This window comes from Mirounga angustirostris, unplaced genomic scaffold (assembly GCF_029215605.1).
Source record: "Mirounga angustirostris isolate CCGP_5_RB_7025 unplaced genomic scaffold, mMirAng1.0.hap1 SCAF_6, whole genome shotgun sequence".
Lineage (NCBI taxonomy): Eukaryota > Metazoa > Chordata > Mammalia > Carnivora > Phocidae > Mirounga > Mirounga angustirostris.
The window spans coordinates 135,015,897-135,243,265 of NW_026991714.1; the positions used below are offsets into that span (position 1 = coordinate 135,015,897).

Here is a 227,369-nt window from a genome sequence, read left to right on the forward strand (position 1 = left end):
CACTAATTTCTGTATTACTCAAGGTAGGTAAACTGTAGCTAAAAATAGACCCAAAATGTATAATGACTTGAGGAAAATAGAAATTTATTTCCATTCTCATAACAGTCTGAGGCAATTGTTCCTGGTTGTTGGGTGACTCCCCTGCACAGGAATAGTATTCCTTTGTCCTGTGGCTCTGCACACAACGCCGCCCCCCCCTCCCCGCCCCAGAACTTCCTCATCTTATGCAACCAGTCTCAGAAGGTAAAGAGACTGTGAAGGGGCATACCTGCTTATTGAAAGGTTTGATCCAGAAATGCTCCACATAACTTCCACCTGTGTTCTATTGGCTAGAACTAGTCATGTGGCCATACCCAATTACAGGGAAGCTGGGAGACTAGTCCCTGGCCGAACAGCCATTTTCCATTTTTCCCCTAAAGCACGTCTCCACACTTCCTACCTTCCTTGATGTGGCCTCCTCTCTTCCTCTAGTTGTGGAGTTTGTTTTGTCAGTCCTCAGATCAGTTTCTTGGGTACTCAGAATGATTTGTTCCAGGGACAAGACAAGCCTAGCGTCCTCCTATTATGCCACCATCTTAGCTCCCCTCCTGAGCAGCCATTTTCCAAAAGCAACTGTATAGTTCCAGGGATCCACAAACTATAGCTGTCAAGCCAAATCCAGCCCATTGCCTGTTTTTTAGATAAAGTTTTATTGGAACATAGCCATGCTCATTTATTTACATATTACCTATGGCTGCTTCCACACTTTAACAGAGGTGCTGAGTGTCTGCAACTGAAACTATATGGCCGACAAACCTTAAAGTAGTTCCTATTTGGCACCTTTACAGAAGAAGTTTGCTGACCCCAGCTTTATACTGTGGGCCATCTTGCCACCACAAGGGGGAGTCTGGAATGGCTGGGGCCCACCACATGACAGCTGAAAATAAGCCAATCAAACAGAAGGCAGAGCCTAGAGATGGAGACAAACCAAGTCCTGTTGACCTAATTTGAGCCATGAGGCCAGCCACTCCTGAAGCCAACCCAGCCTTGGGCTTTTTAGTTAGTCGATCTGATACATTTCCTTTTTCACTTAAACCAATTTGAACCGAGTTTCTGTCTCAACGGAAAGGGCCCTAACTGATAATCTCTCCCACCCTAGCAGTGGCAGGGAGTGGGCTAGAAAGCAATGCTTATCTTATACTTAAGAATAGTAACAAAACTTCAGTCTGACTTAGCCCACCAATGGGTCAGACTTGAACTGTGGACAAGAGCTACTGAGGTGAGACCAACATGTGACACTTCCCCAATTTAATCCTGCAAAGCTATTGAGTCACGGATCACTGGGAGCTTCCTTTGAATATTTCATGTCCCTGTCTAAGTGGATCGAATTTCTCAAAGCAGGTGAATGTGAAAGGCAAGGGTTCAACAAGGCAGCTGCTTAATCATCCCTCAGCCCTAGGAGACCTTGGATAAAACCTGGCCAAGAAACAAAGCAGAGATTTTTTTTTCAGTCCGGCCTGTCCTGGAAAGGCCCTGTGTCATCTACACAATGAAACATAATAAGCAGTCTTTCTTCCGGGACGAGCCCTCAGAGTTCTCTGCAGGTGCACTGACAGAGTATGGAGGGGTTGGCAAAGGGCAGGTGGCTTTGTTCCCCCTGCTGCCTCCTCCTTAGAAGTTGCTCATTACAGAGTGAGACGGTGGTGTTATATAACATAAACTCAGCCTAATTCCACTAAAGTACAAGGAAGAGCAAAATATTTCATTGTCCTCAGTACACAGCAGACAGACCATATATAGGACTCTTTAGACCTTGACAGATGGGCAGTGCATTGAAGTCATAATATGCCCTGGACTTCCCATGAGGTGCCCTTGATGAAGGCAAACACTTGTTCTATGATAAGAATCTTCTAGGGTAGGTTAGCAAAGCCTGTATTTCTAATAAATTTTGGCATTGGCCAAGCTACCTCCCTCCACGGATCTCCAAGAGCCTTGCAAACATTTGCTGCAAACTGACACACCATCACATACACACCCACAACCATACTTACTCTTTAGAATCTCCCTTGTGAATAAGTGAAAAATAATGATACACACTCCCTTTTAATTAACAAACACCTACTCCTATAGCTACTTATCTCCTGTGACACGAATAAGAAATCCATCCCCCAGGAGATGGAAATGGGTCCGGATGCTTTTTAACCTTTTGTGAAAGTATGGGAATACTGTGTAAACAATGTGGTTTCTGAGTAGGGCAAGAATTTTTACTCCACTGAAGCACAAAAAGCCAGAAGCCCTGGAGGCCATGAGTGTGTGGACAGTTCTGCATATAGCTAGCTGAGCTCAGTCATATGTGTCCAGGTCCCTCCTCAGAGTCAACTGACGAGGACACAGGATTGGCGGCAGATCAGAGGAAGTTTGACTCAGGGAAATAAACAGTAGGTAGGCCAAAAAGAAAGTTTAAATCATGGTCATCTAGGAGAAAAACACAGGTTGAAGCTAGAGATGTAGAGCTAAGGGGTGAGGCTAGTTCATGTGTCGAAAAATAAGTCAGAACCTGAGAAGGTCGGATGGGGAGGTCAAGTGCAAGGTAAGTCAGGGCAAATGGTCCAGCAAAGAATATGTATATAATGAGAGAGAGAGAAAAAAGAGAGATCTATTTTCAGAAACTGGCTCATGCAATTGTGGAGGCTGACAACACTGAAATCTGTAGAGAAAGCCAGCAGGCTGGAAATTCAAGTAAGAGCTAGGGTTGCAGTCCCAAGTGCGAAACATGCAGGGCAGGCCAACAGGATCTCAACGCAGGCAACGCTCCTGTTAGTCTGGAGGCAGAATTCCTCCCTCTCCAGGAAACCTCTGTCTTTGCCTTTGAGACCTTCAAATGATTAAATGAGGTCCACCCACATTATGGAGAGTAATCTGTTTTATTTGAAGTCAACTGATCGTGTTAACCATATCTACAAAGTGCCTTCCTGGCAACATCTAGATTAGTGTTTGACCAAACGCCTGGGCACCATAGTCTAGCCAGCTGACGCATAAAATTAACCATCACATGGTGTTTAATGACACCCAACAGAACCAGATGCTTACTAAGTTCCTTCCATCACAGAGATTTAAGGCTAGGAGAAACGCTATAGATGAGGAATCTTAAAAAAAAAAACAAAAAACCAGACAGTCGTGAAGAGTGACCCTTGGGTCATCCAAAAGAGAAGCACGGACTTAGGTCTCCTAAACCCCAGTCCAGCACTTTTTCTCAAACTCTGGAGCTAGGCATCCCAAGCCCCAGTGCCAACACCCACAAGGTTTCTTTTTTGATCAAACTTGGTTGGGTGTAAAAACAGACATATGCCTTTAAATGAAAGCCAGCTAGATCACATTCTAATCATCCAAGTATCTATTTCTTCAATAACTTCAGGAGGAAGTTAGGGATAGCAGAGGCTAAGGACAACAACAAAATGCAAGAGTTTCCAAGAGTCTGGAAAACATATGTGGATTTGGAGCCTTGCCTTTATGGGTTTTAATTCTAAGTCAACCTCATCTAAGCAGCAATTACCCTGGGAATTCTCATTTGCACCTATGTTCATCTATTTGCAAAAATGAGTTTCATCAACATGGGCCTACTTGTCAAGATAGGGGTATTTACTTTCCCAATTTTTTAGGGCTAAAATGGTGAAATCAGCTTGTTTCTGACTCTCTGTGAATGAAATAACAGTGTTCGCTGTGTGCAACCATCTGGCCCGTGCGCAGCATGGATTGTGTGCATCAAGCTCTGCCTGGCATCCCTCTGAGGTCAGAATCCTCCTATGACCGTGGTGCCTCCAGGAAGTGCTTAGAGCCACAAAAAAATTGGCAAAAATAGGGCACCTGGGTGGCTCAGATGGTTAAGCGTCTGCCTTCGGCTCAGGTCATGATCCCAGAGTCCTGGGATCAAGTCCCGCATCGGGCTCCCTGCTCGGCAGGGAGCCTGCTTCTCCCTCTGCCTCTGCCTCTCCCTCTCTCTCTCTCTTTCTCTCTCTCTCTCTCTCTCCGTCTCTCATGAATAAATAAATAAAATCTTTAAAAAAAAAAATTGGCAAAAATAATCCACAAGAGCATCATGAATGCAAAAACCCTTTCCACAACAGAACAATTATCAGACAAGCCAGGCACTTTTCTGTGGGAACCAGGGTGTACTTGAAGAAATCACTCAGAGACCAAGGCAGAGAGAAACGATCTGCTACCATTCTCCCAATTTGGCTTGCTTTTATTTCTCTAAAATCACAGTTTGCAATGTGTGGGTGTTACCATGCTGTTTTTTTCCCCTAGCAGAAATAACAACCATGAAAACCTCCACACTGCACTGGAACAAGTATTTGTCAATTTGAGCAGTATATATTGAGGAATGACGATAGCTGATTCAGTGCTCATTATGTGCCAAGGAATGTTCTGAGCATTTTACATTAACCAACTCATTGAATCCTCACAACTACCCGGTGAGGTAGATATCATCAGTCCTCTCATTTTTTCACTGTGAAAATGAAAGAGAGAGACGTTAGTTTAGAAGACTAAATTCCCAAAACAAGGGCCATAGTTCATCAATCCTAAAACAAATTTTTGTCACATGTTAGCAACCACTGAAATTAGGACCATGCCCTACCATTGATGGCACATTCGTATTGTGTTCTCATTTAATTGGCAGCTTTTTCTTCTTTCTTAGTGATGCTTAACACAATGATGTGTCTTGTGGTCAAAAACATCTTACATGTGATGAGAAACGGAAGGTGGGAGAGCCAGAGCAAAACCCAGGCAGTTTGGCTCTGAAGTCCATGTTCTCAGGCCACGCGGTGAGAAGCAAAGGGGAAGAATAGGCTTTGATTTCAACCAGGAATACAGGAAGTGCCATGAACAGGATTTCCAAGAAGACCACACCATTTACATTCTTTCTTTTTTTTTTTTTAAAGATTTTATTTATTTATTTGACAGAGAGATTGACAGCGAGAGAGGGAACACAAGCAGGGGGGAGTGGGAGAGGGAGAAGCAGGCTTCCCGCTGAGCGGGGAGCCTGATGCGGGGCGGGGCTTGATCATGACCTGAGCCGAAGGCAGACACTTAACGACTGAGCCACCCAGGCGGCCCTACATTATTTCTTAAATTGGTCATTAAAAAGCAAACCTGTTTAGTTGGTTTTGAAATGGAAAAAAAGCCAACGCAGCCTAAGCCAGTTTCTCGGTCCTTTTATTTTTTCTTTAATCCTCAATGCTTTTTGATAAACAAAAAGCTCACCCTGGTTCCCTCCCTCGGACACCCCCAGGAATTCTGATATGCTGAACTTACCGTCACCCCACTCAGAGTGAGAATCTTTGGCCTGAAGAATATCCAAAGATTTTCTTGTTCTGTGTACAATTATGCATGGGATTTGATCAACCTTTGTCGTTTCCTATCTTCTTGAGCATAATAATATTCACACAGCACTAAGCTTAGAATTTTTAAAAAGAGTGAAGGCGAATCAAAGGGTGAAGAGGGAGTTAGGGTGTGTGTGTGTGTGTTGTTGTTGTTTTCCTTTGCTTTGTTTTATATTTTGGGTTGGTAGGAAGGAAATCACTATCTAAAAAAAAAAAAGAAAGAAAATCTGTAAGTTAAACCAATTTATTATTCCCAGTTTTTCTATCAACAAAACATCGATTTTTGTTGTCCAGGAAACTAGAGGGAGTTTCTGGAGAATTAATTACCTCATTCCAAACCAAGGGTCACTAAGAACTCTCTTTTCAACTCTATTTTCATAGGAAACAAAGGCCCTTCCTTGTAGCTCACCTGAGTCTCTCTCCAGTCTGAAACCTGAGCCTCTACTCATTCCTGGGATTTCGCACTTCCTGCTGCAAACCATATGTTAGGTTATAACGGGAAAACCCTACAGTTACAGTTGGGGAGGGTGGGGGAGAAAGGATGAGGTCACAAATCCCTGTAGGAGGCAATCACAGCTCTACCCCAAAGCTGCTAGAAAAACATGTTCCAATAAATTAGATTGTTTTCATAGCCCTTCAACTTCAACATTTGGCTCCTAATGGTTGGAAGTGTCTCTCCCTCTACTCTGTGTCGTAAGTGGACTCTTTCTAGACATCTGCAAAAGCTCGTGGCTTACCCGCCCTGACCTGTAATCGGCCTGGATTTTATTCCCTACACCTGGAAAGTTATTTTAATTAGATGTATTTTGATCCTTCTCCTTCCTTTGGTGGAGACACTGCATACAGAGGGCCTGGGGGAGGAGGGGCCTCCAGGCTCACTAACACAGACCGAGGCCTCTTCCCGGGCTTTGGTGGTGCTGAGGACCCACCTGGGATTCCAACAAAAGATGCCTGAGGTACCCAGGTGAGAGCACCGGGGAGAATTTTCCCTCCCCAGGGCACAGGATGGGAATGAAGGCACACTCACGCACACCACTGCTGGAAGGAAGACCCCAGCACCCAGGAGTACTCCGGGTGCCAATCTGAGCCGAGAGAAAGTCATCACCTGGATGAACACACCGTCATTTTCCCGTAAGTGGAAGACAACAGGCATGTTACCTTAAAAATGACTGGCAGAGAACTGATCCAGGTCAGAAAGGCGGAGGAGAAAGAAACAGGATTTGAAATCTAGCAGACCCAAATATGAATCCTGGCTCCACCACTTGCTAGCTGGTGAGCTGCAATGGATTACCTGAGCTACCTGAACCTGGGCTGCCTCCTCTATAAAAGGAAGATTACAGTATAAAGTAGGACTCTTGTGAGAATTAAATTATGGATTTACAGTGCCTGACACAAAAAGGCACTGAGTAAATGGTCTGCCCCTGTGCAGTGCCTCATCCAGATGTTTACGACTTAATGTCTCTGCATGAGGGGATTAGGGCCACACCTTTGCTTGGGAGGGAGCATCTCTCCAAGACAGCAGTTATGCTTTGTTTTTTTCTCCCCAACTAAGCTCTGACTTTTCCCATTCTTCAACGCATCTCAGCCACTTTTCTCTGGAGTCTAGTGGGCCTCAGATGTTAGATCTGGGCTTATTCCACTTCTCCTAACAAGAGACCAGGAATGTGGACATCTCTGGCCTTGTAGGAACGATATGCTATTTGGACCAAGTGGGATTAATGTTGTGAACCATTCACTGTCTTGCGTACTTTCAAAAACGACTTGAAGGGGCGTCCTTTCTTTCTTCCAATTCTGTTCTTTGAATTTATTTCCACAATAAGCACATTTTAGAAGCCATGTGGTCTGTGGCTGCTTCCATTAATCCTTTCTATGGCCTAGATGCCTTTAAAATCCCCATTCTGCCTGGGGTGAGAACCCCGTCTCCTCCATGAAGCCCTCTCTGACTGCCCTGCACCCGCTGTGCCCTCCCTTTCCAGAACTCCTGCAACACTGCTAATCAGCACCAGATGGCTCAGCAGGGAGCCCTCCTTTCGCTGCATAGTGCTGTGGTCATTGCTCCTGATTGCTCTTAAGTCCCTCGGCGGGGCTTGCCAGATAAAATACAGGCTGCCCAGTTAAATTTGAATTTCAGAGAAGCAACAAATACCTTCTTAGTATAAGTCTGTCCCAAGTATTGCATCCGTATTGTCTGCTACCTCTGCCGATAATAAGGCCAGCCTGTCATGCTTCTGCATCTACAGCAGGATTCAGCATGGAAGTGAGACTGTTCTGGGCCACATGGTAAATAATGGTTGGTAATAACAACAACAATAGTAACAGCTGACATTGATCAAGCATCAAGCACCTCCATTTGCCAGATACTGTGCTAGACACAGACGATGTCAAGGACAGGACATGTATACATTACATATTTACATAATGCAAGGTGGAATATGAGTTTTTTTTAAAGGCGATGTAGCTTAAAAGATCGAGGGGAGGTCCTCGAAGCCATCTAAGCCAGCTCTGTCATTTAGGGTCCCCGTGACACTGGGTGCTTACCTAATCTTTCCTTATTCTCCTCATTTATAAAATGATGTCTTTCCTCCTGTAACTGTTGAATTGAGACAATACACTGGAGGTAAATAAGATAATATAATAAGGACAAAACACAGCACCCAGCACACAGTGAGGGAAGTTTTCAGGAACTGTGAAAGACATCCTGGTGGTGTAGATGGTGTCACTCTTGAAGTTTAGAGAGGGACGCTCTTTGGCCTGAGTGGTTAGTAGTCTTCGAGGACTGGTAGATTTGACAAGTCGAGGGCAATTCCCAAGAGAGCAGGAAAGTAGAAGACAGTTTTAGGAAATGGTGAGGAGACTTATTTGCCAGAGATCAGCAAATGAACTGCTTCAGTTTGCATGGGATTGATGAAAAACTTTCTTTACCATCAAAAATGCTATGTTAATCTAAAGGAATTTTAAGTCCTCATAGCTAAAATATCTGCTGTCTTGAGTTATAGCAATTTACAGATCTTTAAGCAATTTACAGCAATTTAAGGACACAAGTTTAATATTCAGGGATAGGATGAATTTTTTTAAAAAGGAACCACCACGTACTATTCTAACTTGATTTCTTAGCTTATCAAAATGAGATAACCAAGGCACTGAGATATTTACTGCCTATGATTCTATCAGTTGACAATAAAAAGAGTTGTCCTTTGTTAGTAACGAACCTTGAGAATCCTCTCCAGAAAATTCCTTTCGCCCCTTCTTTCTTACAGGAAGACTCGGGTACAGAATCATGGGCCTAGCACTTGGGACCTTTTGCAGGATCTGGGCTTCCATTGAGGTTTCTGCTCAGAGCTGGGGCTGTGGGAATGAAACCAGAGAGGGTGCCAGATGGCAGGGTGTGGGAAGTCTCGGGCTGGAAAAGGATGGCCAAGATAAACAAGCGACTGGAGGTCTGAAAAATGAATGGATAAACATCCAGACCAAAGTCAACAGTGCTGGAGAATCCAACCCAGTCTCCACAGCCGGGGAGGTTTTGACACATGAGTTCAATCTCAAGTCCTTGAAAGAACTTTTGTGCATCTGATTCTGAAGCATCCCTGCCTTGGGGCACTGGGTGTGGGGGGATCACACAGTTCCTGGAGCAATGCAGGGACTGCTTGATTTTCATCAGTCTGATGAAATCTAAGATTGCTGCGTAAAAATCAGCGGATGACTGGATGCTGTTTGATATTAAAGAGATAATGTTCATTTGTAAAGTCTGATAATGGTATGTGTTTGTGTTTTTAAAAGACTCTTTATCTTTTAAAACTTCATACTAAACGTTTACAGATGAAATGATAGGATGAGGATTTGCTTCGAAATAATCCAGGGTTGGAAGGTGGGGATTAGCCATAAATTGACAATTATTTAAACTTGGAGAGCATTATATTATTTTCTCTACTTTTATATATGATCCTTGAAATCGCCCATGATACAAAGATTTAAATAAAAGCTGTCAAAGACATACTTATTTCTTATTATCATAAAAAAAATCCAAACTAGGATCTAACAGAATATATGTCTGGTTTTTTTTTTTTTTTTTTTTAACATGATGGACATTGGTTTCGGGTCTACATAGAGCAAAATGAAATGGCGCCCAGCAAAATCAAGCCATTTGGAGCTACGAAATAAATATCTTACACATCTGAATATTTCGCTGCAGAATGCCTACACTCTCCCGCAGACTCACAGGTAACATGTGTATCAGACTACTGGTATTCTCACTTTCCTGGATAACTGGATTGTATAGACCTAATCTTAGGAAACAGTAAGTTCAAGGGGTAGAATGTGTAGTGTGGATCTAAGAGATGCTTCAGACATCCAGCAGTTATCACTTGGTTGCCTGGTGGCCCCCGTTTGCAGTTCAACGGGGTCTTAACAGACTGGGGCAAAAAGAGGAAACAACTACTTGAAAGTAAGGACTCTAACACACTGACCAAAAAATCCCCGCTGGAATTCTTTCCTGACTCAACTCATTTCCTCCCAGTCTTCTGGTACGATGGGGTTTTTTTGTTGCTGTTGTTTATTTGGTTTGTCTTTTCAATTCCCAATAAATTTGAATTATAGTAACTTGATGGTGTATGCTATGGGGGGAAAAAAAAAAGAAAAAAGAAAAGTATTTAGAACTCTTGTTTAAACAGGATTAACGGATTCATCTTTGAAAGGAATACATGACCATTTCCTGACCAGCAAAAGACCCCAAATCCTGTGTGACCGGGGTTAGTACTTATGCAACTCAAATGCCTCGAGGCTGCTGCCCTTGGGGGCTGGACAGAAATGCCCTGCTGTTTCTCTCAAGAATGGCTGGCACGGCCACGGACGAGATAATCTTACTTAGCTTGCACACGTTGTTAGAAACCCAGCCCATGTCATATCATATCGTTTTTAATGCAGTAAAGGGTCTGATGATCCTGCACAGCTTGCTAAGTGCGGGAAGGCCGTGTGCAGGCCTGGCTGCTCCACTCAATGAGTCCAAATCAATTATGCTCTAATCAGGACTGTTTCCGGAACTGGTCAGAGGGAGGTTCAGAGCAAAAAGGCAAAATGGCTATTTCTCTCCAGATCCTGTTTGCATCAGCCGACTCCATCTCAGACACATCCTGTTTGACCTCTGGCATAGCAGGGGAGGGTGATAGTTGGTTTGACTTTTGACTGTCACTGATCTAAGGGCCTCTGCTCTAAAAATATTTTAGGAAAAGCTTGAATGAGTATTCAAGCTCAGTCATCATCCTCCGTCTGTAAGGATACACAGTCTGGGCTATTTATTTTCTCAAATGCTGGTTCCTGGTGCAGCAGAATCCCTGGGAAATGCTTGTTTAAAATGCAGATTTCCACCTCTACCTTAAGGCATGGTCTCTAGGAAGGTGCTAGTAACAAACCACACAGGCGATTCCGAAGAGCAGGCAAGTTCAAGAACTTGCATCAGGGGCGCCTGGGTGGCTGAATCGGTTAAGCGTCTGCCTTTGGCTCAGGTCATCATCTCAGGGTCCTGGGATCGAGCCCAGAGTCAGGCTCCCTGCTCAGTGGGGAGCCTGTTTCTCCCTCTCCTTCTGCTTGCTGCTCATCCTGCTTCTGCACATGCTCTCTCTCTCTGTCAAACAAATAAACAAACAAACAAACAAAATCCTAAAAAAAAAAAAGAACTTGCATCAGGATGTGAACTGCTCAAATCCATGCAGGTCCGACTCCCCTATTTATGCTCTAATGCTGGAAAAATTGTCTTGAAATTTGGGCACCTACAAGGGACCTCCAAAAGAAATGGAGGAACTCACATCCATACGTTCTCAGGGAGTGGTCAGTGAGAATGGGAACGTCAGCCCAAAGGCTACCGTTTTCACCAAAGCATATCCAAAGGAGAAAAATAAGGGTAAGATTACATTTATTCAAATTGCTTTGTGATTATGTTAACCATATCTTTCGAGAGATGTTAAAATATCCGTCTCACTCTGTTTGGGCTGCTGTAACAAAATACCACAGACCAAGTAGCTTATCTACAACAGAAATTTATTGTGCACAGTTCTGGAGGCTGAATGTCCAAACTCAAGGTATCAGCATGGTAGGCTTCTGGTGCGAGACTACTTCCTGATTCATAGCCAGTGCCTTCTTGCTATTTCCTCACATGGTGGAAGAAGCTAGAGATCTCAAAGGAGTCTCTTTTATAAAGCATTAATCCCAGTCCTGAGGGTTCTACCCTCAGGCCTTAGACACTTCCCAAAGGCCCCACCTCCTCATACCTAGGGATTAGGATTTCAAGACATGAATGGGGGGTCTGGGGGACATAAACAATATATTTTCTTTCAGAGACTTATTTTCCATTTCTTTATTTATTTTTGGAATATCAGTACATAATGCCCCTTGCACAAAATTCAAAATGTACATATTGACTATGTGGGACATCTTCCTTCTACTCCAGAATTCTGGTTCCCAAACCCAGAAGCAGCCACTGTTACAGGTTTCTTATATCTTCAAGAAATGCTCTATACAGGTACAAGCAGATATATTTATAGAAATTCATTTTTGATACAGCAGGTAACATCTTGCATCTGGCTTTTTTTACTTAACATATTACAGAGATACTTCCATATCAGTACATTTGGGGAATTTTTTTTTTTTATTAAATAATAGTGATGGTATATTGTAGTTGAGCATTTTAAAAATGCCCTGAAGACTACACACACACACACACACACACACATACATTTAGCAGTCTCATACTGGAACCCCAAAATATTTTATTTTTTTTTAAAGATTTTATTTATTTATTTGACAGAGAGAGTCACAGCGAGAGAGGGAACACAAGCAGGGGGAGTGGCAGAGGGAGAAGCAGGCTCCCCGCCGAGCAGGGAGCCCGACGCGGGGCTCGATCCCAGGACCCTGGGATCATGACCTGAGCCGAAGGCAGACGCTTAACAACTGAGCCACCCAGGTGCCCCACCCCAAAATATTTTAAATTTTTTTCTAGTTGTGAAATCTGAAAACTGAAGCTGGCATAATATAAATATAAATATAAATATAAGTATAAATATAAAACAATAACAATGATTATAGTATTATAATAGTATTATAATACAACATTTTGTAATAATGATTTGTTAAACTATTAAATGATAAATGATAAGAAGAGTAACAAACATTTCAGAATCCAACAGTTCTGGGCTAAAGTCCTACTTCTGTCCTTCTGTAGCTCGAAGAACTTGGGGAAGTTACTAATGTCTCTGAGCCAGTTTCCTCATTTGGCAAAACTGAGGGTAGAATGGGAAGTGAAACGCCCCCTCCTGAAGTTGTGAGGATTAAATAAATAATGAATAGAAATCACCAGGAGCCTCACACCCAGGGAGATGACTGGCGCATGGGGCACAGCCATAGAGCTGGCAACAGACACATGCTGCCGAGAGACTACGCGAGGAAGGGCTGTAAGTGTGCAGTGACTTCGGCAGTTGGGAGATAAGTGAAGACTCAGGCAGAGCTCAGCAGAGTATTACCAGCAGAAACCAGAGCTGGGAGGAGGGGAGTGGCAGCTGCTGATGAGAGCAGTGGTGAGTACATGCACAGTTGTTGAAGCTGGGCACTGTGTGGTCCAGTCTCACAGCAAGCAACATCTTGGCCAAAGAAATACCATCTGGCAACCAAAGAGAAAATTCAGCCTTCTGGTCCTTTATCTGCATTTTCTGAATACCTGGAAGGAAGAGTGTAGAGTGATTTTTCTTTTTTTTCCCATCCAAATCCTACTTGTAAATAGGAAGAAATGGAGAATGGGTCCCTTCTGTGTGCAAGTCGATTGGGAAAGACAAAACATTGAATAAGCGCTATTGAAACAAGTTTTAAGAAGTGGCCTATACAGTCTTGAGAAGTCAGATATTGTAAAATATTCTTTTTAAACAATGATGACAGAAGTGATGCATCATGTTCTGTTTCTCATTTTTTGTTTGCTTGGGTTTTTATGGAGAATTTCAAACATATATTAAGTAGAAAGACAGCATAATGAGTCTTATGATCATCTTCAACAACGATCAACTCATGGCCAATTTCCCTGCATATTCCTGCACCTCCCCTCAATATTATTTGAAGCAAATACTATACACCATGTCATTTCATCTCTAAATATTTTAGCATGTAATCCCTTAACATCATCAAATAGCCAGTAAGTGTTCAAATCACCAGTGGTCTCATGGATGCCATCCTTTCTTTTAACGGATTATTTGAGTCAGGATCTGATAAAATGCATACATTGCAATAGGTTTTTTTGAAAAATCAGTACGAACTCCCTCCATTTCTCTTTCTCCCCCTTGCAATTTATTTATTGACAAAACATCTTTCCTTCAGAGTTTCCTTCTGTCTGAATTTTGCTGATTGCATCCTGTGGCATAATGGAACACATTCCTCTCACTCTTCCCTAACTCTTGTATTTCCTAAAACTTGGAAATTACATCTGAAGGCTTGGTCAGATCCAGGTTTGATTTTGTGTGTGTGCATGCATGTCAAGACTATTTCAGAGTGTTGTTTCCATCAAGAGGAACTTATGGCTACTTTTCTCTTTTTTGTGCTGTTAGCAGTTACTAGTGTTCAATGCCAAGTATCTCAGTGTGTTTGGTTTTCCTGTCTCTTTTGTTCACCGTCATCCAATGAACTGTTACTCCTGGGTGAGGTCAAGTTACAGGTTAAGGTCTCCAAGCTTTGGATTACTAAGAATTTTCAGAAATCCATCACCCCAAAGTTATGCTTTTTCAGGATTTTTTTTCCAGTTTGTTGAGTTATAATAGACACATAACACTGTATTCGTTTACAATATACAACATAATTATTTGATGTATATCTATATTGCAAAATGATCAACACAATAAGTTTACTTAACATCTCTCACCTCACATAGTTACAATTTTTTTTCTCATGGTGAGAACTTTTAAGATCCCCTCTCTTAGCAACTCTAAAATATACAATACAGTATTGTTAATTATAATCACCAAGCTGCATATTACATCCCCAGAACTTATGTATCTTATAACTGGAAGTTGATACCTTTTGACCACATTCACCCCTTTCCCCCCCTCCCCACCCCCTGCCTCTGGCAACCACTGATCTATTCTCTGTATCTATGAGTTCAGTTTCTTTAGATTCCACATATAAGTGAGATCATACAGTACTTGTCTTTCTCTGTCTGATTTACCTCACTTAACATAATGCCATAGAGGTCCATCCATGTTCTCACAAATGGCAGGATTTCCTTCCTTTCTGTGGCTGAATAATATTCGATTGTGTATGTATTTGTGTGTGTGTGTGTGTTCACATATATATATATGTGTGAACATATATATATACACTACATTTTTTTATCCACTCATTCATTGATGAACACTTAGTTGTTTCCATGTCTTGGCAATCGTAAACAATATTGCTATGGGCATGAGGGTGCAGATATCTTTTCCAGACAATGATTTCATTTCCTTCAGATATATATCCAGAAGAGGGGTTGCTGGATCATATGGTACGTGTGTGTGTGTGTGTGTGTGTGTTTTCGAGGATCCTCCTTACTGTTTTCCATACTGGCACACCTCACATGTGTTCCCTTTCCTCCACATCCTCACCAACACTTGTTGTCTCTTGTCTTTTTGATGGTAGCCACTCTAACAGGTGTGAGGTGATAGCTCATTGTGGTTTTGATTTGCATTTCCCTAATGATGAGTGTTGTTCATGAGCATCTTTCCATGTACCTGTTGGCTATTTGTATGTCTTCTTCAGAAAAATGTCTATTTAGTTCCTCGGCCCATTTTTAGATTGGATTCTTTGTTTTTTGCTATTGAGTTGCATGAGCTCTTTATATATTTTTTATATTATCCCCCTTATCGATATATGATTTGCAAATTTTTTTGTTTTTTGTTTTTTGGTGCAAAAAGGTGATTTTATTAAAGCACGGGGACAGGATCCATGGGCAGAAAGAGCTGCTACTGGTTTGCAGACATTTTCTCCCTTTCAATAGGTTGTCTTTTCATTTGATTGAGGATCTTTGCCGTGAAAAAACCTTTTAGTTGCTTTTGCTGCCTTTGGTTTTGGTGTCAAATCCAAAAAAACTCACTGCCAAGACCAATGTCAAGGAGCTTACCTCTATGTGTTCTTCCAGGAGTTTTATGGTTTCAGGTCTTATGTTCAAGTCTTTAATCCATTTAAGATGGTCCTTTATCTGCATCTTTCTGAACACCAAGAAGGGGAAAAGAGTGTAGGGTGATATTTCTTTAAGCCCCACTTCTCTCTTAAGAACTTCACCCTGTTCTTGTGTTTCTTCTACTAAAATGGTTCCCACCCTGTAATCTCCTCAAAACCTTCCTTATCGGTTAATGCGCCTCTTCCTCATCTTCCCCTTCCCTTCTGATTCTGTATCAAGAAGCCCAATGAACTATTCTTCCGGCAATGACAGAATTCTTCTTAAAGGACAGAATGATTCACAAAAAACACAATCCGCTTTGAGTGTTAAGAGGGGGGGAAAGGTGGGAACTCTGCTATGCAATCATTTTTGTCCCTTCACAAATGAATGAAAGATCAACCAGGCCAAACTCCAGCTGGGATGCTGAGATCCCTGAAATGTGCCAAGTGATGAAACTTGAGCAAAACTGTGAGGTGCTGTGAGAAGTATGTGCCCATGACAAAGTGCAAAGCGCACACTGCATTTCATATGAATTAGTTGATTACAGGCACCTTGCTGGACCAGCAAGAGGGGATATCTGGGGACAGAGACTGTTCTGAGGCCTCTCCAGTAATTGTGTTAAGGGAGCCGGTTATTCTCTCTGCATATAACACTGGCATTCATCACCCTGAACCATAAATCCTGTGGTACGCTACCTTTTTCCATTTCTAAATAAGCCATCCATGGCCAAAGCCCAGCTGGGAAGTGCTGGGCGAGAGGCCCACCATCCCAAAGTGAGCACATGATGGGCAAAAGAAGACAGGAGCCAAGGGGAAAGGGCCAGTCGCTTAGCTCTGAAAGCATTCCAAGCTCCTTGGAATAGAGGCCTCTCCCAGCCTCTCTTCCCTACTCCCCCCTGCAAGAAAATTAGAGCCCAATTTAACAAGGCAGAAAGATGGAGGACTTGACCATGTGTTAAACTTGGTTACTTTCAAAATGATACTCTGGTTTACTTAAAGGTGCAGTACACAATAATTCAATTGATGTGTTTCATCAACTCAAATGAAAGGTGTATGTCAATGTGAATAAGTGATAACTCTCTTTTACACAGACAAACTCAAGCTAGGAGAGGCAAAACTGGAATTGTGGGGTTGCCCAGGCTTTGGGATTAGACAGACCTTGTCACATCCTGACTCCATCAGTCCATCAGTTTTTATCTGTGTGTCTTTTGGAAATTGCTCAATCACTCTGTGAACCATGCTTTCCTTATCTGTAAATGAGAATAACTAACCATGCCTACTTCATAACATTATTGTGAGAACATGGGGGGGACACTTGGCATTGTGCCAACAGAACATGGGGTTCAATAAATACTTTTTTATTGTTGCTGCTAGGAGTTCTTGGAGAATCAGACTTCATGAATGCGCAAGATTTGTTCAATAAACTTTACATTCTTGGAATAATTTTACCTTTGTGGAAAGGTTGCAAAGACAGTCCAGAGAGTTCCCAAATACTCTTCATCCAGATTTTTTTAAATGTCAACATCTAATACTATCGTGGTACATTTGCCAAAACTAAGAAGCCCACCCTGGCACATCCATATTACTATAAACTATTACTATTATCATTACTATTACTATAAAACTTGACACTTTCCAGATGTCCAAGTTTCCTATTCCAGGATATAATCTAGGATGTCACATTGCATTTAGAAGAATATTTTTCTTTTTCTTTTTTTTTTTTTAAGATTTTATTTATTTGCGAGAGAGAGAATGAGAGACAGAGAGCATGAGAGGGAGGAGGGTGAGAGGGAGAACCAGACTCCCTGCCGAGCAGGGAGCCCGATGCGGGACTCGATCCCGGGACTCCAGGATCATGACCTGAGCCGAAGGCAGACGCTTAACGACTGAGCCACCCAGGCACCCCGCAAGATGCACTTTTAACAGGGTGGCCAGAGTAGGTCTCATGGAGAAATCACAGGCAATCACTTATTTTCCGGGCAACTTTTTTTTTAATTACTCAAAAAAGCTTCATTTGTTTATTTAGCTTTCTGACTCTGTGATTGTGCCTTCCACACTTTGGCAACGAGTTTCTGCTCCTCAGTAAGGAAAGCATGCTTGATCCTGTCACGGACGGACTCAGCACACACCGAGCTCTCGTTTTGTTTTTTGGGGGTTTTTTGTTTTGTTTTTTAAGATTTTATTTATTTATTTGACAGAGAGAGACACAGCGAGAGAGGAAACACAAGCAGGGGGAGTGGGAAATGGAGAAGCAGGCTCCCCGCAGAGCAGGGAGCCCGATGCGGGACTCGATCCCAGAACTCCAGGATCATGACCTGAGCCGAAGTCAGTCGCTTAACCAACTGAGCCACCCAGGCGCCCTAGAAGAATATTTTTAACTGACACAGCAGTCAGCATTGTTAGTCAATCAGTGACTCCATGGTCAAAACTTAAATGTGCCTTTTTAAAATCCTTGAGAGGTCTTGAAAATCATTTATTCTCTTAAGTAGTTTTTTTTGCAAACTATTAGTTGGTGTAGTAAATCCTTTTGCATGGTCAGTGAAATGGTCAAATGCAGGTTAGCGTCTGCCAGAATGATCACATTATTCGTTTTATTCAGGCTTGAAATTCCTAAGATTTTACTGTGCACGTACTCATGGCCTGCAAAGAGATAACAGTGTTTGGCACTCAGTAGGTGTTCAAAAAGTGTGTGTTGATCACCTAAATGTAAAAGGTAATCCAGATCTTCTGACAGCTTGATCTGCTTACAGGCACAGTTAAGTGTATTTTGCCTTGGGCTGGGTCTTATTTTGAGTGATCTCTTGGAGTTTGGCTTTGCCTTTGCCTATAGAACCTGTTTGTACAAGACTACACAGAATCTGAGCAAATAAGACTCACTGTTTGGCAAACTATGAATTTCTTTACTACCATTCACTCAGCAAGAATTGTCCCTTGGGGAGATCAATTCTGATGTTGAAATAAGTCGGTTTTACTTTTATCTCCAAAAAAAAAAAATACTCATGTGTGTGAATTCAATTTCTTGCAGGTTAGTTGTGGTAGTTGCTGTTTTTTATAAACAGTATTAACCCGGGAGGATGAGAATCCCCAGGGTGGCTCTGGCAAGGAGAAAGACGGAAGTGGGGGTGTCCAGCCAGCCATGAGTTTCCTGGTATGATCGGGTGGGTTTGCTGCAGCCACACTGGGACCTCAGGGGTAAGTTATTACAAGGTCGTTGTGGCAAGGGCATGTCGTCCTTCCCCAGTATTGACAAATGCTGTACTGCATCCAAGCCATTCACTGAATCATTCTTGTATTTAATTTAAAAAACCTATCGAGTGACAACTACATACCATTGACTAGATGTCTGTTACGGAAAATGTACCCTGTGAAGCATTCACTTACTTGGAGGCTTATTAGAAACGCAGAATTTCAGGGGCACCTGGGTGGCTCAGTCTGTTAAGTGTCTGCCTTTGGCTCAGATCGTGATCCCAGGGTCCTGGGATTGAGCCCCATGTCGGGCTCCTTGCTCACTGGGGAGCCTGCTTCTCCCTCTCTCTCTCTGCAGCTCCCCCCTGCCTATGCTCTCTCCCTCTCTCTCTCCCTCTCTCTGTGCTCTGTCAAATAAATAAATAAAATCTTTAAAAAAAGAATGCAGAATTTCAGGACCCACCCCAGTCATCTGAATCAGAATCTGCATTTTAACAAGCTCTGGAGGTGATTCTCACTGGACTAGATGACAGGGGTAAGAGCCAGAATCCCATCATATAAGTGATATATATTTATTGAAGGGACTATTGATAAAATTTCAGTCAGCCACAGGATACCAATAAGGAATGGTGAGGCACACTGGCCTTAGTGTTAGCAGAAACCTATTAGCACCCCAGCAGGAGCTGCTCAGTAGAACCAATGGTCTTTGGTAGCAAAGAATGTATCTCTGGCAGGGCCAACAGAAAATATCCATCACACCATGAAACATGGCCTCTGTTCTCAATGACTTTGGTCTCTAGAAGACCTTATGTACCTGTGGGTTGGCGGTGATGAAAGCCTCCATTGTTGCAACCTAAACAAAAACTACCTTTTCAAAATGACCTTGAATGTGATATTCTAGGATTCTCTTAGATTATTCCTTAACAACCTAACCGTATTTCTGAGTAATTATTATGTGAAAGGCACTCACCTAGATCCTGAGTAGGTAGAAGTGTTAGATATGGTCCCTGCCTTCAAGAAGTTTGTGATTTTAGGTTTAGCATCGATTAATGCTTCTTACATAAAACTGAAAAAAGGCTCAAAAATTCAACCAGAACCCAATGAAGCAGGCTATGAAGTTGAGACTCTGGAACCAGACCACTAGGTTTGAACTTCAGTTCTAATATTTACTAGCTATGGAGCTGTGGATATCCTGCCTAGCCTCTCTATGTCTCCTTCTCTTCCTCTGTAAAGTTGAGATGATAAAATCAGTTGCCTGCCTCAATGGGCTATGGTGGTGGCTGTCAGGATTAAATGAGTCAGCATGTGAAAAGTATTTTCAGTGGTGCCCAGCCCATCATCAACCCTCTACGTGTTAGTTATTGGAAACTAAGAAATAACCATGTCCTCAGTGGCAGAGAACCTAAAAAAGCAGAGTACCAGGTCCATGACATAAAGCTGCCCTTCTAAATTTATGCATTTTTATTTATTGATTGGCTTTTAAAGATCTATTTATTTATTTTTAGAGAGAGAGAGAGAGAATGCATGAGCAGGGGGAGGGGCAGAGGGAGAGAGAGAGAGAGAATCCCAAGTGGATTCTGCACTGAGCACAGAGCCCAACGTGGGGCTCAGTCCCACGACCCTGAGATGACCAGAGCCACAACCAAGAGTCGGACACTCAACCAACTGTGCCACCCAGGCACCCCTAAATTTATGCATTTAAATAAGTCGATTAAAGGATAAAAATAATAAGTTAATAATCATAGAGTTGGTACAAGGATAAAGAAGTATTGAAGCAGTTAAGTTTGAGAAACCCTGACCCTCAGTTACTTCTAGCCCCCAGACCCATGCAATGCCTTGTCTAAGTGTTCTTAGAGGGTTAAGAGACTTTCTGAAGGGACAGGTTCCCACAAAGCCTTCTGGGTTAAAGGAAAATGAAATGTAAGTATAAAAGTAGGAGTGCTTTTAAGAAATTGAAGTTAGTAGGGCGCCTGGGTGGTTCAGTTGGTTAAACGTCTGCCTTCAGCTCAGGTCATAATCCCGGAGTCCCAGGATGGAGCCCCACATCAGGTTCCCCACTCAGCAGGGAGTCTGCTTCTCCCTCTTACCCTCCCCCATCTCGTGCTCTCTTTCTCATTCTGAAATAAATAAATAAAATATTAAAAAAAAAGAAATTGAAGTTAATTATGTATTCAAAACCAACTAAAGGAGTTGTAAACACATATGGGGGTGCAGCTACCCTGCATATCAAGGTCAGAGGCTCTAAGAGCTACACATATAGTTATGCCAATGGAAGTCATGTACATACATCTGAGGGCAGAGGTCAGCTCTTGAGATTTCATTTAGTTACCTCTTCGTCAGGATTTCCAAAATTTCAGGCCTCTTTTCTTAGATCCAGCATTGTTTTTTTTTTTTCTTCGCGTTCTGATGAACTTGTGACCTAAATTGTATTTCCAATCTCCAGTCATTTAGTGGAAGGCCATTAGTGACTGGTTAAACACACACATGCACGCGCACACACACATTCATGTATTACATTTTCAGACCAATTGAATTACAGAAGGAGCCAATCTGAAAAGTTATTGAATTAAAACCCTAGAAGGGGGCGCCTGGGTGGCTCAGTTGGTTAAGCGACTGCCTTCAGCTCAGGTCATGGTCCCGGAGTCCTGGGATCGAGTCCCGCGTCGGGCTCCCTGCTCGGCGGGGAGTCTGCTTCTCCCTCTGACCCTCTTCCCTCTCATGCTGTTTCTCTCTCTCTCTCTCTCTCTCTCTCTCTCAAATAAATAAATAAATAAAATCTTTAAAAAAAATAAAAAATAAATAAATAAAAATAAAACCCTAGAAGGGAGAGATGGGTTTTATTGTTAGTGGTTGGCATGACAACTTGATATGCTAGAGAGGAATATGTGCTGAGTTCATGTCTTGGAGCCTCTGACAAGTTCAAGGCAGGGCTTTTGCCTCTACATCTTGTTGCCAAGGTAATGCAGCATAAGGCCAGAGTCCACTGAAATGAATACCTCTGACAGCTCATGCCAGCAGGAGCTATCTGATTAAAAGGGATCTTAAAAAAAAAAGAAAAAGAAAAAGAAAAGAAACAGTATTTTAACAAGAGCAGGAGGAGAATGCAAAGGCGGGATATTGAAATATGGACAAGAGAAAATCTGAAAGGAAAGCAGTTAGCGGGTGCCAAGAAGTAACTCAATAAAGGGGTCTGTTTTATTAGCAAGGGGTTGGTGATGTGTGAAGGTCTGCAGGCAGGGATCCCAGCCCGCCGGGCCATTTTGTTAGTGAAATGATACTGCCCCAGTTTGGTTCCCTGGCTCAAGTTCAGCAGAATGATTTCACTTGATTGGTGGCTGCCCCTTCCCGACTACAGATTTTAATTTGACAGATTTCCTTCTCTGATAATACATTAAAGAAAATGGTTTCTGAGGGACCTTATAGGTCACACATATATCTCAAAATGAAAAGGGAACCCACAAAAACCTCAACCCAGAGTAGAAGCCACCAAATGCCATGCCTTCAGCCACCAGAAGAAAGAATCCTCAAGTTCATGATCATATTTCCAAGAGGGATTTGACCCAGACTCCAAGTAAGCTGACTCTCTTTCACACTTCCAGGGATTTAATGGGGATAATTAGTAAGTGCGGACATGTGGGTAGGAGGGTAAAAGGTGGAATCTGAACGGAATTCAGAATCCCAGGTCAGCAGTTCTAACTTAGTTCCTATGAATTCAGATCAGAGTACTATTTCATAAACAAATGAGGGAATGAAAATTTACTATCCTCATCCCACCCTATATAAGTAGCGTCGACAGTGTGATCTGTAATGGAGAGGATATTGGCCTTAGAGTTACCAAAATCCAACTCCTGCCTCTGCAATTGATTTGCTGAGTGGTGTTGGCCCAGTATTTAACATGTTCTGTCTCTGTTTCTGAAGCTATAAAGCAAAGTGGATTATCCCAGCCTCTTCCTGTAAGACTAGTTCTCTACCTGGAATGGATAGGCAAATCACAGAAAAAGCTCTTTTTAGAAATTCAGATTCCCTGGGCCCTGCCCCAATTTCTGCTAAGTCAAAATTTAGACCTTTCAAGAGCTCTACACATGATTCTGATTTGCATCTCTGTTCAAGAACCACCAAAGATTATATATAACTTGTAAAGATGAATAAGCTAACATATGGGAGTTGTCTTAAGCTCCTCAATCAATCGAAAAGGAAAGGTGCTACCGAGTTCAGCTTTTTTTCCCCCAGCTTACATTTTTAATATTTAAAACATGGCAAAGAGATTAGGAATGTAGGAAAGTTGGCATATGTAAGGGAGTTCACATTTCTCTTTACAGTTTGAGGTATTTGGAGATGTCCAAGCTTTAAAAGAAAAGCTCTTGAAGTAACTCTTTTTGTTCATGGTTTCCATGCAATATCCCCCACCATCTTTATTGATCTGGAGAATGAAAAGTGAGGTTTATCTAATGCTTACTGGCACAATTTTGAGTGTTTTGTTATATGTTAACTCATTTGATCTTGCCCCCTCTTATACACACTATGGAGAGATGAAGTAACCTGAGGCCATTGGTGACAAAGGGTAGAGCTGGGCTTTGAACCCAGGAACCTCACTCCAGAGCCCCACTCCTAGTCACTGTGTTGAAACCATTGGTAGGTCAAACATTTCCATGAATAAATTGTTCAGCCTATATATGGGAGTTTTTCTAGGTCTGAGTCATCACTTCCTAAAATGTGGTCCTTAGACTTCCTATGTCTGCATCATCCGAGGTGCTTATTAAAAATTCTGTTTCCAGGGATCAATCCCAGGCCTCTGGCACTAGCATCTCAGGTATGAATAGATGGCTGGAACTGGCATTTAGAAAGTATACTCCTTAGGTGATTGTTTTTCCAACTTCACTGAGGTGTGACAGGCAATACATTTAGGTTGTACAATGTGATTTTTTTATGGTGTATAACACAATTTAATATATACATATATGTTGTGAAATGATTACCACAATCAAATTAACACATCCATCATCTCATATAGTTAACCTTTTATGTGTATGGGTGTGGTGAGAACACTTAAGATGTACTCTCTTAGCAAGTTAGGTGAGTAAGCCCAGTAAAATTTAAGAACCACTGGCCTGGGATTAACATTCGTAGGTCACCATTGTCGAGGATGAGGACATTTGGGAGCCGTCAAACCAAAACTGTTTTCCAGAATTAGACACTGGGCACTACCTGGGGTTGTTCATGGATAGTTTGTGGCTGTTGGATAGTTTGCACAAGACACAACTTCTGCCCAGAAAAAAAACTGGTTGTTGTCTGTCGTGGAGGGAAGCCAGCAAAATGACAGTATGAATTTGCCTTCAGAGCCCAGATCTCATTTCCCCCCAAGGGGTTCCTACTTATTGGTAGCAGGGCTAGCACTGGACTATAACTTTGATGTTTTCCTTCGTAATATCCAAGCTCTTGGAAGTCCCCGTGTCACTCGCTGCACACCCCATTGCGGACACAATGACAGAGTCAGGGAGCAGACCATGTGGAATGCAGTCTGGCCCCCTTGGGGCTTTGAATTGAGCAGGAACTTGCAGACTCCCACAAGAGATCACTGTGGTGTCTTTTTCAGATGGGCAAAGAAAAGGAGGCCAAGAAGTAAACCCAGAAGGGTTGGGGATTTGTACTTTGGAAGTAGTCCACAGTGATTTTTTTTTTTTAAGATTTTATTTATTTATTTGAGCCAGAGAGAATGAGAGAGAGAGAGAGAGCACATGAGAGGGGGGAGGGTCAGAGGGAAAAGCAGACTCCCTGCCGAGCAGGGAGCCCGATGCGGGACTCGATCCTGGGACTCCAGGATCATGACCTGAGCCAAAGGCAATCGCTTAACCAACTGAGCCACCCAGGCGCCCCAGTGATTTTTTTTTTAATTAAAAATTTTTATGTGAGGCTTCTTGAGATGTAATTTATACACAGTAAATTCAGGTGGGTTTTTTGTTTTGTTTTTAGTGTGTGGTTCAATGAGTGTTGGAAGCTATACTCAACATCATACCACCAACACCAGTTCTGTGAATTTGACTGATGTATATGGTCAGGTAACCAACATCAAAAAAGACAGAACACTATCAATTCCCCCGAAAAGTTCCTTTGTACCCCTTTTCAGCCAACCCCACCCTCTTTCCCCCATTCTTTGGCTACCACTAATCTAATATGCATCCAAATTCTAGAATGTCACATAAATGAAATCTTATCATATGCAGCCTTTCGTTGGTGTGGATGTCAATAATTCTTTCCTATTTATTACTAAGTAGTATTCCATTGTATGGGTTGCCACAATGTATTCGTTGATTCACCAGATGATGGGCATTTGGGGTATTTTCACTTTGTCGCAGGAACTGAGATTTAAATGAGCACAAATTCAGCAAGCCCACAGATAAGCCGACTCTGGAAAGTGAAATGGTTTATGCCTACAGTCGTTCATAAAAATCACCATCACACTGGAAATTCCAACTAACACCTAAACATCTGTGGCTCTGGAAACCAATGGGAAGGAAGAAAATGCATTAGGTCGTGTTGGTGGAGTGATTAGAAGAGCATTTGGTGTCCTTGGAGAGCCCTAAAATGATACTACCATGCTGAGACACATGAGGGCGCTCTAACCAGCTAGCATTAGCAAAGCCTTCGTTCTAACAAAGGTTGTTTGTTTTTTAATTTATTGGAATGCTTTGTTGAAAACCCTGGTGAATTCTCACTCCCACCCTTGGTCTCATTGGCCACTCTCGGATGATAGAAAAGAATTTGGCATCCAGTGAATCTGTCTTTGACTAATCCTTAGGGGTTTATTGTACCCAAGCACAGTTTTATGGGGAGGCTCTAGTCAGCTTCCCTACTTAAAGTTACATGGAAAGGCTTCCAAAGGAACTCAAGATCAGAATACCTCATAAATCACAAAGAGAACTGAGATGGTCCCTAAAGTTCCTTTTTAATTTTATTGTTATTTTCAGGCCTTCCCAGAATTTAGCACACGGGTGTTAAAAAATAATTGCTGGGCAATAATTTAGAGAGACTTGTGAGTCACTCCTTTCACATGGATCAACAATTTAGCTGGTTGAGAGTTGTTCATTCTCATCCAAGGAAACACTGTGATCCATATAGAGGATTGCTATCTTTATAGCAAAGCAGGAGGGAGAGAGGACAGGGTTACTGGTTTGGGTTTTCTGAGAGGCTATTCAAAACCAAAACCAAAAAAAAAAAAAGTTCTGGATACATTTAAAATTTTTTGAAAATCAATGACTCATTTGTTACAGAGGAGTGAAATCCAAAATAAAAGAAACTTCATATAAACTGCATTAGAAAGCTCTGATGGGACTCTAAATGAATTTCATGCTGGGGGTGCATGATTTTCTTCCAAGGTCCGGGGAGTCTTAAGGATCCCTCTCTTAGGGATAGGGGTTGATCCCATCATAGCAAGGATGTTTCTGCAAGGACTTCGTACAATTAACAGAATAAAATGCTTACTGAAGAAAGAAGTCTTTTACTCAGTCAAAACTCCCGAACATAAAATATGATTGTTTCAAGCAGAAAATTATCTTTGGCTGTTATGTCCAAGTTACATAATACCATGGCCTTAAAATTAAGAAGAAGACAGGGAAGAGATGATTCTAAGGACAGAGTGTGGCCCTGGCCTGGATTCATGGATGCTTGGCACCAATCAAGAGAACCACCCTGGGGTGCTCTCTCTCCCCATTTGAGTAGAATCCTGAACCGCAAGACCTGGGCCTACACACAGTCCCACTGTAGACTTTCTCAATCACCCCCTTCAAAGGACATTCTCCTGTTCTATCCTTACCTTATCTCTTGGATCCAAAGCTCCCTGGCTGTGTGAATATGGTGGTTAAATGTTTGGACCAATGAGTCGTAGCTAGCTATGTGATCTTAAATAAATTAACTTTACCTCTCTAAACTTCAATTTCCCCACCAAAAAGTGGAGATTGTAAAAGTCTTTATTTTGGGGGCACCTGGGTGGCTCAGTTGGTTAAGCGAATGCCTTCGGCTCGGGTCATGATCCCGAGGTCCCGGGATCGAGTCCCACATCGGGCTCCCTGCTCAGCGGGGAGTCTGCTTCTCCCTCTGACCCTCCTCCCTCTCATGCTCTCTGTCTCTCATTCTCTCTCTCGCAAATAAATAAAATCTTAAAAAAAAAAAAAAAAGTCTTTATTTTGGGTCTCTGTAATAGTACCCACCAGAAGTTGCTGAGAAGATTAAATAAGATAATGCATATAAAGTTATATAACCCAGTGTTTGGTACATAGTAAGCCCTCCAGAGATTGACATTATTATTTTTAGCATTATTATCATCATCAACATTATTATCAATATTTCTGGTTTGCTCCTCTCAACTGTCACCTCATCCCCCTCTCCTGCTAAACCACCTTCAGACTCCAGGGGGAAGAATCTTCCTAGTCAACCAAGCCCTTAACCTCTCCTCTCCCTGCATCTGCCCAAAGCAAACTCAGCCAATGCTAACAGTCTTGTCCCATCACACATCAGGGTTGTGCTAAGAATGCCAGGAGCATCAAGTGGCCATCAATCTAGCTATAACCATCAATTTGGGGTGGATTTACCTTAAAAGTGACGTGCACTCCTTTCTATTATAAATCCCTACACTATTCACCCTTCCAGGTGAGAAATGTGACTTCAAGAGCATATTCTGTCCATCAACAATCATCTTCCTATAAAGGAATTGCAGAAACAATACAATGTGAGTGGACAGGGGTCCTTTTTAAGGAGAGGAAATACTATTTTATATCATTGCAGTTATGTCCCCAGCAAGCAATAGAGTCAAGTCCCAAGCTGACAACGGTACCTCCAAGTTTTGCAAGAGAACTGGAAGAAGAAAAGGAAATCCAAAGAGATTGTGATCCCAGTTTAACAATGAATGAGGAGAAGCAAAATGCCTCAAAATAGATCTGTTCACGTTTCCTTTTTAAGAATGGGAGGGGGAGGTTCCTCCAGACAAGTCAGAATAACTTACAGTCAAGTTGTATTTTTAACAAGTTCTCTCGATTAGCTCACGTAGTGTTTAGGATTGTAGATTCTGGATCTGTCCAGCGGGGTATTCTGCTTCTGTCTCTTAATCCCCATAGGCCTTGGTTTCCCATAGGTAGAATGGGGATAACAATATTGTACACCTCACAGCATTCTCATTAGAATTAAATGCAATAATCCGTTTATACCACCAAGCACAGTGCCTGGAAATGAGAAAAGGGATGGGAGAGGAAGGAGAAGAGAAGATCAGAAAGTGACCAGGTCCAGACTCACGATGAGATTGTGTGAACCCAAGAGTGTGATTAATTCAACCACATGCACCTGAGGTTCAAGGAAAGCAAGAAGGTGAAGGAGCTTTAGCCCATGGACTTTGATGGTGTGTTTCCCTGCTCAGCATCTTTTGGCGTATTTCCTCCTCTTCCACTGTGTCTGACGAGGTGAGTTTGCTGGATAGCCAAGTTCCAGATAAAAGGAGTAGCAAACAAAAAGAAGCTGAGGCACTTATGCATATGCAAAGAAATAAACCCACAGACTAAAGGGACTTCCGAGGCTCTTTAGGTCAACCCTCTGAGGTTGGAGAGGTTACGTGGCCTGCTCAAAGTAATGCAGCTAAGGAGACACCACGCCAGGACTAGAATCTAAGGGCGTCATAATCTACCTCCCAAGTACATCAGACTGCAAGAGGATTGGAGATACTAATAGCAACACTACCTTCTTTTATATCTTATGCCCAAGGAAAAATGAAAAAGAAGATTCTATGCAGACACCGTTTGAAGTTCAACTCACAATAGGCCTTACACTTTAAATGGGTCACTCTGTATCACCATGGTGATTCTTCCAAGTTCTCCTGGAATCATCAGCTGTTTTCTAATGAGGGCACTCCCCAGAACTTGCAACTCCACCAAACAGATAACTATTTCCCAAGAGAAAATACTTAGCTCCTTATTTTGCAGCTTAGTCAGCAATTATTTTCCCTTCTCTACTTCCCAGGGAAACGATCTAAAGATTGTGCCTAGGGCTCCTGGGTGGCTGTCGTTAAGCAGCTGCCCTCGGCTCAGGTCATGATCCCAGGGTCCTGGGATCGAGCCCCACATCGGGCTCCCTGCTCGGCAGGAAGCCTGCTTCTCCCTCTTCCACTCCCCCTGCTTGTGTTCCTGCTCTCGCTGTCTCTGTCTCTGTCAAAGAAATAAATAAAATCTTTAAAAAAAAAAAAAAAATTCTTAAAAAAAAAAAAAAAAAGATTGTGCCTACATTTGCTTTAGAAGTCCCAGAGTTCTCAACGCCTGGGTGGCTCAGTTGGTTAAGCGACTGCCTTCGGCTCAGGTCATGATCCCGGAGTCCCCGGATGGAGTTGACCCTCCCCCCTCTCATGTGCTCTCTCTCTCATTCTCTCTCTCTCAAATAAATAAATAAATAATCTTAAAAAAAAAAAAAAGAAGTCCCAGAGTTCTTTTAAAAACCTCTTGATTCCACTGATGGCAACTCTGCTTTCCTGGGTTTTGTGTGATTTATATGTTGAGAAACAGCCACCTTCTTGCCTTCTATCTTTCTAACTGAGCAATAAGTATATCACAACTACAAAGCTTAGTAACAGTACAGCTGTTCCTCAAAAAATTTTTAAAAAGAATCACATATGATTCAGCCATTACAATTCTGGGTATCCATCCAAAAGAATTGAAATCAAGGTCTCAAAGAGAGATTTGTACACCCAGGTTCAGAGTAGCATTACTTACAGTAACTAAAAGCTGGAAGCCACCCAAGTATCTATCAATGGAGGAATGGGGATAAACAAAATGTGATACATATAATAAAATAGTATTCAGCCTTTAAAAGGAACAAAATTCTGACGGGGATCCAACATGGATGAATCTTGAAGACATTATGTGAAGTAAAATAAACCAGGCACTAAAAGACAAATACAGTAGGATTCCACTTATATGAGATATCTAGAGTGGTCCAATTCATAGAGATGGAAAGCAGGATGGTGGATTCCAGGGGCTGGCAGAGGGGAGAAATGGGGAGACATTGTTTAGTGGGTACAGAGTTTCAGTTTTGCAAGATGAAAAAGTTCTGGAGATGGATTGCAAGTAACGTGAATATACTTAACACTACCGAATGGTGAACTCAAAATGGTTGCAGTGGTAAATGTTATATGTATTTTATCATAGTTAAAAAGGTTTTAAATAAAAATAAAATGAGAGAGTGAGAGAGAGAGAGATGGGGAGTGTCTAAGTCCTATATACTTATTACAAGCATATGTATAGTTATTTTAACTGTCATTGGTCTCATTATACTTCTCAGTCATAATTGTGAAGGTTCGCTGCTTAGGATTCTCTCTCTCTCCCTCTGCCCACACTAGCACGCATGCATGCTCTCTCTCTCTCTCAAATAAATAAATAAAATCTTTAAAAATTTGCTTTCACACAATTCATAAAGGAAATAAAGTGAAAGGAAAGACAACACCACCTGGGCAGACCTCATCACCTCCGCAGAGATAATCTCTGTTCAAGCTGGGTATGTAGTCCTCCAGAATTTTTGTTTTTGTTTTTGTTTTTTAAAGATTTTATTTATTTATTTATTTGAGAGAGAGAGAGAGAAACAGCATGAGAGGGGATAGGGTCAGAGGGAGAAGTAGGCTCCCCGCTGAGCTGGGAGCCCAATGCGGGGCTCGATCCCAGGACTCCGGGATCATGACCTGAGCCGAAGGCAGTCGCTTAACCAACTGAGCCACCCAGGCGCCCAGTCCTCCAGAATTTTTGGTGCCTATACATGCATGCATATATGATTTGTGCATTTGTTTTTAAAAAATAAAATATAATCAAATAACACATGCTGTTCTACAACTTGCTTTTCTTCAATTAGCAATATATCCTAAACAGCTTTCCATATGAGTACATATAGGTATGATTCTTTCTATATGTTCCTTACGCTATCTAACCAATTGTCCAATAAAGGATGTTTAGATTATGTCCAGTTTAGTGTTGTTGTAATTAGCACTGAAATGAACATTCTTGTGTCTGTATCTTTGAGCACTTATTTGAGTGTATCTACAGGATTAATGATTCTGCATCCAATTTTACAATGGGGCAGCGGGGTGTCCCCACACCACCAAGCAATTCTCAATAACAGCTGGGTGTCCTACAATTTAACTTGATTCTTTTTTTTTTTTTTTGAAAGAAAGAGGCGGGGGTAGGTAAAGAGCAGGGGGAAGGCAGAGGGAGAAGGAGAGAGAGAGAATCTTAAGCAGGCTCCACGCCCAAAGCAGAGCCTGATGTAGGACTCAATCTCACAACCCCGAGATCATGACCTGAGCTGAAATCAAGAGCTGGACACTTAACTGACTGAGCCACCCAGGCATCCCTCAGCTCAATTCTGACACTATTCTGACACATCTGCCTGGAGAGAGCATCAGATTCCACAAGTTAAGGGCTCAGTCCCGCAAGACTGCCCTCCAATTCAGACCAATTGCAATTCCAGATGTTTCTGACCTGTGCTTTTACTCCTCTGCTGTAGATTACAAGTTCTAACAACTCCCTCCTTGGGTTTTATTAATTTGCTAGAGCAGCTCACAGAACTCTGAGACACATTTTACTTACTAGATTACCAGTTAATTATAATAAGATATAACCCAGGGACAGCCAGATGGAAGAGATGCATAGGGCAAGGTATGGGGAAAGGGCACAGAGCTTCCATGCTCTCTGATGTTGCCCTCTCCCCAAATCTCCATATTTTCACCAATTCGGAAGCTCTTGGAACCCCATTCTTTTGGGTTTTTATGGGAGCTTCCTTACATAGGCATGATTGACTAAATCATTGGCAACTGAGGATTGAACTCAATCTTCAACCCTTTTCCCCTCCCTGGAAGCCAGAGGGTATGACTGAAAGTTTCAACCCTATAATCATATGGTTTGTTCCACTGCAACCAGCCCCCATCCTTAGGTGTGGTCCAAAACTCATCTCATTAATATAACAAAGGACACCTTTATCTCTCTCATCATTTAAGAAATTCCAAGAGTTTTAAGAAGCTACATGTCAGAAACAGGATGAAGACCAGATATATTATTTCTTTTATATTATAAGTCACAATATCTCAAGGATAAGTTCCTAGAAGTAGAATTCCTGGGTCAAAGGGTGTATGCATTTTACATTTCCATAGATTTTCTCTATGGACTTTATTATCAGATAAATCTGGGGTTGAATCTGGGCTCTGTCACTTACCGGCTGTGTTACTTCAAACAAGTTATTCATTCTCAACCTCGATTTCCTTAGCTATGAAATGGATGTAACTTAAAGTCTATCTCAGAGCAGTTCATGGATGAAACATGTTCAGTTGATAATGGTTAGCAGTTAGCTCACATACGCTCATCTCTTTCTCTCTCCTTTATTGTCTCCCTCGTAGCTCTTCCTTGGATTTTTTTTCAAAGATCACATTTCATTTCATGTCAACAAATATTTGTAGTGGTCTAATATATGCAAGGTTTGACAAATGCTGAGGGGACTCTAATTTTTTTAAAAGACACAGTCCTTTTTGGAGCTTACAGTATTATACAGGAGAAAAACATCTCTCAGGTCTTAGTATATGGCAAGCCCTTACTTAATATTTTTGGAATGAATGAGTAAATGAAGGAAGGAATGTTGCTGAATAACACCACCCAGTCTGGAAAAGAGCTCAGCAGAGGTGCTATCATCCATACAGTGGAACGTGGAATCAGGAGTGATGGAATTGAGGCTTCTCAAAATTTTCTTCTGAATTCCACCTAATGGCAAGGGAGACACTGGGGCTGAAGGCCAAAGCATTTGGCTAGGAAATCATATGGAGTCTTGTATTTTATCTTGAAACTTCACATAAAATTTGTATTCTACTCCTTACATGTTGTTTGCTTCCATATAAATAGCATCCTTCTCCTTGACCCCAGGGTAAAGTGGACACGCCGGCAAGATGTACTGTATTTATCAGATGACTCAAGTTCCTCCTGACATGGTGTCAAGGGTGTGTATACATGAGTTTGAGAAGCATGAGATTAATATGGATGCCGAATGAGCCTTCATTTCATGCTTCACCAACTGTCTCCCCGTCCATCTGCCCTGCATACCCGTCTCACACCCCCAGCCGCCCATCTCCCCCCTGTCTGCTAAACTCTCTCTCTCCCTGTTGTCTCTTCAATCCTGATTTTGTTTTCCTAACTAATCTAAGTGTTATGTTGAAACTCCACCACACAAAAAACACTGAAGAAAAATGACTCAACTGCAAAACTCCTCCAGTAACCATCTGAGGTCATTAAAGTTTCGTGGGACACCCTCCATTTATCCCCATTGTGTTGGCTTTTGGTCTGTCTCATTCCCGGCATCTATGACAATAGACTCTTAGAGGGATGCAGCTTGTTTCGTTTAAATCTTGACAAGCACCCAGACGAATGCCGTGGTCAATTAATGTTGCTCTGGTTCCGAGCACTCGGTTATGTGCTCTCCTCTGTGCTTGAAGGCCACTGTAAATGGAACATATGTTTTGAATTGCTTCTCCAGAGCTCAGGGTGACTCTGATCTGTCTGCTTCTTCTCCACTCCCACTGCCTGGGCTCTGGGTCAGGCCCTCATCATTTCTCACTTAGATTATTGTTCTAGTTCCCAGTGTGAAATTTCTTGTCTTTCACTTCACCCTCCTTGAAGCTGCTAGAGTGATTTTTCTAATAGAGGTCAGTCCACACCATTCCCCTGCTTAAAACTTAGGTGGGAATGATCTACAACTATGCACAATGACATTATGTTTCACTTATCAACATGAGTGAAAGCACCAGACACCAAAGAGTGCATCCATTAAATAAAGCACGAGACCCAGCAAACCCAACTGGTGGTGTGTTATATATTTCAGGAGTGCCAACAGGTACATGAAGAGATGCTCAGCATCACATTATCAAGGAAATGCAAATCAAAACCACAAGGAGATGTCCCCCCACGCCTGATAGGCATGGTTTTACTAGAAAACAATAAAACAGCAGGTGTTGGTGAGGACATAGAAAAAAGGAACCCTAAAATACTGTTAATGGGAATGTCAACTGGAGCCACTGCTGTGGGAAGTAGTGAGGCAGTTCCTCAAAAAATTAAAAATAGAATTATTGTATGACCCAGCAATCCTGCCTCTGGGTATTTATCCAAAGGAATTGAAATCAGGATCTCGAAGAGTACCCACATTCCCATGTTAAAGGTAGCATCATTCTCAATTGCCAAGATATGGAAACAACCTAAGTGCCTACTGACAGATGAATGAATAAAGAAAATGAGGTATACATTACAGTGGAGTATTACCCAGCCTTAAAAAAAGAAGAAAATGCTGCTATTTGCAACAACATGGGTGGACCTGGGGAACATTATGCTAAGCAAAATAAGCCAGACACAGAAAGACAAATACTGTATTATCTCACTTACATTTGGAAACTGAAAGAGGCGAACTCAGAGGCAGAGAGTAGAATGTGGTTGCCTGGAGAAAGGTGGGGTGGGGAGATGATATTCAAAAAGTACAAAGTTTCGGTTCTGAAAGATAGATTAGGTTCTGGAGATCTACTACACGGCATAATTCCTGCAGCTAACAATACTGTATTGAAAACTTAAAACTTACTGACAGGGTATATCTTATGTTAAATTTTTTTTACCACACAAAGAAAGATAATTATAATAAGGGGGGGGTAACTTTGGGAGGTGTTGGATATGTTTATGGCCTTGATGGAGATGATGGGTACATGGTATAGACATATCCCCAAACTCACTGAGTTGTACACATTAAATATGCATAGCTTTTTACATGTCAATCAGACCTCAGTGAAGTGGTTAAAAGAAAAAAAGAAGTCAGGATAGCTGTTATGCTTGGCAGGGGGGTGGAGCAGTAGTGATTGGTAGGGATGGTGAAAGGGACTTCTGGGTTGGCATTAATGAGATGGCGTTAACTTCTTGATCTGGGTGCTAGTAGAATTGATGTGTTTGGTTTGTGAAAATCTATCAAGCTGTACACTTACGTGTTGGGGACTCTTCTGTATGTCTACTCCTGCAGTAAGAAGTAAAAACAGACAGTATTGGTTGCTTCCCCTTAGCACGATGCACAGGGTCCCATTTGTCCCCCTTCCCTGCCACCTCCAATCATCTTGCCCAACATTCTGCCACATCAGATGACTCCATGTTCTCCAAACGCGGCATGCTTCCTATTTTTCCCTGATGCTGCTCAATTTGACAGAAGTCCTGCAGTTGAAAGTTGGCTTATCCTTTGATTCTCTGTTCAAATACCACCTTCTCCACGAGATCTCTTCCTGACCAACCTCAGCAAAATTAATGGTTCTCTTCTCTGTGCTTTCATAGTACTTTGTCCTTCCTTTCCTGCAGCTGCAGTGACCCTACTTTCAATATTTAAAAAGAGGATTCTTGTTCTGAAGAGTATGAATTATACTTACAGGGTCACTAGGATAGACTGCTGGGCTCAGGAATGGCCTGGAACATCCAGGCTGTGTAAAACACAATGTATTATAGTAATTTCTCTGGATCTGTGTCTTCATCTAGACCAAAGGTTCTTAATCTTTTGTGTGCCATGAATCCCTTTGGCAGACTGGTAAAGCTTAAGGGCCCTTTTTTACAGTAAATCTTTATTGAAGTACAATGACTTTGAGTCCACAAATTATAGATGGATAGCTCAATGAATTTGTATAAAGTGAACACTTTCATATTGCTAATATCTGGATCAATAGATAACCCAAAAGCCCCACACACCCCTCCCAGCCACCACCCCACAAAAGGGTAAACTCTATCTTGACTTCTAACTTCAGAGATGAGCTAACCTGTTTTGAAACTTTGTATAAACTGAATCATACAGCGTGTTCCCTTTTGGGTCTGGTTTCTTCTTTTCAGTCTTAGTTTGTAAGATCCCTCCAAGTTGCTGAATGTAGCAATTGTGTATTCATTCTCATTGCTGGGTGGTATTTCACTGCATGAATATACCACTGCTGATTTATCCATTCTTCTATTGATGAACATGTAGTTTGTTTACAGTTTTATGTTGTAATGAATAGTGCAGTTATGAACCTCCTCATACATGGAAAACATATATTATGTACTCACTTCAGAACACTGTTTTTAATGTATAAAGTAAGATACATAGGAATACAAAATAACTAAACTAATATAAAGCTTTCAAAATATAAAACAAAATTTGAGATATAGTTACATTTGTGCTTTTTTTAAAATTTTATTATGTTAATCACCATACATTACATCATTAGTTTTTGATGTAGTGTTCCATGATTCATTGTTTGCGTATAACACCCAGTGCTTCATGCAGTACATGCCCTCTTTAATACCCATCACCAGGCTAACCCATCCCCCCATGCCCCTCCCCTCTAGAACCCTCAGTTTGTTTCTCAGAGTCCATAGTCTCTCATGGTTCATCTCCCCCTCCGATTTCCCCCCCTTCATTTTTCCCTTCCTGCTATCTTCTTTTTTTTTTTTTTAACATATAATGTATGATTTGTTTCAGAGGTACATGTCTGTGATTCAACAGTCTTACACAATTCACAGCGCTCACCATAATACATACCCTCCTCAATGTCTATCACCCAGCCACCCCATCCTTCCTACCCACCCACCACTCTAGCAACTCTCAGTTTGTTTCCTGAGATTAAGAATTCCTCATATCAGTGAGGTCATATGATATATGTCTTTCTCTGATTGACCTATTTCACTCAGCATAATACCCTCCAGTTCCATCCACGTTGTTGTAAATGACAAGATTTCATTCCTTTTGATGGCTGCATAATATTCCATTGTATATATATATATATATACCACATCTTCTTTATCCATTCATCTGTTGATGGATATCTTGGCTCTTTCTATAGTTTGGCTATTGTGGACATTGCTGCTATAAACATCGGGGTGCATGTACCCCTTCAGGTCCCTACATTTGTATCTTTGAGGTAAATATACCCAGTAGTGCAATTGCTGGATCATATGGTAGCTCTATTTTCAACTTTTTGAGGAACCTCCATACTGTTTTCCAGAGTGGTGCACCAGCTTGCATTCCCACCAACAGTGTAGGAGGGTTCCCCTTTCTCCGCATCCCCGCCAACATCTGTCGTTTCCCGACTTGTTAATTTTAGCCATTCTGACTGGTGTGAGGTGGTATCTCATTGAGGTTTTGATTTGGATTTCCTTGATGCCGAGCAATGTTGAACACTTTTTCATGTGTCTGTTGGCCATTTGGATGTCTTTGGAAAAATGTCTGTTCATGTCTTCTGCCCATTTCTTGATTGGATCATTTGTTCTTTGGGTATTGAGTTTGCTAAGCTCTTTATAGGTTTTGGATACTAGCCCTTTATCTGATATGTCATTTGCAAATATCTTCTCCCATTCTGTCGGTTGTCTTTTGGTTTTGTTGACTGTTTCTTTTGCTGTGCAAAAGCTTTTTATCTTGATGAAGTCCCAATAGTTCATTTTTGCCCTTGCTTCCCTTGCCCTTGGTGATACATTTGTGCTTTTTTATTAACACAATTCCCAGATTTGGCAGTGGGTCTAGTAACTATTACAATTTTGAAGTAATGATGTGCGTGAATGAAATTTAAAATTTCTGCAAAACTACAACCTTCTATGAATATGTCCATCATTTCTGTTGGTGACAAAGTCACAGGTAGTGTGAATACCTCTGCAATTTGTTCTATAAATTCATAACTGAAGGAATGTTAAATTTCAGTTAGAGGTTAGTAAAAAATAGAGATGTGATTTTTTTTCTCATCCAACTTCAGGAAGTCCCTGAATTGACCTCTGATCTAGACTTAACCCCCTTAAAAGCAAGGATCATATACTACCTATATTAAAAATTCAGAATCTGACACAAAACTTGCCACTCAGTATGCTCAATAATGGGTTTTTTGGAATGACAAATTCACAAATGACAATAGCAAGCTTGGGTTGAACATGTAATATGTGCCAAGTCCTGGGCTAGGTTCTTTAAATGTTCTTCTAAAAATCCCCACAACTTTTGACTACTGGCCCCATTTTATAGATGAGGAATGGAGGCTTGGCGAGGTTATATAACTTGCCAAAATTTAACAATCAGTAAATGTTAGGCCAGGAATTCAAACTCAAGTACTTCTAACTCCAACCCCCCCCCCCCCGCAGCTGATTGCTAACTTTTATGTTTTACTGCAGACAAATGAATGAAGAGATAAATGAGTAACTAAACAAGAATTAAACAGGATGGTTTCTCAATGCTGAGATCCTTTTTATCCAAAGGAAGCAGATTAACTTTAACCATTTCCCTGGAAAAGCTATTCTCTGAGGGAGGGCTCCTGAAATTTAGGAAAAGGTAACTAAGTGCTTAAACAGATGTTTCTGAATTCAGCTATTCTCTTTTCATTGTTTTTTAAAATTATAAAAATAATATTTATACATGTAAAAGCATTCATAAATATAAGCATTTAAAGTAAAAATTTAAAGTGTTCTTCACCTTCCTAATTCTACTCCTCAGAAGTAACTATTAACATTAACAGTTGCCTATATAGATTTCCAAACTTTTTTCTAAAACATACATCATGTATTTGTATCTACACGCATGCACAAATATATTCACACATACATATATGTTAGTATGGCATTACTCTTTTTTTTTTTAAATGAAAGTCAGAGAGAGAGAGAGAGAGAGAGAGGCATGAAAGTCAGAGAGAGAGAGAGAGAGAGAGGCAGAGGCAGAGGGAGAGAAGCAGGCTCCCCGCCTAGCAGGGAGCCTGATGCGGGACTCGATCCCAGGGCCCTGGGATCATGACCTGAGCTGAAGGCAGATGCTTAACCATCTGAGCCACCCAGGCGCCCCAGTATGGCATTACTCTTTGCACGTTTTTCTACAACTACTATTTTCCAGAATAATATATCACGGACATCATGTCAGTTTAGTATATCCAAGGTCAGCATCATGTTTTATTAATGCTGCATCGTATTTCATTTTGTGAGGCTGTTATAATTGTTTTTACTATTCTAGTGAAAGTTTTATATTATTGTTTCTTTTGTTTGTTATTGGAAAACACATAGTAGTGTGTAACTATCTTGTTCAGATGCTCATACAAGGATTTCTGTAGAGTAGCTTCTTTTAAGTGGATTTGCTTGGTTAAACAGTCACATGTTTTTATTTTTTATAATTATGGCCAAATTCAAGAGGAGACACTTTGAAGCTTTCATTCCTAAGGAGACTTTCTATGAGGTTTTAATTGACTGTGAGATCCGTAGCACTGTACTATCTCACTTTTAGATTCACAGAATTCCATTCACTCCAGTAAAATTAATACTCTCTCCTCCCAGTGCACATTTTAGCTCCTACCCAAACTTTCCCTTATTTTGGAAGCAAATGACTTTTTTTGCAGGAAAACTCAGAAGGCCCTCATGCTTCAGAGTAAGGATTAAACTCCACCTCTACTGCAAATTTTTTTCCTAATTGGTCAGTATACATTCAGCTACAAGTTCATAAAGTCCATGTTCAAGCTTCCTTCTCTTTTTCTAGTTGTACAGCAAAAGAATATGTGAATTTATTGGGAAGGGAAATGCAGGGAAATACATAGGAAGTGATTATTTAGGACTGGAAGCAGGGGAAAAGTTAAGAAGATTTCAGAACAAACCACTGGAAGAAGGACCTGAAATCATGCCATGAATTCCTCAAGCCTCAATAAATATTGATTTTATTATATTCTAAGAAAAAGAATCCTCCCAGTCTTTTTATTAAGCATTCTCTATATGAAGGCATTTTATATAAATTATTCCTAATTCCCTCAACAAACTCGCAGAGTAGGTTGCCATTTTTCCATTAGACAAATAAGGAGACTGAGCTTCACAGAACAGATACAATTTGGTTCCGATTCCACAGCTAGTTAAGTGCTTGAGATGGGGTCCAGGCTCGGGTTCACCTGATTCTCTTTCCACTGTCCTATATGATTCAGTTGCCATCAAAGTCACCAACTCAGAACTTCAGAGGAAAGAACCCGACCAAATGAGTCAAAGTCCTGAGGCAGAATTTAGCTCAGCACAAGAGGGATAGGAGATAATGAATGCCATTTAATAAGAGGGTTGGGCAATTCGTTTTCTGTCAGGAATATTACAGACAAACTTCCTGCAATGGATCAGAGGCTGCTAGATCAAATAATCTCCAAGTCCACTTCCAAGTCTACAAATGTATAATTTGACTCTCACAACCATTTTACAGAGAGGGAAACAAAAGTTCAGAATTATTAAGTTAACTTGCTCAAGTTCAATAGCAAACTAACACAGAACTCAGGAGTCATGGTGACTCTTCTGCGGACCTTTCTACAGAACACACTTTACATCCAAGATTGCAGACTTTCTAGCATTTTGAATCCCTTTATTCGTTGTTTGGGACTTCAGCTAACCGAGGTTCCACCTTGATTTCCTAGAACAATGTATGATTGTGGCTGGGAGAGTAACGCTTCTGTTTTTCCCTCCTTATCTCTTCTTCACTCCTGCCCTCACCCCCTCCCGCTTCTCTTCTAAGAATAAGGCACAAAGGGCAGACGCGCTTGGTGTACCCCACGTTCTTCTTTTTTAACACCTTGGATTTCTAATCCAGCAGTAAAAGTATTAATGCTGTAGATAAAGAAAGTAATGGCATGAAGGAAGGGGCCTGGCATACTCCTGGATAACAGAAAAGCCAATCCCAACCAGAGGTACATCCTATAGGTACTCGGGCAATCTTTTAAAAGCGTAGTCAAGGTTGGATCAATTCTACGTCCCATCCCATGGAAAAGAAAAAGAAAAGAAAAAACTAAGAAAAGTCTTAAAGAAACTACCACCTTCTAGGCTGAAGCATACTGAGCCGTGGCCAGACTGCAGGGAGACCAGCTCAGAAAATCCACACGGGTATTGGGAGAGCCTCTGAATGTTTGAGAAGCATGTTTCATGTATGTGCCACCCTCGCTGCATGCCACGTTGCTCCCACGTGGGGCCACGTCCCACACTGGTGTCTTAATTACCTCCCTGGTGAAGAAGTAAGAACCACCTCTCAGAGAAAGAACTCACTTTTCTGAGAGAGATTGCCACTCACTCCCCCCTCTCAAATCCACGGTAAGAAAGTATAAACCCTTCAAGGGAGTTTGAAAAGCGAAGGCCTTGCTAGTACATTTGGAGACATAGAGAAGATCCTTCATTCTCACTGCTTTACTTAATAGAAAATCCGGGTTAGTACACTTCTGTCAAGGCGGCTGGAAAGGCTCACCATTTAGTTGGCAATTAACATCTAAGCAATTAGGCTGCTGGAAAGCCTATTTGTTTCGATTACCTGGTTCAAATTAACTTTAAACGTTTAAAGTGAGGAACTTGAGCGCAGGTAGAAGGAATGACCAGGTGCTGTTTGCCTCTTTGGCCTAGCAGGGTTGGAAGGTGGTCAGAGAAGTCCAGAAGGGTGGTTGAGAGTCCAGATTCTGGAGCCATTTTATTATCTGGATTCAAAACCCAAACCCGCCATTTGCCAATTCTTTGATCTTGGGCAAATGACTTAATTTCTCACTGCTTTATTTCCCTTCTTCCTTTTTTTTTTTTTTAAAGGTTTTATTTATTTATTTGACAGAGACACAGCGAGAGAGGGAACACAAGCAGGGGAAGTGGGAGAGGGAGAAGCAGGCTTCCCGCAGAGCATGGAGCCGGATGTGGGGCTCGATCCCAGGACCCTGGGATCATGACCTGAGCCGAAGGCAGACGCTTAACGCCTGAGCCACCCAGGAGCCCCTATTTCCCTTATTTCTAAACAGAGATAATACGATAATACCTCATGGGGTTGTTGCAAAGATTAAAGGAGATATCTACATTATAAAGCACTTTGAATAGTACTTGGAAAGTAGTAAGTGTTCAGCAAATCTTAGTTTTAATGGTAAGAATGGTGATTCCCCCCACCCCCCACCGCAAATTTGAAAGGAAAATGATTGGTTATGCAGACTCTATTAGATTTATATCCAGATTTTGTTGTTATTTTTGGTTTTTACAAGTAGCAACCACTATTAAAAATAAAAATAATTAACTAGATTGGTTTTTACATTTGAGCTCCATTTACACTGCATATAATCTTCAAGTGATGATTCATTTTTATTAGTGCTGTTAAACTGTAACATGCTCCTTATCTCACCCTGAGTGTGGCTCACACCCAGAGCCACAGAGCAGTGTTGGCTTTGTTTGGCATCCTATCTGTTGTGACTTGATTTCAGGAATCACTACCAATAAGGTTGTGAGAAACTTGTCTTGTCCCAAGACTGTTGCTTATAAGACATGAGTGAAGTCATTCATTTCTTAGAGTCTTAAAAAGTTATAGGTCTCTTTTTTCAAATGAGGGGGGAGGGGAGAGGTCAACCAATGACTAGGATTTCACCCAAATGATTAAAAGGACAGGATGTCCTTTTTCCCCTAGGGGCCACTGAAGGAAATGAGAACTAAATTTAATATTATGAGTTCTCATGTTCATAAATTGATGTCTTCGGCTTATGTGGCCTAGTAATTATGCCCTGCTTTGGAAAAGCTTACTCTGAAAGTTGAGTCTGAAGATAGAAATTCCGGAGCAAGGAGGACTAAGCAGAAACTATGAAATAAAAAGGTTTGAGAGTTTCCAGCAAGGTATTTATCTCATGAGTAAACTTGGGGCGAATTCTGAAGTGAGACTGATGTGTCACGTCCCAGCCACCCTTTTACTTCCTGCCTCATCAGGTAGAACTGATGTCAAGGCGTGGAGCCCTTTCGTCAGCCTCTGCCTGCTGAAGTGTGTTATTCAGGCTCTGCTATCAGATGTTTACACTTTAGTGAAAACTTAGGTCAGTGTATTACTGCTCCCCAGGAGGATTTGTTTTCAAAGCCTTAATTATAAGTTGCAAGGTTGTTAATTGCTGTGTCATAGATTATACTGCAAGCAACCGAAACCACTCTAAGCAAACACAGAACTATATTGGAAGAATAAAGTTCACAGCTTGTAGAATTGAAGGAGAAGCTGAACGATCAGGTTTTGGAAAGGACAGGAGCCAAGTCACTTCGGTGAGATCTTTGCAGCAGTATCTAATCACATTCTCTTCAGGGACCGCCCTCAAGATGAACTCTGATCTTTTTTTTTTTAGAGAGAGATTGAGAGTGAGAGAGAAAGAAGGGAGGAGGGGCAGGGGAAAAAGAGGAGAGAGAATCTTAAGCAGGCTCCACACCCAGTGCAGAGCCGAACACAGGGCTTGATCCCACGGCCCTGAGATCATGACTTGAGCCGAAATCAAGAGCTGGACCAACTGCCTGAGCCACCAGGCACCCCAGACTCTGATCTTCTTAAGTCTCTGTGTCACTCTACTCAGTATTCAAGTGTAGGGAGAGACCATCTGGTTGCTTCAGCTTGGAGCCAATGCCTCGCCCAGGGGGAGGCAGGGCCCCAAGACTACAGTAATGGGGTGAAAAAAGGTTCCTCAAAGGAACACTGAAACACTCTTACTGAAAATGGAAATAGACACTGTGCAAACAAAAACATGCATTTACTATAATCACCAGGGAAAGGAGTTTCACTCACCTGTAAATAGGTTTAGGGCACAAACACAAGGATTGGCCCAGCACTTAGGGAGCCGTTTTTCTTCACATGAAGGACCCCTCCTAAGAGACCCCTTCCTGGTCTTCAATGATAGCATTGAGTCAAATGAGATGGAAGGGACCTCAGGATTCTTTCAGTGGTTTTTCTCAAAAGCTTTTAAATCAACACCTTATGATTTGCCTGTATTTAAGAATACCATTGACTTCTATGAAGCCATACTTTGTAGTCTTTTGGGATGGTGCTGAAATGTGGTTTCTAAGGTAAATATATGAATGAACACTAGTATATCCGAATTACTAGTTTCAACTGTAGACCACTGGCCATCTACAGTGCTGGCTAAATATGCAGTTTCCTGAGTTCAACTTATTAAAGCAGAGTCATGGTGGGAAGGTGTTAGGGTGGAGGCTGATTTTCTAAATCTTTAATAAGTTTGCGCAGGTGGTTTTGATGTACACTTAAGAACCACTGAACCAGACTCAACAAATCCCATTATTTATTGAGCATATACTCTGTGCCAACCAGCATTCTAGAATCTAGGCATACAACAAAGAACAAGATTAACAAGGTTCTTGCTCTTTTGAAGTTTCTTTTGGGGAGGAAATTAACAATGAACAAATACCCCCCAAAAATTAACTAACAAGATAATTAGAGTAGAATAAGGATTCTGAAGGAAAGAAAGAGGGTAATCTCAAGCTTAACATGACCAAACAGAAGTGTTCATTTTTACCTGTCATGCTACTTCTCAAGTTTCTTCCATCTCAGATAAGGTGCCCTCATCCACCCAGATGCTCAGACCAAAGGCCTAGAGATCATTCTGGATTGATTCCTCTCTTTCTCTTCTTCCCCTTACCTCCCACGTGCCTTCTATCAGCAAGTCATGTCAGCCCTACCTCCAGATCGCCGGGTACACTCACTTCTTATCTCCACAGCCACTCCAACAACAAGACCCCATTTCCTCTTGTGTGGATGACTTTAATGGCTTCCTAACTGGATTGGAAGAGTCTCAGGACCCTGAGATCATGACTTGAGCTGAAATTAGGAGTCCAGTGCTTAACTGACTGAGTCACCCAGGTGGCCCATTTCCAATAGTCTGTTTTATTTTCTTCATAGCCCTCAGCATCTGAAAATACCTTTATTTATCAGTTAGCACCTGTGTTTTGCCAGTACAATAAAAGTTCATGAGTGCAAGGAAATCTGTTTTATTCCCTGTGCTATCCCTAGCACCCAGAAGAGTGGCTAGCCCATAGTAGGAGTTCAGTAAATACTGTGGTCTCGATGAATGAAAATAAGTGAGTGAATTAATGGAAAATAACTTGAGGTGGGGCTACTTAAACAGGCTGTCAATAAACAAAGGCTGAGTTTTCAGGATTATGGGTTTGGGGATGACAAAATTCTAACTTTGCCCTACACAAACTCTTCATTCCAGACAAACAGGTTTACTTGCTGTTCTACCAACACACCTCATACTTTCCTGTCTCTATTTAGTGAAGAGACCTAGGTCATGCATTCACCATGAGCATGGCCCTGAGCCAAGTGTAGGGGGACGTGACTCAGAAAACTCACATACACACCTCTGCTCCTGCCACCTCCATCATCCAAGGCCCTGCTCCTCCATCTTCCCCTGTCACAGTCCTGCTCTTCTTCCCACTCTGAGATATCCTCCCTGCTTTCTCCAGTAGGAATTGGCCTCTCTCTTCCCTGACTCCTTTTGGACTCTTTGTATATACTACTTACCCTGAATCTGGTATACTTACCCAATGTGTGCCTTGGGCAAGTTATTTGAGCTCTCTGAGTCTTACTTCCTTCATTTGAAAAATAGGATTAATAATACTGATTTAGCAAGATTGATAAAATGATTAAATATAACATATATAAAATACCAAACACAGCGCTTGGCACATAATCACTCATTAAATTATAGTGATAACACAAACAATGAATCATGGAACACTACATCAAAAACTAATGATGTAGGGCGCCTGGGTGGCTCAGTTGGATAAGCGACTGCCTTCCGCTCAGGTCATGATCCTGGAGTCCCGGGCTCGAGTCCCACATCGGGCTCCCTGCTCAGCAGGGAGTCTGCTTCTCCCTCTGACCCTCCTCCCTCTCATGCTCTCTGTCTCTCATTCTCTCTCTCACAAATAAATAAAATCTTAAAAAAAAAACCAAACTAATGATGTAATGTATGGTGATTAACATAACAATAAAAAATTAAAAAAATTATAGTGATAACAATTCATTTTTCTTCCTATTGATAATAAAACTATAGTAATTATGTCTTAATAATTATTAAAATGAAAAGTAACATTATTGACATGCAGATATTTATTGAGTATTCACCATTTGCTAGGAGCTTCACATTTATTATCTCATGTGGTGATTTTGCAATCTAGTTGCTTCACACATTTGTATTTTATTTCCCAATTAGATGTTTAGGGCATAGGCTATGTCTTAAGGTTTTGGGTTTTGTTTTTTATTTTAATCTTCCCAGGGCCAGACTAGTGCATAGTTCATAGCAAGTGCTCAAGAACTTTTTGTTGCAAATGATATGATGATCTGTTGCTTTGAAATTTAGTGACTTGCATTAGGTTAGAATATAAGCTGATTTGAAAAATCAGACCAATTTGACCTGCAGTTTAAAACTTGAGTTTATATATGTCAGCTCCTACAATAGCATGCTGGTGAAAATTCCACCTTCCATTCATTCAGTAAATACTTTGAACAGTACTATGTGCCATACTCTGTTATAGGCAAAGGCTTCTAAAATAGAGAAATGATGACACTTGTTTGTCTGTATTTTTGGCATGTTTATAAAGTCCATTTTTGCAGTTGCTTGTTCCTTCCAAGAGACTGGCTCATAAGCTTTATGTAAGCACTTAGAGAATATAGAGAACATACAGCATAATGAATAGTTAGGCTCAGGAGTCAGAAAGCCTCAGTTTGAATTGCAGTTCCACTATTGTTTTGCTTTGAGATCCTGGGGAAGTTACTTACCCTCTTTAAGCCTCAGTTCCTTCATCTGTAAAATGAAAATAATAATAGTATCTACCTTTAGGGATTATTGTAGGTATGAAAATAACGCATCTGAAGCATTCAATACCGACATACTGTAAGAACACAACATATTAGCTATCATTAAACAACTAGCTCATATTCCTCTACCAAGCATACTAAGGATACTGGACAAGAAGAACACACCTTTAAACTCATTTTTGAACAAGGAGAGAGGAAATGAACATATGCATAAGTTCCATTATATGTCAGGTATTAGAGTAGACGTTCTCCACATGTTATTTAATCCTCACAATAGCATGGTGAAACATATTATCTTACAGATGAGGATGTTAGGACCCAGAAAGGTTAGTATTTTAACCAAGGTATGCCATAGAAATGGTGGAGCCAGGGTTAGTCCTCCTCTGAATGCTTCTCACATAATGAAAAAGGACCCACCTACATTTCATTCATTGTGACTCTTGCGATTCTGCATACATTGCATTGTTCCTATAGGATAGCAGTGCCCAAATTTTGATACATGAGAATCACTTGGGCTGCTTTAAAAAAACCTCAATCCAAGGCTCACCCTAAAAAGATTCTAATTCAAGGATAGGGCCCGACAATCAGTATTTTAAGAAATACCCCCAGGTATTTCTGTTCCAAGTGGTTACTGATCACATTCTAGAAATAGTGCCGTCAGGATTAAAACAGGATTTAAAATCAGGTAATTAGGACATATATACTAAAGATTAGCAGCTGAAATCTTAAGGCCTATGACCATGTGATGAAATGTAAAGATAAACTGATATATTTTAGGTTTCACGCACCAACTGCATACTTTGTATTCATTTTATAGTTTCTCTTCACAGAAACTGATTTTGTATGAGTTTTTACGTCCTACCTGTGAATGGGCTTCTCATTCAGAGTATCTTATTTGTAGTAGTTGTTTATTGGCAGTTATTTATTTAGCTATGGTGATTTTAAAAGTTTCACCAAATGGAAAATGAATAAATGAGGATAAATACCTTTTTTAAAAAAAGGAGACCACTGAGGGTGATATTTAGTTAATGTTACAGAAATTTATCAGGCCTGATTACTTAAACAGTTGTATAAGGATCTGTCAGGTATTTGGTTGAAATAATTTCTTTAAAAGAGACCATATAGGTCACATAGTACTAATAAAATATGTTGATGAATCTTTGAGTATTGTCCTGATTATGTCTCCTCAGGGAATGAAGAACTCATTAGCATGAGTTTCATGTCAGTCCTTCTTACTCTGTTCCCCAAGTACTTTCCAGGCAGGCATGGCATAAAAGGGGGATCAAAATGTATATAGCATGGCAAAGTTTCAAATGATTGGCTCATCTAGCCCTACCAGTTAGGTACAGGATGGTATGTAGTATGATAAGGCTGTTGTGCATCACTGAGTTTACTTTTCTGTCTGAGAACTTTTTCAAAAAGGTAAATTTTGGCAAAGGGATGGGGAAAGCTATATAAATTCTTAGCTCTTTATATTCAACTGCATATGCATATTCGCCAGTCCAGGAAAAAAAGCCTCAAAGCCGAGAAGTTGTTAAATTAGAAGCAGCAGGGTGCATATGAGCGTGTGTGAACACACACACACACACACACACACACAGAGATGAACCGATTTGCTTTCTGAAACAATAAGTAGTAAAACAGGTTGTTTAGGGTAAAGTCCCTTGAACTACATAATTGCTTTTAAATACATCTGCTTATAATAATACCTTATATTTACATAGTCCTTTGAAAACTTCAAAGCACTTTTCCATTTATTATTTCATTTGAACTTCACAACCACTCTATGAAGTAGGTACAGCAGGTATTATAATCCACCACCTGAAAGATGGCTAAACTGAGGCACAAGGATGTCAAGAAACTTGTTTGAGGTCACATAACCAGTTGGTGTCACAACTAGAACTAGAGCACTGGAATTTTGAAACTTAAGCTTGTGTTTTCTTGGCAGAAAGTGTCTCGGCTACTGCTGGATCTACCCAGAGTTCATGTGGAGATTTGTGGCTACAGTTTAATTGGAGAATACAAATCAGGCATGCCTAAAGAGCTCTACAGAAAGGAGATTGTTTCTCTTAGATCATGACTGTGTTAGAAAAGGGAGGTAGAGGATAGAGTCAGTTGTTTTAGACAAAACAAATTGCAAACAAACAAAAACACTTTGTAATCAGTTTCTGGATATTTTGGGGGCTATTCATTCATTAATTCGTGTATTCATTTTTTTTAAGGATCTACTAAGTGCCTTTATATAAGAGACTGTACTCAGCACTTTTAGGAAGATACAAAGAAATGCATTTAATTGGGAGGGCGTTGAATTATACAGGTAATTGCCATTTTATTCACTGTCTATTACCACCTGGTAAATGAAATGCCTTCCTTACAGAAGAGCAAGATAAACAAAACCAGATGAAGAAATTGGGCAACTAATTTCCTTCGATTCTCTCCCTGTAGGAAGCATGCTTTTTTTAAATCAAGGTGATAAACTGTCCTGCCAGATACACAAAACACCAAGTTTGCTATGTCATCTAATGTAACACAGACTTTAACTGTAATGGCCCCTTGAAACTAGGGAGAGTGGGCTTAGGTCAGTGCCAGGTTCTTTACCAGGAACACCAGATCAGGATTGAAGGGAAAATGTTACTATCTAATAGCACAAAAAGTAACTTCCAAAAAGCATCTCTGAAGGCCGGAATTAAAGTCTATGATACTTTCCCTTGCCTGGCTCTTAAACTTTTCCTCTTGGCAGGCATACTTAAGGATGTAGACAAAAGGGAACAGAGGCACCAATGGGGCCCAAGGAAACAACCAACAGAGTTGAAGTCCCTGTCATTTGGGTGGAAGATAAGCAAGAGTTTGCCAATGAGTGTTTCCTTGGAAGTCACTTAAAAAAACCCCAAAACAACAACAAAAAAACCCACAACATTTTCCTGGAAAAATTTCTTCACTTTCTAGGGTAAACCCAAAGGCAAAATTTGTGCTAATGTTTGCACACACTGTTAAGTACTTGTTTGATATTCTTTAGTTTATACTACAGGTACACAAACAGTGTCACTGAGTGAAACTATTGTTTTTTTGTTGTGATAGGTCCTGCTCAGCCCCCAGTGTGGGTATATGAAACTGTGTGTATGTTCATACGTGTTGTTTATTTGCCTTGTGTGTGTGTATGAAGAGTGGAGAGTCAGAGTAAAACCCAGTTCTGTCCTTAACTCTGTCCCCATTTTGCTTCTCTGGGTTTCCATCCTTTCCATTTATAAAATTACAGGACTGGAGTCAGTGAGCTCTAAACTTTGTTCCAACTCTACCATCCAGCAATGCTCAGTTTTTAAATGCTTTCATTATTATTAAACATTATGTACTCCACTCAGTCAATACCCTTAGCAATATAGTAGGGTCCTGCTTCAGGAAAACTGTTCATAGTTACGTACAAAATCTTAAGTCAGATAAAATTAAGTTTATTCATTTTATAAAAATGATTATTTGATCTGCAAAATAATTCCCAAAATGGCAGTAAATAACAAACTCTGGTTATACATTTAAAATAAAGATTTATTTTTAATCCAAGTTTTCATGAAAAGTAATCTAGAATGAGACACACTTGCATTAATTAACAAAAATATAAGCAAATAAATGTCATAAATCATAGTATTTTGGAATGTTAAAGGAAAATTTCAATCCAACATCATTATTTTACAAAACAGGGAACTAAGGACCAAATAAGGTTACATATTAGCTCAATATCACACCTGTAGTTAACAAAGGCCCTGCAAAGAAAATCAATTGCAAAACATTTTCTATATCTCTCTCTATTCATATTTTGAGGCCACAACTCTACATTTACCTATGAAGAAAATAATCACAGCTGTCCATTCACTGCTTAAATCAAGGATTATTAATTACTGAATAAAATTTAAAGTTATAATGCAGACTATCAAGTTTCTCCTGTATGGGCACATTACATTTTAATAGTCTAAATAGTAGATTCACATGTACTTAAAGTAAGTTAATCTACTTATTTTCTTAATTTTGCTAATTTTTGAATTGCCACTGAAATAGAATAGTGCTCTGCTATTATTGTTTAGAATTATTTTAGATATTTTTTTGTTTTTCTATAAATAATAAAGTGATTTTTAAAACATGAATACACACTGAAATCTGTCAATAATATATTTTCTAATACCAACATCCACTGAAATTCCAGGTATGCTTATAAGGGTTAGAAGGCTTGGACTTCATTGCTCCCTGTCACATGAATGAGTTTTGTTATTCTTTTCGAATTCTTGTATTACATGCTAATAACCTCCTTTTATTTGGTTATCATTTTAGTGCAATGATTGGAAATTAAATATTAGCACGAAATACTAACTGGTTTCCAGGCACACGGGTTTGTTTTTGCCATGGACCCCAGTGTTTGAAGTTAGCAGGGCTCTTTAAAATATTTTTAAAACTAGTGAGCTTCCAGCATTTCATTGATTCACACTAAATCAGTTCCTTGATCATCCAGTTAATTTTAACCTTGACCTCTCACAGCTGTACTGCTTTACTCAGTCCCAAAAAGTCCCTGCTTCTGCTTCTTATGAAGCAATAGTAGAGAGGAGAAACAAAGCCCATTCCTTTAAGAAAGATTCCGCCTCCTTTTTTTTATAAGCAAGCGCCTAATGGTAACCGGGAGTCTCTACTAAGTCACACACTTTACTACTCAGCATTGGGAGAAGCTGCTGCGGCTGCTGTCTGTAGCTGCGGCCGCCGCCGCGGGTCTGAGGCTGCAGTGGTTTCACTGCAGAACCCACACTTACAGAAGACACACACGTCTACTACCCTGGACACAAGCAAGCCTTGCATCTTCCGCGGGTAAGGCGATCTTTTATCCATTTTGTCCAGAAACTGTGGGAAAGGGAATGATCATGGAAAAGATTGCTCATCAGACATGCTTAAAATGGATTATGGTAATTTGTCTTCCTTTGGGGGGGGTTGTTTAGATTTGTGACTGGCAAATGCTCTATATAGTGGAGACTATTGTCTGGTAAGTGCTCTTAACATACTTTTTTTTTTTTGCTAGTCATAGAAAGGCTAACCTTGATGCATGCAAAAGCTTTTCATTTTTTGCTTTATAAATGCAAAAAAAAAAAAAAATCCAGCCACTCCCAATATCTCTCTCAAATACTGCAGATATTTTTAAACACCAAATAAAATGACAGGCTGAGCATTTTCTAAGTATTTCCTCCCCAAAGCCAGGAAGCCTTCCCTCGATCCTTTAGGGGTACTTAAAAATCATAAGGCATGGTTAGATTTTGAGCAGATGGGAGATGGTGGTAGACTGAAATTTCTATAGCCTTAGTCCAGTGGGGAGAGAGAAGGAGGATAAATGAATCACAGTTTGTGCCAACACAAGATTCATTTTCCACACTTCATATGTGGGAAGAGGAAACTACATTTTAATTAGCACATTTTTAGGGAAGAGGGAGGGGATGAAGATGAGGGGGATGGCATGAAGTATTTGAGGGGGAAGAAAAGAGTCTGCAGAGGAGGAAGGAAATGAAGTGGACTGTCGCCAGTGCCTTGGAAACGAAGGGAGACAAGGGTGGGGAATGAAGTTTGTTCTGTTTGGTAGGGTGGGGTTGACTCAAGGGACCGTGAATAACCAGAATGGCGCTTGCAGGGGTGTGCTTGCGAGTGGATTCGTGCCGTGGAGGACATGTGTGCGGGAGGGATGTGCAAATCGTGGGTGGCTGAGAAAGGTGTGCATTGCTGGGAGATCTGTTTCGAGAACAGGTTGGGGTGAGAAATGTATCTGGGCGACGGGGGGTGGGGGAGGCCCAGTGTCACCTGTGGATGGATCCACATCCGTGCTATTGCACGTTGCAAAGTTTACCCAGCCCCAAATTCATTTTGAAAGCTGGCCCTGCCTCCCTCGACTTTTCCCCTCCAAGAAGCCAGATCTCCTAAGGTCACAAGGCCAGGGGCCAAAGTAGGGGTGAAGACCCTCCACCGGTCTAAGTGGAGCAGGATTGACAGAGCCCCTGCCCTGCCCCTCTGTGGAGGTGAGTAGGGGGAGGAAGCGCCCAACAGGCAAGTATGCTGAGGAGAAAATCTAGGCCCCTCCTATGGGGGGCGTGCGGAGATCGAACCTTAGCCGTGGCCTCCCCCCTGAAGACCCAGCTGCCAGAGTAGGCGGCAGAGGTTGACTGAAAGCTGCGGCCCAGCCTCGGGACGGGGAAGGCTCGCTCAGGTTAGGGCGGACGACATTTCTGAGGATTCCTCCTCCTCCTGGTAGTCGGGTTTCCGTCGGGGTTATTTCCCCCTCCGACCCTCAGGGGACGCCAGGGATCGGAACTGCATAGCGGGAGGAGGACGCTGAAGAGGTGCCAGGGAGCTGCCTAGCGCCAGGCCCCCCCAGAGGCCCGGCCGGCTGGTAGGTCCCTGCGGTCGCGGCTACACAGATGTGGTGCTCGCGGGCGGGGAGGGGGCCGCAGCGGGTGGAGCCAAGGCTCGCGAGGGGCGCGAGGGGCCGCGAGGGGCGGGGCCTTGAAGAGGCGGGGCCCAGAACGTCCTGTGATTCCGGGGGGCGGGGCCAGGTCGCTCGGAGGGGGGCAAAGGGCGGGACTAGGGGCGTTCGGGGGCTGCGAGGGGCGGGCCTCTAGGAGGCGGAGCCAGAGGCGCTTGGGGGCCTAAGGGCGGGGCTTAGGGGGGCGGAGTCAAAGGACGCTCCGGGGGCGCTCGGCCAGTCCCGCCAGAGCGCGAGCCGCCCGCTGGTAACGGTCGCCAGGACGAGGGGCGGGAGGGGAAGGAAGGGGGTTTAAATCATTTTCTTTAAGAGCAGTGAGCGAGAGCTAGAGGCATCGCGACCCAGGTGTCTCCGCTTCCTGCTACAGAGGGCTCGGCGCCCAGGTCCCTCCCTCCTCACGCCCCCTCCCCTTCTGTCCTCCCCTGTGGAGCCGTGCGGCGCTTAAGAGGCGGCCGCGGCGGATCGAGCAGCCGCTGCAGCTCCGGCGGCCTCGGCGAAGAAGGAAGGGAAGCACAAAGCCCGCTGCGCGAGGCGAGCTGCGAGGTAATCCTGAGGGGAGAGAAGGCGCCGTCGTTGAGCCCCTCCTCCCAGCGGGGATGGCTGGCGCCCGCGCGGGCCGAACGGCGGAACCCTTCCAGGGGGTCGCGCGGGGGCGGGGAGCGCGGCGGCTTGCGGGGCCGAGGGGACTTCCTATTGGCTGTCCCTGCGGCCTCAGGTGAACCTCTCTCTTCGCGGGGGGCCGGAATGGGAGCCCTGGGCTCGTCCGAGGGGAGTGGACGTGCGGGGGAGGGAGGGCCTCTGGGCGCCGCCGGGTGGGCCCGACTCGGGCGTCCTCTGGTTTCCCTCGAGAGTGCCGTAGGGCGTTGTGAAAATCGAGAGCTAGTTGAAGCGTTGGTGACCTGGGACCACCTTAAGCTCGGAAGGTGGGCCCCCGAGGTTGCCGCGCTTGGAAAAGGTGGGGGTGAGGGAAAGAATGTTGCTTTGTTTTGTTTTCCTCGTTTAAAAAACTTCCGTTACTAGTTGAAAGCGTTCAGCCACCTTTCTCCTGTGATCCGCGTCCCCGTTCTCCTAGCGCGCGCACACACCCCTGCGAACGCTTACACCTTAAGGTTGTGCTTCCTGCCTGGGGTGACAAGCAGAGTTGGCAGCGGGTCCACTGTGCTGGTGTTTGGGGCACGTCCAGCCTCTTTGGAGGTATGCTGTTAAAGCTGAGGCGAGACCACGGAGACAGGCAGAATAAGCTAGGCCTCTGTTGAATTGGCCAGAATGGCCTCAGGTGAACTTTTTTGTTGCAGAGATTTAATTGCAAGTCGGTGCCCGCTCAACATGGGAGCGTAGTAAAACCGCTAATTTCTTTGGCACGTGTGCTGTTGCAGTCGACCACTACAGTGGTAAGGAGAGAAATGGAATTTAACTCGACCGGGAGGTTTTGAGTCGGGATTATATGCAAGTGTGGTGGAGGAGTTGGTAAGATTCTGGGGGTTGGAACCAGCTACATAAACGTGTGTGCATGTTTATATTAAATTATACAATATTTCAGATTTAGCAGTATGAAATGGTTGCTTTTCTTGGAATGAAGTGCCTCTACATCATGCTTAGTATATCCTAATTTGGGCTTCAGAAGACTTCTGGAGTGTTGTTAAAGAGAGTAAGAGTGCAGGGTAACCCGTCGTTAAGAGCTTGACTATTAAAAAATTTGTGTAATTAAGGTATGGTACCAACTCATTTATAGCGTTACTTTTGGAGCATATGTGTAAAGTTTTTTTGTATCCAAATCTTGATTGCATTGTAATTGGCCTCTAACTCGTTTTCCTTTGCTTAAATTGAGCAGATTAATTTTGCAGAGGGAGGGCCAGAAAAATGTGGTTGCTTTTGCTACATTTAATTCTTCATCTTTTTAAAGAGTTCTTTTATTTTTTTTAAGATTTTATTTGAGAGAAAGCAAGTGAGAGAGAGAGCATGAGTGGGGGGTGGGGGAGGCAGTGGGAGAGGGAGAGAGGGAGAAGCAGACTCTCCACTGAGCTGGGAGCCTGTTGCGGGGCTCGATCCCAGGATCCTGGGATCATGATCTGAGCTGAAGGCAGACGCTTAACTGACTAAGCCACCCGGGAGCCCCATCCAAAGAATTCACTCTTAAAAATTGACCTCAGGTGCTGGCATGTTGGTAATAGTTTTTTTTAAAGAAAAAAAGTGGCCTATCAATTTTGAATGTTAAACATAATTTATCTCAATTTAAATGTAAATTAAGAGATAATTGGTTATGGGGCATTCAATATGTTGTAGCTTTTTACATGTATGATAACAGGAGGTTTGTTGGTAAACATTTGACATGACAGGTGATCATAAGACACCTGGGAAATATTTATTTTGCATGATAGAAGAATTGTATTTTCAAAATATGTTTTACATTCTAAAAGTGAAAAAACTGTACACTTTTCTATTTCTAACCCCTTTTTTCAATAATGCTATACTGGGAAGAATGTGTGTTCCATTTGGTGATGTTTAAAGTGAGGATTTGGTCTTGTAAAACCAGAATGTCTTTTGAGACTAAGAGGACATAGCATCAGCATCAGCTCCTACACACAATCCTAAAATCTAGACTCAAGGTGGGGCTCAACTTCTGCAGTTGTGAGGCTTCCTGAAGTAGGTGTATCATGTCTGTTTTTGTTACACCTAAGCCTATACAGGTTGTTAGCTGTTTAATCTGTTCAGTGGCAAAGCAGTTGGTTAGCAGTACTGGGCAGCACTTACACATGTCCTCAGGGTATAAGAAGCATTTCTATTGAGGGAGGAAATCCTATAAAAGCATAGAAACCCATATCTGAACAAATTCAGTTTGTAGAATGTTGTGGAATGATGTCATAATATTAACTGAGTTGTTTTATGTAAAGTGTTTACAATATGGTCTGGTACTCGGTGTTTTATGACTTTATCATCACTAGTATATAAAATGAGTCTTTTCAGAAGGTGGTTATATCACACTACGTAGCAAGTGAAGACTAAGCAAATATTTGTAATAACCAGTATTTATTTCCTCTACCTCTGTGCCAGAGTTTTATATGATTTAATTTACTTATTCCTCACGACACCCAAACGACTAAACAGAGACCTAGGTTTTTGCCCAAGGACTATAGGCACCAGGTGCCACAGGCTGGTTCTGAACCCAGAGTCTGACTCTAGAGTGAGCCCGTGTAACTAGTGGGCCCTGCTATTATACTTGCAGTAGTAGTTACAAATCAGTGAAAGGTCTTCGAAGCATTCCCAAAACTACAGGTATCCCTTGGTCTTGCTTAGCCACACCCTCCTGTATTAATACCACCAACACACCAACAGATTGTTTAAATATGAAGGGTGGTGATTAATCTGCATTAGGTAGAATCACCTTTTGACTTTGGAAGAGGATTCTCTTTTGATTCCTAAGTTTAGCTAGAATACTATATTTGGGCTAGAGTATGTTATCTTTTTAATTACTAAAGATATTAAAGTCATTTTTTTTTTTTTTTAAAGCTTGCCAGATGTGCTGGGACCCATCAGGCCCAGCAGGCACTAGTTTTCCTTGGAGAGATTCTGGTTTTGCACTAAATCAGTAAGGCTGATCTTCTGATTATCAACATTATATCAATCTAAGATGGATTGTCACTTAAATTTGTTCTAAATTCCGCCTGAGTTGCCTCCTAAGATTAGCCTTAAGATATAACTATGGGGGGCGCCTGGGTGGCTCAGTTGGTTAAGCGACTGCCTTCGGCTCAGGTCATGATCCCGGAGTCCCGGGATCGAGTCCCGCGTTGGGCTCCCTGCTCGGCGGGGGGTCTGCTTCTCCCTCTGACCCTCTTCCCTCTCATGCTCTCTGTCTCTCATTCTCTCTCTCTCAAATAAATAAATAAAATCTTAAAAAAAAAAAAAGATATAACTATGGCTTATACTCTGTCACTCACATTAGGTCAAGCAAATAAATTATAACGTAAATCAGGAGCTGGTTTCAGTCCTGTTTAGAATTATTGTAGAGAACTGAAACGTCCTTTTGTTGACAGTTTAGTGAAATATAATGTTAGGAAAAAATGTTTAAAAACAAGCATATGTTGAACTAAGAAAGCCCAAGCTGTATTGAAGACACAGGTTACTAATCTGTTTCTCATATAAATAAATACTAAATTTTTTGGCTAGAATTAATATTCAGTGCTGTTTCCAAATCCTTTGGAAATGCTAAATATGTAGAGTCTGAATAGAAAAAAAATTTAAATGTCTAATCAGAGTGCTATTCTTTTTTAAACACGGACACCTTATTTAAAATTAATTGAGTTGTAGACTGTGTTAGGTCATTGAGGTTCAAAATGAGTGCCCTGATACTTTCATGTCTTTTGTGTTAATGGTTTATCATTTGATCTTGGGGTCCATTCCAGTATCTTTTATAAATGAGATTGTTATGAGGTCTTTCGGGTTCTGCAAGTGACTAAGCTCTCTTGGCTAAGAGCCAGGACAATCTCAAATTTTTACTGTAATGGGTTGTATATATTCAGAATCCTTTATATCCTACAGGTTAGAAGTCTTTCATTGACTGAGGCTTGAAAGAAAACATGTCTGTTAACTCTTATATATCCCGTTTATATAATAACTAGATGAATTTAATTATTTTTTCCTTCTAGCAGTAGCTGGTTATGAACATACATGTATATAATTATCCTGCTTGGGGGATACTCTTCCTTTCATGTAAAGTTAAAAATTATTCACCTGGCATTCATGCAATAAATAATTTGAGTATCAACAGTATGCATTGAACAATTTTAACTGAAAATTAATTGTTAATTTTAATTAAGTGTTGCAGAAAAAAAAGGTTTGTGGGCACTTTATTTCATGTGCATTTTAATAATGTTGATCTTTTATATTTGGACAAGTTTCAAAGTGCAGTTCAGAATTAAGTTAATTGCACAGTTGAACACGTATTTGAATGTTAAGATGGTACTGTTTAACTTACTGTAGAGCCTTAGCTGATAGTACAAATAATGAGAATCAGAGTCTCTTGTTTCCTTAAACTAATTTTTGTTAGATATCTTTGAAAAGCTGCATTAATAATCTCTTTCAGGTTTCTAGGATATTACTACACTGAAGGAGCAATTTAAGGAGGAGTATCCTAGAAACCTTAAAGATTGAATGTGGCATTCAGTGTTATCTAGTATAACCCAAAAAGTAGTACCATGATCACTGAAAGGTATAAAATGAATGAAACCCATCTTTTATATTAAAAGGCTTATTGTTCTTGTAAATTTCCTTCTTAGGAAGATAGTATAGACTGGTTTCTAACTATGCCAAAGCTGAACTGTTATTGTATAGGCTTTGATGTACAGTACAGCTTTATAATGAGTTTAGATGTAAATTGAACTTTAATCTGATGTCAGACTGATCTGCATTGCCACCATATACCTTACATTTACTTGTTTTTAAAAGTTGGCATTAAAGCTTAATTGGAAATGGTAAGACCTCGCTGGTATAAGATGAACTTTGAAACTTCTTTGTTTCAAATTGTCCAAAACTGTGCCTCAGGATATTGGTGTATAGGCAGTACATTAACTAGCATTTAAGATTGCTACCTCCTCAAACAAGACTACAGTTTGAACCTGGGTGATGAAACTCACTTTTTCTGCAGCAGACATAAGGATTTCCATAGGATAAAAATTTCTCACAACTAGCTAGCCAGGGGTTAAAACACTTTTTGGAAGCTTAAGGGCAAATGACATAATATTCTTAAAACCAGTGTCTTTAATAAAACTTTTAATTTTAATGCTCCCAAGATGCATTAAGGCAAGTAGACATTAAAGCAAGCAATTGATTAAGCAAGATGGAAATCTAACTCCAAGTGACATACGTGAAATTGTCACTTTATTCTTTTTGCTACCTGTCATACTCCTTTAAATTTATTCTTGTAATTTTTTTTACTCCCCCATCCCCTTACCTCTTTGGAAGAGGAAAGGACCCTGCAGGTATGAGTTCAGGAGACTGTTTAATTCCGCTCCCAGGCTGTTGTTGGTTGCCTGCTAGGGGAGCTGGAATTTCAACAATGTAGAAAGCAATCAGGTTGGAGAAGTGCTGAATTTTTCAGTATCTTGGGACTTGGTGTATGCCTTTAATTTGTCACCATCAGCAGTGTTCCTGTGACGTTCTTCCACAATGGCTCAGTTATCCTGTACAAGGACAGCATTTCCTTTTTCCATACAATATTCTCATCCTGTCATCTTTTGATCTGCTGGAATGACTAAATGCCATACCAAAAAAAAAAAAAAAATTGGGTTTACTCCGTATCCTCATGGAGAAGATAATTAGGCTTTCTTGGTATGTCTGAAGACGCATATTTGGGGATCAAGTCCTTCCCAGGGACTCTTTAAGAATGCTCTGTTTTTAATCCTTCGGAAATTAGAGCCAGCAACTGTTAGCTGCATTGTTATTTCTAATCTCATTTGTCTTACTAGTACATGAAAAGATTCTAAGGGCAGCGTTTTTTAATGTCTATGGAAGAGGTTGGGGAACGGTGATGGTCACAGCTCAAGTGGAGTTGTGAATGGGCTTAAGTGCATAGGACGAGCGGCACAGATAGTGGAAAGGGGAAAGAGATTGGCAATGAAGTTGATATATTGGTCTTATTCCTTGTCCCCACTCCCAACTTTTTTTTTTTTTTTTTTTTTAACTTTAAAACCATGTTCTTTCCACCTTGCCTTCCTCCCATGACTTGTATTGCCAGAACTGAGTTTTAGGTCCTCTAGAGAAAGGTGGAATTTTCAAGGTGATTCCTATCTGATTGCTGAAAAGTTTGGCTTTTAGCTAGAAAGTTCACTAAAGGGAATTTCCTTCCATCGCTCTCCACAACTGTCTGTTTTTTAATTAAAAAAAAAAAGATCTCTGAAACAGAAGTGTGAGAAACCTTATCATGTAATAGTTGGGAGCCATTATGCATTAAAATTAAAATACATATTATTAATGAATCAGAAATCCATATTTAAGCACTTTTTTGCAAAACTAAATCTACAGTAATTTTGTGTTAGGATGTTTCTTTTTAAGTGGGTATCAAAAATTATTTTTAACCAAAAAATGTTGAAAGTAATATGAAAGAAATACATCTTTTGTCTTAGTGTTGATGATGACAAAAAATCATAGTACTCTAAACTATTATCATTAAATATTCTAATGAAATACTAGATAGAAAAGGATTTGGTCACTAGCCACTGAAAGACTGTCTAGAGCAGAATGTAATAGGAAAGGAACATTTTATACCTGAATAAGAACAGTGTATCTGCTTGACATAGTGAAGGCTCTGAAAAGCTGATTACTTGATAATCACTCACGTTAGGTGATTTTATATTGTTTGATGTTTTTATAATCTGAATTTCGCTGGGCTCTTTTTAAAAGTGTCTGGTTGGACCATCAGCTTTTGATGGATACATTTCTGGAGGGATTGTGACTATCCGTTAAAGTGCTTTGAAGAGAGAAACCCTGTTTTGTATCTCACCTGACTGTCACAGAACATGCTTCTTGGAGCTTGTTTAATTTGGGCTCAAAGGGAAGAGTGCCATCTACTGAATGGCCAGCATCAAGTTGAGCAGCCCCACGTTTTTCTTACAGAACTCTCAGCTGGCTACTGAAGAAACCAGACCTCACTTCACTGAAGAATTTGACAGGATTTTAGTACCAAGTAGAATTGTTGCTTGCTTAATTTTAATTACACTTTCCGCAGGAGGCCTAAACACGTGATAACTAATTCACCACTTTTTGGATTGCATGGGAAAGGAGAAACTTCAAGAAGTTGTTGAGACTTTATATTAAATAATCTAGCAATGGTGAAATCATTATTAAATCAAAAGTGGTAAAGAAAATTATTTTAATAAGGCATGTTTCATTAGTGGTTCCAGTTATTGATGGCTTCTGCAGACAACAATGATGTTTAAAATTTGGCCCTAGGGCGCCTGGGTGGCTCAGTTGGTTAAGCGACTCCCTTTGGCTCAGGTCATGGTCCTGGAGTCCCAGGATAGAGTCCCACATCTGGCTTCCTGCTCAGTGTGGAGTCTGCTGCTCCCTCTGACCCTACCCCCTCTCGTGCACTCTTTCTCTCAAATAAATAAATAAAATCTTTTAAAAATTTTAACTTAAAATTTGGCTCTAAAATCAGACAAATCATTTATTTAACTAGAGGTAAGGGTTTTAAGAGTATTTGAATATTTTTTTTTCTCTTGCCCTTTTACTTTGTCTCCCTTTCTAAGGCATGATTCCTACTTGAGTGATTTCACTGTTTCAAAGTGGGTTTTGTTGTTGATCTGCTTTACTCAAGTGGCCTCCTGTTTTGTCAAGTTTTTCCTAACTTCCAGAGACTGCCAGTGGTAGTAGTCATGGGTAGAACAGGAGGTCACAGAATCAGATGTAGGTCAGTGGAGGTTTACAATACCTGGAATAGGCCTGTCGAAGCCAGACAAGAAGGAACTTTGACATTAGGACTTGAAAGGAAGCTTTGAAATTATGATACTATCTTTGTTGTTAAGTATCAGATATAATTAATCAGTAACCATTTTTCTCAGCCCTTAAAACCTGCCAAGGATCCTATTAAGCACTTTACCTAAATTATCTGGAATTTAGTTAAGTAACTAAGATTGTACAGTTGATAAGTGGCAGAGCCAAGGTTTGAGCCCAAGGCTAACTCCTTTAAATGGGATTCTGTACTGCTCATTTATTTAAGCTCATTCTTGTTGGTGACTGCACAAAAGACTTGAACCAAGATTAGAAGAATATTTATGCCTCTGCGGGAAAATACTGGTAGTTTTTTGTTTGTTTTTTTTTTTTAAAGATTTTACTTATTTGGGGGGGATGCGGAGAGCAAGCGAGCACCAGCAGGGGAAGGGAGAGGGAGAAGCAGACTCCCAGCTGAGTAGGGAGCCCGATGTGGGGCTCGATCCCGGGACCCTGGATCATGACCTGAGCCAAAGGCAGACGCTTAACCGACTGAGCCACCCAGGCACCCCCTGTTTGTTTTTTAAAAAGGTGATGAAATGGGTAAAGAGGATTGAAATTTCAGTAGGATCAGGAAGTATGTATGAGATAGACCCTCAAATATTTGCTATTTGTTTTTATCTAAATATTCATGTCTTTATTCCGTTTGCTATATTATTTATTTAAAACCACAAGAAGGGCACCTGGGTGGCTCAGTCGGTTAAGCGTCTGCCTTCAGCTCAGGTCATGATCTCAGGGTCATGGGATCAAGTCCCTCGTCGGGCTCTTTGCTCTGCAGAGAGCCTGTTTTTCCCTCTCCCTCTGCTGCTCCCTCTGCTCTTCTCTCTCTCTCTCTGTCAAATAAATAAATAAAATCTTTAGAAAATAAAACACAAGAAAAATTTATAATTGAAATAATGAAATTGTTTCATGTTGCTTAAAATATGCTACTTCATGGGAGGAGGGGTTGAGTTACAGAAGGGTTTTATGCTGGGATTCTGGAGGGGTTGCAGTTGGGCGGGTAAGAAGGATGTGTTAGTTGCCTTTCTTTATTTTGCTTGCTCCTAAATATTTTTAGGTAGTAGTACTTCTTAATATGGCAATAATATCCCATATCCACAGCACAATAAAATTCAACCATGTGCCAGTCTGAGGTCTTGGGGGAACTTCAATTTGTTGTGCACACCAAGTGTGCTCTGAGCACCAAATGAGTACTATACCTCTCATATATGTACTAATTAGTTTTGAATGCATATATTCTCTCAATTAAGAGGTATTTAATACCTACTATTGAGAGTGCTTTCAGCTTTTGAAACCTATTTTGACCTTAAAAGGTATCTTTTTTACTTTAACAGGTTGGAAATCATTGTTTTGGTGTAGCCAAAAGCTTCTAAAATTGCAGTTCAGAGTGCTGTGTATTATAAACCAATCACTCTTGAAGGACCTCTGACTCTTCTCTTTCATATGTAAGAGAATTATGTTTTGCCTTCCAGAAAACCCCTTTAGGAATATCAATTACATAACTCCTTGGATTCTTACTCTACATTCCAGTCAAACATAGAAAAAGTCAGCAACAACTAAGATGACAACACAAAAGATATTACTTGCCAGTGTGTGATGAATGCTGAATGGCAGGTACAGATAACAAAGGCTGTATGGGTCATTTCATCAAGAAAGGAGCCCCATAGATGGAGTGGTCAGAAAAAAATCTCAAGCAAAGAGGACAAGGGTGGGCCTTGAAAGGCAGGATAGGATTTCACTAGGTGCAGGCTAGGGAAAGAGTTTTTGGCAAGACATTACTGTCCATGAAAATAATTTTTTTTTCTGTAGCATGATTGGAGATAGTTTATAATAGTGGTTCACAGTCTCTTCTCACTATAAGGCACTTGAAGGCTACAGTATACTCTTATGAGTAATAGTGCCAAGGACGCACCTCCCTAGAAGGTATATTAGAGTATTGCGGGGATGGGAATGAGAGGGTGGTGGTGAAGGGCATGTAGATTTTTTTTTTTTTTTTTAGGAAAGCTCCATGCATGGAGCCTAGCGTGGAGCCCAGTATGGGCCCGAACTCACAACTGTGAGATCAAGACTGGAACTGAAACCAAGAGTTGGTTGTTCAACTGACTGAGCCACCCAGGTACCCCGTCATGTAGATTTCAATAACACTCCTTATGAACCCACATGAAAATGACTGGTTCATAGAAAAATCCTGATACTGTTACTTTGAAGTAATGTTTAGGAAAGTTTGGTACTTGGAAGAAGACTTTAGAAATTCTCATCATTCCCAACACTCAACAAGAAAAGCCTCCTTTTGGGAAGAGGGGTGCCTTTTTTAAAAGCCTGAATTTGTCCATCATCTACTTTGCCAAATACCAGAGTATAATTCTGTTGATGGCTCTGTTATATCTTTTAAATCTAATGTATCGATAGATAGACTTGTTGATATTATGAAATATAATCATTTGTACTTAATTTTTGTTAATGTCTGGTTTTGGATTTTAGAGGATTTGTTCCAAGTGTCTGAATTCTTAGATTTTGTAATGCTTACCACTTTTTGAAAAATACTTAGTGTAACTATTTAAGATATTTTGAGCAAGTCACTTATTTCTTTCTCATTTTAGTTTTCTTTTTTTTTTTTTTTAAAGATTTTATTTTTTTATTTGACAGAGAGAGACACAGAGGAGCACAGGCAGGGGGAGTGGAGGGGGGAGAGGCAGGCTTCCCGCCGAGCGGGGAGCCCGATGCGGGGCTCGATCCCAGAACGCTGGGACCGAAGGCAGGCGCTTAACGACTGAGCCACCCAGATGCCCCTCATTTTAGTTTTCTAATGTATAGAAATCCCAGCTGAGCAAGGAGCCTGATGCGGGGCTCGATCCCAGATCATCTTAAAATCCATTTCAGCTTAAAGATTCTGTGATTTTACTTCCAAGGAAGGTAAACTCCCCAATTAGTGGTTTAACTTGGAAAGTGGCCAAGAAACCTATGATTGACTGTGTGAAGGTCCTGAAAACAGGTCTAATTGAAGGCCAAGACTATGAAAGTCCTTGGCTCTATGTATATGTGGCAGTTGAGAAAAGGACATTACTCCAGGACCCCCAGAGTTTTAGTTCTTCAGAAGCTAAGGGCCCTTGGCAATGGACAGTGGATAGATCCTTTTCGAGAACAATGAAATAAATAAGGATAGCAATTATTCCTAAAGCAAACTGGAAACATAATGGCATATTTTTCAAAAAATATTTTTCCGTTACAATTCCATTTTTACTATATTTAGTGTATTAGTTCCTTATAAATATTTCTGACTTCTGTTTAGCTCTTCTTTTCTGAGCCACTTTGTTTCATTTTATTCATTCATTTAGCAAATATTTATTGAATGCTTATTATGTGCCAGCCCATGTTCTAAGTTATGGGAATTCAGTAAGCAAATAGAAGAACTGTCCTGTCCTAATAGCGTTTATATTCTTGTAAGCAAAAACAAACAAGTAAAGTGTGTGTTGTATTTTGTAAATGTTCTGGAGAGATACAGAGCTGGAAATGAAAATAAAGGGAGTATTTGGGTGTATGGCAAGTTTAAATACAGTGGCTAGGTGAAGCCCTTACTGTGTAATGTTCTGGAGAGATACAGAGCTGGAAATGAAAATAAAGGGAGTATTTGGGTGTATGGCAAGTTTAAATACAGTGGCTAGGTGAAGCCCTTACTGAGAAGATGATGTGTGAGCAAAGATGATATGTAATTCCCTTGTATCACATACATTCTTACCTCCTTCATGGCATGATTCATGGCAGGCAGATGGCCTAGATAACGCAAAAGAAAGATCTAAGATGATCATTTCTGTGAGTCTCAGAGAACAGAAACTAGTTGATAAATAAGTTTATTAGGTCTTAAATCAATAAAGATGGCTCTTTTTGCCATACCTATAATTTAAAAATATGGAGAACTCAATTCCCAATAATTTTTTTTAAGCCAACCCAAGATGATATTTACTTCTTAAAAATGTTATTACTATCAAAGAGTTGCCTGCTGAGGAAGTAGATGAAAGGATTATCTTTAACTTTCGTACCACTTCCTACTCTTATTTTTCTTTTTATTCTGTTATTTTTTAAATTAAGATATAATTCACATACCATAAAATTTATCCCCTAATTTTATTTTGAAGAAATATATGTATTCATATATTCTTTTATTAGAATGAAAGCTTCTAGAGAACAGAGGTCCATATTACTTGGATGGTTTAACATGTTTTCAGCATTTTAAGGGAACACATGAACCAGACAAGAAAGATAGGGTAGGGAGATAGGCACTTCTGTAGCTGATTCCAACACTAGCTTGAGAGCTATGCTAAGGCAGCAATTTAAAGGAAGTGCAGAGGGGCAAAAAGAAGGGAAATGTTTATCCCACTGAGAGAAACAATTCATGAAGGAGGCTGACATTTAAATTGAGTTTTAGAGGATCTCAAATGTTGGAAGAGAGTGAATTACAGACCAAGATGATAGAAAGGCAGTCTACAGGATAAATGTGGTGGGAGAGGAAACAGGAGAGTAAGGTTGAGAGCACTAGATCATGAAGGCCTTGGGTACTATTTTAAGAAACTTAGATATTATTCTGGGGCACATAATCAGATGTGTCTGAGATTGGTGGTGTGAAGAATGTTGTCATGGAGGAAGTGTTGGCAAAGAGACAAGTTAGGCATTTAGAGATAAGCAAATGAAGTAAGGCAGTGGCTCTGAGATGAGAAGGGGAGGAATGGGACCTTTTGGAGGCAAAAATATGTACAACTTGCTGAATAATGCAGAGGTTGAAGGAACATTCCATCACCATGGGTAGACATTTAAATGTATTTTACTCCATTTCCAATTCTCTGATTTATGACAGAGGGGAGATACACCTATACTGCTAGAAAGGAGACAGATTCTTGAAGGTGTCTTTTCCTTACCGTACATAAAAGACTTTAGAAATGCGACTATTTCTTAATTTTACTTAATTTTTTACAACTTGTCAGTTACTACCCAATTCAGTCTTTGGATTTGTTTTCATTTGTGTCTTTGGAAATGGCTGAATAGTCCTCATTTTGGTGTAATAGTATTTGTTTCCAAATGAAACTCCTTCCCTATCCTGTATTTTGTATCTTAAACTTTTGTGTAGTGGAATAATAAAGAATTGAAGATACAGGGCATTTCAGTATCAAGTATTGCATGCCGTCATTACAGGACATTGTGCCATCTTGAGGTTTCCCCTTATACTTAGTGGTTTATCTTGGAACTTCAAAGTAAACATATGGTGAGCACTTATAAAGAAACAATGAGAAATGTCAAGAAGCACATTCAAAAAAATGGGTTTTTTTTGTGTGTAAATTTAGTAGAGGATCCAATCCAGTAAGGTTCTGCGTATTTGCGTAATAAAACCAGTAACGTAAGATTTGTCTCCTCTAATGTTTCCGATTTATTAAAAGGCATGATTGGCTATTTTTGTTTGTGGGTTTGTAGCTCCCTTTAATAAGACATGTAACAAAGAGGATATTATAGCAGGACATAGTTATTTTATAAATGGATGGAAGAAAATACAAGATTTGACAGAACTAACTTCTAAAATATTATAAGAAAACTTTCATGCTTAAAATTTTAAAGCATTAAAATAGCTTATTCAAAAGCAATTCTTAAAAATAATTCATTGACCTAAAATACTATGACAGGTTTGACAATCAGAAGAGTAGAAAGCCCTCACTGATTTATTTTAAAGCAAGAATTTATTTACTTGATTTATAAGGTAAACTTATTGTGAGGCATATTTTTATAAAATTATTTTCATTTTTAAATATTTGAAATTAATTTTTGAGTAAGAAGCTTAAGGACATGGAACAAAATCCAAAAGGCACAAAAGAGTATACAGTGAGAAGAAAGTTGTCATTCCACTCCCAAACCACTCAGGTCTCCTCCTTTTGTGTATATTCTTCCAGAGATATTTTTCATTGTTTATTTTTAAATTCCTGAATCAAGACTGCCTGCCTACACCTGGTGGATGAATTGCTGCATAAGAACTAGAGCCTTAGGCTCAGAACAGCCTGGAGAAATAGCTAGCCCTGTTCTCCTAGGTGTTGTTTCCAGATCCATTCTCTCTCTCTCTCTCTTTTTTTTTTTCTTAAGAGTGTCCTTTTCTAGCTTCCTCTCCACTTAGAGCAGAGGTATGAAGAGTGGGAGGTGGAAATTGTAATCATCTGTCACTCCTGTCTCATCCTAGGCAATGACAGATAACTTTATGAAAACATACATGCTAACAAAGCAAATTCTGTTTGAGAAGTGTTCCCATAGAAAAACATCCTCTAGGAGGGAGGGCAAAGAAGGGGTCAGGAATGGTCAGCCTTTACCATCATTGTGCATCTGCCCCATTAGGCCAGCTGTAACTGTACCTTTTCTAAAACTTTTTATTTTTGGTAGTTGGCATTATTTTATTGACTCTTGCCTTTGGCCACCCACTAAGTCATAAGATTTTCTACTAAGCCTTGGGATTGCCTGACTCTAAACTTACAGTTACTAGACTTGGTTTCTTTTCTTGTTTTGAATTTAATACAATGTCATTCCTATACAAATACTATAAATAATAGTCATATCTGGGGGGGGGGGTTCTTTTTTAAAATTTCCAATATATTTATTTTTGTACCAGTCATCTTTTATTGGGTGTTAATTCTCAGTTAGGATATGAAAGGCTTCAGCACTGATCCAGTTCCTCAAGAAGGGATGCCAGGCCACCCTCCACACTGTACCCTCTTCGGTGGAACTCGCTTAGCCACTCTTGTTTGAATTCCTTGTAAGGAAGATAGTAGTTGAACAGCACATGAGCTGCCAGCACCATAGAAAGCCCAGCAATGCTTCCTTTCTTCACATTGACATATTTGTAATATTGGTAGTAACCTCTCTGAAACTCTCCAACAAGTGCCTTTAGGGACAAAATCCTGCATCAGTATCCCTATTTGAACATCTAGGAGTTTCATCTTCATTGGTAGAACTGATACTCACGTCTTGGAGTCCTGGGTGTCTGCTGTCTGCCAATATTTTTTATTGTGGGTGTCCAACATAGAATTTACCATCTTAGCCATTTTTAAAGGTGTAGTTCAGTGGTAATATTCTATAACTACCACCACCTTCCATCTCTAAAACTCTTCATCTGGCAGCATGGAAACTCTGTACCCATTAAACAATAATTCCCCACCCCCCTCCTAAATTCTTAGATCAAAACAATTTTTAAGATCAAGGTTTCAGTTGATACAAAATCTCTTATTTTTATACCTAATCAAGATCGTAATTTGAAACGCTACACAAATCTATATCATGCAGCAAAGGTTATGACCGGCAGTCAGGCCCCTGGAGTTGAGACAAGGCGCACAGAACCTATAGCCTTTAATTCATATATTAAAAATTTATTTATTTGAGAGAGTGCGTGTGAGAGAGTGCGTGGCGAGGTGGGGCGGGGGGAGGGGAGGAGGTGGGTGCGCAGAGGGAGAGAAAGAATACCAAGCAGACGCAGGGCTCAATCCTGGGATCCCAAGACCCTGAGATCAGACCTGAGCCGGAAGCTTAATCAGCTGAGCCACCCAGGCACCCCTGCTTCATATTTTAAAGTGAAGAACTGTAGCCTCATTATACCCCTCAGCTGTGCAAATTCTGTGTTGGTGGGTTGGAGAGGGAGTTTGATAATTATGGGAGGGGTGGAAATCTGCAAAGTGGTGCTAGCTGACCTCTGCCTTCATGACCCAATGAAAAGGAAGTTTCCCCACTAATAGAAGTAGGAGATCCCCAGGTTTGCAGATCTCTTTGGATGCTGAAATTCTGCCTTTGTGTGAATCATTTAGACTTTCCATTAATGCTTGGAAATTTTCCAGAATTCTCTGTAAATTTTAAAGTTTGGAGAGGCATTTGGAGTAAAGTGGGGGATGAAATCTAGACGCACAGAATTTTGGAAACCCCTACCTTATTTTATGGATGAAGGACCTGGTCTGGTTGAGCAAAGTGGCATGTTCAAGATAATGTTACTTGGGGATGATCTGGACTCACAGCTGTGTTTGTGACTCTCAGTCCAATGCCTTTTCTACTTTATGACTTTACCAGCAATCTTAACCCATTCATGCAATTCTGGGGTAAGGGAGTTCACCAGAATTTCACTTGATCTTCCCTAGAGTAGGGTTTAGACAGGATGAGAGGCCTCACCATCTCTCAGTGATTTGAAGCTGCTTTTCAAGAAATAGTTGGTACCTTTGTTTTTTAAATCTTTCATTGAATTAGGAAAAGTTTTTTGAAATTTAAAAACTCTGGAATGTGTCATGTACTTTCTTGTTATTTTGACAAAAACTAGGCTGATCTTTGGTATATTGTTCCAGTTTTAGTATGCTTACCACTGAAGCCAGTTATGTATATGGTAAATGTTTCTGACATATTTAGGAACATTATATTGAAAATTCAAACTAGATCTATTTAGCTGCCTTGACTTTTTTTTTTCCCTTTTGGAAAAGAACATATTTAAATGAGAAACAGGTCCACACTCCAAAGAAAAGGGAAAGTTTTAGGTCATTTGAGTAAAATAGATTATAGGATTTATGGCCCCAATTTTCCATTATTTTCAACTGAGTGGGCCATTACATAAGGTACAGTGTTTTGTGTGAGGCAAATTATGCTCAGAGACTAAGATTATCTTTGCTAATAATTTAACATAGGTTCACTGCAGGAATTATAATTTATAATATTTCACAAGCCAATAGCATACAGGATGATGTCTCTTAATTAGCCAATAAAGAAATAACCTACTCCAAAACCAATGATAGATCAATTACACTATTCCAGGCAAAGGGGAGACAAAAGATTAGAGTCCAAATTTAGTTGAGGTGTATCTTTCTATGAGTTGGTTCTTGGTACAGTCGATCCTTCCAAACAAAAACTTGGGTATCTGCTGCTGGCTTAGTTCCTCACTTCTGGGGCATGTGGCTAGTGGGTGATGGCCCCAGTATTGGCAGCAAAGTGGGTTGTTCTGAAGGTTATTACTCCATGGACCATAACCCAGTTCACACCACTGGCTATGAGGAGTAACCTTGCCAAGGCCAGGACAGATCCCCCTTCTCTTTCTGAGACTGCTGTATGGTTTAACACCACTGTTGACCACATAGTGGCCTGGCCACAGTGGGAGTAAGTGTTTCGAGATCTTCAGAGAGCTATTTAGATCAGCAAAGAGTAGCCTTGCCCACACCAAACATTCTTGGTAAGTCCTCACAAATTCTTGGTATTTAAAGTTTAAATGTCCATTACATCATAGCTGTTCTTCCATATGATCTTATTCATAAGTTCCCAGCAGTGCCCGTCAACAGTTGAGCTAGGAAGTGTTTATAAACAACAGATGTTGATGACAACATCCCAATGCAGATTCCTCAATAAAAACAGATTCACCCTTAGATCAAAACAACCTCACTTAAGTCCTAAACAAGTGGATTTGAAATACTAATAAACCGGGCGCCTGGGTGGCTCAGTCGTTAAGTGTCTGCCTTTGGCTCAGGTCATGCTCCCAGGGTCCTGGGATCGAGCCCCGCATGGGGCTCCCTACTTGGCGGGAAGCCTGCTTCTGCCTCTCCCACTCCCCCTGCTTGTGTTCCCTCTCTCGCTGTCTCTCTCTCTCTGTTGAAAAATAAATAAAATCTTAAAAAAAAAAATACTCATAAACCAATATACAACACAGTGAAGGAAGAAATCTGTCATATTGGAAATGTTAGTGTTTTAATCTAATTTTGTGATAAACTTATCAAGATTTTTAGCATTTAAGAATGCATCTTATCAATGTTGCATCATACCAAGGACTTTGAATGGAATTTATCAGATTTGTTTTGATTTTTTTTTCCCCCATGTTTTGCTATAACATTTGGTTTCACGACAGTTTTAGAAAGTAATTTACAAGATAGCCTGATTTTTTTCAAAATAAGACCTTCAGTAATTCTTCTGAGGAACTAAAAGGATTCATTATTATGGCTGGGGTCTAAATAAAATATAATTGCTTTTGATTTCACTGTTAGTATGTAAGATGTCTTTCGATCTATTTTTAAATGGATTTTAATAGGAATAGGTACAAGGTCAAGGTACTTATTGGAGAACTTTGAATTCAGTGTTTTAATAAGTTGATTTTAAACTGAGTACTAGCTGTTTCATGGTGACAAAATTTGTGGGGTTTTGTTTGTTTTTAAATTCCACTTATCAGTGGAATCATAATGGTTTTTGTGTTTCTCAGTCTGACTTATTTCACTTAGCATAATACCCTCTGGGTCCATCCATGTTGTCTCAGTTAGTAAATGGTGGCAATATTTGTATTTAAAACCTTATAAATCAGTTCTTTTATAAAAACCATGTAATATTTAAGTTCATGATTGATTTTTTAAAAGTTTCTATTGGTACTTTTTCCTGAGATTTTATAGGGAATAAAACATTGATAGAAACTTCAATTACCTGAAATTCCTTGAGTCCTCTAATGAAAGAAGACCAAATGATTAAGAATACAAATGGATTTCAGGGATATATTAGAAGCAGTAACTTCTAGGTGAGTCGTAAAGTCAGTGTACGTTGACTTTTAGATCTTCTGTGGTCTAGTACACTTAGAATCAATATTTGGAATAAAGGCCCTAATAATATCTTGCCCAGTTCTTGAGCAGTAAAGATAAATATGTTCATGAAAGTATGTGAAACCAAAGGTTGGAAAGACAGCTTTTAAGATTTTGGAGAGTGTATATGGGGGAGAAGGCTGCATATATTTGGCTTATTACTGTAAGAATTAACATTTATTTGCCATTTCTGATCAGAATAATTACATGAATTTTCCCAGAGTGTTTTTCTTTCGATAGCTCACTGTCTTTTTTTTTAAGAGGTTTAATTGTAAAGGTTTGGGCCTTCTGTTCAGGGATGGTGTTTGTACGGGAGGATGCCTTATGTACAAACTATCTGTGTAGTCTGATTTGAAGTCTCATAGGAAGGCCTTAGAATACTGCTGTCCTCTCCCCCAGATACATAATAGAATTTTAAATTTTCAAGTGATGTTATTAAAAAAGGAATAAAATGAAATTTTTGAAATATATTTTTATACTTTATTAAAATTTTATTTTCAATATATTTAAAATATTCTTTCAACATGTAATCAATATAAAAAGCTAATGAAATATTTTGCTCTTTTTATACATTTTGTGTGTATTTTACACTATGGCACATCTCAATTCAGACTAGCCACATTGCAGGTACGCAGTAATTACGTGTAACTGGTGGCTACCAAATTGGGCAACACAGCACTAGAATATCATTCTTTTGTCCCCCATTAGTGTTGAGGATTCTTCCAGTAGAAGTCTATTTGGGGGACTGTAGCCATCTCTATGTATACTCTTCTATAATTTAATGGAAAATAGAACACTTCTGAGACAAAAAAAATAAATAAATCATTCTTGGTCCTCAGTTTTAGCTATTTTTCCCCTTTATAATTGACAACCAAAAACTAGTTCTTCTAAAGAAATGCAAATATTGAAGGAGAACTTTAGAGGGCAGGTTCAGTTGGTTGAGCTTAAGTGAGGCAAGCTGGAATAGAAAGGGAAGAGTTAGTGCTGGGTTGTACAAATAAGACAGATTTGACTTAAAATCCTGCTGGCCTTGAGCAAGTTACTTCTCTGAACCTTCTTTATTAGTATGTAGAATTGGGATAAAAATACCCATTTCTTAGGTTGCTTTGAGGATTAAATAAGATGCCATGTAAAATATGTCATGTGTATTCTGGTACATACAAGGTGCTCAGTAAATTTGTTTTGAATAAATGATTGTTGCTTACTTACATCCACCACTCCCAAGTCCCTGTTTGTGAGAAAAGGAAGAGGAAGGAGGAATGCCTAAAATGAATGTTGGTCATATATTAAAGAAACTTAGCCAGTTTACTAAATTAACTACAGTTCAATGTTTGTCCAAAACACTAAGCTTTGTGGTTAATTGAGATTTTAATTCAGGACCTTTCTCTGAAAGTTTCAGAAAGTAATGATGTGAAATAGTTCATCCTCTGCATGTTTAAATACTAAGAAATGAATTTTGCCATTTAATTTTATTTCCGCATACTTATCCTGTGAATCCGTTAACATAGCATCTGTACATGTTTCTAAATTTCAGCTATTTAAGAGAAAAATCTCAATCATTAAAGACCCTTCTTTTTATCTTTTCCTAGATATGATACAAATGCTACAGGGGTTATTGCAATTTTCGAATATAAATGTGTTTTGCATCTACTTTGAAAGCTAGTCTACAGAGTAACAAGTAAGTGATGACTGTAAATTTTTGTAGTAACAGGAACTAAGGAAAACTTTTTTTTTTTTTTTTAAGATTTGATTTATTTATTTGACAGAGAGACAGCAGGGGGAGTGGGAGAGGGAGAAGCAGGCTTCCCGCTGAGCATGGAGCCCAATGCGGGGCTCGATCCCAGGACCCTGGGATCATGACCTGAGCCGAAGGCAGATGCTTAAGAACTGAGCCACTCAGGTGCCCCAGGAAAACTTTTCTAAATGGAAGAAAACTGCCACTCATTGACTAAGCTTTATGTTATAATGCAAGTGATCTATTGTTCTTGTTCAGGTATTAACATCAGTTCGTATTTTTTGATAGAGTGGGGGCTTTTTATGATATATCAGCTGTATGGTGTGTTCTGAGTCTATTTAGGAGGAGGCAGTTTTTAAATCATACATGTATTTGTGATTCGCTCTGCATTTTTGAGAAATTTACTCTATTTGAAAATTTGAACCATCGCTGAAATGTGGGAAAGCATGGAGAGTTCTAAATAGATGATTAGATTAGTTAGATATGAACTCTTCAAAGCTTTATACTCACCCAATGTGTAGGCCACATCTGTGGTAATGTTCTTGGAAATCGGTCACATTTGAAAATCCAGTTCTTTGCCAATAGCATCTGGTTGCACTTTACATACTTTGAAAGTACTTTTTGAATTGCAAAAAAGCGAACCATATGACACAGACTTTTCTTACCTGATTGAAAATTGTTTACAGTTGCAGTTGAACTTTAAACAAACCTAACTGAAGGCATAATTGTCCAAATGCATGAATTATCACAATACCTCAGGAAGAAGGGATTATTATATTAGCTTTAAAAAATTGTTCAGACTTTTACATTGTTCTAATGACCCCTTACAGAGGTCTTATTTACTAAAAATTCTTTCAGGTTTGTGGAATTTTAAAGGTGCTGACCTGATTGGAATACACTCTACTAATGGGCAATCAAGAAATGGTGTTGATTGATGTGATTGGCATTCCTCTACCAATGTCTAACAGCTCCCAACAGCTGTTACTAGTTATATACTGTGTCATAGCTGACTGTGCCAGCTTTTGATACACAGGTATCTTATTATAGTAATCTAGGGTTTGACAACCTAGAAAGGATTTATGAGATGATTTTAAGTGGCATGGGTCTGAGCTAACCTGTGATCTACGCAAAACACGTCTTTGGTTTCCTTAAGATTCTCTTCACAGCGCACCCCCCCCCTTTTAGTTTTCCTTCTTTACTTCCCAGGTGTGTCACATAATCCCTGTTGAAATGTCAGCTGATGTTTACATTTTATTTTATTTTATTTTATTTTTTTGGTTTTTATTTTGTGTGTGTGTGTGTCTTTTTAAAAAATTTTTTTATTATGTTAATCACCATACATTATGATGTTTACATTTTAAAAGTGAGATCTTCTAACAAGGCTTTTAGGGTCCCTAGTAGAATAGTAGAGCAACAAGTCTTAGAGCAGATTCTTTGGACAGGGCGCAGGCTTGATGCAAGGATTGTAGAGCCCCACTGTTCAGTATGGTACCTACTAGCTACATGTGGCTATTGACCATTTGAAATGCAGCTGGACTTAATTGAGATGTTAAGTGTAAAATATATACTAAGTTTCTAAGGTTTACTACTACAAGGAAAAAGAATGTAAAATAAGTCAATTTTTAACATTTAAGTTGAAATATTTTGATACTAGGTTAAATGAACTGTATTAAAATTAATTTCACCTGTTATTTTTTTTAATTGGCTACTAGAAAATTTAAAAACAGCTCTGACTTACATTATGTTTCTACTGGAAAATACTTTTATAAAAAGTTAAGAGAGTTTATGTTGTATTCTTACTGTTAGGAGCTTGTTAGAGGTTCAGGGAAATGCTCCCTCAGAAAGCCTTTGCTGTAGGTATTCCAGCTGACTTAGCTGAGCCAGTTTGTATCACAGTGCTGTTTTGAGAACTGTTGCCTACAAGCAGCCACTACCTCTCCTTCTCTAAGTCCCAATCTATGAGATACATTTTTTTAAGTTACTCTGCCTACTACCTCTAGTGATTATGGACTCCTGACTAGCTTCTTCATGAAGACAGGTGATTTAAAAACAGTTTTTTAATTGCTACTGTTTATTGGGTACCTGCCATATACTAGATACTGGACCAGGTACTTTACATAAAATCTTGAATCCTCACATCAGTTCTTCCAGATTGATATTAGTTAAAATGAAGAGATTTAGATACATTTTAACTTTGCCCTGGGTCAGCTAGCAAGTAGCAGAATCAAGATTCCAACCCATGTCTGTCTGATTCTAGAGCCATTGTTCTTTTGCTATATTATGCTCTCGTGTTTTCCATTAACTGTGTGTCCTTTAGCATGAAGCAGAATGCTGTATTTAAAGGGGTCTCTTGCCAAATGGTGTTAGCTGATCCTTTTTTTTCTTGGTGAACAACTTGAGTGCCCCCATTCTGGCCAGGCCACCCTTTTCCCCTGCTAGTACCTAGTGAGTGGCTCAAACATTAATCAAGAGACTTCACCTTAGTGACAGCCTGTTGAGCAGGATCAATAATCTAAAAGCCTCGTGTGAAAGAACATCTCTCCCATCTTGAAAATCAGTCAGCAAAGAATGCTTCAGATGTCTTCAGGAAGAGATACAGAAGAGTCTCCTTCTCTAAATGCCAGGAATATCAAATCTGAGACTTCAAAGACCGACCATATAAGGAAGGGGCTTTTTATAGACAAAGAGGGTTGAAGTAAAATAATGGGATAGAATAAGCATATTGAGCTGGATAAGTCTTTAATAATCCTAGGTCCTCTCTTAATGGCTATGTCCTTGATATTGTTGCATTTAGAATGAGAGCATGGGGAAATAGTCCATGTGTTGGCATGCTAGTCTGTAAATTGGAGTAGATGTAATCACAGTTTGTAAGTGCGCTGGACGGCTGGATTCTGCATTTACACGCTGCTGCTTTAATTCAGGCTCAAGCAAGTGTTGCTGATTTTGGGAAGATAAGGCGAGCAAAGGAAAAACAAGTTCAAGGAGTAAAACTAGATGAGGTGGGCTGTGGGGAAGTTTTGGACAAGTTCAGATTCAAAGCCTTTTTATACACACACACACGTATTTATAATACTAAAAGCTATGTAAGCTGTAAAATACGATTTCAGGAAAGAAGCTGATATAGTAGGAAGAAAATAAAATTTCTAACTAGGTAGTGTGGATTAAATTTTCCCTGCTCTATCATTACCATAACTGGGTAACCTTTGGAAATTATAGAAGATAATCATTGTCGTTCTACTTCTCTGGCTTTCCTTCATGGTATAATAAGATCATGATGAATTGGAAAACCTTTACTGTGTGCTCACATGCTCTATACATGTTGTTACTGTTTTTATACTGTTATTTACTTAATCTGAAGTATTGCTCACCTGAAACTTCTTTCAGAGGAAAAAATATGTACCCCCATGTGATTAAGGGAAGTTAGAGTTAAATGGCCAATTTAAATAGGGCTAATTTGGCTCCCATCCCTAGGCTTTATCAAAGGGACAGTGGCAGCCTTGTGGGTAAAGGGAGTGTGGACCTCATTGCTTATTTATTTATCATCCCTTTAACCCCTTTTAAAACTAGACCTTTGTAGGTTGATTATATAATGTGTGAGCATGCAAGCACCCACGGTGTTTCTCTAAAATGAAAAGCCCTACTGAATGACTATTTTTTTTTTTAAAAAGATATTGATATATTCATAGTAATAAACCTGGTTTGCATTTATTTGAGGCTCACGGTCTTCAGCTTCCGACCAAGTTAGTAAAAGGTTGCCATAACTACCAGATGGCAGTCTTTCCTAATCCAGTGTTAGATGCCAACAAACTAATACAGAATAAATGTAAGCAGAATTCAGGCACAGAATTTGAAGTATCATTTAAACTGCTCAGCTAGCAAATTTAGCATAAAGAGGGTAAGTTGAATATATTCATGTTACCATACAATTGCTTGGTTCTCAGGGCAATTCTAGAATGCATCTTTATGTTCTGTGTAAATTGCTGGGTACAGGGATATTTTGCCAAATGCCAGTTTGAAATTTACTTGGGATGCATCCAGCTGGCAGATCAGTTGTACTAATCAGATGAGCCCGTTTCTGGGGAATTCATAGCAGCAGCCGTGTTCTTGGAGTATAGTTAAAAAGAAGTTAATTTTTCTATTTAAAATTTGCATGTGCTACGTTAAAATGTATATAGCACAAACATTGTAACATAGTGCAAATACTTCATACATTTTGTAAATAATAAAGAGCAGTGACAGTAACTTCATTGTATTATACTTTTTATTTCTATTTTGGAAAGTTCCTGGGTTCATAACTTGCTTCCCTCTTAATCTCTGTGAACAAGAAAGATCCTGAAGTGCAGATGAATTAAGTTTAATATCTTTAGGCAAGTTTCTGTATAGAATGAGCTCAAAACTAATACTCTGTTTAAGGTGAACAGGTAGATAGGCTGAATCAAAGACCACTTGGCACAAATGACAAGGAATTCAAACATCATAGAGATTAGATCTGAGAAACTAATATGGATCCTTTTTAATCTCAAAATTAACCCCATATAAGTGTAATACATTGTCATTTTCATATTAGAAGCCTCATGCCCCAGAGTAACATTTCCCACACTGTGTTCTGTAGTTCTAAGAGATTACCCAGGAAGAATAGTTTCAAATATGTTTGGAAAACTATTTTCTTTACTCTTTCTCTTAAAGGTTCATAATGCACATTAGCATAACAAAGACTGAGAAATATTGCCAGTTGCTGAGTTTACCTTTAAAAAACAAAAACAAAAAAACCTCAGTGTATTTCAAATGTCCCATAGACCAGGGAAATCAGTCACTCATAAAATGTATTAATATCCTGTGGAACTCTTGTTTCTTAGAATGTACTTGGGGGAAAACAAAGCCCTTAAGTAATGTGTTAGCAGATTTCAGAATTTTTGTGATTACTCTTTTTAAGAAAAAAAACCACAATTACATTTTGACAGTTACAGATGTCTTGGGTTGGGGGATATAAGGCTTGTGTTTATAAGTTTCATTTTAAAACCAGTATTATAAGGCAGTTTTACATAGAAATGTTCATTTCCATAGGATAGGTCTTTAAATTGATATTGGTATTATCTCTTGGGGGCATTTTGATACTTTTTGTGAATGTGACTTTCCTTATATTTAAAAATTTACATGGACTTTTGATAGGCCAGGTAATTTCACTAACAAGCTATTTTCTAATTTAAATTGTATATATTTTTTCAAGAGTAAAATAAAATGTAATTGTTTTAAGTTCGACTATTTGGTAAAGAGATGTTTTAGTAGCAATAGGCTGTTTTCATTTGAACTGAAAGGAAAACCAAAGATTTCAATAACTCAGGATACTGCCATGTAATTAACTCTGTGAAATGAGGTTTTAAGACTATCAACTAAGACAGTGGCACTCTGAGGATAAACAAATTACTTATCTGTACCAAAGCCTATTATTTATATTCTCTAACTTGAATATACATCAAGGATTTTAGACATTTCTTTGCTTTCCATGAATTCCTTAAACATGATATTTGAGCATGCTTTTTTTTTTTTTTTTAATGTTACAGCTAAATGTGGTTCTGGAATCATCCCTAGGTTGGAAAATTAGAAAGTTGTGTCATATTGTGAGTAATAGAAAATACTAAAAATATTCACTCTTCTAATTGTGAGCCAGTGCATAAATTCAGTTAAACTAAAAAAGTTTAGCCAGCCATGTTTCAGGTTTTGGGACGTATAATGTATAAATGTAGTCTCCTACCAGAAAAAGTTCTCTTACCATTAACTGCCAAACCAAACCATGAGATGATATTTTATTTTCAGTTGTATTTGGAAGACCTCATGTCTGTTAGCTTTGGCTTGCCATTTCCTGAATAACTAAAAATGGCATGTTTAATGCTAAGTAGTATTTATGACTAGACCATCAAACCCCAAATGGATTTAAGGGAGGGATTCTTTTGTACCCAAATGTAAAATAAACATTTTTTTTCCTTGTGTGTTATGTTAGCATGAGATCTTTACACTTACCCTTTTGTGGAACAAAAGGTAATTATCTCATCCATAGGGTTTCCTTTCTTCGGTGAGTCCATCTACTCAGGACCCCCTTGATGCTAATAACTCTTCTTGGTTGATATTCTCTTTCCACCTCCATCCCCAACCCCACTATCAGCATCCCATGTTTTAAAGGACTTACAGGTAATAGGGAGTAGACTCACCTGAACAATCTTTATTCTAAAGGATATTACTTGGTGAGGAAGTCTAAAGATGAGTGATAATTCTCTACAAGAAAGGAACTGTTCAGCAACAGAAATGGGATCAGAAGCTTAAAAGCCAAGTGAGACCAGCTGACTAAACGGGAACTGCGCTTGTGATGCTGTCTCAGCTCCCTGCAATGGGACTGGCGCTCTTGCTGCCAGTCACACGTGATCCCTTTAGGCTAGTGGTTCTCTGACTTTAGTTGCTCCAGGAAGTACCTGGAGGGCTTGTTAAACCATTGATTGCTGGGCCACACGCTACACTTTCTAAAGCAGCAGGTGTGGAGTAAGGCCCAATACTTTGCATTTCTAACAGGTTTCCAAGGTGCTGCTGCTGCTACTGTTGGTGTGAGACTAATTTTGATTACCATTGGTTTTTTTTAGACTAGGAAATTGTTTGACTCTTCTTTTTCCTCCTGTCCATTTCTTCCCTCATGCTACCGCCGTCCCCATCAAAGCCTGCCATTTTGTTACGGACTGTCCCAGAAGCCGCCTTTTCTTATTAGCTTTTCCTACACGATGTGAAACTTTTGCCAAGACTGAGAGGTGATTAATAGGCCAGCTTACCTGAAACATGACTGAACAAATTGCACTGGCAGGATTACACAGCACATACACAGTTTAACCAATTAATATATGTGTACTTGCACAGTAATTTTTAAATGGTTATCCATAATTAGTAGTTAACTGCAAATTTAAGTACTCATTCTTCCATTGTAGTATAAAGCAGATAATAGTTTTTTTTTTTAATAGAAAGAAGTAGCATGATTTTATTGAGATGTTCTAGTACAGTGTTGGACGATCTTAAAATCCTGTATTCTAAACCAATACAAGTACTGCAAATGATACATTCCCGAATCTAGTGGGCATATAAACAAAGGCAGGTTCTAATAGGAGTATCTGCAAGTTGCTTAATACACTTTCAGTTGGAGGATGAGCAGCTTTGGTGTATGTGTATTTCTGTGCCTCTCCTTTTCAGCTAGATACACGTGAGTCCAGTCCCCATTCAGCAGAGCTGGACAGAAATGAGACATTTGGTGGTTTCGCTTAATGTTTGCACACAAGCAGCACGGGCTCTACAAATTCTGGGATCGGGCCGCTCCTGAGGCCACTTTCATCTTTCTTGAATTGAAACCATCACACAGTTGAGGTTTACACTGCCACTGTGTATGGCCAAGTCTAGTCAAATTAGTTAACGTATCAGAACACTTGAAAGCAAAAAGTGAGGCTAAAAGAGAGAATCAGTTGTTAAGTCAATAATGATAATGCAAATCTTTATCTGAAGATTATTTTGAAACTAGCTTTCTTGGACTCAATCTTAAGAGGAAATGATACATTTAAATCAACTTTTTTCAGTCATGTCAAGGTGTCTACTCTTGTATGCTGAGGCTGTCTACCTGTGCGTGTTTGTAACTATGATAATGCAAATTTTTATCGAAAATATGGAATGCTTCACGAATTTGCATGTCATCCTTGCGCAGGGGCCATGCTAATCTTCTCTGTATCGTTCCAATTTTAGTGTATGTGCTGCCGAAACGAGCATGCAGATAATAGTTTTATAGCAAAGATTATATCATGGAGACATTTACATACCATGTTAAAGAATTTGGACTTTATTCTTCAATAATGGGTTGCCACTGAAGGATTTATAGGAAGTGGAATGATGTGGTCAGATTTGTTTTAAAAATCTCATTTTGGCAGCAATATTGAAAGTAGATGAAGGGATGAAGGGTTGAAGGCAAAAAAGATCATTATAGTATTCCCTGAGAGAGAGAGAGCGAACAAGTACCTAAAATAAACCAGTAATCCTAGGGATGGAGAGGAAGAAACTTCTACTTTCGGATGGAGAGGAAAAATAGCAAAATCAGAAGGAATTGGTTACTCTCTGGATGTGGGAGGTAAAAGTCTGGTTAAAAAAACTCCTAGGTTTTTGGCATAGAAGAAGAAAACTGGGATTGAAGATCTCTTCCCTCTCCATCCTCCTCCCCATTGAAGAATGTGTGGGTAATATGAGTTTGATTTTTTTTTTTTTTTTTTAACATGTAAAGGTTGAGAAACTTGCATAACAGTAGGAGATATAAAGTGAGCAACTGGACGTATATATCTGGAGCTACAAGCAAGAAGTTTGACAGGCCTGGAAATACAGATTTGTGAATTAGAAGAAATGATAGTTGAAGTTGTGGGAGGCAAATGAGGTTGTCCAAGGTGAGTGACAGAGTGAGAGAAGTATTCCAAGGATGGAACTTTATTGAATACCAAGGTATAAAATTGTTTTTTTTTATAGCCACTCTCCAGACTAAGAAAATTCCAGTGTAGGCATTCATTCTAATCCCAGCGCTGTTTAGGATTATATTGATTGAAGTTCCAGGACTCCTGTGTGACTGAACAAATCACTTCATCTCTGAGCCTAAATTTGTTCTTCTATAAAATGAGGGGAGTGGTTCAAAACGATTCTCAAGCTTTTTGCTGCTGGATTACATGTAACATAGGGAATTCACATGCACAGCATATTTCCATGGCTGTGCTCTGAATTATGGGCTCTTTCTGTCTCTGTCATACAAGAAATGCAAGGAAATGAAAGTTATGTTAATATAAAGGTAACTATGGGACTGTTCCATTATGTATTTCAAAAAAGCAGATATTTCACAAACTTGGGTACTTAATCACAAAATTAGTTACTTGTGATAGATACCTCACAGCTGATAGGCATGTACCCATAAAACCAGACTTAAAACCCCCAATCTAGTTAGATCACTTCCTAAACTTTTGGAGTCACAGGCCACTTTGAGAATCTGATGAAAGCTATGGATTCACCCAAAATACACATATAGTTTATTTTTTTTTTAAGATTTTATTTATTTATTTGACAGAGACAGACACAGCGAGAGCAGGAACACAAGCACGGGGAGTGGGAGAGGGAGAAGCAGGCTTCCCGCAGAGCAGGGAGCCCGATGCGGGGCTCGATCCCAGGACCCTGGGATCATGACCTGAGCTGAAGGCAGACGCTTAACGACTGAGCCACCCAGGTGCCCCTAGTTTATTTATTTTATTTTATTTTTTTTAAAGATTTTATTTATTTATTTGAGAGAGAGAATGAGAGGGGTGAGGGTCAGAGGGAGAAGCAGACTCCCTGCTGAGCAGGGAGCCCGATGCGGGACTTGATCCCGGGACTCCAGGATCATGACCTGAGCCGAAGGCAGTCGCTTAACCAACTGAGCCACCCAGGCGCCCCCCTAGTTTATTTTTAATTTGAGAGATCCCAAATTAATTTTTCTGAAGTTTATCTATGGACTCTCTTGGGATTCATGGACCTTCTATTAAATTTCTTATGTAAAAGTCCTCGAAGATTTTGACTTTATGTGTTGCAAAAAGAGGTCTCATTCTTTGGAAATGTACTTTGTGAGTAGGTAGTTGTAGGTAAGGAATTCCGTAGTAGTTTATAAATAGTATTGTCTTTTTAAAGGCATTATTATTTATGTCAGAGCTTGCGATAATTAAAAAACAGCTTCCTATTCTGTGGACAAGCACATTAACATTAAGAAAAATACGATGATTTAAAACACAACTATATTAAATAACAGTTATTTTAAGCTAACATTCTATATTCTTGGGAGGGAAGCAGTGAGGGCAGTGGTGGTAAGGCAGCCAGAAGGAGACAAAGAGCACAGGCATTCAGGAGGTTTGACTCTAGTGCAAAAGTGTTTTTGTTCATGGCAGTGTGTTTGTGAAAGTCAGTCTTGCCCAAATGACTTGGAAGTGTTTATCGAGGTATATGTTAGGTGAGCTGAGAAATAATCCTATAAATCATTTTACAAAAAACCCTCATGCTTTAAAAAGAGAAAATACAATTCATTTCAATTAAAATACTATTTCTTAAATCAGGAAATATTCTGGAATAACATGGAATGTGGATTTTAGTTTAGAATTAGCACACTAATATAATAATTTTAAATTTTTTTATTTTTAGGGGCGCCTGGGTGGCTCAGTTGGTTAAGCGACTGCCTTCGGCTCAGGTCATGATCCTGGAGTCCCAGGATCAAGTCCCGCATCAGGCTCCCCGCTCGGCAGGGAGTCTGCTTCTCCCTCTGACCCTCCTCCCTCTCATGCTCTCTGTCTCTCATTCTCTCTGTCTCAAGTAAATAAATAAAATCTTAAAAAAAAAAAAAAAAAAAAAAAAAAAAAAAAAAAAAATTTTTTTATTTTTAGATTTTATTTATTTATTTGAGAGAGAGAGAGAGATAATGAGAGAGAGCACAAGTGGGGAGGAGAGGGAGAAGCAGGCTCCCCACAGAGCAAGGAGCCTGACGCGGGGCTCGATCCCAGGACCCCCGGGATCATGACCTGAGCCGAAGGCAGATGCTTAACCGACTGAGCCACCCAGGCACCCCGATAATAATAATCTTGTAACTGAGTTTGCTTTGGTACTTTTTTCCATCAGTTTTTTTTTCACTTCTTAGACTCAGGAGCCAAATCTAATTCTCCTGATAATTACAAATAAGTACTACTTCAACAATTTCCATCATCCAGTTATTTCAAAAGAAAGCTTCTACTAATGATGAAATAATTTGATTTTGTTCTTTGTCTAAAATTATACTAGAGATTTTAAATTAATGTTAATCTAAACTAGCTATTAAAATTTTGAGAAAGTAGGGCACCTGGGTGGCTCAGCCATTAAGCGTCTGCCTTCGGCTCAGGTCATGATCCCAGGGTCCTGGGATCGAGTCCCACATCTGGCTCCCTGCTTGGCGGGAAGCCTGCTTCTCCCTCCCCCATTCTCCCTGCTTGTGTTCCCTCTCTTGCTGTCTCTCTGTTAACAAATAAATAAAATCTTAAAAAAAAAAAAAAAGACTAAACAAAAAATTTGAGAAAGTAGAATACATATTTTACTTCGGAGTTTTAATAGGTCAACTTTTATTTTATTTTTCATGAATTGTCATGTATTTTAGCTTTTTGGCAGATTGCATGCACTGGGCCAGTAATGATTAATCTTGGTTCAGTGGTCAAGAATGTTGATTTAAAAAACTTATTTTCAGGCTGTGGAATAGCCTAGGGGAAGACATAGTGATTTTGTTTACATTTGAATTGTGTGCTGGAGACCTTAGTCTGTGTAGTTGTTGGGCCAGTCCACTTTTCAGTTGAACTGCTTGCACTTTACAGGTGGATTTCTCTTTCCACTCTTCTTCCTTTTTTCTCTTGTAGTACCTGTAACTTTACTTGAGGTAGTCTTAGCCTTTAAATCCAGGTGAGTTGGTTTGTTTTGGTTTTTTTTCCTGAAATAATTGTAAGCATTGAAAATAGGATGAATGTATCATCAAACTTTTTTGATATTTTAAAATCATGTAATAGGAACTCTTCAAATTTGCACATTTATATTTTTGAGAAAATGAGTATTTTTTTAGTTATATATGAGTTTTTAAAGAAAATTGTAACATTATCATGTAAAGAAATTGATCCCCCCCCCCCCTTTAGTGTTTTCTAATTACCCTACTTATTTTTTAAGTATAGCTAGTCTTTTTCTTAGGGCTTTACTGTGTAAGTTGCATTTGAATGTTTCTAGATATTTGACTCACTCATTTGCTGTTACTCCACTTTTATGGTTAAAATTACCCAGTCTACTTTTTTATTTTTATGTTGCAACCAAGGATGAATAGCTCAGGAAGAACAACATGGTAAAAAGAATATACCTTTCTTTGAGGGGGAAGAAAATACCACGTTTGAAACCATAAGTTTTCATTGAATAAGTTTTCCCAAGAGTAGATTGGGAAATTTTAAGATCCACATTAATCCCTTGAAACTAAGATGCTATTTTCAGGTTATTATATAGGAGTTCTAAATTCTTCATTCAATAAATATTTTAATTCTTGCTGGTACTAAACAGGAGAGGGAGGATACAAAGATAAATCAGAAATAGATCTTCTCAAGGAATGTTGTATCACTTGGGGAAGATATGCTGTGTACTTAAATAACTGCAGTATAAAGTACAAGGCGGTAAGAAGGTACAGATCAGGGGCTGTGGTAACTCAAGAGGAAGAACTGATTATTTTTGGTTTGGGAAGAATGAGAGAATTAGGGAAGATATTCTTATGAGTCTGGTATGATGAAATTTGTTAAACAGTAGGAAAGGGAAACTTCTGGTTATATAAATTAATTTTATAGTTTGTATATCCTATGGGAAACCTTATGTGAGAATTTATGATTTGTATTATTGTATCTTCTGGCCTATTAGACCATTGGCTCCTTCACAGTAAGAGTCATATATTTTATATTTGTTTTTACAGAACTTCATACTTGATTGATGTATTTTGCATGTATTTTTATATTTTTATACTTACGTATTTTTGTATTTATGTTTTATATGTATTGCATGATATTTGCATGTATTATTGCATGAATTTAGAGAATGAACCAGCAAGGAACCCAGAAATTTCCACTGAATCAGACAAGTATTTCTTTTTTTTTTTTTTTTAAAGATTTATTTATTTATTTGAGAGAGCGAGAATGAGAGAGAATACATGAGAGGGGAGAGGGTCAGAGGGAGAAGCAGGCTCCTCGCTGAGCAGGGAGCCCGATGCAGGACTCGATCCCGGGACTCCAGGATCATGACCTGAGCCGAAGGCAGTTGCTTAACCAACTGAGCCACCCAGGCACCCCAGACAAGTATTTCATGTAGTTTTATGTTGTAGTCTGACAAAGATGCTGCCGTCTGTAACATGAGCTTCAAAACATTAAAAATATTCACAGAATATCCCTAGTTGATAGGTAACACTAATGAAATTTTTATTTCAGGGATAGTAATGTCATGGAGAGGGGGAAAAAATATACTCCTTCACAATAAAATTGTAAACTACAGAAGTAATAATACATCAGAACAGTAAGCAGTGAAGTCTTCAGATTTTTTCCATGATATTAAGAAAATAATGACCTCTTAATTAAAAAATGGAAAATGATTGTTATACTTTGGAACTAGATAACCTTACTTATCAAATGCTATTTCTAAAAATGCTGTACTTACAGTACTTGTGTGTGGGGGGGGGTGGCATAGTTATGTCTCAAAGTAGTTTACTATGTGCATTTGGCGAGAATTGGATTTTGACTGCAGTCTTCCAATGGAAGCCTACTGTAAAGCACTCTCTGGCCAGAGGAAGAGCACAAGGAGATAACAGATTGCTTTCCTTGAGGACTTTTTCCAGCATACAGAGTTTGAAATAGAGTGCTGATGTTGATGTTTCCACCAGGACTTTGTTCCTAATGGTGAAAGTATAGATTGTTTTAGGGTCATTTTGTTGCTACTTAGCATTTTTGAACTATTAGTTATATCAAGAATCTGTATAAATTGTATCTATTTATATAATTCTAGAGATGAGGGATCAAAAGCTATGAAGAACACGAACTCCTGTCTAAAGTGAAGTTTTTATGTATTGGTTAATTGGAAAGCTGTAATTATAAGAGCATGGGATTCAAATCTAGTGGTTACTTGGTGATACAGGTCTTAAGGGTCGTGCTTTCCTAATGCACCAGAATAATAAGGATAGCTAGTTCACAGTAGCTAACTGTGTTGTTCATTATTCTTTAGTATTTACCTTTAGGGCAGTATTGAGAGTCTTCCTATTGATAGATCATTTATCTGTTTAAAACTGACATAGATAACTTACAATCTAAAAAGGACATTTACCAAATTAACACACTTTTTGTAACCTTGTAAGTAATATTGGGCTTAGACAGTTTTGTGTAATAAAGTTGTAGGACTTGGATTCTATTACATGACCATGTAGCAAGTCACTTGGCTAACTTAGCCTTAAGTTGGTCATCTATAAATGCAAACTGTAACACAGAATTACTGCATACAGTTGTCATGTCAAATGAGTTCTGGTGGTTCTTAGGGAGATACATTAGGATCAAATTCTAGCATTTTACAAGTCTATGTATCTGGGTCCCATTCCATTCTAAATCAGAATATCTGTGGGTAGAGGCCTAGATAGTTTTTATATGGATCCATGGTTAAGAACCATTTTACAAATGAAAATTTGTACAAACCCTATCTTATAATATTTATTCTTCTTTGAATCTTAAATTTGTATTTTGGAGCCAATGGAGGGAAACTCTTGTTATGCTACATATTGTTGATCTTTGGGAAAATCAGAAAAGACAACCATAGGAAAAAGACTCAGTTGCGGAGCAGAAATGAAAAAACAATTTAAATTCCAGTGATTTATCACTGAAAAAGTAGTTTTGTGTGATCCCCAAAGAACATCTTGGGAGTATCTTGGGGTGGTAAGGTAAAAATGAGTATGTTTTAAAATTATATTCAGCTAATGAGAACTACCACCCCATTTGAAACAAACATTTTACAAAAATATTTACCCAAGTATGATACTTACAAACCTATTAAAATACTTAAGAAGGATATGAAATATATTGTCTCAAGTCATTTTACTGCTTTCAAAAATATCTCTGGATGATATGGAGTATGAGTCCCCTCATATGTTAGCAGGAGTATAAGTTGGTATATACACTTTGGAGAGCAATTTGGCACTATCAAAATTAATAGTGTCCCAGAAATTAACCCTCGCATGTATGGTCGACTTTTGACAAGAGTGCCAGTATCATTTTATAAGTAAAGGACAATATTTTTCAACAAATGGTACTGAGAAAACTGGATCTCCTCGAGCAGAAGAATGAAGTAAACCCTTAGACCATACAGTAGTCCCGACCCCCACCCCTTACTCACTTTTGCTTTCCGGGGTTTTAGGTTATGGTCAACCATAGTCCAGAAGCAAATGATCCTCCTGGCATATGGTGAGAAGATCAGCAGTAGGCTAATACTATGGCTCATTGCCTACATCATTCACTTCATTTCTTCACATCATGTAGGCATTTTATCATCTCACATCATCACCAGAAGAGTAAATACAGTAGACTAGTACAATATTTTTGAAAGAGAATGAGAGACCACAGTCATGTAACTTTTATTACAGTATATTATAATTGTTTTATTAGTAAATTGTTACTCTTACTGTGTCTAATTTATAAATTGAATTTTATCATAGGTGTATATGTATAGGAAAAAGCATAGTACATATAAGGTTCAATACTATCTGCAATTTCAGGCATCCACTGGAGTGTATCCCCCACAGATAAATGGAGACTACTATATATAAAAAATAACTGAAAATGAACTAAAGACCTAAACTAAGAACTAAAACCGTAACACTCTTCAAAGAAGCCAGGGGAGGAGATCTTGATGACACTGGATTTGGTGGTGATTTCTTGGATATGACACCAAAAGCACAGACAACAGAAGAAAAAAATAGATACATTGGACTTTATAAAAATGAACTTTTGTACTGTCAAGAGTGAAATATTTGCAGGATGGGAGAAAATATTTGCAAATTATATATCTGATAAGTAATCAATATCCAGAATATGTGAAGAGCTATAACTCAAGAAAACCCAATTTAAAAATGGGACTCGAAAAGACATTTTTCCAAAGAATATACACAAATGGCCAATAAACACATGAAAAGATGCTCAACATCGCTAATCATTAGGGAAATGCAAATCGAAACCATGAGATACCACTTCATGCCCATTAAGATGGCTGTTGTCAAAACGGTAAATAACATTTGTTGGTGAGGATGTGGAAAAATTGGAAATTGCTGGTAAGAATGTAAAATGGTACAGCTGCTGTCAAAAACAGTTTGTTCCTCAGAAACTTAAACATAAAATTACCATATGATCCAGCAATTCCACTTCTAGGTATATATCCTAAAGAATTGAAAGCAGGGATTCAAACAGAAACTTGTACACCAGTATTCATAGCAGCATTATTCACCGTGGCCAAAGGATGGAAGCAACTCAGTGTGCGTTGACAGATAGATAAACAAATCTGATACATACATACAATGGAATATAAATCAGCCTTTAAAAGGAATGAAATTCTGATACATGCTACAACCTGGATAAACCTTGAAAACAATATGCTAAGAGAAATAAGCCAGATACAGAAGGACAGATATTGTACATATATCTAGAATAGGCAAACTCATAGTGACAAAGTATAATAGAAATTACCAGGGACTCGGGGGGGGAAACAGGAAATAGGAGTTATTTATGTGTATAGTTTCTGTTTAGGATGATGAAAATGTTTGAAAGTGGGTAGTAGTGATGGTTGCACAGTGTTGTAGATTCAACACTGTGAATGTATATAATGCCATTGAATTATACAGTTAAATGGTTAAAATGATAAATTTTATGTATATTTTATCACAATAAAAAACTATTTTTTATAATCTTTGATCTGACAATCCCACTTCTGAGGATTTCTCAGAGATAGACTAACAAATACATGCAGAGAAGTTTATTCAAAGATAATCGGTGCAGCATTATGAAAGAAAAAAGTATGTAAAATATGAATGCCTATTATGGGGGAATGTAAAAAATGATATCCATAAAATGGATTACTGTGCAACCATTTAAAAATAGGTAGATCTATACATTCTGAAATAGAATAGACTCTTAAGATATGCTGTAAAGAACAAAGCAAGAAGAGCATGCATTCTATAATTTTTATAAAAATGGGCAAGAAGAGATATATGGAAAGAATCACAAGAAAGTGGCAAAAGTAGTTATTCTAGAAAGGGGTGCAAAGTTAGAAGGAAGACTAACTTCATTGTGTATACTCCTTAATACAATTTGACCTTTTTTTGTACCTTAAGATGTTTCACCATATGCAATATTATTTATAAGTAAACAAAAAAAATTTAAAATACACCATCAGTGTGTTTTTATAGAGAGATCTTTTATATAACCTCTTTATCAGTCTGGAAAATGAGTAAGAGCTAAGGCCACCTCCCTCTTAAGGAAAGCAGGAAAGAATCACTGCTCATAGACATCTGCTTCATTCTAATGGACTGTGATATCAAATGTATAGGGTAAAACATTAACTTCCTGAGGCAGGTTAAAGTACAGGCTCCTTCTTTGCATAAGTATACCATGGCTATTTTGACAAATAGCTTATATTAAAAACAAATGAATGGTTATCTTTTTTAGCTTAAAAAGCATTTCAGATGTCATATGTATATTTGATAATAAAGTGACAGTGATTCAAATGAAAGGGACTATATTAGGATCCTCCAGAGGAACAACCAATAGAATTACTTGTCTGTCTGTCTCTATCAAAAGAGATTTATTGTGAGGAATTGGCTCATGTGATTATGGAGGCTGAGAAGTCCCATGATCTGCCATCTGCAAGCCAGAGACCCAGGAAATCTGGTGGTATAATTCAAAGTCTGAAATCTTGAGAACGAGGAGAGCCAGTGGTGTAAATCCCGGGCCAGGGGCAGGAGATGAGATGAAATGTTCCAGCTCAAAGAGGTAGAAAAACGTGAATTCCTCCTTCCTCTGTTTTTTGTTCTGTGCAGGCCTTCAAAAGATTACATGATGCTCATCCACACTGGAGAGGGCAGTATACTTAATCCACCAGCTCAAGTGCTAATCTCATCCAGAGACCTCTTCACAGACACACCTCTAAGTAACGTTTAATCTGGGCAATCTATGGCCAGTCAGATTGACATGTAAAATTAACAGAAGCACTAGGGCCCTTTCAGAGGCAGTGTTACTGGAGAAGTTGAAGTAGAAAAGAGGAATTTCCTTAGAGCTTAAAGAAACCATTGTTCAAATATAGCACAGCAACAACCATATTGTAAGGATGTATATAGCATATTCTGTTGAGTTAACAAATGAGAGTAATATTCTGAGGTGGGCGAAATATCTAGTTTAGAAAATGAAAAAAGCACATGGGAATAACTGCAACTACAATAGGAAAGGTAGAGTTTGTGCTTTTGCTAGTGAGCAACTACTTTTCCAGTAGTACAGTAAATACAGTCCGAATCATAGCAGAAGGGGGGGAAAAACTCAACAATTTACCATACCACAGTGATCATTCTACATTTTTGCATTTACTTCAGTGATAGTAAAAAGGATGCTTTTAGATTTACTTTAAAGTAGGTGAATTTAAATAATGCCAATTTCTGCTTGAGTTTAATGTGATTTCTTTTGTAGCAAATTATAATGGCACATAATATAGCTTTTCACTTTTTTTTTAAGATTTTATTTATTTATTTGAGAGAGAGAGGATGAGAGACAGCACGAGAGGGAGGAGGGTCAGAGGGAGAAGCAGACTCCCTGCCGAGCAGGGAGCCTGATGCAGGACTCGATCCAGAGACTCCAGGATCATGACCTGAGCCGAAGGCAGTTGCTTAACCAACTGAGCCACCCAGGCGCCCAGCTTTTCACTTTTTAATGAGCATTTCTCAGTATATCAACTGTCCATGTGGATTCTTTAAGGTCACTGTTGGGTGTTTAGATATATTTTATGTCTGTATTTCTAGTAATACTCTTAAAATCTAGTACATATACTCTAATACCCCAGACTGTTCTTTTTCTGTATATAAACTTAAAGTAGTATAGTTTATGTCACAGAATGTACTTCAGTTATTCATCTGTTTTTATAGCTTGATTTCTTGTTACTGTTTTTAACTAAACTAAAAAAAAAAAACCCCACCCAGTAATTAGAACTAAAAAACCAAAACAAACAAAAACCACTTAGTAATGAAATTAGCAGTCTAATCTTGCTGTGAAGTTAATAGAACCACTGATTCCTTAAGCATTAATGTTTTCACTGAGTATAGAAATAAGAGTGGGTGAGATTCCCCTGGAAGAGAAGTTGTAAATGAAACATTAATTCTAATTTACACACTGTTAAGGAGACTGTTAATAAGTTCAAATTTCATTGAAGGCAGTTTGTCAATATCAGACTAAATGTGCTTATCCTTTGACCCATCAATTATATTTCCAGGAATTTACCTTATATTTTACTTCCAAAAAATGTGCGTATGGATATGGCTACATCATATGTATAGGGATAACTGTCATTGAAGAGTTGGTTTAAAAAAAAGAACAAACTGAAAATGGGGGATGACTATACACTGTAGGCATTGAAGAATGACCTCATTCTGTGTATACGGACTTAGAATAAAATATCCACTATAAAATTGTTAATTTAAAAACTAAGGTGTAGAACAGACTATGTAATGCAAGGAGGTTTTTTTTTTTTTTTTTTTTTTTTAAAGATTTTATTTATTTGACAGAGAGTGAGAGAGCATGTGCGCACAAGCAGGGGAAGTGGCAGGCAGAGGGAGAAGAGGAAAAGGGGAGAGAGAAGCAGGCTCCCCATAAGCCTGGGATCATGACCTGAGCTGAAGACAGACGCTTAACCAACTGAACCACCCAGGCACCCCAACAGGACTTATTTTTTAAGTGTCAGCAAGAATGTTTGTTTATATATGCAGAGAAAACGTATGAAAGAATACCTGGTAAACTGATTAAAATGTACTTCTGGAGAGTGGTATGTAAATATGAGTGTGTATTATTTTTATAATTATCAGAAATCAAGAGTGTAACATCAAGATTAAGAGCTGTAAACTTAGTCACAAAATATTTTAATACTGCCAGATAATGCTAGCATTATATGTGTTTAATGGATGGAGCACTGGGTTTTGAGTTAGAAGTAATAGAAGTAATAATAGAATAGGACTAGCTCAAGACCTTGCGAGGAAGCTAATCTTTTAGGAGCCAATTTTTTTTTTTCTTTTTAAGATTTTATTTATTTATTTGAGAGCGACCACAGAGGGAGAGGGAGAAGCAGGCTCCCTGCTGAGCAGGAAGCCCAATGCGGGGCTCGATCCCTATCCCAGGACCCTGGGATCATGACCTGAGCTAAAGGCAGACGCTTAACCGACTGAGCCACCCAGGCGCCCCACAATATTCTTGTTTTTAAATCCACATAAAGTATTTAGCATCTAGTGAGTGCCCAGTGATATTAACTGTTGTTACAGTGCTGCTGAAATCTTCCTTGATTGACATAAACTGGAAAAAATACCGAAAGGACGAGAAACAGGAATAAGCTATGGTGATTAAACAACCAAGGAGATGTACTCACAATATTTGACCGAACTGCTGAACTTCTTGCCCAAGTGTTCTGAATTATTTTGGTATGGTGTGGATATAGAAAATAGTGGTAAATCATTCTTTTCATAGACCACTTAGCTGCTTATCACAGTTAACCTTAATTTCAGAAATACGACATGTGTTATTTCTTGAACATTAAATATGTATATGTTAAGTGCTGAATATAGTGTGTATTTGGCAGAGTCATCAGAAATCTGGGTTGCCTCCAAGTGTCCACTAACAGATGAATGGATAAGCAAAATGTATATATGTACATGGAATATTCATCAGCCTTAAAAAGGGAGGGAATTCTAACATACTTGAAACTTGGGAACATGCTCAATGAAATAAGCCAGTCACAAAAAGACAAAAACTATAATGATTCCACTTATATGATATACTTCAAGTAATCAAAACTGTAGAGACAGAAAGTAGAATGGTGGTTGCCAGAGACTGGGGCAGGGATAATCGAGTAGTTGCTATTTAATAGGTATAGAGTTTCAGTTTTACAAGATGAGAAGAGCTGTGGAGATGGATAGTAGTGATGGTTGCACAGCATTATGAATGTGTTTAATGCAGTGAACTGTATACACACAAATTTGGTCAAGATGGTCAATCTTACGTTACGTGTATTTTATCACAGTAGAACAAAACTGAAAAAAGGGATTGCCAAATTTCACAATATAAGTTACTGAAAGGATAGTACTAAGGTCCAGAGTCTTTATAAATATTTACAATATTAAGAACTTACTGTTTTTCCATGATTTTTCATATTACAAGTTTAAGAAAAGCCCAAATTAACAAAACCAAGAAGCTAAAAGTTTAAGTGACTGAAGTATGGCAGCTCACCTGCCTAAGAATAAAGAGGCAGATGTCAGAACACTTGGATTCCAGCAGCCATCAAAAAAAATGAAATCTTGGGGCGCCTGGGTGGCTCAGTCGTTAAACGTCTGCCTTCGGTTCAGATCATGATCCCAGGGTCTTGGGATCGAGCCCCGCATCAGGCTCCCTGCTCCAAGGGAAGCCTGCTTCTCCCTCTCCCACTCCCCCTGCTTGTGTTCCCTCTCTTGCTGTCTCTCTCTCTGTCAAATAAGAAGTAAATAAAATCTTTAAAAAAAAAAAAAAAAGAAAAGATTAAAGTTTAAAAAAAAAAATGAAATCTTGCCATTTGCAACAATTTGGATAGAACCAGAGGGTATTATGCTAAGTGAAATAAGTCCATCAGAGAAAGACAATTATCATATGATCTCACTGATACGCAGAATTTAAGAAACAAGGCAGAGGATCATTGGGGAAGAGAGGAAAAAATGAAACAAGATGAAACCAGAGAGGGAGACAAACCATAAGGGACTCTTAATCTCAGGAAACAAACTGAGGGTTGCTGGAGTGGTGGGGGATGGGGTGGCTGAGTGATGGACATTGGGGAAGGTATGTGTTGCGGTGAGTGCTGGGTGTTGTGTAAGACTGATGAATCACAGACCTGTACCCCTGAAACAAATAATACATTATATGTTAATTAAAAAAAAAATTGGATTCCAGTCCTAATTCTGCCATTTACTAACTCTGTGTCTTTGATGGATTTTAGTCTGTATAATGGAGGTATAAATTTACAGAGTTGTTTTGAGCATAAAATGAAATAATAGAAAAGTGTATTGTAGCCTAGAAGGCACTATACACCTAGAAGGAGCTATATAATCATTTTCTAATCTAGACTTCCTTTGCACAGTATGTTTCATTAGATGACATTAAAGCTCCTCGTGCCAATTTTCTTAATGGAATGGGACTGTAATGGTAAAATGGAACACTTACTGTAAATCCATGCTAACCACTATGAAAGCTTTGGGCCTAACTGAACATGCAGACTAATATAATGCCTGTGGTAGTGTATATGAGCTTATGACCTGAAGACTGTTAAATTGCAAACAGATTTTTATCAGTACGTGAAGACATTAATCCAAAATCACATCACAATTGCAGATGTTCTTAGTGAGATGACTAGCTGCACAACTGTCACCTTCCCCCAGTTCCAACGTTTAGGGTTGGAAGGGAAGCCTTAATCCTTGAGCTGACATAATTCAAGAAGAGTTCTGATGAACCTCAAATGTATGCAATATGTAGTTCCATGAATAAGTTGCATATCTAAGTTACTTCCATTTTGCATATGTAAACTTTCTGTTCCTTGATTGAAATGTTTTCTAAACAATTGGTTCTTTAATGATCAATTTATGTATATAAATCCAATAAATATAAATTATATATTATAATATTTATAAAAAGCAGGAAAGTGTGAGAACCAGCAAGGATTTAAAAATTAGTCTTTATCTCCTTTTATACTGGGTATTAAAAATTTTTTTTTAAGATTTTATTTATTTATTTGACAGAGAGATAGAGAGAACAAGTACACAGAGAGGCAGGCAGAGGGAGAGGGAGAAGCAGGCTCCCCGCTGAGCAGGGAGCCCGATGCGGGGCTCGATCCCAGGACCCTGGGATCATGACCCGAGCCGAAGGCAGACGCTTAACCGACTGAGCCACCCAGGCGCCCCGGGAATTAAAATTATTTTGAAGATGACAGCCCAGCTTAAGTTGAGGGTCGCCCCCCCCCCCCCCAATCACAGCAACAGTAGACATAATTTTTAGAAGTAAAAGAATACTTTTAACTTTTGGGAAGAAATGAAGTTGTTTTTTTTTTGCAGAGTAATTCTAGGACTTGGAGTAGAGAGTGAGAAATGAACTTCATAGTTTAGAATGTTAATTTGCTTTAACCAGGAGTTAACAGAAGGAAATGGAAAATGGACAAAACGGATTTTTTGTCTAGTCAACACGGAATAGATTCACAAAAGTATTGAATGTGAAACCACTGGCATGAATTTAAAATCCAAGATCTTTATCCCCAACTCCTACCAAGTGAAACTTGATGAAGTTACTTGAAGTCTGCCTTCCTCAGAAGTACCCTCACCATGCATCTAGAGCAAATGGAGAACCCTTTCTTTTGATTGGTGGTGTTCAGCCTTCAAGAGGACTGTTTGGACAGTGGCTGTCCTAGTGGGAAGATGGAATTATAATCAGATTACTTTTGATTCTTTTCAGACCCACGTCTTTATTAGAAGGTTGTTTGGATTCCTGTAGTCAGTGGTATAAGGAAACACTAGGTTATTAACAGTTTCCAGTGATTTCCTCAACAGTTACTTTTGTTGTAAAATCTTTTGATGCCTTTGTGGATAAGAGGTGGGTGAAGTTAGTGACAGTTGACACAGACTCTCCCCTTCCATACCCCATTCCATTTATACTTTTTAAATTAGATATTATGTGACAACCAACTTTTCTCTGTATTGAATATATTACATTGTTGCTATGTATCAAATATAACTGCCAGTAATTTTCCCTAATAGTTGCTCTGGAAAATTCTCATTTCCTTTGAAAAGATGAAGGAAAGCATTTTTACTTAACGAAGAGGTGTTTTTGTTTTTCACACTAAATCTCTTATTGTATTCATAGATTAGAGACTGATGTCTTAAACTTGGAAGGTAGTCTTTGTAACATGTATTGAACTGTATACATAAACGTTACATGTTAAAAGACATTAAATGTATTGTTAACAAGCAATACACTATAATGAATGGTTCTACCTTCTTAGAAGTGGGGATTTTGTATTTTCTGTTTGTGTATGATGTTACTTTTACGTTGTTTTTTAATCATGGACAATATATACTTTTATCAAGTATATTCTTGGGATATACTGATGGGACATGCTTACAGCATTTAGAATATTCATGTAGAAGAGAAAAGTGGTGTACTAAAAACTAAGTATGGTGGATATTACAACATATGGTATAAATATTGAGAAATACTTGTGATTCATCTGTGAGATGAAAACAGCCAGGAAGGAAGGGATCCATGACATACCTGTCCTGGTCCAGAATGGGAATTCTTTAGAATTTTGTACATAAACTTTTAATTTCTAATGATATATTTAAATTCAGGGAATGCCCTTATGTGGGGGAAAATTGAGTTCCATTTTGCTTTTACTAGTTGATTTAAATTGCTTTTTAAATAAACATATAGAAATACGGAATTTGGGGCGCCTAGGTGGCTCAGTCGTTAAGCATCTGCCTTTGGCTCAGGTCATGATCCCAGGGTTCTGGGATCGAGCCCTGCATTGGGCTCCCTGCTCCGCAGGAAGTCTGCTTCTCCCTCTCCCACTCCTCCTGCTTGTGTTTCCTCTCTCACTGTGTCTCTCTCTATCAAATAAATAAAATCTTTTAAAAATATATGAAATTTAAAAGGACTATATTTTGTTCTATGAAGGACTTTAATTTTTGTTAGTTTTTTGGCTTATGTTCCTTAATTCCACAACATCATTAATAATACTTACCTTTGAGTTAGGGCATTTCCTAATGCCTGCCTGTATTCTTCCCACTGAGAACCAAAACATCTTGATTTGGGATTATTTGATTCTTCCCAAACATATACTTGAGTATTGGTGCCTAACCCATTCTTGCTAATTTCAACCCTCGTGTGACTTTTTGACCCCAAGATTTAAAAAGTAATAAAATAAGCAGAATATTTTAAACAATTAAAATCTTTTGCTCTGATTATTATATTATGGAAGCACCCCTGTGTGCTTCATGTGTGTCCACATATCTCAGGATGACTATTCTGTCCCCACTTTGTGTAGCCTAGATACGCAAGCTGGAGGCAGAAACGGCATGCTTGATAGCCCCCTCTGCAGAGATTATATTTCGACTAAGGTGAGGTACTATTGTGGATAGCAAGTACATCTCCCCTTCCCACAGAGTAAACTGTCCTGTACCCTCAGTGAACCTTCTGATTTGGTTGGTATGATAGGGAGAAGATAGAGGAATATATTTCTAGGGATTCTTTATTTTTATTTTCCATTCCTTCAAAGGCCCAAAGTTGAGAACCAGTGCTCTAATTCATTAGTACTCGATATACTGTTTTTTGGAGTCATCTAGGAAACTTGAAAAATACTCATATCTGTCTTACTCCAAGATGCTATTTTAAAGGGAATGGGGTGTAACTTGGGTATTGGAAAAATTTTTTAAAGCTCCTCATGTGATTCTATTTGCTGTAAAAACTGTAAAGTTTGAAATCCACTGCCCTGTCTGTAAAGCGAAAGTAGGCAAAGCGATTTTTAAAACTTATCCTTCACAGTTGTGAATAATGTAAGCTCCTTGAGGACAGGAAATTTGTTTTCCACTGTGTACCTAGCGTGAAATGGTGTCTAGCACTTAGTAGGCACTGCAAGAATACTTTCTGTAGAATGAAGAAGTATGCTTAAGAATCAGGGTATTTTAGGGGCGCCTGGGTGGCTCAGTCGTTAAGCGTCTGCCTTTGGTTCAGGTCTTAATTCCAGGGTCCTGGGATGGAGCCCCACATCGGGCTCCCTGCTCAGCGGGAAGCCTGCTTCTCCCTCCCCCACTCCCCCTGCTTGTGTTCCTGCTCTCACTGTGTCTCTCTCTGTCAAAAAAAAAAAAATATCAGTGTATTTTAAAGAACGAACCATTCAAGCCTTAATTCTTTGAAATAATCTGAATTATATGAACTACTGGTAAGTTAGTGATGAAACAGATTAGATTCTTTTTGTGTGCATGTGGAAGAAAAGCTGAAACTAGGTATTTATTAAAATAGCGATAAGAATCCCTGCATGAAGTGCAAATATGTTTTTGTTATTCCCCTTAAGTGTATTTGCACTTGAGCTAACCCTCTGGGACAAAGTGATTATCCCACTGAGGCTAACTCCTACCATGTAATGTTTCCTTGATATAGTTATTTTATCCTTTATCTCTTGAAAAAGATTTTTTCTGCTTGTTGTCTACATGTGTTTTGCTTTTCCCGTGTGTGTGTGTGTGTATTTAAATGCAGTACTGTCTCCTTCCTTCAGGAAACACCTTTTTTTCTGTGTGATGATATAGTTTTTGTCATTTCCACTTTAATGTGAACTAAGAAGTCCTCCTTTTCCTGTGAAAAGGAAATTTCCCAGCTGTTCATAAATTGTGGAGCCTGCTGTGGGAGAGGAGAACTCAGAAAGAGTTCCTTTTCTCTATTCCATGTGTTCTTTTATTGCTTTTTCTGTACAGTTTTTCTTTTCATTTCTAATATATACCATCTAATTGACAAGATGGTGACTTTCTGGTGACTTCCCAGGATGGTTTGAGGGTTAGCTCTGTTTTTGTATAGTCAGACCCATGGTGATAGTACTTTGTGAGAACTGTGGCAACACTTCTTTGCTCTCCTCCAGTTGATTGAAAAGATAAGCTGGGAAAATCAAAAGATTGAAAGGGGTATTATTTTGGAAGTGACTTTACAGTGTTTTCTTGTTTAAAATGCTCACCACTTCCTCTCTTCTGTAAACACACCCATTTGAGCATATCGTAGTTTCCTTTGTTTTGAGCCTCTCTTATATGTATGTAGAACTACCATTTTGAATATGACCTCCTGTTGATTTAATGGGAGCACCTCTAGTAAACATCTGAAGTATCCAGCTAACTGACTTAAAGTGGAGCTGTAGGAAAGATTTTCCATGCTATTAAATTATTGTTGGTCCCAAATACACTGCTGCTTTTGCTCATGTGGCGTCTAATGCCTAGAACATTCTCTTAACTGCTTCTTTGCTTGGCTTTTGTCTTTTTAAATTATAATTTATAAATCACATGTTAGCTCCATTATGAAATTCTTCTTTTCCACCTTTGTTGCCTTGGGCCTGGGTAAGGTGCCTGATGTTTATGAGTTTACATAGTATCCTGCAAAGGATAGAAAAGGAAATTCTGGGTTTTTTAAGTTATATTTTGGTGCCATAGAAACAACTTTCAGAAATGGGAGACTTAAGGATCATACATAGAAATACAAACTTCTTAAGAGCCAAGGCAGGTTTTGTCATTTTTGTTACAACCTGTTTCTTCAGAAGAGTACAGCCAACACAGGTTTTTTATTTGGGGACATCATGATTAAAGGTTATTCTGTGGACTCTCAAAATACTTGTCATCCATATGTTTACTGACACTTCATCAAGGCTGTTTGAATGCGTGTATTACACAGGCCTGGTCAAAGGGTGAGTAGGTGCTGGACATGAGAAGTGAAGGGAATAGAATTGGGGCTTGGGAACGTTTATGTTTTTTTAGATTGCTACTTCCTGTTCAGCTAAGGAGAGTCCTGTAATTTTTCTTTTAGTTAAGGAGATAGTCTGTAAGCTTGACAGATGACCTATCACAGCTGTATCCTGTGCTTCGTGTGAAAATGCATTTGCTTTCTCGCCTGTTCATTTTATTTTTCCAATTTCCTAATATATTAAAGTTTATTCTAGTGTTTCGTGGAGGAAGAGGTTGGATGTGTGCCCAGATAGGAATGTGCACAATGGTTAAATACTAGGTTGTAGTCAGAGAGTGAATTAGATGTGGGTATGTGTGCTGCAAAAACTGAGTGACAAGGAGAAGCCCCCTCTGAATAAATTTTTACAAGAAGGTCCCAAGAGCATTTGAATGTTTTAGACTAGTGCTGTCATTGAAGTCGGTTTTTTTTCTTTTTATAAGCCACACAATTCCTTTATGAAGAATTAAATACTTTCTCTGCATTCTAACCATTCCACTGTTTTATTCTCAAAGTTTTAGAACAACCTCAGGATGTTATTTCTTTCATCTAACCATCCTAAACATCTTTGATTGCCACTGGAACAGTATTACCCAGAGCTCCTTCCTTCCTTGAAATTTTATACTCTAATGTCTGTTTAAGTTTAGTACACTGGTAGGTTATGTCCATTAGCACATCTTCATTTTTGACATTGGTCAGATAGGTTCGAAATGTTTTATGACATCTCTGTTGAGGTGGAATGTTTCATTGATGATACAAAAGAGTGACGACATGTTCCGTAGGAGAGAGGGTTCCAATTTGAGCATTTTTCTCCTAAGCAGCAAGTACCAACCTGAAGTCAGGAGATAAGTGCTTTGTATGACCTTAGGTAGTGACCTTAGGCACCTCTGAAATCTCACAAGTACAAAGAGAGAGTTGGACGAGATGACCTTTAAGGTCTTTTCAGCTATTTTTGCTATTCATACAGCCTGAGCTCTGCTAGCACAAAATGCAGTTGTATCTCTCCTATTAGTGTCTGTTACTCTCAAAGACTCACTATATAATATGAAAGATAAAAAGAAGAATGAAGCCAAGGGCACCTGGGTGACTCAGCCGGTTGGGTGTCTGACTCTTGGTTTCCGCTTGGGTTATGATCTCAGGCTCCTGAGATCCAGCCCCGAGTTGGGCTCCTTGCTCAGTGCAGAGTCTGCTTGAGATTCCCCCCCCCACACACACACCACTTGCACAGTCTCTCTCTAAAATAAATAAATAAATCTTTAAGAAAGATGAAGCCATAGTGTTCCAGCTGGTGGGGCTCATCAAGCAAAGCCACATACTACAGCCAAGGTAGACGCAGGTAACGTTGATGGCTTCCTGACAGTGTAGATAGTGGACAGGGGCTTATGGGTTGATTTATTCAGTGACACTCACTTTTATTGGTGTAGTACAGTCTAGAAAAGGATTGTATTTTTTTTCTCTTATTGCTGGTTGGTCTTGGAGAGGTCTAAGTGAGGGGACTGACTAGAGTCAAGCCTTTGGGAACTTAAAATGAGAGCATCTTCAAAGCAGTACTTTTGTAAGGAAGGAAGCAAATTGGTACTGTATTTCAGAGTCTGTCTATAGGGCACGTAAAAACAATACATAGGTGGAATACAAGTGCTTATAGAGGAAAAAGAAATATCCATTTGCTTGAAGACCTTCCATAACAAATAGACTGGTTAATGAAGGATTAACTATTTGCTTTTTCTTTCGTGTTAACTGTGATTAGGTAGTATAATCATCCATGTAAATTTCTATTCTGTGATACTTTTCTTCAATAGACTCATCATAAAATGTTAGCACTGTATGAAGTCTTTGACATCCGATTCAATCCTCTCATTTGTAGTTGAGGAAACTGAGGCCCAGAAAGACTGAGTAACTTGGCCAAAATCATGCTGTGAGTTAGAATCAGAGTTAGAACTGGAACTAGAACCCAGTTCTGCTTGCTCTTAGATTTTTTATTATTGAGAATACATATCTATTCTTTATATATTTGAAAGTATGAAGTGTGCCACAAAAATTTTCAAAATAGTAAGCAATTTTAGTAAGTTAGTGAATGAGACTAAATCTTCCACTTTTTTTCTGGGAATCCTCCCCCTGAGCCTTTGCTCTTCAATAACATCAGAAAGTAGCGTTCTGCCAACAGATAAATTTTCATGTCACATTCTCTATCAGATTCTTGGACCATGAGATAAAACAGTGTTAAGCAAAAGTAAGATAACATGAAGGTAATGTTCTGTGCAGTAAGAATCAGAAAATTCTCTTATGATAGGGCAAGAGTGTAACACTGAAATGTGTTGGTTTTGTTTTATTTTATTTTATTTTATTTTATTTTATTTTATTTTATTTTATTTTATTTTATTTTATTTTATTTTATTTTATTTTATTTTATTTTATTTTATTTGAGAGAGAGAGGGAGAGAGAGAGCCCAAGCAGGGGAAGTGGGAGAAGCAGGCTCCCCGCTGAGCGGAAAGCCTAACATGGGGCTCAATCCCAGGGCCCCAGGACCACGACCCGAGTCGAAGGCAGGTGCCCAACTGACTGAGCCACCCAGGTGCCCCATGTGTTGGTTTTAAATAGGAATTTCAGAATCTTAACCCAGCAGAGATGGGTTATACAGGGGGAAATAAAGAATTCCTGATTATCTGTTGTACATTAGTAATTACAGTTTCTTGCTTTTATTTTACATAATGACTTAATTTTGAACAATGTCTTAATTTTTTAATCACTGTAAACCCTAATTTATATTTAAATGTATTGGGAATGTTTCTACTTACTGAAAAACGGTAACGCATTCTGAAGATGGGAGAAGCTGTTGAAGAGGTCAGACAATGGAATGTGTTAATACTTAACATTGCTGTTGACCAGTGTTTGAACATTGTGATCATTTCAGCTGTACTGTGCATTTCAGTCTGTTCACTCTGCTAATGTGAAGAAGTGGAGTATGTAGTATACTGATTTGAGACCTAAATTCTGTTTGAGAATCTCTCAATTTATTCCTCCATGCTGAGTAGTTAAAATTATATGGATTACTTAATTTGTTCTTGTTTTTATAGGAAATAGACAATTCCAACATGTGTGAGAGAGCTTGGATTACAACTTAAAGAGTTTAGATTAGGAAAATGCTTTGGTTTTGTGAGAAAGAGGATTTAAGTTTTTCCAGAGAGCTAAACTAGCCAACAGAAAAGATGGCATCAAGTTATAAGTTCTTGCTACAGAAGAAAGGGAAACGTTCCTCTCTCGTAGATTATCTTAGTTTTTTTAGGTAAACCACTAATAGATCTAGGGAAAAGTACACAAATCATAAGCTAGAGTTTGACAGGTGTGTTCATTGTATAATATCACCTAAATGAAGACCTGGAACACCAGCAACCCCCTGGGGTGCCTGCTTTCTTGGGCAGTATCTCCTCCTCGCAAGGGTAGCCATAATCTTGGCACCTCGTAGTTTAGTGTTGCCTGCTTCTGAGTTTATATAAATTGAATCATTTAGTATCTGCTCTTTTGTATCTGGCTTCTCTTGCTCAACATTTTTGTCTGTGAAATTCATCCATGTTGTTGCATCATAACAATAGTTTATCTCATTACTGTTTGTAATCCTTGATATGAATGTACAATCTATCCTTTTTGTGGATGGTCATTCAGATTGTTTCAAGTTTTGGGCTATTAAAAAAAATTCTGGGGGCACCTGGGTGGCTCAGTCCGGTAAACGTCTGCCTTCTGCTCAGGCTCAGGTCATGATTTCAGAGTCCTGGATCGAGCCCCAAGCCCCATGTCCCCATGTTGGGCTCCCTGCTCAGTGGGGAGGCTGCTTCTCCCTCTCCCGCTGCCCCTGCCCCCCACTCGTGCTCGCTCTCTCTCTTTCTCAAAATCTTTTTTAAAAAATAATTTTACCATGAATATTCTTGTTTTTAGTGTTCTTATATATATATATATATAATTTATTGTTCATATATTTGTGTGTCTGTGTATACACATACATGCATCTGTTGAGTGTATTCCTGGGAGAGATGTAGCTAGATTACAGGGTATGTGTGTGTCCAACTTTTGTAGATAATGCCAAAAATTTTTCCAAAATACTTGACTAATTGGCATAAGGGTTTGTACTGTTTGAGTTCCAGATGCTCCACATCCTTGCCAATACTTGGTATTAACAATTTTTTTGTTTGTTTTCATTTTAACCATACTGATAGGTAGATAGCATATTTCCTTGTGGTTTTAATTTGTATTTCCCTGATGACTAATGATGACAGGCATTTCATTCATTGGTCATTTGGACATTCTCTTTTGGGAAGTACCTGTTAAAGATCTTTTACTAATAAACAGATTAGGTTGTCTTTTTTTTCTCTTTTTTTAGTGATTTTTAAAATATATTCTGGATAATCTTATCAGATTAAAGTTTTATCAGTCTAAAATCAATAGTTCTTTCTCCCCTTCTGAACAATACAAGGATCTTAAAACATTTTAACTATCATTCTCTATTTCTGTATTCTGTGATATTATTTATCAGGATTTTAGTTCCACTTTTTTAACCTTCTGCATTTGTTATTGCTATTCTTTTATATGGTATTTTAAAAATTATTCACTTGTTTACCATTTTCCTTCCTCTTCCATCTCCATTCTTCTAGTTTTAATTTTTCTGAAATCCATCCTCTAAAAGCTTCTCTAATGAGTTTATAGAATTCTTTAGTAAGATAGTTTTTTTGTTTTTTGTTTTTTCTTTTTCTGTTTTTGTTTTTTTTACTTACTCTTGATAGTTCTGTTTGATTTACAGTTCTAGGCTGACTGCTATCTTCTCTCAGCACTATTATTTCTATGTCTTATGACTTTTTTCTTTGAAATCTATTGCAAATGTAATTAAGTCTTTTATAGGTGATTTGTCTCCGAAGTTTCTAGGCATGATTTCCTCATATATGACCTCTCCCCTATTCTGTTTCCTCTTTAGAAACTCTGGTATGTTGGATCTCTTTGCTTTCTCTGTTTCTTAGCCTCTCTTTTACACATTCCATTTCTTTGTCTCTCTGCCATTCTGGCTAGTTTTTTCAAATTTAGATTCCAGTTTATTCTCTCTACGTGGGTCTAGTCTACTCTGTTTAATCCATTCACTATGTTTTTTCGATTATTCTGTAGTTTTTCAGCTCCATTGGTCTTCCTTTATAACATCTTGTTTCTCGTGCTTCCAATTCTATCTTTAAGGATTTTGAACATTGTAAAAGAAAAAAAAAACTTATTTTATATTCTGTGTCTTAGTATTCTGTTGTCTGCAGTTCTTAGGGGGAAGTATCAAATTCTCTCTGTTGTTTCTGCTGACTTTTGTTTAATGTGGTTTGTTACTCATGTGCTTTGTAATTTTGAATTTTTAACTTGGCAGAATTTTATCTGTGGAAATCCTTAGGCAGTCTGTTTTGAGAGCACCTTTCTCCAGACAGAATTTATGTTCCCTTTTTGTGGGGTATCAGTGGTGCTACCAACCTAAGGCCACTTTGTTATTCTGTTGGCTTAGGATTTTTTGGACCATGTTGGAGAGTATGTGTGTGTGTAATTTTTTTTTTTTTTCCAAATACCAAATTCTTTGAAGAGTAGGCCTGTTGTTACAGATTCTCAGGGGAGACTTTTTCTTTTCCCACTCAGCATTCTGGAAAAGACAGATTAAGATGTTTCGGTTTTTTGTTTTTTGTTGTTGTTGTTGTTTTTGGTCTGTGTGTGTGTGCTTTTTAATTCCTTCTATTGGTGGATAGATTTTTTTGGTCTACCTTTTAACTGAGGGTATTACCCTCTAGGATTCTGGATTTATTGTATGTGTATGGTGGGGGTCTATAACAACTCCCTACCTTGTAGGAAGAACTCTCCAGCCCCGTTATGACTTGAGGAAAACCTGCTTTATTTAATTCAGCAATTTTTTATTCACAACATTGAGCTTATCATCTTCAGAATTTTTTTCTGAAGATTTATTTTTACTTCTGATCTTACTCATCCTAATAAATCAACTATTTTATTTTTTACTTCTGATCTTACTCATCCTAATAAATTAACTATGACTATGATTAGGATTCCTTCATAAGTTTTAAGCACTTATAATTTGTTTATATTGTTTTGTGATATAATTTGTCTAGTTATTTTGAAAATAACAAATAAGAGTATTTCCATGAGTGTTTTCTAATAATGGTATGATCTTATAACCGCTTTATATTAAGATTTGCATGTTTAGATTCCTCTTTTGAGTCCTAGCTACAAATCTTTGTTTTTAAACCAATGATCCAAAACGCTAAAGCTGTGGCTGGTTGCTCTGTTCTCACTATACTAAAAACATTGGTCTAGATGCACTGATTGTTTACAGGTTTATGTACATCTTGACTTTTGTGTCATAGCAAAGGCAAACACTGGTTGAATGCACAAGGTCCTTCTTCCAATTCCTGTAGGAAGGTATTAACTAATGCTTACAGGAATGAACAGATTTGATTAATGTAGTAAATCATCTGCAAAAAGCTTGAAATATATTTGAAATATCTTTTTTTTTTTTTTTTAGCTTTCATTTCTGGGGGTGTAGCAAAGGTAATAACTGTTTAAACTTGAAATTGAAGAAAGTAATTTGCTTCTGGCAGAAGGCCTTTCCAAATTCCTTTCTGTAGTTTCCAGGCACATGATTGAAAAATATCGTAGTAAATGTATATTATCGTATTGCTTCCAGTTTTTTTTTTAACTTAGAAGTAACTCCAGAGGTACTCGTTTGGGTCTTCTTTCTTCCCTCTCCCTCCTTTTTATTTAAAACACCATATCATTTATTATATTGGGCCAGCAGGAATCAGTTTAAAGGGGTTGAGAGCTGTTTTAGATTAATGACTTGGCAACTTGGAAATAGCCCACAGGAGTCACAGTCCTGCTTATCTTGGAGTGAGTTTTAAAAACTCAGCCATTAAGAATTGTTTCCATAAGCTGCCACATTGAGAGTTGGAGTGAAGAAAAACCTTACACTGCTTCACATACCCCAACATTCTTGTCAGTGTGCTTTATGGGGATCTTGTTGTTTGAACGATGGCATAGTCCACAGGATAAAAAGCTTTGTCATGACAATCAATAAATAATGCAGCTCTGGGTTTACATAGACTTATATTGCTTTTCCTCAAAGTTCTCAGTTTTTCATTTTTATATATTATAAGGTATTCTCTTTTGTTTAGTATTTTTTCAAGTGATAGCCATTTATTACATCCTAGCTTTCTATATTGGAAAAACACTCCTTTTTCTTTTTCTCATTTGTAGGATTGCACAGCAGCCTTTCAGTTAAAGAAAATAAAAATTGTCCACTTGTTCTCAGTGTTCCACCCCCTTGAAATAAGCCACAAAGCTCCCTGTGGGTATGCCCAGCCTCATGCTGCTGCCACAGTTACTTGATCCTCCTTCTCTCTCTTGTCACTCTTGGCCCCTTTAGGATGTCTCTTCATGCGCTTTCTTAGCTCTTCCTCTGCCCTCTTCCACCCAGTTTTTGTACTGTTCTAGTCACCTCCCTTCTCAAAGGCTCAGGAGCAGTTCTCATGAGGCTTTTGGTTGTTGTTGTTTTTTCTTTTCTCTAACTATTCTGAGAAAGTTAACTTAACTACACTGTCCAAAGGTATGTGTTTCACTGAGGAATTCCTACTCCAGGATCAAACCTTTCAGTCTGAACGTTTTGTAACAGTCTTTTTTTTCTTTCTTTGTCAGAGCTTAGGTATTATAGGTGTGAATTAATGAATATAAAGTACACATGGCTCTTGCATCCCAGTATAATGTGTTAAACACAGGAGAGATTACTATCTGAAAGAACCTGGCAAAGAATCTTTAAAGAATTCACATAATATAAATAATCCTACCTTAATTTCTCCGTTTTAGATAATTTTCACTTAGGTTGTCACATAGTGTGTGCTGTAAATAATGATCTTCATATTGGTTTTTTTTTTTTTTAAAGATTTTATTTATTTATTTGAGAGAGAATGAGATAGAGAGAGCATGAGAGGGGGGAGGGTCAGAGGGAGAAGCAGACTCCCCGCAGAGCAGGGAGCCCGATGCGGGACTCGATCCTGGGACTCCAGGAACATGACCTGAGCCGAAGGCAGTCGCTTAACCAACTGAGCCACCCAGGCGCCCTTCATATTGTTCTTCATAAAAATGGAAGATTTGTTATTTATGTGTACTTTCATGTGGAAACCTATCTTAAACTTTAACCTTATGACATTTTCACATCGGTAGTAACCTGATCAAAATGGGTGATCTGTTCTCAGCAATTTAATGTGGCATCCCTTTTACTTTTGTCAGATTAGCCCACAAAAGAACCTTTCTCATATGTATCATCTTTCTGAGCCTTGAACTTGAAAATTTAGGCGACTTACAAACACAATACTTGTGATTAGTTGTGTTTTTCTTTTTTCTTCCCAGCCCCTCCCATTAAATCTACCGTCCTTGTACTTGATACCTTTAAGGATTTGAGCCCATAGAGTATGGTGTACCTGTTCCAGGTTGACCATGTCTTTGTATACTGACTTTGGTATTAACCTAGAACATTCTTATTCCTCCTTCCATGAGGATATGGTGGCAGATCACAGTATGACTGGCTTCAAGATAATTGGTCTTAATTATTTCTAAGTCATTGGTTAGTGCGGCTTAAGAACAAACATTGTTCCAAGAAAGGATACAAATGGCTTTTGAGATTCTTTTCTTAGCGCACAAGTCAGAAGATTAGCAAAAGCTCAAGACACAAAACTATATGGTTTGCTAGTAGATTGTAGGGTTCCTATAGTTTAAATTATACAAACCACTGTAAGTTGTTAACTAGTGACAATTTTTATTTCCCTTTTGTATTAGTTGCCATTAGTGATACTTTTATTTAAAGTAAAGCCAGGTGGGGTGCCTGGGTGGTTCACTTGGTTAAGCGTTCGAACCCTTGATTTCAGCTCAGGTAATGATCTCAGGGTCATGAGATAGAGCCGTGTGTTGGGCTTCATGTTGGACGTGGAGCCTACTTAAGATTTTCTCTCTCCTCCCTCTAACGCTCCTACTCTCTCTCTTACTCTAAAAATAAATAAAATTAAAAAAAATAAAGCTACATGTTAAAATACAAGTTTATTAAGAAGCATCTTGTCTTTTCATATCTTTCTGCCAGAGTTGTACATCATCCCCCCCACCAAACCTTTTAAGACCAAGCTCAAGTATAACTCCTAGGAACCTTTCAAATTGGCTCTTTTCTCTGAGTTCATAATATGTCTATTATAATACGATAACACAGTGGGCTAATATAATTGCTTAAGAAGCTGTCTCTCCCTTCTTCTCCCCCCAGCCCACTAAGTTGCTAGTGTTTTAGGATCAGAGATAATGTCTCATTCATTTCTTACATTCTCCACCATATTACATCCTCAACTCTAGAACGTGATAGGTGTTGAATGAATTATTGTTAAAAGAATAAATGAATTCAACCAGAAGTAGAAAGCTTTATTGATTAATTGACTTACCAACTTTGAATTTAAAGGTAAATTTTTAAAATCTAAAATCAGAGTAGGGCGCCTGGGTGGCTCAGTTGGTTAGGCGACTGCCTTCGGCTTGGGTCATGATCCTGGAGTCCCTGGATCGAGTCCCGCATCGGGCTCCCTGCTCGGCAGGGAGTCTGCTTCTCCCTCTGACCCTCCCCCTTCTCATGTGCTCTCTCTCATTCTCTCTCTCTCAAATAAATAAAATCTTAAAAAAAATAAAATCAGAGTAGATTAAAATCAGTGCAGCTGTAGATTTGGCACAGAACAAGTTGATATTCTCCAATTAGCGTAATACTTGGGGGCAGAGAAAGTATGATGCACTAAACTGAAAGTGTTTCTAAAATGATAAGAGATGTGTTTATAGGCCAGTTTTTGTGTTCATTTTTGTTTTATTTTTTTAAAGATTTTATTTATTTGAGAGCAGGAGAGAGAGCACAAGCAGGTGGAGGGGCAGGGGCAGAGGGAGAGGGAGAAGCAGACTCCTTGTGGAGCAGGGAGCTTGACTCAGAGCTCAATGCCAGGAAGGCGAGATCATGACCTGATCTGAAGGCAGACACCCAACTGACTGAGCCACCCAGGCGCCCCTCATTTTTGTTTTAATTGAACCTCCTATCATACTACCAGTTTGCCTAAGGAAATAGAAAGGTAGCAAATCTACCAACTATCTACAGATACTTGCACTGAGGGCAGGTGGAACTGGAGGGATTGAAGAATGGGAATGAAAAGGAGGAGAACATTTCTAAACCTGTCTCGTGTCCTGATTTTTATGGTAGCATTTGGGGGATTTGGAACTTTTTGTTTTAGAGGATAGGATGTATTCTTTTTTTTTTTTTTTTTTTTAAGATTTTATTTATTTATTTGAGACAGAGAGAATGAGAGAGACAGAGAGCACATGAGAGGGGGGAGGGTCAGAGGGAGGAGCAGACTCCCTGCAGAGCAGGGAGCCCTATGCGGGACTCGATCCCCGGACTCCAGGATCATGACCTGAGCCGAAGGCAGTCGCTTAACCAACTGAGCCACCCAGGCGCCCGCGAGGATAGGATGTATTCTTGTAATGAATAGGGAACATGTGTTCCAGAGCTTGATCTGAGAGAAGATCGTTAGTCCTTTAAGTTATGTGATTTGTCAGCTTGCCCACCTACCTACCTTATAGCAGTGTTTGAGGCTAAGTACCTGAAGACTTTTTTTTTGGATGAGAATACTTAAATTTCTGAAGATTAAAAAAGAAGGCTTTTTTTAATTGGGTAAATTATTTGAAATGTGAAACATTTTTTCAACCAAGATTTTTTTTCTCATGTTTAGAAAAAGCAACAATTAAAAAATGTCAGCTCTGGTCCCCCACACCCTTGGATGGAAGCAATCAAAACAACAGTAATATTTTTAACAAAAAATTGCAGAAGCACCTGGGTGACTCAGTTGGTTAAGCGTCCAACTCTTGATTTCAGCTCGGTCATGATCTTGGGGTCGTGAAATTGAGCCTTGCATCAGGCTCTGTGCTCAGTGCAGAGTTGACTTGAGATTCTCTCTGTCCCTCTGTCCCTCCCTCTGCTCATGCCATGCTCACTCACTCCCTCTCTCTCAATAAATAATTAAATCTTAAAAAAAAAAAAAGAAATTGCATGTGTCATGAATGTCTAGGTCATATGGCCATAGTGCATTTACAATTACTTGTTTTCTGTTCCTTTTTTTTTTTTTGGACTTTTCCCCAAAGCAGAAATTATTTGTGAATGCAGGTTTTTTAATAGCACATAAACATTTACTCTTCACTTTTTAATGTTTTGGTTTTTTTTTTTTTTCCCCATGTAGTCTTTATCTTCCTCTAAGAGGTGGTTAATAAAATGCATTGTTTTTGGAATTATTATGCCCTGGGAGAGTCAAAGCCACATACTGTTTTTCCACTTCAAGTTTGGCAACTTTCAGATACAATACAAACTCACCAGTTTGGTTAATTTTTATCTTAAATGGGGATCATGTCCAATCTTTAGACCTAATGATTTACTGAACTTCTCCGTCAGCTTTATTAGGCTTAACTTGCCAATCATTGTAGGTTATGTTGTATACATTTTTTTATCCAGCAAAAAAACTAATTTTGAACATTAACCATATTTCACTTATTCCCAACCTTGCCTTTTCTGTAACTGCTTCATCTTTAAATCCTGGATTACCTCTTTTAACAAATAACCATCTATCGGATATTAAATAGGCAAAGGATATTATTCATTTACCATCCATATTTTTTGAACTTGCCCTATGCTAGGTGCTTAGGGGCCCTGCCTGCCAGTTGCTCACAGCACGTATGAGAGCTATACCAGCAAACAGAAAATTGTGAGTCGATGTAATGAGTGCTATGTTGGAGGTAAGCTAGAGGGCTGTGGCACTTGAAGCTTTGAACTTGAACGTGAAGGCTTTCCTTCACAAATCCATCTTTGCAAGGGAAGCAAAACCAGGGTTTTCCTAAATGGGAAATTACGGAATATAGCCAGATGCCTGCAGACAAGAATTGAATTTCACCAGCTTGGCAAGGCTCTCATTATCTTCTGAAGCATCAACACCGTGGTTGGCATTTTTATCAAGGAGTTATCCATGTTGTATTTATTACTTCTGAGAACAGTTGGTTTGGGTTGGGAGTGTCATTAAGAGTAAGAGCTATGATTTAGCACTGCTATGGTTCTAGGGCCATTTCTGACTTAGGTTTCGTAACTCCAGGATGCAGACTGTTCATGGAGCTGAATCCTACTACTCTTAATTGTCTCAGCTTTGGTTTTTTTGTTTTTGTTTTGTTTTTCTTGGCCAGGTCTTTTTTCTCCCCTTGAGTTTTGCTCCCTCAGCTGAATCTCTTGTGCTATTTGGTTGTCCCTCCCCTATCTGGGTTCTGTTAATCCCAGAGCCTCCCCACACTCTGTGTAAAATTGGCCTATTATGAAAATCACTTGTAATGAAAAAAATCACTTCTCTATTTTATCTCCATTGCCACGAGTTGTGTGACCTTATATGCTTAACCTCTTGGAGTCTCCGTATTCTCATATATAAAAGGAACCTAGTAGTACTCCCCAGTGGAGCTGTTGTGGGTGGTACACAGGATAGATATTTAAAGCACATAGCAGTTTGAATTATTCCAGTGGCACTTCAACTGCTTAGCAGCAGTTACTTCTCCAAGAACACAAGAGTTTGCACACAGTTGACTTTTAATCTCTTTAATTTCATGCCCTGTGATCATCTCCCTGCCCCCCACTTTTCTAGCACTTTGCTTTCCTTTTTGGTGAGTGTTTGGGCTTAGTGTTTTGGTTTGTTTTTTGTTTGTTTGTTTGTTTGTTTTCTGCTACTTTGATCATAACTGAGTACCCATTATCCAGGCATATCCATTCAGCACTTATGGACAGTTTCCATGTGCTAGGCATTGGAATACAAAGATTCTCCCATTGAAGTAAGGGAAACTAATGGAAGCAGCCATCTGGTATGAGTTCTATAATGCTGTTATTTAAAGCATAATGGAAACACAGGATGAAGAAGCTTTAATTTTGTTCTGAGTAGATTAGGAAAGTAGGCTAGATTTTAACTGGGCCTTGAATTCTCACTTGGTGGTTAAAAGGGAGATCACGCTAGGGAAAGGGAGCTCTTTATACAAAGACTGGGGAGATATAAGTATTATATGGTGTAAGTAGTCACTACAAAGTCAAAAGTCTATTCTTCCCTCCCCCTGCCATTCCAGTTCTGTCATAGTAGGAAGGCAAAGAGAAAACAAGTAGCATTTTTTTTCCCAGACGTAAAAAATCGCTTGCCTCTGTAGCGAATAAAGAGTTCTGCTTTATTTGCTATTTTTTCTTTGCGTATGTGAAATGAGAGCAAACATAGGAGTAGCACAAAAGCTTCCAAGCAGTATGTGAATGGGCATATGCTTGAACTATGCCCAGAACTGTTGATTTTGCTTCCACTTCTTGTGTTTCCTTCTTTGGATCACTTACTGCATGCCAGGCACTTTACAAAGGCTATCTCTTTTAAGCCGTACAACTTTTATGAATTAAGATTTTCCTTGTTTTGGGCGCCTGGGTGGCTCAGTTGGTTAAGCGACTGCCTTCGGCTCAGGTCATGATCCTGGAGTCCTGGGATCGAGTCCCACATCGGGCTCCCTGCTCGGCAGGGGGTCTGCTTCTCCCTCTGACCCTCCCCCCTCTCATGTTCTCTCTCTCTCATTCTCTCTCGCAAATAAATAAATAAAATTTAAAAAAAAAAAAGATTTTCCTTGTTTTACATAGGACAAAACTAAGACTCAGAGGAGTTTAAAAAACCAAAACCAAGAAACTTTCTTAAGATGTATAGCCTGTAAGTGGCAGAGTCCTTCCTCTGAGCCAGCATTCTCTCCCAAACTTCTGTTCTCTTCATCCTAAAGCCAAGTGTAGAGCTGCTGCCTAAGAACCTTAGACTAGGCCCAACCAATAAATTACTGACCAGCTGGCTGACTGGTACAGGCAGCCAAACTTCTGAAGTTTTGTTTCCTTCACCTTCAAGAAGTGGAGTAATTGGAGCAGATGAGTCTACACTTCCTTTTAACTTTGTAATTTCTTCTTAGGCTTCTTCCATCTGTTTCATTCACGCCTGATCACTTTGTGCAGCCAAGTTATGTGACGTAGTGGGGAATGTTCTAACGCATAGGTTGCAAAGGCATGACTACTATTTAGAGTTGTTTAAAATCAACTCTTTTTTTAAGATTTATTTATTTTAGAAAGAGCGCACGGTGGGGGGGGGGTTGTGGAGGGACAGAGGGAGAGGGAGTGAGAGAATCTCAAGCAGGCTCCCTGCTGATCACGGAACCTATTAACAAGGGCTTAATACCATGACCTGAGCTGAAATCAAGAGTTGGATACCTAAAATCACTTTAAAATCAAAATAATGATTGCCTCTGAGGAAATGGAAGAGGGCATTGTCTGGGGAGAGGCATGACGGAACTTTCTGGGGTTGAAAGTAATGTTCTGTATTTTGATAGGTGTTTGTACAAGTATACACTTACATTTCTGCATTTCATTGTATATAAATTTTATATCAGAAAAAAGGCCATAAGCAAATATTGAACTCTGGGTAATGGTATGCATGCTGAAGTATTGGGGGATGTATATGGATACCTTTCACTTCAAAACGCACTAAAAATAAGGTAGATTAATGGTTGTATAGAAGAATGGGTAGATGAGGTGTGTGATAAAATAAGTATAGTACAATGTTAATGGTAAAATCTAATAGGGTTTGTATAGTGCTTACTGTAAAATGCTTTCACATTTGTTGTAAATTTGAAAATCTAAAATAATATAAATATTAAGATAATTGTCAGGGTGGGGAAATCACTTTTAAAATGAGTCAGCAATTTCCTATCAATAGTCACCTCCTCACTTTTGAAGAGTCTTTTTTAACACCACCTCAGGCTCTAGTTGGATTACCATGAATTTAACCTGATTTAAACAGCTCAGAGAGACCTTTTCATTCCTTAGCCAGTCCTGTAGATGGGGAGGTTCCTTCCCATAGACATTTCAAGTTAGTCTGAATGTTCCACAGAGCTGAAGCTTGCCAAGCAAAGCTCATCTCTGTGGCTCTCTGAGTCACTAATAGTTATACCATATTTCTAGAATTTAATGTCACCATCAGCCAAAGATTAAACTTTTCTCTCCCTCTCTCACACTAGAAATATCCTTGATCTGGTGACGTTTGTTAAGGGAAAAGCCCTTTTTTTGGTTTTGTGCTTTATTTTCAGTCAACCACAAGTTTGAGATTTGAGGTGCCTTGTGTTTCTTTATTCTTTAACAAATGACCCTTCGTGCTTCCCCAGAGCTTTAGTTGGAGACAACTTCTCATTGTGCTGGTTTGAGTTCTGGCACTTGAGAGCATCTTCATTCTGAAGCTTATGGAATGTCCCTCTTGTATTTGAAACAGAGTGCTTATCTTCTCTTCATTGGTTAAGCTCCAGCCCCTGGTGGTGCCCCAAATGAGTGTCTCATCCAAGTTGTGTTTGAGAATGTATGGGTATGAAGAGTACATGAACTCTTGTGCAGCAGAAGTGAAGGGGAGAGCCCTTAGGACAATGAGTTAAATCATGGCGATACCTAATTTCATTAAAAAAAAAAAAAGGTAAGATAGCTAAAATATGTTTTGAATTACTTTCTTCTAAAAATGTCATCTTTTTTTTCTAACTTTAATAACCATTTGTTACAAGTCACTTTACATACTGAAAGCACAGATTATTTTACAATATTGTGTGTTTGAAAATATAACAAAATGGCATTTAAATGAAACAAATATTTGAAATAAAATTGGAGTTGAAGGGCACAGGGAGGGGGATCAGGACACGTTTTGAGTTGTGCAGGAGCCCGTACTATAATTTTTAAGCCTCTGGCACTCAGTAGACAATGTTTTTATTTAAAATCCACAAAGCTGGTATGGAGAGGGAAGGAGAAATTAATTGCTTCTGAGAGTTACCCTAGAAGATTGGATCAGTAAATTTACATGAATCCCTGAAACAGGCAGGTGTATGTGAGTGCCAAAAAATGTCTGAACTAACCAAGAAAAACTTGCTTTTCTACATCACTGTGGTGAAAGCATTGGTTCCCAACAACTTTCACGTTTATGAGGATTTTTTTTTTTAAAGGGCCTAATAACTATACATTGGGCAAGCAACTGTGTAGTCCAAAAAGTATTGGCTGGATTTAACATACTGGGGCATGTGGATTCCTAAGAATGTCACACCTTGTCTATGCCAATAAATCAGAGTGTCTATTCCTGATACTAAATCTGATGGCACTGGCAGCTTTTCCCCTTTATTGGAAGGACAATAGTCAGAAGGGAGATTGTTTTTTCATGTATTTTGCTCTCTGATTGGGGTGTTTTTATGATTTTTTTATTTTTTTATTTTTTAGCCATGAAATAATACTGGCAAGTCCCAAGAAAACTAGATCTGGATTTCATTTTGTCTTTTCAACTCTATGTGATCTTGTGCACATTCCTGACATGTTACAAACAGCTTGTGTCTCTGAATGTGCAGTATCAATTTTCAGTGGTGAAAGCCCCAAAAGGAAACAGACTGATTCTTCCATGCACAAACAGCTGGGCAGTTGTGGATGGAATTAATTGCTGATATATATTGGCTTTGTTTTTCTTCTCTTGTCATTTCCTTTGCAGCTGTGAAAGTGAAGTTTGACTTGAAAACAGACATTTCCAGCAGTGCAAATCCAAAAAGTATCAAAATGGGATTCTTCAAATATATCCAACTGCTACCTTTGAGTTCAGTTTGGGGCTGAGATAGCAGCAAGGGATGGCAGGTGATTCATAATTATATATATGGTTGAAAAATAATTAAAACAGGCACATGCACTAAGTATTTTTGAATGGGTTGATTTATTTTATGGTAAAAGTGACCTCATAATCCAACAAAAGGCTAGATCAGTCAGCAAGCACCCCCTTTCTAGGATCCTGGAAGAAGTTGTTATAGGCCACCTCTGAAAATATGGGGGGCGGGGGGGGGAGAAGAGGAAAATACCAAAATGTTCAGTACTGCAGACTGATTTATTGTTCCAGTGTGAGGAAGTAGCAGTTGGCGCAGAGGGTAATGTGACAACATGTATCATTAAAAATAATATTTTCCTGGTCTTCTCCAAAAGCCTTTTCTTTGTTCTAAATTCAATGTAAATGATTATATAGCTTTTTTTTTTTTTTTTTTTTTTTTACCTGTGTGGGTATTTTACTAAAAAAACCGTATTTTTTATTCCATGAGTTATAGGAGTTCAGTTAAAAGTAACTGTTCGTTGTGAGTCTGAATGTGCATATACAGGAAGTAGTATTGATTAAAGTCACTTTGAACAATAACCAGATGTTTGGTGACAGTTTCAATAACTGATTATTTTAGACACTAAGCTTTTTAGGCAGTATGTATACATCTTACAGAATATCTTATTTGTAAATCAGAAAAAACTGAAAATCAAAACTCTATGAAACTATTTGAAAAAGCAGGTGCCTATACAATTTTTTAAAGTCTGGTATGTATATTAGTGATTTCCATCAAAATAATCCTCCCTTGTATGTATTTTAATATTTTACCTAAAACAAGTTTATAAATCAAATCCTTTTTTTTTTTTAAGGCAACCCTTGCTAGTTAGTTGATAAGAAAATGCTTTTATTGTTTCTGCATTACCAGGAGAACTAGAGCATTGATAGAGAAGGATAAGTGATGCTTATGTTCATTATTGGATCCCCTATTTTGGCCAAATAGGCCAAAAGGTTAAGTTCTAGAGTGAGCAATGTTGCCAACACCTTGAGATATGCAGAAGCTGCTGTTGCTAAACTTAGAAGTTGGCATGGTTGGACTTCCTTTATAGTAGTCCGCTTCCACCTTACATTCTGCTGGTTGAGCTGCGTGATCTACCTGGCATTTTATCTTTACTTTCTTCACAAAAAAGGAATGAGTCCATATTTTATTTCACAGCAGGAAAGCAGGAGGAACTGCCCTCCCCTCCCCCGTTTCTTTCAGGAGGATTAACCAATTAGTTTTGACTCTGAGGCCCTGAAAAATGTTGTGGCAGTATTAACGTGCAGTTTGCTGTCACTGAAGTCTGCGTTGGGTGTGTTATTTCCCCCAGAGTGGGCTCCACCCTTGCTCTAACCGCACCGAGTGTGGATATCTCACTGTTTAAAACAAAGTTCATTTTTAGGGCAGCATTGCATCAGAATTGCCACACAAAAACCAGCTTAAGAAATGTACAGCAGCTTCAATTTTTTTTTGTAAGTAATGGGTTTTCTATTGTAAAACTGATAACGACAGCTTAGGGGGAAGCATAGATAAGATAGATGGCTAGTTTTGTGCTATCTGCTAGTAATGTGCAGTATTCTTCTTGGGAAGGAGCCTGTAGCTTTATCACTCAACTAAATTTTTTCCTGTTCACTTGCTTTTTTGTTGTTGTTGTGTCTTAAACAGTTTACTGAACTGTTGTTTTTGTTTGGGGGAATGACAATGACTGTTTAAACTAAGGAAAATACTGGTAGTTTCCCAAATGTGCTAATTACTTAACATAAAAATGCTTGAAGTAGTGTTTTGCACTGAATTCATTGGACCCATTAACAGCATAATCTGGCAATACTGTATTTCGAGACATCGTGGCATGAACTTTGTGTGTAAGAGTGGGTTCATTGAATTAAAAAAAGCCAGCATCTAAAGAGCCTTTATTTCTGTTATAATGACGCTTTGTCCTGCTGCTGTTGGGTATTTGTCAGAAGAGTGGGGAAGGCTGCAGCCCAAAGTTCTGTTCCATGCCTTGTCTGTGCCTCTGTGTTCTTTTCTAGAGTTTGTGACGTGAGTGGTTAAGTTGAACTGTAGGAGAATTCACCGAGGTCCACATTCAGCAACTTTTCCTTTGCAAATGGATCTGACTTTTTTTCCCCTTACATATTGGGGTTTCATTTGTAGCTGTGTTTTAAATGCCTGTGAAGTGTTTAATTATGCACTGACCAGAGTAGGCATGTTGAGAGAGAGGCTGTGCTCTGTGATCTCTTCTGTACTATTGTCTTCCTCTCAGGCATGTCCATTGTGTACCCTTTTAGGATAGACACACCCATTCAGTACAAGCAAGTTGAAGCACTTGCTTCAGTTGAAATCAAAGCTGAATGTTGAAAATGGCAGATTTTCGTAAAGCTTGCAGGGGTGACATTGTGTCATCCTTTTTGGACTTAGACTTGTGAGCATTTCCTTGCTTTAGCTTCTTCTTTGAAACTTGGTAGTAATTGTGTTTAGCCATTTTCTAACATCACAAGGATGTAAGAAAAAAGTAGAAGCTTGGTGTATCAGATAAAAGCACTAGGCTGGGAATCAAAAGGCTATTACATTGGACAGGTTTCTTCACTTGTAAACTTGGGAATTTGGGTTAGCTAAGAACTTTTCCAGTTAAGAATACCTTAATTCTCATTGTAAAGACACATGCCTATTCTAAAAATGCTAAAGGGGATGTATTGGAATTGAGGGGAAAAAATGTTTAGATGTTAACCCAGAATCATTCTTATCAATGACATGAAAACTAAAGCTTTACTTTAAACTGTGTATATCAGAAATTTTAGAAATTTACTCTTTGATTCTATTCTGAGCAGTAGAATTCACTAATCATCACCTCAACAAAATAAATTTTCAAGTTGTTTTGCATCCCTACCCAATACACAAACCACATACACACCACTTAATTTCTGAAATAAGTTTCCCTTACAGCACAGAAAACACTTTTTTGTTCTTTTTCATTTTTAAAATGTTTGTTTCAGTCTACTGAGCTAGATGATCTCTACTGTCCCTTTGAACTCTAAGAGAATACAACTTACTCTTGATGTTTTTATAGTTGCTCCAGAACAAAGCTTGCCAACCACTTTGTTGTTAAATACTGAAATTGGGAAATTTTCTAAATAGATTTTATATGGAACTTTTGTAGAAGGTCAGTAGTTAATACCTCCAGTAATACTCATATTCAAAATATTTAAAAATCTGGGGCACCTGGGTGGCTCAGTCAGTTAAGTGTCTGACTCTTGATTTCAGCTCAGGTCTTGATCCCAGGGTTGTGAGATCGAGCCCCACGTCAGGCTCATGCACTGGGCATGGAGCTGCTAAAGAATCTCTCTCTCCCTCTCCCACCCCTCTATAAAAATCATCATCATCATCTTATTTTTTCTTGTAATAATTATGTAATATAAAGAAAGTGGAGTGATTTTTTTTTTTTTTTCCACCAAGCTCTGTATAGCTGCCCTTAAATCCTCTCCTGCAACCCTAATCCCTGAGCCCTACTCCCTGGGGGGAGGGGGGGCGGTGGTTTCTTCTCTATTTTTCAAAAAATATTTCTGTGAATGAGTGCACATCTTTTTTTTTTTAAGCAAATTAAATTTACAATGCACACCATTGTGTATCTACCTCATTCTTTTTAATGGCTGTATAGTACTTCGGTGTATGGATGGATGTACTATAATTTATTCATTCATCCTTTGATAGAGATCTGGATTATTTCCAAATTGTTCCCTTTCTCCCCTATCAGATATACTTAATCAGTCCTCTCTCCTACCTCCATTTTGGAGCCAGAACCCAGGTGCTAAAAGAGGTAATAGTGCTGTGCAGAAATAGAGAAATCCCTCATCAGTTTCTCCTCCTCTGGCTAGAACACCAAGGATAGGCCCCACTGTCCCAGCCATTCATGAGTGAGTAAGAACTGCCCTAGGAGTCATTTTTCAGCAGATTAATCAAATAACATTGGGTTCGAAGTCTGGTAACTTGAGTGTAAGATTATGGGCAGGTCAGTTAACCTCCTTGATCCTCAGTTTTGCCACCTATAAAATGAGAGGTTAAAATAGATGCTTTTTTTTTTTTTTTAAGATTTTATTTATTTATGTGACAGAGAGAGAGACCACAAGAGCAGGAACACAGGCAAGGAGGGTGGGAAAGGGAAAAACAGGCTTCCCGCGAGAGTGGGAGAGGGAAAATCAGGCTTCCCCCGGAGCAGGGAGCCCAAAGCAGGGCTCGATCCCAGATGCTCAACAATTGAGCCACCCAGGCGTCCCAAAATAGGTGAGTTTTAATGCCCTTTCCAACTGTAGTATTTACCTATATTTTTGTTGAAGTATTGATTTAAGCTATATAACCCAATCTGTATCAGGTTTCTGTTACTTAAATTGAAAACATCTTTTGTGTATATTGTGTGATGTGTAATTTATTTGGGCTAAGCTATTTTAAAGTGTAAGACTGTAAAAAAGAGAAGTTGAATGTTATATTTTATATAAACTCTCCTTTTCTAAAAAGTCCACTTCAAAAGTATAAAATCCATTCCAGAGAAAAGCAGATCCTTTTATCAAGCTTGAATACTTGAGAAGAAGATTCTGAGTGAGGCGGTATTTGTTTTTAAAATGGATCCTTGTAATTTTCAATGAATCCAGCCATTCAAGGCTAATCCTCAGGGCTTTGAAACTTGGCTTCAGCCCCCTTGTTTAAATTGTTTTCACATTCTAGTCCTCTAATCCATCTCCTTGTTTCATTGAATGCTAAAATTGATATTGCTTGACATAGCTAAAGTTGTCTGATTTGGTGCTGAGGAAGCAGCTTAGAGGTGAACTATACACTATAATCCAGCCAGCAAAGTCATCAAGTTACACAGCAAAGTTATAAAGTAACAGAAGCAGGAGTTTTTGCTGCATCACACATAAGATGTTTAGGATTGCCTGTTTCACAATTTTATTCTTGCAATTCTGTCAAATGACAGCTATCCTGAAAGCAGAATGGTAAAGAACTTCATTGTTTGATTTGTGTAATAACAAGAAGATAAAAAGATACTTTCTCAGCCTGTAGGTAGGGGAGTCTGTGTGTTCATATGCTGGTTTAGCCTAGCTTTGTGGCAGAAAACTTGATGTTCCTTGATTAGGTATGCTTCTCTGAAACCTGAGATGTTATTTATTAATTGAAGCAATGCTGCATAATTACTACCGGTATTCTGTGTTGATTTTCATATCAGTTGTTTGACATATGGTTCAGTTTAGCAAAATGTATTGAGGACCATCTAGGAACCAAGCACTGCATTAAGCAGTGGAAGTACCTAAATGACAGAGACAGTCTAGTCGTACTGGAATCTATTAAAATGACAACTCTTATTTCTTCCATTGATAGAATTTTGGGCAGAGAAAATTCTTCAAATTTTGAGTCTGTGAAAATAGATAAAAACAAGGTATATTTTAAATAATTAAAAAGGTTTTAATGTCTTGTTAGGACAGTGTTAACTACTGTGGAGGCACACTCTTCTGTGTGTGGATCTGCTAGTGACATCAATTTCTCACTAATGAGATTCCAAACAAAATAAAGTTGTGGTTGGACTAATTGAGCCTTAATTTTTGCCCACTTACATGTATCTAACATATAAAAACCTGTTACCATTATTGTACCTCATATATTATGACTTAATCTATTGCTTGTATGACACTAACCTTTGAAGATGGTCACACTATGTCTTGATGACACATCCTGATATCTTCTTTGTCAAGTTACCCCATTCATTGTGACATTTACGACTAAGGAAATTCTCTGTAGTTAGAAATATACAGGATACTGCTGTCTACAGGATGTTGAACAACTTTGTCTAAAACATTTGCAATCATTTTAAGAAAAACAATCCTATGATAGCAAAATCAGTCCAGTAGATTATAGTTTGAGCTGAAGCAGAAAGCCATTTTAAGTGTGTGTGTGTGTGTGTGTGTGTAAAAGAGAGAGAAGAAAAAGTCTAATCATTACTCTGCTCCATTATGCAATCCTAGAAGGGACTGCTGTTTCTTCTTTGGAGCCCAGCTTTTGGCTGGAGTCCTGTGACACACAGTGGGAATTCACTTCCTATCAGGAAACGCTGTTTTTCAATGTATTATCTTGTTGAGACAACCACAGTGAACAATAGGCTATTAATGTATTAGAACAACAAGTGTCATAACTAAGCCAATATTTGCTTTGTTTTGAGTGTTACCCTAAAAAAAAAAGCTTTGGCCAGCCTTCAGAATACATATGACCATCAGTAACTGCTGGGCATAGAAGTCATGACAGTTAAAAAGAACAAAGAAGAAAAAAAAGTGTTAATAGCAGTGATGAACTTTTTGCAGGTTTACTCACTTCCCGCAGAGAGACAAGAATTAATTAAATGGTTTCAAATACGTCTTTCAGCTATGAAAAATGTCTACTTAAAGGCCTGTTTTGAGTTCTGAAAGCTACACCAAGAAGCTAGTACAAAGAAAAAAGCATCAAACTCAGGGTCTTTAGGAACTATCAGATGTTTTTACGAGATACATCACATTTGATTTTGGATATTTATATTTAAAATAATTTTATAATACTTATTTGAGGACTGTCTACTTTTTCAAAGCTGTGTTTCTTTCATAATGATTAGGTAGAAGAAAACCCCATTCAGGGGATGGTCAGTATCAAGTCACCACTATAATTATGTGATAAGAATATAACAAAACTTCAGAGGTGGAAGGTAAACCTAGAAGTCATGTGATCAAACCATCACCTCATTTTATACATGAAGCACATCAGAACTTACCTTTCATTTCAATTGAACTTCCTTTACTATCTTAACCCAAAATTCTCTTTAACAGCCATTCTCAACAACTCTTGGGTATTTTATATTTATCTTTCATTTGGTAGTTGTCATAAACTGGTTTTTACTGTTAGTTACCTTTCCATGTGTCATGTCTTAGTTCTTCTATGATAAAACTGAGAAGTCCTTAAAGGCAGGACCTAGACCTGTGTCTTATATTTCTTTATAGACTTTACCTAACAGCTGAATTAGTGGTTGCTAGATTGATAGGATCAATAGGGTTTGTTGGGTTTTTTTTTTAATATTTTAAAATGACATTTTTGTACCACAACTTGTACCTCATTTCAAAACCCAGGAGTAAGTATAGATTTTTTTTAAATTGCTCTTTTTATACCTTCACTTTTTTGTGATTACTTTTCAGTCAGCTTAAGACTTTTATATGCAGGTGAAATTCATTACCTCAGCCATCTTGGGTACCTGGCCATTCTGAACAAACCATGATTAGCCCAGTTTTCAAGGGTTGCTCTAAATTCTCTGCCCTAGTTTATTCTAAGTCAAGTAGAGAATGGGATATTATGATTCAGTAGCCCTACTTACCTCACTTAGTTTAATAAACCCTTATTGCATAACGGTAAGTGGACAGTAAAGAAAGAAAAAAGATGTTGACCCAATTACTGGAGCAGACAGACCTACTCAAATAATTTAAAGGCAACACAGACTATGAAAAAGTGCTTTGGGAACAATACTGGTGGGAGGAAAGGCTAATTCTTGTGGAGGAGATTGGGGAAGCCATTATGGAAGGAGTTGGCTTTTGAATAAGACTTCAAAGTATGGATTAAGATTTGGAGGGTTGGAGATGAGAGGGAAGAGAGTTCAAGTACATGAGAAAGAAGGTGAGCAAAGCATCAATCAGGGAAATGGCTTTTGTTTGGGAGAGTCATCATTTTCCTCTAAGTCTATGAGGGACACACTTGGAAGTCTTTTCCATCCTATTTTCAGAGCCTAAATTTTAGAAACCCCCAGGCTGATTCCTAAGTGTTTTTTAAAGGTAGGACTCCAAGGTGCTTTTTTTTTTTTTTTTCCTTGAGGGAGGGACTAAGAAAATTGTGTTTTTTTGAAAATTATATAGTAGGTATCTTTGTGCTTCTCAGTTGTAACCATGAACCCCAAAGGTTGTAGTGTCCATACTACCTTTCAGATGTTTAAAATAACACTTTCTGGCACTTTGCAACTCTATAGAACTCTTCCTTGACAATAGAGATCAAATGTAGAAACAAAATATTTAACAAACTCTGTGGAGAGCTACTTAAGTTACTAAGCTCCATGAAGTTTGCTTTTTATTTGACAATAAAGTACTTGATGTAGGCTTTAAGTCCAGCTAAATAGGCACTATAGAACTAAGCTGTGAGTCTACTCTTTGTGACTAGACAAAAACAAGAATCCTACTCCAAGCCTGAATTTAAAATATAGCAAGCAATTTAAGTGGACCCTTCAGGCATGTGTGAGTGGTACAAAAAGCTGAGTCATAAAGTTTATTCTCTCTAGTGAATTACCATTAAAGCTTGAAAGAGCAGCATTCTCATTATTTTAAAAGTGGTTAAATCGTTCTAAATTCTTATGAAAATACACAAAAAATCTGTTTTGTATGTTGTTAACCCTGAATGCTACTTAAAAACTACTTAAAATCAAGAAATTGGAGCTTAAGACATTAGGTGACTTTTCTTTTTCATGAAAGGTATCATTTAATGCATAGTAGCTTCTGAAATTAGTTTATTGCCACAATCTTTAAAGGAATTTTTTAATGCAGTTTCTATTTTAAATCTTTTCTTACATTGACAGATCATATGATCTACTTTCTGTGTATCATATGCTATTCTAGTAATGTGAAAAGTCTCAAATTGAGGGACACTTGAGAAGTCACATTCTTTTTGGGACCTGTTTCTTCATATGGAGAATTGAGGCGGTAGGATTAGATGTAATAATATCTTAAAGGTATTAGAGCTTAGTAGGACATAAGTTCTAAAGATGCTATTCTTATTTTGGTTCTAATTAAGTAATATTAGGAAAGAGCAGTATATATTTCTTGGGACAGTTGTTATTTGGGTTTATAAATGTTTTGTCTCTCTGTTATCCTTATAAAGGTATTCTTCATCCTTTAAAAATCTGCACTTCTGATGTCTTTGTTAAACTTTCCTTCGTAAATTAAATGATGAATTAGTTTAATGCTTTCTCTTTTTCCCTGATTTTGACCTTAGACTTTTTAGGTCTTCTTTCAGATTTTCTTTTTATTAAGACTTCAGGTTCCAGCTGTGGTTTAGAGACTTCAGTTGTTGTCTCTATTCTCTCCAGTCTCCTCAGTGTCTCCATGTCAGAAAAGGATCCCAATCTCTTTTCTCTTATATGAATTAATTGTCCTAAAAAATTAAAATGTATGCATACATTTTCAAGGTTCTTAATCATATTGACTAAGCCTACTTTTCAAGGCTAAATCTTACTTTATACTTGGTCAGAGCCTAAACCTCTTTAAATGACAATAAATGACCAACACAGTACTAGATGAAATAATGGGGCATATGTAATCTAGATATTAGGTTCCAAAGAATTCACCCACCACCACCACCTCTTCCTAAAGCTTATAATTATAGTTGTAGTTTATATTATACTTGGTGGAAGATTAAATTTGGTGAATTACCAGGAAATTTTGCTTGTTTATTATTGACTTAATAATCCCTGAGTGTCAGTCCATCGACAGATGAATGGATAAAGAAGATGTGGTATATATATACAATGGAATATTATGCAGCCATCAAAAGGAATGAGATTTTGCCATTTGCAACGATGTGGATGGAACTGGAGGGTATTATGCTGAGTGAAATAAGTCAAACAGAGAAAGACATGTATCATATGACCTCACTGATATGAGGAATTCTTAATCTCAGGAAACAAACTGAGGGTTGCTGGAGTGGGGGGTGGGGTGGGAGGGATGGGGTGACTGGGTGATAGACACTGGGGAGGGTATGCGCTCTGGTAAGCGCTGTGAATTGTGCAAGACTGTTGAATCTCAGATCTGTACCTCTGAAACAAATAATGCAATATATGTTAAGAAAAAAAAAGATAGCAGGAGGGGAAGAATGAAGGGGGGGAAATCGGAGGGGGAGACGAGCCATGAGAGACGATGGACTCTGAAAAACAAACTGAGGGGTCTAGAGGGGAGGGGGGTGGGATGCCTGGGTGGCTCAGTCGGTTAAGCGGCTGCCTTCGGCCCGGTTCATGATCCCAGGGTCCTGGGATCGAGTCCCACGTCGGGCTCCTTGCTCAGCAGGGAGCCTGCTTCTCCCTCTCTCTCCCTCTGCTTGGGCTCTCTCTGTCAAATAGAGGGGAGGGGGGTGGGAGGATGGGTTAGCCTGGTGATGGGTATTAAAGAGGGCACGTTCTGCATGGAGCACTGGGTGTTATACTCAAACAATGAATCATGGAACACTACATCAAAAACTAATGATGTAATGTATGGTGATTAACATAATAATAAAAAATTTTTTTTAAGTCCCTGAGTGTCAGACTCTGTATGACATGTTTTCATGTTCAAGTAAACTTCATTGTAAGAAAAATCTAATCTATGAAAATAAATATTTTGCCAAAGAGTTCACATTGGAGGTAGGGACTTAGATGGTGTTCACTTAGGTGACTCACTTAGATTTGGGGACTGGGGTAGGGGAGGAGTTGGAAACATTTACCAAAGGATCTTAACAGGTGTAAATTCGAAATGACTCAAAATTTAAAAACATCACTGGGGGTTAGAGAGAGGAATGGGATGGTGGAAGGTAGAGATACAATATAGCACAGTGGTTAAGAACAGAGGTTCTGAGCCAGTCTCCTTGAATTTATATCTCAGCTAACACCTACTCCTGTGTGACCATGGATAAACAACTTCTCTGTGCTATTTCTTTTTAAAATGAGTATGGTAATAGCACCTACCTTTCTAGAGTTATTATGGGGATTAAAAGAGTTAAAACCTGCTATATTCTTAAGACCATGTAAGACAACATTAGATGGTCAGGAAATGTTGACTATTGGCCATTATCCCTGTCTTCACATAAAAACATTTTCATCAAAAAATGTGTTTTTAAAAATTCTAGTGTAAATTCTTTAATGAAGACACACACAAGCTAAATTACTAAGAAGAATGGTGTAGGGAATGGAGTTGCAGTGACTGAAACATGCCTGACAAGGATTTGGAATCTAGGTAGATCCTTTGAGGCCTTGGCAGAACCCTAGCAACAGGCAATAGGGAAGAACCCAGGTGTGTGGACTCTCAGTAAGAGGGAGGTTCAACAGTAAGTGTCCAACCCTGACACATGGGCAGAGCATGGGGACAGGGTATTTTGGGAGAAGGCTAGATGGGGAACTCTGCATGGCATCAGAAATCCCCTGTAAGCCGAGGTACGAGCTGTCAGGTGACCTCAGGGAACTATAGAAACTGATGGAAGGGTCCAAGACTCAGACCTGACGTATCAGGTTCAGGTATAGAGTTTCTATTTTGAAAGTATTTGGAGTTACCTGACAGAGAAACAAGAAAGGGATTTCGGCTGCTTTATAGTGAGTGGAGGGGCTGAGAGACCAACAGAGTTTGATCTTTAAGGATTAGATACAATTACTGCTCAAGTGAAAGTCAGACAACAGAGTAGAAGCAGCAGCAAGACTAACTTGATGTTGAGCTGCTTAACTAGTTTCTTACAGTTTTTCATAATCCTAGGGATCCAGGGCCCGTGGCGTGACGTTGAAACTGCAGGTTAGGGTTCAGTGGTCCCTAGTGTGGGTAGATGAGCAGAAATTCTGCATGTATGTATGCATGGCAAGAACCTGCTAACCTGAGCAAGTGGCTTTTTAAATCCATCCTTAGTTAAATGAAAAAATATTCCATCAGAGTAATATTTTATAGTTTGATAATTGCTTTAACACTTTCAGCTATGATAGAAGTAGTAGAGCCCACTGCATCTTTTATTTGTGGGTAGCATTCATTGTGAGTCTTCATGGAGTTTTACAAAGAAATTTCTGTTAAGCTTCTGATGTGACAAGAACATTTGTATTTTCTTGGCTTCAGATTTTCTTGGAAACATTGTTTCTCAGTCTAAAATTGTAGTTTGCAAAAGTCATGCCACTGTGGAATGTATTTACCTTGCATTGCCCTTACTTATTATCAATGATGTCTGTTATTTCTAAAGAGCCAACTTTGGGGCGCCTGGGTGGCTCAGTCGTTAAGCGTCTGCCTTCGGCTCAGGTCATGATCCCAGGGTCTTGGGATCGAGTCCCGCATCGGGCTCCCTGCTCAGCAGGAAGCCTGCTTCTCGCTCTCCCACTCCCCCTGCTGTGTTCCTGCTCTTGCTATCTCTCTCTCTGTCAAATAAATAAATAAAAAATCTTTAAAAAAACAAAAAAATAAAGAGCCAACTTTGATTCTGCAAAGGTGTGCTATGTGTCCACATTGTTATCTACATTGTTATGATGGCAAAATGGCTTGTGAAAAATCAGTATTATCAGGATGGAAATTCCATTGGAACAGCGTATGTATTTGTTTCCTAGGACTACCATAAAAAAGTGCCACAAAACAAGTGGCTGGAAACAGCAGAAATTTATTCTCTTACTCTTGAGGCCAGAAGTCCAAAATCAGGGTGTCAGCATGGTTGATTTCTTCTGGGGCTCTGAGGGGAAACCTGCTTTATGCCTCTCCTAGCTTTTGGTGCCAGGAGCCCTTGGCATTCCCTGGCTTGCAGCAGCATCACTTTTATCACTGCTTCCATCATCACATAGCTTTTTCCCCCTGTGTTTCTTCTGTGTCTGTGTCCACATCTCTCTCGCTTTTTTAAAGACACTAGTCATTGGGTTTAGGGCCTGCCCTAATCCAATCTGACTTCATCTTAACTTGATTACAAATTAAGGCCCTATTTTCAAATAAGGTCACATTCTGAAGTCATGACATGAATTTGGGGAGATACTCTTCAACCCAGTACAGTACGGAAAATGAACTCTAGATCTAAAGGATGATTCATTTGAAAAAGGTTTCACAAAAAGTTTTTGTACAAAAGCAGATTTCTGAGGTTGATGAACATCTCTTTTCATGGACTGCCACTTATTACAATGATCACATTTCTAAAACGGCAGGGTCTGACCAAGTATTTTTCAAAGTGATTTTCAAGTATTGTTACCTATGCTTAATAAATTTCATTTTCGTGGCTCACTGTTAGACTTCCCATAGAAAGAAAACAGATGGGGTTGTGATGATCTTGAAATCCTCCTTACTAGCCAAAATCTGAAGGTGGGAACTCCTTCAAATCAGACTTCCTTGCAGTGACAATGTATTGAGTTACCTACAGCTTTTGGATTGGCTTTTGCAGCTGTATTTTACATCTTATAACCATAAAAGCCAAAATTCCTTAGCTGGAATACCTGAAATAGTAGATCAGAATGAACTCTTGGGACTTAGTGATACCCTAGGTTCTTTAACTATTTATATATTTGTTTCCTTCCATTTTTACAATAAAGAGCTCTGCCTTGGGGCGCCTGGGTGGCTCAGTTGGTTAAGCAACTGCCTTCGGCTCAGGTCATGATCCTGGAGTCCCAGGATCGAGTCCCGCATCGGGCTCCCTGCTCAGCAGGGAGTCTGCTTCTCCCTCTCCCGCTCCCCCTCTTGTGCTCTGTCTCTAAAATAAATAAATTAAAAAAAAAAAAAAACTCTGCCTTATGTGTGTGTGTACGTGCGCGCATGCGTGCCCTTCCAGGCCCCCTCCTGTTTCTCATTGGTCACAGTGACCCCCATTAGGAATGAACCATTAGAAGTATCATCCACAGTAACAAATCCGTTTTCTAGACTAGACTTTTGGGTGATTGTTTAATTTTGCAAACTCAACTCATTTTTAATAATGAGCTTTGTAGTGTTGTTTGCATTTCTTCAGAGTGAGGAACTAGAATTTCTTGACTTCAGAATCCTTGAGAAATAAGTAGACATAAGATTGGAATTTGGGGGAGTTAAGTTTTCCATATTACTTATATTCTCATATTCATTTTGGAAAGTTTCCTGAGGTTTCTAGATACATGTACCATATTAGGTAAGAGTGAATTTGACCTCAAACATTGTTCTCAATAAAATGTCAAAAGCAAGGGCTTTAAATTTTTCAAGCTCAGTGCTGCACATATTAAAAAGACTTTAGTGTTTCTTAGAAACAAAAACCTTTTGCCCAGAAGGACTACCATATAGTCAAGAGCCAAAGATTTAAGGTTATCTCCAGAAATTGAGAGCAATAAATCTTTTTTTAAAAATCACAATCTCCACTGATTCCACTTTTTAAAACCTCTCATTTATCATGAACTGTCAAGTTCTGGAGAGTTTCCTGGATCTCAGTTTTAAAAATTTCACTGATACCAGGGGACTCAATAACAGAAACTAAATGTCTGAGAGGCACATTCAAGTAATCAATCCACTAGTCTCTGTCAAACTTTCTCTTAGGAGAAGAAAAAAATCCTCCTTTTGTTTTTTCCCAATCATTTCCAAAAGCTCCATGTTGAAGACAAACGAATACTGAGGGAATATATACAGAACATACATTAAATTTTGTTGTAGAAAAGAGGGTAAAGGCACCAAGGCCATCTGTTTTTGGATTCTGCAAGATACTTGGGGGATTGTCTTTCTGTGGTTGATTGTTTTACTGACCATTTTATAAGGCTATATGTTTATTTATTTAAAAATCAGTTTCATATTTGTTTTTCCAGATGATTCATGTTGGGAACAATTTGAGCTAAATCTAGATAATGATTGAGTTTGGACTTCAAGAAAATACACTTTATTTTCTTGAACTTTTTATACATATTTTCAAGTTTGTAACTCTGCCTCTTGCATGGCCATTATATTTTGTAAATTTGATCTATTTATAATGAAAGGTTTCTTTTCAAGTTACCAGTAAATGTTATTTATTTATACTCCTGCCAATGCCTAAGCAAGTAACTGTCCTTCTTCTCCCCAATCCGTCCTCTTCAAATACAGGAATCCAGCACACTGTTCCTTGCAACAGGTAATGTTGATCAATGAAATATTCTTCATCAAGTATCGGTACCTTAATGAGAAAAACGTTTGATTATTCCTATGCTTTCATCCTGCTATCCAGCAGTTGAATGAATACTTCTAGTCTTTGGCTCACCCTGCTGGATTTTGACCTAGCAAACACCTGTTCAAAATTTTTGTACTTAACTGCTCTGCACTTAGATGTCATCATAATATACATTATTTAAAATATAACTACTATATTCCAGTTGTACAAGCACAGGATGTATTTTTCATGTTTGCTAAAATAATTTATCTTAATTAGCCGTGTATTATTTTTCTTTTTTTTTAAGATTTTGTTTATTTGACAGAGCACAAGCAGGGGGAGCAGCAGAGGGAGAGGGAGAAGCAGGCTCCCTACTGAGTAAAGAGCCCGATGTGGGGCTGGATCCAGGAGACCTGAGCCAAAGGCAGACACTTAACCCACTGAGCCACCCAGGCACCCCTATTTTTTTTTATAAAACAAAGTTTGAAACCAAAACATTCTCATAAGTATGCCCTCCGAATGACTATTTTCTTTTATCTGTTTTTGTTTTTGTTTTTTAATGACTACTGAGCCAGCTATCAAATTCCATTAAGCACAGGACATTTAGCAGCATGATAAGGTGGTGTTACCATTACCAGTTTATTTGTTTTTTTCTTTGACTTTAAGTTTTGATTTTTAAGGCTAAGGCTCAGAATAATAGTATCTTTTACTAATCAACTGTAGATTCATTGTTTCCTGACTTTTATATAGAAGTCTAGAATTTATAGTTTTAAAGATATACTCAACAGAAGTCATTTGAAAAGATTCTGGCACTAGGCCAGAGAGAGTTAAGTTTCTACATTTATACCAATTTGATAGCCATACGAGACTTATTTATTTTTTTATTTTATTTATTTATTTTTTAAAGATTTTATTTATTTATTTGAAAGAGAGAGACACAGCGAGAGAGGGAACACAAGCAGGGGGAGTGGGCGAGAGAGAAGCAGGCTCTCCGCTGAGCAGGGAGCCCGATGTGGGGCTCGATCCCAGGACCCCGGGATCATGACCTGAGCCGAAGGCAGACGCTTAACCGACTGAGCCACCCAGGCGCCCCATACAAGACTTTTTAATCTCACTACTTTCAGAACACTTGCCATTTCTATTTTAGTGGTAAATATTGTGATCCTGTAATGTATTTCCAGGCACCACAATAAAGAAAGGTTGTAATTAAGGTTGTGATAGCTGTATATACTTCTAGAAAATGGCAGTCTTTGAGCCATTCCATCTTGTGGTCAACTCTCATACCTATTGAGATCTGTAACCATGAATAATTCCACATTTGGTGAAGAACATTTGGTAATCTGAGGCAAATTTTTTTTTTTTTACTTTTGATTTGATTTGATTATGTTATGTTAATCACCATACATTACATCATTAGTTTTTGATGTAGTGTTCCATGATTCATTGTTTGAGTATAACACCCAGTGCTCCATTCGGTACATGCCCTCTTTAATACCCATCACGAGGCTAACCCATCCCCCCACCCCCCTCCCCTCTAGAACCCTCAGTTTGTTTCTCAGAGTCCATAGTCTCTCATGGTTTGTCTCCCTCTCCGATTTCCCCCCATTCATTTTTCCCTTCCTGCTATCTTCTTTTTTTTTTTTTTTTTTTTTTTAAACATATAATGTAGGGGCACCTGGGTGGCTCAGTCGTTGGGTGTCTGCCTTCGGCTCAGTTCATGATCCCAGGGTCCTGGGATCGAGCCTCGCATCAGGCTCCCTGCTCAGCAGGAAGCCTGCTTCTCCCTCTCCCCCTGCTTGTGTTCCCTCTCTCGCTCTGTCTCTCTCTGTTGAATAAATAAGTAAAATCTTTAAAAAAAAAAAAAAAATTTAAACATATAGTATATTGTTTCAGAGGTACAGGTCTGTGATTCAACAGTCTTACACAATTCACAGCGCTCACCATAGCACATACCCTTCCCAGCGTCTATCATCCAGCCACCTCATCCCTCCCACCCCCCACCACTCCAGCAACCCTCAGTTTGTTTCCTGAGATTAAGAATTCCTCATATCAGTGAGATCATATGATACATGTCTTTCTCTGATTGACTTATTTCGCTCAGCATAACACCCTCCAGTTCCATCCACGTTGTTGCAAATGGCAAGATTTCATTCCTTTTGATGGCTGCATAATATTCCATTGTGTATAGATACCACATCTTCTTTATCCATTCATCTGTCGATGGACATCTTGGCTCTTTCCATAGTTTTGCTATTGTGGACATTGCTGTTATAAACATTGGGGTGCACATACCCCTTCGGATCCCTACATTTGTATCTTTGGGGTAAATACATATATTTAGTATAGCGTGCAGCAATTGCACTACTGTAGAATAGTAGTGCAATTGCTGGATCATATGGTAGCTCTATTTTCAACTTTTTGAGGAACCTCCATACTGTCTTCCAGAGTGGCTGCACCAGCTTGCATTCCCACCAACAGTGTAGGAGGGTTCCCCTTTTTCCACATCCCCACCAACATCTGTCGTTTCCTGACTTGTTAATTTTAGCCATTCTGACTGGTGTGAGATGGTATCTTATTGAGGTTTTGATTTGGATTTCCCTGATGCCGAGCGATGTTGAGCACTTTTTCATGTGTCTTTTGGCCATTTGGATGTCTTCTTTGGAAAAATGGTCATGTCTTCTGCCCATTTTTTGATTGGATCATTTGTTCTTTGGGTGTTGAGTTTGATAAGTTCTTCATAGGTTTTGGATACTAGCCCTTTATCTGATATGTCATTTGCAAATATCTTCTCCCATTCTGTCAGTTGTCTTTTGGTTTTGTTGACTCTTTCTTTTGCTGTGCAAAAGCTTTCATCTTGTTGAAGTCCCAATAGTTCATTTTTGCCCTTGCTTCCCTTGCCTTTGGCGATGTTTCTAGGAAGAAGTTGCTGCGGCTGAGGTCAAAGAGGTTGCTGCCTGTGTTCTCCTTTAGGATTTTGATGGACTCCTGTCTGACATTTAGGTCTTTCAGCCATTTTGAGTCTATTTTTGTGTGTGGTGTAAGGAAATGGTCCAGTTTCATTCTTCTGCATGTGGCTGTCCAATTTTCCCAACACCAAAGAGACTGTCTTTTTTCCATTGGACATTCTTTCCTTCTTTGTCAAAGATTAGTTGACCCTAGAGTTGAGGGTCCATTTCTGGGCTCTCTATTCTGTTCCATTGATCTATGTGTCTGTTTTTGTGCCAGTACCATGCTGTCTTGATGATGACAGCTTTGTAATAGAGCTTGAAGTCCGGAATTGTGATGCCACCAACTTTGCTTTTCTTGTTCAACATTCCTCTGGCTATTCGGGGTCTTTTCTGGTTCCATACAAATTTTAGGATTATTTGTTCCATCTTTGAAAAAAGTAGATGGTATTTTGATAGGGATTGCATTAAATGTGTAGATTGCTCTAGGTAGCATTGACATCTTCACAATATTTGTTCTTCCAATCCATGAGCATGGAAGGTTTTTCCATTTCTTTGTGTCTTCCTGAGGCAAATTATTAAACCTCAGTTTTCTTATCTGTGAAGCAGAGATACTACCAACATAATCTTTTTCTGAAGATTAATTTGTTTCATTATAAACAGAGACCCTCAACTCTTTCGAAATGATGCTAAATTAACTCTGGGGTAAGAGTGTAAATTTGAACAAAATTTATTGTTACCCAGGGCACAGTCAGTGTCATTTTGATAACCTCTGATTAAGACATTGTAGCCATTTGGGTTAACAGAACTTCCAAAGTACTGATCATTGCCCGTTTGGTGGTTTCTTCAGATGGATTTGATCCGATTTAAGGGCCTTTACTCTGCATTTCATTCCTTTTTGGTTGGAACTCAAAAGTGTGTTGAATGTTCCATGATATTTTATGGTACCATTCATCTTTTCCTGCCTCATGAAGCTTCTTGATCAGCCCAGCTCCCAATACTCCTTGTCTTTATGCATCTTTATGTCTGGCTTCCTAAGTACTGATGGAAAAGACCAAGTATATAGGGTGGCAAATTATGAGGAAGCAGTATTGTGTCATGGAAAGAGCCCTGTACTAGGAGAACCTAGATCACCCCGATGATGCTTGGTATATGGTCTTGGGCTCGTCTTTTTATGAAGACTTCTTCCATTAGTTATCTAATCTGGAAGATAAGAGATTTGGACCAGATAGTCTCTTAATTTTTGCTTCAAAGAATTAAATGAAAGACACTTCCTTGACTTAGTGGTACTATGTTAGTGAATACTTCTTAATCTTTAGAAGTCTAGTTACTTAAATAAAATGTGTTCCTTTTGTATTTAAGTGAAGCAGATTGCCAATGAAAAACCTAATTTGTTTATCTACTTTTCTGTGCATGCTAGAGGGACAGTCATACAATTAAGTCTGTTTACATGAGCTAAAATTTGTAGCCCTTCTTTATAGCTTATTCCTCACAGTCAGTGATATTTATAAAATTCCTGCATAAAATGTATGTGATAGGCCTGGGGTTTTTTCATATATTTCATTGGAAGAGTAAATTTTGACCATGGGGCAATCTGTGAATGACATGATGGTACTAATGTATGTCATTATTATGATTTTATAGCAATATCTGATACTTGAACATGGTAGCTTTAGAAAAAGCACTCAACACCTCTGAGTGTAATTTCCTCTCATCTGTAAAATGTGATCCTTGAATCTGGTCTGAAATATTCCAAGAGAACTCTAAATAGAATCCATAGCCATTATAATAATAAGACCCTAGTGCTTGTGGGATAATTATGTCTTCTTCCATTGGGGCACTTAGAAAGTTTTATCTGTATTACTTGGTGCTACTCAATGCCTGTTGTTTGGGTTTTTTTCTTTTCTTTTTCTTCACTTTTCTCTATGCCTAGTTCCGTTTTCCCAAGTCTGTTGATTTCCATGTCAGTTGTATATAAAATCTTGGCTTGCAGTTGAAAGTAGTTCATGCCTTTTAGAATTTAAAACTTTTTTCTTTTCTTTTTAAAGATTTTATTTGTCAGAGAGGGAGAGCACAAGCAGCGGGAGTGGCAGGCAGAGAGAGAAGGAGGCTCCCCACTGAGCAAGGACCCCCAATCCGGGACTAGATCTCAGGACCCTGGGATCATGACCTGAGCCGAAGGCAGACGCTTAACCGACTGAACCACCCAGGCATCTCTATGCCTTTTAGAATTTAAAATGAATAAAACTTCATTGGTCAATCTAAAGTTGTGGCTTGTTACAGTTTGTGCAGGGTCCAAATTGTTTTCTAAAACTTTAAATACCCTCAAAATTTTACAGTAAATTTCATTAAGAAAAACCCTAACTTAATAAACCAGCATTTGTTGTTGTTGCTATTGTTGTTTTAAGCAAATATGCTGCTTTAAAGTCGTGGCATATCTTTGATTTTTGTTTTAAATATGGAACAATAGGCCTGGGACTTGAAAGTACAACCATCTTTTTGCTTCTGTTCTAGAAGAAGCTGTTAAAGTCTTTCCAAACTTAATTCTTGGGGAGTTTTTTTTAATAACTTTTCATAAGATTGTTTTTTACCATTCCCAGCCTAGAACTAATACAAACCAGATTGATTTGGAAGGAATTGTGAGATAGTAAACTAATTCAATTTATCCACCACTTATGGAGTCCCCTGCCTGTGGGAACTACAAACATAAGCAAAGAGATCTGGAAAATTGAACTAGAAATAGATAAGACTCAAGAAAAAATGAAAAACAAATGGACATTGAGTAGTACAGATGGCACTAACTGCCCAAATGGAGGAAAATGTAATTATCCCCCAAATCACTAGGATCTAACTGCTATAGTCTGCCATAAACATTTTTTTAAAAATCTCAAGGAAGCATTTCCAGTTCCCTTCCATCTCTAGCATATATTCAGTCCCTCCTCCCCCATCTCATACACAAACACACCTCTTTTCCTTTCTGTTTTCCATCTGACCATAACTTAGAGTCTCTACAATAGTGTTTTTCAAACTGTGGGTCACAACCCATTAGTAGACCAAGAATCTATTTGACCAGTATTTTTTTTTTTTAATGAAAAAGATTAAAATAGGAAATAGCAGAATGTACCACATAGTAAGGGAAAGTACCATGAACTTATTTCAGTTATATTATCTCATGTATGTGATTATACTTAATGTATTTCTTATTGTGGATTGCCATTTTTAAAGAGTTTGGAAGCCATCGTTATGGAGTATTTCATCTGTGCCTTGAATCTAAATTTCTTTAAACATACATGTTGGGTGGTTATTTCATAAATATTTGGATAAGATTTTTTAAACTAGAATTTTTGCTTATGCCTGATATCTTGTTTGTAATCTCTATGGCCAGAGTGAAACCCATGGTGTTGACAGTAAGTTTTATAACTTTACTTTGTAAAAAAAATCTGTTTCCCTGCATTATTTTCAATTCAAAGAATCCTCTTAGAAGATGAATATTTTTCCCGGTAATGGAGTTCATACTGGTTTGCACTGGTTTATGTTGCTTTGAAGTACTAGAAAGCATGACTGTATATATGTAACATTAAAAATAGGATTGGTTGTTAAAACCACGAGATGTCACTTTACACCTGTCAGAATAGCTAAAATCAAACACACAAGATGTAGCAAGAGTCGGCAAGGATGTGGAGAAAAAGGAACCCTCGTGCACTGTTGGTGGGAATGCAAACTGGTGTAGCCACTGTGGAAAACAGTATGGAGGTTCCTCAAAAAAATTAAAAATAGAATTATCATATGATCCAGTAATTCCACTATTGGGTATTTACTCAAAGAAAACAAAAGCAATAATTCAGAAAGCTATATACACCCCTGTGTTTATTGCAGCATTATTTACAATAGGCAAAATATGGAAGCAGTCCAAGTGTCCCATCAATAGATGAATGGATGAAGAAGATGGATGTGTATGTGCACATATACGTGTGCACACACACACACCCCCCACACATGGATTATTACTCAGCCCTTAAAAAATGAAATATTGTCATTTGCAGCAGCATGGATGGACCTAAAGGGTATAAGGCAAAGTGAACTAAGTCAGGAAAAGAGAAATACCATATATTTTCATTCATATGTGGAATTTAAGAAACGGACAAACAAAAAAACAAATCCTTAAATAGAGAACAAACTAGTAGTAGCCAGAGAGGAGGGGAGGGGGGTTGAATAGATAAAGGTGATTAAGAGGAGCACTGAGAAATGTATAGAATTGTTGAATCATATTGTATACCTGAAACTAATATAACACTGCATGTTAATTATACTTGAATTAAAAAAATAGGGTCAGTTAATTTTAAAGAGAAGGAGCCCTGGAACTGAATTGTTTCCATATCCTCTAGAAGCAGAAATATGTATGCTTAGTTTAGTTGTTCAGGATTAAGAAAAACTTTATTCCCTTAAAATAAAGAATCTACCACTTTACTCCCTTAACCCTCCTTGGGAAGCAGTATAGTGAAGATGCATGACTCCCTTCCAAACCATGGCAATTCTGGTACTTTTCGTTTGTTTGCTTGCTTGTTCGTTTGGAAAGGTTTTACCAGTCTCAAAAACAAAAAATCGTCAGTGCTACTGAGTAGCTGGAATTGGCATTTGAAAAGAAGTACTAGCTTACCTCTGGGTCTGGGTTGTGATGAAGACCACTGACTCTAGAGAGCTACAGACTAGATTTAAATCCCTGGTCCACCACTTGCTAGCTCTTTGGCCTGGGACAAGTTACTTCTCAATGATTTTATTTCTTCATTTGTAAAGTGGAGATAACACCTACCTCATGGGATTAAGAGAAGTAAATAAACTAATGTATATAAAGTTCAGTAGCTAGCATATTCTTGCCTTCTTTGTTAAAGATTAATTGACTGTATAATTGCAGGTTTATTTCTGAGCTTTCTATTCTCTTCCATTGATCTAAGTGTCAGTTTTTGTACCATTATCAAACTGTTTTTATTACTACAGTTTTGTAGTATAACTTGAAGTCTGGAATTGTGATACCTCCAGTTTTGTTTTTCTTTTTCAACATTGCTTTGGCTATTCAGGGTCTTTTGTGGGGGTTCCATATAAATTTAAGATTGTTCTAGTTCTGTGAGAAATGCTGTTGGTGTTTTGATAGAGATTGCATTAAATCTAGGTAGTATGGGCATTTTAACAATATTTGTTCTTCCAATCTGTGAGCATGGAATGTCTTTCCATTTCTTTGTGTTGTCTTCAATTTCTTTCATCAGTATTATAGTTTTTGGAGGTTCTTTCCCCTCTTGCATTAAGTTTATTACTAGGCATTTTATTTTTGGTGCGGTTGTAAATGGGATTGTTTTCTTAATTTTCTGCTGTTTTATTATTAGTGTATAGGAATGCAACAGATTTCTGTACATTGATTTTTGTATCCTGTGACCTTACTGAATTCATTTATCAGTTCTGGTGGTTTTTTGGTGGAGTCTTTAGGGTTTTCTTTATACGACATCGTGTCATCTAATGCACGAATTTTTAATCTTGCAGTTTGCTTGGTCTCAGTTGCACCAGGGCAGCTGTAGAGATGAATTCCATCAGAGAAAACTGTTATTAGAGACAAATACAGTAATCTCACTGGTTGTTAACTGTGTTTTAAAGATGAGCCCAGATATCTCTGGTTTTTATCAGAGGTTCAGATCCCTAAGAAGAAAGTGGCCTTTACCACCTTCTTCCTGAATCTGTCTAGAGAAGTGTGATTATCATGATAATTAAGTGACTCCGCTGTTCAAGTGGTTTCAATAGCTTTTTACTGTTTCTTGAATTTGAAGCACTATCTGCTGTAGTCTGGCAACCTTAGTAATTCCTCCCAGGAAGCTGAATCATTGGAAAAACTTGAAAGACAATTTTTAGACTTAAGAAACGGTTTCTCTCATGTGTTAGTAAATTACATTCTCTATAAAATGTAGGGTCATTAAATATGGCCAAAGTTTGGCGTAACATAAAAAAGCATGAGTAAGAGAGAAAAGAGAAGCTCTAGGGACAGTACTCACTAATTGTGGAAATTTTGCCATTTTAGATGTGAGGTTTTACTTTCAGAGATTTTGATTGTTCCTCCTAAAGATTCAGTTAGTAGTTGATGACATTATTATAATTGAAGAGTTTTCATTACCTTTGAAAATATTAGTTTCCAATTTAGCACTTTGAGACTTTTACCTTAATAAAAAATTGTTCTAATATTTTTTGAGAAGCTACTTTTTTTTTTTTAAGATTTTTTTTAAATTTATTTATTAGAGTGAGAGAGAGCGCGTAAGAGGGGGTAGGGTTAGAGGGAGAAGCAGACTCCCCGCCGAGCAGGGAGCCCGATGCGGGACTCGATCCGGGGACTCCGGGATCATGACCTGAGCCGAAGGCAGTCGCTTAACCAACTGAGCCATCCAGGCGCCCGAGAAGCTACTTTCTAAAGAAAGTTGCCACTGGTACTTTCTGGGTAAAAAAAAAAAAAAAAAAAAGTTCTGCTTAACCTCCGTAAAATCTAATTTAATACTTATCATGAATGTCCTTGTTTGTGTTTATTAATGCAGATAACAAGGGGAGTTGCTGACTTGAAGCATGAGTTCAGATGCCAGCCAAGGCGTGGTCACTACTCCTCCTCCTCCCAGCATGCCTCACAAAGAGAGGTATTTTGACCGCATCAATGAAAATGACCCAGAATATATTAGGGAAAGAAACATGTCTCCTGATCTACGACAAGACTTCAATATGATGGAGCAGAGGAAACGAGTTACTCAGATCCTGCAAAGTCCTGTGAGTTGAAATAATTAGAAGGCTATAATCTTTCTTTTCTCTGGAAACCTTGATACAGTGAGGTAGGAGGTATCTTAAAGCATGCTCACATTAGAAGGGGGGTGAAGGAAGAGTGACTGCTAGTTGCCCCCAGTCTTTCAGAGGTAAAATGAACACCTAATTTATATATTTAATTTGCAAAGCTTTAATAACAAACTACTGTTGTCTTGGTGGTGTAAATTTTCTTTGTGTGATTTCTGAGTGTAATACTTCATTAAAGGAGGACAAAAGATCCAGCTGAGCTAGGATACCCAGTTCAGAGTGAGTATCTGTGTAGAAAAGAAAGGCATGATTGAATTGTTGCAAACCAAGAAATGAGTTAGGTACATCCCATGCACATATTTTCTTCTTTCTTTGTGTACCTTGACACTCAGAGCAGCATAGGAAGACTTAAGGTTTTTGAGGTGGTCTTTGATTTGGCAGCCTAATGTTATGTAGACCTAATGCAGGCACACATATATGCATACATACCAAACTAAATTAAAAGTGGATTATAAACTTAAGCTGAAAATTATGTCTGCACAGTAATATCGAGACTTTGTAAATCATATTTAAGTGATTTGTTAGTTTTCTTACAAACCCTTAGTGGAATTGCAAAGGTCATATATCAGTGATGGAAAATGAGAGAATAGCTTGATTTAAGATGCAAAATGAATTAATAACTTTATGCATAATGAAGAACATGGACCCCTTAAGGTAGAGTTCAGCAAACATAGACACATGATGCCTATGTTGGGATTATATTAGATTTTCAACTTCAGTACTAAAATAAGCACCAAGGCAGGGGCACCTGGGTGGCTCAGTCGTTAAGCATCTGCCTTCGGCTCAGGTCATGATCCCAGGGTCCTGGGATGGAGCCCCACGTCGGGCTTGCTGCTTAGCGGGAAGCCTGCTGCTCCCTTTCCCACTCCCCCTGCTTTTGTTCCCTCTCTCGCTGTCTCTCTCTGTCAAAATAAATAAATAAAATCTTAAAAAATAAATAAATAAAATAAGCACCAAGGCATAGAACTGCCTAAGGTGGCCCTGGTAAATCATTTTTGTTGTGCCCTTGTGAATTTAATCACAGAGGTTGAGCCCAAAGCCAAAGGGGAATTCCACTCTGAGTAATCCAGCTATACCAGTGACCTAGATAAAAGCAAGTACAAGTTATAAAAGCAGTGCAAGCTTTGAGGAATTTAAGTATAGCTTAACTTTAAACCTATCCTTTAAATAAACCCATAAAGAAATCCTTTCCCAATGGAAAGGAGATTAACCAGAGGATTCATCATGAGGGAGTAAATGTTCAGTGCCTTCTTTTATGCAAACCTAAACTTTCTGTGTTTATAAATACTTGAAAGACACATTAATTATTTGGATTAAAATAGATATATTCCCTCTTCTAAAGAAACACACCCCACTTTTAAGAACAACTTATTAGCTAAATGATTACAGTAACATATAGTATAAAGTAACTGAGAGAATGAGATGAAGTTCAGATTTTGTTAAAAGTTGTTAAATACTGAGATTTCTCTTAGAAATGTTCCAAAAAGGACCATTCAATTTTAACTATAAAGTTTAAAAGGAAAAAGTACTAAGCAGCATTTCTATGCCAGGGCTTTCGTTTTAATTTCCCCATTAAATAAAGACAGCATAACTTTGAGTAGATGTTGTAATTTTTTTATACCTATGTATTTTCGTTTGTAAATTGGCTAGAAGTATCAATTTCACTTATGCCTTAGGGAACTAAATGAAATTATGGGAAAAGCCAGACATACCGATTGTCATTTCTATATTCACATAGCAAGAGTGGTAATTTTCAGCCCAGATAGGAACAGAGAAGATTTAAAAGTATTGTGGATTGATCATTTTTTCCCTAGATCTTTGCTGGTGAATTTAAAATGTCATTTGTAAAAGACTTAGAAAAGTGTATAAGTTTTGTCTTCTGTGTTTTGGGACAACAGTTGTCAAATTTCTTTTAATACAACAAACTTTTCACCAAAGGATATAACCCATGGTGACCTGTGTTAGTATCTGTTGCTAAATAAGATATTACCTTGAAACTTTACAACTTACAACAACAAGCATTTATTATCTCATCGTTTCTGTGGGTCAGGAATTCAGGAGCAGCTTAGCTGAGTGGTTCTGGCTCAAGGTCTTACACAAAGTTGTAGTCAAGACATCATCCAGGGCTGCTGTCATCTGAAGGCTTGACTGGCCTGGAGGTTTCCACTCTTGACATGGGTCACTCATGTGGGTATTGGCAAAAGGCCACAGTTCCTGGCCACGTGGACCTTTACCTGAGGCAGTTTGAGTGTTCTCCTCCAGAGCATGTATCTGAGAGAGAACCAGGAGGAGTCTGCGGTGCATTTCATGACATAATCTCAGACATTAAACACCATCACTTCCACCATATTTATAGTTAGAAGTGAATCACTAAGTTCAGCTCATACACAAGGAGAGCGGAATTAATACCCACCTTTTGACAGGAGGATTTTCCACTCTCTGATCACAGTTTAATTTAAAAGCACTGCAGTCTGCCGCAATTTATTTAACTTCCTTCCACATGCAAAATACACTCACTCTCTCCTAACACCCCTGCAGAAGTCTCGTCTCGTTAGACTATTTTCCTGAATCCAGAATCTTACTAAATCTGGTCCAGCTGCAGATGATGCTCCTCAGGTGTGATTCCTTAAGTACAGCTCCTTTAGTACAAGTCCTCTCAATTGTATACACCAGAGAACTAAAGAGACAAGTTATCTGCCCTCACACACAGCCAGTGGTGGGGAAAGCAAAGATAACTGTTACACACATTCCTGTTCAAAAAGGAAATTAGTGGTACAGAAGAATAACTGGTCCATAGCAATTGTGAAATCCATCTGGGAAATGTTTGGAAGTTCCCTTGATGAAGACCCAGTCCTTCTACTTTCAAGGGGGTGACTCTCTAGCTAGTGGCTCTGGGCTTTTCATTTTACCCCCTGAATCATCTTTCCTTTTCTTTGAATGGTAGCCTGTGTTTGTTTTTTTTCCTCAACCTTCTTCCTTCTTGTAGAGGTTTAAGGTTCAAAGACCTCTTTTCTTTTCTTTTTTTTTTTTTTTTTTAAGATTTTATTTATTTGAGAGAGAGAGAGAAAGAGAGACAGAGAGCATGAGAGGGAAGAGGGCAGAGGGAGAAGCAGACCCCCTGCTCAGCAGGGAGCCCGATGCGGGACTCGATCCCGGGACTCCAGGATCATGACCTGAGCCGAAGGCAGTCGCTTAACCAACTGAGCCACCCAGGCGCCCTCAAAGACCTCTTTTCTTTTGGAACTACCTTTGTTTCTTTATGCCCAAGCTTGCAGTGTTTCTGCAAATATAATTCTCTTAAAACCTATGTGTCTTCTATGATATTGGGGTTCACTCTGTTAGACAAAACCCATAACTAATAAAGATCAAAATCAACTCCAAAAACTGTAGAATACTCATGGAAGAAATTGAGGAAGACACAAAGAAATGGAAAAACATTCTATGCTCATGGATTGGAAGAACAAGTATTGTTAAAATGTCTATGCTACCTAGAGCAACCTACACATTCAGTGCAATCCCTATCAAAATACCATCAACAGAACTGGAACAAATAATCCTAAAATTTGTATGGAACCAGAAAAGACCCCGAATAGCCAAAGGAATGTTGAAAAAGAAAACCAGAGCTGGTGGCATCACAATTCCGGACTTCAGGCTCTCTTACAAAGCTGTCATCATCAAGACAGTATGGTACTGGCACAAAACAGACACATAGATCAGTGGAACAGAACAGAGAACCCAGAGATAGACCCTCAATTCTGTGGTCAACTAATCTTTGACAAAGCAGGAAAGAAGATCCAATGGAAAAAAGACAGTCTCTTCAAAAATGGTGTTGAGAAAATTGGACGTCCACATGCAGAAGAATGAAACTGGACCATTTCCTTACACCACACACAAAAATAGACTCAAGATGGATGAAAGACTTAAATGTGAGAAAGAAATCCGTCAAAATCCTTGAGGAGAACACAGGCAGCAACCTCTTTGACCTCGGCCGCAGCAACTTCTTGCTAGACATGTCTCCAAAGGCAAGGGAAGCAAGGGCAAAAATGAACTATTGGGACTTCAACAAGATGAAAGCTTTTGCACAGCAAAGGAAACAGTCAGCAAAACCAAAAAACAACCAACAGAATGGGAGAAGATATTTGCAAATGACATATCAGATAAAGGGCTAGTATCCAAAATCTATAAAGAACTTACCAAACTCAACACCCAAAGAACAAATAATCCAAGCAGGAAGTTGGCAGAAGACATGAACAGACATTTCTGCAAAGAACACATCCAAATGGCCAACATGAAAAAATGCTCAACATCACTGGGCATCAGGGAAATCCAAATCAAAACCTCAATGATATACCACCTCACACCAGTCAGAATGGCTAAAATTAACAAGTCAGGAAATGACAGATGTTGGTGAGGATGCAGAGAAAGGGGAACCCTCCTACACTGTTGGTGGGAATGCAAGCTTGTACAGTCACTCTGAAAAACTGTATGGAGGGTCCTCAAAAAGTTGAAAATAAACTGCCCTGTGACCCAGAAGTTGCACTGGGTATTTACCCCAAAGATACAAATGTAGTGATCCGAAGGGACACGTGCACTCCCAATGTCTATAGCAGCAATGTCCACAATAGCCAAACTATGGAAAGAGCCAAGATGTCCATCGACAGATGAATGGATAAAGAAGATGTGGTATATATATACAAAGGAGTATTACACAGCCATCAAAAAATGAAATCTTGCCATTTGCGACGATGTGGATGGAACCTAGATGGTATTTATTATGCTAAGCGAAATAAGTCAATCAGAGAAAGACAATTTATCATATGATCTCACTGATATGTGGATTTAAGTAATAAGGCAGAGGATCACAGGGGAAGAGAGGGAAAAAATGAAACAAGACAAAACCAGAGAGGGAGACAAACCATAAGAGACTTTTAATCTTAAGAAACAAACTGAGGGTTGCTGGGAGGTGGGGTGGGGGGAAGGGGTAGCTGGGTGATGGACATTGGGGAGGGTATGTGTTATAATGAGCACTGGGTATTATGTAAGACTGATGAATCACAGACCTGTACCCCTGAAACAAAAACTACATTATATATTTAAAAAAATCAAAATCAAAGATATTACTAATTCTTATTTGTAAGAAACAGGTTTGTAAGCCTTCTATTTAAAATGTTGAGTTTAGGGGCACCTGGGTGGCTCAGTCGTTAGGCGTCTGCCTTCGGCTCAGGTCATGATCCTGGGGTCCTGGGATCGAGCCCCGCATCAGGCTCCCTGCTCCGCAGGAAGCCTGCTTCTCCCTCTCCCACTCCCCCTGCTTGTGTTCCTGCCCTTGCTGTCTCTCTCTCTCTCTCTGTCAAATAAATAAATAAATAAATAAATTTTTAAAATAAATAAATAAATAATAAAATGTTGAGTTTATTTGAGAAGAAAGGGAAGTAGAGAAACTAATAAAAGCAAAGTAATACTTTTTTATTAAGCCCCCTATTAACACCTATTATGGGCAGCTGTTATGTATCAAATCCTATTTAATCCTCAAAACAACTCAGTCAAAAAAATATATCTCTAGTTTACAGTTGAATAAACTGAAACTTTAGAGGTCTTAGAAAACTTGCTGAAGTTTTTACAAGTTTGGGCTCTGAATGTAAACTCCAAAACTCACGCTCTTAACCAGTAGGCTGTACCACTTAAAGCATTCAATAACAATGAAAAAACTCCACCCATATATTATTATTATTGCTTTATTCATCATCAAATTCTGTTGCTAAGGTTAATTCAACCCAACACAAGAAGAGTTTTCAATCATAAGACATTTTGGTGTCTGTAAATTTGGATGACAAACACAGTACCTTATTGCCTTCAGCTAAGAAAGTAAGAGAAAAGAATGTCTCATCCTGACTCCCAAGTATTACTTCTTTCTAGGAATTTCACAAAGTCTTTTGTCAAAACCTAAACCAGGTTTAGCTAGAGATGTTGTTAATGCACTAAGGAGAATCTACAAGTTTTCTTTGACCAGTAATATATATGTCTATGGAGACCCTAGATTATCATTAACCCCGTTATCTCAGAATGAAGTGTCCAGGGCAAACTGTTGAAACTAAATGATGCTTCACCAGCATTAAAGAAGCATGTTAAGTTGAAAAACTAACAGGACATTGTGCATAGTAGATATTTAGTTAAAATTCCACATACATACATGGATGGATGGCTATATGAATAGCTGGGTGGACTTTGAGTCATTAAACACCCGAATGTTGTCCACCAAGCTCCTGCTGAACTTGACAACCTAATATGGAAAACATTTGGTGGGTTTCAGAAAAAGGATCAATGTTCTTAAACCTTACCACTGTGGGAAGCAGTTTAGACTGATTGATGGAAGTGTGCAGTGTTTCTCTGAAAGTTAGAACGACAGGAGTATATAGGTGGCACCTGTGTGGCTCAGTCGTTAGGCGTCTGCCTTTAGCTCAGGCACATGACACTAACATTTCTTAATAGGGCAATGTGTAATGCTACAAGTTTACTTCGAAGATAGGAGAAACTTCAGAGCCATGTACATTTTAGAATATCACTGTAAGGCCTAAAATGTTAACAGGGCACCAGAGGGCGCCTGTGTGGCTTAGTCGGTTAAGCGTCTGAACTCTCAATTTCAGCTCAGGTCAGGGTTGTGAGATTGAGCCCCATATCAGGCTCCGTGCTGGGTGTTGGAGCTGCTTAAGATTCTCTCTTTCCCTCTCCCTCTGTCCCTCCTCCCCTCACTCTCTAATAAAAAAAAGTTAACAGGGCACCTTAATTAGATTAGTTGATCAGAAGCACCATGATTTATCTGGTTGCTTTGGGAGTTTAAGATACAGGACTTCTTTATTAATTTTGTTTGCGTTTTTATTATATGCCAGCATCACGAAAAGATACTATTCTAACCTTTAGCTTCATATTAAGACTTAGGCTGAGGACAAAGACCATCCAAAAGAAAATTTGGTTTATTTGTTTTTTCTCCTTTCAACAGGACCAGTGGTAATCTATTTCCAAATGAATACATTTCTTAATGGAGAAATTCTAAGTAAGTTTGTTATGCTCCTAATCCCACTTTGGGAGAGATCTAATAACATAATTGCAGGGTGCCTTGGGAGCAGCATGCTAGTTCTTTTTGCTCCAGTTTTTCGCTCTAGTAATTATTATGAGGTAGAACATCCAGATGTGAATATTTAAAATCTATCTGTGATATTTACCAGCATTCTGTTGTTTGATGTCCATAAGTTAAACATTATTTATAAATCAGCCTATGTGATTTTCTTTTTTATTTTATTTTATTTTTTTTTTTAGCCTTAACTGAAATAATTGCATCAGGTCAGTTTCTTTTATCAAATTGATCCTCTTTTCTGTAATTTAAAATACCTTTCATCCAATACCACTTTCTCATAAAAGCTCTGATCCTAGGTACAGAAGCTAAGATCTGATACTTCAAGATAATTCTACCTTTGGTTTATAGGATACATAAGTATGTTTGTACTTAAAGTATACTCTTACCTACATGAATGTCAGGTCTCCAAATCTGTCATGTTTTTATAATCATGTTTATTTTTATTCAGACCTTATGAATTCAGAGTTTATAGGATCACTCCCTCAGTATTGACAGACGATGTATAAAATAAAAGGGTATAAGATTCAGATAAGGCTTTTAAGGTACCCTCTTTTAACTTAAACATTTTGTTTTTCATCTGGTTTTTTTTTTTTTACCATACTTTTTTGGACATGTGTCTAATGAGAGAGCTATCCAAACTATAATGCTCTGGGGACAAACCAAGTTTTCAAGTAGGATTTTGTTGTTTGAGTTGAAGAATTAAGTGACTTTTCAAAAATCTATAACATTTAGTGAAGATTCATTTCTTCTTCTTCTTCTTCTTCTTCTTCTTCTTCTTTTTATTAAAAAAAAAAAAAGATGCATTTCTCCCATTAGATGATGTACATACCTAATTATACAGGAAGAATTTCTCCTTCAAGTAACAGACTTTTAAGATGGTTTTCTAGAGCTTCAAATTCCAGTGCTAAAAACCTTTGAAATGGATTTTGCTATCATTAACTCAATCAAGACTGAGATCAGGTTCTTTACTTTCTTTCCTTATATTCTAGGAAAAGAAGAAGACAAACAAGTTGCCTGGGTGGTTCAGTCGGTTAAGCTTCTGCCTTTGGCTCAGGTCATGATCCCAGGGTCCTAGGATTGAGTCCCGCATCGGGCTCCCTGCTCAGTGGGGAGTCTCCTTCTCCCTCTCCTTCTGCGACTCCCCCTGCTCATTCACTTTCTCTCTCTCCCTCTCTCAAATAAATAAAATCTTTAAAAAAAAAAAAAAAGAAAAACTCTAATTTACTATTTTATTAATTAAGCATTGAACTAGACACTCAGGGAGACTCTAGCAATGTGAAAGTCACAGTCCCAACCATCCAATATCATGGTGTAGTAGAGTAGGAAAAGTAAATCACAATCTTATGACAGGTACCCTAAGTGTAGTAAAGGTAAATGTTAAAAGAATTTAGAAGAGGGTGGAAAGAGAAGAAATTGGAGATCAGATCTAATTGGGTGATTAAAGGAGAGACTTCAAGAAGAAGGTGGCATTTAAGATGAGTGTTAGATAAAGGTTGAGAACTGATTAGGGAACAGAGGAAGCCAGCATTTCCCTTTGATGAAATAGAGTGAGCAGGGATAGAAAAGTACAGGTTGTGATCAGAGAGTGATGAGCAAACCTCATAGGCTAAACCAAAGCATAAGGTAGTAACGGTAGATACAGCCAAAATGTTATATTATGACAGATTATAGAGATCCTGGAGTACCAGACCATCTTGACCTGTTAGGAGTCAGCCCATTTTCTCATCACTTCCAGTTTTAATCTGTTTATATGAATGTTTTTATATGTATATATATGCACATGGTGCTTGCTTTGGATCTGGGTTAACCACCACATACTAGCTATGTGACATAGGAAACTCACTTAACTTGAGCTTCAGTTTCCTTGTTAGTAAAATGAACCTCGTGGGGTTGTGACAATTAAATAACATCAAAGCAAGCCACGTAATGACTAGCACATAGCAGGCAAGTATTTCTGTGAAAATTGTATGCATAAGTTATATACAGTATTGCTGAGTGAAAGCATTTTATGGCAACACTTGAAGATTATATAATCACAATTCCTTAGACTATATTTTGGTTTTCTTGAAGGTCTCCAAAGAATCTATCATTCTGATGGCAGTCTGGCTTATTCACGTTCATGTATTCATGCATTCAAGGTGTAAAAACTCCCACAATCTCTTCTGTTCTGTTTCAGAGAGAGATAGAAGACCTGGTTTATGCCGTGGCTTTATATATGTGTTGTTTGATCTTTTAGCCTGACTCCTCTAGTGGACACTCTAGGGAATTGTTAGTTTAATCTGATTTTAGAAGCCCACCTTGCTGCCCTGTGTATAAATTAGTTTTTCATTCTGCTTTGATGGGAGAAGTCCCAGCTATAAGAGGGCAAGTATTTGGTACTTGTGGATCATCATCTGCTGCTGCTATATAAATTTTTTGCTCCATCATTACAACATAATGCTCTAATCTAGCCTGGGAAGTTCACCCTGTATTTCTGATCACAACGTGCCTGCTGCCTTATTAGTTGTATTTAGTTTCAGTGATACAACGCATTTCCTATAAAATTAGGGAAAGATCCTGTGCCCAGCTGAGAGTTCCAGATTTCAACCTTTACTCCGTTTACATATTAGCTGTGCAACCTTTTTCTTTTTTAATTTTTTTTTTAAAGATTTTATTTATTTGCTAGAGAGAGAATGAGAGACAGAGAGCATGGGAGGGAGGAAGGTCAGAGGGAAAAGCAGACTCCCCGCTGAGCAGGGAGCCCGATGTGGTACTCGATCCCAGGACTCCAGGATCATGACCCGAGCCAAAGGCAGTTGCTTGACCAGCTGAGCCACCCAGGCGCCCTAGTTGTGCAACCTTGCTCAAATCATTGCCTATCTCAGGACTTTGTTGTGAGATTCAAATGAATCAACTATAAAGGATTATTATATTAACATTGGATTTTAGTAGAAATATGATTAACTGTCATCATAAAGATAAGTATGTTTTTCTTTTAATACAATATTTTAAAGCTTAATAATATGTTTATAGATACATTTTTAAAACCAGCTGAGATAATTTTTTATCATTAGTTTTTATAATGTCTTATGACTTAGGTAATTATCTGAATAATATTTCAAAAATATTTGAAACCTTAAAAATGAGTTATAAATATGTTCATGACAAAAAATAATAAATCTTTTGTTATAGAAGAATTCTTATCTGTTGAAGCACTTACAACTGTATAAAAAGGCTGGGGAAATTTCATTTACTTTGAAAATTATTTTCCTATACTGTGTAGAAGCTATTCACTAGCCTTATAGGGGAAATTCATATATTTCTCTTAATTGATTTTAGAGGGCTTATATATTTCCCCTTATGACACTGGATCATCCCAAAATTTTAGGATGGTGCCCACCATGTTGTGGGATGTATGAAAGTGGAAAAAGCATTTTCACTAATGAAAATAGCATTTGACCTGAGTTTTTGCCTTGGACAATTACTGCCTTGGACAAATTTTTCGACCTTTCTCATTTAGCTTTCTCATCCCACCCAGCAGAAGTGTCTCATCAATTCAAAAATAGTTGTGATTCTCTTGAACAACTGGTTGGTTTTTAATCTTAAAGCCATTGTATATCAGCATACTGAGCAGATTATCTTAATTCATGTTGGCTGCTAGAGAGTTTAGATAAAATTTGGCCAATCTCTAGCAAATGCCTATAGTTTTATAGCATGTACTTTGTATCTTAACCTCCTTCCTGGCTCTGACTAATCTCCTTGTGCTTATTTCTTCCTTAGCTTAATTTTTCTAACCTATATTTGTTTTTGTATAATTTTAATCTATGGAATCTGTCTTAAATTCTTCCTGGAACATTGTGAGGTGGGGTACTCAGTAAAATGATGCCCATTTCTCAGAGCTATTGCAATGTAAATCATGAGTGATACACATTGTAGGTATTATTATTAATTATTATTTTACTGAATAGAAGAATACTGGTTATAGCTGCTTTCAGCTGAAGGAAAGTTTAAACAGGATTTGGTTTCGAAGGGAAGATAGTTTCAGAAGAGTCGACTGGCCCATTGCCAATGTCCAGAAGTTTTCTATAGTTTATATAAAGATAAATGAGTATATCTAGAAGATTCTTTTCCTTTCAGCCTTAAATATGGTAAAATACTCATGTTACTCATCTGTATGAAGCTCACAACCATTTTATGTTCACTAAGTCTTAGAAATGGAGTCTTCTGATCAGTGTAATGTGTCTTTGTAGAGGATATTTTATAGGATAGGTTCTGTGGTTTAAATCATATTTAAATGAACTAGGTACAGTCAATGGAATTAGATGTTTAGAATTTGTATCATTGTGCTGATGATTTACATTTAACAAGCCTCAAATTTGTAAAAGAAAAACCATGTTTAACTGGTATAAACTGTTCCATGAACTCAGAATTCAAATATGGTCACTAGAATTTTTTTTTAAGATTTATTTATTTATTTGAGAGAGAGAACGAGTGGGAGGGGGAGAGGGAGAGAGAATCTCAAGCAGACTCTGTGCTGAGTGCAGAGCCCAAAGTGGAGCTTGATTTCACAACCCCAAGATCACGACCTGAGCCGAAACCAAGAGTCGTATGCCTAACTGCACCATCCAGGTGCCCCTGGTCACTAGTACTTTTTAAATCACTCAAACATCCACTTGCTGTATTAGTAGAAAATACAGCATCTTCCTCTTGGAATTTCTACTCCCCTCTAAGTTGTCCCAAGAACGTCAGTGGCTTACATAGTCCAAAAGGGTTCATCAGTGACTTCTATATCCAAAATGTGGTGTGTACATATGTCTGCATGTGCGTATGTGAGTCATGCTAAAGTGTATACAGCCCATGGCCACTGGACCTCCCTGGTGTTGAAAACTACTCTTACTCTGTCCAATAGAAGATGCAGGTTCATTGTTGACCCAGATGCCTGTACAGGCCACCATGATGCATTAGGGAAGGATGACCTCCCTCTTCCTGTGCTAAGCTCAGTTAGGGTATTCCATGGTGCCCCATGGTTGAGCTCCCAAGATTACAGCGGTTAGCACTCAGCTCTTCACATCACAGATACCTCTCAACTGTTGTTCTGAAAGCAACACAAGCATTGAGTCAGGACTGGTCTTAATATCTGCAACCTCATAGCTTCAAACCACATTTCTCCTTTCCTCCATGGGGTTCCTATCCTTTTTTTTTTTTTTTTTAAGAAGTCCTTTCTGAAAACCTCTGAGTTATGCAGCTATCCTCTAAGCAAGGCTACATCTAAGCAGGGACTCCAGGAGATCTTATTCCCAGCCTTACAAGAAGGCTACTGTTGGTGACTCAAAGGAAATTCACCCTCTGATGAAGATTATTCCAGTGGTCTCCAGGGGGTTAGTATGTACTCCTCTTAGAGGTAGTGATTCCAAGGCAGTTTTCTGCCTTCCTCCTTTTAGGTGAAGTGGAAAAAATTGAACTTAATTTCTGGCAGGCATTCTGCTTCACATGTAACCAAGAGCAAGGTTTAGAGAATTTATATCGCAAGAGCTTTTGTGTTTAAAATGAATGAAAAAAGTCTTGAGCAAGAGAACAAATAATGAATTTAATAAAATAAGTACTGGTTGGGTGTTATGGAAATAAAAATGAGCTATTTCAAGTAATGTGAAGGATTGAGAGGTTTCAGATGATGAATCATATTAGCAACTCAAGGGTTAGTAAAATAGAGAATTTCTCTTAATGTTCAGAATTCTTATTTATATAAACACTGTTTCTGACACATGTACATATGCCTGCAAAAGAAAAGATACAGCAGAATTTGAGAACAGGAACATATAGTACCCAAAGTTGGGGAAAAAATGTCCTTTCTTTAGCACAGTGTTGCAGAAGGGGAGTAATCAGTTCTCCATGCTTATCAGTTTGCTTTCAGTGTTTGTGGAGCTAGGGGATTGCCATGGAAATCATAAATGGAAGCTGTGATATACTTAGTATGTCTTAGTGAAGACTTCTGCTGTGAGGCAGTCTGTAGTCAGAGCCTTGCCCCATTCAAATAGGGACTCTAGCCTGACCTAGATAATGAGGCTGCTAGACAAGGCATGGCTCTCTTTCCCCATCAGTCTGTACTTAGTCCTCTAGTTCCATGTTGTTAACAGGGTTGTTTCATCTGTATCTGTCTGTTGGAGATGTTATAGTAGCTCATTTTCTTTGAGATTAAGAATTCCTAATGATTTTTCCCTCCCCTGAAAGCGCGCTTCTTGCTGCTGCTTCCAGCGCTTTATTATTTTGTGTTTCATATCTGTTTTAAAGTAGTGTAGATGAAAGCTTATTTAAAAGAGGGATGGGGAAAAGATTGATTATAGAGGAAGTTATGTTTGGATCGTTCTGCTCCAAGTGAGATGTATGTGCTTAGTGGTTATTTTTGTGTGTTTCAGGCCTTTCGGGAAGACCTGGAATGCCTTATTCAAGAACAGATGAAGAAAGGCCACAACCCAACTGGATTGCTGGCATTACAGCAGATCGCAGATTACATCATGGCCAATTCTTTTTCAGGCTTTACTTCACCTCCTCTCAGTACGTCAGTTTTGGAAAGTTTATTAATTTTTTTAAAATTTTTATTTTAATTCATGTATTATTGGTTTCAGAGGTAGAGGTCAGTGATTCGTCGGTCTTATATAATACCCAGTGCTCGTTACATCAAGTGCCCTCCTTAATGTCCATCACCCAATTACCCCATCCCCTTACCCCCTGCCCCTCCAGCAACGCTCAGTTTGTTTCCTAAGATTTAAGAGTCTCTTATGGTTTGTCTCCCTCTCTGGTTTTGTCTTGTTTCATTTTTTGCTCTCTTCCCCTAAGATCCTCTGCCTTGTTTCTTAAATTCCACATATCAGTGAGATCATATGATAATTGTCTTTCTCTGGCTTATTTCGCTCAGCATAACACCCTCTAGTTCCATCGATGTCATTGCAAATAGTTTTGGGAAGTTGAAAAAATTACAATTTTATCTCTACTTTGAATGGCAGCCTACTCTGCTCTGGTTCAGTCCTTAAGTTTATAACGTCTAATACTTAAAGTAACAAAGTGTTAAAATCTCTTACCTTTTCTTATCAACCAGGCATTTACTAGACTTCGTAAGATTATAAAATAGTTATAAGACAAGGGCCCTGTCCTAGATAAATGTATATTTTTGGTTGAGGAGACATTCCATGAATGCAAAAATGATTAAAACTGCAAGATAACTATAGAAGAAAAACTTACAAAGCAGTTCATAAGAAATTGTCTAATGACCTTTTAAAAGGCTATGAACTCAGAGTTGGAATCGATTGTTGGCTGAAGTGGACTGAGAAAACTATGGAAAAAGAGAGGCCTGAACTAACCAGGCTTTAGAAGATGGAGTAGTTAGAATTTGGTATGAAAGAGGAATGAAGACATTTTACTCATTTAATAATAGCTCTTTGGTGAGAGCACCAGTTTGGTGAGCTGAACACTATAAGCACTTTATATCTCAGCAATTTATGTACAGAGCTCACTGCAATACCAGAACAGATATGGAGTACCAGAAGGTACTGTCAGGGACTGCTTCATGTCAGAGTCAAAGGATTGTCTTTTTCTTCTCTTTCATTTTCCTTCTCTTCCTTCATTTCTTCCTTCCTTTGTTTCTTTTTGGTTAAAGATTTATAAGTAGGAGTCAGTGAATTCAAGTACTTTCCAAATAGAGGAATGGCATAAAAAGAGACATGATGATGGAAACATGCTAAGGTTAGGGTGTGTTTGTAGAACTCACAGTGGACCAGCATGTTGGCACATACATATTGTTTAAAAAAACTTTTGAAAGAGTCCCAGTGTGATGTGTAAGTGTTTGAACTAAAACAGGAGTGTGGGTACAAAAAGGAAGAGATCAATGAGAAAGGCATCACCAAGGAAGAGTAGAGAAGACTTAGTGACAGGTTTGATGTGGTATTGTGGGGATGGAGTGGGAGAAGAACTATGAGTTCCAAAATCACTCTTGTAGCTTCGGAGAAACCTTCTCTCAGAAGGAACAGAAAAATTCGAAGGTTGAGCTAGTTTGTTTTGCTCTTTCTGTAATATTGAGTATCTGTTATGTTCCAAGCACCCTGTTAGAGATAGGGCATACAGTGATAAACAAGATGGGCAAAGTTTCCTGTGCTTGTGGAGACTAAAGAAAATGGTCAGATAATAGGAGGTGCTGTGCAAATAATTAATAGATGGTGATTTGATAGGAAGAACTAGGTAACTACTTTAGATTGGATGATGAGGGAGAATCTCTCTGAGAAGGTGACATTTAAACTGAAATCTGAATTGTAAGAAGGAACAAACCATACCAAGATCAAGAGAAAACATTCCAGGTAGAAGGAATAAGTACAAATGTCGGGTGGAAACAAGATGAGAATGAATTTGGTGGTCTCTTCAAGGAATAAAAATTAAAGATTATGGCTGGAGAGCATGAGTTTGGGGGGACAAGTAGAACAAAGTGAGGTCAGCAACATAGGCAGAGGCTGAATTATTCAGGGTTTCCCAGCCAGAGTTGGAAGTTTGGATTCTATTCTAACTTTGAAAAGCCATTTTAAGCAGGAGGGTGATTTAGAAAGACCTCTGTGGTTTCTGTGTGAAGAATTAACTGGGAAATTTTGTGGTATTATTAGACAAAAATAGGAATGTCCAGAGTTGGGGATCTTTTTGGCTTGGGAAATGGAGGAAGTTCAACTTTAGGCATGCCAAAGTTGCCAAGAGCTGCCAAGACATGGCTGCAGTTGGAAATACAGTCCTAGAGCTTAAGGGAGTGCCTTGGGAGATGGACATAAAGAAGTATTACTCATAGCTGTGTATGTTGATTAAATAATCATTCAGGAGGGTATAAGCAGGAAAGAAAAGAGTCTAAAGAGAAAATTTCGAAAATTGGAAGAGGAAGACAGGTCAGGGAAGACCAGAATAATAAAAGGGGCTATCCTGAGTGTCCTAGATACCATAGCAGGAAAGAGGAGCTGAGCTGCCAAGGTTGCTGGCTGGAATATACAAAGGCATGGCAGTAGGAGATTTGTGCTCCATGGTTCAGAGGTCAGGGACTAGAAATCAGCCAATTTGGCTGGAAAATTTATGTTGTGTTGTGGAAAGTAGAAGTTAACATTGGCAGGGAGAGTGAGAGATCGATTCACAGCTGCCTCTGAAATTTTATTAGAAATTATGCTGTTTTGAATGTATGGCTTACATATTGAAACTCGTTCTTTGAATTAGTTCAGAACATTTGAGAAGCTCTCACATTCGAGTGTTGACTTGAGACTTCTGTTGAAATGTTCGCCCCGACCTCCGACTCTCACATGGTAGCAGCCGATCGCAGAGCGTCAGCTGCCCCTTCAGCCCAGGCTTGTGGCCTCTCTAGTGCCTACAGTCTTCAGCAGGCCCAGTTTCAGCCCTTACGTGAATCTCCTGGCACCTTGTAGGCCTTCACTTTGGGCTTTTGCAAAACTTAGAGCAGGGGAGTAGTGAGGCAAAAGGTGACTTTATAAAGAATGGATTTACAAAGAGAGGGGCTACAGGCAAGGAGAAAATGAGGCGGCCTATTGAAAGCATTACATGTGAGGCGAACTCAGGGATGGAAAATGAGGAAACCTGGAAGGTAAAGGATGACGGAACACGGTGATGGATTACGTATGGTGGCCCAGGGAAGGTTACTTCTTGTGTGAGACTGTGGGAATTGTAGTACCAGCGCATCAGAAGACTGAGGAGGAGTGAGAAGGTCAGAAAAAGTGGGGAGATAAAATCGCTTTTAGACCTTTTTAATGTGTATGTTGTTGGTTGCAGGCCGTTAGAAGCAGTAGGCTGGAGGGTGGGCAGGAGGCCCTAGTCACAGATAAAGCTCAGGGTGTCCTGCACACGGAAGTGACAGTGAAAATTCAAGAGTCTGTAGTGTTTTCCTGGGGAAAAGTAAAATGAGAGGGGAGCATAGTGGGGGACTGAGCTTTGGGATGGAGCCACAGAGGGCAGAAGGGAGGAGAGCTGGTTGGAGGAGAAGGAAGCAACAGGTGAAAGGGGAATGGGAGGTCCAGGCCGTGTCACACAGGCCTGCAGAAGAATTCCAGGGGAGAGGTGGTAAATGGTGTCAAGGAGAACAAAGACCGAGAGAAAGTGGAACATGGTCACAGTTGAAGTTAGTGGTTGGGTCACTAAAGCCCAAGACTAGGTTTTGTTGCTTAGTGACGGCTAAAGGCAGACTGGTTTGAATGCATTCTTCTCTATCTTAAATAAATTTTTTTTTAATAAATGTCAAAAGGGCTATTAGAAAAGTAGCTTTCTGTTGAGATCTTTTCATCATAACATTAGCAGTAACCTCAGTATTGATAACACTTTCGCCATTAGGATCCTGTGACCATTTTCCTACCAAGTCCCTCCCTCACAAGTCCAGTACTAGGTGAAATAGCAAAGATTGCTGATGCGCATTTTAGCTCTGCGGGTACTCATGTGAAGGAAGATAAGCTAAGGAACGTTGTGTGGGCTGAGAAGTTTCACATCATTATTTACAAGGCTGGGACGCTCGCAGACTCAGGCTGCTTCCAGGTACCGCGTTACTTGACGTGAATCTCTCTCCACAACTTTTCCTTTTAGGTCTCGGCATGGTCACACCTATCAGTGACCTTCCTGGGGCAGATACAGCCTCATACGTGAAGGGAGAAAAGCTTACCCGCTGTAAGCTTGCCAGCCTGTACAGACTCGTGGACTTGTTTGGATGGGCACAGCTGGCAAATACATACATCTCCGTGAGTTCCTTGGCTTTCGATTCCTTTTCTAAAAAATCCCAGCCAGAAGGCAGCTGTACTCCTCTCACCTTAACTCGTAAGTCCAGCCAGACTTCATTTTCTGCACCTAGCATGCTGGGTTACAGCCAACTCCTGATTTAAACCTTGTCTTCAAGGGAGAGGCTACAGTTAAGCTCGCTTTCTTCTCCACTTTCTGTCTGTGGTGTCCCTTTTGTTCAAACCAGCTGGAGAACCTATCCAAGAAGAAATTCTTCTGGCAGAATTTTCTCTCTCCATATTAATTCTGTTTGAGCATGAGTGTCACTAAAAAGCACTTGGGTTTGGGGCAGGAAAAATAGAGGGGATCAGGGAAGTTTCCTCCCTGGGCTTTATTTTTTAAGTAGATTTTTTCCATTATCTGTTTTCATGTTGTCACATTGGAAAGCCAGACAATATTTGGAGGCTTATGAAACTGGTGGTGGAAGTGGCTCAGGTGCAGTCTTCCTTACACCTCTTCTTCCCTCCCGGCCGCTCCTTAGTTTCCCCTTCATCTCCACTTCAGCTCCTTCCCAAGAAGAGACTCTGTTCTCTTTCCTTTGCCCCTTTTCCCTTAATTTCCATGTTGTAAATCGAAATTATAGTCATTACCACATTCAGTTAATATTTTCTCATGCATATAGCTGACCCTAAGCAACCTTAGAACTCCCGGGATAACACTTCAGGTAAGTTCAGTAAATGAGAAACTAATGTCAGAAATTTTTAGCAAGTGCTTGAGTGTTCAGGGAAGAAAACTTTTCAAGGAAAGTTTCCTGTTGCACACCTTTAATTTCTGCTTTCTTGCTTCCTGTCATCCTCCCCTCACCCCCGATCTCTTACAGTTATTCACTGCAAATATATTCCCCGTCGTATTTACACTGCAAAATAAGAACACCTTACAGTAATTCCCTATTTTTTTTTTCTTTCTTTCAGGTGAGAATAAGTAAGGAGCAAGACCACATAATAATAATTCCTAGAGGCCTGTCTTTTTCTGAAGCCACAGCCTCCAATTTGGTATAATTTTCATTCCTATGTTACTTTTTCTGTCCTTCTTTGTGCTTTTCTTACAGCTTTTAGTTTTTAGTACAGGACAGAACAAGAGAAGGTATGGATGGGAAAACATTTGCTAATGAACAGGAAAGAGTTTGGAAGGTTATGTTGATTTTTTTTTTTAAGAAAAGCTTTAGGGGTCAAGAAAAACAAGGTAGTTGAAGAGACTAATAAATAAGTTGGTCTTATCAGTGAACCTATCCATGCTTTGAAGGGAATCTTTCGAATTTTTTTCCACGCTGTACACTCTGGAATTTTTTTAAAACCCACACACAAAGTCTGTGTGTATTTTATAGATAGATTTCAGCAAAATTCAGTTGGTCTGAGCAGAGGGGCTGACTGTGTAGCATTTTATTTTTCCATGATTATGCTCATAGCCAGTATCATTGGCTTCTAGAATGGCAGGAACTACATTGGTTCTTGGTGCTGCAGTGTTAGCAAATGGACATTTTCCAGCCAGTTTAGTAAATGCCAGACCTTGTCCAGACCTTTAGTGAAGAGTTTTAAGTTATTTGGCTTTTTAGAAACTACTACTTATAAATTCTAAGTTTTGTTGCAGACTGCCTGTTTTTTGTAAATAAAGTTTAATGGGAACAAAGCCACACTTTTTTTTTTTTTACAGTTCTTTATGGTTCTACATAAAGTGGCAGAGTTGAGTAGTTGCATCAGAGGCCCACAAAGTCTAAAATATTTACTGTTTGTCTTTGACAAAAAAGTTTGCCACCCCCTGGTTTAGCTGGTGGACCACAGGCAGACTTTGATACATGTCTTTGATACATTGATACCAATTAAATATGTCTCTCTGATTTTTTCCAGGTGAAAGTCAATATAATAGGAGAAGTGGTTGATCAGGGAAGTACTGATTTGAAAATTGACCACACAGGCTTCAGTCCCCATGCTGCAATCTATTCCACACGTCCTGATGTTAAGTGTGTGATCCACATCCATACTCTTGCAACCGCAGCTGTAAGTCGCTGAAGACTAAACCCAGCAATGGCTCTGGGAAGTGTATTTAATTTCCATGGTTTTCCTTATGTGATGCTTTACTACCTGCACGCTTTCACACTGCATAATCATTCAGAATTATATTCAAAATATTAATCCTCTGAATACCCAGAAAGCAAAAGTTCCTTTGGACCAAATGCTGACATTGTAGGAGACACCTGGAGAGATAGCATTGGCCTTTTTAACTAATCAGCTAATAATTGGGTACTGAGTTCTTTGGAGCAAAGTTTCTTTCATAATATTTGGCACAACATTTAAATTGACTTATATCCCCTAAATCCTTTTTTTTTCCCCCTCTGGAAGAAGTGACGAGCTGAAGTGGGAGATGGGCTGGAATGGTGAACACAGTGAATAGGCCAGTGCTTCCTGAGCTGACTAAAGAATCAGGTTCCTAGGAGAGTGTAATTAGTAACTAAATGTGTCCTCTTGACATGGACCCAATCAAATAGGTATCCTCCATGAAGTGTGGGATCCTTCCAATTTCTCAAGAGTCCCTCATCCTGGGAGATATTGCCTATTATGACTACCAAGGGTCACTTGATGAACAGGAGGAGAGAATTCAACTGCAGAAAGTTCTGGGGCCAAGTTGTAAGGTATGTAAGTAGAGTTTCTATCGAAGGAGCTATTTTTGTTGGCTGTTGCTGTTGATGAAAACAGTGTGAGCTATGCCAGTTATTTAAAGTGATTGCTTTGGGATTCTATTTTAGGTGCTGGTACTCAGAAATCATGGTGTGGTAGCCCTTGGAGAAACAGTTGAGGAGGCTTTTCATTATATATTTAACGTGCAGATAGCCTGTGAGATTCAGGTAGGAAAAATTATCCTCCCCCCCCCCACACACACTTTTTTTTATTGCTTTGTAATTTGCTTGTTGAGATGGGTTTTGTATTTACTTATTTTCAAAGTCCTATTGGCTTTTTGTTTTGTTTGTCTTTTAAGAGAAGTTCTGTTTTACTTGAATAAAAAGGGTCAGCTCAGTTATCTCTTGAATTGAAAATAGGGTGGGAAAAAAGTGTCACATATAAATACACACAAATTTGAGTGCCTCATAAACATCATTTTCCCCATAATCCTTCTTTTTAAGATAGTGTAATTGTACACATCTCTGTTTTTACCCTGAAGTGGTGTGGTACTAATTGAGAAACAGAGGCAACTGTCAGTCCTCAAAGATCAGATGTATTATAGCCACTTTTATAAAAAGTGTAAGAGCAGGGTCAGAAGTCTTACTAACTTGTGCAGTTTCTAACAATTGCACGGCCTCAGATTTATTATAATAGGTTGGATAGTTATCAGCCACTTTTTTCTCAGAGAAGCTGAATGTATTTTTAACAGACCTAATTTCCATCTTCAAGAAGATTCTCTTGAAGCAAATGGTAATAATCTTAATTTATTGGAAGGGCCACAAAAAAGGGGAAAAAACTTTTCTGTCAGTTTTAATGTCTTAACCAACCTTTTTTTTTTTTGCTTTAGCAGTACCTCCTCTTCTCAAATGAAGCTATGAAAAGCTTGATTAAAATGAGCTGACTTCTGCCTAAATATCCTTAAATTCACAGTATAGTGTCTATATTCCTTTAAAATTAGAACTTTCAGGGAAAAAAAAAAAGGATAACCATGGGAAAGCTGCAAGAGAACTTTAAAATTTGGCAAGAGAATTCAGTTTCTTGAAATACGTTAAAAGGAATGGCTCTAAATGTGTTTTCCATCAGGGAGGGTCAGAATCCTGGAAGGTATCTTTTTCAGATAGGTAGAAAAGATACTTCAGCTGCCTGTTTTCACAAGTATATTGCCTTATTTTTGTTGTTAGTAGCCTGAACAAGTGTTATAGGTATTTGCTGAATTAAAATTATACCTTTTTAAAGGTAAAATATTTATAATCTTTACAGTCTTGTGCCTCTCTATTTTGCCATTGATTACAGGTGTGGGCATTAGCAGGGGCAGGTGGAGTAGACAATCTGCTTGTGCTGGATCCTCAGAAGTACAAAGCTTTCACTTACACTGTGGTAGCATCTGGAGGAGGAGGAGTGAATATGGGTTCCCATCAAAAATGGAAGGTTGGCGAGATTGAGTTTGAAGGGCTGATGAGGACTCTGGATAATTTGGTAGGTGAAAAATTGTACATAAACTTGGTTTTCATGTCTTCAGATTCAGGAGCAAATGCCTCCATCCCCCTTTGGACTATCTGGGGCCCTCCTTATGCCTCTGGCATTCCAGTGTAATTTTACCACATTTTTAAGAATCATACGGTGAAACATGCAGATGTCATCTTAAGATTTTACCCTCTTCCACTAAGGGTCAGAGATAGATTGCCTTCAGACCCTGGAACAAAGACTTAAATGAGCACTGAGATTTGGCTTCCACAAAACTGGAAGATAGCTAGGAAAATGTTTCTGGTCAGCAGTTTTGAAATTACCTTTGTCAGGAACAGTTGTGTGAGTGGAAATAGCATTGTCAGCTGGAATCTGTTTTAACCAAATCTTGAAATTTGCTTAATTTCAACTCTAGTGTTATGTGGAAGTTATGTGGGGTTTGAAAGATACTTTCCCCTTTATTTTTCAACAAAGGAGTCTTTTTGATCATTTATTTAAAGAATGAGAGTCCAGATGCTGTGTTTGGTACATGTTTGATCGCTTCAGATGTGGTTTTTTTTGTCCCTTAGGGGTATAGAACAGGCTATGCTTACAGGCATCCTCTCGTTCGAGAGAAGCCCAGGCACAAGAGTGATGTGGAGATCCCAGCAACTGTGACTGCTTTTTCCTTCGAGGATGACACAGTGCTACTGTCTCCTCTCAAATATATGGCACAGAGGCAGCAGCGGGAAAAAACAAGATGGCTGAACTCCCCAAATACTTATATGAAAGTGAATGTGCCTGAGGAGTCTCGGAATGGTGAAACCAGTCCCAGGACCAAAATCACAGTATGTCACTATTTATATGGCTCGCCTTTACGAAATATTTTGCCTAGTTACTCATGAATTGAAAGTTCTCTGTTAAAAATACTGGGAAAGCAGAATATAATAATAATAACCTGTCATTTATCAGTTATAAACTTTGTAACAAGATACTTTGTTTTATGGACCATAAGTGAATTCTCAATTAATTAATTCTCAATTAATTCTAAAAAAAATCTAGAGGATGCTATTTTTCTCCCCCATTTTATAGATGTGAAAACTGAGGCACAGAGGGATTAACTAATCATTTGTGAATAGTAAAGTCAGTATTTGAATGCATACAACAATGACTCTGGAGCCCTCTTCTTAATCCACTATTAGCTACTGCTTTGCAGTTTATATTACACCAGTGAATCAGAGCTATAAAAGTTACCAAAACGTAATGGTGCCAGAGTTTCATGAATTACTGCACATATTTATCCTTAGGCAAGATCTTGTAGAGAGAGAAATGGGTTGTCTTATCTTTTTCAACATTTTGCTTCAGATTTGGTTTAGTTTTAGAGTGCTTATCACCAAATATCCTCTAAATACTCAAAATTGTTCATCCTGTCATATCAATCAGTACCATTCAATATGGAAGTGCCAAGACATCAAAGCGTTTCTCCCTAGTCTGTAAGATTTCTTATCTCCTGGGGTGCCTGGGTGGCTCAGTCGGTTAAGCGGCTGCCTTCAGCTCAGGTCATGATCCCAGGGTCCTGGGATCAAGCCGCACATCGGGCTCCCTGCTCAGCAGGGGAGTCTGCTTCTCCCTCTGACCCTGCTTGTGCTCTCTCTCACTCTCTCGAATAAATAAATCTTAAAAAAAAAAAAAAAAAGATTTCTTTTTTTTTCTAAATTCTTTTTTTTAAGATTTTATTTTATTTATTTGACAGAGAGACAGCGAGAGAGGGAATACAAGCAGGGGGAGTGGGAGAGGGAGAAGCAGGCTTCCCACCGAGCAGGGAGCCCGATGCGGGGCTTGATCCCAGGACCCTGGGATCATGACCTGAGCCAAAGGCAGACGCTTAACAACTGAGCCACCCAGGTGCCCCCCAAAAAAGATTTCTTATCTTCTAGGAAAAGAACATAATTAAACTCCTTAGTTTCCCAGAATTAATTTTATTGACAGACTGATGGCCAACCATTACTAATCTTGATGAATATTAGCCTTCTTTTAGGGATATAATATGGGGTGAAGAAGAAGAATTCTGTAGGACTCCTATCATTCTGTTATATTATGGGTCACTACCAGATTACTCTCTTTGTAAAATGCTGGTCAGGGGGTCCTTGAGTCCTTTTCGGTGACTTAGCCATCATCAGTTGAAGAAACTTCAATGCAGGCGCCATCTCTGAATGTGAGTTAATACGAGATCAAGCTCTGTATCTGTGCTTGGAATGTTTTGAGCATCATATTTGAAAATGCCAAAGGGGGAAAATTTAAGTAGCCATATAAATGAGTATTCATGTAAATAGTAATCACATTTTTTTAAGTGAGTGCTAATCGTGAGCCTTTTTCTAACTAGTATGAGATATACAGTAATTGACCGCTAAATACTGCTTAGTGAAATTCTTTAAAATATTGGCAGTGTATGCTCCCTCTCCTTGGGTCAATAAACAGTTACCAAGAACCTACCCTTGTTCCTTAACACAAAGCTTCATTCTATAAAATTTTTTATTTTTTAGTGGATGAGAGCAGAGGATTCTTCTAAAGTTAGTAGTGGAACACCTATCAAAATTGAAGATCCAAATCAGTTTGTTCCTTTAAACACAAACCCGAATGAGGTACTAGAAAAGAGAAATAAGGTAAGATGTGGTCTTCTGTGGCCAGGGGAGGCATTTTTTATACTGTTTTATGTGCAAATAACTAGTGATTAAATCTGATTAATACCAAGCTTGGGGGTTTGAATAAAGAAGATTTTGAAACTCAGTGTAATTGTGGCTTGTATTGAATATGTCCAGCTCTGTGCTAGTCAGTGGTAAGCGGGCTACACGGGGAGAAGCACTAAACATATTGCTGCTGGGTTAGTGAGAGTGAGCCCCGGCGCTAGTGGAAAATGTAATTCTCTAACCACATAAGGCAATAGAAATCACACATCAGGAAGAGTGGAGGAGATGAATGTGCGTTGTTGGGATGGGTGGAGACAGGAACGAAAAAGGCTCTGGGTGGTCAAATAGCAAGCCTGTGGGAAAAGAGAGAGTAAAAGTCATCTACATACTTGTCCCCAAGAACTTCTTATTGTATTTCAATTCAGATTCGAGAACAAAACCGGTATGACTTGAAAACAGCAGGACCACAATCTCAGTTGCTTGCTGGAATTGTTGTGGATAAACCTCCTTCTGTAAGTCCATGAAGCAATATGATCTTTGATTTATATTTACCACATTAATTTCTTTGTTTTTTATATATGAATATTTATTTTTACTAAAGTTAATATAAGCACAAGTTGAAAAGTCAAGTAACTGCCAGACTTAAAATATCACCTTCAACTTCCAATTTCCAGGGGCAAGGACTTTGTTCTAACATTTACCTTCACGTTTCTAAAGAGTTCTTGGCCTGTTAATTTTAGATCTCAGTTGATTTCATCGAATCTCTGTCATCAACTGTAAGAAGTACCGTTGTTTTGTATATCACTAAAAGAGAAAAAACTCTCACAATTATAATTGTAGGAAGCTATCAATCATTAGATGAATCCCGATTTCAGAGATGAGAAAATGTGGGGGAAAGATTATATTACAGTTTCCTGGTTAAATCAGCTTTCAGTGTTACTATTCACAGTATTCAGTGTTTACTGCTGAGCCAGGTAATATCCCATGATTACAAATCCTTTCTTATACTAGTCTCTGACCCCTGGAGTTAATAAGTGCCTCCTTTTTTCGTTGGCTTAGTATTTTAGGTACATTGGCTTAGTTCTTCCCAAACTTTTCAAAGGAATTTTAAAGCCCTTATTATTATTTTCCAAAGGGTCGAAGGTAACAGGTAATCTCCCGTTACTCTGTCTTTGAAGGTAACAGGTAACCTCCCGTTACTCTGTCTTTCGGCCCAGATCTGGACTGGTTGCTCTTTAGGCCAGCTGCACAGTCTCATCCTGAGGATTCCTCTGATTCTTGACTGTGTAGTATCCCCTGTTTCCTGCATCGTGTCTTCCAGTTTCTTGATTTATTCCTTTATCGATGAGCATATCCTCTTCCTAGCTTTCTGAAAAGGGATACACAGAAGGTAACAGCTTGAAATCCTGTGTCCTGTCCTCAAATGTTCATATAGTAGACATAGAATTCTAGTTTAGAATAATTTACCTCAAAAATATGGAAAGCATCACTCTGTTGTCCCCTAACTCCATGTTACTGTTGAGAAGTAGGAGAGGAGCACTGTGATTCATGTGACTTTGTGTAGGGCCCTTTTTTATTCTTTTAGATCTCTTCTACATCCCTACTGTTCTGAAGTTTTACGATGATGTGCTCTGTAGTAGATTTCTTTTAGTCTTTGTTCTTAGCATTCAGTAACCCTTTTCTTTTTTTTTTTTAAAGATTTTATTTATTTATTTGACAGAGAGAGACACAGCGAGAGAGGGAACACAAGCGGGGGAGTGGGAGAGGGAGAAGCAGGCTCCCCGCAGAGCAGGGAGCCCGATGCGGGACTCGATCCCAGGACCTGGGATCATGACCTGAGCTGAAGGCAGTCGCTTAACCAACTGAGCCACCCAGGCGCCCCTCAGTAACCCTTTTCAATCTGCAAAGTCCTATCCTTCAGCTCTGGGAATTTTTAAAATGTATTTGTTCAATAGTTTTTTCCTCCAATCTCTTTTTCTGTCAAGATTTGCTGTTAGTTGAACCTCTTCGATTTTTCTTTCCCATTTTCCATCCCTTTGTCTTTTTTTCCTGTTTTCTGGGAGATTTGCTTGACTTTATTTTCTTATCCTTCTGTTTAATTTTCTGTTTTGATGTATTTTTGAAAAATTTTCAAGACTGCTTATTCCCTGGATGTTTCTTTTTTAAATAACACCTAGGCTTGAGCGCCTGGGTGGCTCAGTTGGTTAAGCGACTGCCTTTGGCTCAGGTCATGATCCCGGGGTCCTGGGATCGAGCCCCACATCAGGCTCCCTGCTCCGCGGGAAGCCTGCTTCTCCCTCCTTTATTTTCCTTGTTTCTTCTGAGTTCTCTTTTTTTTTCCCCCTGGTTTCTCCCTTCCATGTTGGAAGCGTTCCTCAGGTGTCTAGTAATACATGGCAGTCTGTTTATATTTAAGAACAGGGCACTGAAAAGCCAGTCAGATGCTCTGGGTGTGTGCAGAGCTTGGGAACTGGTGAGCTTCACTCTAAGGTCACTGGTTGTTTCTCTGGAGAATCCCCAAATGTTAATATCTGTAGTTCTTTTATCTGAGGCCATTTATCTGGAGAATTCTTCAGTTTCCTACAATTTTCCCACCATCATTCTGGGAGCCCTCAGAACCCCTAACCCAGTTCTGAAGAATAACCTCTGATCTCTCAATGTTTTTCTCTGCAAGACCATGCAATTTGAAGATGACGATCAGGCCCCACCAGCTCCTCCCAACCCCTTCAGTCATCTCACAGAAAAAGAGCTTGAAGAGTATAAGAAGACAATTGAACGTAAACAGCAGGGCCTGGAAGGTTAGTTCATTTTCAGATTAAGCCTTATAACCATACTACTAACAGCAGAACACCTTGAGTTGGATGGAAGGCAGTCAGTGTTTTGTTTTTTTTAAATGTTCCTTCTGTAATTGATTGTGCTATGTTATCTCTCCCAGACCTTACTGAGTGTGGGTGGAGCTAAAATGCAAAGAGCCACCATAGTCCATGTATGTTAGCATGTAGAAAAAACAGTTTTCTTCCGAAAGCAATCTGATGGCCAGCAGAAAGTCTTTCATAGTAATGTGAAATCCACAGATAAGAATTATCAGCTAAAGTAAATACAGATACAGTAATAGATTTAAACATTACAGCATATATTGTACGTCTTTTAAGGCTTTGTAAAATCTCTCTTGTTTTTGGGTGTTGCAAGGTGCCAGTATTATAATCTCAAAAGCAAACTGCCGAAGTTTTGAGGTGACTTTCTTTAAGCACATGGTCACTCTCATGAGGTTGAGTTTTTCTGACTTCAGAACCCTAAGTAAGGATTATATTTAAAAGTTGTTCATGAAACCCCAGCTAATTAAATGCTAGCTCCCTTTTTCTCAAAAATAAGAAATTCTTTATAGCAGGGGTTCTCAATCTTGGGTCTTTAGATAAGCTCCAGACAGTCCATGAGCCATCTGAAAAATATATGCTTAATTTTATATGATATACATTTGGGGAAAGAGGGCACTCAGGGTAAGGGACAAGAAGTCTGTGACCCCAAAAAAGGGTAAAAGCCTCTGCTTTAGAGCATCTACAACATATAGTTGAAATTTTTACCCAAAGCAGAACCAATAGATAAAGAATTTTTGTCCATGTTAGGTATCATGTAGAAAGAATTGACAGCTGGATCACCCAGGGAATGATTTTTATCAGTATGTTAGTTGGTGCCTTTGTCACAAGAGGGAGTCATCCTGACTCATTAATGTGATTATGCTAAATGTTCTAAGTGGTATTAGTGAATTTATTTATTCTAACCTAAGGTTGGAAACTTTGTTTTTCTATTTTGTAAAATGGTCCCTCTTTAATCTCTCATTTTTTGAAAGCCTAAAGATGCCAGGTAATAAGTACTGCACTCTAGAACCGTCACCTTTTATATATATATTTTTATAAATAGTTTCTTCCACATTCATTATGGCCTTCTGAATTAGCTCACTAATATTGCTCTGACAGGAATCACTAATAGGATATTGTTCAAAAATTCAGTGAGGCATTCTGCCTCATGAATGTAGCATCATTGGTGAGACTTCATCATTCTTTTCACCTGGCTGCTCAATATATTTTGGTTTTCTAACACTCTAGCAAAAGCTAAATGCATACATATTATTTGCCTGGTCTGTGAGTAGCCATGCTTCCTTATAGTAAGCATGTATGTAAACTTATTATTAGCAGCCAGAAATGTTAACACATTAACCTCCTCTTAATGCGTAATTATTGATATATGAGATAGCTGTTAGCATGCTCAGCTCATTGCTGAAGAGTTTATCATATGTCTGCAGGTGTTCCAAGTATGCACTAACCTCCCTGAGATCTTACGCTTCTTTGTTTTGCATGGCTTTTAACTAAACTCTCATCCAACAGATGCTGAGCAGGAATTACTCTCAGATGACGCTTCATCTGTTTCACAAATTCAGTCTCAAACTCAGTCACCGCAAAATATCCCTGAAAAATTAGAAGGTATTCACTGTAACTTCCCATAGCATTCACTGAGTTAGTCTTAAGAGTTTGTCCTCTGTCGTTTGTTTTCATGTAAAGAAATTGAATGCCTGATTGCAGTAAGTTTGCCATGGATTTTACTTAAAGCTCCCAATAATTTTATATCTCTTTTTTTATTAAATGGTGTGCTACTTTTGTTCATAGTTTATATTGATTTACCTTAATCGGGATTTTGGCAACCAGTAGTTCTTAAGAATTTGTGAAATTAAAAGTGGTTTGTCCCACATCTTCCAATCAGAAGCATGAAATCTTTTTCAGTTTTGATTGCCAAATGACCCCCAAATTAAAGAAAAATACATGTTGTCTTCCTCATTTATACTGACTTGATTTACAATGAAACTCAAATCATCAAACCAGACTTATCTATCCTTCATCCTTTGGTCTAAAAACTTTGTCCCCTTCCCCTTTATACCATGTGAGAAAATCAGCTTCATGCTAATAGATCCATAGTCTATTAAGATAATGATTTATCTTTATTGAAATTAAAGTAATGCCTTAGTACATTGCTGAAACGTTTCAGTTTTGTAAAATAAAGCAAAGATTTTAACTATATAAAATAACCACAAAAAAAAAAAACCCTCCCCTTTTGTAGAAAACCATGAGCTATTTTCCAAGAGCTTCATCTCCATGGAAGAGCCTGTCATGGTAGTGAATGGCAAGGATGATATGCATGATGTTGAAGATGAGCTTGCTAAGCGAGTGAGTAGGTTAACTACAAGCACGACCATAGAGAACATCGAGATTACCATTAAGTCTCCAGAAAAAATTGAAGAAGTCCTGTCACCTGAAGGCTCACCTTCAAAATCACCATCCAAGAAAAAGAAGAAATTCCGCACTCCTTCTTTTCTGAAAAAGAACAAAAAAAAGGAGAAAGTTGAAGCCTAACTAAAGTCTTTTTATAATAATTATTATTACAATGTGACATTGCACATTTAAATACCACATTTAAGTTGATCATTAATATGCAGTGGTAGATAAGATTGGGGGTATGTAGCAAACCGGACTTTAAGAACTGGAAAGAGATTTTACTAAAAGAAAAACATTATGAAAAAAAATCTCAAATTCATCTCTCATTTTATATGTCCAAAAAAGGTTTTTGAATTTTTAAATACTTGCTAGTTTTAGTTAGCTCTGCCCTCATGAAGTATTACTGTAATTCACCACAAACAGGTATCTGTCTGAATTACTTCAGGCCTTCTGCATAATATCTGTTGGAAACAAATTACCAGTGAACAAGCGAGAGAATTTTTATTTCTCAACACCTGCTTCACTGGGTAATCAGATTATAATTTTTTACCATGATTATTGACTGTACCTTTTGGGTTCCCATTGTTTCAGTGGGCATTAACAGAACGCTTTAAAAGCTTCTAAGAATCTATGGCATTAGTATACACTGGCACATAATTTTTTTAAAAAAAAGTTTAGGAAAAGATTCATTTGGAATTTTATTCATAGTATAAAATTTCCTCACCTGAAGTAACTTTCTTTGCCAAAAAAAATCATTTTAGTAAACTATAATTTTTGAAAACTTCCTTTTTTATTAGTTTAGAAAGCCCCTTATTTTTCAAGAAAGGGGATTTTGTACACGTAACATGGGTTATTTAGTTTAACTCTGGTAAAAACGATTTTTGTATGTTGAGATGTTTGTATACCATTCAATTTAAGCATCATAAGCATATTAGCCAATCATATAACCATAGAGCATATTTGAGGCTGCTTGGTACTAAGTATACTTAAATATAATTCAAGAATCCAGGGACTTGGTATCAAAAGGGGGATTAGAGCATTTCAAGGTATAACTAGGTTCATATTTGAACCTTATCATGTATTTTTCTCTTAGTATTGCTAACAAATGAAGAAGCTCTCATACGGTAACCAAATGAGAAGGAAAAGAGAAAGTGAAAAATGAAGGGAACAAAAGTGGTGTCATGCAAAGAATTCTAGTTTGATAAAGACTCATAGTCACGATAGGATTTGAAGCGTAGTTTATTTGAAACATGTCCCAAATTGCTAAAATTCTGCTTTGCCAAAATCATATTTCTTCGTTGATATTTGAGTTTTAAAAGGGTCAATTCCTTTTAATTTCTGTATCTTTAGAAGGCAGTACTAGAAGAAATCAGTGGGTCTGATCCCCCAGTGAGAAAACCTACCACTTCTTGATTTTTACAAAATTTTCTTATCTTGTTTCAGTTAACTTTCTTTCTAATGTAAATACAAATTTAAACCTAGACTTAATATAGTTTTTTGCCCCCTTCACCCAAGTGATGTCACAAATCAGTGTAAAATCAATGATCCAAAATGGTCAGTGGGTAAAAATAATCCAAAGTGTTTCTGGAGGATAAGTTGGCATGTAAAAAAAAATCACATTGATTACAGTGTGTTCTGGGGCTGGTTCTGTTTGACTGTATGTGTATGATGATGCAAAGTTGAAACAGAGCCTGGAAATTTCATTCTAGATCTCACTAACTACTGGAATCAGTGTGTTAATCTCTTAGTGGAAACTTTCAGTTGCTTAATTCTGTATTTGAGGACTTTTTTTATGTTCTACATCATTTATGTTGTATTACAACGTATGTAGAAACAGTAACCTGTGAACTGTGCTTTTCCATAACTTTTTAAATATATATATATATATCTTAAATGAATGCAGTGTGCATAAATATTTTTTAAACGCAACAGTGAACTATTTGCACCTTTTGCTAATGCCTCTCTTTACTTGCTTTGGCATAAAGAATGAGCCAATGAACCTCTGTGTCCTGTGGAAAATGTATAAATGTTATCTGATATTGCTCTTAGATGTAATGCTAATTAATGTTAAATCACAAATAAACAGTATTTTAAATAGATGGATTTGGTATCACGAACTTTCAATTCAGGGGTGGTTGCTTAGCCTGAATTACTTTGTGGAATTTTGATTTTTTTTTTAACCGCAGTGAGATTTTGAGTAGGACTATTGCTTCTGAATAAGTGATGTCCTGGTATATTTATTTTCAAATTAGTTGAAAATTCACTATATAAAAACCCTTCTTGTTTCAGCTCATATTAGAAGAAATGTTCCCCAAGTGACCTATTTTTTGTCTTGACAGTGTATGGTGACCTTAACTATATCTCTGGGATCTCAAGATCCTGGAAGGACTTAGGACTTTGATTCTCAGTCTCAGTTCTACTGTCCAGATCTATGGATGTAGAATAGAAAATGTTGCAGAATATGTGCTGAGTTTATTCTATACCTTACCCTTGTCTATGACTTTTATTTATGTAACAATGTGACAATAAAAAGAATAGAAAATAGGTTACAATTCCAGCACATTAACATTGACAATAAATCTATTCCCTTCCAACTCTTGATGATTTATAGGTAGATCTTATATATATTGCTTATCGTGGTGTGAATGTAATTTTATTTTGGGTTTTTTCTCCTTAGCATAATTCATCCTAGAAGATTTTCAAACCCAGTCCTTCACAGGAATGACTTCTTGTGATTCTTTTTTCCACTTTGTCCTAAAAATAGAGTGCAAGAGGGGAAATCATGTTAATTGAGGGTTCTGGTTCATTGAAGTTTTTACTATAATTACCCATTATAAAAATGAAGGGTTTTGGGCGGAGAAGAATAGATTCATAGTCTTGGGCATATTTAATTATTACCTTGGCTTGTAAATAACCCTGTGGTGAAAAATTGCTGCTTTAGAAAGATACTCATTTCAAAATTCCCTTCCATAAAGCAACAAAGACCATTAACTTCAGTTGCATTTGAGAGTCATTGTGGCAAGAAGGTGTGCTGCCTGCCTGCCTGTTCCCTCCAGTGTTCAGTGTTTTCATTGAGCGGTGAAGAGAGCGAGCCGAATGAATCCAGTTGTAACAGCACTGGCTTCTCTTAACACTAGCTTTTAGGGTTTTTTGTTTTGTTTTGTTTTGTTTTGTTTTACATAGGCAAAAAACACATAAAGACAAGCTGGTTATTTTTTAGACTCAAGGGTGTTACATATACACATCCAAATTGCCATCTTGACCAAACTGATTTTTAAAAGAACAATCTTTTTGGCCACTAGAGGGTGTAATAGACTTAACAATCCACTATGTGGATTAAGTTCTTGCCCTTAACTTCCCCGTTAGTCGGTAGGCACCATGTTTGTTGTCAAATACCCAGAACTCAGAAGACATTTCCTTTGTTGCTTATCATTCTCTTCGCTAGATTGTTTTCAACTTTGTTGTCTTAACGAGTCCCATTTCACTAATACAGACACCACCAAGCAAGGACTCTAATGCCTATGGTGGAAAACACATTGAAACAATATTTGAAGTGAGGTCTCAGGAAGAAACCATGGTAGAAAATGACTCCTTGTGCCTCTGAGTGGCAATATAATGCTTTCTTCAAAAATTGGCATGTTTTGACTGGGGAGATTAATTGATAATCTCTTGTTTCTTAATGCCTTCTGTTACCAAAAATTATGCTAAGTGCTTTTCATGTATTACCTCATTTGGCCTTCCCAACATCCCAACAAAATAGATACTATCCCCATTTTGTGGATAATGAGACTAAGGCTTACAGAAAATGAAAAGGGAGTACTAGCATTTCACCCATCAAAAGTCAGATATTTAAAATTACTAGTGACACCTGTGGGCCAGACCCAGTGTGGCTCCAGTGTATTTTTTTTTGAGGTTTTTTTTTTTTTTTTTAGGCAGTTTCCTTAGTTTGGATTAAGTCCAACCATGCTGAATTCACATTTTGATATAAGATGGGATATAGGCTTAGAATAAAACATTAACTTTTGATTTGGAAGACTTTTCTTTTTCTCAACAACTCACCCAAGAATGAAGAAGTTGATGAATACCTGCAAAGTAGGAGTGACCTGTGGTGATACTATCCTTTACTATAAGGAGCACCCCTTGAATCTTTACCGTGACACCTGGAAGACAAGGTATCTCTATACCTGTGCTTAAGATGCAAAAAAGACTTGGGTAAAAGCCCTTTATCTTTTCCTTGTGTTTCCTTTTTCATTTTCAGTGTTGGGGACAAGGAGAAACATTCCAAGGGAAGTGTTATTTTAAAAACCTGAAAAGACTGTTTGGAGAAGTAGTTTTACTTTTTTTCTTAAGCCTTGACCTTTTATTTTTTTTAATTTTATTTATTTTTTAAGTAAGCTGTAGGCCCAGTGTGGGGCTTGAACTCCCAACCCTGAGATCGAGAGTCTCATGCTCTACCCACTGAGCCAGCCAGGCACCCTGAGCTATATAAGTAGTTTCAAAGATCAGAAGTATACTTTTATTTACTTACAACTTTATTTAAATAAATATACTTGGAGATGATCTTTCTTGGAGAAAAATCTAGCATACTTGCTGGAGATCAGAACAAGGATAAGCCTTTTGGGGAACTTTTGATAGAAAAAATAACTTTCATTTCTAAAAGATGACCATTAGAGGGCAATCCTGGGTCTAAATTTAGTTTTAATTAATCATGAGAACTTTCATTCAAAATATTTTTGAGCTTCCATTTAGGACTTTATTCTGATTATGCATTGCTAGATGTACTTTAAGGTTGAGGAAAGTTTAAAGATACCAAATTACTTAATTTATTCCTTCAGCCTCGTTTTCTCGTTCTGACTTAAGAAGGATCAGTCCTTCAGAGAAACTGTGCTTGCCTAACATCATGCAGCTCGTAGGCAGCGAAGCCAGGAGTTAAGCAAAGGGCTTCAGGTCTGCATCTCCTGCTTTTCTACTGTGCCATAGTCTCCCCTGGAAGCTCATCAGGTCGTGACCTAGGAATAAATACAGTTTTCTAAAGTTCTCAGCAAATTCATATGTTGTTACAGAAATCGTTAAGAGAAATCTATTGCAGGACTGAGCATGTATATTATGTAAACAATAATTGTTTTTCCTAAAGTGTCAAGTCTGCAGAGAGATTTGTGTATTCTCTCAAATTAATCAAGGTGCTGCAACCTGTAATATTTTAAATGTCATTTATACCTTAAATGATAAACTGGTACCTTTTGATATTCCTTCCATAGCAAAAAAGTTATATGTTTTATCTAGCAGAAAGATAGATGGGTATATATGCAGTCTGTAATTTTTCTAAGGCCTGTATAATTTCTGGTTGGGTAAGTCTTGATACTGAAGCAATGGTGAATGTTACTGATTAAGCTACCTTTTGTTTTATTCCTACACAAAGTACTTTAGGTTTTGTCATTCTCCAGGGCCAGCTTTGACCCTGCTCACAATAGTTAAAAAAAAAAAAAAAAAATTCCCTTATTTTCAGTCCCAGGTAATTTCCCATCACTAGACAAAATACTAGTTCCTTGCTAAATTCCATACCTTAAAATCAATAACATTGATTTTATTAATCCAATTTTGTAAAAAGCAAAAGAGGAACCAGAGTAGTATTACTAATCTAATTTGGATGTGCACTGATAAATATTAAGTTTCTAAGAAATTATTCCAAAACTTTTTAGCTGTGTTTTTAAGATGACAAAATACATAGAACAAAATCTTGTCTATAATCTTGTGTCTTGTAGACAAGACTTTGTCCTCATTGTTTGTCTACTTGTAGTAGGCTGCCCCTCAAAAAGCCACTAAATGTATGAGCCCTATGGAAAGACCAATCTGGAGTATTACTTAATTGGACTTCTTAGACCAGTGTCCTCTCAGGCTGATATTTAGACTTGAGATTTTTGAAGAAAAACTTGGATGTCCCACAGCAGTAATATTTTAACAGATGGGTTGGAAATGAGGAAAGTGGTATGATTATAAAATGCAGGAGTTAAGAGGTAGACAGTTTTGTGAATTTCCCACTGGTCCTCTTTTCTGGGTTTAAAAACAGATGTTGGTAGTGACTGTCCCAGCCCGGACCTAGAGCTGCAGCGCTGCTAGACCCTCTTCAATGATATGCCAGCCTAGTGTCTGTCCTTAATGTTAGAATATTTTCTAATTGGTTTTTCCAAAAGCAATAGCTTCTGAAGATTCTCACCAAGCAGGAGCTGTGGAGGAAGTCGTTGTTGCGTTCTAGAACTCACCCTTTCCTGTTGAGTAATGCTCTAGGGGCTGGATTTCAGTGGTGGCTGGCTTGGTAGACTTTGACTCCAGAATAGGTGACCCACTCAGTTTTAGGGGAAGTAGGGAGGCATGGCCAACTGGTTGGCAGGCAGAGGCATGCTCCTCAGGGGTGTTTACTGGACTCACAAGTTAAGGTTATAGATTACTTCCTACCTGATTTCTATTTTGGAAATGTCGGCTTCAATTATTTCAACTTAAAGGTAAACTGAGGCTATTCAGACAACCAAAAATGTTTTCCAAGTATTAGCTACTGGTCCACGGGGGTGGGGTTAGGCTCCCACTGCACCTGATGTTTGGGTATGTTAAGCCTTTTAAAATACGTTGTGTGGTAACTGAAGACTTTTCATTTTTAAAATATCTTTTAAATAGTTTTCTGTCTTCAAACCATGTATGTGAGATGATTTTGTATAAGTATGGTCTCATGTCTCCATTTTGACCTTTAGGTTAATATTGAGCAAGAGTACATGCACATATCCTTGCTAAAGTCGAGCTGAGCATGGCTCAATTAACTGCAGAGGATCAGGGCAGACTGGGTGGGGCAAGCTCTGGAATTCTACCCACTCACTGAGCAAAGTCAGGCGTGGGGAGAGCAGCTCGGGCTGAAGCAGCTCGTAGGAAGTCCAGCCCAGCAGGTGAAACATGGAATCTGGAGGACATGGCAATCAACCAGAAGCACAATCTGGTAAAGTGGCCTCCGTCAGGGAAGTGTACGTCCCAGTCAGGTGTCCGGAGCAGGAAAGCAGGACTGCAAGTCTCCTAGCCTGTGTAGGAGCCCCAGCTCAGGCTTCAAGGGCAGCGCTTCCTCGGCTTCCTGTGGGGCAATGGCAAGATCAAGGCAGGACCTCAGGCTTAAGGGGCAGGAGATAGTTCCTCAGGACAGGAACCCAGATGTAAGGAGGATGACAGATGGGGATCCTGTTACCAGACTTGAGGTACATGATACCACTCAATTCCAGAAGCAAGGCAGTGCTGGAGCCAAGACACAAGGTCGTGACTGGCCTAGAGACAGGCGTGGCTTAATGTTGAGTGAGTCGCCAGAGCCGCCTGAGTTCCTCGTGCCTCATCAGGGCTAGTCCAGGAGGCCACAGCTAGGTGAGGGGGTCCAGGGGCCCCAGCCGTGGAGGGGAGAGGAGTGCTGCGGGGCCAGGAAGGGGCCTGACCTGACTTTCACAGTGGAGGCAGCCATGTGAGAGTCCTGCAGGGCAGCAGGACTGGGCTATTGCTGTTCACACCAGAACCTACCAGGGTGGACGAGCACTGAATAATGAACAGGGGCCAAGTGCTACCAGCACACTGGCTGTGAAGACGGCCAGATGTTCCTTGTGAGCTCATTTGCCCTATCTGAAAGTAGTTTCACCACAGGGAAATTAGCTCCAGTGATGACTCTGGCCCCCTTCCTGGGCGTCACTAGAAGACGCTCCTCACGAGTACTGACTGGGTTGAAGAGAATAGGTGGTCTGTGTTTCTTCCTCCAACTGGAATAAATGAGGCTGTAAGTTCAGACGAGCAAAACAGCTTTGATTCTACAAGGTACATCCTCCATAACCCCCTGGTTGTGGTAATTACCTTTTGCCACTGAGTCAGAAGGCCTCTCTGATTCATCTTGCCGCACTTGCCCAAATAATGACCTCTCCATTCACTCCTCCAGCCTGCCACTGGAGAGAGAATGGCTTCCCTGGGCCCCACTTGCAGAAGCTCAGATCTGTCATCAGCATCTGCTTGAATTACTCAGTCCCCTGAGCCAGCAGTTGTCCATAGAGCACTCCCTGGCAAGCAGACCCTCATTACACCCCTCTCCCTAACCTACACACCTGGCCAGAGGGCTTCCTAGCTCTCCAGGCATCCTCTACCACCTGGCCCCACCGATGTTTCTCTCATCAAAATGATTTTTCTTCCTTTACCAAACTCCAGTGGCACTTTAGGATCATACCTCTCTCGGCCTGTCTTAAATTAACATTATTGATTATGTATCTATCTCCCCTAAAAGGTTGTGAGCTCTGGGAGCACAGAGACTGTACCTTGTTCATCCTTTTGTCCACCATCATGCTTGGCCAAAAATAGAATCTGCATTTTTGTTGCTCATGGTAGACAATACTGTTCATCTTGATGATATGGTGAATAATATGTACATAGCAAAAAGATGTTCTCCTATATCTTAATAGTGAAAGTCAGGAAGTGGCTTGGAATACAAATCCTAGTTGAAGTTCCTAGTCTGATCTGTAAGGCAAATGACTGCTACAGTTTAGACATTGGGTAGGCATTGTATTGCATGTTTAAATTACATTATCTCATTTAATCCCCAATCCTTCACTGTAGGGCTAACTCCACTGAGGGGAAACCAAGGTTTAGAGAGAAGCCGAGTAACTTATCCTACATTCGCACCTGGTAAGTGGTGGATCTGGGATTCAAACTCCAAGTCTGTTTCTTATTGTCATGCCAGGTTATTCACCAAAAGCAGCCTGCTTATCAGCTGGTAGGAACATCAAGTGTTAGAACTTAAGGCGGTGTCGGAGAAGCTTTCCCCAGCCTGTCTCATGGTAAAGTGGCTTCTAGGTGAGGCAGAGTTTTACCCCAGGCAAACTGCCTGGGTAGCCGCGCTGGCGTTCACTAATCCAGTGTGGGGAGGGGCTTCCTGTGCAAGGATATGGTGAGGTTCTGGTTAGGAACCCAAGGACGAATTGGATCTACAGAAAGTATTTGTCTAGCCTTAGCAAACCCTACGTTGATATAGCGACTACATCCTGATCGCCAGTGTGGTTTTTCAATTCTTGTATCGCCCATTGGATCTTAAGCAATTATTTATTTAACTGAAGGCCGCTGTCATTGATAGACGTATTTGGCACATTATAACTCTATGGGTTAAATGTAATAGTAGAATTTACTGAACACCCAAGTGCCTTAAATGGATTCATTAAGTTAATACTACAAACCTCTGAGGTAGAAGGTAGTATCCCATTTTACAGATAAGAAACTAAAGTTTAAAGCAGTTGCCCAAGGTCACATAATTAGTAAGTGGCAAAACTGGGGTTCCAAACCTGCATAATCAGACTTAAGAGCTTATACTTCTACTGTCTTTATTTCCAAAAGATAACTGCTGTCTTATCTTCTTAATTTACATGAATCTCTAGAGACAGCAGACATCAATTAAGTACATTGTACTGGGTTCACGTTTTCTTTCTCATTTGTCATATGACATACTACATATCTTATTAAACAACTATACCAACAATACCCTAAAATTTCCACCTCTGACATTGTTGTAGCATTTTTTTCTCTGTCCAACAATAAAGCATTATAGTTTAAAATTAAGAGTTTATGCCCTGGAGTCCTAGAGACCTGACTTTGATTCCTAGCTCTTCACTTTTTTATAAAATGGGTATAATTGCACTAACCTCTTTGGGTGGTTATAAAAATTAAGCAAGATTATAATGTACACAGACTTAACCCAGTATCAGTAAGCCCTGAATTAATGTTGGTATCGTTATAGTGTTATCCTTTGCTTGGTCTCCTTTATCTGCTGGAAGAAAATGCATATTAGGGAAAAGATAAAGGAGTAAACTACATCTGGTTTGCCCTTTCCACTGTTATCCACTTGAATGTTGTCATTCCTGGGGCACCTGGTGGCTCAGTTGGTTAAGCATCTGCCTTTGGCTCAGATCGTGATCCCAGTGTCCTGGGATCGAACCCCAGCAGGGAGCCTGCTCCTCCCTTTCCCTTTGCAGCTCCCCCTGCTCATGCTCTCTCTCAAATAAAATCTTAAAACAAAAAACAAAAAACTTGTCATTCCTGTTCTTTCCAGAATTCTTTGTACAACTGTGACCAGATATCTAGTCTTTGAAAAAGAAGTACAGGATGAGAAGGGATGAGTAGATAACCCTATGTAACTTGCCCTTTTCCAGTAAGAAATCTCGCTGGAAGGTGTGGTTTGTGCCCTGGAAGGTGATGGAGAGGAAACTGTCATGTCAGTTCCTCCCAGGCAAGGATGCTCCAGAGCAGCAACTTCCTTCGAGATCAGTGGGGATGCCTCAACCTAGGGCAGCTTCCTGGCGAATCCCATAGGACTCGGCCGATCACTGTAATTCTAAGTTGCATTCAGGGCAACAGCTGACTTTGGGGCTCTGGTTGACAAGGCTGATCTCTCCTAACTCTCTTTGCCCCTTGAGAGCTGAGTGCCATCACACGGGGAGTTGGCCATCTGCAGGCTCTGTGGCCCCAGCTGTCTGATGTTGGCAATCCAAGAAGGTCCTTTACGAACATGCTTCAGTGATGCCTCACAGTCTTGGTTGCTCCTCTTGCAGATGCTCTAGTGACGGAGGCTGGTCGGAGCTGTTCTCACAGCAGCCTGGAGAAGACCCACAAAAGGCAGGTTCACCTCAGTCCTGCGCTGGGCGGAGCATTACTGAGAAAATAAATATGCCCCTTAAGAAAAACCTGAATATACTTATAGTATAATGGTAGTGATAAGGGAGAGGGAATGGGAGTATGTAAAAGTAAATGGGGAGGAAAACCCCAGAATATGAAATTCATTTCACGGTTTAAAAAAAGTACACATATTACACATCTCATATTCATAGGGGAAAGACAGGAAAGAATACACCCAAACAGTAGGTATTGAACAGCAATGACTTCTTGATGGTGGGATTACAAGTGCTTTTTATTTTTTCGACTTCTTTACATTTCCCAAGTATGAATAATAAAATATCAAAAGCTCAGAAAATAAAAAATTAGGATAATTAAGGGAAATGTTATCTTTAAGTCCTGTATCAATATTGAATAATAAAAGGCACAGGACAGAACCACACCCATAGTATGCTATGGTTTGTGTAATAAAGGGAGCAAACAATATATATTATTTGTGTGTATATAAAATATCTCTGAGAAATTAAACCAGAAATCAGTCACAGAGGGTTAACCATGGGAAAGGAAACTAGCCCATGGGGGACAGGGGTGGAATGGAGACTTTTCCTATAACCTTATTATACCTTATTTTTTATCTAGTACCTACATAAAAAGTTTGCAAAATACAGTGTACATTTTTTTCCTAACTTTTGTAATGCCAAGAGTTTCTGAAAACTGTCAGAAAGTGCATCATTATAAGTGAACTATATGTTCACTATTTCAAACCTCAATATGATCTACAGTAGGTAGAGTATCTGCAAGATACCAAGGTATCATTCACCATACAGTGGTGCTATTTATCTAAAATCCCACATGTCAAATGTGTTATCATTATTCAAAGCCAAAAGAAAAAAAATAGTTTTAATATGACCCATTAAGTTCCCATTTTTACCTTGGCCTGAAAGAAGCCTTAAAGGCTCTATTTTGTCTTTAACCAGATTTTCTAATTGAAGGAAACAGTCTCTTCCCTAGACCCACCCCATTTATTACTTCACTCGCATCTTTCAAATCTTGTTCTGATAGCTTTCCATGTTGTTACAGCTTTGCCTTTATGCTGTTTCAGAGCTTTTTTGGAATTCAGTAGATACATATTAATCTATTGCTGTGTAACAGGTCACTCTAAAATGCAGAGGCTTAAAACCACAATATGCATTTATTTTATCTCATAGTTCCTTTGGGTTCAAGAGCCTTCTGGCTTGGGGGCTCTTTCAAGAGGTTGTAACGAGATATCAGCCAGAGCTGCAATCATCTGAGGGCTTGACTGGGGCTGGAGGATGGTTAGTAAGTTGGTGCTTGCTATTGGTGGGACACCTTCCATCTTCCCCACCTGGGCCTTCCCTACATGGGCTGCTCGAGCATCCTCATGACAGGGTGGCCCAAAGAGTAGATTCCAGGAGAGAACAAGGTGAAAACCACAATGCCTTTTATGACCTCAGACGTCACACACCTTCCCTTCTGCTGTATCCTCTTCATGCAAAAAGCGAGTCACGAGGTCCAGCCAGTCTTCAAGGGGAGGGTTATTAGTTTCCACCTTTTGAAGAGCAGAATGTCAAAGAATTTGTAGTCAAATTAAAAGCCACCACAGGGCATCAGAATTAGTCAATAATATCAAATCACTCAAACGAGAAGGTAAAGACAATGAGAAATGAAGGAAAAAGGGGTTTTAGGAGGAAGGAACACCTACTGAGCGCCTACCGTCCGATGCTCTGTACTTAACACACATTATTGTGCTTAATTTCATAAAAACATATTCTCAGTTTTACAGATGAGGAAAATGAGACTGTGAGAAGACTTACAAATTGTCAGAGGTCACACAATGTCAGAAGAGCATGTCAAGCACGTGTCAGCCTGAGGTCAGAGCTGTGCCATCACCCTCCCTCAGTGGGAAATGGAAAGCATTCTCCATTACTTGCTGCCTGGACGCATCTAAGCCATGACCATTTTGCCACCAGCAAGAAATACGATTAATACTTTCCGTTGAATGAATTCCGACAGAGCTGTTTAACTCGTTTCTAAAGCCTCCGGAATCCAACAGGTGTTCATTCTCCTTCGGAAGCCCCTCGCCTGCCTTCTGCCATTGCCAGGATTTGCCCAGTCTGGGTAGTGCCAGGCCTCTGCTCACCCCTGACTTTGAAAGCCAGCCAACTTCTCTTCCCATTGCAGCTGGCTGTGACATGGAGGCCAGTGAGATCAGTGGAGTAGGGTGACACTGAGCACAGGGGTGTGTGAGGACAAGGCCCTCCCTCTTACAGGGACTGAGCCAAGTCCAATAGGGTGGAGACTGGAGAGCCCATCTGCCCTGGCACCATGCTGGACTGCAGGGCCTTGATAAGGCCAGGGAACCACCCACCCAACTTAGCATCCTCTTCCAAATATAGACTTCTCCCAACACCGCCCTCCCGGCCACATGGGTACTTTCCTCCAAAGGTAGCTGGTGGCCTTTGTCACCATGGGACAGGACCCAATCCAGGGCAGGACCAGCTCTCTGGGGTGCCGTGTGTTCTGGCCACGGGCTGTAGAGAAAGCACTGTGAATACTTACCTCCTCTGTCCCCACTTCTCAGCACTGGCCACCCCATTCCCCTTAGGAAACAAACTCTTCTGGTGGATTCTCTAGTCAACACCGTCCTCTCCTCTGAGAACTTATGTCTGGAGAATCCCTGGAACTCTGCTCCACTGGTCCTCTCAGCTCCTAAGGCACGTTTGCTCGTGCAGAGAATTTTCCTTGGGTTGGAAGTTAGAGGAACCAGGAACCTGTTGTCAGAGCCAGACCCAGAGGAAGCAGTAGGCCAACTGGGCATTAACCAGGGCTCCATCTCTACGGGGACTAAAACCCATCCTGATAAAGGTGAAAAGAATGAAGAACCTCGACTTAGGAAGTAGCTTTCAACCATTTGGGATTAGCAGAACACTACGATGAAATATTCTGAGGTGAGGGAAGGCATTGAGACCTACCTCCTGTATCGATGTGTTGCCAGAGGAGAAGATCTGGCCGACATCAGGGCTGCTTTTCCCGGGTGCGGTCTGTGCATTCAAAGACCATTACTGCTCCCACCTCACCCCACTTGGTCCTCCACCCTTCTGTCTGTGCTCAGCCTCCTCTTTCAGAAAAGGAGTAACAAATAGTGAGAGGTTATCAGCTGGGAGCCACCACCCGGTTATTAGTTCGCACGGGACCGAGGAGTAGGGTGTGCACAGGGCAGGCTGCCCTCCGAGCTCGGCCTCTGGGGTGGATCAGCTCCGCTGCTCCCTGGGACAGAGGGAGACCCCGGGAGGGACTGGACCCATAAAGCAGCTGCTTGCTGTCCACCTTTTTCTCAGATCTCCTTCTGGCTTAACGGTCTGCAGTTAGGACTGAATTTCCCCTTTCCTCATAGCTGGGGCTGATCCCTCACTTGAAAGTCCCCGGGACATCGTCATTGATGAACAAAGCAGGGTGAGCTCACAGTCCTGTCATGAGGGCAGCCATGAGCCAGGCCCAGTCGTGTTCTGTGCAGGTGAGTGAAACTCCTGCGTCGTGGCCTACAGCCCTGACCATCAGCGATGTGGCCCTGCGACCCCAAGAGTGTGTGGTGTGGCCCTGGGAGAGGTCAGCCTAGAAAGTACAGGAATGATAAACTCCACTAGTAGGCGTGGTGCCCCTGCCGCGTCTAAGGCAATGAGCTGGGTGCTTTACCAGGAAAATGGCATTTCCGACGATGCCCCCCACCCAGGGGCTGGGGGCAGGCTCTGATATTACTCACCCTGTCTTAGGAGTGACGAACCTCAGGCCCATAAAGGCCAAACTACTTGCCCAAGAGATCAGGAAGTGGGGCTCAGGAATCAAAGCGTCTCTGAGCCACTGGGTCTCTCCTGAGAGGAGAAGTTGCTTCCGTGTTTGGGACCCCCAATTCTTGCCTCTCCTCTGCCTCTGCCTATTCCAGCCCCCTCCAAGGATGAAGGCTGGGCCCTCTCGCCCTGGGAAGCTGCTGGGCACTCAAGTGATCCCCGTGTGAGACAGGCTTTTCCAGACCAGATGTGGGGCCCGGACCAGGTGGCGCGCGTCCCTCCAGAAGGCAGAGCCCAGCTTGGTGAGAGGACACGGGGCTGAGCTCAGGGCCCACGGGCTCCCTTCCAGAACGAGGGGACGAGGCGAGGCAGACCCTGATGGCCGGGAAGAGAGCAAGCACGTGAACTTTGGGGCCAGAAGCTCTGCCACAGGCCCGCTGAGAGACTTGGGGCGAGTTTCTTGCCTGAGCTCAGTCTCCTCAGCTCTAAGGGGAGGAGGAGCACATTTGCCTCGTAGAGATGATGCTGGGGCTGGAACAAGCACGACTCAAGCGCCTGGCTCTGAGCTGGCCCACTCCCGGCGTCCACACGCGGTCACCCCGGGCAGACGGAGGCCCCTCCTGGGACTCCCCCCCCCCCCACCCATGCCCATGGCACCTCTGCTCCTGGCTCCTTCCTCTTCTTCCACCTTCCTCCTCCTTCGCGGTTGGAGGCCTCAGAGAGATGAGACCAAGTGTTCAGCGGCGCTCAGGGAGAGGTCACTGGCCACACCGATGGAAGAGGCTGACTGAGCCAGGCCCCAGGCAATCGGGGAAGACCCACCCACCCCTCCCTCATGGGGACCCGCTGGCCACCACCCTCCTCACCCGGACTCCCACCCCAGGACTTCCAGCTCTGGTCTGCAAGAAGCAGCTGACCGCAAAGAGACCATGGCCACGGTCGCTTTCAGCTAAAGGGGAGACTGCAGCTGCCTTCCTCCCTCCCCTCCCCGACTTCTCCAACCTGGAGGAAAGAGAGGCAGGGGGAGGGAGCCCAGAGATCGCTCTCTGTGCGCAGGGGACTGAGGCCTCCTAACTGACAGAGTAAACATGGATAAAGACCCTAGGGCAGAGAGGAGAAGGGGGTAGTTGGGCTGAGGCAGGCCAGGCCCTGGGGACCACGCCGGCGGGGGTGGGGGGAGTTTTGAGGGTCTTGGGAGAAGACCAGATGGCTCCCTGCCCTGTCCCCATCTGGGCCTCCGCTAACTTTAAGCTGAGTGAGCAGGACCTCGCAGACAAAGGCGGATGGGCACAGGAAGGGAGCCATGGGGAGTGCGGCCTGGGGGAAAGTGGAAGCAAGGGGTTCCCCCTCTGTGTGAGGCCTGGCAGCTTGGGACTCCCTTCCCAGAGCCCCCTCCCCCATTCTGCTCCTCGGTGCCCCTCAGCTCACCTGCTCCTGTGAGGCAGACCAGTGCGTGGGTCTCCCAGGCAGGCCGGGACAGTTCCCCATGCTGTGAGTGTGGATTTTTCCACCAAGAGGTTGGAGTCTCTTAGCCCTGCTGAGGAAAGTGCTCAGGGAAAGGCCTGAGGCTGCTTGGGAGATTGGCCCCAGCCACCAGCCCAGTGACAACCCCCCCTTCCCCAGCATAGCCCCAAATCCAGAGGATCTAGGCTTCTGGCCAAGGATAGGGTTCTGAACGAGGGAAGAGGTGGGGATCTGCCTGGGCCCATGTGCCAGCCTCACTCCAAACAGGGCTGGCTGGGTCATGGTCTCCATTCAACACACTTCTGTTTCCAAGGCTGCGTGTTGTGCCCTCCCCCTACCCCCGCAGGAGGAGAGGGCATCCGAGACATCCCAGCTCCTGTTGGGCAAATTCTCTTGTTTCACCGAGTGCCTCACTCCTCAGAGAGGCCCTGCAGCTGGGCTGACCCACCTGAGCTCCAGGCCTCCCACCATAGCGCTCCCCTGCTCCCTCCCTCCCTGCTCCCTCCCTCCCTGCTCCCTCCCTCCCAGGCTTGACTGCCTAGCTAAATCCTTCCCAGGAAAGCAGGCAGACCCGGGGGCAAATGTCATCCCTCTGTTAGGACTTTGGGCAAATCTCTTAACTTCCTTTGAGCCTCAGTTTGCGAACCTAGAACTGGAAAAGCGGGTAGCTCCCTGCAGAGCTGTGAGATTTTTAAAAGATGAGATCTCTAGGGCAGCCTGCCATCAGAGGCCACAAGGCCCGTCACATCCCATTGATGCCATCTCCTAAATCTCTCTCCCTGTGGGCCCCTCCTGCGATGCCTGTCCTCACGGCTCTAGTCTGACTCCTCATTTTTCACCCAGATTCATTTAAACAGCCCCCTGGGCTGGCTGCTCCTGGCCCAGCCTCTCAGTCCAGCCTCACCCTGCTGAAAGGGGAGCTCTTAAACACGCACACGACACACTGCCTACCGTGGCCTGGCCGTCCCTCTGAGCCTAGAGTCTGTGACTTCAAGGAACAATGGAACTTCCTTCCCGCACAAGGACCCCCTTGAGGGGGTCTGGCCCCGTGGGTTCCTGACTTTATTTCCATGCTCCACCCTCTCCCCTCACTCTGGCCACGTGTTCTCCCTCCCCTGTCCTGGCACATGCTACTTCCTCAAGGGGCATGTCCTTCCCCAGCTCATTGGAGAGCCAACCCTTCATCCTTCTCATGGGGAAGGACAGAGGTCCTGCTGTGTGCCCGGCAATGTGCCGCGTGGTTTCCTTGCCTTATGTGATGAGGCAGGTACCATTCTCAGCCCCTACTTTACAGGTGATTGAACCAAAGTCTCAAGGGGTTGATGGTTGCCCCCAAAGCCACGCTCTGCTGTCACAACTGTCTCCCAACCCAAACAAACGCCTCCTCCTCCACAAAGCCTTCCCTTGCTCCAAGGACAAAGTCTGGGTTTGGCCTGGTGTTTGGGGGGTTGGATTATAGAGATGAGTTTCCGAAAAGCAAAAACTTGCTGTTTGGGGAAAGCACATGATCAATCTAGCAAACGTGGATTCAGCAGTCCTATATTCAAGGGACAGGTCTGGGGTTAAAAACCAATTGGTGAACAAAAGTAAATGATGGCCAGGATGTGAAGAAATTGGAGGACCCATACTTCGCTAATGGAACGTAAAATGGTACAACCAATGTGGAACAGTTTGGTAGTTCTTCAAAGAAGTTAAACATAAAGTTACCCCTATGATCCAGCAATTTGGGTCTATACCACTCCGAGGTATAGACCCAAAAGAATTGAAAACATATGTTCACATAAAAACTTACACAGAAATGTTCACACCAGTATTATTCATAACAGGCAAAAAGTGGAAACAATGCAAGTGTCCATCAACCGATGAATGTATAAACAAAATGCGGTATTACCCAGTGAAATATCATCCAGCAGCAGAAAAGAAAGACCGATACATGACATTATAAGGGAAAGAAGCCACACATCGTACAATTCCACTTATATGAAATGTCAAGGGTTAAAGTAGAATCCATACAGAATGGAGATTAGGTTTCTAGGAGCTAGGGAGTACGATGCTGGCTCATGATTATGGGCTTTCTTTTGGGAATGATGAGAATTTTCTAACATTGGACAGTGATGATGATTGCAGAACTCTGTAAATACACTAGAAACCCCCGAATATTCACCTTAAAAGGACTAATTTTCTTAATAAAGCAGCCTCCCGAAAAGAACTAGATACAACCTAAAGGCCCAGCAATAGGAGCCTGATAGAGAAAACTGGGACATAGCTGTCACAGGACTCTCTGCAGTGATCCCAATGATATACAATGTTGAGAGGAAAATACCTTAAGATTATTGAGCAGGCCTATAAGGAATTAGGGAACTCGAAGTAGAATAGATTCCACTCTAAGTAAATGTGGCCTGTGGGGCTGTTTGCGTCTGCACAAGAAAATGGAAAGATCACCAAAATGTTGTAAGTCCCACCGGGGCATCGTGGATACATTTTATCCTTTGGAAGTTGGGGGAGAGGGCTCCCTGAATTTTCTGTTTCCAAACGGTAAACATATATTAGTTGTGCAATGTCTAAAAAGAGTGATTCAGTGGTCACCCATGCCCCTCCAAGGGCTCACCATCTAGCAAGGGAAGACATGTAATTACAGTAGCAAACGGAGGCTAAGAGATTGGGAGAGGGTGAAGTCTCGCTGAGGGGCTCCAGGGAGATCTCTTAGAGGGGTTGGAGTTTGAAATTATGGCTGGAAGCATTTGGGGTGTAAAACAGAAAAATGGGCCAATGACCCTTGGCATTCCAGGGGACAGATGGAGAGAGGCAAAGGGCATTTCTCATAAACTGTCCCCAAAGATCCTGTGTCCTGTGACTCCGTCCTCCACCCACACTCGCTGAGTGAGTCCAGATAGCAATTATGTCTTCCATAGCCCCACAACCATTGGTGGGGGTGGGGCTACATTTGTCAAAACCCCGTAACCAACATTCATCCAAGTCGACCCTGGCAATGTTTGATAGGGTCTGGACCTGAGTTCCCGGGGCTGCCACACTGCTGGGTGGGAGGGGGGTCCCCACTTTTCCAGCAAAATGGATGAAGAGAGGCAGGACATTGCCCCTCAGCACCCGCTGTTTCCCACCTGCCATCTTCTCTTGGTCTTTTTAAAATGCTATTTCCTCTCAAGCTGGGGGAGAGCCCATGGGCTGTGCACAGAAGTCAGAAGCTCGGAAGTAAAGCGAACTTCAAGATCAACAGGAAGCAGAGAGATAAACCACGAGGAGAACGACGTGGGGAGGGCATGTGTTGGGTTTGGTCTTATTTTGAGTGGTCTTGGTGGTGATGGTGGTGGGGAATTGAGGCCAGAAGCAGGAAGCTGGGTTTCCCAGCCTCAGCTTTTGATGGTTTCCATGTCCGCTTGGGCCTGCAAAGAAGGGAACCGGCTCTGTGATGAACCAGCTCTTTTAAGTTGCCTTTGTCTTTGAGGGGTTGTTAATATGTTCTTGTGAAACTGTCGTTCCTGTGAGGGGTCCCTCAAAGCGCGAGCAAAGCAGAGCAGGTTAACCAGAGTCTGGGCATCGCCCCCAAATCACAGCATTGTGAATGAGCCCCAGCGTACACACCGGGATGTTCCCGCTCAGTGTGGGGAAGATCGCTTTCATCAGATTCTCAAAGGGACCCACAATCTGCCTCAGGTTAAGAATCACGACTAGGAGGAAAAGAGCACTGGACCAGGAGTCAAAAACGAAGTTGGAATTGCCTTGCAACACATATACTGTATGATTTTAGGCAAGTTATTTAATGTCTCTGGGCCTCAGTTTTCTCAGCTGGAAATAATATCTAAATGAGCTATGGCAGCTGAAAGCATCTACTCCTGATTCTTAGGTGCCAAGGAATATTTGCTGTATGTGAGTCCCTCTGGAGAGGGTGGGAGGGCATTCGGGGGCAAGCAAGGCAAGCAAGCACGCAGCAGGAAGTAACCGGGGCAGGGCTCAGAAAGTGTAGTGAGGCACTGCCACAAAGGACCGCTTCTGTTTCTTCTGTTTGTCCCCCTCCTGCCTTCCCCCACTGATATTTTACCCCGCACCAGCGCATATACCCCGCCCACCAGGCATCTTGCTCCTTCCTTGCGGGCCTGTCTAGGTCCCGCCTGTATTAGTGTGTGTCCTGACTCCTCCCGAGCGCAGTGAGTACTTGCAGGGTAGAGAGATGGTCCTGGGAGGAAAACAGGCCGAGTGGAGCCGGACAGACCTTGCTTGAAGCCTACGGAGCTGTGGGGTCTTGCGTGACTCCATCCCGCGGGGCCTCGGAGCTGTCATCTGTAAAGGAGAGCTCACGAAGAGTGCCTTCCTCAGAGGACCTCATTTTGAAGCTGAAAGCAGGGGCTGCATGTAAAGAACTGGAACGAGGCGAGTTCTCGCTGAGTCGCAACTCTGGCCTTCTTTGCCGGGGCCTGGGGATGCGGCGCTGGGCAGGGCCCGGCTCCCAGATTCAGCCCGGGCTTATTCCCGCCCTTTCCGCACGCTGCATTTCCAGAGGGCCCTCCCACTGCCGGCTTGTTCCAGTGCGAGCGCTGTACCCTAAATGCCCCTTCTAGATTTCTGGGCCCCAAACGTGGCTACCCAGCAGAATCACCTGGGGAAACGATCCCGAGCCCGCATCTTAGGGCACGGAATTCTGGAAACGGGGCCTGGAATCTGCACTTTGAAGACTCTCTGCAGGTGGGGCGCCTGGGCGGCTCGGTCACGGTCAGTTAGGCGTCGGAACTCCTGACTGCGGTTCCGGTCATGATCTCAGGGTCTTGAGATCGAGCCTCACGTTGGACTCCACGCTCAGGGGGGAGCCGGCAGCAGATCCTCTCTGTCCCTCTCCTCTGCCCCTCCCCTCGCTGGCATAGGCGCACCTTCTCGCTAAAATAAATAGATCTTTAAAATAAATGAACGCACGAAGGAACGAATGAATGAATGAATGAATGAATGAATGAATAAATAAATAAATAAATAAAACACTGCAGGTGACCCTGACACCACCAGGAAATCGCTGTTTAGAGGAAAACAGCCTTCTCTTCACTCTTTTTTTTAAGACTTCACTTATTTATTTGAGAGAGTGAGGGAGAACACAAGCAGGGGGAGGGGCGGAGGGAGAAGCAGACTCCCCGCTGAGCAGGGAGCCCGATGGGATGGGGGGCTCGATCCCCAAGAACTCTGAACTCCCGGATCATGACCTGAGCCGAAGGCAGCTTAGCGGGCTGAGCCCCACAGCCTCCTCTTCTATTAAAGGTCCTGGTCAGTACGCTTTGCGTCACTTGTCCCATTATTCCCATCCTTGACGATGACAACCTCATTCATTCAAAAAATGTTCATGGAGGGCCTCCTGTGTAGAATAGTAGTTAAGAGGTTAGGCTCTGGGCCACTTCACACCCCTTGGGATGATTATAAACAAAAAGACACTAACAGGTGTTGGTGGGGATGTGGAGAAACCGGACCCCTCGTGCCTTGCTGGCGGGAGTGGAACAAGGTGCAGCCACGGTGGAAAATAGTCTGGCAGGTCCTCCCGAAGTTAGACATAGAGCTACCATGTGATCCAGCCATGCCACTCCTAGGTATAGACCCAAGGCGAAGGAAAGCTTAAGCAATCTGTAGAGACGGAAAGTAGGCTATTGGTTGCTAGAGCCCTGGGGTACGGGAGGAACGGACAGCAACTGTTCACGGATCTGGGTGATAAAGAATGTTCTAGAATTAGATAATGGTGAGCAATGCACAACCTTTTGAATACACTATAAACCACTGAATTGTACCTTTTCAGTGGGTGAATATTATCTCAATTTTTAATGGGAAAATGTGTATGTGGCTCAAATTTTTAAGGTCTATTTTTAAATAGTTTAATTTTTTTAGAGCAGTTTTAGGTTCACAGCAAAACTGAATGGAAGGGACAGCCTTCACACAGAGTCGCTGTCACCACCCACACACAGCCTTGGCCACTGCCAACAGCCAGCACCAGAGTGGTGTGTTTGCTACATTTGGTGAACCCACCCTGGCAGATCCTTATTAGGACCTGGAGTCCATAGTTTATATCAGGCTTTGTTCACTCTTGGTGTTGTGCATTCTACTGGCTGGGACAAATGGATAATGATAAGCATGTACCACCACAGTGTCATACAGAGTCATTTCACTGCTTTAAAAATCCTCTGTGCTTGGCCCATTCATCCCTTCCTTCCTGCCAACCCCCCAGTGACTGCCCCTTTTAATGTTCCCATAAGTTTGCCTTTTCAGGAATGTCAAATAGTTGAAATCCTACAATATATAGCCTTTTCAAATTAGCTTCTTTCACTCTGTAATATGCATTTAAGTTTCTTTCATGGCTTTTCATGGCTTGATAGTTCATTTCTTTTTAGCGCCGAATGCTATTCCATTACCTGGATTAACACAGTTTATGAATCCATTTGCCGACTAAAGAACATCTTGGTTGCTTCCAAGCTTTGGCAATTATGAATAAAGCTCCTATGAACATCCATGTGAGGGTTTTTTTTTTTATGAACATAGATTTTCAATTCATTTGGGTAAATAACAAGGAGCCTGGTAAGAGTATGCTTAGTCTTATGAGAAACCACCAAACTGTCTTCCAAAGTAGCCGTAGCATTTTTCATTTCCCGCCAGCAATGAATGAAAGTTCCCGTTGCCCCACATCCTCGCCTTGGCACTGACAGTGTTCCCGATTTTCATGATTTTAATAGGTGTGTCATGGCGTGTTGTTGTTGTTGTATGGCCCTCTATTTCCATCGAACGGAGCTGCTCTAGATGCCGGAATACCGCAGTGAGTGAGACCCGCTAACCCCCAGCCCCTGTGGAGATCCTATTGTTGTGGAAGGAGATGATAGAAGCAAGCCACACAGCTCAGTTCGCTTCTCCTCCAGAACAAGACCAAAGACCTGGTCCTAAATGAGAAGTGTCTCCAGAATGGAGACAAGACAGGGGAGCAAGAACAGTTTAGTGCTGCCCTTCCCCACCACTGGAAGACTCACCGAGAGCACATTCCAGAACCGGGGAGAGTAAGAAGCTAGTGTGTCCCCATGGCTTGTGCTCCAACACCCGATTTTACAAAGGCAGGAAAACATCTGTATCCTACCTAAGGTCACAGAGCTGGTTGAAGACAGGGCAGAACCACACCCCATGTTTCCCGAGGCCAGCGGCAATGCATGAAGCTGGCTGGATAAAACTTCTAATGAGAAAGGGAAAACCCACATCTCTTCCTGGGGTCCCCGCGCCGGAGTAGAGCCACCAGGCAGCCCCTAACACCACCTAAAGCTGTGTCGGTGCCTTGACCCAGGGGTTCCACGCCCGGGACTTTATCTCCGCCCCACCCCCGACACACACGGTGTGCATGATTATCCACTGCAGCATCAGTTCTTTTTTTTTTTTTTTAAGATTTTATTTATTTATTTGACAGAGAGACACACAGCAAGAGAGGGAACACAAGCAGGGGGAGGGTTAGAGGGAGAAGCAGGCTTCCCCTCGAGGAGGGAGCCCGATGTGGGGCTCGATCCCAGGACCCCGGGATCATGACCCCAGCCGAAGGCAGACACTTAACGAGTGAGCCACCCAGGTGCCCCTGCAGTATAATTTCTAATAGAAAGCACTGGAAGTAGTCCATATCCATCATGGGGAGGCTAGTTAAATACATTATGATGCATCCATAAAGGGCTATAATATATATATAGCCATAAAAAAGAGTAAGAAAGCTTGTGTAGTAAAAGGGAACAATTTCCAAAATCCATCATTAAGTTCAAAAGTAAAGTGTAGATAGTGTGTGCAGTATGTTAATTTACGTTTAACATCTAATGTGTGGGGCGCCTGGGCGGCTCAGTCGTTAAGCGTCTGCCTCCGGCTCAGGTCATGATCCCAGGGTCCTGGGATCGAGTCCCGTATCGGGCTCCCTGCTCCGCGGGGAGCCTGCTTCTCCCTCTCCCACTCCCCCTGCTTGTGTTCCCTCTCTCACTGTGTCTCTCTCTGTCAAATAAATAAAATCTTTAAAAAGAAAAAAATTTTTTGAACGTCTAATGTGTGTACATGGGGCATAATACATATCTTTGTTTTTTAAAGATATATTTATTTTTAGAGAGAGCGCGGTGCAGAGGGAGATGAACAGAGAGAAGCCTCAAGCCAACTCTGCACTGAGTGCACAGAGCCTGACACAGGACTCGATCCCACGACCTGAGATCATGACATGAGCTTAAACCAATAGTCAGTCACTTAACTGACTGAGTCACGCAGGCGCCCCTGTATATCTTTCTTTGCAGATGCGCAGATACTAGAAACCCGTCCTTGGTGGACTCTAGAGAGAAACTGGGTGATGAGACAACCGGGACAAAGAAGAAATTTCTTCATTTTCTAGGAGAAAAAATTTTATTACATATCCCCGTGTTTCTTTTGTATCCAAAGAAACACACGACATACTCCAAAATAATTAATAAAAGAAACCAACGGAGCTGTTTCAGGAATCTGAGCACGGGTTCCTCAGCCAAGCTTGAGCTGAACCACAGCAGGAGCTAGAAGCCAGGGGAGCAAGTACCTATTCTGTCTGCACCATGGCTGGTGAGGTACTTAACCCCGTTCAGGAGGGGAGGGGGCATGACAAGGCCCCCATCTCCCTCTTGCCTCCAGGGAGACTGAAGAGCCAAAGGGCCTTCGGGCTGAGCTCTGGGCTCCTGGGACATTCAGCCCCCTTCCACTGCCCCTGCGTGCACGTCAGGGTGGACGGATTTTCTCAGCCCTTCTGGAAAGTAGCCCTTCGGGATCATGGGACTGCCCGAGGGCTCCCGCATCTGACTGAGAGTCAGGAGGCCTGGCTCTGGCCCAGCTCTGGCCCTGACCCCATGTGGGGAATCAGACAAGTAGGTGAACTGTCTTCCAACAGCACTCCCATAACACCTGCTTCACTGGCCTCTCAGGGACAAAGCGGAATGTGAAGCAGCCAAGCCCTGACTGGTTTCTAGAGAGCACCAGTGTTCCCATAAAGGGATAAATGGCTCTGTGGTCAAAAAAGTCTGGGAAAGGCTAAAGAGAGTCTGCTGGTCCTTCACTGCAGACCTTCTCAGAGCCTTGAACAGGCGAAGTGCATGTAGCACGTCAGGTGTGGCTGTAGTATCTGTCATTTCCCAAACTTGTCACAGAACCATTTTGGAGGAAAGTATCTATTAAAAATCTCTCAGAATAAAGGTAATCCATGGGGTGCCTGGGTGGCTCAGTTGGTTAAGCGACTGCCTTCGGCTCAGGTCATGATCCTGGAGTCCCGGGATCGAGTCCCTCATCCGGCTCCCTGCTCGGCGGGGAGTCTGCTTCTCCCTCGGACCCTCCCCCCTCTCATGTGCTCTCTCTCTCTCATTCTCTCTCTCAAGTAAATAAATAAAATCTTTAAAAAAATAAATAAATAAAGGGTAATCCATGGAACAACGGTTTGAGAAATGCCAATTAGATGAATGTAGGGTAAACACACAACGTAATTCAAAGGCCCAACGGTAACGACAGTGATTGCAGTATAAATTCCTGTCACTGGCGCTTCCTACTCAGTTTCCCTGGCCCTTCTCACACGGCTCGATGTTTTTTAAACTGTGGATCGTAAACCGTTCGTGGTTAGTGAAATCCATTTAGCTGGTCATAACCAGCTTTAAAACAAAGGAATTTGGGTAGAATGGAGAGCAACAGAGTGTACTGCATTTAACACAGGCAGGTATTGCTTTCTGAAACATACATACACGCAGGTCCGTGCTGGGTGGTGACAGAAAATGTATTTCTTACATTTGGAAAATGCTACTGTCGAGCCCCGTTCCAGACAGAAGGGCAACTACGAGGGAGGTTCACTCTCATCTTCCGACTAAACCTGTATGACTGTCTGCTGAGGGCTTTGGGGACAGAGGCCTCTCCCCGGCCGGGTGATTGTGGGATAGATTCTAGGATTAGCAGCGTCACCTTGCTGGACCCGGAGAACGACAGAGGCCCCCTTTGTTAGTCACCGTGTTCCAGAAATGCAACTGATCTTTCATTCCTTGTTCAAACGCTGCTTATGCTTCCCAGTCAGAAAGCACCTCTCTGCCTGGGAAAACAGGCTGGCTGAGGTGCCAGCCAACTCCTTGGCTCCCCTTAGACATTTGCAACGCAGCTTAAACGCGGAGATTCATTTTGACCTGCTCCCAGCTGGATTTTTCTGTTTTTTAAAATGCCGTGCCTTGACCTAAGTCATTTCCTCATTCTGGTTCTAAATTCTCTGTGACAGGTGAGTACTGTTTAAAACTTTGGGGAGTTTCACATCGACCAATTAGAGAACATATCCCACGGATCTTTATTCCTCAATTAAGGTGTGCTTCGTCAAAGGCCCAGCTCAGCCAGTGACAGCTATGTAACAGGGCAGGTGACCTGCTCCCTCCGGACCTCTGTCTGCTCATCCCTCCAATGGGAGTAATGAAATCGGCCCCAAAGGGAAGTTATGGGGTATAAATAAGACTGTCTCTATTAGACACTTATCACAGTCCTGGTGCACAGTAAGAGCTCAATTAAGAACGAATTTAGTCACCACTCCTCCTACAGCTTCTTGGAGTGTCATTCATCTCTTTACTTGAAACTGGAGATGATCTGGTCCAGCCCTCTGTGTCTTTCAGTGGACCTTTCAAGGTTTGTAAAAGAGCCCGGAGTATTCAGAAGTGGGTCCCCAAACATCCAGACCCCCCAGCTATCCTTCACCCCCTGCCTAGTGGAGAGAGTCCGGAGTCTTAGAAGATTCTTCGGTGGGCTCTTCTGTGCCTTGTTGGGGGGGGCTCTCCAGGCCTTCTGAAGGGAACCTCAGCCCACCTGCCCTGCAGGGTCTGCCCACTGAAAGTGAAACCCCCTCCATCGCTGGCAAACAGGTGCGTTCATCACCCTCCCCGGCAGCTTCCTCTGCAGTCACCTCTATGCCCCCAATGGTCATTCGCTGTGGCCTCTCACTCAAAACCACCTCCCTCCCCAGCCCCCTGCCTTCCTGCCCCCTGGGCTGTGCTCTGGCTCCCACAGTCACCTGGGTTCAATGCCCCAGGTTCATTGACAGTTCTTGCTTGACTTGTCCACCACCTTCTCAACTAGACTCTGGGTCCCTGGAGGCCAGGAACTATGTCTTGCCCTAACAAATTCAGTCTGTTATCCCCCCCACCCCCACCTCCCACCTCCCACCTCCCACCCCCGGCAGTTCTCCTAGCTCAGAGCAGAGACTCTTGGAAGGAGGCTGGGTAAAGGCCGGTGAGTGGAGGCAGGGGAGAGGAAGGACGGGCCACTGCTAGGACTCAGGGCCACGGCAGCTGCAAAGAAGTTCCAGGAACTACCCCTCCTTTCTGTCTGCTCAGCGTACAAATCCCCAAGCCCCTGCCCTGTGTCTCTGGGATTCTGACCCGTTGCCATTGCCCCAAGCGTGAGTAGAATTAACCAGGAGTCCTCCTCTTGATTACAGCTGCCAGCGGAGCGGATAATGTGGACTCTGACCTTGGTCAGTCTTTGTCAGTGGGCCTTTATTAAACACTTGAGGCCTTCATTGAAAAAAAAAAAAAACTCCGACAAACTTAATCAGAATCCTTGGGGGTGGGGCCCAGGGATCTGCTTTTGAACAGGTGATTCTGATGTAAATGAAAATTTCAGGGGCGCCTGGGTGGCTCAGTTGGTTAAGCGACTGCCTTCAGCTCAGGTCATGATCCTGGAGTCCCAGGATCGAGTCCCGCATCGGGCTCCCTGCTCGGCAGGGAGTCTGCTTCTCCCTCTGACCCTCCCCCATCTCATGCTCTCTCTCTCTCTCATTCTCTCTCTCAAATAAATAAATAAAATCTTTAAAAAAAAAAAAAGAAAATTTCAGACACCTGTGATCTAGCTGTAGCACTTCCTTCACCTGCTCCCCTCCCAGATACCCTCCTGGGCTGGACCCCTGGCTCGTTCCCTACCAGAGAGGCAAATGCAGGCCCAGTAACTCTGGGGCAAGGGGGCAGGTAGGAGATGGAGTTGCCAATAGCATGGTCACTCAGAAAGCAGGGTGTGGCCGGAACTGACCTTTTCGCCAGACTTGGGGTAGACCCCAGAATCTAGAATTGGCGAAGAGGCAAAAGCAAGCTTCAGAGCAGCCTGGCCAAAGGCCCCAGGCCTGCACTCTCCTTTCCCAGTACCTGGTCTTCCTGGAAGCATAAAGTTTTGAGTTTTGATTAAAAAAAAAAAATTGATCCTGGGGCACCTGGGTGGCTCAGTCATTGAGCATCTGCCTTCAGCTCAGGTCACGATCCCGGGGTCCTGGGATGGAGCCCCGCATCAGGCTCCCTGCTCAGCGGGAAGTCTGCTTCTCCCTCTCCCACTCCTCCTGCTTGTGTTCCTCTCTCACTGTGTCTCTCTCTGTCAAATAAATAAATAAAATCTTAAAAAAAAAAAAAAGCTAAAAACCGAACTGCATAGAGTAATTGTTAATAGTGTAGACTTTGGAGTCAAACTCACTGAGTTTGAAGCCTAGTTATACCTATAGTTATACCCTAGTTATACCAGTTTACAATCTTTGGCACAAGTTACTCAACCTTTTCAAGGCTCTGTTTTCTCATCTGCTAAACGGGGATAATGATAACACTCTGCTGGGAGGTTGCCCGGATTCAACCAACCAGTACAGGCCCGAGAGCAGGACTGGCTAAGTGGTGAATGTCACTAATCATTAGCTGTCAGGACAAGATGACAGCTTTGGGCACATCTTCAAAAGTCAATGATCTGAAACGAAGTTAAGAAACCCTGAAGTCCTCTGGGGGCTGGTTAGGAGTGCGGCCTCACCGTGGCGGAGATCTGAAGGCTCTGCCGGTCATTGTGGGGCTGGAGACAAATAACCTCTCTCCCTCAGCTTATTAACGCCTCTGTATAAATGGGAGCAGCTGTGGTACGGATTTCGTGAGAACCTGTGAGGATTAGCTGAGAGGCTGCGTGCAGGGTGCCCAGCACAGGGCCTGACACAGGAGAAGAATGAGCACTCCCAGAGGCACAACAACCACTCGCCCCATTTTGGGACCCTGGGGGTTCTCTATAGCATCTCCTCAGCTCGTCCTCTGCAAGCCACCTTCCATCCCTCCAAAGCAGTGGCGGAAATGTCCCATGGAAACCTCCTACTGTCCATCCATGCTCTCTGAGAAGGGATCACTTTTCTGCAAGGGAGGGGGGCAGCAAGGACCAGCCTCCCAGCTGTTGGCCTCGGGGTGCAGAGAATCAGAGAATGCCCCATGCCCCTCAGAGTCCTTCTTCCCGCCCCCCCCCCCCCCCCCCCCCCGTCAGGGAATGTGGCTTCCCTCCACTTTCTTCTGGCTCCCAGGGCTCTTCCCAGCCCTGCTCCACCTATCTCGGGGGCATCAGGGCAGCTCTGAAGACAGCTCAGGTGCCCCAGAGCCATCAGAAGGTGCCAGAAAGTCTGACACATTGATTCAGGAAGGACCTGCCTAAAAACAGAATCACATAAGCTCAGGCCACACAGAAGTTGGGAACCCTAAGCGGGCATCTGGGTCCCGCTTCCTTTTAGTGCAGGACTCTCTCAAGCCAGGCTTCCACATCTTGCTGGACCAGAGGCTGGGGCTCCGCCAGCAAGGCCCCTGACCCCGACCAGGAGCTCCTGTGAGGCACTGAAGTGGGGACACCTGGGGCTGTTGCTGGAGTTGCCCCCCGGAGCCCTTTGTGACCCTGGGCTCTGTCCAGGCAGAGGGGGATCGGTCTCCGTGTCCTTTGCTTTGCTCTGCGCTTGCGGTGGAGGCTTTCGGGGCCCATGTGCAGGCCTGTTCCTGGGGCCGGAGTGGGCATGGCTTTGCAGCAGAAGAGGATTTCTGGCGACCTGCGAGCTCCCAGCGAAGTGAGGGGGTATCTTTTCTCCCTCTGCAACAGCCTGGAGCCAGGGATCTGACACCACCCAGGGCTGATTTTCCTTGTGTTTGCTCTCACACTATGGGAGGTTAGGCCTGCTGTGTGGTCCTCCCAGGGCTTCCCAGAGAGGACCCCCGCCTCGCTGCCTTCCTCCCAGCCCATGTATTGTGTGTGTAGCCGCTGTGGGCTGCTGGGGCCACCAGTGGCCAAAAAAATTTTTTTTAACTGCTAACAAAGAAGACTTCCCCTATCCCACACTGCACTGAGGTTCAGTAAACTTTCTGACTGAGATGGGAGATCAGGAGTCAAATAGGAAATCAGAAAAAGAAATCCCATCCTCCTTCCCTGGTGGGTTGGCTGGGACTTGCTGAAGTATTTCCGAATGCCCATGCTCCCCTCCTATGCAGGTGTGAGAGAGGGAGCTTGAAAGCCTGGCAGGGGGTAAGGAACGTCCTATCTCATAATGGCTGCTGGTGGGGAGGGAGCAGTGCCTCTCGGAGAGCAGGATCCTCCTTTCGTTCAGGTCCCAGGATTCCACACTTGAGGTCTTGGTAGGTTCCTCTGGGCTCTGGGCTGGGGAGGAACTCTGCATCACACAGAGGGCCCGGGCCCACTTTTGTAGATGGGGAACCTGAGGGGAAATGACTCACCGAGATTACAGCCAAATGAATCCTAGGGGGCAATCACACCTCATATTTCAGAGTTGGACAGAGCTGCGTCCAAATCACACTGTATGATGCTGGATATACGACCAATCTTTCTGAGATACACGGTCATCCGTATAAAAGAATACCTCCTTTTGCAAGGTTGTTGTGAGGATGAAATTACTATTTACCGTGCCTGGTCTGTGGTAAGTCATCAACTAATCATCCTGCGAGCCCCACCCTCTCCATACCCCCACACAGACTTATTAGTCATTCCCTTCTCTGCCTGGTTCCCACAATACTTGTGTTTCTCCCTCTTGGGGCAGTTTTCATTATTTTATTATAATAATTTATTTAAGTCCGTCTCTTCGTCTCTAACTGTAAGCACCTTTAGAGTTAGATCAGAGAGGATCAAACCCCCATTCCATTTCTGCTCCCCTCCCAGCCTGAGTCCCCAAACTCACACACGAGTGCCCACGTACACATACCCCCAGTCCATTCTTAACAAGATGGCAGATATCATACATCAGGCATCAGTAGAGTTGGGACAAAGTCCTTGGCTTTCTGGTCTTGGCCTCTCCCCTGGGGGAAGGGGACCTGCCCCCTCTTCCTCAGTATCCTGTGCTCTTCTATTCGTCCTCCTCCCTTTTGTTTCCCCACTAAAATATGAAAATGACCCACAAAGTTTTAAGGAGGCAAACAGGGTGGTAAGGGCTGGGTTAGAATTTGAACTTTTAAACAAATTGAAATGGTTTAGCCGAGTGCTTCTCGAAGTATAGTCCCAGGACCAAATGCATTAGCATCACCTGACAGGCTTGCTGGCAAATAGTTTGTGGTCTGAATCAGAATCAGGTGGTGGGGACCTGTAATCTGTATATTTATGCATCCAAAGTACATCTCGGACTGAAGTTTGAGAACAGATGGATTGACTCTCAGGCTGCACATTTTGGGGGACTAACCACAGGCTAGAGAAAGAATTTAGAGGAGATAGATGAATTGACCTCCCTTTAGCCCCCAGAGACAGCCTACACCGAACATCCTGATAATAAAACTTGGCTTCTTTGAAGCAAATGGGATGCCCAGTTCATCTTTGTTCTTCCTCATCATTATGTCGTGTTTGCTGTTTATATTTAAAAACAAAACAGAACAAAAACTTGAATGCAGATTGAGGACTAGCCTTCCACGTGATGAGTGAGCAGCTAAGTTACTGATGTGATTCGAAAGGCGCCAAGGAGACCTCCCTGCACTCCAAAACTCTCCCCCAACATGCTGGCCGTGTGTCTGAAACTCATCATAGGACTGCTCATGTTGAGTATGGCTTTGTGTTTTGGGGTCCCCAGAAATGTCCATAGGAGTGCCATCTCAGCAGTGACCCATCATTAGGCTACTCATAATGACGTCCACAACTTTTCCTAATCCCCCCGCCCCCGTGGTGCTCGTTTTCTTCTCATCTACACTTGGTGTTTTGCATAGTGTTCTGAAAGCCAGATGACGTGGCTCTCTCATGCCACTTTCTGGATTTTTCATTGTATGTTAAGCAAACATGACCAAAAAATTACCATCATGCCCGTTTACCTTAAGACAACCATTTTTATTCCGTAATGTTTCTCTACAGTCATTATCACTGTGCATGTAAGACCTTATACAGATGTCACCAAGGCTTGGAAGTTCTTTCTGCATTCTTTGTTTACCTGATATTATTTCCTATGCATTTCTTCATGGATCCGCTTAAACTTCACTATTATCCTTCTTAATGGTGAAGTAACATCTCATCAATTTGATAAAGCAAAGTTTGCTTAACCAATCCTCCTTTGTTGGGCATTTGGGCAATTTTCAGATTTTGATCACTCTGAATCACACTGTTATAAATATCTTTATACAAATGGCTTTTTAACTTTTGACCAATTTCCTGGAGATGGCTTCCCCAGGGCTCTGGGCTGGGGAGGACCCCAGGACCCATTTGGATTTTGAGCTCCTAGAAGTCAAGAACTGCATTTACTATTTCACTGACATTTTGTATCCCCTATGCCTACCTCTCAACCCCTGATCTCACCCGGACAGAAATTTGTCCATTGGGAGGTCATGTGCTTGCTGTCTGCAGGGAAGAAGAAAGTAGCCCTGTCTTTCCTATTGTCCTTCCTAAAAGGAGTTGACGATCTTTTTTTTTTAAGATTTATTTATTTTAGAGAGAGAGTGTGTGCACACACAAGTGGAGGGAAGGGCAGAGGGAGAGGGAGAGAGATCCTGAGACCAACTCCCTGCTGAGCACAAAGCCCAATACTGAGCTCGATCCCAGGACCCTGAGATCATGACCTGAGCTGAAATCAAGAGCCAGATGCTTAATTGACTGAGCCACCCAGGTACCCCAAGAAAGGAGTTGATCTTTATTCAAGAAATACATGAATCCTTGAAGGACTCAACTGCTGGGACACATTGTCCAATGGTGGTTGGGGAGGGCCCTCCCAGCAATTGCAGAAGGAAGGACCCTCAGTACAGTAGGCTGACTGCCTACATGTCAGCCTCAGAGTTTAACTTGGTCCTTTTCTTTCCTAGCAGTAAATGATGAGGACAAGGAAAGATTCTTCACCACAGAAAAAAGACTCCTGGACTGAAAGATCCCAAGACCTTTGTGCTGAGCAAAGGTGAGGTCAGAGTTATTTCCAGGAGATCAGGAGTATTTCATTTTAAGCTATATGCATTCAATAAACAGATGATCAGAGAATAATTTCCCATTAGTGGGACTCCACATGGGTTGTCAGTGATGTAACAACTGATATATTGGGTGCGGCATGAACCCTTGGAGTCCCAGCCCCACCACTCACCAGTTGTGTATCAAAGGGCAAACCACTGACCTCAACAATTTCCTTAGGAGCTGTGCAGTGAGGGGCACCTGGGTGGCTCAGTCGTTAAGCATCTGCCTTCGGCTCGGGTCATGATCCTGGGGTCCTGGGATCGAGCCCTGCATCGGGCTCCCTGCTCGGCAGGAAGCCTGCTTCTCCCTCTCCCACTCCCCCTGCTTGTGTTCCCTCTCTCGCTGTGTCTCTCTCTCTGTCAAATAAATAAATAAAATCTTAAAAAAAAAAAAAAAAAAGAAGAAGAAGAAGCTGTGCAATGGGAACAATGCTGGTCCTCAGGGGTTCCACAGAGTCATTGTGAGAGTCAACAATGGATGCATGAAAGTGCTTCACAAACACTAAGCAAATGGCACGGATTTCTACTGTTTATTGGTATTTGGATTACCATATCATTGGCTAATTGGAGAACATTTCCCTTGCACTTTTGAATGGGGCTATGACCTGTATCTTTGCTTTAGAGCATCAGGTAACTGAGCTTAACAGCTCAACTTAATCAAGAGAAGTATGATTTCAATCATCATGTATTGAATGTTACTTTATGGGCAAGACACCCGAGCTTCCTCTGGAAAGGGGAGAGTCTGGGTTCCAGACTGTTCCCCATCCATTGCTTTATTTAATCCATACTACAACCTTGTGTGAAGTAGGTATTATTCCCATGTTGGAACAGAAATGACTTGCAACAGGTCCTATCTCTGTACATGGCCAGGGTTGAGATTTGAACTTTGTCTGTCTCTCTCCAGGGCCTATCCTCTTGCCCTAATACCTTGCTCTCCACCTGTCCCTAGAGTCTTACTTTAGTGTAGATAGGTAATAGATCAAGGCATATAGACAGTGAGTACTAGAGGAAGGAGAAAGTACAATAAAGTTTGCCATGTGCATCGGCTAGTTATTGCTGTATAACAGACCACTTCAAAATTTAGTGGCTTAAAATAATAAGCACATATTAAGCTCTCGAGTCTGTGGGTTGGCTAAGTGGTTCTTCTGGTCTACAATGGCCTCTCTCAAGCTCCTGTGGTTAGTTGTGGGTTGCCTGGGAGTTGACTCATTGATCATGGCTGGGCTTTCTCACATGTCCAGGGCCTCAGCTGGGACAATAGGGCTAAGTCAGCTCTGCTTCATTTAGCCTCTTATTCAGGAGGCTAGCCTGGGCCTATTCTCATGATGGAGGCATGGAGGCAGGGTTCCAACAGAAGTAACAGTACTTGGGACATAGGTTCAAAACTGGCCCACTGTCACTTCTGCTGGCCAAAGAAAGAAAGAAACTGGCTCTCTTTCAAGGAGTGGAAGAATAGGCTCTTATTCCTGATGGGGACTCCTACAAAGCCACATTGCAAAGGACTAGATGCAGAGAGGACATTGAGACCATCCATGCAATAAAACCTATAGTCCAATAGTTCTGTCCTACATATCTTATCTACATTAAGGTATCTAATCCTTATAACACCTCTAGGAAATAGAAACTTCTAGTAGCCTTCCTTTACAGATGGGGGCATCGAGGTACAAATGGATTAAGCAAATTTGCCCAAAATGGTACAATGGCTAAGTGGCAGAGGCAAGATTAGAACCCGGAGCCCACTCTCTTAGCCATCCATGCCTCATAGTGAGGTGTGTTAATAGCACAATCCTCCCCTGGGGAGGGACAGAAACCAAGGCCATCAAGGGAGACTGGACAGATTACACAGCCCTGAATACCTCATTGTGCAGCTCCAGCAGGTGGTCAGGTTGGCCGACTTAGGTGAGCACCCTCTCCTGAGAAGGTACTGAGGGAAGAGAGGTAAGCAGTCCTGGAGGATGGCTCAGTTCAGCCTGGAGCATCGATCCCCATATCACTGACAAGGCTTGTTTTGTTGCATTTAATTTTTTAGAAAGGTCCCCTGGCTGGGACTTCCCGTGTCTGGCTCAGTCTGTGAGCTGTTTGTCTGGGAAGAGCCGGGAAGCCCTTGGACCTCTGAGACCCAGCCTGACACGTCAGCTCAGCATTGTCACAAAAATAGCCCTTCTCAGGGAAGGCAGGTACTTCCTCTGGCTGTGTTCCCCGCCCCCCCCAACCCCCCTGGCCTTCAGAAAAAAAAGGGACAAGAAGCAATTGCACAAAGATTGGGACTGGCTGCGAGGGGGCTTTATGGGGACTCAGCAGTAACAAAGGGAGGAAATGAATATGCAGTATTAGTAATTACACTGTACACATCCCAATTTGTATTTCAATATGTCATTTCCATAATAAAACTGCCAAAGCAGTAACTAATGACACGGACTCATGTCAGGGAGCTGGCAGAGGAAGGGGGGACAGGGGCTTTCTTTTCCCTAATAACAAAATTGCCTTCAGTGAGAGACTCTTTCATGGCAGGCTGGCTGTTTCTGAGGTGGGTGTACTCCTGGAGATGAAGCTGCAGCCCAAGCCTTCTCTGGAAAAGGAGTCAAGGTCGACTGGCCTAACTGTTGGGAGCTCCCAGAGTTCCATAACTCCCCAGAGTTGTATCCCAGGGAAGGGAGGCAGCCTGCAGGGCCCCCAGACCAGATAAGAACACACCGAGATGGGCTTCGGGCCTTGGAAAGCCCGTACGCCGAACGTACGAGCTTGCACCAGCCTTGTGAGTCTGACTGTCGGGTCCAAGGCTCCCCAACCTGTTCCGTTGCTGAAAACCCTATGTTGTTGCACATGCTGTCTCTTCCACTAGAAGCACCCTTTGCCCTTTGCCCACGTGCTTGTTTACACTCAGCGTGTGGTCGCCTCCCGAAAAAGCCAGCCCGACCACCGGTCCTCAGTGTCAGAGTCCTCTTCTGGAGAGATCTGCTCTCTACAGATTCGGATGGCATCGCAGCACTTACCACGATACATGGCAATGGTCACTGGTCTTCGCCTCTGCCCCATGGGACTGCGGCACGACCTTCTCCGCCTCCCCCGATGGCCAGGTGAGACTTACCTCGTTGGCCCAAAGCTCATTTCCCCACTTATAGATGGAATAGAGTGTGATATTCAGGAAAAAGAACAGAATAAGTGTCTGGGCATGAAAAAGTAATAGTGCCCATAATTGTATGGTGCTTTCCCAACTATAGGGCTCTTTGTGGACACTTGCAACTGATTCTCTCACAACAACACTGTGAAGTAAGCAGGCAGGTATTATAATTATTCTTGTTTCACAGAGAGGAAGCCAAGACTACAAGAATAAGGGATCCATCCAAGGTCACAAATGTGTGTGTGTGTATGTGCGTGTGTGTGTGCGCGTGTGGAGCTGAGACCTGAGCTCGGGTCTTCAGTTCCGATTCCAGAGCTCTTCCCACCAATCTGAAGTGTGTCAGAGGTGGTTTCATAAAGTAACCTGGTCCTCAGGCTCTGATGGCCTGGGGCCATAGGCCTTCGGTTAGCTTTAGCTCGTATGTTTTTGAAGAAACCAAGACAAAAAGATGTGAAATAATATATGCAGGAAGAACTTGCCTTTTCTGGAACCTGACATTGGGAGAAAGTTCTTTAGAAATACCATCTACTGAATTTGCTATCTTAGAGCCAGAAGTTTGGGCAGAATGAAAGAAAACAATGGAGGTTCTCTAGCTAAGAGATTCCTCAAACACAAGTTTTTTAAGTTAAAGACTTCATAATCTTAGTTCAATCTTTAATTCTCCAAGATCTCCCTGATTTTCATCCATTGTCTCATCCCCTCAGCCAAAAATCACACTGAAGCCCTTTGTTTTATTATAAAAGATAAAACAAAATCAACCAATAAGCAAATAAGAAACATCTTCCCTCAGCTCCACCTTCCTTTTCTGTTCTGCACTAGACTTCTAGAAAGGTCTTTCTCTAGGTCTCCACATCTCTCAAGTCCACTTGTCTGCTCCATCTGCAAAACCACCTGCTTCATTTGAACGCCCTCTTCTCTGTCCTGGACCACCGTATCAGCCTCCTTAGGCTCTCCTGACACAGACCTGTCCTGCTCACAAAATGAGCTCCCCTTAGGCAGAATAAGGCTACATCCTAATATGCCTGCCCCCTAATCCCTGGGACCTGTGAATAAATTACTTCTACATCTACTTTGCAGATGTGATAAAGCTAAGGTTCCTGAGATAGGGAGATTAACCTGGATTATCCAAGGTGGGCCCGATATAACCTCAAGGGTCCTTATAAGTGAAAAAGGGAGGCAAGAGAGAAAGAGAGAGAAAGAGGTGGATTTGAAGACAGTACTCTGCTCTCTTTGAAGATGGAGAAAAGGGGCTACAGATAGACCAAGAGATGCAGGCAGCCTCTGGAAGCTGGAAGAAGCAAGGGAAAGGAGCTTGTCCTAAAGCCCCCAGAAAGAACACAGTCCTCTGGGCACCTTGATTTTAGCGTAGTAAGATCATTTCTGACCGCCAGATCTAGAAGATAATAAATTTGGGTTGTTTTAAGCCACTAAGTAATTTGTTCCAACTGCACTAGGAAACTGATACAAGGCCTTTCATCATTTTCCCCTGACTTACCTGGCCAACTGCTTCTCCTGGTGACTGCCCTTCCTGCACCACCAGCCTCTCAGCCCTCAGCCACTCAGACTTCCTTCAAGTACACTATTCTCTTTCACAGCTCTGTGCCTTTGCAAGGGCTGTTCCCTCGGACTCAAATGCTCTTCCCCATTTGGCTGCCTGTGAACTCCTCCTGGTCCTTCAAGACTCATCTCAAGGGTCATCTCGATGTGTAGCTGTTTTGGGCTGACCTAGCTGTCCCAGCCGCTATGCAACTGTCTCCCTTTATTTGAGCCCTTGAGGTAGGTTCTATGCATTTTTGTCCATTCGGTTTAGTGATGAATCCTTTACGCCTAGAGTAGGCACTCAATAAATATATGTTGAATGGCTGTGTCTTTCTCCCCTAATCGAATGGAGGGTCCTGGCACCTAAACTTTTCCTTCTTTGTATCTCAAGCCTTGAGCACACTGCCTAGCACCTGGTAACTCCTCAACAATATTCTTGATTGATTAATAGCAGTAAATCATGGTTTGAGAATCGATTGCTCTAAAGTCCCATCTGGTTTCAGCAAAGTAGAACTTAGACTTCTGCCCTACTTTCTGGAAAAGCTGTCATCCTCCCCACCAGGGCAGGACTCAGCCGCTTGCAGAGCATCCCATCACCTGTTCCAACGGACGGTGCCCTGACCACGTGTCGCTGGCTTCCCCCCACACTGCCTCACAGTTTCTGCAGAACAGTCCCGTGTGGCGCTCCCATTGTCCCCCACTCTGTCTGGAAGGCAACGACGAAGTCAGCCCTAGAGGCCGGCAAGCAATCCACATCTCCCTGTGCCAAAGCCATGATTCTTTCCACCCGATCTTACTGCTTGTGGGATGACCAGCACTCCCATGCACTTAGTTCTCTCTCTCCCTCAAAGCTTTGCCCCCTGCAAACTTACATGGAGGGAAGGAAAGGGAGGGAAGAAGATGGTGAGGAGCTAAATTTAAGCCACAGACTGCATTCACAGATACGCTTGTGTGTGCACAGAATATATCCAGAAGGATACACAGGAACTCCGGTGGCTGGGTGGTGGTTGTCCAGGAGTGAGAAAGAGATACCCTTTGTTTACTGGGTCACTATGTATCGGGCACTGTTTAAGGCACTGGGGATACACCAGGGGACAGAACAGGCACAACATATACCCCTTTGTGCTGTTTGGCATTTTCTAGGACATTTATTTTTTTTTAATTTTTATTAGATTTTATTTATCCATTTGTCAGAGAGAGAGAGCACAAGCAGGGGGAGGAGGAGAGGGAGAGGGAGAAGCAGGCTCCCCGCTGAGCAGGGAGGCCGATGCGGGGCTCGATTCTAGGACCCCAGGATCATGACCTGAGCCAAAAGCAGATGCCCCAGTGAGTGAGCCACCCAGGCGCCCCTGTTTGAAATTTTCTGTGTATATATTCTCCTTCAAAATAAAAACAAAACCATTTTAGGGCGGCTGAGTGGCTCAGTCGGTTGAGCATCCAAACTCTTGATTTCAGCTCAGGTCATGATCTCAGGGTTGTGAGATCAAGCTCAGTGTTGGGCATGGAGCCTGCTTAAGATTCTCTCTCTCCCTCTGCCCCTCCCCCCTCTAAACTTTTTTTTAAAAAACCATTTTAATAAATAGAGAGGGAGAGGGGCACTTGGTGGCTCAGGTTGGTTAGGCGTCTGACTCTTGATTTTGGTTCAGGTCAGATCTTGCTTGCAGTCCTGAGATCGAGCCCCCAATCAGGCTCTGCGCTGGGCATGAGACCTGCTTGGGATTCTCTCCCTCCCTCTGCCCTTCCCCCGCTCTTTCTTTCTCTCTCTCTCTCAAAAAATAATTAAAAATAAATAAATAAATGTGGAGGAAATCACATTCATACTATTGACTACTATTTACTTATTCAAAAGAATACCAAGGTATATTTTTGTGTGAAAAAAAAATCACAATTTATACTATATTATCTTTTGTGCATAAAAAAGTACACATCTACAAAATTCCATATGTTTATGTTTGTAAAGATGAATGCAAATATCTGAAGAAAAATCTGGAAGGATTGTGGTGAGTGATCTGAGGGGGTGTGATAGGATGAATGAGAATTGTACTTTTTACACGACTTACCTCTGTATCATTTCCAAAGTGTTTATGTGTAAAAATATATAATTTTTAGATTAAGAAAGGACTCCAAGCCTCTGAGGCCATAGCTGGTCTCAGAACACGGATCCTGGTGGAAGTCAGGTTCTGGCGGCCCGTGAAGCCTGCTGCAACTCCAGGTTTGGACTGGCCATCCCAAAGCAAGTCAGGGCTGAAAAGCGCCCCCTCCTCTTTTCTGGAAATAAAGAAAGCCTGCTGGCTTTGCAAACTGATAATGCTGTACCTGAAGATAAGACCAGAGCCCTTGGGAAGGCTGGAGGGCGTGGGAGGACCCGGGGCTCTGCCACAAGCCACATTGTTGACACGTCACCCAGGCCCCTCCTCCAGGAAACAACAATGAAAAGATATTGGCAACTTTGACATGGAGGAAATTGCTTTCTTCTGTAGGAAAGAGGAGTTCTGTTTTGAGGACAAAAAGCCACTTGCCCTGACAAAATGCTTAATTAGGAGATAAGCCAGGGAGCAGTGGGAGGGGTGTTGTTTGCCAGGGGTCCTGGGGAGCGACTACACAGACGCTGTCCTGGCGTCGTCCCACTGTCACCGAGGAGCAGGGCTTTGCAGGCTGCTGGAGAAGCCATGTGTGAGGATCGTGGTCAAGGTTCTCCTGGCACCGGGACAAGCCCTCCAATCTGTTTCAGGACCTCAGTTTACTCATCTGTAAAGTGGTGACTGTTGTGCCCACTTCACCAGGAGCGGAGAGGATCCGGCGAGACCGCATTTCAAGTTCTCAGCGCGGCGCCAGGCACCTCGTGTACCTGCTCAAGGGCTTGTGGTTCATGCCACTGTGATTACGATACGGGCAGTTCCACGCAATGGCTGGAATGTGGGCTCCGGGCTCAGGAGGTTGTGAGGTCAGACCCCCTACGTCAGAGTCCCATGTCCCTCACTTACCGGCTGCAAACCCGGGCGATCGCTTGACCTCTATGTGCCTTAGTTTACTTACCAGTAAAATGGGGGTAAGGCTAGTACTTACCTCATAGACTTGTTGCTAAGATGAAGTGAGCTAATACCTGTTCAGCAGTCTGTGCCTGGCCCAGGGTGGTCAGCACTTGGCACACAGTAGGGACTATTAACAAGACAATGGTCATAAACACAAGGTAATGTGTCCTGAGGGCACAAGATCCTCTTTCTCACCAGACATTCTCTTGTCCAATCCTGTGAGGTTGGAAGAGACATGGAATGGGACATCCCTTCTTCCTGTCGCCCAGCTGGACGAAACAGAGAGAGAGAGGAGGTTTTACTCTATATCCCCAGCTGCCCTGCTGGAGAGCAAGACCCAGCTCCCCCCGCCCACCCCCATTTCCCTGGTTTCAGGATCAACATTTTCTCCATATGGGGCTCTGAGGTGGCCCAGCCAGACAGGCAGTGACGGGAATGTGAGTAGGCCCCCCCGAGAGTGAGGATGGCAAGTGTGGGGCCTCCTGAATGGAACTTGACACTGGAGATGACCTAGAATCAGGGGCTGTCACTCTGAAGTTGGTGAAATTGGATGTCTGAGAAGGGACGATATACATGCATCTGCGCTGGTGGGTGGTCACTCAGGAGACTTGGGCTTGGCCGTTTTTAATGGAATCACTCCTTCCCAGCAGGGGTGGGAGAGGGGTGCTCCTGGCAAACCACCTTCCAGAGTGGTGAGCAGTAGTTGGGCCCCCCGCCAAGATACCTCCTGGGATCTCTGCCCGCTGCAGATGTTACAGAGGCGTGGTCCATTATAGAGGCCGCAGCTCCCACACCACCCTCCTCAGACCCCCACAGCCGAAGTGCAGGTGGCCACCACGGGAAGGGTCCAAACATGGGTCCTCAGCCTAAACTCCTTTTGCTTCAGTTAAGAGCTAGTGAGGAATTAGGTGGCAGCTCCTTAAGAAATCGAATGACACCTGAATGATGGGGACGCAGCATGTGTGTCAGGGAGAGGGGGCAGGACATTTTCACAATTTGGGAGCAAATTAACTGCAGGACAATTTGACAAAAACTTTTTATAACCTTAAAAATGTGCAAACGTATACCCAGCTATTCCCTTCCAGGAACGTATCCTAAGGAAATAATTAAGGACTTGGCGCAAAGATTTTTGCTACAGGATGTTTATTGTAACATTGTTTACAGCAGCAAAAAATATTTGGAAACAATTTAAATGTCTACCATTGGGAGCCTGGTTAAATAAATTATGGTACAGTCATACAATAGAATATTGTGCAGCCATTAAAATATTGTAAGAGCATATTTATTGACCTGGAAAGATGTTCATGATTCATTATTGAGTGAAAAAAAAAAAAAAAAAGAGGTCACAAAACAGCCTTACAGAATGACCTCATTTTTGGTTAAAAAATACATATAAATATAAATATATAAAAATATATTCATGCATATAGTATAACTAGGGAGAACACTTTTTTAGGGAAGACTGCTGGAGGTACATGTAATACAGGGCCTTATACAGAATGTTTCTGGATTATGGAAACAAAGCTTTTCACTTAACATGTTTTGACTTTACTCTGGAGGGGAAGGTGGTACAAATTAAGGGCCCAAAGTGGGGAAAGTTAGGTGTGTTTGTGTGTATTTATCAACCAAAATGTCATCAGTAGGAGCTGGGACCTGGGGCATTTTTATTACCTTACTTTTTTCTTCCCTGTATTTCTGTGATGATTATTCACTTATTTAAAAAAATTTTAAGTTACTAAAAAAAAAAGACTAAAAGAAATCCAAGCTAGATGGCTGAAAGACCACGAGAGATAGAGGGAGGGGTGAAGGGTAGAGAGAACAGCAAGGCAAACTCCAGTTGCTTCAGAATCAGCTCCACGCTCTCTCAGGGACAATGGCCGTGATCTTAGCTGGGACACATGCCACCAATCACCAGGCCCTGGTTTCTGTAGTCATGTGCCTTAGGGCAATCCTGTGGACACATGCTAGATTTCACTTCTGTGCAGACACTGCTGTGTGCAGGCAAGCTCTCCCAGGACACATGAAACAGAACACCAACCCAAGGAACAGGGTAAGATTCAGAAAAGAGAGCTCCTGCCTGGTAGCATCTTGCAAATACACATGTATTTATGTATCCATAGAGTAAGTCTTTTTTCCCCCCGGCTTTATTGAGATATAGTTGATATATAACATTGTATAAATTTAAGGCACACGATGTGATGGTTTGATATATATATCTACCATGAAATGATTACCAGAATAAGGTTAGTTAACACACCATCACCTTACAAAGTTACCTTTGTGTGTGTGTTTTACTTCTAAGATCTACTCTTTCAGCAACTTTCAAGTATACAACAGAGTATGGCTAGCTAAAGTCGCTGTGCTCTATATTAGATCCCCAGAACTTATCCACCTTCTAACTGGAAACTTCTACTGTTAGACCACCTTCACCCATCTCCCCCACCACCCAACACCCACCCTGGCAACCACCAATCTACTCTTGGTTTCTAAGGGTTCCGTTTTTGTTGTTGTTGTTTACATCCCACATATACGTGAGATAATCGGGTGTTTTTCTTTCTCTGTCTCACTGATTTCACTTGGCATAATACCCTCACGTTAAGTTTCATCCGTGTTGGCAGTTTTCCATGTTATATGTGTATATATACCACGCTTTCTTGATCCATTCATCTGTGGATGGACACTTAGCGTGTTTCCGTGTCTTGGCTATTGTAAATAATGCTGCAATGAACATGGAGGTACGGATATGTCCTCGAGATAGTAATTTCATTTCCTTCAGGTATGTACCCAGGAGCGAGATTGCTGGATCATATGGTAGTTCTAGTTTTAATTACTTGAGGAACCTTCATACTGTTTCCTCTAGCGGCTGCATCAATTTCTATTCCCACCAACAGGGCACAACCTTTCCTCTCGGGCACTTCCCTTTTCTCTACATCCTCACCAGCACTTGCTTTCTTGTGTTGTTGATTTTTAGCCATCCTAGCAGGTGTGAGGTGATATCTCATTGTGGTTCGGGTTTACATTTCCCTGATGATGAGTGAGGTTGAGCACCTTTTCATGTACCTGCTGGCCATTTGTATATCTTCTTTGGAAAAGAAAGATATGGAAATGGAAAGAGAGAAATGGAAAATCCTTTGCGCATTTTTAATTGGATCATTTGGGGAGGGTTGCTATTAATTTGTATGAGTTCCTCATATATTTTGGATATTAACCCCCTATCAGATACATGATTTGCAAATATTTTCTCCCATTCCATGGGTTGCCTTCTCATTTCGTTGATTTTTTCTTTTCCTTTGTGGTGCAGAAGCTTTTTTAGTTTGACAAATTCTACTTGTTTACTGTTGCTTTTGTTGCTTGTACTTTCGGTGTTCCCGGCTCCATATTCTGCCTTCTCTGACATCACTCTGGCAGGGGGTTTGGGGGAGCCTTTTTAAAACCTGGCTGGGTTAACCGTCAATTCTCCCCATTTGGCCTTTCCTTGTGTAGGTGTGGGTGGGTTACAGTTTTACTGTGGTGACCTGCCTCACCATAACCGAGTGGTTATTTTTTTTTTTAAGATTTTATTTATTCATTTGAGACACAGAGATAGAGAGAGAGAGAGAGAGAGCACGAGCAGGGGGCGAGACAGAGGGAGAGGGAGAGGGAGAAGCAGGCTCCCCGCCGAGCCAGGAGCCCGATGTGGGGCTCGATCCCAGGACCCTGGGATCAGGATCTGAGCCGAAGGCAGACGCTCAACCATCTGAGCCACCCAGGTGCCCCATAACCGAGTGGTTCTTACCTAAAAGTTTTTTATCATGCCAGGCTGCCCCTTTACTGGTCCTTTTGTCTGGCCTTTTTCTGTGTGCACTTGGTGCTTCCAGGTTGCTGACTTCTTCAGCTCCAAGATAGAGGTAAATAAAGCAAAAATAAAATCCAGAGAGCTCACCAAGGTGTTGTTCCTTGAATCCTGAGATCGCTAGCCATTCTGCCTTTCTCTCTCTGCCTCTAAGAGTCTTTTTTTTTTTAATTTTATTTATTTGAGAGAGAGTGAGAGAGGAAGAGAGAGCACAGAGGGAGAGGGAGAAGAAGACTCTCTGCTGAGCAGAGAGCTCAATGCGGGGCTCGATCCCAGGACCCTGAGATCATGACCCGAGCTGAAGGCAGACACTTAACTGACTGAGCTACCCAAGACACTCTTAAGAGTCTTCGTCTGTTTGTCTTCTATATAATGTTCAAGGTTCTTTGTTGTGTTAGTAGAAAGAATAGAGAAAAGTGTGTCTACCCCATCTTCCTAGAAGTGGAAGTTCTTTCCCCCCTGTTTTTACTTATACCTCTTAACCAATACAAAAACCTACTGAAATTTTGGTATCATGCTAACTTTTGGCATAACTCACCAACATTTTTAGGTGATCAAAGTCCTCTGCTAATAGAAGATCTCCATGAGATTTTTTTTTTTTAAAGATTTTATTTATTTATTTGACAGAGGGAGAGCACAAACGGGGGCGGGGGTGGGTAGGGAAAGGAAGAAGCAGGCTCCCCGCTGAGCAAGGAGCCAGAAGTGGGGCACCATCCCAGGACCCTGGGATCATACCTTGAGCCAAAGGCAGACACTTAACCAACTGAGCCGCCCAGGTGCCCCTCCATGAGATATTTTGAGCCCATCTTTTCAGAGAGATAATAGGGCCTAAATTATGTAAGGATCCTCTCTAGGTAAATCTGTTATCACAGTAAAATTAACCCCATCAAAGGATGTTAAATCTTGATAGTTCAAAGGGGGTGAGGAGTGGAGATAGTTTTACACCCAGGATGGCACCCCTAAAAACACTAACATGACTAGCTGTTGGGTCTTGTTTTACCATGCAAAAGCTCTGGTGGCTGATGATGTCCCCCCAAATTAATTATCTGCAACCCCCTCCCCCAACCTTTTGGGTTTAATTTCCCAGAGGTATTGACCAAATTCCCATTTTGGTTCCTTCTTCACAGCAAGTCACCAAAACCAAATTAGGAACGAATCTCTGAATATTATTAATAAAGGAGGAGTTTCCTTTGAACTAGAGTCTTTTTAACTGTGTTTCCCAGAGATTTCCTGTGTAGCTTCAAAAGGAGTTCATGACCACTTTGATTAGGACTTTATTTCAAGCCCTAATGGAAACAGGCATGCTCTCAGAATATCCAGCAACATGATGTTAGCCAGTTATGTTCCCTTGTAAAAAAGCAGTACGGCCCCTCCTTGGGATCCACACTAATAAAATGATTTACTTCATTGGAGGTGAGAGTCAGCTCTTTCTCCAGCTCTGAGCCCTGTGGCAGGAAAACTTCTGAAAGCCAAAGAAGATTTTTCTGTTGTTACCTGGTTTGCTCTTTGGTCCATCCTGATACTGAACACGCATGGACAAAATGCTGTCTGTTGCAACTAGATTCTTTTATTGCACTATTATTTCAGTCATTTAGGGGTTTGGAGAAAGATGGGGGGTGGTATGGCTAATGGAGACAGATGGCCAATGCAATTATCACTTGAAAAACAAGTTTGTCCTTCAAAAATGACAACAGCAGTGGACTCCCAATGGCAGGTGAAATTTGGAAAAGGATTAGGAAAGGATTACCTTAGAGAAAAAGAACAGGTGTATCCAGGGTGTTCCAGTTTGTGGCCTTCAGCTTTTGAATGATACCCTCAAAATAGCCCCTTCACATTTCAATTCAATTTGCACCCAGGGACTATGGCAAAGGTCAGTGTTGGTTACCTTAAAGAAGGACCCAAGAGAGAGTGAAGGTAAAATTTCCCTCCATTCTTTGAAGGGAAAACATAACTTAAAGGAGAGGGTATGTTGTACTTTTTAGCAAAATAGAAGTATATCCATACCTGAAGAGAAGCAGGAAACCCACAAGTCTCAATCTCCACCCTGCATGAACACTGATGTTCCACTTCAGAACCCTGGGAATAGATAGAAAAAGAATCTTAATTCTCTGGGGAGAGTGTCTGTGGAACCAAGGCCAGAATTTGTACAGGGAGCTGAACACAGAGTATTATGAATAGAAGTGACCATCTGCCCTATATCCATTTTATAGGTGAAGAAACTTAGTCCAGAGAAGTGCAATGACCTGCCAAAGATCATGACAAGTTAGTGACAAAGTCACAACTGGAATTTAGCCCTTTCCTTTATGCTATGAGTAATCCTATCTTACAAGGCTTGGTCAAGAGCTCAAAGACAGAAAGGTGAAAACAAGGGGGTCTGAGCCCCTGTTCTGTCCAGGAGAGGGACTCCTTGGGGAGCTCTGGGTTATACTGCTGCCCCCTGCCCCATATTATTCCTTTTTGCTGCAAAGGGCATCTGGGAAAGACAGCAGCAATGAAATCATAATGACAGCTACTTATCGAATGCTTCATCCATGCTAGGCACATCGCTAAGCTCTCTGCGGGCATCATCCCACGGGATTCTTGCCATCACCTTGTGAGCTAAGTAAAATCATCATGCCCATCTTGTAGATGAAAACCTGAGGTTCAGAGAGGTTATATAACTTGCCCAAGTTTATACACCTAAATAAATGTCAGAAAGAGAACTGGAACCCATCTCTGCCTGGCTCCAAACCCAAGCTTTTAATTCCTGTGTTGTATCGTTTCTCAAAGCAGACTGCACTCTGAGCTCTCCAAGTCACAGTAGAAATTTGGGTCCCTGATTAACTTAGATACACAAAGGAAATGAAATCTGATTGGCACTAGCTTGGCTGTTTGGGGTTGGAGGGGGTAGAGGAGGATTGGTGCCTCTGGAGGGGCTCAAGCTCCCTAGAGATGGTGCTGAGCCCCACGGTGTGGCCATGAGGACGTGAAACTGACCGTACCGTCCAGCTCTGCACTGATTGCGCCTGGCTTGGTTGCTGGGATGGAGCCCAGCAGAGCCCTAGGAAGGCACAAACTTGGGTAGGTAAGGCTTGTTCCATGCTTGTTATATCTCCATCACTTCCTCCTGGGGGGTAGCCCACCCTGGGCCAAGCTCAATTTCCCCTCCATCGCCCTCCAAGATGTTAGGTGCCCTCTAGCAGTAATTCTCAAACATAGCTGCACATAAGCATCACCTAGAAGCTTAAAAAATTTTTTTAAAAGATTTTACTTATTTATTTGTCAGAGAGAGAGAGAGAAAGAGAGAAGGCACTAGGAGGGGGAGCCAAAGGCAGAGAAGCAAACTCCCTGCTGAACAAGGAGCCGGATGTGGGATTTGATCCCAGAACTCTGGGATCATGACCTGAGCTGAAGGCAGCCACTTAACCGACTGAGCCACCTAGGTGTCCCCACCTAGAAGCTTTTTAAAATTAGTGGTATCTGAACCTCATTTCCAGAGATTCTAATTTAATTGCACTTAATCTCCTCAATTAAAGTTGCCAGATAAAATACAGGATGATCATTTAAATTTGAATTTCAGATGAACAACAAATACTTTTTAGCCTAGGTATGTCCCAAATATTGCAAGGGTCATACTTACACTAAAACATCGCTCCTTGTTTATCTGAAATTCAAATTTAACTGGGCATCTTGTGTTTACATTTGATAAATCTAGCAGTCCTATCCCTAGGTTGTTCTAATGCACATGCACAAGCTGAGAACCTCTGTCCTATGGGACCAACAGTCCTTCCAAATGGACTACGTGTTGCTCTCAGCTTCACAACCTTTGACTCAGGCAGCAAATACATGTGGTTTCTCAGCACCTCCTGTCTGTCCTCTAACTCAGCAGCAGAGTTAATTGTGTAAAAGGGAGGACAGACCATGAGAGGTTAGCCCATGGGAGATTGGTTATGTCTGATAAATTACACCAATGGTACTTCCTACTCCCTGAATGGGTCCTGTGTGCTGAGCTCCTCGTGGTCAATGTCCACTGCACAGTTTTCTGTGCATGGCATTTGTTAAGCACTGCTGTAGATGCCATGGAAGCTCTGGAAGAACTCACAGCCTGGGAAGGGAGAATCCAAGGGTCCTTTACTGGAGAAATTTTCAGTCTGTAATCAAATAAGGATTTGGAACAAGCACCCTCGTTATGCACATAAACCCAATTAGCAAGACCACATAAACTATTACCTGACAAACTTTGCAGCTGGACAGAACTGAATGAAGGTAAGTGGGATAAAAACAGGAAGAAGAAATGTTCTGCTGTACCAGGTTGGAAATGATGGAGTGCCCACCTCCGCCACGTGGCAGCTGTGCCCTCTGGGGCAAGGCACCTATTTTTCCTCTGTCCCCATTTCTTCATCTGGCAAATGGCGGTGAGAATAATCGCTCACGGAGTGATTACAAAGATGAAATAAAAATGTGGTTGGAGACTAGGGCCTGGAATATCATGAGCATTTTATGAATAGCGGCTCTCGTACCTACAGTATCTCTAAGATAGTGTGCGACCACATCACATGTTTGTATAATAAACTCAAAAGCATTCATGGCCAAAGGTTGTAAAACTAAAACTAATGAGATGAGAAAACATTTTCCTTTACATCAATTCAGTCTATGATTTGGTAGTGCCCAGTTCTTCCAGGACTTTGAAAAGTGACCAGGAAATGAAGAAGAATTTCCCAATTCTAACCTCTGCGCTAGGGATGTTCTACTCAACTCAACTTTAACAATGATGGAATTAAGTATCAAAAGTCTAAGACAGATTCTTGCAACTGTATACCAACATGTTATTCTCCTGTGCCGGCCTGTCTGGGATGGGTGTTTTTAGGGTGTAGTTACATGGAAATAGCCTCTGATTACATTTCTGACTTTTCCAGGTAGGTTATAATTTTAGACAGTTGTTTTGACGTGACTCTTTGGAAGGCCACACATATCTGCGAGGTCTTCAGGACTCTGTGAAATAAGATGACATGAATTTTTTTTCTGATACATAATGTAATATTCCTTACTACTGTGGAAACACGCAAAGGGTCAGTTGTGTGTAAATAAAAATTAATGTCCAACTTAAGCAAGAAGAGAGAAAGGGAAACAAGAAGGCAAACCTTCCTCACTCTTGTTTATGACTATTTCTATGATGCGTAAGAGGATGTCATAGTTCCTCTGGAGGAATCCCATATTCTGGCTCCAACTTAAGGTTTCCATTTCATTTTCTGAAAGACACAGGAGTAAAGAGGCCTGCTCTGGGTGCATATATGGGACTATCTATCTATCTCTCTGTATGCTTACAACTGGTCCTATGTCTTCTACGTATATACCCGGATGAGAGATACCCATGAGGGTGGGGTTTTTGGCTTTTTGCTCACTGCTGTGTCCCTATACCCAGAGTGAGCCTGACACATGGAAGGCTATGTCTTCTGATAGAATGAATTAATCCATAAGTTGAGTATGTGCTCATGTATCCATTATTCCTGATAAATGTACCGCTTCATTGCTCATCGACCTTTTCACCCTTGAGAACTGAGCTCTGGATCAGCAAAGAGAGAGGGCAACTTGCAGGTCTCATACAGGAGAGATGGAACAAGGAGAAAGAGAAAATAGGCTAGGTGAGGACATCGATGCTGCAGGGCCCGAAGTTATATATATTATCCAGAGTTACCCAGTAGTGCAGTGGACGAACTGGCCCAAAACTCTGGGTTTCTAACTACCCCCCCATTTTTGTCATTGTTTTTGTTTTCCCTGAAAAATCTTTCAGGACTCTCTTTGCCTAATACTATGCTGACATGAGTACAACACTTTACAGTTTCCAAGGTTCCTTTATATACACCCCATCATCGAGGTAAACGTTGTTCTTCCCACTTGGTAGGTGAGAATCCCAAGGCTCTGAGAGGTCAAGTGACTTACACCAGTTCAGCCAGCTAATAATCAAGAGGAGGATCCTTTGTTGCCTGAATACTACCTTCTCCTTCCATCTCCTGATGCCTAACATTTCACCACTGGAACTTTATTCCTTTAGCTTAAAGCACTGGCCATCTTTTAATTCCAAAATCCTCCAGGAATGATCATATCTAAGCTAGTGTCAGTCACTGGTACCTTAATATACATGAATTTAGAATCTTGGCTGAATGTATTTTTTAAAATACGGAGATGTTAAAGAAAATAGGGGCCTGAAGGCCTGCCGCCTCCCCCCCCCCCCCCCCCCCGGGGCTAGAAGAAACCCTATGATGAGAATATGTGGAGGGGAAGCTCCATATGATTCCCACTTTGGTCTCAGGCCATTGCTTTCATCATCTGGTGATTTTTGAAAATTTTCCATCAGAGGCATCTTATTACCAGATACGTAGAGCAGTAAGGACAGGGGAAAGAGTGACCGAGCCTCTGCACTTTTGGGGAAGGGAACCTCAACCATGTGACTCAATGGGTTTCTGGCTTCTGGACAGACAACATTTTGATATTTAAACTTTAATGTGAGTGACTCAGGAAGAGTTTTGCAGACAGTGTCAAATGCCTCCTCTTGCCATGCAGGAGCCAGGAAGCCAGGAAGGACCAGCACCAAGGGTCCAGCCAGGCAGGAAAGGGCATTCATGACTTTGACCCTCAGGGCCTAAGCCCCTGTTTTGTGCCATGCATGTGCTGTGCTAGGGTGCTGGGGGAGCAAGGCGTGTTCCCCGCCCTTGAGGAGCTCATAATCTAAAGAACCCTATAAGTCCTGAGCTTTGCATAGGAGAAGCCCAGGAGATGCCTGAGATAGGAAAAACTGGCAGCCTTGGAGGTCCAGGAGAAGGGAGGGCAGAGTCCAGAAGAGCAGAGATAATGCCCCAGGAGCAGGTGACACCCGGGTGAGCTCCAATGTAGGGTGGAGGCTATTTATCCTCTGTCCATGTCTATACCCGCTGGTGAATGTGCGGGTGGGGGTGGGGGCATGGGGAGTGGTTGGAGGGGCCTGCTCAGCACTTTTAAAAGCTGTTCCAGGAGCCAGTGGGAGAAGCAGAGCCATACAGTTCTTGTTCTTGCCATTCTGCTCGTGTCTTACCAGTCCCTAAACCTCTATTCCTGGGCTTTCCTTGAAGCTACTTCTCCCTCCTAGTAGGTGAAACCAAGATGGGGGCTCCCAAGGAAAGAAGAAGCCAATTCTTTAGCTCATTGCCCAAGGGAAAGGTGCCAAGGAAAAACTTGGCTAGGAAAGCTCTGGGGAATTAGGACTCAGGTGACAATGCAGGAAGACAGAAGATCTCTTGATGGTGTTTATCAAGCCTGAGTACAAAGACCACAGGTCAAAGAGCAGGGAAGAACCTGACCTGGCCATGCTGGCAAGATCCAAGGAAAAGCTAGATATTATAGCAGGAAGGGCTAGGGAAAGGAGAAGGGGTAAGGAGGAAGAGCAGGGCTGAGGAGCCTAGGAGAGCCCAAATGGTCCAGGACAGCAAAGGGCATCCCATCCAAGTGCAGAATGGGGAGGTCTGAGGGCCACTCTCCTTGAGTCTCAGTAATTAACCAGTCTCTGTGTACCTGATGACAGAATTCACAGGCCAAACAAACTCCTTTGATGTAAGCATATGTAGAATGTCTGGGGAGAAAGAGGGGCAAACACATGAGAGAGCGATCTTGCATTAATATGCAAACAAGTTTGATGGAAAAATATTACCAACAGGCAGAGAGACCAAACAAAGAAATAGAAGTTTGGGAAAACAGGCCCCTGACTGAATGTGCCTCCAAGATATCTTGGGCCCCTGGAAACATCTTGTCTGGTCTCGCTGGGCACTGCAAAAAAATCACTACTTTTTTTTCAAGGAGTTCACATATTTTTCGCAGGCCAGCTGCCTTCTCATCTACTACCTGTTCTCTGCAAAAACTGCCAGCAAGTTTCCAAAGAGGCCTGTTTATTTATGGAGTCAAAGCCCCGGAGAAAGTAAGGTGCAAAAGGCTTGAATACCTCCTCCTGGGAAGCAAAGCTAATGGGGAATGGAGCTGAGCTTGTAACCCAGCATCCTGGATGCCTGTCCTGTGATATAACCCCTGAAACGCCACTTTCTGTGGAGGCCAACTTTATTAGAGGAACTGATAATTGAGGGATGGTGTGGGAAGGGGGAGAGAGCAATAAGATGCCGGCATGATTTAACACTTGATGGGCTCTGGAAAGGAAAAATAAGGAACGGGGCTTGGAGCTTTAGCTTGGCGCCTTCCTCGCTCCACATACATGTTACCGAAATGAATATGTGCGACTGTACTCTCTGTGCACTGGAGTCTGGGGCACAATGGCACAGACTTAGTGAAACAAAAAGGCATTTCTCCTGCCTCCACTGAGTCTCTTGTGGTACTATTGTCTGATGCTAAGAACTCACATAATAACAAAAAACAATGCCCCTATGAAGGGGGGGAAATTGATTTGGCACCAGCAGTGGTGTTTTCCATGGGAATGACGGTGGGGGCTGTGGCTGACTGTGGGAATAGTGCAAATCAGCACTTTTTTGTAGATTTTCTTCAAGCCATTGTTTATTTTGGCTTTGGTCAGATCCGTGGCCCAGCTTGAAGATTCCCACTGGGCTTTCTGAAGCTCACAGACCTATGAGAGATGAAACGGGGATAAATAAATAATTACAAGACACCCTAACCCCCGCCCCGCACTCATGTGTGGGGTGTGCCTATCTCGGTGAGTGTGTGTAGACATGCGTGTAGGACACTGTACTGCGTTACTGGGGTGAAAACTCAGGTTTTCTTCGGGTGTAGCTGGTTCATGGTCTCACTATCATCTTTCACTTGGGGCAAGGGAGATCGGGGCTATTTTACACAAGTGCTAGTTTTTGCAAGATAGCATTAGATAAAACTTGTTTGAAACTATACATTCCTAAAGTCCTTATACTTATAAACACTTTTATTTTTTTTTATTTTTATTTTTTCTTATAAACACTTTTAAACATGAGTCACTCAGGTTGTGGTCCCAACAGGAAAAAAAGTCAGTGGTTGTTCTGATAATGGAAGGTAAACTTTTATTTCACAGCTCTTGGGAGCTTCTACTCTATCCTAGCTAAAGGATGCAGAGATCAACCATCAAAATTTGTCACAGGACAGAAAATGGACAGACAGTATATGTAGTATGATTATATTATGGTCCAAAATGTGAATACATTGGCTTTAAAATGCCGGTTACTGATTGCTCCTGCATATCAGCAGCAGGTTATTACATTCTGAAAGTACACAAGACTTTCTTGAAGGTTCTGTGAGGGCATGTGTATTCTAAGTTTTACATAATGAATGTTTTACAAAGAAATGTACTTTCTCTCCTTTTTAAAAAAGTTTCCATTTCCAATAAGGGTCTTTCAGACAAATGTGTAAGAAGCTGCTTCTGAGCAGGGTGGTGGGGTTGCTCAAAGGCAGGGGGCGGTATTTAATGTGCTTCTGTGTAAATGATTCCCCTGGAGGAAAATTCCAGTTGGCCTTGCAAGGTGACGATATTTAGATGGGTTTGTTGCAGAGATGTTTTCCAACAAAACGCAGAAGAGTCTTGTTTGCTTCAGCTTGCCATCCCCGCCCCCCAACAACTTAGAAGCAAGTAGGGGACCCAGGCTCTTATCTGGGTCTGAATTGAAAGAAAAAGATCTTACCATGGGCCAGGTAGTGTGCTAAGTGCAGATATGATTTAATCAGCACAAGAAGCTTATCAGAGTTTCATGGATGGGGAAACAGGCCAAGAGTGGTTAGGGAACTTGCCCAAGCTCACACAGCCTGTGTACTTCAGAGCTGGATTTGAACCCTTCTCTGTGACACTCCCTAATGGCCTTCAGCTAGCCCTCTGACTCCCACCATACCTCCCAAGCCTGGAAAGCATCCCCGTTTCCCGCAGATCCTGACTGGGTGATAGCAGCGCAGTAAAAACAACGGTGTCAACTGGGGTAAGAGTCTTCAGAGCCAAAAGGTGGAATTCAGCTGGGGTGGGGGTGGGGGTCCCGGCCTGCCATTTCTGCTGCTCTGTCAAATAAAAGGGTGCCAGGTGTGGGGGCACCCTAGTGTGAGCTTTGCACAGCTGGACCAAAGCTGGGAAGAGGAGTGTGGAGAGAGATGCTTACATCTCCTCCCCCTTCCTGGAAAATAACTTTGCATTTGAAGGGAGAAAGAAAGAGTGAGTAAATCTGTAACTGGAATTTGGTGGCCTGGGGATTTCATTTGACCCCGTGAAGGCACATGCCTGTGCCTGTCTATGTGTAGGGGTGTGTGAATCGGGAGGAGGAAACTTCAGGTTACATGCGATGGGGTTTTTCGGATTGGGTTTTCATTAAAAAAAAAAAAAAGTCATAGCAGCTACCATTTAATGGGG

At 40.6% G+C, this 227,369-nt stretch overlaps 1 protein-coding gene and 1 non-coding gene across 8 annotated transcripts; one reads left to right on the plus strand and one right to left on the minus strand.

Moving 5' to 3' along the window:
* Positions 1–50,982: 50,982 nt before the first annotated feature.
* ADD3 (adducin 3) lies at positions 50,983–174,496 on the plus strand. Of its 7 annotated transcripts, none has more exons than XM_064595259.1 (16): positions 50,983–51,161; positions 81,926–82,082; positions 142,147–142,369; positions 155,975–156,113; positions 160,161–160,312; positions 161,261–161,341; positions 162,194–162,343; positions 162,832–162,975; positions 163,090–163,188; positions 164,297–164,479; positions 165,037–165,294; positions 166,990–167,109; positions 167,559–167,645; positions 169,808–169,931; positions 171,516–171,611; positions 172,243–174,496. In XM_064595259.1, exons 3-16 carry the CDS (start codon positions 142,175–142,177, stop codon positions 172,533–172,535), a joined length of 2,121 nt encoding a protein of 706 aa, XP_064451329.1. In that variant the 5' UTR covers positions 50,983–51,161; positions 81,926–82,082; positions 142,147–142,174; the 3' UTR covers positions 172,536–174,496. The 7 variants fall into 7 exon arrangements, with proteins under 7 accessions (XP_064451329.1, XP_045734739.1, XP_064451330.1 ...); XM_064595258.1 differs by lacking the exon at positions 50,983–51,161 and adding an exon at positions 53,040–53,358; XM_045878783.3 differs by lacking the exon at positions 81,926–82,082.
* LOC123847175 (U6 spliceosomal RNA) lies at positions 81,314–81,420 on the minus strand. Its single transcript, XR_006791430.1, has one exon. It is a non-coding gene; the product is annotated as a U6 spliceosomal RNA (small nuclear RNA).
* Positions 174,497–227,369: the final 52,873 nt, after the last annotated feature.

Coding starts and splice junctions, on each gene's coding strand:
- ADD3 (XM_064595259.1), top strand. CDS start 142,175: ATGAGTTCAGATGCCAGCCAAGGCGTGGTCACTACTCCTCCTCCTCCC. Junction 161,342..162,193: donor AAGCCACAGCCTCCAATTTG/GTATAATTTTCA, acceptor GATTTTTTCCAG/GTGAAAGTCAATATAATAGG. Junction 165,295..166,989: donor GTCCCAGGACCAAAATCACA/GTATGTCACTAT, acceptor TTTATTTTTTAG/TGGATGAGAGCAGAGGATTC.